Raw genomic sequence first — 284,686 nt, 5'->3', positions numbered from 1 at the left:
CTCACACTGCAGTTATCACTACTTTAATTGCAGGATGTCATCATATATTTTGAATAATATGTTCTTGTGTATAGTTTTTTTTTTTTTTTTTTTTTTTGCAACCGAGGACCCAAAAATAAGCCAGTGGTGAGGAAAACCGATTAGAAGTTTTGGAAAACAGTTTACAGCATGCTGATTTTAGTGAATAGCATTTTTCAACATCAACCGTCGTGACATTGCTTGAAATTTATGAAGTCTATTTTGAAAATGCCAAACCAGCAGAGCTATTTCAACTTTTTCTTCCAGCCCTTTGAGTCAATACAATATTATTTAATGGAATTGTGCACATTGTGCGATGTGTGTGTGTGTGTGTGTGTGTGTGTGTGTGTGTGTTCCTTCTGGGTCCTCCGATTTCCTCCACCAGTTCAAAAACATGCATGTCAGGTTAATTGGTGACCCTGAATTGCCAGTGGTGCGAATGTGTGTGTGTGTGTGTGTGTGTGCGTGTGTGTGTGTGTGTGCGTGTGTGTGTGTGTGTGTGTGTGTGTGTGTGTGTCTGTGTCTGTGTCTGTGTCTGTGCGCTCTCTGCGTTTGCCCTGTGATGGACCGGTGGCCAGATGGATCAATAGATGAGTGGATGGATGGATAATCGTGCTCTTTGAACGGTCAATTCCATCTCAGTTTTATTCACAGATACTCTTCATGGTTGACCAAATAAACCCTGTTATAAAGATACTTAATTCCATCCCTACTTTACTATCCTGATTAATGAAATGTTGACGACTAATAGGAATATTACTTATTTAATTTGATTTGTGGTTGTCTTTACTAATTAATTGAATAAACGAGGAGCTGGACGAGAAAGCACACTATTTTTAAATATTTCTGTGTGCATGTTGTACGTGAATATACAATCCTTGACAGGCCAAGGACAGTACACATCAATATCAAGATTAAAAAACAAAACAAAACAAAAAAAAAAGAGCAACAAGCGAGAATCACCCAGAGACCACGTCGATGTTTTTGCTGTCATACAGGCATCAGGTTATTGATGGAGAGACTGCTGCGCCCCTGGGAAGATACTCCAGGTAATGGCGGAAATGGGAGATGGTGGGCCGTGGATCTCAATGAAAGGATGAGAAAATTGCTGTTTATATTTAAAGAACAGCATCCAGAGGCTGACAGAGGGATGATTGATCAGATATGTTGACGTCAGATTTATGAATGTAGGGACTTGGACAGGAGAAGAAAATTGAGGCGATGGGGGTGATTAGAGTGGAAGAAAAAAAAAACACGGACGGGGACAGGCATAGTTAAAGAAAAATGCGAGAAAAAGCCGCTGCTTTAATGAATTTTCATATTTCTGCACTGCTTCTTTGTGAATGACATTGGAGTGCAATATGCGGCTTTTCATTGCTGGGTTTTCTTCTTCTTTTATTACCTTTCTTTATCCCAAACAAAAATAACATCTTCTCATAAAAAGTACAGAAAATCTGTGCTGATTTAGTTTTAGAGATCTCGCTGGATGAGCACCAATCAGCTTTGTGTTTCCCGGGACGGCTTCAGCCGAGAAGCCACTCTATATTTCACCATATATTTTAATAAGAGGCAGGATGTTCTGTTTGCTTTAGTTAATACAGCTCTGATTAATTGTGGAGAGGGAAAAGTCAATATCCAGACCTTTACCTGTGAGAGCAGCTGCAATGGATTGCTTTTGTGCATGCTTATGTCTTAATGCGATTCTCCAGGGACGTCCATCTGGAGAGGAGAGCTGCGAGTCACCGTTAAAAATGAAAACCGATCTTCTTTCTATAGAGCGTATTACGCCGCTCTGGACACCGCCGTTGTTGTTATTGTCCTTCGGCTCAAGCATGTCCAGAAGCAGCAGCAGTGTTTCAGAAAAGCGGAGTTTTTCCCCGTTTTACACTGAAACCAAGTCGCATTTTCGAAAAGGTCCGCCTTGTGAAATCGTTTTCAAAAAAGTTGCGTTTTGCGCCGTTGTCGTGTTACCGGGAACGTGAAAGGTAGGACCTGAATCTGGCCTGATGTTGTTGACGTGAACATTTCAGTGATCTGATAACTCCTGAACTCTGCTCAGGTTTTCAGTTCGCATTTAAACAGGCTCACAGTCCAATTTTTTATTTTTTATTTTTTTAAAGGGAATCATAAGGAGTATAGCTATTAGAGTTTACTTCAAACATGATGAAATTTACTCTTCATCGTGTTTATATGTCGAAATATTTGTATCCAAAGACAGAAAACATCAGTTTCGCTTGTAGAACAAAGTGAGCTACAAGGTAATTATTTCAGAGTGCTTTAAAGGTACGGATGTTTGTTGTTTTGCTTTCAACTTTCTGTGAATTATTTAACTCGCTGAAGGTTGGTTGAGTTTTTCAAACGCTGCTTTTTTCCCTCTTCTCACATGTATTTTCTAAAGAAGCATTTTTTTTTTTAAGAATTAATAAGTGCCAATATTAAATCCTGTGTTTAATAGCTGCTGCTGCCTTTCACTTCTGTTAATCTTGGGTGTAAATATTGACTTGAAATCAAAGCTGGCAGGAAGATGTTGCATCCCTGATTCATTTGGCTGTTAAAGCTGTTTTATCCTCCAGGCTGGAGCAGAAGAAATATATGTATTTGGAAAGAGGCCAGCCATGGTGGGATAGATATGGACATAAAGTGCCTACCAGAGCTTTAAATCAGCATATGGTTATTTTCGTCTAATAATTATTGTTTCAGCATGTGTCTTTAATTAGCGCGACGCTGGAACATCACAGAAATCTGATACTTTCCAAGCGGATTCACAAAAGTTTCACTTGTACATGAAAGGCAGTTTTTATTCTGACTCTCCGGAGTTTGAAGGTCACCGTGATGTGAAACGAGGTGACGCACAAATGAAGGGGTTAATGGAACACACACGGCGGTGTTTTGGGTGGATGTCAGGAGGAAATGTTGCCTCTTTTTGATGGGACACGTCAAGGCTGGAGTGTTGAGTTATGAGCTATTAAAAATATGTAGATGTGACAGGGCTCCTGCGAGAAAGCCTGATGTGAATTCTCCCTTGGTTTCTTGGCCAGAGCCATAAATAAATGATCACATCAGTGAATGAGTGAAGGGACTATCAGAGGAGACACGCTCCATGATCTTAGAATGAAAAACAACCTCAAACTGTATTATTTCTCCCGGACGCGGCCGAGGTTCCTCCTCTGATTGTTTTATAGCAGATGTCCCTCACTGCACAGTGTCAACTTGGACAGAATCGATTTGACAGCGGACTTCTCCGCTGGAATATCTGGATGTCACGGTGATAAGGAGCCAATCAGACAGGTGGTCCTCTGTATGCCGCTGTGACCTCGCTCACAATGAACACGTCTGCATAATGGGCAGCAAACATGTCAGAGTTCTGCCGACAGGACTGACAGAAAGTTTTTTTTTATTTTTTTTTTTTATAGGAAGGCTTCTTGAGTGAGCTGAATAATTGAAGTTTTACATACCTGTCTGAATAAATTGAGTTATAATCACTGTGCTATTGGTAAAGCGGCGACAGAAACCAGTAAATGTACGACAACTGCTTCAGCTTGATGGAGAATTAAAGGTTGAAGCCGCATCAGGAAGTTTGTGGCCGAAGAAAGCAGCCAAAATGTGGTGTGTTGAAGCGTTGATTTGGAGACTGAGAATTTCAAATTTTGGACAGTTCGAAGCTGTTACTTGTCGCCTGACTGCAAATTTAATTTTCTGTGATACATTTCAAATTACCATCTTCAATCTTTTATTATAGACTTTCGTTTTTTTTATTATTTGTTTGTGAACTGGGCTCAGCCGCAGGAGGGCCCCGGGGGTCAGAGGGGTTCCTTTTTCTAGCTGGATTTATTCCCAGTCCTTTAATCTTGATACAAAATAAGTAGCTGGAGGGTAAAACTACTAATATTTCCAATAAGGTGCACATTTTTCTCAGTTAATTTGTTGCAGATGCGAATGAAAATCCTAACAGTATGATTCAAACTTCAGCAAACTGCAGTAAAAGATTAAATTAAATGAAAGCCTGTTTGAAAATATTAATTTTCTTATAATGTGACACAGATGAAAAAAAGCCCGGCTCGAGAAAAGAAGTGTCCTTATTGTGAATTTTACCATCAGTTGACATATAAAGAGAGAAAAAAAAAAAAACTGCTGTGAGGACGGAGTCACGTTTTAGTTACTTGGCAAGCAATGCCAGTAGAAAGCTGTTCACCTGAGGGTGTAACACAGATTCAGCCACGAACCCTGTTCATTTAACAATTCCCTGGATTCCTTGCTGTGTCACATCCTGACCTGGTTTTGCTTTTTGCAGCCCGATGTGCAGAAGGAATAGATAACTCACCAGACAGTAGGTCAGCGGGTGTGTTTTCACATTTGTTTGCATCTTTTTCGATACGATTGGAAGTCAGCAAAGATTTATCTCAACAAAGCTATAAAAGTTCATATATTTCATCATGTCGGTCATATATTTATATTACTTCGACACAGAGAGTAGCTGTAGTAGTTATGTGACCTTCCTCTTTTCTAAAATCCAGTTTGCTTTCTTGAGTTCGTGTCTTTCTTTTTCTCGGCGTTTTCACCTAGAGGTGTGACCAGGCCACTGCATCCACTGAAGCATTTTCAACAACGTCGCTGGTTTGAAAGAGATGCCAATAAAATTGCTTTTACCCTCACAATTCATAGTTTTTGACAAACAGCTACCTCTCCTTTCATCTCACGAGCCGAGCCAAATGCACGCGTGGGAGTCGAGAAGATTCGGCTTCAAAGTGGATATACTTATGTAAGTTTAAATCTGCATTTCGCTCCATCCAAAATGACAGTCGAACCTGTGGTTAAAATGAACAATAAGCTGAAGCTATTAACAGGCAGAGCTGACAGAACAAAAAGGGGCATAATTGGAGCGCACGTATGTTACGTACGCTCAAGTTTGCTCAATTATGCTCCCCTCAGATCTCCCTGTGACTGTCAGGATAAGTGTGAGCAGTCGGAGGAATCCGCCGTGAGTACACTCGCACAATATTTCATTTCTTCAAAAGTGCCTTTATGGTTCTCTCAGCTCAGTCAAGAAAATCACGGGATAACATTGACAAGGCCAAATGCATTTGCAAGTCCGTCGTGGCAAAGAATATTCTGATGGAGGAAAAATGCCAAAAATCATGCCAGGGGAGGAAAAAAAATCCATTCTTGTCTTATTTGATGTCAGCTGATGTCAGTTTTTATTATTTATCCTATAATTATGCCTCACTCCTTCATTTTCGGTGCTGTTCCTTGATGTAACAGCAGTAATTTTGGGATTTTTTTCTCAGACCCATGCTGTTAACCCTCTCTTTTGAAGTTGTGATATTGATAAGCCTCTCAGTGGGGTAAGATTAGATTTTCTCTTTAGCCCTGATTAGAATGATTAATTCCCATTACTGTGTTTTATAACCCCCCCACCAAAAAAAAAAAAAAAGAAGTTCTCAAAAAGAAATAGCTTATGGTCTTTTTTACATTCAAGGTGTAATTTGCTGCAGTATTATCCTGTTGTCATTTCTCAGTATTATATAAATATATATACACACACACACACACACACACACACACACAGACACACACACACACACCTTGTTTGTGCACTGTACACATTTAGTCCACATTGACTTTCAGTCAGACAAAAAGTGTCTCTCTTGCCCTCCGCGGCACCGTGCAGTTCAAATCAGTTTGAAGAGGCCTTAGGACAAGAGTTGTTCCAGTCACACAGCACTTTGTAATCTCATCCTCTTTTCCCAGATGCTGCCAATGGCTTCTGCTCTGTTCAAATAATATTCTCTGTGGCTGCAGATCTCTCCCCATCTCCACCACTCTCTGTCCCATTTAGACAACCGCACAGAATGAATCCTCAAGAAAATAATGAAGGCTATAAATGTCCATTGCTTATTGTTCTTCAATGGAGTGTTTTTTTTTTTCTTCTTTTGGGACATTTGACTGGTGATGTTTATACTGCATGTCAAAAACAACTGATTTCTCTTTTACTCCGTTCAAAATGTACCCATTCAGAAGCTTTGTCAACAGCCTTTACCGCCGCAGCTACATCAGAATTTGTAATGAATACCATGAAAGCAATCGGATTTTTTTTTCTTCACATACTGTAATAAACTGCTGCATTAAACTTCTGTGCTTATTGCAAAAATGCAGGGATTTATTTGCTCCCAGTGAACGTGTGGTACTAATTTGCATCAAATAACCCACTAGAAACAATGGCTTCATCCAAATATCAGCATTTGTTTACACCCACTGCAATATGTAGCATTTCATTTCAGAATATGAGAGAATGTCTTCTGGCCATCGATCACAGAAAGCTGCAGGGCGTAGTGCACATTGTGAAGTTATATAACGTGGTGTGATTACGTGATGCTGGCTCGCTGGCCTTCACAAAGTTATTTACAGTTTTTAATATGTTTTATCAATGGTCAGCTATTCAGTCTGAAATAATCAGGAAAAGAAGTCTTCACAATAGTGAAATCAATATCTGGATGGGCTCCAGCATGTCGCCGCTCTGAGTTGGATAAAGAAGCATCAAAGATGAATGGACAGAATGATGGATTCCACTATTAACCCTTTTAACATTATGTGCTTTGCAATATAGTGCTGCCATTAGATTTGAATAACAAAGAAATTGAAGAAGGAGAAATGCAAAGTTTAGTTTTCACTATTCTTCTTCTAAGTTGTGCTTTTTCCTGATTTTCTGTCGTTTATATCAGGATCGGTTGAATTCTAGAACGAAAAAAAAGCGAAAAGAAAATCTGCCCAGATATAACATTGTACTGCATTGGTAACGTCTAGAAGAAAAAGCAAATGTCTCAACTCAGCAATTACACTACAAGGTTATAGAGAAGTATAAAAACTGCAGTGCAATTCATTTGTAATGATCCTTCATGGAAAATGGGAGAAGAAACACAGTGGCTCCATTCAGAAACCTCCTGAATATATGCTACATACTGGCAGCCTGTTCTGGGTGTACCCTGCCTCTCTGAGCCCACTCTCGCTTTAATAAAGTGGTATAGATGATGGATGGATCGATGCCAACAACACTGACATCAAACCATAAAAATTTCCCCCTTTTTTTTTTTTCTACCTGCAACAAAATGTAACTCAAGCAAGTCCTTGCTTTGTAAAATCTTATTCACGCACACCGTATAACCACCAGAAAATCATTTTGTTGTCTGAGTGCCCTTCAGGGTCTCGAGAGTCTCTTTATATTTCATGTTCCCTATAAAAGAACCTCCAAATAATTATTTTCTAGATTGCACGAGGCACGGCGAGAGAGCAAGGACAGCTAATGTGAATTAAACGGTTCAGTTTTGAGGGGACTCGTCCAGCCAAGTGGATCTGAATCACAAGTGCTCGGTGGCAGGGTTCTCCAGCAGTGATGGCATTAGCCTTGGGTGCTCAGCCAAACCAAAATAATGCTGACTCTCAACAATTGATTGTGAAGACAAGTGTCAATTTGATACAAGGGTGTTATTTACAAAAGGATCCCCGCTGGTCGCTGCCTCAGAGGGAGGAAGGGCTGTAGTGAAAGAAAGGGGGAAAGAAACTGAGAAAATGGAGCATGATTCAGGATTAGACCTGTTTTTATTCATTATTGCTTTTCTGATTGTAAGTTTCCTCACCGAGAGGCAGATACAGACGTATAACGGATGAATTTGACCTGAAAACTCGATATAAAACACCTCTTCTCTTCTCCACACATGGAATATATAAAAAAGGTTCATGCAGATGGGCGCCTCATTATGAGAACCATCCCCGTTTCAGGATGGTAATACTCGTACACCGCCACTAATCTAGCTAGCAGGCTAATGATTAAGACTGCTCTGTGAATTTGGCTGCGAGGATCAGAGGAAAGACATACCTGCTCTCTACACCCGCATTAAGATCAAGGATTACAACCAGTTTTTTTTTTTTTTTTAACAAGAGAATTTCAAGAAGCTAACCGGAGTGTTGAATCTAATTTTACAAGGTGAAGTCAAAGCTCACCACAGTTACATCAGCCGCAATAATAGAGAACAGAACATGTCCAATTTCATGGTGCCCTCAAGCATCTTTAAGCCGGCAATAAACAATACTTTTATATTGATCAAATGTGAAAGTAAAAGGGGTCGTTTAAGGTGGTGAACCCGCAGCCCTATGGCTCTCCCGAGCATCGTTGAGCTTTGTTGCCTTTTTTATCTCATTAGTTTGGTTTCATGGTCTGCAGCGTTAGTGTTTCGGTTTATTCGCACCTCGCTCTTCAGGCAGGCGGTTGAACAGAAACTCTTTGTAAACCCCTTTTCACTGCCAACTCAACTCGGAATTGCAATCAGACAAAGTGACTGTTTGTGAGCATAGTGGCGCAATTAACAAGTGGCGAGCCTCATATTTCCCTCAGGAGCTGGTGAAGACCAGAGCGAGGCGGAGAGAAGGGCGAGTATTGGGCTGACATTCATCAGGTGGACAGAGCAGCAGCGCCAAATGAATGCTAATGGCTTATAGGAAGTGTAGATCAGCTGTTTATAAGGAGCAGCGTAAAGAAAACATCAAATATAAAAGTACACCTTTCTGATCTTGCGCTCGCCGATTATTCAGATGCCATTTACAAAACCAACCATTTTTTTTTAATATACTATGTTTTTGTTTCTTTAAGTCGGGCTTCTCATTGTAAAATATTATTCTTGACATGTTAGGATCTCAGAGACACTGAAAATGCAAAAGCCCTTTTCGGACCCTTTTGATCTAAACGTAAGAACAAGCAGCTGCTGCTGTGACTCAGCCGGCGGAGCGGGTCGTCTCTCAGTCGGTTCGATTCCCCATCTGTCCATATATTGAGTTATCATAGCTATCATGTGCTTTACTGCCATCAACTCACGTTCACATGGAATTATTCTGTTTCTGGAATAAATATTTCCGGGGTGCTAACACCTCACCTCACCTCATATTTCAGCCAGATTTGAGATTTTAGAGTTTGCTGCCCCAGAAGAGTTCTTGAATATGAAGTGACCCTTCACATTTTTTGAGTTTGGGAATGGCTGTAAGAATAGATTCTGCGCTAATAAAATAAATAACAGTTTCACCTTCCACCTTTTTTCCTACTATTTTCTGAAGAAAATGTGATTAAAATTAATGACAAAAAGGGCTAGTGTATATGTGAACGGTGTAATGTACTTTCAGGGCTGCTCATCCAGTGGAGCAGTGGTAGAGGATAATCAGATTAAATGGATGCAAGTTTGGTGAGGTGTATCCTCATGTTTACATTTCTTGTTCAGTTTGCAAATAATCAGTCCAACATGTGTTTAATTCTCCATCAGCGTTCATTTGTGAATTTGTATCACCTGGCCGGTCTGAAGAAAATTCCCCATCAGTTCATCAACTGTGATTCCAATGTAATGCCATTCTGACCATGATTGAGGGACACCGTGTTGTTTTCTGCAGTTGGTTAATTATCTTCATAAATCCTGCAGTGGGCGTGTCGGAAGCTTCACCGATCTGCAAAAGATCACCGACCATTCTTGGATGGAGACACACATCCATCAATGGAATTGACAAAGACTGGATCTCGCAGATAATCACACGCTGCCTCGCAAAGCACGCCGCTCTCACGAGAGACCGGCAGCAAGGAGTTATTATACGTGGGGTCATGGAACAGGCCTTTGTTTGGGAAACAGAAAATAAACGGGGACTCCTTGTTTGTGATCTGAGTGGGTGACGGGTGAATTTCTGTAGGTGAGGTCAGTCGCCGTGACAGACTTCTCAGTAGGTTATGAAATATTGACGCTCACAATGTGCTCCCCTATCAAGTTGTGTCAATCACAGAGACCCACTGATCTGAGTGAGACCTCAGCTCGTCTGCTTGGTATTCATCCAGTTCCTCTTCTGGACTGTACTTTACCCGACTCCTACACATCCCTGAATGATGAAAACAACCAGCAGAGCCCTTGCCGAATTTTCATTTTTGTAGATGATATCTGGTAGGAAACACCTCATTCAAAAATATCACCGATATTTCCAGTTGTACTTGACTGTTGGACGGCCGTGTCTTTCTTTCTTTTTTTTTTTTTTTTTTTTTTTTCCTAAGCTGGTGGTGGTGACTGCAGCACGGCGCTCCCTCTGCTCCTGTACGGCTAAAGACAGCATTCTGTAATCTTTTGTTCAATCGCCTGGGAGAGTTTGGAGGGAGAAGAAAAAAAAGGAAACCAAAAAAAAACCAAAAACAAAGCAGGAGAATGCACGAGCTGAGTATGAGGGAATGCGTGAGTTTGTGAGAGGCAGAAGGAGCGCTGTGCTGCGCTGCTCTGCTGAGAATAGCCCTCAGAGAAACACTGCAAAGCCCAAACATCACAAAAAAAAAAAAAAGAAGACCTGCCTGAGCATTAAGCACCATTATCATTTGAACCGATGCAGCCGGCAGTGGCAGCCCCAGCCCCGCTCCGTGTGTGTACCTGTGTCACTCCTCTCCTCCTCTTCCTCTGTTTTCCATTCATTCAATCCCACAAAGTACAGTTAGCCCCTGCTAAGCCTCTTGGACACAGCGGGAGCTCGCCGCAGCAATAGGCAGATCTGCACCGGCATTATCGTAATGCATTGTTTGGTTGGGCGGCTGTTTTTAAATCTGGAATTTAAATCCATTTGTTGTTTCTGTTTTTGAGCCGACATCTGTCTATATATATGAAAAACACTGGTAATTGAAATTCCGCAATAACTCACCCAGTGATTCATCCTGCAGTGTTTGGATGGTGGTAACTCATGTTATGTGCAGAAACAATCAAACCCGTGGAAAACACACTGTGACAACCTTGAAGCCACTTTACTGAAGGTCCTCGTCGAGCGAGAGAACATTATGGCCGCGCGTTACAAGAATCATAGGGCTAAGTGGCCGGTTTAGGGTGTAACCGCGGCGCTGTGAGGTCGGATCCCAGCTCTCAGCTGATTTGTATGTTGCCTTCATGTAGTTATGTGCCCTATCATCAACAAGACATCTGCTGTCAGGGAGTCAGCCGCGGTTGCAGTAATCAGTGTGTTTGCATTTCCACCTCTCTCTGGGCAACCTCGATAAGGAGAGGGAAAAATGTGGTGTCATATTTATTCATGACTGGCTTTTCAGCTCCACATTCTCCCATCCTCCACCCAGGCTCTGCATGTGCAGCGCACTCTACCACCGACCCTATGAAACAGATTAATATCGAATGGCTTCCATGTTGTTTTCTTTTTTTTTTTTTTTTTTAAATAAAAATAACAAAATCATCATCATTATCATTTTTGCCGCGGTCCGTAGGAGTCAAGAGTGAACACTGATGGAATAACCTGCCTTTTTCCACCTGTGTAACAAGTAGATGAGGATCCCCTCTGTGGGAAGGCAATCATTTTCTCCTCGTAGCGGGAAGAGGATGGGTAGAGAAAAGAGAAATGGGAAATTGAGAAATGCACAAAACTAGAGAGAATATTAGCAGAAAATAGAAAGATAAGATGAAAAGGCCACTGGGAATTGGAAATGAAGTGAGTACAAGTATAGGGGGAAAGAGAAAACCAACAATGCAATGATTAAATACGGCAAGTGTGCTTTGTTGAGTGTTGTGCAGTAATTCATTAAGCCTTTTTTGGCACAGTCTGAACGTCCACCTATATTCTATGATTGTTCAAATGTCTTGCATCATTCTCTATTTAGTGAATATTGTGGTTACATAACAACATAATGATGCTTGAACCGAGGTGAGGCCACCAACACAAGTGGACAGACAGTGTGTTTTATGTTCTCCCACCACACACACACACACACACACACACACACACACACACACACACACACACACACACACACACACACACACACACACACACGAATCCCAGCCCGTCTGCCATCTGAAAAGCTCACAGCGATTTGTCCTTCGCAGATAACTTACTTACATTCCAGTTTGGTCTATTTATTACATCCTGGACATTTTGCAAAGCGGATAGAGTGTGTGTGTGTAAGAGGGGTTTGAATAATGTGATGCAAAAACGCTGCGCGGTGCTGCCTGCTAAAGCGCTGCACTCAGAATGATTAGTACAACACACTGAAAACACAACTACTTATTTCCCCTCTGTGATTATACGGGGTAAACAACTTCATCTGCTTCTGTAGAACAAATTTGTTTATTTAAGGTGCAATCTGCATAATTTATGATAATACTCAGCAAGGTGTTATGTTTAAAAATGCGGATAATGGGGCTAAAAGTAAAATTGCCTAACTTGTGTGTTTGTGTGTGTATGCATGTGTCTCCACCGTCCTTTTCTACTTATATGTTTTTGGCTTTGGGTGATACCCGTATCTTTGCTCATTCACTCCCAGATTAGCGTCATTTCCCGGTTTTCCAAAACACCGGTCAAATAAATATCTTGATGATTTCTAAAGTTGGTTCTGTGCGATCTCTCCTGGTCCTCCTCTCTCTTTCCGCTGCACTCAGTCACCTCCTGTCCATCATTTCACACTGATGACTGGGGTCAGAAAATAGAAAAGTGTCCATATAATAGCAAACTGCCTCCCCGAGTGCAGCGCACATTACAGCCAGGTGCAAATGGTTACATCGTGGGAGCAGGGTCTACTTATGTGGTGGGCTTTTTAGGAATCTCTAAAGCACAAGTCCAGTTTAATTCATCCATCTTCTAAACCTGCTCTGGGTAAAGTTAGGGTCTCCAAAAAAAAAAACAATGTCGGGGGCGAAGCTGCATCCCGGGTCATTACACTGAGGCAACAGCGCCGGGCGCCGTAACGCAGTGCTCACACTTCACCACGCTGTAAAATATTGACTCTCGCAGTGTGCTTCTGTGTCCGGGGAGACACCGAAGTAAATGAGATATAAACAGCCTCAAATGCTTCTGTTAAACAAATTTGTTTATTTAAGTCGCCATCTGCATAATTTATGATGATACTGAGCAAAGTCCTATCTGGGTAATGGGCTGAAAGTGTGTGTTTGCGCATGCGTGTGCTTCTTTATGGCCGTTTTGGGGACAGAGTCTGCTCACAGATTCACCCAATAGGAACTTTTTGTCCTAAATAAATCATTGACATGTTTCAAGGTGAGACTGAGGTTCAGCAGGTAGTACTTATCCTTGATTCTCCAGTAAATCTGCAGGCAATAAATGCAAGTCACTGCAATATCTATTATAATAAAGAATGAAATAGCAAAATATAAGTGACTACGCCTCAGTGCGTTTCTTCCATAGACTTATAATTATTTTCTTCTGCTGCATTAGTTTCATTAAACCAAATACTCACGCTTTCACAACGATGCAGGGTTTCTGTTCTCTGCTTCAGTCTCACCGGAAGAAGCCAAACTTCACTTTTCAGTTTCCAATCAGTCTTTTTTTTTTTAGCGAAACAGAGCAGTGCCGTCTCTCTTACTGAGAGAGGCATTTCTGTCCATTTCTCCCAGCAGATAATGTACTTGCAGTGCCTTATCTGACCACTTACTGTCTCTCTTTCTCCCTCTGTATCTGCAATAAGCCATATTCCCATTTACAAGATTTACCATCGTTTCAGTGTCTGTGGGAAACTCACAAAGCATTTCATCTTAAAATGATCACTTTTCTTTTTGTTCTCGTCAATTAAAAGAAAAAAAAAAGGATAATAAAACTTGAGAACCACTTCAATAGTAGAAACAAAGCAAAGTGCTTAAAGGTGTGAATTAACATCTTCAAAATGAACATCCAGTCATTCTTCTTGACATGTACAGTAGTTTTCAAAAGAAGTGATTAATTTTAAACATGACTGTGAGTGTTTCAGCCGGATCCTTTAAATCATTAGCGGAGATCAGACTTGTACAGGAGAACACTGTTAATGAGGACTTAGATAAGAGAGCAAATTTGACATCAAAGAAATAAAAGGGAGCAGCGGCACTCACGAAGACAAAGGACAAAGACTCCTTTTTTTTTTTCGTTTTTGAAGCATCTCACTCTCCTTCGGAGGAATTGTGGACCGACTTTATTGGTCCTTTAAAACTCTTCCTCTCTTCAGGAGTTTAAATTGAACTTGCAGCCTTTTCCTGGGCCACTGTTTAATTTCCTGTAACGTAATAAACAACCAATTTATTACAGCCGGCAGAGCACTGCTTCCTCCGAGAGAGCTCCTCACTGGATGCTGCTGCAATCTCTGACTTTCTGCTCATTTCCCAGCAGCCGGTGGAAGACCGCTATTATCACTATACTCTGAGGAGTCTTTTAATACATGTTTATTTAGCTGCCAACCATATTAATCAAAGAGAAATGAGTAAAACACATTTGTGTTTTGCATTAGTACCGCGCCGGGCCGAGCGTATAGACAGAAAATAGTGCATTTTTGTGACAGAGTAAATAAAAAAAAAAAAAAAAAAAAAGGAAACAATTTTTGGCTTTGCTCTTTCAGCCACAAACTGAGGAAAAACAAATCATGTTGTTTCTCAACCAAGGTATTAAAACTGACCAGGGGATGAACACACAACATATCAGCAAATAGAATTTCTTAAGCCTTCAATATCAGGTGTATTTTACTCCCATAAACTTTATACTTTGTGTGTGTGTGTGTGTGTGTGTGTGTGTGTGTGTGTGTGTGTGTGTGTGTGTGTAGTGGCTCAGAAGCTGAATACCACTCAGATTACTTTATCTACATTAGATTACAGTTGCGCTTGCTGTAGGTTGAGACACAAACAGTCCACCATGAGAGTAAAGGAAGGTGTGTTGTTGCCACACCGGTGGACAAACTCCAGCAGCGATGGGGCAGAGCTCGTTTTACTGTGGAAATTTATGAAAATAGGAGGACGGAGAATTTGAATAATGAACTCACCAAGGTGACTGTGGAGCTGGGACAGGATGCAGTGTGTGATACTCGCAGAGCAAAGTCTCTGCGATGTGGAACAAAAGGCAACACGAGGGTTGAGACTGTGTTGAACAAATTTGGAAACATCCTCGTGTGACTGATATGTTGTGTTGCAGAATCAGGAATAGGAAATCTGACAAGAAAGTGTTGGTATTCTGAATTCAGGCTTTGTGTGTTTTCTTGTTTTTTGTTTTTTTGTTATTTTCCTAGAAGACACTGAAACAGTCTTCTGTCTCCCTTTAGTGCGTGCAAACCTAACAGGACGACATCAGTCCCTGTTTTACTGCAGTCTGAGTTTTAGATTTAAATCAATATAGATAAATAATAATAATAAAAAAACAATTACTTGTTGATTTATCATTGACGTCATGTCAATGTTTCTTATGCCAAAATTTGATTTTTATGGCGTAACAGTGGTTAGTGGTACTAGTCAAAATAGTGAAAACAGGTAAACATGTTTCTGCAAGACTGTTTGAAAACATACTGTATGTAAGAAACAATTATATAATTATGGCTAATACTGCAATACCTTCCAGTATTACTATAATTTTGTCCTTTTTCAGCGTAATAAATCGCATAATGTAGTATCTCACCAACCGAGTAATCAGACATTTAATCAATTATCATACCAAATTAATGTAATAAGATGCTGCGTGATTGAAGTAACATTGAAAAAGCGTTCTCGAAATGCAATAACTGCAGCATATTATGGAACAATGCGTAAGCAGGACTGCATTTCTTGGATTTGTGCAGTTCTGTGTAGTGGAGGGGATAGCTGTCATATTCATTCATTTAGGATCCAAACTCCTGAACAATCTCTCTTGATCAAGGCTTTAAGAATATTTTACTATTTTTGTTACACCGTTAGCATGTCATTGGTTGCTATATCTGTATTTTGAAAGATAAATAAAACGTCCACATTCATAATAAAAGCAAAGAGATAGATGTCATGCATCATCTAAATGCTTTCAAAGCTATAAATGTGTCCCAGTGACTGAACAACACCCGGATGAAGGCTGGAGCAGGGAAACATATCAGCTTCATTCAAATCTAACAGTATGTTAGCAGAAAATGACTAAAACTGTCATCATATTGGGAAAATACATGTTTATGTGTCCATTTCTGTGACAGCAGTAAACAAGAGGCCTCATGTTTTGGAGTTGTGTGCTCGTCTGTTTATCCATCTCTTCATCCGTCTGTCTGCTTCTTCTTAACAGTTTCTCGGGATTGCCTTGAGGGGATTTCTTCAAATTTGGCACAAATGTTTCCTCTCGGTCAGATATAACTCGATCAGATTTTGGTGGCTTGTGGTGGAGGTCAAACTGACCTCATATTTGTCCCCTTTTTTTTTTCTGTTATTTTATTTTATGAGGCAATATCGGGAGAGCACCTGCACTTCATACCTTTTATCACGTCCCTTAACAGTCTCACAAAAACACCAACTGCACCTGTGCTGGTTGGCAGATCTGCAGCCACTGAAGACAAACTGGTAGTGATTCATTAGTACTTGGTTGCATTTTGAATTGTTGCCCAGGGGTCTATTTCACCAAGCAGGTTTTAAGAAAACTCTGTGTTGAATAACCCGGGAATGAGGGAAACTCTGAGATTTCCATTACAGAAAGGGAGAGAACTCAAACCAGAGACAGAGGAGTAACTCCAGCCTGTTCCACTAGGAGAGGGAACTTAAACTGTCGCTCAGTTACCGCAGTGACACACTCCGTGACTCCAACCTGTTCGGAAGCAGGTTTTTCTCAGTCAACCCTGAAGTTTCTCTCTGGCTCCGCCCCCTTTCAGCCACAGGCGCTGTTCCATTTCCTCATTCATTCAGTCAGCTGGAGAGTTTTTGTGTAGCTGTCAAAATGTCATGTCCTTTTATCAGCGATCCTGCCGATGAAGGAGCGGCATTACTGCAGCGTGATTTGAATATTCGTCGGGAGATTATTTACAGACCGCGCATAGATGTTTTGGCGTTTCCGGACAGCTATCTTTTTGAACAGTACCGCTTCACGTCTCAATCCATACGCTACATTTCACAATCTTCATACATTTGCAACATAACCAAACGTAGTCGTGCACTCACACCCAGCAGATATTGTGTGTTGCGCTGCGGTTCTTCGCAAATGGGAGTTTTTTATACAACACTGGAGATGCAGAGTGCTTTGGAGTTTAAATCACCACCATCATTACCACCACAGCAAATAACAGACATGACACACATTTCATTTTGTCTTCTTTATTTCCTACAAAAAAAATAAAGGGTTTAGTTCATGTTCCAATAGTGAACATAATTCACCTGTGACCATGAACCCACCTGCAACTTCTGCTCCAGTATCTCAATTTCCAATTTCGTCTTCTTCATCTGGACGTCCAGATACTGCTGTTCTTTAAAGGATTTCTCTATCTTGTTAAGTAAGATTTTGTAATTTTTTTTGACTGGTAACTGGGAATACATAGAGGACATTAAATGATACAGCTGTACATGAATTGAATGAAATGAACCTCTGTTGTTTACTGAACATCCATCTCACAGTCTTGATCTGTGATGTGGAAGTTGAGGGACCATCCTGCTGCTGACCAGCCATGATCTGTTAAAAAGGATGACAATTTGAATATTTCAGTGTCGGCTAAATGTCAAGCTCTATGTTCCACAGGAGTATTCAGAATTTTAATGGGAAGAGAACAATCAGTAACGTACCTCCATATGACTTTCTGGATCCTCTGTGAAGGCAGCAGACACGGTTTCATCCTCCTCATCCTGGATAAATGACACCTTTCAGTAAATTTACGTATATTTTTTCAAACTAACATTTGGCAAAAATATTCTGAGTATTTCCTACTGACAGTTTCAAGGTTGGTTGTAGCATGAAGGGGCTCCAGCAGGCAGATAGAACCTTCACAATCTGGGCCAAAAGAAGAAAAGGATGTGAAAGACAAAATAAATATTTGTATCAATAACATTTTTTAAAATATTATACTAAAATAAAAGATAATAATATGAGATTAACTAGGAATAATTATTTAACATTACATGATTTGTGACATAAAACAACTGCACAGTCCATCAGCCACTTAGTATTTATGCTACTTTACAACGTAAAACATGCTTAAAATGATATACCTCAATGAGATTATGCCGAGGTCTTTTGAACAATGTTTTTATATTTCATCTTTAGCTGCTGCCATGTGCACTTCTTCCCCGCGAGATTACAACTAAATCAAATACCTTAATTGGTGATCATTCAAACAGTTTCACTGTAATAATATTTAATATTCAATAATCTTCGGATATAAAGGACTACATTTAAACTTACGCATTGACACGGGCAGCAATTTTCTGCCACGGCATCTCCTTCTCTTTGCAGCGATGTTGCATTTTTTTTCTAAAAATGTGTTCCAGCTCACCATATGTCGTTCTCCGCTTCTCTGTTGCCATGGTGACTCGTCGAATCGGCGCTCCATTGATGCTGGCTTTTTATAGTTGTCGTGCACGTGCTAAACTCCAGGTGAAACTACTTGAAGTTGAGTAATCCAACTCAAATCAGCTTTTGTGTTACTGAAAACCCAGTGTTTTCCCTTTCAGAGTAGATCAACACAGAGTTCAGGATTTCACTCACTTTTTCTACTTTTTCTACCTGCTTGGTCAAGCAGACCCTTGTAGTAGACTTCAACAACCATCAGCCCAATTCCTGCATAAGTATCCATACTGCTTACATAGAAAATGTATGTGTGTGCAATGTTGTGTGAAAACGTAAAGCACTATTGAACAGCTCAGATCATCTACGTTGATGATACAGTGTTTTAGTTTAGTTTAGTTTTTCGTGAAGGAATATGCACACATACATATTTGGCTTCTATTCTCTGCTATTGTCCTGTGGCTGCTTTTCTTGGACTTCACTGAACATCGGAGCTGGCAAGTGATCAAGTATTTGAACTGTACTTAAAATATTTCAGTAGTATTCTCAAGATTTATTTACCCATTCGATTTTCCCTGACATCTTTTTTTAGTTTCATTCATACCATTTGAAAACAAATATACCTCCTTACCCGAGCTTCTTATTTAAAACCCTACAAATGAAGACACACAGTTAAAGGTGGGAGAGATCAAGTTATGTACATTATTAATGGCTACATGTCAAGACTTGCTGTTTTTATTTGAAAACCCATCCTAAGCAACGTGTTTAATGCCTATCAGAGTGTGGTGTGTAAAGTCCAGTCTGGTTGATGTGTTTCGTTTTCAGTACATAATTTTGTGAGAAGTACAAAACAGCCATTGTGACATGATGACAGCTTCACACATTTAAACACACGCCACTGGTAAAATGATCATTTACACAAACGCAACAAGAAAACAGCAATGGTCGCTTCTCTTCATCTCAGACTGGCTCACTCGGTTGTTTATTTGTGATACGGCGGCTGTGTGGAGTCCTGACCTCCATCTGTCACGACTCCACTGCTCGGTAAACACACACCTGTTCTTAAAGGAAATTAATATACTTGATATTGCTCCACAAAAAACATGAGTGCATAATAATGAGAATAGCTGCTGCCCCTTTTAATTACACAGTGAACTTCTCACAGAGACAAACCGATGTTAAAATCCAAATAAATATTAAAATTCAGCCCTGACAGTCTGAAAATTGTCAACATATTGAAAAGCCACAAGAGCAGCGGCTTCACCTGTTTGTAACAATGAGTTCAAGTCGCTGTCATTTGCATTATGTTGTTTTATGGGTAATGCGTTGGCTGCCGTGCTTTGTGTTGGTTGCTGTGACCTTTTAAACATTAGTCTGTGCAGTTGTGTTTATATGTAAGGCGCTATCATACTTGTTATTAAATGAGCGCGGTTTGATACATATTCATAAAGCAATCATGTAAATAAGGTCTTTCAGTAAACCTGTTTGAAAGGGTGTGTGTGTGTGTGTGTGTGTGTGTGTGTGTGAACATGCGCCTGTTTCATTTGTCATTCAAACAAACAAACAAAAAAAGTTAAAACACTGTACACCTGAAGTGGTTTTTGAAAGTTTTCCAAACTGAAAGTTTTTTCTTTCTCTCTCTTTTTTTTTTTTTTACATCGAAGCGCAGCATTGTCACATACAGCTGCCATACAATACCGTCTTTCTTCAGCTGCTGACATTGCTTCGCATTGTGTCAAAAGAGTTTTAGATTTTTTGGCATTGGGTAAGTTTTTTGTTTGTATTGATGCAATAAGTGTTGTCTAAAATTTTTTTGGTCTTATCAAGGTTCTGAGTGTGACCAACTTTGAGAAGCTCCAGACCTTTTGAAATCGTAGCCAAAAGCCTGTCATTGAATTTATTTTTTCTCATGCTGGATTCAGAACTCGAGCCTTTCCCTGAAACTGTCCTGCTGTTTGAGGGGACAGAATTTCACATCGTAATAAAATGAAATCCACAGTTTTTCTGAAAAAATTAGACATTTGTCAAAAAAAACCCAAAACCAACTCAAACTTCACATTTCTCCATGAAACACCATTTTGAACTTTGCCTTGTGGTCTGCCTTGTGGTCTGTTTTCAAAGACACACATGAGTAATACAGCTGAGTGTATTGAATTGACCCACCTCTCATATTAAATGCACCTCCCTAACACAGATTTAACCCAAATGGTGGCCATGCTTTAGTAATTCTCTGACTTAATCCCGCGGGATAGTGGCGCTTTTCAGTTCCCGCTCACATTTTGCAGCCGTGTGCTCCGTGAAGAAAAGGAGAGCTGCCTTAATGGGTTTCTTTTTTCCTCTCTTTGTCTGGGTGAGACATGAGATCACCATTTACCCCTCCACTGTAGAATATAAATATAATTTCTGTGCGTGAAACGAACACCATAAAGAGGATTTTAGCTTTTAAGATTAATGGATAACAATGTTTTTTATTAAGATAAGACAATGTGAATCCGTGACTGTCATGACGGTAATATGCAAACAGCAGGGAGCAGCAGGAACTGGTTATTGAGGTGGAACGTGAGCAGAAAGGTCAGTGGACAAGAAGAGAATTTAAAGGATTAAGACTGTTATAACAAAGCAGACGGAATGTCGGAGTTAAATATCAACAGGATAGATGTGGATAAATAAATTCCACCAATCAAATGCAGGGTAATTTATCAAGAGTTTGAGGTTGACGAAAAGGCTTGAAAAATCAGTACATTCATGAAGTGAAAGTCGGGAACCTGTTGTGTTCAAATGTAATTAAGAGAAGAAGTGAGTACAAAAGGAAAGGGCACACTCCCAATATCTGTGTGAAAAGAGCAGCGGAGTCGGAGCAGCTCTCAGCCGATAGCAGATGAATATTTAATGATCCCGACCAAGATGCAGTAATTACAGCGAGGACGGGCCGTCGTAGTGGAGCACTCTGCGCCGAACAGCCCGGCATTTGTCGATTAGTGCTCTTCATGGTCCCCGAGCCTCAGGTGTGGCACTGCGTTTGTTTGGGGTCATGCGGAGGGGAGGAAGCAGGAAGCGGCTCAGACGCTGCAGCCTGCCGAGGAGCTGCTTCTGCCAACGTGTCAGAAAGCGCGAGTCTCCTTCCTGCTGTTGGCGTCTGCGAGACTCGGTAATACAAGACAGCGAGATCTGATCGACAGGAGCGTGGAGCGAAAGGAGCAGATAACTTGTGGGAACCTGACTTCTTTTTTATTCTTTTTATTTTTCCACAACATCGCTGTGAACATTTTATTTCGCCGGCGTACTTTCACTATCTGAAGGTCTTGCGAAATCGCAGAACTTGAGGGAATTTGTTCTTGACATAAAGGTTAGGCTCAGGAAGGACCTTACCAGGTGGATATTCTGCTCAGGTATGGAAACGTTTAAAGCACATTACAAAGCTAACAGGCTTCAAAGACATATTCCCCACTTCAAAGCGCCCTCGCCCCAACCCCGCCTGTCTCCTGTACTTACCCCCTACACTCGCCATTTATTTTTCAAAGTCTGGTGCATCAAGACGAAGGTAACGTATCAATATGACGTAATTCGCTTGTTTTGAATATCAGATATGGTGCACAGGGACTTCACTATGAGCTACTTATTTAAATGTCTACACCCCAAAAATTCCCAACATTTCCTATTAATTTTTCTGAAGTTGTTGCACCTCTCTTCTTCTCTTTGAGAAGTGGTACTTGTCCTTTAATTTGCTTTTTTTTATCACTTCCCGGTGAACCACCTGACAGCAGCTTCATTCACATGTGCACTGGTGAATAACCTTTGGCCTTTATCTCAAGTAAAGACTGAAGATTTCTTGTGGTTTTCTTCCTTCAGTCCTCTTGACAGTGACCTATGACCTTGCTTTTGAAGTGGCTGCATTTCTTTGGGGTACCATTTAAAGTGGACCTGATTCACACTGACCAGGTCTGATTGAGCGCGTGAGTGACTGATTCATATAAATGATTTTGTATTAAAATGAGCACAAAAAAACAACCACTCTGCAATTTCTATGGAGAATTTATGATTTTCAAGAAGATATATATCTACTAATCTTACCTCTCTAACGTCTCATTTATTTTTTATTCACCTTTATCTACACAGATAGCCCTATTGAGACCGCACAGTTTCTTTTACAAGACGGCTTGTTTATGGATTAAAGACAACATTTAGCTGCAAACATACTAAACACTACACAGTACAATACATGCTCTCTTTAGCCCCTTTCACACTGGCTAAAAAACCCGTTTAAACCCGCTAATAATCGGCTCCTCATGGCAGTGTGAAAGGGTTTGATTGGCATTTCGACCCGGGTCTTTCAACCCTGCAATCGACGCGGGTTTTTAGCGGGTCGCTACTATCGGCTTTTAGTGGGAGGGGCGAAAGGGAGTGTGAAAGGCAGACACAAGTCGACGCAGTAACTTACGTGATGACGTCGACGCAGCATGGCTGCGTTAGCGCGCTAGTTGTTGTTTCTGGACACAGCGGGAGATTTCCTTCAACCAGATGACCCAGCATTGGCAAGATAGCGAGACCAGACAGCTCCTCTGGATCCGTGGGGAAGAGGAGATTCGTCTGCAGGTAACGGGGACTGAGCTGTAGTCCGTTGTTTACTTTCGCTTTGCTCCGTCGAGCTGATGATGTCATCAACGCGGGACACTATCAGCGCGGGAAAACGCAGCGAGTCACTGGGCCGGTCATCCATCTCCTACACTTGCTTTATCCAAACCTCTTACCAATGAGAGCGAATCCGTCTCTGGGTTGTTTTGAGGAGCCAGATTAAACTAAAGCAGACACAGGTACATCATGCAGCCTCTTTCTCATGAGAGGTCACCATGCTGCCTGATAGTGAGAGACATGTCAAGGATACATTTTCTTTTTAACCGTTGACAATTGCTTTGAGTTGATAATTCTGCTTCTATTTCTTATTTCTTTAAACGTGACCTGTCTGATCTGGTTTTTCGAATATGCGAAGCAAGCTTCACATCTTTGTTGAGTTGTGCACTTCAGCCCTCTCTTTGGTTGTTAATACTAAAAAAGCATATTTATCTGTCTATGTATGTATCTAATGTGTATATATATATATATATATATATATATATATATATATATAAAATCTACATCGCACTTTCTAGCACTTTTACAGGGTTGGATTTTTCAGAATCGTAGAGCCAATTTCAAGCCATTTGTCTGTCTAAATGAAGATGAGTCAGACAGACCGTGTGACACTGAATACATGCCTTTACCTTTTATTTGGTTTCAAAGTCAAGAACTAATGTTTTTAAGTCTGCCCACACAGTATAACAACATTTTATTTGGTCAGAGGATAGAGTAATCGGTCTGCTTTTTTTTCCAAGAGAACAAAGCGCGTAACCTCAAGAAAGCCTCCATGGTTCAAGTAAATGGCAGAAGTGTATGGCTTTTGAAAGAGTGAATAAATGCCCAAGTGTAAGAGGCCATTATTTATCGCAGCTTTAGACATCAGTTAACAGCCTTGAATAGATTTTCAAAAATGAAATCCTTCTTTAGTCTCTATGGAAGAGGGATTGAAGCACAGCAGTGTACGAGTGGAGTCACTCGCAATGGAAGTGATTTGTACATTTAACTTCAGATTGTGCTGCATTTAAAAAAAAAAAACCTTCAAAAAAGTGATGCTAACCTGTTTGAAATAACCTGCTAAAGAAATATGTCAAAGGTCAGCATAGTGTGTCTGTGTGTGTGTAAGCATGTTGATGTTTATCAAATCTTTTGGAAGGGATACCTGGAGGGAGAACTGGTGCTAGTATTGCTGGGAGATATCAGTCAGATCACACATCTGTGCAAAAGGGGGGAAATTTTCTGAGCTTCACGAGAGCACATGCTCATTCTATACATGTCTGGTATTATTTTTCAGTACCATTCTTTCTGCCATTTTACCATCCAATTCTGTTTTCCACAAATTAACATTATCTATGATTTCTTATTGACAGAAGATAAATCTTTGAACTCTTTGCTACTGTTTGAGAGTTTTTTTTTTTCTTTTTCAGTATTCCCAAATAATACTTTATAATCATAACAAGGTCTTGACGCGCCAGCCTCTGATGAATGGGATCACACCATGAAGCAATTTTATGCTACATTTAAGACATTGTGTTCTCAAACAGAAAATATATAGACAGGCTTAAGAAGTGTGAAATGTTTGGGATTTGTTCTGTAAGTGAAAAAATAAATAAAATAAAAACGTTGATATGAAAATCCTTGTCTTGAAAGCCCCATAAACAACATGGATTGTTGCACATTCAGTCTTCTCACAGTGCACTGACTAAACAATAACCTGGTTAGTTTGCTCAAGTTTCACTCAACAAGCTGTTTGTTGTCTGTGGTGATGACGGGAGCTTGGACAGACTCTTCAAGGACATTCCTTTGTTCCTTTCTAATTCTGTAAATTCTTTGTATGAATTCATGCCCCAGACAGCTTTTGTTGTGTGTCCAGCATTAAACTCTGTAGCAGGAAACACATGTTGAAGTGGATTGTTGTCAGAGTTTTCTTTCATTCATTTGTTCACCTGCAAAAGATCCTCGATGTTGGAAGTTTTTTTACCAAGGAGCTACAGGTACTGGTTCGCGCTCACTGGCTTGAATCCAGGCTGGAAAACCTTTCTGTGTGGAGTTTGAATGAGATCTGCTCCAAAAGGTTGTATTAATGGGCATCAAGTTGTAACGCATGATGTCAATATTAGATAACATGTTTAAACTACACTCTCGGATGCCCGTTTTGTCTCATCTTCTTTGGCTTCCTGTTAAGTTTCGCTTTAGTGTTCTCACTTTGCGGGCGTTGCATGGTGAGGCCCCCCAGTACATCGCAGACTTGTTGAGCCCCTACCCCTCACAGCGAACCCTTCAGTCATCAGGCCAGAAACTCCTTCAGGTCCCAGAAATATGATTTAAACCCCGGGGGGACCAATCCTTTCAGGTTGTTGCCCCCAGACTCTGGAACAATTTGCCCTTGTCTGTCTATATGGCTGAGTCTGTGGACTCTTTGAAAAAGCATTTGAAAACTCTTTCAGCATTTAGCTGAACAGTTCACCAGAGAAATCAGTGATATGTATAACTTGGTCCTTTTATTTGCCTATGAGTGTAGACGCTTTGTAACTCAGGGTGAATCTGAAACATGAACATGGTCATGCTTGTTGTTTTGTAAGGTTAAATCCACTTATTTCCACTCGATTCTGATCATTTGAAAATCACGTGAACAGGTTAGGGTTAGGGTTCTGATTTCTGATATAGAATGTACAGAAAACAGCATTTCCTTTACAATCTGGTTGATGATCTTCAATCCAGGAAATACATAGTTGAACGGTGAAACATTAGAAAACATTCTTCTCCAATGGTTTATTCACGTATGTAAAACATTTTCCGTTAAAGCCTGTAGTTTCTCCAAAGTCCCTCAGCATTTAGGAGCTCCATTCATCTTTCATACCACCTGACCCTATTGTGTGGCGCAGAAACTGATCCCAGCTGGCCGTGGCGAAGACCCTGGAAAGGTCACCAGTCTGTCAAAGGGAGACAGTTTCTTACACACACGACCACACTCACACAATCACGTCTACGGGCAATAAAATCACCAATCACCAACTCAAATATGTGTTTTTGGAATGTGAGAGGGAAATATGCAACATTGAAATGATTCAGACTCGAACTCACTACATAACTGTAAATCCTCCAGTAATGAGAACCTCTTCAGTTGATGATTCTCTCTGCATTAGTGAACACAATAACCACAAAATATAGACAGATATCGTCTCTCTTTGGGCAGCTTATGGTTTATTTGTATTGAAATAAGCAAATATCAGTTCACATTTCTGTCATCATTCTCCATATATCTACAGTGTGTGAGCGCGTGTGTGTGTGTGTGTATGTGTGTATACATTGTGGTTGAATTTCAAGATGAGTTCAGCCCTTGTCGTGGCCTCAGAAAGTACCACAAGCATTTAACTGCAAGCAGCAGACTCGGCTGTCTGCACAGAGACCCGACTGCATGGGGTCAAACTGACTGTCACTGCGACATGACGGCACGCAGAGGAAATGGGCCCGAGTCTGCTGTTAACCGTCCAACTGACCCAAGTTCAGCTTCCCAGGTGGGCTGCCATGCACTAATAAGTCCAGCCGATCCAAGTTCAGGCATTAAGTAGCTGGAGTCACAGACACCAGCTGGGTTAACAATCTCTACCAACAGTGTCACTGACCCGAGTTCAGGCGGAGTAACAGGTGCCAGACAGGTTAATCACACCACAAGCACAACAAAGAGACATAGTATCGACCTTATGCACACTTGGCCTGTTTACCTCAACGCTACAAACGGGCAGAGACAATACAGTTTTTTGGTGTTCAACAAACACGGAAAGATCTTATTTTGATTTTGGAGGTAATCTGTTGAAGGCTGCAGAGAGGTGTGAGGATTACAACTGTCATATTAAAGCAAAAAGGTCCAGTTTTGAGGATTTTTAATGTTCTCCCTGTGTGTTTGAGGACTGTCCATTGGTTTCCTCGCTGTGTGAAAAAAGGGAAATAAAAAAAAAAAGCCATCTGTTTGTTCAATCTTTTCAAGTCAAAACAGAAGCTTTTGTGGCATTTTGGGTGCTGTTTACACAACAAAGGTGCTAAAAGCCACCAAAAATGCAATTCAATGAAAATGGCCTCCAAGGTGGAACTCGTCAAAAAAGCGTCATCTCCATATTTGTGTAAAGGGGGAAAAACACAACTTTTTGAAAGTGATCTGATTCTGTCTCCATGGAAACAGAGGAAAACAGAATTTCTGAGGCGCCACACCGCGACCGCAGTAATTCGTTTACACATGTGCAAGTTGATAGACAATGAGAAATATGGCGGCCTCCAGAAAGGCATGACTCCCAGTCCGTAATCTGCTAAGACTTGGTCGTTTTGTAGATGAGTCACTCATCACAGCTATTCAACTTCACTGTCTACCCAAGCGAACGTCTCTGCACCGTTAATGTCTACAGCATATCTGCATGCGTGTGTTTGTGGTTTCATTACATGAACAACCAACAGCATCAACGAGTGGCCCAGCACGAAAACGGGATATTTTTTTTTCAAGACGTTGCTGTGTGAACGTGAAACTTTTCTCAAATGAAAATGCAAAAATGATGTTTTGGCTTGAAACACTGCTGGATAAACATGTTCTGAATTGCCTTGAGGTGTCAGTGTGTGTGTGTGACACTGTATTTCTGCCCTTTGCTATGATGGGCTGGCAGCCTGTCCAGGGTATGTCCAACAGTTACTTAACCCCGGGTTAGCAAAGTTTCTCGATGTCACTACATTTGTTTGTTTTCACTCGATCCAGATCCTTAACTTTTTCTAAGCTTTTTCAATAAAGTGCAATGCTACTGCCAGTGCCCTAAAACTGCAAATCCATATGCATAATTTATGGCAATGGATGTGCAATGTGTGTGGATACATTTCTACACGCGTACTGGCAGTGGCTTATACAGGATGTATAGAATTTGACCCTGGGCTAAGATGTATTTTCCTAATTCCCGATGAGTGTGCTATCAGCCAAAGGTTAGAGGCGAGATGGCAGACTCCAGCTTGAGCTGCAAAAAGGAAAACACATCTTGTGCGAGTTCTCTTCAGAGAAAATATGAACTCAAATTTCTCAAGTATACTCTTTAAAAAAAAAAAGATAGAGAGAGACCGTACACATTGATATAACGCATGGTGGCTGTAAAAGGTGTTGACCTCGAAATATCACTGTATGTGCAACTTCAGAAAAAAAAGTGAAGTTATTCTCATTTTCAGTGTATGTTTGCTTTTCATGAAAAATCTATAGCCGGGAAAGTTACAGAATGTTATTTATTCTTTTTTTATACGCCGCTCCAGAAGAGTTAAAGCCCTCTGACCTGCTTTTTGACTTTACTTAAATGTTTATGTAATTTCTTTATCAAATATTGAGGCGGTAACATCACAGGATGGCCTCTGAGGCAGTTTGCTTGTAGTTATTCAAACAACATTATTCATAGCTATTATTAATATTTCTACTGCTCCATGTGTGTTTTACTTCTGTGCAACAAGGATTCCTATAAGCGCCGACAGCACCTCGCTGGTGTCAAGGCTTTGATGGTTTAGCTGATAAAGACAGCTAAAAGCACAGCAGGAAATAAAGAGATAAATCAGTTGAGGCACATTAAGCTTTCAGTTGGCGAGATGGACAGATTTGATCAAACCCCTTATGTTTTTGTTGTTTTTCTTTCACGTCCCTTTTCTCAGCTGTAAGTTTCCCAATCTGACAACATAAGAATTACAAATATTATTCTATATAATACAACTCCAAAGTTTTAGCAAACTGGTTTGTCAAGATATGCATAATTTAAGTTATGATTTGCACTACAAAGAGTGTGAAAACGTGTTCAGCCCAGTGTGGAAGCGCCTCAAGCTAGAGATCCTGACATGTGCGTTCCCCCACAGAAGACGACTGCACTGAAATCTGAACTCATTTACTAATTCCAGTGAAGCACACTGTCAATACATAAAGCCCTCACTGTATTATTGTCACATAGCAATTATATCTCTGCAAAGTGGAACATTTGCAAAGCTCTGAGCCTTATTTTGAGCGCCACCAAGTGCAGCCCACTCACTGTGATTGTGTTTTGCGTTTGCAGCCGACGCCTCCTCTCGTGAGCCATCAGGCTACTGTCACCATGTTGTTCTTATTACTTTGATAGTTCACCGCTTTTCCATAGTGAAGACACACTTTGTCTAAACTTCTGTTTATTCCAAAATAAACGTTATTGTTTAATGTGTAGGTCAAGTAGGTTTTCCAATACGCATTCCTGCTGCTTACACACATCCCTTATTGACGAGGTTACAAAGTGGGAGTATCCTGTCTGCCTGAATTTCAGTCTTTATTTCATTAAAATCATTTATGATGCTGTTTTGATCCTGTCTTCCCACAGTTCATTTCTAAGAAAAAAAGTAATTGAAACAGAAAATAAAATGACTCTATATCTTTAAAATTCATGTCCTTTTTTTCAAGACTAACTGATTGTTGTTCTTGTTGAAGATATTTCCCTGTCTTCACTGAGGCAGGACAGGGTTTGAGTAAATAAACTATGGCAGGAGTTCAGTTCTGGGCCACTTCGGCCTGTCACATCAAGCCTTTTCATAAATTACAGAAACTCTAATTTTATTGATGAATCTGAGAGTCTAAGAAAAAGGTCGGTTCTTTTGAATAACCTTATGTTCTTCCAAGGGCCTCTGAAGGACAGTGTAACCATAATGGCCCAGCATTGATTTTCATATATTTTCCACAAAGCACACAAAGCTAGCACGATGCATTGCCTTCAACTTAAGGACAAAAGACTTACCTTTCATGAGAGTTTGTGAAAAGGTCAGTACTCCAAACATGCAAATGCAGCTCAGCTTGACACCACTTAAGTCGATACATTTTTAAGATTTTTTTTTTATATATTTGAGTGTTTTTAATGTACCCTTCATCCAACTAATAATGTCTTATATAAATACCTTGACTTAAAACTGAGCGTACAAAATAGTACCTTTTATATGACTCAGGTGGATTAAAAGTCTCTGAACCTGGATCACGTTGGCTGGATAGCTGACGCCACCACGCACTGGAGAGATGTGTCAACAACTCGCAGGACCGCATGCGAGTGTTTACAACCTAACATTAGAAAGCACTATGGCTGCATTGCACTCAGCTGCCCCAATTCTACCCAAGGGTGAAATTGCCTTTTCATAATTTCCATTATACTTGGTTTTTGAAAAATGGCTCTCAGAATCTGCAGCAAGATAGAATAAGTTGTTTTATTTATTTATTTTTCATAGTGTGCTTGTATGATGTGGCATTTGATGGAGTGTCTCAGCCCTGGCTTCCTAAATGGTTGTAAAAAAAATAAAATAAAAATGCATTGTGTTTTTTTTTTTTTTTTTTTAATGGTTAATTCCAATGCCAGGTGGAGAGGATGAATGAAAGATGTCATTGTGAGGAAACCTTGCTCGGGGACACCTGAGCTCTGAACTCGGCGAAAGAAACACAACGGAGAGCCTGTGCAGAGTGACAAGCCTGTCGCAAAAAGCACCCTGAAAAACAAAGCAACTGGATGCTTATTTAAGGGAAGTACTTTGATCTGTGTTTAAAAAAAAAAAAGAAAACTTAACAAAAAATACTATTTAGTTTCTCCTGAAAAAATAAAATGGCTCAGAGTGAGCACTACTAAAAATTCCTCTGCTTTTTTAATTCATTTAAAGTCAAGTAAAACAAACTATTGCGGCCTCCGAATGAATCCAGTAGCTGTGCCCAGGGTGGTTTAAAAGATTAAACACTTATTTCTATCAAAATGGCATTCATCTCTTGATGTAAAATCTGGGTTTAACCCCGAGCCACAGTTCCAGTGCACACAGGGAATATACTTCCTGGAAGGAAGTGTTGGAGGTTGGTGTTAATTATTAAAATTTTTGCACACTATTTAAACAGTTTTTTTTTTTCTCCACTTCAAGGTAAATTAGTATCCGTGAAACTGAATGGTCTTATTAAAACGATGGTGACTGGAGGCAAAATTTGTTAAAATCTTTTATAAACAGGACAGAGGAGGTTCATTTAAAACTAAATGTCACTTTTAAAAAAAAAAGAAGAAAATTGTTACAGTGAATGAAAATCCTTATTGAAGCGTCTGAAGCTGACCTCTTGAGGGAACAGCAACACATTTTATGCTTGATTTAGCGAAAGTTCTCCCTGCTTTTACACATTTTTCAAATTTCAGTTTCCTTGAAGACACATTCCCTCCCAAATTCTGTCTAATTTGAAGGATTATGCTAATCGAACTGCCTGAAAAGTCTGTTAAGATGGTTTAAAAAAAGAGGAAAAAAAAAACACCGTGGGAGAGATTAATCTCCAGCAAGGACATTTAAGCGATGCTTTACAGGTCATAAGATGGCTGAAACTCCTTCACCGCTGAGCCGAGAGCTCTGCAGACGTCGTCTCCGCTGCCGTCTGCCGCCGCCGCCGAGGCGTCCGGGCCACTGAAGCGCCGAGCGAAGGCGGTTTTAAGAGGATGGTCGTCTCTGCACATTCCAGTGCAGCCATATGTTCACATTTTGATTTGGACCTCCGGAGGGAGCGCGCCGAATAAATGAGAAAGCCTCTGCCGTGGGTCTGTTGTTTGACGAAGTGGTGCGAGGCAGACAGAGAGTGATTGAGGTCATGTGGAAGCACGAGCAGATGTAGTGCAGAGCTCAGCCTGCTAAATGCATTAGGTCTGAAGTCGGTTCAAATCAGACCGCCCGCGTCTCACTCCGTCACACACACTTTTCCCCCTCAAACTAGTTAGGCCAGGCCTGTTAGTTAAGGAAATGAGTTAACTGTTTGGGCAGTGGGGAAAAAAAAAAAAAAAAAAAAAAAGCGAAGGTCAAGCGATGCTGAACCCTAATTCATATTCCTGTTGGGAATCCTGTCACTGCGATCCAGGCAGACGCCGTTTAAGTGCGTCAGACGACCAGAGGCTCGCTGTGAACCCCATAAGTCTGCCTCATTTAAAGGGGAATGGGGACTCGTTCACTGGGAATAGTTTAATAATTTAGCATGGCCTTAAACTAATCTATTTCAAGCACCCAGATGGTATTTATATTGAGCAAATGCTCAGATAATTGAATGGAATAATTTACTCACTACTGTTGCTCGGTGTCAGAGAATCCCCTGCTGAAGCAACCCTGGAAAAGACATAAAGAGAAACACTAAACCAAATCACCAGGAAAGTGTTTTTTTTTTTTTTTTTTTTTTTTTTCTGAAATAGGAAACGCTGCCGTGAAATCAAACCAATTGAAATATCATATTGGACAAAGCAGAAATCTGCCTGCAATGTCTTCATAGCAGCATGAGCTCTTTTCGTGCGAGAATATCCCGATGTATTGATATCTAAGAAAGTTGTGTGCCTCCTTCGTGCACTCTGTGCTCGTTAATGCTGCCTGTCTGGTGGTTTTGATGGGTGCCGGGGAAAGCTGTGGGCCATCTGGCCTGCTGTGGGCAGAGCGCGGCGGCCACCTGGGGAGCCGGAATCGGCCCACGTACGGTGGAAACAAGACGGCTCCTCTGACCCTCAGGAATGGTTATTTTTCCATGAGAGAGACAGAAGGTCAGGAAGAGAGTGACGGAGGAGAGGTAGAAAGAGGTGAAAGTAGGTAAAGTACGAGCGGCGGGACATGAAAAGAGAGAAGAGAGAAAGACACAGCACCGGAGAGGAAGATGGGTGGATAGAGGAGAGGAGGAATACAAAGGGACGGAGGGGGAAAGTGCGAGTGCTGATTTTTAACAGGCGTGTCCCTCCATCTCTGATCAAAGAGTCCTATCAGCCTTGGGGGTATCTCCACCGAGTGCCTCCCATAGCTGCTAAAAATTCTCCCTGCCTAGGAATCGTTTTAACACCTCCCCGCCGGCCCTCGCCTCGTTGTCCATTCAGAGGCCGTAGCACATGCATCATGGCTGCTGCACATGAAAGCATGTTTCCAGAGTTTCTCTGTGCCCACACAGGCTCCAATATATGATAATACAATGGAGCTGTTATTAATGAAAGGGAATGGACGATGATCCGCAGCTGCTTCCAGCCTCCGTGACTGAAGTTACGCGACTGACTGACAGCTTCGCAGGAAAGTTCATGTTCCAGTGTGAAGGGAAGTAAAACATCATTCTGAAGAGCCTTCCTGTCTGAGCCGCTCATTCTGATACGGATGATGATCGTGTGTGGTAGTCCAGAGATTTGGTAAATAGAACACGTCCTGAATTTGCAATTCCTCTCATATATTTTTCCGATATTTTTATCATGTGTTCCACACATGGTAAAAAAGGTTCGGGGTGAAAGGGGTTCTTTTTACACGCCGCTGGATTTGCATGACTCATTTAAGAGATGAATAAATTTGAGTGGCACAATGCCACGTTCCCCTGACCATTTTTATTCTCTCGCTATGTGAATTTCACAAGCGGCGGGACCCGGTGCTCCACATTGTTCGGCTGACCACTTTGCAGCTGGCTTTCTGATGTCTGAATATCATACGGCTTCATGCCACTGCTGTGCCACTGGGGATATCCAGCTGTATTTTCTTTCCACTGTGTCTCCATCAAAGATGGGAAATCAAACAATAGTATTCTGTATAGCTCCCAGCCCAGAATTTCCCTGATCCGTGCCCGGGTCATTGTTCCAGAGCTGTCAACGGGTCTTTGAGTCCATCATCAACCTTTGAGGGCCTGGCCTCCCGTGTCAGCCATGGGCAGCACCACAGGATGTGGGGGCCAGGACAGGGAAACCCCAGAGGCCACATAATCCAGAAGGAATGGATGGGATCACATCCTGATCCCTCATAAAAATCCAATTTTCCGAAAATGCCTCAGTCATATTTCCTTTCAAGCTAGCAGCCGACAGGAGAACTTCTACGTCTAGAGTGACTATTTGGGAACAGATTAAGGTCCCTCGTGGCACACAGAGAGAGGGAATAATTTAATACTTTTTTTTTTTTTTTTTTTTTTTTTTTTTAAATAAGAACTTGTTACCACACTAGGTTTACTTTTTACCCTTTGCACTTTTACTCAGTGTCTTTTCTTGGTATAATTTGCATTAATGGGCTCGGTGTGAAGTGAGGACAGGAATCCTACAGTGAATCACAAACTGTGGCCACGTCAGTTCACTGCCAGTGAGAGAAACACACACAGATCCCGGCTGACTTTAGTGTATGGGACATGCCTGGCATCCCGATAGCTAATGAAAGCATCATTATCAGGAGAGCGAGATGACTGGGCCCCTTAGAATATCCTTACAGACAACTGAGAGCGATGTCGCCTGTCTTCCCTACTTTCTTTAACTGCCATTAGACTCAGACTGCCTGCCTGTTTACTACTCCCTGGGCTCCGTTCCATTTGAGAATTTTGAACGCGGTGATATAAGATGACATAATGAAGCACCCCGTAACACAGAACAGTGAAAAGCCGCAGTGGGAATTTGGCAGATAGAGGCTGTTTTTTGTTCCAAAAAAACACAAAAAAAAAAAAACAAAAAAGCAAAAAGACGAGTCCCAGTGCTCACAGCTTCTGTAACTTCTGCTGACAGATTCCGATAACTGCATCCCAGGTGTTTATGCTAGGTAACTGTTTTATAATGCATGTCGGTGTGCTCAAAGCAAACTGCTGTATGGGTGTTTTCATGAAGTAAAGGCAGGATTTATCTCGCTTTTCTACGCGTCTAAGTTTGCATGTTGTCTGTTTGTGTTTGGTTTCCTCTCACGGTCCAGAAACGTCCTTTTGAGCCGAACTGCTCGCTCTGATTTGCACCTACGTGTGAACGCGAGTGTGTTTGACTTTCTGTCTGTCTGTGTTTGCCCTTTGATGGACTGGCACCCTGTCCGGAGTGCACCCTGCCTTCACCCGGCCGAAAATAGCTCCGGCCCCACCCTGAATTGGATCAAGCGTGAGAAAATAGAGGTTGATGCATCGAGAATATCAAATGCTTTTTATATCCTTCATAAAGCCAAAGAAACCATGTTTGTAAATGTAAATTTAAACATAGATTCTCTGTTATCTCTGTCAATGAAACACAGTCAGAGATGGAACAGATTCCTGTGATAGACATTTAGAGACCGTTATCAAATCTCTTGTAATTCAGAGGAGGTTTGTGGGATTGATTTCACATTTTGACAGACAAGCTCCTTCTGCGGCCCTTTTCAAAAATATTTACTGCCATCAATATATAAAAACTCATTGATGTTCAAATACATGTGCGATCGAGCGCTTACAGATACTTTTCACATTTCTACATGCCAGAATTACAGATTGGCTCATGTGCAACTTGGGGAATTAGACATTTCTGTTTGTTTAAAGGTTTTGAGAGTTTCGAGAGCCAGCTTCATTTCATCCTGTCACAGTGATGTGTTGCACATTTCAGTTTCTTCCAGGTACGGCTTTGTCTTTCATTGCTATTGTTCAGTTTTCTAGTGTGCTTTTTTTTCTTCTTTTTGAATATGTAACAATGCTGTTGTCTTTTCTTTGAATAAGAAAAGGATTGTGAATTAGCTGTTTTTGGTTTCTTATTTCTCTGTACAGCAAATTTTGAATTACATTTAATTGTACCATCATTATTGTTCAGATTTTCTGTATCAAACGAAACTACAAGATGGCTTAAAAAAGCTGACAACACACACACACACACACACACACACACACACACACACACACACACACACACACACACACAAACATCATTATCACTGGATAATAGTTGTTTGGCTAGCGCTCCATTAGCAGCCTTAACAATGAATAATGCGTCTCTGAATTTCTGCCAAAGACATGTTGAAAAATGTTCTCCACTTTACATCCCTGGCCGTGAATCTGAGGATTTTCAAAATAGCAGCACTTATCATGTAGTTTTCAGAAAACCTTTTGCACTGGTTGAAACCCAGACTTCTTTCTATGTTTACAAGTAGCAGTACGTTCCAATCCAACTTTCGGTCATTAATTCAGTGCACAGACTGCCTAATATTTTACAGTCGTCCCCCTTGTGTCACTGCAGCAGTCGTAGCCCATCAAAGCATGAATTCCACCTCTGAAGGTGTCCTGTGGTATGGGGAACCAGCAAGATCCTTTAAGTCCTGGAAGATGTGAAGTGGAGATTCCAGCACATCCTACAGATGCTTATTCAAAAACAGATCACGGGAATTTGGAAACCGAGTCAACACCTTGAATTCCTTGTCGTGTTTTTCAAACCATTTCCAAGTGATTTCACGCACTGTGACAAAGCGTGTTCACGTCGTTAAAGAAAGCTCTGCTGTCGGGGAGTAATGCGTCTGTGGTCTGGAATAACTATTGAGTTGGTTTGTGCTTATCTAAGGAACAAACAGAACCCTGGGATTTCCCAGCAGGCCTTTGCCCAAAGCCTTTCCGTGGTGATTTTGGCTGCGATCGCGGCTTTAAAAGCGTGATCCTTCGGCGCAGCAGTATTGCAGATGACCATTGTCATGGTCGTGCTGCCACAGACAGCCTTAGACAATGTTTGGACACTGTGAAAAATTTCATGACCGCTCACTCACTGCATTGCTGCTACAAGCTACAGCTCCTAACAACCACAACAAATACAGCAGAAAATGGCGTGATGATCAAAGCGACACTGGTGCTGCATCAAAACAGGAGTTTGTAGATTCCCAACACCCCGATTCTGGACCGTGTCCACATTCTCTCTCTGCTTCCATACAGGGCCGTTTCCCTGCACATAAACGCAGCTACAACAGCTCGACGCTGGTTCGCTTCACTTATTTATTACCTCAAGGCACCTGTGGTGTGTGTGGATGGTGTGAAGGATCGAGTTATTTTTGCGTGTTTAACTATATTGAAGCAGCTGTCTCCTCCCAGTCGGTGGGGAGCGACGTCGTGTTGTCAGACCCACATTTACGAAATAGTCCACATCACTATGCCTACAGTGTTTATGTATGTGACTTTCTGTCCTTGTGCTAGCCTCGTGATGGGCGAGCGTTTACCCAGAAGCAGCTCGGATCGCTGAAAGCTAAAATACGTTGGACACTGAATACACAGATGGGGCCTTTCTCTCTGTCTTCTGCCTACATCACGTTCATGATTTGGTATCCAAGGTGCTTACAGATGCATGGTATCTGGAGCTATACCAGTGATGACCAGTGGGGCAGTGTAGCTCATATGTGACCAACCAAAAGAAACAAAGAAGATAACTTAAATAAAGCTCAGTTTGAAGACAGACTGTATGAATGTGTCTGTGGATATAAGCATATCTAAGACATTACCTAGTCATCAGTACACAGTAGCATCAGATGGTTTGTGTCAGCACGGTGTAAATGTCTTCATTAGCAAGATTGTTTTATATTAGTAACAAATTATCATCCAAGACAAAACTTTTAACACTAGTGTCAAAAGCTGCTTTTAAAAAAGTTATTTTTGGAAGTTTTTAACATGGATAAATAGATTTTTTTTTTTTTTTTTTAATAAAAACTGAACTGATACTTCAGACCAGATCGTCTTTTTTAATGGCTCCACTGTGAAGTCAGCATCATTGTTTCAATAGTAGCACTCTGGGTTGCTCTGCATGTGGCACTCACATCTCTCTTTAACAGTGTTCAATGTTTTATCTACAGATAACAGAACTGTGTGGGACCAACTGTCTCCCCGGCTCCCCAGATGGACTCCTTCCGGTTCGGGAGTTATGTTTTGAACATATAACCCAGTATTTCTACTCACCACAGTTGTCAGAGTCACTCAGATCGCTACATTTACCCTTTGTCACCGTGTCAAACTTGTCAACTTCAAGCGCTGACTGTTGCCTGATACATGCCACCGCAACCAGATAATTAGTGTTGCTCACTTCATCTCTCAGTGCTTTTAATGTTGAGGTTTATTGATGCACACAAGATTGAATAATTCAGTTTACATTTTCCCGGAAATAGAAAGTAAACACAGACACTTTCGATTGGTTAGCTGAGGCTGTTGAATAATCTTCTCATAACAAAACGTTCAGCTCAGTAATCTTCCCTTTTTTTTACACCGTCGTGGATTTCTGATAAAACTGTATTTCACCCACCAAGTGAAGGCTCAGTGGTCGTGTTTGAAGCATCCAAAAGCAGCAGAAAAACTATGCTGAAATCATGAAACTGAAATTGCATTTTGACCTCTCTGTGTCCAGAGACTGTGATGTTCTTTGTTAAGAAATCCCACACAGGGAGACAGAAATGTTTCAAATATTTCAAAGCAGGTAAGAAAGTCCACTGTTGCACTGGGATGAAGACATCATGCTGTTGTTCTTTTATTCTAATATATATATAAGTACAGTCATACGGGATTTAACCAAAATCTTTTATTTCTGTGTTTTACTTGAAATTTGTCCAGAAAACAAACATGAAATTACCCTCACCTCTTAATTTTAAAACAAATATTATTTCAGTTAGGTTCATGTATCACGTTTGATAATGATAAATTGATCATTTCACAAATGAGTGAAAGATAAAATAGCTTGCGCTTAAAGTTTGCTAAAAAGTCCCTGGATAACAGCTTAAAACAAAAATCCAAAACTGAACTCCGTGGTGTTCAGGTTCAAAGTCGGCTCCACCATATAGTTCACATACATTTCAGTAAAGCATAAAGTCCTTTTCTGTAGTAAGTTGAGGTTTCGGGATGGACACACACCAAGACTTTCCCAGCAGAGGAGTCTCACATCAACAAGTGCTGTTTTTCCGCGGGCACTGTTTAGTCTGCAGTCATCGTGCCATCCTCAGCCGGTGAACACGTCCCCTCCCACCGCAGCCTCACAGCGGGGGAAGCTTCTGTACTGTTGTGATCTGGCTTGTTAGGGCCGACCGTGCCCACCCTGACATGTGACCCGTGCGTTGCCATACTGATGACTTGAGAGAAGGAGCTGTTTAAAAAGTCTCCTTGTGTTTGCTGCAGTTGTTCCCCGGCCTGTTGCTGAATCGCTGCAGCCTGGCGGTTCAGCCCTTGTTCCTTCAGACATCAGGCTTATTTTAATAACTGTTTTATTAAAACTGATGGTAATCTTGCTCTCTAAATCAAAACCTACAGGAGCGTTGTTTGTGGTGCTGATCTTTAATTCAGTTAAATAAGGTTATTTTTCATTTTCTTCAGCTGAGTCCTTTAAATGCAGGGAGGACGAGCAGAGAAGCACTTTCCGTCGGTTCAGGCTCTCGTGTGATGAGTGTCCTTCAGGATGTTTCTAACATGTCATCAATGCAAAGCAAACCTGCTGCTTTTTAGAGCCATTTCCACTGTAGCAATATAACTTTCTCATGGTCAACTGCTCAACCCGGGGAGAGGATGTAAAACGGCAAAAATATTGCTGTAAATTTTTTAAATCATAGCTTTATTTATTTTTCATTAGTACAAAAAAAAAAATGCAAGCTACGTCCTTCCCAATTCTGATAATAACATTTTACTGAATCCGACTATGGGCCACACAGACACAGAGAAAAAATAGCAAGACTTGCCAGTCACGGTATTAAACAGGACCAAAACCATAACCGTGTCTCAGAGCCCATCAGGAAGGAAAAAGGGACTGGATATAAATGATGGAGCTCATGGCTGGGACCGAGGGATTGGGAAAAGAGAGGTGGTGAAATGTCTGTATGTCACTTGGAAAAAAAATAAATAATAAAAATTGGCTGGGAAGCCACCTACTGTTGCAGAGTTGTCACACTCTTTTTGATCGGATTAGAGCCTATTGGCTCACTAAGCAGATATAGAGAGCAGCCTGCCAATCAGAGAGGAGAATATAAAGGTCATTAGGGGTGCGAACAGACACCCCACACTCTGGATTTCACTCTCTTTCTTCAGGAAAAAGGCTTTATGTGCGCTATAACACACTGTTCAGATGCATGCAGTGTTAACAGTGAGGACTGTAAAGAATAGGCTACACTTGTATGCAAGGCATTTCTTGGGTACGGCCTTGTTAGCTCTTAGTAAAATAGTTTAAAAAAAAAGTCTAACTTCACTGTTTTGTGAAACGTATAGATGGAAAACCTTGAACTGATTTTTTTTTTTTTTTTTTTTTTTTGCTCATATTTTCTTTTGATTAGATTTTCTTCTGTAGTCTCAGTGTTGGAAACATTGTAAGATTTGTAGGGGGGAATAAAAAAAACGAGTATTTGGAAAGTTTTCCATATGGCAAGTATGCAAGTGATAAAAGTGCAACACTATTGCAAACATCTCTACTAAAAGCAGACTGCTGCTGAATGTCACTTTATGAAATATCGAGTCACAGGAGTCTGGTTGTGCAGTGGTTAACACTCTCTCCTCACAGGAGATGGTGTTTGGTTCAAGTCCAAGGCCATTTCTTTGAATAGTTTTATGGTTTCCTCTAAAGGCATGCATTAGAGGCTAATTGGTGACAGCAAATTGCCTGAACGTGTGACACTGTGTCTCACTGTGTTTGCCTTGTGATGGAGTGAAGACCTGTCCAGCGCGGGCCCTGCCCGTGTCCAGCCTGGACCGACTCCAGTTCTCCAGAGTCAGATGAAGTGGTGTAGAACAGAGGTGGCAAACTCATTTCAGTTTCAGGGCCATATATAGCTTAATTTGCTCTCAATTGGGCCAGACCGGTAAAATGATGGCATATTAACCTTTAAATGTCAACAACTGCAAATTTTCCCTTAGTTATAGTGCAAGAAACCAAAAAAAGTGAGCGCAGCCTGAGTGTGTTCCTATTCAATGCACCTCATTTTGAAACATGTAATTTTCACCAACTCACACTCATGGTATGGCCTTTTCTCTAACGCTGAGGTAGAAAGCTTTCAAAGCTGATCTCTTTCCTGTACGCTTGTTGCATTCTGCTGTTTAAAGCTGAGTTTCCTAGTATTCTTACCTCGACACTTACTGGAAACAGCGCAATTTCCAGGAAAACACAGGCATTTTTTTTTCTTTTGCTATCTGTTACACTTTTCAGAGTCAATCCAAGAGCTGAACTGGACCCTGATGTGATCCAGCTTTGGCCCTGAGGCCACATGTTTTACACCTGTGGTATAGCAAACAGATGAATGAAGGAGGCAGATTCAAGAGCTGCTGGGTGTTTCTGTATTCCTCTCCAGCAAGCCTCCTACCTGGACGACTGACGATACACACAGACGTCAAGAAATTCAATTTCTCTGGGGGAATCGTGCTTTACATGGATTGTCAGAAAGTCTCTTCCCATCAGATCATCACAGAAAATAAGCGAGAGTGCATTTATAGCATCTCACTGCAAACCTCATCAATATCAAACTGATCAGTGCAAAACTCAAAAGCTGCTGACAAAAACTTAGGGGTGCAAGTCAACATGGGTGTCAAACGTATGACCCCCCTGGTCAAAACCAGCCCCCAAAAGGTATATTAGCCTACGGGCACATCATTCAAAGTGCAGAAACACTGAAGTACCTGCTGTCTCTAATTAATTTACTCTGTATCACAATTTCCCAACAAAACACAAAGACCCAACACTTCAGCAGAGAAAACTATCGGCCTTATTTCCAGCAGAGCAGCATCAAAGCTTTCCTGAGATTGCATATTTGTGAAAACATATATGCTGAAGGGCTGCAGAAACAGTTTGCTCTTGGAAATGACAAGCCTTTGTCTTTAGAGAGACACTGCAGCAGGCGGGATTCCAGATCTTCAGCAGATTTTCCAGATAAAGCACCGTCTTTGATGTAACAAAATTCAAAAAAGGAAAACATGAGCCACAAATTTGGGGAACATATTGTTTTGGACATTTTGCAGTGTTTTTTTCACCAGGAAGCATCAATAAAAATGTTAAAATTGTAAATTCAAGTCCATTTTAATGTCAGTTTTCTGTTAAGTTAGTGAAGCGGTACTTGAACAAAGGAAAACGTTTAGAATTTTACCAGTTTGGCTAAAATAGTTCAGCATGTGGCCCCTGATGTAAAACATCTGCATAGTGGAGAGTGCAGTGGTTAGCACGCCCACCTCACAGTCAGCCTGTTCTGGGTTTGAGTCCAGTTGTTGTTGTGGATGTCTGTGATAACCTGGAGAACAGCATAGTCTCGCCACAGATGGCATTACAACCACATAACTGTGTTTTAATCAATATAATGGCAAGCAAACATTTGAAAAGAGGAGGTCAGAGTTACTGGCTTTCTGTGCAGCCAGTTATTAGTAGAAATTTGATGCTTGGGATACCGCAAAGCTGCATGTCTGGAAGTTTGATGGAAAACGGATAATGCGTTTACCATGCATGTGGGCATGGGGAGTCCTGCTTTAGAGACGCCTTTTTTCATGCCACCATAAAACTAAAGAGGCGTTCAATTTCTTTTTTTTTCTTTTTCTTTTTCTTTTTAATGCTGTTGGAGGTGAAATCAAATGCTGGGGTCCTCGGACAGACGTCATTAGTGCGGCTGTTTGATCCAAAAAAGCGCCAACGAGTGTGTCTTTAAGTGCGTGTGTGTGTGGAGTTCTCCTGCGCCGGGTGAGGAGGGGTTGGAGAGTGACGCTGGCTGCGCCTTGGTGCTGAGCGGAGCGCTCACCTGCACACGAGAGAGCCGGGGAAAGTCTGGCCAGAGCTGCGGCACACGCGGAGCGCGCGGCACGGAGGGACGGAACGAGCAGTCCGACCGAAGGAGGGGGAAAAAAACAAACAGACAAACAAACCACGAGGGGGAATTAAACAGTTCTACTGGAAGAATCTGCAGATCGACCCTCTCTCTGGTTCCTTCATCCAGGCAGCCTTTGGATCGCTTTGCTCGCCACGATGAGAACTGACTTCGCTCTGGTCCTGACAGCAGCCCTTCTTCTGGACACATTCTGGGTAAGATTTCTTCTTCTTCTTCTTCCTCCTCCTCTCCTTCTTCTTCCTTTCTTTCTTTTCTTTTCTTTATTTATTTTTTCCTGCAGCCTTGGATAAAGTCCTGCAGCCAGACGGAGTCCGCGCACAGGGCTGCTGCAGCCGCGTAACGCTGCCCCATTATTCCCCTCACAAGTGCGCTAATTGGTTTCCCAAATGGATGTCCGTGTATTACAGAGGGAAAATTAAAGAAAAGTGAGATTTAACGAGCCGGTTTTGTCCGCTGATCTCCGCCAGGTTTCCTCTTGATCACTGCCTTCTCCGTCGCCCCGGCCGCGATATCCTACAGTCCAAGTTAAATTGCGGCGCTGTTTAATCACCCGCTGTTATAGTCTTCATCAAACTCATTCACTCCTCTCGCCAGCATCAACCACATCCCCCTCCGTGTCCCCAGAAAGCAGCATCCCCATAAAAAAGTTTAAACTCTGAAGTTGCAATGTGCTTTTCAACCTTTTCTTGTCATTTAATCGATAAGCCTTGAATTAAGTCGGCGCCGGTGGGCTTCTCCTAATGGCGCTCCGAGTCGCCCCTGGATGTTCCCTCAGCGGCTCCAGCACTGCTCTCACAGCCGCTGCCTTTCGTCAGGAGCACGGAGATGTTTCATTCCGGCATCATCGTCTCCCAAGAGGAGGAGATGGAGAGTGTAATGTCTCCTCTTCGCTCTCCCAGCCGGTCTTGGCACCGCCGTGCGTATGCGCATACATCAGTGAGCGCGCATGTAGTGACTGGGTCAGATCGTTTAAATTAACCAGCAGTGAGCACTAAATGCAGGGTGCAAAGTTGTCTGCAGAGCGTGTGAAGACTGCAGACACGCACACACACACACGCACACAAACATACACACGTAAGCACGCACGCGCGCACTGCTCGGTTTCTCCTCAGGATCCCTCTGCAAGTGTAAAGAGCCACAGTCAGGAGGGAGAAAACGGTGCTGCATTCATGCAGTTTTCCTGTGTGTGTGTGTGTGTGTGTGTGTGTGTGTGTGTTCTCGTATTTCTATCCTTGTTGGGGCCAAATGTCCCCACAAGGATAGCAAAACGTGAAACGACGTGCCTTGTGGGGACCTTTTTCCGGTCCTAAGTAGGAGAAACAGTGTTTTCTTGACCATGTTGTTGTTACTGAAAAAAGTAAAAGTGCAAAAACATTTCTTTAGGGTTAGGCTTTGTTGTGGTGTGGGTTAGGGTTAGGGTAAGGGTCAGGGTTAGGGGCTAGACATGAATGGGAGTCAATGGACGGTCCCCACAAGGATAGAAATACAAGACTGGGCGTGTGTGTGTGTGTGTGGTTGTTTGTGTGTGTGTCTCACTCAGCTCTCAGCACAACACTTCAAATGATGCCCTCACTTCTTTGGGATTGGTTCCTTTACACCACAGTGCATCACAGACATTTAACTGTGTATTAAATCAGCAGTGGATGACAGTTGTTGATAAACTTGTTGAATATGTTTCTGCTAAATGCTGTTTTTTTAATGCTTATTTTCTCCCAGGCTTGCGGCCAAAGGGGAGAAGAAAAAAAAAAGTCAACGGAATCCATGTTTATCGATGTCTTACACTATTTTCTTCCTTCTAGGGGAATAACGGGGAGCACGTTTCCAAAGGTCCCTGCCGACCCGGCTTCTCGCAAAGCTTCTACTCTGTGTTGATTTCAAGGGATGTAATGCAAGGCCAGGGCATCCTGAAAGGTAAACCAGTTATTTTACATGCTGTCAGGACTCACCCTCACGACACAGCGGCTGGCGAGAGGAGGTGTGTGTGTGGCTTTTTCAGGTTGATGAAGCGGTGCTCGCAAAACTGATATAAAACTGAAAATTTCCTCTCAAAATCTTGTAAATGGAAACGTCACACAAAACACCACTTTAATTTTATCTTACCTCAACCGGTGCGGATGTTCCTTGTCTCTACGTTATTTTCTTGTTTGAGATCGCTGAACCTTTTCAATCTCACGATTATATTTGAATCCATCTTGATTACACGGGTCCCTTCTGCCACCACCTTCACACGACAGTGTCTTACTCAGTTATGTGTTGCTCCAATTACACAAAAAAGCCAACCAAGTTTTGAGGGCCCGATAGTGCAGGAAATGGAATCGACATCCTGTGTCTAATCTGGCACTGCTCCTGCCAATGTGGGCTAATTGCAATTCTCTATTGATCCCAATGGTTTTTTTCCTCATAGCTCAGCTAAGCTGTATTGTTTTGCTGTGGGCGCACAATAGCTCTTTTGTGGGTCGGCTGTGTCTTCGGCAGCTGCGCGGTATATATTTCTCACTCTCCTTAGCCGTCAGAGACCTGGCGGGGATACAACTGTCTAGACTCTCTCTCCTGAGTGTGTGCGTGCATGCAGACACACACGTGGGTATTTTACCCTCATCTGTATAGTACTTTCTTTTCCAGTTGTTTTGTGTGTGTTTGTGTCTTCTTTCAGAAGACTGGAGAAAGGCACTGGTTTAATGTTAGTGTCTCATTAACTCGACTGTATTGTGTCCTGGCTGGGAGCGGGATTGGATGTGGACGTTGTCGGTGTTCTTGCTCTCAGTGTGGTAGTGATGTCTTCAGCCCAGCAGGGGGTGTCAACACAATCACAAACAATCATAGAGTGAGCCATCACTGCTGCACGGGAGCCATTTATTTCACAGGTTATTGTTTCTCCAGTTTGGTCCTAAAGAGATGATATTATTTTTAGAAGTGTAACAAGGTTCTTTTCAGTTTTAATGACTCAATTTACCATAAGAAGTACGGGCTTTTATTGAATTTGGACTGAGCACTACATAATTTGTGATTTAATAAACTCTAAAGTGAATTTCATAAAAGAAATAAACAAACAGTAAATCATGCACATCTCAGCTCATTTTTCTGCAGATTTTTCTTGAAGCACAACTAAAGCACAAGAGTCAGTTTTTTTTTTTTTTTTTTCTGTTGTTCAAAAACATCCGGGCAGGATAATAGGCCCGTCTTTGCAGCTGCAATGCCATCACCGTCATATGTGTTTGAGTGCGCAGCTGAAATGGCCAGGCCTGCCACACACACGCGCGCACACACATCCTATGTGATTTACAGGGCTCAGCCAGTTGATTTATAGTTGGTAAGGGTGTCACTGGAGGGAGGCAGGAAGCGGCTCTGGAAAGGCTTTAATAATAACATTGTTTAACCCAAAACCGTCAGATGGGGGCAGGAGTAATGGCACACACACACGCACACACACATGCACACACACGCACGCACGCCACTGGGGGGAATAATGGGAAGGACAGAACTAGGACCTTGGCCATGAAAAGGAGGATGCCTGGGTCTAGACAGGAGGTCAGCAGGGTGGAGGGGGAGGGTGCTACTTTTCACATTTGATAATTTTGTGTCCTCCTGATCCACCAAATTGCCTAAAATGGGAAAGACTTGTTTTGTTTTTTGAAAGCATCATGGAAAATATGACGGTAGAGCCACAGCGAAACTGCTGCGCAAAGTCACAATGCTGATTTAAATGAAACCATATTTTGTCTCAACTATGGCAAATAGTTGAGGCTCAAAATGAAGCCATTCAGAGTTTCACGATTTTCCTTAAATCTATATTTTCAGCATTTAGATGGAGTTACTTACAGTGGTTCATTTGTGATTTATTTAATTAATCATCACGCTCATTTAGATAATGATCTAAAGATTTTGACTGTTGAAGCCAGCTGAGTGTTTTCATCGATGAGCACAGTTTGTCTAATAAACATTAGTATTAATCCTGCATTGTTCAGGCTTTGAGAATAGATTTTTTATCTCTATATTTGGAAAGCCCCAGCCAGTTATCAGTAATGACTGAAAAACACATTTAAAACTGGGCTTTGGCAGATTATATGTCTGGATTTTTATCACAGCTTTTGATAGTGATGTTATTATTTGACTTTTCCATCTTCCATCATGTTGAGCATCAATTTACAGATTTAATAGGAACATTTTGTTTTGCATGTAGCCATAAATCAATAAGCATGTTTTAATAACTTGGAAAAAATAAAAAAAGAGAGAGAGAGGGGTTCCCAAACTGGGCTCTGGCGCCAGAATCCGCAGTGGGGGCCCGACGCTTTGGCTGCTCTGAAGTTGTCAAAATGAGATTTTCACATGTCAAATAAAACCCTATTAACACACTTCCTAAAATGGAAAGCAGACCTGGGAAACTATCCCTTGCCTTCATTTGGTTCGGCTGCTGCCTTTGTATGTTGGTGAGAGTGGGTGAGGCTGCCAGTTGGCTTCACTGTAATGTTTGGGAAAATCAGATTTCAGCGTGGGGGGGGGGTCCACAGCTTTTCTGCACAGGCAATCTGATTGGGCTCCAGACGAATAGAAGAAGAGAAAAAACAAAAAAAAAAACCATGTCACTAAGAAGTGAATCCATCCTTCCATCCATCCATCCGAGCAGATCCCGGCCGACTCTGGTTGAAGGCAGGTTGCACCCCGGACAAGCAGGTCCCCTCACCGAGCTCAGCGTGTTTGTATTCAGCACTTAAAGAAATCCCCCTCGTGCCTGGTTTCCATTGAAGCCATCACAGAATATTCAGCCGTACATCCCCGACGCACCGCCACATGTTAATCTCCGGCAAACCCAAATGGCAGTTTGAACCGCGCGCATATGCGCCGCTCACAGTCAAATCTGTTTCCTCTGCTGTGAAATAACTTACCGAACATCAGTCAGACTGAACACATTTCTGTTCCCGCTCTGTTTCCGCCATGCCGGAAACAAAAAACAATCAGTTGTTAAAATAATTTGAAGGTTGATGTTTGGATAGCTGCTGTCACGATGTTTGGAGTATTTTGTATCCCACAGATGAGAGACTGAGCGTTGGACACTCGCCAGACTCGCACAGATAAACAGAGCCGGCAAACATACCCTCATCTCGCGTGTCCCTCCTGCATCCCTCTGCTGATTCTGGGTTTGGTAATGAGAGCCAGGGACGGCGGTTTCAGCTCAGTGAGCCCACTCCACTGACCTTGGACTTTGTTTGGGTTACTGGTGGTTTTGGGCAGTCGTGACTTTTTTTTGTAGGTGCAACTGTGTGTTGTTGTGTTTTGTTGTGTTTGTCTGAGTGTGTTTGACCAAGAGAGAGCGTGAAGGGGAGGGGTTGAAAGACAGATTTGTTCAGTTCTGATGTGTGATGTGCCGGTTTCTTTTTGGGACATATCAGTGCCTGAGCTATATGGATGCTGACATCCACAGAGCAGCTTCTCAGGAGGGACAGGATATTTTGTGTGCCGTCAACACTCTTTTTTTTTTTTTTTTTTTTCCGATGCTTGGATCCATTTTAAGACGAGACTTTCAGCAACTCATCAAGCAGAGCAAACTGTAGAAATGTCTGTATGAACATGGCCGTATCTGGCTCCATCCCCCTCCTGCTCGGCTCAGGTTTGCCATTGTGCTCGTAAATACATTTCCTGATGCACTCATCACTCCGGTTTAACCCCACACACAGGTGTACGTTCACTTTCTCACTCCTTCACCTGCCGACACATCCCGTGCCAGTCGCAAAGTCTTTATACGCTGCCGTTTCTTAGAGGCTCACTGTGCGGTTGTTGCCGTTTAAATCTGTCCATTGCTTCCCTGACCCAGATCCTTTCCCCGCGCCTTCAGTGACACCTTATTTCCATCACATTCACAGAATATTCTGGTCTTTGCCTGCTTTACGAATAGCCAGAAAACCAGACGGCCTGCATGTAAGAGTTTTTTCTTTTTCTTTTTTTTCTCGTTTTGAATAAAACAAATTGTTCAAAGCTGTAATTTTCTCCCGGATAATATTTCCAAAAATCTCTTCCAACGGGCACCCAGAAGGCCCTGGGTGATGAGTCTCACTCGCCTTGGCTTGTGAAGCTTTCCTATAAGGCTTTAGGTGATTTTTCAAAATCCAATAGCTTGGCTGTTACTTTGCTGTAGGCTTTGTATTCTGAACATCATTTTTCAACTTGAAGCGCTGAAGTTGATATACAGTAAGTATTGATTTCACCCCCAGTTTAATGCACAGAGCTATTTTCATATGGAAAAAATGGCTCACCGTCACAAATAACCTTATAGGATCCTCTGCCTTAGGATTTAATAATGCACCATGAATGAGCAGAACATCCCCTGTCCTTCTTCCCCACAAACCAGAGCTCGCTCACACATTTCACTGGTTCAGAGAGCCGATGATGAGGGGACAGGAGTCGGCCTGGAAGAGGTGACTCCTGGGATCCTGAATAAAAGATATCACTTCTTTTCACACCCTCCTTAGGGATGGACAATACATCACTTTTCCCCCTCGCTCCTTTCACCCTCAAACAGAATCTGATTGTTTTGATTTCCTGTTTACCTTTTGCCTTAACTCTCACGGCACACAGCTCGCAGTGTTATCTGGGCCGACAGCTCACAGTCGTCCTGATGGAGATTATGCAATTTTGGGATTCTTGTCCTTTTGCTGTATTCTGGATTCCCAAGTCATGCGCGTTGTTTTCTGTCTTTCCTCATTAGTTTTGGATCAAGGTATCTTACTTCATTTAAATTATTTCTTAAGTCCTACCTCCTTCCGGTCCTCTAAGAGACTCACTGCAGCTCGCTTCTTTATAGCATTCTAATCCCTGTTAAAAAGCAAAACAACAGCACAAATCTGTAGTCTGTCCTCACCATCTGTTTAAATCTTTACGTGCTTCATAGCTAATTTTTGGTTGGCTCTTCAGTCATTGTGACAGGAGCAGACTTTTTCGTTTCCAGCGGTTATGAATTACAAAGAAGCATGAGGCCGACATTCGCCGGACGTCATGCGAAGCGGTGCAGACACTAAAAATATAGTGAAGTGCAGATTTATGCTCTTTAGGCCAAAGGCTAATCTGACCCGAGGGAGCTTTTATAAATATCCAGCTGACGAATCGTCACCTGACGTGTAATCCTATGCTTGATGTACGCTTCTTACTTGAAAGGAAATTCTGTGCGAATTTTCCAGAGAGACTCGTTTGGAATGATTTAGGCGGACATTTACCCTTTTTTATTTTTTCCTCCTAGATCGACTGGTTTGTTAGAAAAACAAGTCGTAGATGTGGGAAGTGTGGGGGATTCCACTGCACACCTGCAGGAGTGTCTTTTGAATAATGCTATTAGGCTTGGGGAAACCGTGCTGTTGGCTGGATATGTGCTTTTGAAGGCTTGGTGTGTGCGTTTTGTGCACCAGTGTGTTTTGTGCGCTGAGCTTGGTGACTGGTGCTCAGCGCATGGTGGGTTCTCTCAAGGTTTTTACAAGCTGGCCATTAGAAAGGCGAGCAGGAGAGAATGAATAAAGAGGGGAAAAAAAACAGGTGGAAGATATTATTATTTAATGGGAGTTTTGACATCTTCTCCTTTTGTTTTGAGAGGTGGGACAAAGGAGACAAGGGAGCTGAGGAAAAAATGTTGGAGACTTCCTACAGATTGAGTTACTCCGTGGTGTGTGTGAACTCTGCATCCTTGTCATCTGCTTAGTACATTAAGAGACCTCCTGCCTTGCTGTGATGGGCCTTCTGGGGTTCTGCAGGACCAAGGTTATGGCCCTCCTGAAGACATTAAACCCATTAAAATACTTTACGTGGACTCTAGGTCTTTAATGCACAGATGGTCTGCATGGGCTGTGAAGGCTGTTCGGTGACAAGGGGACACTACTAGCTCGCTCGCTCTCTTTCTCTCATGCCCTCTCTCTCTTTCTGTTTCTCTCTCTGTCTCTCTCACACACACACACACACACACACTAATGTTAGGAAGAATTAGCTTTTTTGGGGGCGTTTTTGTCAGATCAGGGCTGCAGAGCGTCTGCTGTAAGGTGTCCCCGTTCCCTTTGGTTGAGATAGTTTTTCATGTTGTGGCGTGCGGGCGGTGTGGGGCGCTCCCGGGGCTGTTGGTTTGCCGGGACGCGCCGGACAGGGATTACACCAGCAGGATAATGATAAGCCTACAAGGCTGTTTTCTCTTTGCTCAAGAGTCACTCTGACCATGTCCTTCAGCGAGGCTGCTGTCGGAGGGGAGGGCGAAGCTGAGGGTGGCGCAGCCGGAGAGAGGCGCTTTCCTCCCAACGGGACCGAAGGGGAAGGAAAAGATAAGACTCTGCTCCCCGAAACAGCCAGCGCATTATCATATATGGTGCTGGATGCTGTTTTACATTCATCCCCCCCAAAAAAAAAAAAAAAAAAACACAAAGAAAAGAAGAAATCCATGATGGCACTCTAAAACAAACGGGATCCAAGTCTCCCCTCCCGGGCCGCCCACCACTTCGATCTAGTCTTGGCGTGGACCCAGACACTCTGGTGTCCTCAGCCTGCCCACTCACTCCAGACTCCTCCACTGCCTCTGTTTGTATGTGCTAGCATTTTTAATGAGAGCCTAATTGATTCAGTTAGAAATGAAGCCACTGTGAACGCAACCAAAAAAAAAAAAAAAAAAAAAAGCGATAAATTCCAGCCAATCGCGGCGCTAACATTTTTATTTTTATTCTCTCGCCGGCTTGTTGTGATGAAGGCAGGCAGTGGCGGTGGAAGAGACAAGGGTGACAGTGTTTCGCATCTGAAGCTTCTTTTGTCTCACTGTTTCGAGAAAGTCTTTATTTTTATTGCTTTTTTTAGTGCTGGAAAATTAAAAATGTATGAGTTCACTTTGGGTAATTTTCCTCTTCTCAGAATCTTTAAAACTGGCTTCTTGTAGCAAAAACATAATTAAAGAGAAGTGGACTAAAAGCTCATTTACAGCCATTGTCATAAAATCGCCTCATAACAGCGGTGGAGAAAGAATATGGAAAACGGTTGAGTATTCTCACCTCTAACCCAGCTCTCCATTATTTCTCAACTCTGCCTAGCTTCCCCAAACTGAGATCAGATCATTATTTTTAATTAACGATACTTCTGTCCATTTCTCACACTTTTCTAATCAACAGCAGAAGTGTATGATCTCTCTGTGGGCCGGACAAATCCAAGAGTATTACAGCCTCATATGCTATTCCCTTTGCTTGAAGATCCCTTGTCTTTGTTAAGGGAGGATGAAACGCGGATGGAAGCCCTCAGAAGACACGGCTGTCTGGTAATCACTAATTGTGTCCTGAACTCCTTGTGAATGTTCCCTATTAAGTTCTTAAGTTCAGCACACAGTCAAATCATTGCCTCTGAACTGGGAAGCTGCGGAGGAACACAGAGGACAAGAAATAGAGGAAAGCATAGAGGAGTTGAGGGTCGACAAACAGAGTGCCAGTAATGTTAATTAATCAGAAGACAATGATGGGTCCCACGGTGTCGGTCGGAGCTATTCAGCTGGCTAAAAGCTAATAAGGGGCTAACAAAGGCATTTTCCAGAGGAGACCTGGCCTTTGCAAACAGTGTCTGTAGATCCATGTCAAGATAGATGTTGGCTTTTTTGACAGGCTTTATTGATTTCCCCTAAGAGAGAACTCGTGCGTTTCCCAGTGGTTTGGGTTGAGGAACGTTGAGGTTGAGGTGGACTTGCTGAAACTCTCTCACATTTCACTCAGAGGAACTATAGGTAACAATAAATCCTTCTTATTTCTTTTTAAATATTTCACACCTGTTTATGTGGTGTGAAATGTTTGGTGGGGCCCAAGATGTAAGTGGATATACTGCAGTTGGTTGGGACCATGTTCACGCACACTTTTCCCTGCTCATTCTGATGATGTGAGAAGCATTGTATTTCCACGGCTTCTGAGCCGCGATGACATGACGAGCACGACGTTACAGCCTGCGTTCTGCCCAGCTCGCCAGGTCCCCTCTTCCCTTCCTGTGCTCCCGGCTTCCTGCTTCATCAAGTTTATTAAGTGCAAAATGCTTTGATATATTCCACAAAGTTTTTAGGTCTTTTGTGCTCAGAGTGACTGAAACTCCTTTTTATAAGCGCTTTTATAAACATGGCACGTGCATCCCGTGCTGTGCACATGTTTACGGAGCTCAACGAGGCATAGAAAGTAGGTTTGGCTCCATGTTCGGTTGTTGGTGTTATCCTTCACCCTGTGCGATCATATGCAGTATTCTCACAAACCAAGCCACAATGCGAAGCTCATCAGACTGCAGGAGCATTTTTAGCTCAGACTTGTAAATACACAAGGCAGTTGGTGTGCACCCCGGAGTGACTGCTTTCACGCTGCTCTCGCACCGAACCGGAGTGTGTACTCAGACCACCTCTTCAGGCAGCTTTCAATGCGACTGTTTTGGAACTGCGAGTGTGAATGGCGTGTTAAAACCCGCAGCGCGACACCATGCTTGTTTCATTGAACTTAAAAACGGCAAATTGGATGATTTTCAAAACAACTACCTGATTTATGGCATTCAATTCATGAGGCTTGTTTTCTTTTTTTAATCGGCTCACTAAATATAGCCGCGATGCTTGGGGGTGGGTGTTGCGCTGTCTCACTTTGGAAATACACTCTATGACAGTAGAATTAGATGATGCAAATTCTCTCCTCATGTCCTGCTAAAAGTACCACAGAAACATCCAAGGTTGACCATGAAATGGGAATATCTTTATATTCATTGTCTATATTCACTTTATCCCAAGTAGTGTGCATGAGGCTTTAGCCTGACAGAGAAAATGTTTAGAAAACTTTATGTTCACTTTACTGTAGCAGCAGTGCTTATCCTCAACATAGAATGAGTTGTTTTTATAGAAATAACTACGAAATATTTTAATTATTATACACTTTAGTTGTGGTTTAAGCATTACCACGTTAATTTTTGCTCGGAAAGACTCCTTTTAAACCTCCATTTAAAAAAACTAAACTCATTTTTATCATGAAATTTCACGGTGAACTTCTCTCCCAATGAAATGCAAATTGTTGAAATAAAAATCCATCGGGGTAGATTATCATAGCTTTGACAACCGCAGTCACACTGTGTTAGGAGCTCGGATATTCTGTTAACATTTGCACCGCGCTAAGCAGTGAATATATGCCCTTATAAACTGATGATGGCTGTTGAATTTTGGGGTTAGAGTGCGCTCCACAGTGCTGAAGTGAGTCTATTTTTGATTTTTACCGCAGTGGCTCCTGCAGTTTCTCCATTTCAAACACGGTACCCTCCACTCTGCTCTGTACAACCAATTATTTTGTGCCAACCAAGTGATCAGTAGGTTGCTCGTTTCTGGTTTTACAGCAAGCGTTTGTGAGCAGTAATTTGTTTGTTGCGTTGCCGCCGTGATCCCTGACATTTGTAGTCTTTGCTTCCTCTCAGAGCCCGAAGAATTAAAGGCATGTAGAGTATCCAACTTAACCTGTTGTTCATTTCAACTCCCGGGTTACACACTCGTTTGAAAATACAGTGGATAGCCGCGGCGGAGAGCTGTAATTACCCACTGGCTGATATTCTGCACAACTGTGAGCCATGAGTTGAATGTCAAATACTGGTGTGTGACAATGTGGCGCTGCTCCGTTTGTAAGGCTGAAAAGGCCAGAGATTTCGGATTGGCCAAAGTTTGTGACGAGCGAGCCGTTTAAAGCCCCGCAACCAACCCGCTTTTTCAAAAGCACACTGGCCAAAGTCGTTTTCTTCTCCGCGTCGCTATCTGACTATTGTCTCTTTCTGCACATCAGAGGAAGAGCCAAAGAGCGAGGGTAATAAAAGGCCCCGCTTTCCTCCTCTGGGCTCGAGAGAATGTAGAGTAGCAGATAAGTTGTCTAGCTCCGAGTCTGAGAATGATCAAAAACAAAGTGAATACTGTGGCCGCAGAGGGAACAAGCTCCCGTGAGGGAGTGAGGGGGAAAAAGAAAGAGAGGGAGGGAGGAGGAACAGTGGAGAAGGAGAAGGGCTGGAGGAACTGCCATCTTCTAGAGAAAACTGTTTGCTCATTTCTGAGGTAGACGGAGTTGAAGAGCTGCATTCAAATTTCGCCAGCAGGTAGATTGACGTGAATGCTCAGAACGGCAGCTTTATTCTGTGAAATTCAAGGGTTTATTGTGCAGCGAAGCAAACTTTTTGGTGGTCTTACACGATGATTGGCACATTCCTGCCCTTAGTGAACGCTGCAGATAATGAATGTTTATTGCTCTCTCATGACTGGAGCTTTGGGAAATTTTTTTTAGTCACACACAATTGAATAAGTGCATTCGCCCCTGCTGTCACACGCGCACGCCCAGAAGCGTGCACATACATTGTTGACTGTCCCCAGAGGCGAGGCTCGGGTCTGGAGGGTGATTATCCTAAACAGAGAAATGAAAGGATTACAAAGTGATGGTGTAATCCAGCTGTCAATCCCACACCTCATTAGCAAACATAGGTCTAAGAACATGCAGGAGAGGAGGGGGGAGGCGGGGGGGTAAGGGAGGCGAGGTGAAGGATAGAGATAGTTTCAGTGGGAGGAACGACAGGGATATGAGAAAGTGGGAGGAAGAGGGAAACCAGGGAAGGGGAGGGGGGGAGGAGTAGAGGTAACAGCCACGCTATTCCGCTCAGGGGGCTCTGCGGAGAGTTTTTATTAAGCTTTCATCTGCCTTTCCTCCCCTTCTTTTACTTCACTCCGCTTCCCCTCCCCAGCAGCACCAACAAAAGCAGATGCAGGGAGCCCTCGCCATGTCAGTCACGTCTCAAACCCACAGTTCTTCTTGTAATTCCCCGATTAATTAAGAACAGTGATTTGTTAATTTAATTGTAGGTGTTGGGTCGTTTTTTTCATCCCCCTCTCTGTTGCTTTCTTCTGACGCTTGCTCCCTATCATCCTCTTGGCAGGCTAATTTGCCCTGCAGCTTTGAGGAGGGGAAATGAAAGGTATAGCAGAGGAAGCCTTCAGATGGTTTATTAAGAATTGATTTGCCACAGTTGCAAAGAGACAGACTGTAGGGAGATACATGCTGACGTGCCTCCCAGGCAGACACCCCCGGGCTGTGGGGGAGAAAGCAAGATTGGGAGACGGAGAGAGGGCGTGGGAGCAGAAATGAGATTGTTGGTATATTGTCTGGTCGTCTTTCCGGAGTGCACTGCAGATCGGCTGATGATTGACCACCGGCACCGGACGAGATCTGGATCCGTCCAACTCTCAGCAGTGTTAATCCTTCAGCTTTTAACTTGAGGCCAATGCCTCCCGTATCAAACGGCGGATGGCAGCGTAATAGCAGTGCTCTGTAAGTGAATAAGCATTCTGTGAGGAAACGTCAACACACCCCGCTGTGAAACGTCCGACTTCTGTTGTTTATAAATGCGTACACTTTAGATGGTTATGACTGGCGTAATCTGGACCCAGTAACACACCTTTCTCAGCAGCCAGCCGCTATTTATCCGTCGCATCGCACCCTGGCTCTTTAATGAATTGATATTAGCACAGTCTGCACGATTACAAAAGGCAGGTCTGGCTTCCTTTCCCACTGTGTTCTGGCTGCAACGCCGTCACATGGCCTTGCTTCATGAGCAGACGCGCACTGGACAGCATGGGAAGCAAGAGATAGATGACAGATCAGAGGCATTAGAGCTTCAAAGCTCGGGAGAGAACAGAGAAACAGAATCCCCTGCAGCTAGGAGAGACAGTTAAGGAGGCAGTGCATCTTATCTTCAGCGGCTCATCTCCACATGTGCCCACAGAAGCCGCTGCCCCTTCATTTACAGCTGGTCAGACACCACAGCCGCGGAAGCTTATTGACTCTCTAGTCAGGTATTTCATCCCCGCGTGTTTCTTATGTCAGGTGAGGTTGTTGATTCTATTTTCAATCTTCGCAAGTTGATTGGCCACTGCTGCGTTCCATTTCTTCTCATCAGAGAAGCGTGGCATTTCTCATTATCCCCTCACTTAATTTATGCACAAATTATTCATAGTTTGGTAAATCACAAAGTTTCACGACAGCAATTTGACAGTTCCTGTTGTGTTTTAAGAAAATGGCTTTTGAATCAGGAATCCGTTCTACCACCTCTCTTTGCATCAGCGTGTGCACTTCCGTCTGTTTGTGCGCCAGCTGGTGCAAAGCGCACGTGGGTAAAGCCGCGGATGCCGGTTGGATGACGACTGCAGAAACTTCCACCAAATGAGATGAACGGAAGAAAATGGAATGGAAATGCAGAAGAAAGACACTCATTGTGATTGCGATGAAAGAGTGGGCTTCATCCTGCTACAACGCCTCACAAATACAACAACAGCAACAACAACAACAACAGCAAGATTTTCGGTATCTATGATGAAAAGGATTTATGGAACAGAAGAAGAGCACAATAACACCATCTCAGCCATGTGACAGGGAACATGCATGGGTCTGAATTAGCTGCCAGTCAAAGAAGCTTTATATAGCTTCACACATCCTTATTACCAGTAACTGCTTCATTATGTATGTAGCTATATGAACAGAGTGCACATGCTCATGCTAGACGGGCCTTTTATGGGTCTGTTGTTCCTGGATATCCAACCATCATTGAGATACAATAGACTTGTAAAAATGTAAACATCAGGGGAAAAAAAAAAAAAAAAAAAAGAGGTTCCTTTTACCTTCTTGCTGTCTGACACAAGCTTTGACTAGAAAATACTTGTGGTCGACATGCTGCAGTATAACGACTCTGTTAAGTCAATAAGCGTCTCAGCGGTTTGGTTCCCACGTAGCAACTGGCGGCGCTGGAGTCCAGGAATCTGAATAGCTGTGGTCTGATACCTTCGCTGCGATCCTGTCTCTGGCCAGAAAAACCCCGGAGGAAGGCTTGTCTCCTCAGAGGAAGGTGGGTAGAAATGCTGATTCGGGGGTGATACTCACTGGACAGAGAAAATAGAGACAAATGACTCTGCATTGAAGGGCACAACTCAGTTCTGTTATAGCTAAGAAGGAGGGGTATTCTTCATAGATGCCTGTTTCTTCTTATGGAGAAGAACAGGACCCATCTTTCATCGATTTGATCCGTATTTCCACTCGAGCGGAGGAGAAACTGAGGCGCCCTGCTCTACGCCATGGAGGAAAAAAGCCCATTTTTCTTTGAAGCACACAATTTGCATACACATGATTGCTGCAGTGTGCATTGCAGCACCACTTTACCACGCGTGAGATTCACAGTGAGAGCCCAGTGCACGGAACACCATTCAGAAATCCAAGTGCGATTTCATGTCACACTAATCAAATCAAATATATATTTTTGTCCTCATTTCTTCCCCCATGGTTGTCTCATGTCGGGAGGCTCCTCTGAGTTTCACTGCACCATCTCGCTTGAGTCCGTGGTGCCTTTGTATGTCGGCGGTGGAGTGATTTGTCCTGCAGATGCAGACTAATGAATGAGGCGTCCTGCTCATGGGCTGATATTAGTCTGGGTAGCAGTTCCTTTGATGTGATTAGCTCCATACACTCTCTTGACAAATTGGGCTGTCCTTTCCTCACAGCGGAAGCACTAATCTATGCCAAAAAAACAAAGAAACGGCTTCCGCTTAACAGAACATGGAGCTCCTAATGTGCATATATGTGTGAGTGTGTTTAAGATAGATAGATAGCCGCAGAAAAGGAAGACTATCGTCCCATTTAGCATCATGCACTGCATCAGAGCGCATTATACATCTCCATATGTTGGGTTCTTTATTTCACTTATTTACACACCTGGAAATGAATGGTTGACCAATAGCGTGGAAAGAGAACATTTCTGCCAAAGGTTTTAAAAGCTGATGGCTTAATCTGCAGAAATGTCCTCCGGTGACTGAGTTTTTAATTGAGCTTTGACTTCACTGGTATTCTTTTCAACCGTTAAAAAAAAGGCCAACGTTCAGCAGGACAAGCATGTTGAGTATTTGTCAGATCGAGAGAAATATTCATGCTGATGCCTCGACCAAAGAGAGCACTTGTCAGTCATCTTTAGGCGGGATGAAGTCCCACCTTATTACACACAAAGCAATCTTGTTCGATGACAGCACCCACAAACTATGCAAATGGCCCCGTCTTGTCAGACCACGGTGAGCAGTGCAGGATTTGTGGACTCAGTGTGAGGCTGTCAGCAGCCTCCCAGCTGACGAAAGTAAGAAACTAGATGGCAATTAGCATTATTGATGGAGTCAATCAATGAGCGATTGTCCTCGCTTTTTCATCAGTTTTCCCAGCATCTTCTTTCATTACTTCCTCACCTGAAGAGGTTAGACTGCACTTGTTAACGGATTTAGCCCTTTTAATCCACTAATTCAGTACCGTCGATTATTGTGAGTGTTATTAGTCCGACTCTTAATTGCATATGAATACTTAATGTTTTGTCCTCAAATGGCTCTAAAGGTGAGCCCGTCCGGTCCTATTAGGCCGGATACATGTGTTTGTCAGATTTTCGGTGTGGATATGTATAAGTAATATGCTTTCTTTGCTAACCGCTCAGTGTTTGGACAGACCACTATGCTCAGGAAATTCAGAGCAGACTCATGGCAAATTATCTTCCACTTCATCTGTTTGCTGTCAGATTTATCTTGGAAATGAACACATAAAACGTCCAGCCCTGTTCCTCAAGCAGCTTTAGAAGGATTTTCTAAATATTGAACTTTAATTTAGATACCAGTGCCGAGAAGTAATTGTAGTAGAGAACTAGCTCTGGAACTTTTTGAATAATGGAAGTCCATCAGTTGAGCCACTTAAGATAGTGTTTAATGAATTAAGCAGGCCTCGGATGGGTGACCTGGGGTGGAAGACAAAGAGGTTGTATATATTACACCTATCTGATGGGACGTCTGCACATTAAGCATAAAGTATTCCCATGTCATCATCAGGGGAAAAGGGATTTGCATATCTTGGACTTGAAGAAATGGGCTCCCGGTCTGTCTGTCATGCGGTGCAGGGCCTCGGAGAACACTGGACCTGGACTGAAAATATCCCAACGCTGCAGGGAGAGCTTGGTCATGTGTGGTGTGGTGACATTCGAAATTCTTTGAGGGGATTTTTAATACTCGTTGCAGCTACTGCACCACGATCCTCCACCCACCAGAGTGTCAGAACAGGTCAGATATCCCCTCCTTCCCCCACATACATACACACCTCAGTTCTTTACTGTGGCAAGTGGAGACTCTTATCATTGATTTTCTCCTCTTTTTTTTTTCTCCTCTGTTCACTCACTGCAGCGCCTCCCAACTTATCTGGCTCTGACAGAACAATGCTGCAGTAGGAGGGCACTCAAGGACAGATTAGGTTGTTTTAGGATTCCTAATTTTTCCTGGTTTCCTGTATATCTGTTTCTGCTCGGTGGTACATTCCCACCCTTGTGATGCTGTTAATCCACCTCAGTCATTTTCACTTGCAACTGCTTCTTCTGCTCCTTGAGCTGAAGAATAATCTCAGCCTTGTTATTGTATATTTCCCCTGAACGCCTCAGTGCATCAGGTAGAACTGTAGTTAATGTTAACTTGTGTGCCAGCCTGTGTGTGTTTGGGTGTGTGCGCGTCGGTTTCCACAAGGCTGAGTGTTCGTGGTGGTAGCGCCTCCTCTGTCTGAGCTCTGGTAATTACTGTGCTTCACTGCATCTGTAGAAGTCAATGAAGCTGAACTCATTGTCTCTCTCTACATGGAAGTCAACAATCGTGTGAATTCCCTGGTGACATCGCAGACACTACTAAACCAGCTTCCTGCATTTTTTATGCGTCTCAGTATTTTTCTTTGTCTCTCTTTCTCTCTCTGCCTCTGTCTTCTCAGTGTGTGTGTGTGTGTGTGTTTATGTGTTGTTTCCTCTTCTCATTCCCAGGGGTAATTGAGCTTAAGAATGTTATTTAATTTCCATGTATGTATTTCTGTACTTAATTTGAATCATGCAGTCTATTTAAAGTTGCTAACAGCAGATTAATCTGATTTTCATACAACAGCTGGAAGGCAACTCAGTTAAGTTATAAAGGTTTCTGAAATGGATTTAAACATTTAAAGTGGGGCGCTTTTATTTTTCAGGTTTTAAGTGCTAACAGTTTTGTTCATCTTTATCTCTGAGAATGGCCTTCCTTGCTCCACTTGACTTTGGTTGCGTACCGACTAACTGTGCGCCAGTGCAGCTGAAACGGAGAGAAAATGTTCCCATTAAGCGTACCGAAGCTAAAACCACAGAGTGGCCACATTGGCGTCTTAATGGAGGATTGCCAGTTGTTCTGAAACCCAGACTTCCTTGGGTGACGTTTAACCTTCACACTGAACTGCGGAGCACATGCACTGCTAGGTTAGCCTCAAACCCCGGCAACCTCACTGGAGTGTGAGTGTGTGGGAAGAGCACATCATAAAAGGAGGTTAGTTGTATGGAATGTGTGTAATGGGATGATGAACCGAAGCCAGAGTGAGATGCTGGATGTGATTTAGACCGCTGTGGCTGGAGTTGGCTAATTACTGTTTGGGATGGGATGGGAAGAGATAAGATGGAGCAAGATGGATGGCCTCTGAGCTGCGTACGATGGAAGCTGACTCCCAACTGTTTTTGCCCTCTCTGAACGTGGATGGAAACCTAATGAGTGATATGTTGCCATGGCAAAAAACGTGAGCCAATAGTGGTCATTAATTCCCACGGTTTTTGTGTGTTTTTAACCCCTCCTCTTACAAAGACATTGTGTTTCTCCTGTGTGTGATGTTCAGTTTATTTGCGATAGAAGCACAGAGAAAGAGAAACGTGGATGATCTCTTCTAAGGGAATAAGTATAAAATCACAGACGATTGCACCATTTACATTTAAACCAACGGGTTTTCGTAATGGAGCGCTCCCATGAAGAAGAGCAGAGCATAGATTGGGACAATGACGAACAATGCAGATGTTGCTAACGTGATTCCATTGTTCAATAAAATGTCTTGAGCATACTTATGCCTCTGTAAACAGCACACTCGCAATTAGTCCAGAGACAGCGAAAAAGAGAGCAAGTGCTTTGCATGCCAGTGGCATGCTGCGCGAGTCTTTTGGCACCAGTTAGCTTGCGTTGCCATGTTTACAGTGTATAAATTGGTCTGCAGCTATGTGCTGGCTCACAAACCATCCTCCTCGGTGTCCATTTGTTTCCATCGTTATGGGTCCTTAATAGACCAACTGTGGCATTTATCTTAAATGGCGAGCTTTGCAGAAGTTTACTTAAAGCTAAGTAAAAAAGATTTTTCCTCTTTAAGCGGTCTATTTAACCTCAAGTATGCATAATGCTTGGGCAGCTATTCACCAGTTAATAGTACTGAGAATGGAGCTTGCAGGAAAGCAGTATTAGCAGACTGAGAATCTCGAGTCTGCAGTCCTCTTCACTATTTAGTTTTGGGAAAGAGCATGAAAGGGAAACGGGTTTCTTTAAACTGAAGGGGAGATTAGTGTAATGCTATCACAGAGGAAGGTGGGGACTTTGTTTTGTTGCTCCTTGTGGAGATGCTTCTCTTTACTCCCGCCTTTACTCGGAAATGTCACACGGAGCACTTAGGACGGACCCCTTGGCGGCTGCAAATGAATTTAATTTACAGCATATACCAAACAGACGCGCATGCAGATTCACTTTTACACACACCCATGTCATGAAAGACATGCATTGAGGGACAAAGAGTACATAAATATTAGATGATAGATGCTCTCTTTTTCTCTTTTGTCTTCACAGTAAAATCGAATGTTACTTTATATACATATATATATATATATATATATATATATATATATATATATATATATATATATATATATATATATATATATATATATATATGTATAGGTTAAGAAACCAGTGTTGTCTGTAGAATGACAAATTTCTCAGGATCAGCTGTGGGCTTACATCAAACAAATACTGTGCTTCATTGTAATAGTCTCACTTGACATTTGACTTATTTTTTTGTGCTTCTGTTTGTAGTTTTGCGCCGTGATTCTCGAGGGGGAGAAAGGGATAGCGTGGTGAACTAGGCCAGTAGAGACGCTGACATTTAGACTCAAAGGCTAATGGGATGCCTGCGTCTGCCTCGTGCTCGCTGGCTCTTTGTCGGGGTTCTCAGATCAGGCCTGAGTAGCCCACGCTCCTCTTGCAGACCGTCTGGAGCCCTAATGCGCTCTCTCTCCAGACGTAGTGTCTTTCAAATGTGCCAACTTTTTCATTCAGTCTCCATGTCTGAATGCTTGCAGCAGAAGTCGATGTGGCAGTCTGTCTCGCTGGTGGCTGCGGCTGAAGGCTCAACTCATCTCACACTGAGAGAGGGCCGAGGGGAGGCCACAAAAGAGAATCGCATTGTCTCCTCTAATGGAGGCGAGGGACTCATGGAGTTCTGCCCTTACAGTGGTAAAGCAAGGCCTTCTTCAGACCAGTCATTTATTCTGTCTAAAGGCTCATTTATTTTATCCCAAGGCTATGTTATGAAAACATCTCTAATGATGATAGTAATACCCAGTGGGTTAAGATGTTGGAATAATCTTTCATCTCCCGTGAGATGTCTTAGCGTGACCTATTCTTTGACCCTCAGGGCCAATGCTGCCTATTGGAGCCAGAAGACTCATTTGACGTAGCTCAAAGGCTGCCTTAACCCCTGTGGTAAACCCATATATCACAACCTCACAGACCACAGAACACTGCAGCACAACACAACACTTAAATACTTCTTTACCACAAACATTGAGACACTTAAGAGAAATTTTCAGAGCGTAAAAAAACAAACTTGAAAGCACAATAGAAAATTTGAGAAATACTTTTGTGGCAGCAAAGATGGTGAAAAACCTACACAGATAAAGGCTACACAACATTCAGTGAAGTTGTATCACTTTAATGATATGATTTTAAAAAATACAAACACTTAAGATAACAGCTTTAACATCTTTCTGCCTTGATATTCGTTATTCAAAAATACAATGCTCTCTCTGTTAGTTGAAAGATAATTTAACTGCTTTAACACACAACTTCTGTGAATTGTAGCTTTTCTTTCATATTTCAAATTCTGTCACTTTGAATATGCATAGTATGGGTGTACTCCGCAAAAAAAAACTAAGACCCTTGAGCAGCCCTACATCCAAGCACCTATACTTGACAGTTTGCTTCTTGACTGCTAAGTTATAATAAAACTGGTCAGTGCTTTTGCGATTCTTCAGGGAGCACTGTTTTTTTTCTTTCTGCTTTAATTTTAAGCTGACAACTCTCACATTCTGATAGACCGATGTTCTCGCCCTGAGGACATTAGCACTGCAGGAAGTAAAAGGACACCTGTTAGTGGAGAGTCGTTAAATGTTAAGCCTTCAGTGAACACCACGCTAATGGAATTGCTCTTCTTCCTTAAAGGCCGTCCAACTTAAACAATAAGAGAAAGTCACAAAAACATGAAAAATTTCCAGCAAGAGCACGAGAAGAGGAGACATGTTGAGTGGGGGAGAGAGGTTTGTTTTGCTCCTGGAAATATCAACGTAATTAGGAGTAGCATATCATTTACAAATCAGGCCTGACATTTAGGATGCTGGCGGGTGATAATGGAGAATTGTATTTCACTTGTGAGATGAGAGGAATGTCTTCCTGATTGGAGAGGGGCAATGTGTATGGCAGAGCCCTTTTCCCAGGTGTCACAATCAGTCCTGTAGTACCAGATGTTCCATCCGTCACTCTGCCCACTCTGTGCACCCAGCCTTCACGTTCAGCCCGTCGTGCACAATTTGGGTGACGAGGAAAGTTTTGCAGTTTGAGCTCCTAGTCAGGCTTGTTGATCCGAGCGTAGGTATTCTTTGTTATTGAAGACTGAAGTACTGCAGAGCACTAGCTTATACTCATCAGTAATCAATAATTCAAGCAATGTGCGTGCTGGCTGAGAAGATCCCCAGTTCAAGACAGGCTTGGGCTGGTTTGTCAAAGTACTCTCCTTTTCTTCCTCGATCCAAAACCAAAACATGTTAAGTTAACTGATTAACTAACTCTAGATTGTCTCTTTGTGTATGCTTGAGTATAAGCATGTGCACATGTCCAGGGTGGACCTTACCTCCTCCCACTGCCAGCTGGGATTGACGAGAGTTCTCCATTTCCCAAAATTGCATAAAGTGCTTGAAAAATTCTACAGTAACAGCTCAATGATAGAGTCATGTCGCATCCAGTTTTTCGATTACTTATCAGAAACATTGCTGGCTGCACTTAATTGGTTTGCAAATGATATGAAGGAGAGAAAATTGCATTGAACTGAATTTATTTGAACGTGCAAGCAAGCGGCACATAGTAGAAGGACAAAGCATTTGCATGCATTCAAGAGAGATGGTTTGAACATACATATGGTGCAGGCAGAGTTATGACTTGTAGTCTGAAAGTATATGTTTATGTCAGGGTTGTGCCATTTGGAGATCTTGGAGACTTTTCATAATGAATATGTAGTTGGAGCTGACTGTGATTTACCTTGGCCTTGTACACCAGCATGTTATTGCAAAAAAAAAAAACAAAACAAAAAAAACATGCAGGATCTGTGTCGGTTTCATATCATGACTTTCAAACATCAAATAAATGCATTTCGCAAATTGTAATGATATGAAATTAGGATTTTCCTGAGGTTCTTCATCAATCTAGGCTATATTTATATATTTATATATGTACTTACTTCAAGATATAAACCTACAGACATATAACATTTCAGAACATATGTGAAGGAATGTCTGTCATTCTAAATCTTCCGCTTCAAAACATCACTTCAGGCGCCTTGGTTACTTACTGTGTCCCATTGTCTCTGAGAAGTTGCAACATCTTTGAAGATTCGCCACTTGGAGCGACTCACATGAATGTTTGCGCTATAACAGTCGACACTTCAGCCATTGCCACCTTTGGCGTTTTCTTGCCCTCTTTTGTCTATCCGGGGCCTTGAGAGGAGGCCTGAGTGGTAGCGAGCGAACCTCGAACCATCTGTTCCAATCATATCACTTTATCTGTGATCCAGTTAGGCTGTGGCATGTTACTAAGAGATGCGTCCCAGATAGAGCGCAGGACATCAACAGAACACTGCAGTGCTACATATCTCCCAGGCACACACAGAGACGGAATCGAGCAGGCAGACGTTACTTATAAACACTTAGTGAAGCCAAGGAAGGGCTTCACTGCATAGGAGAGCCTCGGCCTCTGAATGTCCTGGAAATTGCCTTTGCGAACGAGAGGTCCCCGAAGGTCCAGAGCTCACTTGAGAAAATATTAGATGGATATTGAGACAGAGCTGTTCATCATCTCTATTTGGGGGTTAAAAGAGTCGTGCCAGCTGATAGCAGTGCATGATTTAAGTGCAGGTTCTATAGTAGCTGAAATATATATTATCTGCAACTCCGGCAGAAATGTGCCTCTCTCACAGAGAGATAATAAATAGGAACACCTCCTGCAGTCTGTAAGTAATACATACACATTACCCACAATTACTTCTGTGCTTTATAACTGCAAATTTGGTAATAGCAGTGCACTGGGTCTCACCATGCTGTTTTATTACAATTTATGATGAGCTCTCACAGCACAACGGCAGAGAAGTAGGAGTTATATATCTCCAGTAGTGGGTGCATGAGAGAGATTGCCATGCGGCCTCGGTGACAAATCTTACCTGAATACATATCGGGTGTGCTTTTGCTGCCGCTGCTGAATCGTCCTCTGATCGTAGGCTGTCTAGGTCTTCACTTTGGGTTCATCTCAGTGTCAGAAAAAAAATGCAAATAAAAGCTGCAAAACATGATTTGTTTCCCATTTTAGCTATGCAGCCCGCTCACTGATATCCATACACCTACATTACTTGACTCATTTATAACGGAAGGCTAACACTGAGCTCACTTTCAGTTGAACTGGATTGACAAATTCAGCATTTCTCCCGACAGCAGAGCCGGACACATTGCCGAGCTGTGATAGGTAATTTCTGAGGAAGCGGTCTTATCTGTCTTCCCACCCCCCTTCCTCACAGACGAGGAGAAAAGTGGAAAAGAAGACAGCAGATGAGAGTAGTTGAGAGAGGAGGTAGATACATGCAGTGTGATCTGAGGCAGCTGTCTTCTGCTTTGTCCTGAAGGCTGAGGCTCCAGCTACAGACCCACACTGAAACCGCCCTATAGCTGCAATCACTAATCTGGGTCAGCAATATGCGGCATATGAAGTGTAGAGAGACGCACTGAATCTTTGTTAGGGTCTATATGAAATAATGAACGGCCACAGCGTTCATAGGGAGGATGAAAGGAACTTTGAAATGTCTTCACAGCAGCGGAACGGCGGAATTTACACGACTGCAGTTTGCCAGTTTGTAAGGCATAATTGCGACTTAACAGTTTGTTGAATACGTGGGAGCACAACAGCGCAACACCTGCACATGAAACAAGTGTATTGCTCCTATATCTTTGTCTTACCGAACAACAAGACGGATTCAGTGAAAGGGAATAAGTGAGCTGCCCACATAACAGCTCAAGTTAACATCTGTCACCCTCGTTGGTTCACGATCCGAAGCATTGTTTGAAGGGGCGGTTTGCAGAAGGACACGCCGAAGTATCTTCTCTTTTTTATTCTAATCATAGCCGTATAATATGATGTAATGTGGAACAAGCTTAGAACAGACAATTTGCCCTTTTCATTTGAAAACTACAACACAAACCAGACAACAACTTCCATCTAATGCGGGCATGTGACGACAGTGTTTATTAAAATTTTTGATTCATGTTATTCATGGAAATCCTTTATTCCCACCATCAGTTTGGTGTTACAGTCCTTGGTTCTCGACCATTCATGTAACCATAAGTCACAGAAGTTTGTGTGCACAGCTCGACAAACCCACCAGATTACTAATTTTTTGCTTTTTGGTTGTGCTGTATCTGGGATGGAAGGCTGCGTAGAACCTTGGCCCTTTTAACACTCCTGTACTGGAGTGAGATTGGATTGTAGTATCAGCTGCAGGCACAGAGCACCAACAATTTGACATTTTCTCTCTTCACTGGGCGGACATTGTGTCTGAGATACACCGACACTGGACACACTTTATTTGGCTTCGGTGAGAAATACTACTAATAATACATATTTGTCAACACTCCTCCTTTATTTTTGAGGCACATGTCCACTCAGATTGCACAGCCTTCATGAGTTATGCAGCTTCATATGCCTCATCATGCAAAAATAATTGTTTAGGCCTCTTAAGTGAAAAAAAAATATTGGACAGAAGGTCCTTCTATTGGCTGGTTGAGTCCCTCTCTCACGCTCTCTGGCTGCATAGATCAGACAATAGTGAAGGTTATGAAACTGCCCTTGTGACCATATCAAAACAGATGCCTTTTAGGTTGATTATATTGATAATAAAGCTTTGCGTGATGATGTTATTGCTTGTTTCTGAAAATGAAAAGTGGACCTTGCTTTCTTTATCCAGCTTCTATTTTTTAATTTATTTTCTGCTTTCAGCATTTCAAATATAGGGTCACAAAAAAAAACATCTCTTTTGTATTGGCTGAGGTTGAGCTATATTGAACAGCACCACCTGGTTAAATTGTTCATTCTTTCAAGGTAAGGGCAGCAAGGAGATCCTGCAATTTATTTCAGTGTTTGGTGTGCGTGCATGCTACAATAAATAGATTGCATTAAATTAGAAAAATAGACCAATGGCATCAATAGTTCAAACTGCCAAATCCTGAATTACGACTGAAAAAAAGCAATTTTCAATGGGGCATAGTGAAGGAATTCATCGCAATCTTTGATGTATTTTTATGGACTTCATCACAAAACACACTGTCCCTTACACTAAGAAAGCATCATTACTTTTTTAGCATGACAAATATATATTTTGTTATGCTCCCATGTATGAGTTGTTGTATTGAGATTTGACACCAATACACACTCAAAGGACTCCTGTCGGCTTGTTTGAGAGGAAAAAAACAGAAAGAAGGGAGACAAGAAGAAACAGATGTTGCTCACTGTTCCCTGTTGACTGAGGCGTTTCTGAGAAACTGATAATCTTTTTAGTTGTGAGGGAAAGATCAAAAGAAAGAAAAATACCGAGAGGCCATTGCTATATACCCATCGAGTTCTCTCTCTTTTTTCCCCGTTGTTGGATCCGTCTCTGCATATCCCACATGTCCTGAATCATTCTTTCTGGCCATTCATCATATTTCTGTGTCCAAGTGCATTCTGATCGCTTCCTCGCTCTTTTGTCTTCCCATCTTGCTCCTTTCTTCTTTTCAGCGCCGTCTCCTGTCCTCACAGCTTATCAAAACAGTCCTTCGGGCTTCTCTTGAATCGGTCAAATTTCGTATCCCGTCCTCCTCTCACCTGACGTTCCTGCTAACTTTTTCCGCTCTTTTCTCAACACAGTGTAGATATACTCCAGGGTAATTCCCCATTGAATCATCGTCGTCCAGATGTTGGGACTCCTCCAGCTCTTGCCACAGTGACCTTGAACACCAAATCACGGATTCCTTTTTTTTTTTTTTTTCCAGTGCTAGAGAAGAAGCCAGACACTAATGCCTCGCTGTCGCCGTGTCACAGCGCAGACCGTGGCTTCACCATGGAGAGCAGCACCAGCGAGGGTCGAGATAATTGCTATTCAGTCGAGAAAATCTGAGACCAGTGAGACCACTAGAGAAGGAGAGCTGCAGATTACGATCAATAGCTGGAGGAAGTGTGTGTGAAAGGGAGACGGCGGATGAGTGAGTGACATTGGCATAAAAAGCATGTTTGAAGTTTTTGTCAACACTCAAGCTGCCGTATTTCCTCAAGAGCTCCTTTCCAGGCGCCTTGTCAGCCCTCACTCATCCTCTGTGTGGTTTGACATATTGAGAGAGTTGGAGCAGAGAACAACACGTGGTGAAAAGACGACAGGGAAGAGAGAGTGGTCATTAATACTAAGGGAATTGATCTACTCAAGTCTCCATGGGTTTGCTTGTCTGGCAGTGATTGTAGTGTGCTCATTATCCATCTCTGCTCCAGGTAATTACCGGCTTGTTTTGATCGGAAAGCTTTTAATTAGTTGCTCATTAGCATTGTTTAATTAAACTCACCCCATGCCTTTTATAACGCAGGAGTGTTCTTTCCCTACTTCATTAGATGTTGCTGGATGGAGTCATGGTGGGACTGAGAGATAATGCGTGGACAGAAGTACTGTATGCTTATGTGTGATTACTATTTAGTAGACCCAATAGTGTTCAGATTCTCTGCATGTATTTCATTCTATGCAAATGCGGTTGTCCTTGTGATCCAGCTTGGGCGGGTAGACTCCTCATCTTTATTGCAAAGATAAGGAGGAGTGCGTGGAATTGAATACACAGAAACATTAAGAAACTTCCCCAGTGCCAGAAGTTTGGCTGTATCCTGACACACTGAAGAGCTGAAGTGGTATAAGGAGGTTAAGAGACTGAGAGACAGGCAGAGGAAGATGAAGCTGGAGGAAGTGGGAGAAAACGCTGGAGCCCAATTGGAAAGGCTATGTGAGAGGCTTTTGAATAGCTGAACTGCACAGTTGAGGAGCTGGACAAGACACAGACAGGACAGCGAGAAGAATGCCAAATGGACCAGCAAGAACTGATGCTCGGCTTTTTTGTACATCTTTCTCTTTCTTCCTCCCTCCTTGTCTGTCTCTCTGTCTTTGTCTATTTCTGAACTCTCACTCTATTCTTGTTCTTTATATTCCTTCATGTCGCCGTGCATCTTTCATGCTGCCTTCCTCATGAATTTTCTCCTACATATTCAATTCTTTATCTGAGCTTATTTTCCTTCTTTTTTGCCTCCATCGCTCGGCTTCCCTCTCCCACTGAGCAATAGCTGACACAGTATTCTTCCAGCTGAGTAGTTTACGGAAGGATGGGCATTTATGTGTGTGTGTGTGTGTGTGTGTGTGTGTGTGTGTGTGTGTGTGCATCAGCATATGTGAGGGTGTATGGATCTGCCCCTACATATGTGTATCTGTTTGCACATTGGTCGAGCTGTAGCCGAACAGCCCTAGTTTTGTTTTCTTAGCACGTCCTGGCGGAGTGTGACAGTGAACAAAGTGTCAGTGTGTGAGGGCGGACTGAGCGCCAGCCCGGAGTGTCATAGCATGCCCCAGATCTGACACTTGGGAGCCCCGGAGCCGAGGACAGTGGCTAGCTGTCTGCATCACGCGGATGATACCAAACTCGGTGTGGGCCCCATGGAGAGTGGGAGAAAAGCCGATTGGGATGTGAGGACAGTAGGTGGTCATGGTAGACTTGGCTTGTTGGCAGAAAGCGCCGTCTGGGCATTACACCGCAGACTGATGAAAAGCAGCAGCCACCATCCTTTCTAAGTGTCTCCGCTGACTGAATTTCATTCTCTGGATGTTTTCAAACCTTGCCGGCTCGATCTGATTGAAATGAATTGTGACGCGATCGCTGGGTGATTGTCGTCTCCTTGTGAAAGTGTGAACTTTGGTTTGCATCATTTCCAAACAAACTTGGTTTGATTTATATATGAGCGCAACACAAGCCGAAAGTGTCTGAATGGATGAAAGCACAGCACGTGTTTTGAACCATGGCTTCCTCGCAGCATTTTGTACTGGTTGTGATTGATGGAGGAATTCTTGCTGCTTTTTTTATTCTCCTTTATATATTTAGTAAGCGAATGTGAGCTCTTCAGGGGAAAACAAACAGAAACATACCCATAATAACCCCACGAGTGTGTCTAGTCCAATCCGCGGCATCCGTGGCGAAGTGAGGAATGCTAATATTCAAATAAGGTACATCACAGTATCTCTTGGTGTTTGATTTTTCTCTTCAAAAAATTGTTTTAGGTGCAAATCAACTGAAAATTTGCCAACAGTCTAGTGTTACTTTATATATCAGATGTACCTAACTAACAAACCCCCCCCAAAAAACAAGCAAACAAACATGTTTTTAAATGATCAACTACTTGAAAAATGCTTTTTGTTGTGGTTCATTAAGAAAAAAAATGTTGGTGACACAGAAAAGAAATATAAACCTGCGGTTTCACCTCTTTGGCCTCTGGGGTTTGCAGCTCAATATGAGGTGCATGTTCAGCAAGGTTGTTCGTTGTGAGTTCATAAATTATACCTCTGCAAAACAAACAAACAACAACAAAAAAAACTAAACTAAACAATTCAATGGTTTTATTTCCGTCTGCTTATTCTTTTTGTCACAAGGAATCATCGTCTCGTGACGCCTGCAGCAGCAGCTGCAAACAATAAGCCGGGGCAGGCCATCTTCAGCTGTGGGACTGTACATTTATGCTAGGGTAGTAATATATTGAATTATCTTGTATTATGTCTCCACTGCTTAGCTTTGAGACGGCCGCGATGATCCCGCATGCGGCAGCTCCCTTTCCCCCCTCATTTCTCTCCTATAGTGCATTTATATACATTAAGCTGCCATCTCCTCGGAGGTGAATTAAATCTCCCAGCAATCCTATCACTCTTTGCACTGCTTTGCTCTTTCTTCCTGCAGCTCTTTTCCCAGCGGTGGTTACCACTTCCGCAGAAGAGTTTGTCTCCGTGGGGGAAAGACACAGCCGTCAGCACTGTGGGTTCTTCCAGAAAGCAAAAAGAATGCTCATTTTGCAGCCGCGCACAGAGCCTGTTGTGTGGTGATTTAAACAGCCTGATCTAGGAACTGGAAGACCCATCAGGCCATCGGGGAGCGTGAGGAAAGTGCAGAAATGAGCCCGCTAGGCATCGTGGATGAAGAATCGGGCTACATTTAAGCATTCTCATGGGAAAGAGACAGGAAAACACGAGTGTGTCTGTCGTCTATACGTGTGTGTGTGTGTGTACAAACACTACCTAGATGTACAAATGCATGCCACCATGCCACCGCATCCATACTCATACAGACGCCAGCACAGTAATAATGCTCTGCTCATGTGCTGGCTCACTGAGTTTAATTGAGAACCGAGCATGTAGCTTCTTACAGATTCAGCGAAGCAGCACAGAGGGATGGACTCGGCGAGATGTATGAAAAAAGGAGAGAAAATACTCAGCAGTGGAATAAGTTTGCTGGGAGGAGTGACAGGAGAGAAACGTGGACAAAAGGACGTCAGTGTACTCTTATGTATAGGCGCAGTGATGGAAGCGATGTGGACGACCTTCAGGTGCCCCAGTGCTTCTCTCTTCTGTGTGGAGTCGATTACCGAGTGATTTTCAGCGGGAGAAATGAACTCGTTGATGCATTGCACTAATTTCACTTAACATTTAAGAAAAAAAATGAAAGGCGCAGGTTTCAGAGAGTTGCCATAGGCGAGGTGGTAATGCAAGGGGAAGGGCGGGGGGCGGTGTCAGCCGGGGGAAACATGGTGGAGTCAGCAGTTTGTGTTGAATGGAGTGAGAATGAGAGATACGCCGGGAGCCATCAATTCATTACTCCACGTATTACTCATTTTCAACTTTCTCTTTGCATCGCCTGAACTGTGGTCCATCAGGATCCCCGCCCCGCCTGTCAGCTGGACGTCACCCGGACGCGTGTTACGGAAAAATGCGTATCTGCTTCCCGTTGTTGTGCCGTGAATGATGACACGTGTATGAGGGTTCAGAGGGCTGCGGCCCGGCATCGCGGAGCAGGATCAGGGCTTTTCCTGCACCCTCAGCACAGCTGTATTGGCTGTGGCAGAGATGCTTCTCAGCGATTTCTGCAGCAGAAAGAGTTAAGATGGCCGTGCTCTTGACTTCTACTAATCCTATTACTCGAGAGTGCTGCTCTTAGAGGGCTCCAACCTCACTTTTATTAGAAATCCTTTGCCGTTATAAAGCCTTTTAGCCTTTGGCTGGGCTATTGCTCTCATAAATCTAGTTCTGGGGCTTTGGGCAATTCCCTCATGTTTGTGTTATTGCGATGTTACTTACAGACATTTGTATATTAACCAAATCTTCTAGCTGTCCTCTTATTGTCACAATGGCGGTTTCATTCACATATTAGCCTTTTTTTTTTTCTCTGCAGAGGCCCTTTGTGTTGCTTTTTCATCAGTTGACTCTCACTGCTACGGTTTCATTAATGTCGTTCAGATAGAAACAAGTAAAAGTCAAACAGAAACAAAGCACGGAAACAGCCGGGGCTGGCTGTAATGCTTCTAATTTCCTCCTTAGCTGATCTCTAAATGCTTGTGCTTTGTCACTGCCACTACACCACAAAATAAATTCACTCTTTCACCTCCCCATGCCTCCTCCCTCACGCTCTCTAATTCATCTAATTTCCGCCTCGTGGTTGGTTCAGTCCCCACCTCCTTTCAGCGCCGGCTCCTCCAGCGTCGGGCTCGCGCTGCTGGCTGCTCCGTATTCTGGGGCCGTTGTGTCTCCGGTGGAGAGTGATTGTGCCGGTGGCAGGGAGGTCAATTGGAAGAAATTGCGTTGCAGCCACCGTGGAGCTGAGGCGAGAGAGAACAAACTGGATATTAGCCCAATCCATGTAGGCTGGCGTGTTTACACCATCTATCCCTCGCCACAGCCCCTCCCCCCCTCGACTGCCACCACACACACACACACACACACATAGACACACATAGACACACACACACGCTCACACTCATTTTGGCCTGCGTCTGAATTTGATAATGGAACTGAGCCAATGCACCTTTAAACATTGTCTTCCAATTGTGCAAACCCCACATTTACATGTCTGGATGCTCTCGCGGCACTTAGCGTGATAAAATACGGATTGTGTTTTCAAGAGACACTGCTGCACTTTCTGCTTCATAATTTTCGCGGCATGTCCCTGCAGTCTTGTTAGCCGGGCCAGCAGAGGAAAGCAGCTCAAGGTTCTTGTGTGGCGGCGCTTACAGTAGCTCAGGATTAACGCGTGTATGTTCCGGCTTCTGAGAGCAAACCTCTTGTTGCCTGCTCACTTTATTCTCCACCAAGGTGTAGAGAACTTCTCCTCAAAAAGTGACGTGCATGTTAAATACATTATCGTGTCTTGCACCTCTTCCATGTGTTGCTGCCATGTAGATTATATAAATGTACATTTAAATAGTCACACAGCCAAAGTTAAACTAAATGTAATGTATAGTAAGGTATGTGTTTTCACACAAAATGCACAAAATGGGGGTGGATGATGGGTGGAGGTGGAGAGTGGTGGAGCGGACACGCTCCGTCCCTGCTGCTGCCATAGGCAGCGTATAGGCTGCTTCTCTTGACTTAGAAATCATTCACCTTAGAGGTCTTCACTGAACAATCAGCTGCAAAAAGACTAAACAGCTGTCTGAAGCTGAAAGATAGTCAGATGGCATGGAATACAGGATGCCTCTGCTTGTGGCAGCCAAATGATTAAACTGGTGGCGATGTGGAAAACAAAAATGTATTGTGCTTCACTTTAACAAGGTGAATGTCTGAGGAAGCTTTTTTTTTTTCTTTTTCAAAAAGCATGTTAATGTTTTTTAATTAAAATAGGCATCTTGATATAACCATATTGTTGATTGCATTGGCATGATTGCAGTTTCTTTGTTTTTTAGATATTTATGACACTGCGTCTGAATAAAACGCTTGCCAAAAAGTGTGATTCAGTTTAAACTGAGCCGAGTTTATTATAAATGTCATCACTTGTGTCGCATTGGATTGTCTTTTTGGTGATTTATGTTGGCAAGCTGATTCTGTCGATTTGCTGGGTTCAATGAATGAGTTAGTTATTTTCTGTTTGATCCGCTCCTCTTTTGTCAGATGTTCTTTAGTTAGCCACCTCCTTGTTGTCGTCTTTTCAGTGGCTCCAACATTATTTTATTTTGATTTACTTATTTTATTTGGACTGATAAAAAAAGTCATTATGTTTTTCCATGGAAATTCCATTCAGTTATTCGAATCTTTCACTGTTAAAAGAAATCTCAATCTTTCTTTCCCTGATCTTTCAAGACCCTTGTTATTGGTGGTCTGCCAACATTAGTTCCAGGCAGATCAAGGATGTGTTCAACACGTCTCTTTGTTCATCCCAACCAGGAGAGTGTGCTTGAAAAACTCAAAGAAGGTCTAGTTTTGCTGATTTGACTTGGGGCTACCTGGGCTGCTTTTTTTCTTTTTTTTTTCTTTTTTTTTGTTGTGTTGTTTTTTTTTTGGACTTGATAAATGTTTTGTAGAACTGTCCGTGGTACCTGGTGTACTACCAGCACAAACAAGACATGCAGACTCCCATTTAATCTGATAGCGCTATCTGTAAGCTTTATCTACTTTCTAATGGAGGCTGGCATTGGCAATTTCCGGCTGAGACCTTTTGTTGTTGTGATGAGTAATTAACAATGGCCTACAAAGATGTTGGTGTGAATATTTAATAGCGACAAAGCGGGGGAGTGAGCAGACAGTGTGAAAAACTACAGCTCATGTATAATTCATGCTCACTGACAGTGATTGGACTATCTTGCTTTTTTCTCAATCCCTCTTCACGTGACCCCTCCCACCCCCCTGTTTTACCCCTTCCCCACTGAATCCCGGGCTACCCTGGTTTTTTCCCTTGTACTGGAGGAGAACCCAGTGTGGAGTGGCACTTCATATCTTGTTAGAGAATTTATTCCTTGTAATGAAGGGTTTTAATGCTCTGTGCTGAATAAAGCTCAGACTGCGGTTGTAACACACTTGGCAATGATCAGCAGGATGGATGATTCGAAAACTGGGTGCAATTCAGATTCAATTACAGGGCTCTCGTGCCAGGGTATGATGTGACCTCTAAAGTCGGTCCGAACTGTCTCAGCGAAGCTCGATAGAGAAACACTGGTTCGGACTTCACAGTTCTCACGCTGCCTGTCAGGGCTGGACAGCCTGGTTTTTCTTTTCAGTATTTCCCAGGTATTCATCCCCATCGCTTCGCCTCTCTCACTCACTCTCCTTCTCCCTCTCTCCCTTCAGCGCCGATTTTTTTCAGATTACCCCTCCTAACTGGCTGTGTGCTCGGTCTCTCGTCTCTTTTTCCTCTCCATCTCAGTCTTTCTCGGGTTGGCCTCACCACTACAGACCCCCATTTGCAGAACTTTTCATCTTTGAAAAAAAAAAGAAAAAAGAAAACACTTCTTCATCCAGATTTTGAGCACTCTTACAAATACAATCCCCACACACACAGTTCTTACCCTGACGCCCTTTGATGATCTCTGTTTCCCCATTCATTCCTCCCACTCCAGGGAGCAACAGTGGCATTTTGCTCTGCGGAGCTGCCGATCACAGGGCAGCGTCGCCCTGGTCTGGAGACCGGGACCAGGTTTTCCACCAGGCTGCTCACGCAAGTCATACAGCATGTACTGCACAAAGAGTAAGATGGATGGAGTGATTATAAAAGAACACGTGCTTTGACATTTATTAGTTGCTTTTTAGTTCAGATATTTTCTCATTTCCTTCCAACGCTGTGCCCAGTTTCTTTTCTGTTTTTTTCCCCCCTCCAACAGAAATTGATTGCCTTGTTACTCAGCATCTCTCTTTTACTCACGCACATATTCCTCCTCTATCGTTTTCTCTTTTTGTCCCGAGCCGGTTGGAGGGAGTAAATAACTATTGATTTGGACCAACTCAAACCCGCTAGCTGAGACGCCATTGTGCTAACTGTTCCCTCTGTCTCGTGTCCCTATTGTTTTGTGTGAGCATGTTAGATCGCACCGGAACTTGAGTTTTGTGGTTTTAAAGAGTTTGTCTCGAAATCCAGATAATCTTAAACTGGTGTAGTTTATTAATAGACTGAAATTATATTATACCTTTATCAAGGATCATCATCTTCTTGTGGATGTAAAAGAAAATGTTGCATTTTCTGCATTTATTAAAACTTACCATTTCATTTTGTAACTTTTTTCCGTTTTTAAATCCAGATAACAGTCTGATACAGTCTGATATCTTTTCCGAGACCTTGACCTTAAACCGGCGCCGTCTCTGAGGGACGGAAAAAAAACTGGATGCAGCGGATTCATTTGCCTTCCTTTTACCGCAGAAGTCTGTGCAGACGCTTTATCGTTGAGTGTGCTGATGTGTTTAATATCCTCATTAAATCAGCGACAGCGATACATGTGTTTCTTCTCTCTCCGTCCACATGAAGCCGGGCTGTAATTCAATCCGCGACCTCCTCCGGTTAGCCGCATGCGCTAATGCCCGCACCAGGCCCCGACGCAGCTCCACACCGCTGCGCTCAAGATACGATCTGCCATGGAGACCGTTGCCAGGATTGCTTCTGGTCAGATAGTGAGACATCGGGCTGGACGTGTGGCGTTTGGGAGATGCTGGACCACATCTGGCCATTTAAACACGGGGTGGGAATCTTGGCGAGTTTTTTATTTGGGTCTTAATTTAGTTTTTAATCAGGCTGTCCAGTGATATAACAGAGCTGGAAATAAAAAAAAAAAAACATATCTGGCTGTCCATCAACCGTCCTCTACACCCTGAACACGCTGGCCGTTGGACGTATAACAGCCAGGACAAAACAACAGAGATATAGACTGTGGAAAAACAAGCAAGAAAAGGTAATTACAGTTTTCCCATGTTTTATATGCTTCCAGTCAAAACAAATTAGTGCAGGGCTGGCGGGTGCAAATGGCTGATGTTTTCATACCCAGCTTGAAAGGGTGAGTCATCCTTGTTATGGTGTCATCCCTGTCACCTTTGGTTGGAGAAATCTGTGTGTGCGTGACCTGGCGCTGTCCTCGGTGGCCACACTGGTGATTGAGGCGAGGAGACAATGGGACCAGCAGGTCACCGCCGGACCCCCGCTAAAAGGGAACGCATCGTTAAAAATTATGTTGTATCATTAGGAGTCGTATCGCAGTTGAGTCATACGCGTCGAGTCCTCGGGCACGAGGAGTGATCGCGGCGTTCAAACACTTTAAATACATAACCTCTTCCTCTGTTTGTCCTGAAGTGCTGCTGCGCAGATTTACTACGAACTCAGCTGTTGACGTCAGTAATAAATGAAAATGACACCAGATGCACTGTTCCGGACAATTTCAGGTGACCTCAGGCCAAAGGGCCCCACGGTTTATCAGCGCCTGCTCTGTTTTGTCACCTGGCACAGCGGGGAAAACTACTGTACTCAGAGACTTCTCAAATCCTCTCTCTCGGCTTAAAAATATCCGAAAAGCTACAAAATACCTACCCCAGACACCCGCAGTGCCTCTGTTAATAACCTTAGCATCGTAATAACGCTGCCTGAGATGACGTTCAGCAAATTAGCTTGAATTTTGGTGGCATGTAAGAAACATGAATTAGTTGTTTCATTCTCACTCATCACAGCTGTAACAATTCGCATTCTTTGACACCACTCTTCTTACTGCTGTTTGTGGTCGAAATATTTTTCAAAAAGATTTTAAATGAGAGAAAAATAAAGAAAAAATTGGGGACCACACAGTGTTGCAGTGGCCAGGCCACACTGTTGATACATTGCAACAAATAACTATATCAACCCTTTTATTTGGAGGTGAACTGAACTTATTTAGTTATTGCAGTAGGCTTCCCTGTAATAAGCAATGAGTGAGTAATTATCTTTTTTCAAGATAACTTTAGCTTTCATTATCTTATTGTTGTTTTTAACAAACTCACCGAAGCCACAGCACTGGCCAATATTTACACCCAAAGCTCTTATTTGCATGCTATCAAGACGTCACGGAAAATTATCAGATCAAAAATGGTTGACAAGTTTCTTTTTATGAGAAATACAGATGTCAAATCCTGTCGGCGCTGACAGAAAAGGGACAATAAAAAGGTTTAATTACCTCCGTGGCACCGACAAGCAAAACTGTTATTATTACTTTTGTGAAGGTAGACATTTATTAAAAGAGAGGTGCCACGTTTAACTGTGCAAATGTACATAATAAAGTTTACAATGAGTGATTAATTTGGCTGTAAAGGCTCATATCACCAATGTCAAAAAGAAGAAAAAAGAGTAACTGATGTGTGGAAAAAAATACCAAAACTAATATATCTGATCAAATACGTACAAGGATAAGATTGTTCTTGTTTTCTTTGAATCTTGTGTTGCACTTGTCTATGTTTCTGTTTGTGTGTGTGTGTTTGTGTGTGTGTGTGTGTGTGAGAGAGAGACACTATGGGCATCTGTGCAAATATCGTGGAAGTGATAGAAGGATGGATTGCCGTTGAGGGCGTGCGAGATGATCTGCAGGGTTCAGCCACCCGGCATATGGCTGAGCGGCGCTCTCAGCCGGGCCACTCCCCACACACACACACAAACACCAGCATATTTCACAAACAAGCGTTGGATGGTGTGCTTAGCCTCGGCGCCACCTCAGATCAACAATATTAATGCACTCCAAATATTAGTTTTCTCCCTCATTACCAAGCTTGGTGCTCTACGCCTGAACCCACAGCAATCCTCGAGGATGAAGACGGCAGGATGTGTGTGTGCACGCGCGCCTGTGTGAGTGCGTGGAGCCAGTCGTAACGCCTTTGGTTTCCTTTGGCTTGAAAGGAATATTGTGCGACTGAGGATTTGTTGATATTTATTCTTATAGACACAAGTAACCATATAGTGCTGATGATGAATTCATATCATTGCACCCAATTGGCTGCACTTGTTTGTGGTTTGTGCAGCAGAATACAAATGTGTTGAGACAAGAGGCTTGACAGTCTCACTAAAGAGTAGCTTCATAGTAAGCCTAAGTGGAAGCATAGTAAATAGAAAACGAGAGGAGAGCTGTGCATTGCGAAATCCCCATCTGCTGTAAAGTGGGGCGCTGACACTTTCAATCTGTTTGCTTTTGTGTTTGTCCCTCCTTCTCTCTGTTCTCTCTCTCCTCTCCATTATTGCACTCATCCTCGATCTTCGCTTCATCTCTGCTTTTGTTTCAAACGGACAGTCTTCATACGGACACCGCAGATGTAATCCACTGACAAGCCCTTGGTTCGAGTCCTACGTTGTTGATATTGACGTATATGGCGCCGTGTATGGCAGCAAGACCTCTGTGAGCATTCTCTCCCTGCACTGATTACCTTGTGCCCGTTCAGTTGTCCTTGAGAGAGCCTGGGAAATGTTTTGTACTGTTGCCGGTCAGATAAAGAAGCCAATGTGGCCACTTTCTCCTGGAGAGCAGATGCAAGCGGTGGGGTTGCAAATGTGTATCTTCCTCCCAGGGTCAGGACAGCCATGGGAAACAGGACTACGCATTTCATCACAATGTCATGTGGTTTCTGGCTCTGGCTGCTTTTAGAAAACCTGAGAATCAGTCTTGTGACTTTACTTGTATTTACAGCAAGTGCTCGAACTGTGCAGATATCTGTTTTTTGTGGGAAAAATGCTTCCCTTTGTTTGTTTCCTGTGTCGAGAAAGCGGTAGGTAAATTCATTCAATTATCAGCCTTTCAAGCTCCGTTGGGTCAGGAAAACTGTTACATTACATCCAATCAGTGCGGAGTAGCAGATGAATTTCTAACCAATTTGCTGGCGTAAATGTGATTTCCACACATACATGGAGACATAATGCCACTTGTAAAGACACATTTCCTCTTTGGGTTCACCCCAAAAGGGATGCATTTTTGAGAAATCAAACCCGGAAGCAAAAGAAAATCACTCGATCAAGTGCAGGTTTATTACTGACTATCAAAAAGGGAGTATATTTTTCTGTTCCTATATGATATATTTTTCACTAAAATGTTTTTAACAGTCCTTCATCTTCATGTCACAACCTAAGCACAGTCTGCTACTGCATCATCTGTGGAACGTTTTGTGTCTTCAAGACATCCTGGTCATTTCGGTTTTTTGTGAAGCTTTGGAGTTGCTGAAGAGAAATTAAAAACAAAAACAAAACAGAGGCACAGTTTTCATTATTGGACAGACGGCTCCCTTGTTGCACACAAACATTTTTCCTTTTTTTCGTTGGACATTCCACAGAGAGAGCTGGTTCCTCAGGAGACTGTGGGGATAAATGAGCTCGGGATGGCGTCGGAATGGGAAGTGTTGGAAAAAAAAAAATGCTTGGGAACAAACAGGAGACACTAATGAAGTATGAAGGGCTGAGCATGGCCACATGGTTCCTGCCAACCACCAGCAGCCCCCCCTCCCTCCCCACCCTCCCACCCCGCCCCCAGAACTCCACCTGCCCCGGGGACACAGGCAGAGAGACGGGTCACTCGAGACCGAGAGGATTCTAATGCAAATGCAGAGGTAAAAGAGCAAAAACTTTTTAAAAATTTAAAAAATGACTCCTCTCTTCTTAGAATTTCTTTTTATAATTACACCGCGGCTGCCATCCGGGGGGAGCATTTGCGGTTTCTCCTCTCAGCATCTCACCCCTTTGTACCTGGCACTTAGCGGAGCTACATAAAAATGGCGATGCAAAAATGTCAAAGCTATTACTGTATCACTCGCACAGTCTTCTCTCCGCTGTGCTCTTTTACTGTTATTTAAACTTGCCAGTCTTCATAAGTGCCCACTCACTCTTTGCATGCACTCAGAGTCCCTCGTTGTGTGTGGCTGAACCACGCGACCCCCTTGTCTTTCAAGCACAGCAAGATTATGCCAGTCCAGACTTCACTTCCTTGTGTTTTTCTTTACCCCTCTCTGCTCCGCGGTGTGAAGTGAGCTCATTCAGGCATGTGATCTATGACTGCTTTGTCCTCTGATTCCTTTAAGAGATTTAGAAATGCGTTTCAGTAGCAACCATTCACATATACATAGACTGTAAAACAGGGCTAACTTAACTTTATTGTTTATTATTAAATATACTTTTTGAAGAACGGGACGGCTTTCCAGAAGCAAAACAACAAATCGAATTCAACACCAGCATCATATGTCTTGAGGGCGTCGTTATCGTCGTGGGCAGGAACGTGACTTTTATGGCTTTTTTATGGACACACAGCTGTGCGTTATCACTGCTTAAGTGGGAAGTACGATGGCTTCGAAAGGGAAAAAAACAGGGTCCTTTCGTTCTGCTGTGTCAAATCTTATCGTAATTGTGAGAAATGGGGAACTATACAAAGCAGCAAACAAATGGAAGGAGGATTTGTGTCAGCTGTAGGACCAGCTGTGTCCAGAAAGAGAAGCGCCGTCGCCTTTGTAATTTTAACCGTTGTGCTACAAGATTGAATGGATTCATGTGGATTTCACAGCTTTACAAATGTGAAAAAAAAAAAGTATGTTGCAGTGAGTAACTGCTTTTTTTCTTCTTCCTTTTTCCCAAGAAGACCTCAACTTTCAATAGATGGCAGTTCTTTGGTTTGGCTTTGTGTTTTTTTTTCATGTACTTAAAGACTCATACAAATGTGTGACAATTTGGTGAATCTTGGCCGTGAATAAACTCTCATACCTCAGATGTCCTATAGGAACCACTAACAGTAACAACGACTATGATACAGTCTAGATCATTAGTGCCAAACACATTTTCCTTCACTGGTCACATTCAGTTGCTCTGCAGAAAATCTGTGATGAAAATGTTTTTATTTACAATTGCTCCTGAAAATGATTACGGTCTCAACATGAAGCTGTTTTTTCTGATACTTTCTGGTGCACAGATACAGTGAAAAGTCCACAAACTTCTTCTACAACTGTTGCATTATGCATGTTTTTACAAATTCACTCTGACAACATGGCTTAAAGGTTAGTTTGCAACGCGGTTTATGCCAATATCAGTTTGGTTCTCAGTGCTCCGTTGTATCCACTATTCTTGAAAAATGTGTTCAAAAACCAATGTTTGCTTTACAATTTTGACAATTTCCTTGGTGGTCTGCACGCCGGATTTGGCCCACAAACCTTTTGTTTGACAGCTCTGGTGCAGAGGTTTTGGTTAGTTTTGGTTGATGGATTTCACTTCCACTGCAATATACATTGTTGATCATTCTCATGAATTCACACACAAAGTCATGCGCCCATGATGCCATGCGCAGTGCTTAACCATCCGCTGGGAGCAATTTGTGGTTCATTATCCTCAGCAAAATGCTTTGACATGTGGGAAGTGTTCTAGAATCAAACCTTCTGTTCCCAGCATTGACAGAATTGGAGTATAAGGTTTTGGTTTTATCTGTTTTTTTTTTTTTTTTCATTTTGCATTGTAATGCCTCACGTACATGTCAGTGTGTTTTTTTAATATGCCCCGGCGAGTCTACATCTGTTGCCATGCCTTTGTTTTGACATGCACTGAACATGTCAGGAGTGTGGCCGTCGTCTGGCCCTGCCCCGTCAGCTCCAAGTCACTTTCACGATCTTGATGTGTCCCCTTGTTGACCCCAACTTCCATTATGTATTACAACAGAAAACAAGTATATGTGGATGTTAAAATGCATCTATCAAAACCTCAATGTACTTGAAAGTGTATTTGCCAGCCTTCCCTTTGCAGATTTGTGGACGTGTTTACTGTGCGCCGTCCAATCTTGACAGTGATGGCACTTTAGAGCTTTAAGAAATGAAGCCTGCAGCTTCAGTTTGGTCCCATGCCAAACAGAAGGACAAAGAATTCTCTAATGGGGACAAACAGCCCGACTGAGGAGATGCCCCTAACATCAAATTGCCCAGCACACTTTGAACAGAGTCCAGGTCCGCCTAAACTGATCGCCAAAGCTGATGACAGAAGGCAAAAATTCAATTTGCTTACAGTGGTGATTGTGATGGGTCGTCCGCCGCTATGCCTCAACCTGATTTTCAAAAAATAAACAATGGAACAAGACATCCCTCATGGCAAATCTATAAACAGGTATAGCTTGATCGAACTTCACCACTCTACAGTTTCTATTTTGTCTTAACTGGCTGTGGATCGGTCAACACACTGTCATATGCCGACAGAGTCATGCGGCACAGCAATAATGTAATAATAGTAATAATAATAATAATAATAATGGGATCAGAATAACAGCAATCTCGGGTCAGAACTGATTGGGATCAAACGGTTAAAATAAAGTGTTTGGATTGGTGTTCATGAGTCTGCATCCTCTCCAGCCGTTGCATGCTGGGAGCAGCGGGCTGAGGGTGGCCGACAGGCTCAGCAGACTCACCAGGGAGGCCGGCGGCTTGGTGGAGATGGAGATGGACACTGTGCAGGTGGTCTCACAGAGCAGGATCTGGTCCAAACTGAGGCGCATCCTGAGCGGTGATTCTCGACCCCTCTATGATATCCTGGTCAACAGCGGGACGACCTTCAGCAGCAGAGTCACACCACCACAGAGCAGCACAGGAGGTCCTTCCTGTGGCCATAAGACTTGATAACTCCTCTTTGTGAATTGTTGTACTCGTTTTTCTGCTTGCATCAGTCAGTATTGAGCCTTGTTCTGTATATATACCATTTACTATATGTTGCAAGAGCTTTCCCCTGGGATTCATGTGTCTATTGCATTTTATCCTCCTACAGTGAGAATATCCCTGGCTGTAATCTGGCTTCAGGGCCTTTCTATATGGAATTTGCATGTTCTTCCTCTGCATTCACGGAGACTTTTTCTCTCATGCAGTTGAGATTAATTGTTGACTCTTCATTGAATCTAAGGTGCACTTGGTCGGAAGGCATTGGCTCCACCCCCATGCCTGAGCTGTATTAACTCTGACTGCTCTAAATATACTCCTGCATTAAGGTTTAAAGATTCATCGTCTTTGGAAGAAGCAGCCCTCAGAAAACTGTTTATTAGGATTATAGTGAGACTCTGCAGTCAACCCCCCTCTTCGCACATGTGCAGCACAACGAGGTGGCGATCAGATACGGCACCAGTGACAACTGTTTGCTTATCATGTCTCCAGAAATGGACAAAAATCAAATGCTTCTCCAAAATGTTGGCCCAACTCTGAACAGCTCAGGAGAGATTGCTTAGGCAAGCAGAAAATACCACTTTTATGCCATCCAGGCAGATGCAGGCGGCCCTCTGTGAGGAGTGCAGACATATGTGCACTTTTTCTGGCTGATGAAACGTGGCTAAATAAATGGGTGAGCGGCGAAAGGTGAAACAACTGTTTCCCTTGCAGTTTCTGTACAGAAGTGCGATAAGAGCTCTGTGGCCTGTTTTCCCATGCCCTTCATTAATATTTCCTTAATCTGCATTCTCTCATTCCCTCTATCTTTCCTGAGTGTATGTGAATCTGTATGTATATATGAATATGTATGTGTGTTTGTTTGAGTGTATGTGTATGTATGCAAGCCCAGGACCAGGCCCAGGGAGAGATAATGAAATAATAACTCTTATCAAACCACTGCAGACTGAGTGGAGCTCTCTCTCTCTCTTCTGCTCCTTCTCTCTTCGCAGCCTACTTGTCTTTGCCGCTCCTCTTCTCTCTGCCTCAGCATTCGTCTCTCAGGCTGATTCCCTCACTGATTCTTCCTGCCACTCAGACGCCGCCGCCGCCGCCGAAGCATCCAGTGCTAATCCAGCTGCGGTGTGGCGTGTGGCGAGAGCCGGCCATTCTCATTCCAATTAGCGTACCTTTACAGAAAAGAATCAGCGTTCTTCAGATGTGTTTGCCATTGCTGGGTGTGCATATTAGGACACCTTACAGGTTCAAAGTGACACTGAAGATGGCATCTTTTCATTGTGCCACCGCTTTGAGGGGTCTATAGACCAGGGACGGGGAAAGTCTGAAGTACAATTGCCTCCATCTCATTATGGATCCAGATCTGCTCTTCAACCGAGTGATAAATTATTCACAACATGGCCCGATGAATAATATTCTTTTTAACCCTACTTGTATCCCTTTATCCTTCCATCCGTTGGACCAACCGTAGGAAGGGGTCTGCAGTGAGCACAGTGTGTCAGAACTTTGAATCGAGGACGCTGGTGGGAGCTAATGAAAGGTGTCGGCCTAAATTACTAAGATCCTGCGGAAAGTGTGTGGAATTACACACACTTTTTTGAGAATGATTACAGACCGAGGTGATCTAACCTTCAAACCTCAAATCTGGATACAATTACAAACAACTCAAATCTATTATGAGCTGTACATTGATCTGTCACCTCTTAGTGTTTATTGCAGTCTGAAACACACATCCTATATTCCATATTCATGAAGGCAAATGCATTAAATGTTTGTTTTTAGGGTTTTAAAAAGCTTCCCTTGGTGCTTGCAGACTGTTTTTCCATTCCAGCCTTGGTTTTTGTCTTTGGTGAGACAATGTATATTCTGTCCTTCTCAGTCTCAAGGTAGTTTGTTACAGAGTTTTCTCTCATGAACTTTTTTTGCACATTGCTTGGTTTCTTTTTAGTCTCTCCATTCTTTCTGCCCCCCTTTGTTGTGTTTTTGTTTTTTTTGTATTGTCTATTGTCTTTCTACCCACTCACTCACTGCCCATTTTCCCACCTCTCTCCGTCTCCGCAGTGACATAATCACTTAAAACAACCATTTTAAGGCATTTTGAGGGATGAAAGGAAAGATATTTGCGAGAGAAGAAGAAGCAAAGGTGAGGGAGCGGCGGAGGGAGGGGGAGAGGTGTGAGGCGGAGAGCAGCGGTGGCCTAAGTGATGCTGACAGGGACACATTTGCTCCAGAGCTGTGGAATTGTGTTGTGTGAAATTGAAACGGCGGTGCATCAGGAGCAGTTATTTGCAATAAATTTCAACTGCTTCAACACTTTGAAAGCCACCCCCTCCCCCTCTCCCTTTTACCACGAGCATCTCCACTTTTTTCTTTTTCTCCATATTTTTCAGTCACATTTAGTTATATTCTCTCATTTTTGTTCTTTATGTCTCATTCTCTGGTCTCCTCTCTCTCCTCTCGATCACCTTCTCTCTCCAGCCTTTGTCTCGCCTCCTGCGTCCGTCCCCCTGTTCGAGCGTCTTCACACTCCCGGCGTCCCTTGGGCCCGCCGAGCATCATGTCCAGGCCTGACAGCCGACGCTCCGGCTTGGCTTCCCCACCACCACGGGCCTGCCTCGCTCTGCCCTCCCCTCCCAACATCAAATTAAGCAGCAGTGACAGGCACCAAGGCTGCCAAGCCAGTCAAAGTGGAGAATTAATTTGTTTAATTTCATACCTTTTCATTTAGCCACCAACCCAGCCAAGGCACGGGGTGTCAACGCATCCAATAAATTTTGCACGCACACTATTTATTGGAGGCTCTGGCGAGGAGAGGGAGCCGTTTGGAAGGGGGTCGGGCAGATGCCAGAACGGCGAGGCGAGCGATTGGAAAGCATTAGCACCTTTCATACCGCGCCGTTAATATATTTATTTCCGGGTGTAATGAAGTGTTTCTAATAATGAGAGACAATTTCCAAAATCATTTTGGCCAGCCGAGTATACAAGTCCGTTTGATCCTCGGAGGCCCTGTGATAACATTGCCCACAGACCTGTTCGGCGGTAAATGGGAAGTGACATGAAGAGCAGCATCATGACCCCATCTGCGCCTGTCAGATATCTTAAGGCGCCCGCGGACGCCCCGATGGAAATATTAACCCCATTAAAGTCTTCATCTTCTTCCTGCTCCACCTTCACACACGTCAACGCACAAACACACACCTCACAGAAAATGAATGCATATACAAAAAAAAAAGAGAAAAAAATAGAGAATAAACAAATGTGCCTTTCCAATCAATCCCCTTCACCAAGAGTGGCTTCAACGCCGCTCTGGAGAGACATCGTAAAAGCAATATCCAATCTAGGTTGTGAATTTATGCACTACTTCTGGCAGCGTACAACTACAGTTCCCCATTGAGCGTAATGACACATTTGAGTGAGGCATAATAAATAAAAAGTATTTTTATATAGGGGCTCTTGTCTCACTTGGCTGTGGTAAGAGATTTTTTTCCCCCCTAATGGCACAGTTTGTAGTTCTGCTCAGGGTCTCAGCGCTGAAGTGGGGCGCCTCTATTGTTCACTTCATACAGATTTTTTATTTATTTATATATTTTTTTTATGTGTGTGTGTGTTGCTAATCTGAGCATCTTGCTGGTTGTTTACCTGCCGGACTGCTGGGAATATCCACCCCTGGGAAAGAGTGATATGAAAGATTCATGTAGCCTGGGAGATACTGTGTCAACAAAATGTCACCTGGGAATATATATACAGAAAAACATGCTTCAGTACCACGTAGGAACTAATTCTTTGAAATATAAATGCATTAAAAACAAAATTGTAAGAAACATAAATAAAAATATTTGATTTTTTTATCTGTTGGTAGAAGACAAGCTGAAGTGGAAAGATTCAGTTTAAACCAGTATCAGTACGTTTACATGCAGCCAATAACTCTTTTCAAACCCTTTTCAAACTCGAATGTTGGCAATAACCCAATAACGCGTGGCCATGTAAACACCCGCCAGAACCCGAAAAAGACCGCTGGGTTGCTCCTTTTCAAACTCGAAAGTGCCGCCGTGTAAACAGATATTGAGAAAAGGGACATTGTTTTTGGTTCTGCGCATGCTCCCATCCGCAAGGAATCATGGTCTTTTGAGTCCAGCAACGAGTAGGCGCGAAACTCACCACACTGTTGTCCGTGTGAGGCTTCCGTGACGCACGATACGAACTGTTATTCTGAGTGCGCACGTCGCACATGCTTCCTTCTGAAAGTCGGCGATTTGTTCAGCCTGCAGAAAAAAATCACGAACAACAGAACAACCGTTCTGTCTGCGTTCCGTCTACAGAACGGAATCACCGCAGCCTCTGCAGTCCAGCGGAGGAGGTTGCCAGATCTGTCGATGTAGTCCGTAAAAAAATCTGAAACTCGTAGAAAGCAGCCCAAACCTCCATCTCGGTTGAAAATGCACGTTAAAACCGTATTTGTATGATAAAAAAAAGCACGCCATAAACACATCATTATTTAATCAACCCGTCCAACGTGTTCAAAAAAGAAGCTTGCTTTGGCGGAAACCCCACCCAATCTGGCAACACAAAGCCGCTCCGGTCAGAGCTGTTTTGTTTTGAGAACACGATGACGTGCGCCGTGGTTTGGAAAGGGATATCCCGATTGAATGCGCTGACTTGTAAACGGGATATCTCTCTGTCTGTTAAAGCATGTAAACGGGGTTTTCCTAATGTTTCAGAAACCCAGATATTGACCTGAACCCAGATATCAGCTGCATGTAAACGTTGTCTCCGTTATCTACTAAACAGCGCAATGCAAACAAACAACATGCAAACACATCTTATGAAATCCTGACGTTAAAGCACTTTTCACACGATCACATGATCTTTTTCCTGGGTCGCTAAAGTGGTCATGTGATTCACATGTTTGCTTTGGAACAAGTTTCAGATCAGCTGTCACTTCCTGAAACGACATGGGAAACTGTGGTTTCAGAGCCGAAAGCAGACCTGGGCACCAGAAAGCCTGGGGACCATATGTTCTTGATAAAATGAAAATTCTAACTTTTTTATTGAGCTCGAAAATGAGAAAAATGTGATCATAATTTCATGACGGAAGAAAAAGTGATGCAGAACAACAGTAGCCCTTAAAAATTGTGTTCAGCTGAGTGTAAGCTCCATTGTGAAGATAGTTAAAGCAAAGTGAGATCTCCAAACAGATTTCCCATCAGAGAATGCGTCCTTTTCAGAGATGTGACCCGTCTAATTCACTGTGAACCTGCTAAAGCCGTCCGGCGTCTGTGTCGCTCGCATGAGGTTCAGAAGACACCTGGTGTTATGAAGTGAAGGTTCTCCAGATGGTAACAATAACTCTTGTTTAGGGTTGTTTTCTCCAGCGAAGCCTCTAAAAAAACAACAGCATTTCACTTTTTTATTCCTATTCAAACCACATGACAAAGCTCCTTATCTATTTGTATGTTTAAGCAAATATCATTACTTCAATAACAATTACATAAATATGGTGCTTTTTAGTTTATGAGGCATCTGTTTTGGTATTACAATATAGTTTTAATATACAAGCCTGTTTTTTTTCCAATGCAATTATCTTATAAATCCTCTATTTTGGTTTTATAGAAATTCAAAATGGAAACTATAATTGCTTTCTGTTTGCATGTTTCTCTCAGTGTTTCGACTTAATTACACAATGTAACTGACCGTACGAGCGCTCCAGCGAGTCTCTCCAGGCTCCGGGGGGCGGGGGAACGCTAGCATGCAATATAAACTACAATCTCTTTTCATTAATTATACCAGACTACAAAATCACTTGTATCAGCAGGCATTAAAGTTGTGTTAATCCATGCTACTGTTTTTGTATTAATATTGATGTGTTCATAAAACGCCGGGTTCTGATTAGTCAGACCTCCAGGCCTGTGATAAAGGCTGTAGGGATTTCTGAAAAATGCATGAAACATTAAAGTAATATGAAAAGTTTATTAACTCTAAATATCCCAGTGCCGAGCACACGTGTGATTACATGGCGGTAATTAGAAAACACTTTAACACCCGGTGGAATACGCTGCATTTACAAGTTTTTATTATTATTTTGCGCATACTTTGTCCGCTTATTAGTACATGTGATGTGGCAATACACGAGGGCCCTCTGAATACATGCAAAAAATGAATACATTCATCTTTTTCTTTTTAATTAATAACATAAACAGCACGCCAGATTTGCATCTTCCTGTTTTAAATTGTCCTCCTTGGGGTCCTGCCACCTCATCCTTGGAGACCCTGAATGGGCGGCAGAGGTGACGTTTCCCTGACAGGCGACCAGTAGCGGCTCTCTAAAAAGCACTGCACTCGCTCAATGTAGGGAGCTAATGCGTTTGACCCCTCTTTCCCAAAGGAAGTGCTTCCCGGCGCTCGCAGATGAATGAATCAGCATGTTTATAAGAGCTCCTCATCAGTCACACCGTTTTCTTCCTTCCGCTCTTTTAATCTTCACTTTCTCTTCTCGTGGCGTCGCGACACTAAACAGTCATTAGCTCAACTCGCCGTACTGTCTGGGGATTTTACATTTTGATACGATACTATGCGCTTGAGTCTAAACTTAGCGCAGCGTTGGCGAAATGAAAACAAGCAGACGTCTGAAACTGTTAGACAGAGATTTTCCCCATTTGATTTATTTAGTATGAATTATTAACCTCTTCATAATGTCGTGTTTGTTTGCTGAATTTTGCAGCCCCTCTGTCTTGTGTCATTTATGCACCAGGCATTGAAGACATGTCTGTGAAAGGGCCCATTTTATCCTTTGTATTCTCATATTGTGACAATAACAGCTCATGAATATCAGTTCTCTGGGCAGCTCCGATCACTTTCTCACTTTTCAGCGCTCACATCTCTTATAGTCCACTCTCTGAAATGCTCGTCAATATTGTGGTCCTTTTTCAGTTGTGTCATTTTCATACTTATTAAATATTAACATCCCTCTTTCCCTGTACAAAAACAACTTTTTTTTTTTTTTTTTTTTCTAAATGAAGTCACTTCATGACACTGGTATCTGCAGTTTTAAGGTGTGTGTCAGTTTGTGTTCACTCTGCAGTTTGTGCTCTTCTGTGTGTGTTTTGGGAGCTTTGTGGGACACAGTTTTCTACTTAGAGTAAAGCATTCTGGGAATCGACCCCTCAGGAAAGGTCTTTTTTTATGTGTGAGGTTTGCAATCATTCTCGATGGTTGCATCATTTCCCTTCAGATGCCCGTGTTCGCCGGCGTAGCACGAAAACATTCAGGTTAACTAAAGTGGAAGAAATGTCAGCATGTCTGTGAAAGTGTTGGTTTCTGCAAGAGACTTTTAATACCTGCTATAGTTTCCTTTTCTTTGTTCTGATGAATGCTGGTATATAATGTCAAAATTAAAGATGTGCCAATAAATAGCGAAAGCTGATAAGTCAGCGAATATTTTATTGTTGCTAATATACGCTGATACAGATGGTTTATGAAAACAGATCAATGGCAACATTTAGGATGAATCGGATGGTGTCTCCTCGATATACTGTAACTCCACTATCAAAGACCACACAAGGACTAATGCCTTCATAAGTCAGCCGTGAATAAAAGACATGTAGCGCTGCACACTTGAAATCACTGACAAGAACAGAAGCAGCAGCCGTTTGAACCATCAGACCATTGCTAAGGGTGATATTCACATTTTCTACCCTCTGCTAAAGCAGGGCAGGTTGGGTTTTTTTGTTTTTTTTTTACATATGTGAGCTACACAGCTGGTGAAAGTACAAAAGGGCAAGACAAAAACATAAATCAAGGGATGAAAACATAGTCGAAAAACTCCCCGTGACCTACAAGGCTAAGCAGGACTTTGAGAGTCAGACACTTAAATGCAGGACTCAAGGCAAACTGGCAAAGACAAACTCGGAGCACACCACTTAAATACATTGGGAGGGTAAGTTAACAAGACACAGATGGATAAATTAAGGCGAGGAACGCTGTAATCAGCAAAGAAGAGGACAAGGACGGGGCAAGAGAGGCAGAGGCAAGTAATCAAAACAAGCGCAAAGTGTAACTACAACTTAGGAACAACATCAGTAAAACACTTACTTGATAGAACCAGCCGCTTCACAGACAGCGCTGCTGCTCTTAAATGTATGGAAACGCTCCCAGACCGAGTGTGTTTGCATGAGGACCGCCGTCAGGGCCACAGGGTGAAGGCAGGTTACACCACGGACTGATCACCAGTCCGACACGGCGCAAACACAAAGAGACAGACGGTCGCAATTCACATCTCTCCGCCGAACGGAGTCAAAAACTGAACACGTTTTCGGAATGTACGAGGAAACTTGAACACTCATGCACAGTGAAAGCATGCATACTCTGCACCGAAAGGTCTCCACGCTCACATCACTGCTGTTCATATCCTCACTCTGATGCCAGAGGGGTCGCCACTAAACACCGTACACCCCTGATGCATCATTTTTAGATATTTGAAAGTCATCCAGGGTTTGCAGTATGAAATATCCAGGATTTAATTTAAAATACGTCGAAATAACCGCGTGTCTGGATCTGTGACACTTGATATGAACATGCAGGGTTTTTCAGAGCATGTCGTCCAGGTCAGCGGTGCAGCGGCCGGCTCAGGTGAGACGTGGGGGACACAGGTGTGTCCGTGAACTGCCTCCTCGCCGTTGCTCTCTCTTCGTCTTTGCGACTAAACTCATGCATATAAAAACGAAACACGCGGACACACATCTATCTGATGGTCACTCGGGTCAGGTTGTGTTTGGTCTCTGAACCGTCCAGAGGTTCTGACTCCTCCGTCCCCCCTCCGCTGTCGCAGCAGCAGTGAGCGATGAGGGTCAGCGCTCAGGTTAAGTGACCAGACTCCAGCGTATCGTGGAAGCAGCTACTCGCGCAGTAACAGTTGTTCCCGAAAGGAACGTACTCCGAAGTTTTTCTTTCGCGTCTCTACTTTCTTAGATTCTCGTATGTTCATGTACAGTATCACATTTCAGGCTCATCCGTGGTCTGATACAGACAGATAGATAGATGTGTGCATACACACTCAGATGGAAACCCACATTCAGGCCAGGTAAGTGAGCTTATCCCCCTGCGGCAGAGGCTGAGACACTGCTCAGCGATCAGTGAAATGGAGTGTTACTCTGCTCCGTCAGAGCTTTATTCTCTGGTCTCTCTCCCACTGAGACCGAAACACGTCCACCACCAACACCACATAGATCCTCATCCTCATGGGTGAGCAGGCTCAGCTCACTCATATAACTCACTTTCAACTTTTGAGACGCCACTTCCTGGCGTTGTTGTAATGGCTTGTGTCTTTTTCCTCTATTTTTACCTCTGTATGCGTTCACCGAGGCTCAGTCCTGTGTCTGTGTGATTATTTGCACGAGTAAACCTAAGTGCATGCATTGTTGCTGCCCATTGAGAATTGACACTTTTTTTTGTACGGACACACATGCACGTACCCACACACACGTTTGTTTGTGAAACTGTTGCAACAAAAATCGTATTTGTGTGCAGAACCTTAAAAGCTAAAGGACTGAAAATGGCAAATTTGAGTTAAATGTCACAACAATGAGTGAATTATTAATAAACAATTAATCTCACCAAATTCTTTTATTCATACATTTTGGATACGTTGTGTGTGAAATTGGTTCACACCCCAAAAAAAAAAAAAAAAAAAGACAACATGTAAGCTTCACACAAAAAGACCACAACCTTAAATTGAACCTATTTGCTACCATAACAAGCGATATTGTTTTAGCTTTCAGAGCAGACGGTGTGACAGCAGAAGAACATGTGAGGCACATCCTCAGTAAACACAGCGCAGCACAGCTGAAGTGACAGTTATTTATTGCTGTCCGAGCTGGAACAATGAGACAATTTTCTCTTCCAGAGGGGACTTGTTTGTCTTCCGCCACAATGCGTTGTTCCCTCCTACTTTCATGAGAAACTTGAGGGAATTGTTTTTTTTTGTGGTGCCTTTCATGGTTGTTCTTCTTGGCAGACGAGGATGTTGCTTCATTCTGTAAAACCGACTGGTGCATTGTGATGACACTGCTCAGGTTCCTGTGTTTAATGCAGAAAAACAGTGTGAATTTGAAACAAAAATGGCTTATATGTAAGTGTGTTAAATGCTTTAGGAAGATTTAAGGTGTTGTCGAACATATACATTCTACATATATACATTCAGATTAATCCATAGCTGTTGATACACGGTCATAGAGGCATCAGCACGGTCAGTCAAACAGAGAAGCTAAACCACTACAAGCCTCACTTTTAATTAAAAAAATAAATAAATGAACAAAAATCCCCCAGTCTCTTGTAATTTCCTTTTAGAAGTCGCCGAAGAATGTCAAAAGGTATTTTTAATCAAGCGTTAAAGGGTGCGTCTCAATGGGTGACATTTTAGTGATGCGAGGTTTTCACCTATCAACACTGCGCATCTCAATCTGTCTGCACGCGTGTGTGTGTTTTAAATATGTCTGTGTGTGTTTAGTCCGCGTGTGTGGTCGGTGTCCGTATGTGTATCAGTTTGGTCTGTAGCAGAGGGCAGTGTCAGTTCTAATCTGGGACAAAGCAGGGATGGAAAGGTCAAGTCTGCAGTGAAACACAGAGATAGAGATACGCACACACACACACACACACACACACACACACACACACACACGCACGTATAGACGATTGAAAAGCAGGCATACAAAAGAAGATATTTGTGGGAAACATGACTCATGTGAAAAGGTCAAGATTCACACAGGGGATTTGCAGGTATATGCCACCTACATGTATGTGTGTGTGTGTGTGTGTGTGTGTGTGTGTGTGTGTGTGTGTGTGTGTGTGTGTGTGTTCGCAGCAGTAACCGTGTCTCTGTGTCTTTGTGCTTTTTGGAAGCCGTGTGATATTCCTCATGGGAGGGGAAAAGACAATGTAAGTGAAGCGAGGAGCGAGAGGGAAGTAGTGAAGAGAGAGAATGGGGAAAGGGAAGCGAGCCGGGAGAGTCGAGTGTGAATTTCCTTAAAGTGCTCTATTTGGTGAGTCATTATTTTCACTAAAGCCGCAAAGAGCATTTTGTTTCCCGAGGGAGTCTCCCCGACCCACTCCTCTCTGCCTGCTCTCCTTCATTCCCTTCCAGAATACCAACTTTTGTCGATCATTTTCCGTCTTCTCGGTGATATTTTCCACGCTCGGTGCTCCGTCAGTGTCAGTTGCTGTCTACCTCAACCATGTTAATGCACCACTTTGAAGACTGCGTTTTGAAAAAGGAGCAAACATCCCACATTCAGACGCACAGTCTGCCGCCCCTCTCCGCTAATGTTTATTTGTTCCCGTGGAGACTGCTGATCCAAGCTGATAGATAATGTCTGCGATTTCATAGAGCCGTATTGCTTACTCATGCATATCTGTCGTCGCCGTGATTGCGTCCCCTCAGTGGGATCTGGCCGCGGCCATACAATCAGCTCAGTGTGATAAATAGGAACACAGAGAGAACAAACCTTGCTGTCACTACAAATAAGCATCTGTGGGGGCGCCTCAAGGCCGGCGGAGTTTTCTCTTACACATAAACACACTCGGCAACACAGATGCAGAGATGCACATAAGACACACACTGACACACAATCCTCCTCCTCCTACCCATTCACTCGTTCAGAAGGTTACTATCCTCTCCTGCGTATTACTTCGATCTGCAGAAACAAACGCCCTCGCTCCCTCTGGATTTTGAGATAAGCAGATTGGTTTGTCTTCTGGAGAAGACAAAAGAAGCTCAGTCCACACAGAGGTTTATAAAAACGGCACCGCGACGGCGGCGGAGACGAGACCGAGCTGACACTGGGAGCTAAAAACCTGCCTTCGACGCGAGAGAATGTCACTTTTCCTATGAACAATGAAGGAATGCAAATTCCAACCCAGGTGCTTTTGTTATGGATTTCCATCTTTTCCTCCTGCGGGCATGTGACCCACCACGTGACTGCCTCACAGCCAAGTGCTTATTGTTTTCTGGAGTTCTTTATTTATCGCTCAACACTATTTTCTTTCTTTTTTTTTTCCTTCAGTTTAGAAAAAAACAAAAAAGGATATCAGTTTGCCTCCACTTTGGCGGTTGGATAGCAAACATTTCATTTCTGGTTGAACGTGGTGTCAGCTGCGCTTTGCTCCGCTGCCTCCCAGATTTCTGTCTCTATTCACCTTTGAGAACAAGGAGAAGTTCAGCAGACTGTGCGGCTCCACAAAGTGCTTGAAATGCTAATTAGAATTGATCTGGATGGGGATATTAAAAAAATAAAAAGAAGAAAAAAAAAACTGGGCTGATTGCTGTCATAGTGCTCAGTGTGGGGCTGATTCAGAGCACTATAAATATTAATGGTGGATGCCCATCAGAGATGGCATGTCGCTGACATTCCCATGATTACCTGCTGAGTGTCGGGCGCGGCAGCCTCCGCGCGATTGGCTCAGACGCGCGCGCACAGCCGCCGGTGGTTGGGCGAGCGAGGGGGCCTAATTGAAAACATAAACAGCCCGGGTGATTTGTGCAGTGACAGGGTTGATAAGGCAGCTCACTCTCACCTGGTTTGGCTTTATTAGAGCTCTAATGGAAGATGTCCGGCCGCTCATTGGCACAGCTGGAGGCAATAAAACTAAGCGCGGCACGCGCGGACGCGCCCGTGCATGCGTGCACGCACACACACTGAAGCCGAGCCTGAGCAGTTAGTAGTAATGAAGCAATGCTGACCAGGAAATAGTGACATAGACCCGTGTTTGGAGCAGCAACACTTCAAATTATAGTTTTGAATGACTTCTGGCTGCTTGTCTTTGACTCCCATGAAGCTTATCTCATATTTGATTTTAGAATTAACATATTTTCTACTCTTTCATATATGCAAACAGTTGATTCATCCAAAGCATTTTGATGCTTTTGTCAATTTTTGTCATTATTTTTCCCATGTTGTCCTCAGACAAATGAGAAATATTATGTCTGATGGTTTATATTTTCTTGGTTTAAATCACCAGTGAGTTTGATTTCATTATTATTCTTTTCTTATCAAGTGTTATATGTTAAAATTCTTGAACATGGCTGGGATTGCCACTTTTCATTTAGTGACTGTAGTTCGGCCTTTTACAAGTCCACAAAATGTCTTTATCTACTTTTCAGCAGTTTTTGAGAAGAACCCTGAGATCGTTGGTTTAACCAAACAAAAAAACTGTTCAATCACACACTAACTTTGGAACATGCTTTTTTTTCCCCCTCCAGTTTTCTCAATACAAACGTAGACACACACTTGTCCTCGCAGACAGACAGAGTTTCTCATCGACTGTAAACCAGGGCAAAATAATGTCTTCTAGGATGACCCCTGGATACAAACAGGCTCCCTCCTCCCCGTTCTGCCTTTTGAAGGGTGCCATTGGCTAAGCGAGGCACGTCTGTATTGATGCACATAGTTGGCAGTCTGCAGACAAAATCCACAGAACATCCAGGGCCATGGAGAAAATCAATGGTTCCCATCTCTGCCTGCTCCGAACTGATCTGAGGGCAGAAGATGGATCCTGTTTATGACTTCATTATTGGCTCTGTCCAAATTATCCAATAAGGTAAACTATCATAATCTACTGCCTCATCAGGTCAGGTCTTTTTGTCCGTAGTCCATAGTTCACTTTACCGAATGTTCTCTCACCGGCAGTGACTATTTAACTACTTTTTGGCATCAATAATGAAGTTCTCCTTCCCTCCGTCCGCAGCCTTGCCAAGCCGGAGCGATAAAACTTTCACCTGCCGAAAGCAGGGACGTAACATTTTGATTCCGCTGGAGTCGGAGGAAAAACAACTTCTGAAAGATGACGTTTTGGTTTGATTACGTGACTCAGGGCCGCGACTTGAGAGAAGGGCGTAGCGCAAATAGTTTGACGTGCCGAGCCGGGAGATAACTTTTATGTTAGCATCCGGGTTGATGCGATACGTCTCACACCTGTCAGGCCTCGCCACTCGACTGCAATAAGAGCCGCATTCATTTTGGCAGTGAGTAATTTAATCAGCGATGCTGATAGTTGTAAACAAGCCTCTATAGATACTGTCTGCAGTTTCCCGCCTGATAATCCTGCGAGCGGCTGCGGCGTCACCTGCCACCGCGGAGGAGGAGGGGTGTGCGTGCCAGTCGGCCGCCCTGCTCTCCCCTCCAGCTGTCAGCGCCGGCCCGGCCTAACGAGGAGAAGCAAGGCTAATTGAATCCTAAACACTTACTCCTGCCTATTTCCACCGCCCCTCCATATCCCGCTCTTTCTCGAGCAATCAGTTCAGGCTACCAGGACAACTCAGCATTATGCTGTAAACTTGCTTATCAATGTTTCCGTCTCCTCGTTTATTCATCTCGAGGTTGTCCACGCCGGCGCCTCTCTCCTCTTCGCTCCTCTGATCATTTATATCTCTGTTGGCTCCGTCTCTCCCGTGGCCCAGGGCTTAATTGCTGTTATCCTATTACTGTTTTAATGGGCCGTAAGCAGCGGGTCTGGTTGATGAAAATGTATGAGCAGAACTGCATTTTCTCCAAACGCACGTAAACAACCCAACTGCCGCTCGGCGCCGTTTTTCGTGCTTTTTTTTTTTCCTTCTTTTGTGCTTCCCTCAAAATAGTGGGCTTTCAGAGTTGTGCTCCCAAACTGCTGGGGTTGCGATCTCAATCTTGGCACAGCTTGTTGCAGTTTGCTCGGCCTAAAGGCCAAAGCAGTTACTGAAGTAAAATAATTTTCAATAGAATAAAGTCCATTAATGAATAAAACAACCGTGGTAATTGCATAGCAGCTCCCTCTTGGTGTGAGCAAGCTAAAACTCTTTGTACTTCTTTGCAGCCTTTTTTTTTTTTTGATGAGTGGGCTTTAACCCCTGCTGCAGCAGACAAATAAGAGCGGATACAAAGAAACCACTATGAATATCAATCACAGCTGGGAGTCAGACTAAGCTCCCGTGCTTTTTAAAGTCAAGCACGGCTCCTTAGGCTGTCTGATACGATGGTCAAGGTGGACCAGATTACAATTGATTAAAGCTGTACACTGCAGCAGTTTGATTTTTTTTTTTCTTTCAATTTTAAAAAATTTGGAGACCTTTAACTCAAAGAAGCTATTCCTCCGAGACACGTCTGCATACCAGAAGACCGGGGGAGATTTGAAGGGAGCGCTTTGCATCCTGAGGGTCATCTTTTAAGTAGTGACAGATGAGCCGAGGCTCCACTCCGTCCCCACTCGCCGCGTTCTCTGATGTTAATGGCCTCTGATGCTCTGATAGGCAGAAGCATGTCCAGGGATAAATCATTCAGAGGTCATCGGTGGATCTGTCACTCACGCTCTCTGACGACCGCCTGTTGGTTCTTCTCCAATTCCCATCCCATTCTCCTGCTGTCTGCTCATTCTCCTCCTTGTCTTTCTTTCTGTCTGCATTACCTTCTTTCAGTCTTTTCCGCTGTCCGTACCTCCTTCCGTGTTCTGCGTGCGTCCGCCGCCCCTCCAGCAAACACTTGAGATCCGCCTTAAGCTGCTAAGTCAGGTTATGACGTTAGATGTAATTGGACATTTTATTTTATTAAACACACTTTCCTCTTTGTCCACTGAGAAAACTTATTATTTTGACACGGATTGATTAATTATTAACAATAACCATTATGGAAGCAGACAACACTGATCTTTGCAAGTGTGCAAACCCGCACGCAGATGTGCAGACATGTAATGCACATATACAGATATAAATAGAGCCATTTCCCATGACAAACACATCCTTTAATTCAAGTACTTATTGCTGTCATTACATATTCCTTTTTCTCTCTCTTTTTTTTTTCTTCTTCTTCTCCTGGCTGTTGTAGGTTTAAGTGTCTGTTCTGTGGAACAAGACAAGCAGTGCTCCATAATGAAGTGTTTAATATTTGATGCCATTGGATTTCACAGCTAATAAAAGCAGCGCGCGTGCCTCCATTAGCCCACTGTCCACGCTTGAAAATAGCATTGCGTGGCCGTGCAATGTAAATCACAATTTGTCCACTGCCGGCTAATGGGGCGACCCAAAAAAAAAAAAAAAAAATCTGTCATGATAGAAAGTAACAATACATACACTGTAATGGAGTTTTGCGATGACTGATTATAAATTATTCACACCAGTGCTTTATTCTGTTTTGGTGCACGGCTGTTTGCGCCAGGGGACATGGAGATATTTTGTTGGAGGAGCGCCTCTGTAGAGTGTTATCTGTTAAGGAATATTTGAGAGGTGTGAGACCGTTGCCAGTTACCGCCGTGTTTTGTGCGTTCAAGTATTTGTTCTTAAAGGACTGTGAAAGAGAAAGAAAGGAAGTGTGAGAAATGGAGCAACAGAGAGGAAGAGAGGAACTGCATAAACTCAGGGCCCGATCTCTCCGAGTGGAGCCGGTGCCAACGTTCAGATGCCAGTGCAACTTTATTTCTGGGGCTAAGCTGAAACATTTCAGCTGGTTTCATTTTGACCAAGCAAATATGTTAATATTCATGTACTTGCAGCCATTTACTAACGGAGAATTATTTCCTTCTCTTGCATGTGTTTTTCGGGAACCTTGACGACTTCTTGAAATGCAGGTAAGAAATAAATTCCGTATTTGTTTTTAAAATGAATCACCTCCTCTCCTGTCCTTCACTGCTATAGCGTTCATACCTCGCTTTTTTTTTTTTTTTTTATTCTACATCGTTAAATTCCCCAGAGGAAAAGTGAAGGCCAGCAAATGTGAATTGTAACAGCAATGTACAGTCATGATAGCTGGCAGTTTTGGCCAAAAGAAGAAAAGTGAAGGGAAACTTCTGCTTTTTTTTTTCTTTTTTTTTTGGTTGGTACTTGATAGACTGAAGCAGATTGCAGAGCCTTGTGGTACGTTCTGAATGCTCCTATATGCACATGCAAGGTTATTTGCTATTTGCTGGGAAGTAGAAAAGCACATAAAGCCTCAGAGTGATGTATTCCTTTGTGATTGCTGAAACTTCTTCCCACTTCTTCTACACCCCCGTTGATGTTAACCCTCTCAACTTGGTTTGACTCTTATATCCTCCTAAAGCTATTGTATTGCTGCACACACCTGAAAGAGTTTTCATGAAAGCAAGCAGCAGATGTCTTATGTCGCGGCGGTCTTGACCCGTTGGATATTTTGACCCTTGGTCTTACCGTGCATTCGTCTTTACCACCTGCGCTCGGTCCTCAGCCGTAGCTTTTCGTGCCGGTGCTTTATTCAGGTTGTTTGATTTGTTTTCTGCAAATAAGAAATCCCATGAAATTTATTTTGGGTTTTTTTTTTAATTTTGCTCTTTATAAAACCAAAGAGAACAACACAAAGTCCATGTAGAAAAAAAAATCATTGATTCTATTCAGTCTGACCATAGAAGTTACCTCGTGAAGGTAAATTGCGTCTGCCTATCTGCAACAGACTAAATGACTGGATTTCATAGATACTATCAGACTCTTGTAAGCAGGAGCTGCATGTGAGGGGATCCTGATCAGACATGCAGCAGGGAGGGTTTAATTTGAAGACAGTGGCTATAAAGACTCATATTGCCTCCGAAGGAAGTGGTGCTCCCCCTCCAATTATATTTAGATTGCTGAGTTGGAACTCGCCGGTGTTAAGGCTATTATTTAGAAAGGAGTAAAGGTTAGAAGGACTCCCAGGAGTAACCACATGCAGCATAATCATTAGCCAGAGAGGTAGGGGCAATACTACGTACATTTTATTTTCATTTTTCCTGCTCACACCATTTCACATTCTCTCCATCTCCTTGCATGATGAAGCAGCGTTGGGAATCAAGCTGCTGAAGAGCTGGAAGAGCAATTTAATATAGCGTGGTGCAACAAGTCAACTGTGACCACAACTTGTGTTTGTAGAAACTTGATGTTATTTGTTTTGATGATATGTGAAACCTGGACGGACGTTGGTAGGGGGGGCATTTGTTATTTATTTCCTGGGAATATTTCACAAAAATAAGAGATATTAATTGTTGGTCAACCTAAATAAATATTGCATTTGTTGCAGAGACATTTATGCACTGCCACAGGGGTGCCAAACATAAGGCCCGTGGTTCGAAACCAGCCTGCAAGAGGCTCCAATCCAATTGTTCCAATTGTTGTTTAAAGTCACTTTATCAGGGTGAGTTAAAACACGAATAAAGCAACAGCCATAGGATACGTTTTTTTTTTGATATTTCAGTATATTGTAGCATCAGTGCAGGTGAAATAAATGAGCAGTTTGGAATTTCACAAGTTCCACTTTATTTCAGGAACGCAGACACATCAGAAACACGACATCTTATGCAGCCGCAGTGCCATAGTCGCTCCCGGTATGACATAAATCACAGGATCCGGCCAAAGTAACACAAGAAACGCTGAATAACATAACTGATTATATTCAACTTCAACGCTGAAAGCATCACTCTGCCTCCGTCAGCTTTCCGCATGTTCTCCGTAGGTTTAACTCTGACATTTAAAGAACAGTTATCAATTTAACAGAACATTAAAATTAACTCTCTTTCATTGCTTTGAGGCCAATTAATTTTAGATGATTTTTTTTCTTTTTTTGCGGTGGACAGTGGTCACCATGGGCACTTTGTGGCTTTGTGACGATGCATCTCCAACACTGGAAGCAGTCATACTCTATACATTAGTATCAGAAGGTTTTCTGTAAACATTACTGGTAGTTTTCCAATCTTGGAGCAGTTTGATTCGTATCAACCACTTCAAACCAAAGCTGCTCCACCAAACCGGCAGGTTTTGGGCTGGTCATGCCTTGTTGTCGGGCTATCGTAGTTTCGTCATACATTTCGATTAACTTGCTTTTTTTTTTTTTTTTTTTAATCCCTCTTTCAAAACGAGAACTTCAAGAAGTGTCCCTTCACCCGCCGCCTGATATATCTCACTTTGACAGCAGCTGATGTAACAGAACAGTCAGTCTTATTCACCTCACTTGTCAAGGGTTTTATTGTTGTGGCTGACTGGTGGGTATGCATGCATGAAATATAAGGCCATCATGATTCATGCTTGATCGCATGAGGAGCGCTTTTCGACACCGAGGCGGCGCTCCCCTGACGTCAGTCTTAATATGCGACCGCAACCGGCTCCTCTCCTCCCTGAATTACTGCCGCGTGTGTGCGACGGCTGACAGTCCGAGGACACCGCTCAAAGTAAACAGTGACAAAGCGTTTCATCAGCTGTCTTGCCAAGCTGTTGGTCAGCCGCGCTCGGAAACACAGTCGTAAATTTAATGAGGAAGACCAATTATTCTTATTTTCTCCTAGACCCCTGTGTGTGTTGGTGTGACTCATGATCGGCTGTCAGATTAGGTGTTCGCTCACGTGACCGTTTCGGACTGACGAAGGTGTGTCTCTCTCTCTCTCTGTGCTTCTACGTGTTACTACTCGTCCATCTGCCAGCGTTTCCAACAGTCACAGCTGATGTCCTGAGCCTTTGGCGAGATGTGGAGGGACACAAATCCAGGATATTTCTCGCCAGTGTTGTGACACAGGGACAACAGACGGGCTTGCAGAGACATTTTGTAGGGTTAAAGGATCCTTACTACATAATCTCCAGTACATTTGAAAAAGTCAACAGATTTTTTTTTTTTTGTTTTGTTTTTTTTCTGTGACCACAATCCCAAAAGCCTTCACAAAGCATCCTGTACATCCCCGAGGAATAAACGTATTGCCTACGAGTTTGTCAGCTGTAAAGACTTGTATCATTTGGCATCATATGGGTGTTGACACTAAGCACCGCGCTCAGTCGATTCAAGGCGCAATTTGGGATGAAATAACCTACCTGCCATTAGCTGTAACCATCTGGGCACGCGGCTCCGTCCGAAAGCATTACCACAGCCGCTCACACCGAATTACACAAGGTTATTGTTGCCTCCGACGCGAGCAGATTCATCATCAAGGCCAGACATATTTTACCCCAACTGATGGATTCAGACTGATGAATGAGATATGTCATCAGTGGTAAACAGTATGATTTATGGAGGTGATTTCACGCTCCGCTTTCACTCAAACCGCTTCCAACTGCCCTTTCTTCTGCTCCAATATTAATATGGATCGCAGATGCATAAAATGCTTCTCGTGTTAAAAAATTCCATAGCTACAGTTAGAAAAGTGACATATCTTCTCTCCGTGGCACTTAAGTTTAATATTTAATACCAGCGCTTGGCTTCTGCATAACAAAGCAGGTAAGTGGCAATAGAATATGTTAATGTGGAAATAGTTATTCGGCAAAACAGCTCCCTATAGTAACGAGGATTTATTGAGGGAAAGGTTGAGGGGAAAGTTGAAGGCGCTTGCCCTTTGTGCCAGAGTATTATATTTATTTCCTCTGTTGTGTTTTTCCCCGACTTTCATGAAGTCCACAGTCAGAAAAAGTCTTTAACACGACATCGAAGCAATTTTTACTCTTTATTTGTATGTTTATGTTAACAAATTAAAGATGGATAACAAAAAAAAAAGAAAAGAAAAATGTGCAGCAGGAAATTGAAGAAAAATTAGTAGCTGCTGTTTTTAGAGGTGAATAAATTCCTAATTTGAATTATTTATTGGAGGAACTCATCCTGAATTAGATTCAGGGCTTTCCGGTGGTGCGTGAAACATGAACCCTCAAACAGGCGCGCTTTCCAACACGTGTGTGCATGTGTGATTAAGCGTCTGCATTATATATGCGTGTGTCTTGGGTCTGAAACAACAGCGTAGTTATCTTCTTGGCAAAGTTCATCTCGTGGCTTCCTGGAGCTGATGAGTAACGACCTTCAGCGGGTACATTTATCGCTGACACATCAGTAAAGGCACATTAAAGACTATAATGTAGAAAAATGTACAACACACACAGTGAACAGGGGCGCGGACATGAAAGAAGTGAGAAAATGCGCAGGAAGGAGAAAAGGAAGGACGAGGCACCTAATGCTGTCTAATGCAAGTATAAATCAGTGTTTGCTCTGAGGGATGAGGGGGACCTAATAGCAATTAAGGAATTGTCAAGTTCTGTCGAATTCAACTATTGAACTCAGATTACTTGATAATGAGAAAATCAGTGAGCGGGGTGGAAAAGCGGACGGTTTCAGAGCGAACACAAGGCTTCCACGTTGTCAGCGACAATGCGCTACGTGTGCAAATGCAAATGCACGTGTTTGTACCAGACTGTTCGGTATTACAGGCTTCGCCTGTGCATCTGTGTTCACTCAGTCTGCTGGGTTGATTTACTGAGCCCACTGCAAATTATACCTTCAGAGACACAAACTTTTGCAGTGCCGCACGTTTTCAATTTAGACGCGAGTTTATGAGCGCCGCAGACAGAAACAGGCACAGCCAGAGCGGAGTTATATTAACTGCACTTTGTTAATTAAGACTTGATGCTCCACTATTTACAGATGGGAAAAGGCAGGTTCTCTGTTGGTAAGCTTTAAACAATGGTTAAAAAAAAAAAAATAAAAACAAAACAACTCTGCTGCAATACTCTTCTTTCCACTACAGCAAGGCAGCTAATGGGCTCACTTTGAAACAAATACAGTGAAAATATGACTGCATGTGATCTGGTACATGATCACCTGAGCAGCAAGAGCGTCATCTCTTTTCTCACATTTGTACACAAAAACCTTTTAACGCCTTTCTCACTCTCAAGGTTTGGCTCAGGTTGACTTTTTTTTCTTTTTAAGAATGATTTTAAGTGCTTTCAGGATTTGTTTTGCTATTTTCGTAACTAATGTGTAACTGTAGCCCGATAGGAGCGCTTTACACTGCAGCTGGCTCAATGAGAGCACCTGTCAGCGGAGTTTAAGTTATCATAAATAGTAAGTGTAAGTGGTCATAAATTGTCAAGTCTAAAAATCTGAGTCACAGAAGAGCTAGAACAGATAATTTAGGCAGACTTCACTACCACATCCAACTAAATGAAATCCTAATACTTCTGCCCTTTTGCTGAGTTTAGGGGGGTGTTGGAAGGAGGGGGGGGTTCGCTCATTTTGCTGACAGTTAGGGATGATATTTCCCCTGTCATTTCTTTCTGAATCCTCTTGATGGTTTCTTAATCCTTTTAATATATTGCGTCTTTGTTTGCCCTTCAACATCAATATGGATCCAATCCACAATCCAGGAATGAATGAGCTTATTCACATCGAACCTACTGTAATAAAACACAACTGTCGCAAAACTATGGAAGGTGTAGTGAAGCGGACTCAATCCTAAACACAAATTAACAAAAGTTAGATGTCCATAGATTTTTTTATTTATTTATTTTTGGGTTGGGTTCTGCAGAACAAAACACGCAAGTGTGAGAAGCGTGGGTGTGTGCCCGAGCCTGTGTTGGGAATTTCTCCTGGTCTAAATGGTAGAAAGAAAACAGGAGAGCTCAAAATATAATTAGTTAGAAAAGCCAAGACAGCAGCTGTGAATAATTTAAGGTGGCAGTTTATGCAAATTGTCCAAATCTGGGACATGGCGACGAAGGTGTTAGCATTTTACTGCTGACAGAACGGAACAGAAAAGAGTAGTATATGAGGTGTACAGTCTGCACACAGGCAAAACACTGCGCGCGTCACTCCATTAGTTTCACATTTGGTCGGGATTGAAAATATATCTTTTTTTTTCACAAAGATGTGGCTGCAGTGTGAGAGGGCTTACTGCAGAGCCTTGTGCTAATGATGCATTTAAAAGGCGAGGAAAACATTTTCCCCGGACCACCTGGATAGCCTGTGATCATCCTGGCTTTTATGACTGATTACGGCATATTTAAATAACTTATATGTGACGTGAATGTTAAGTTGATTCGGCGGTTCCAGCTTTGATGGTTTGGAGACGCCGGAGTGATGCTGGATAGACAGATCTCTCTTTCCTCGGGTCATTCTACTTCACTTGCTGCCAAGTTTTCTTGATGGTAAAAGTCTCTCTTCATGAAACAGAACAAAGCTGCAAGTCTTCTTTAAACCGAGCACCCTTCTCCAGCAGAGAGACATTCAAAGTAAAATCTGATCTAAGGTGAGCTGTTGTCGCCATGGCAGCATCGTAAAAGCGCCTTCTTCTCTACCTCCAAGTCCCTCGTGAGAGAAAAAAAAAGTTTGGCTTACGCTGCTCAGACATGACTGCATTAAAGTTTTTTGCGTCGACTTTATTACCTCTCTAATTAGACTCCAATTATGGAATTTTAATATGCATTATTACATGCAGTACCCGACACACATCACCTCCTACTGAATTCATTTGCTGGTGTTTAGCCATGCTCAGAGAGCTGACGGAATGGAATTCAAAATAGGAGTCAATGAGAGGGAAAGGAGTGTGTGCGCGCACACACACATACACGTACACACACACTAAGGTGAGGCAAGGCTGCGTTTCCTCTGACAGTGCTAGTATTATCCGGCTCCTGCCATTTCAGTGCGGAGGTTGACAGTTCCTGTTACCAGACTCGTGGCATATTGGCTGGATACGTTCAATAATTGTTGCCCTGTAGCGATCAGCAAGTGTTGAGCGTTAGCCAACATAAAAGAGCCATTGTGGCCGCGTCTCGGATGCTGACAAGCCTATTGATTTGCATGAATCAAGCTTATATGCCTATGAAGCTCCGGCGTAACGATGCACCCTTAATCTGCTCAATCTTTCTTTCTTTCTCTCTCTCTCTCTCTCTCTCGGCTTCTCTTTCTCACTATTTGACTCCTTCTTCTCCAAACCTCCGCTTTTGTCTCGAGTGCTGCGCTGGTGTTTTTTATCAGTTTGACGTTCAAACGCTATCCATAAAAATATTCCCCCGCATCACAGCTTCGCCATTACCCAGGAATGCCGCTCTGAATTCTAACATGTCAGCAGAACCACGTTAAAAAACATCAATACCCATAAATCCCCGATATTTGAATATGGATTGAAGTACAAAGGGACTGACCACAGTAATAACAGCAGCGGGGCTAAACTGTGAGCCAAAGCAGAAACCCTTTAAGTCAACATTGCGTGCTATTAGCTGTGTGTTTCTAAGCAAGCTGCAGCTGAGTTATGGGGTTTTCTTAAGGATAAATGGATTCCAAAGCAAGATCCACACTCAGCAAATCACCGCAGGATTCACACTTATAGGTACATTCGGCGATGCAGAATTTAATTTCCACTGTCAGGTGTGGGGACGTTTCCCCCGTCAGAAGGCATTCAAATGAGGGCAGGAGGTAAAGGTAAGGGAGAGAGAGATGGTTCAGCTGAAGATTAGAAATCCAAGGATAGACAGATGATAAATGAGTCAGACGGAGAGCACACATTGTACCTGGCGTCACAAATACTCAATTTTGTAAGCACAGGGACCATCTCTCTCTCTCTCTCTCTCTCTCTCCCACTCTCTCTCTTTCTGTTTTCCTGTTTTCCCCTCACTGTTATTTTCTACATGGGCCTCTTTCTTTATGGCGACTTCACACTCACAACACGGGGACTATTTGTTTCTCTGAGTGGATTTGCTTCTCTCAGTGGGCCTCTGAGAAAACGTGGAACCAAAATGACAGAATGAGCACACACTCGAGCACACAACGTTAAAAAAGAAAGAAAAAAACCCACACACAAGCATCGAAACTGTACAGTAAGTGCAATTTCAACACAAACATGTACACACACACACACACACACGCACTCATGTCAGAGTCCGGCGTTGCCCTGCTAAAGCTTTAAAAATTCTGAAGGAGACGAGTGAAAGAATGACACATCCTGTAGTTTTTAACATGATGAAAGGAGCGCGCCCGAGAGATGTGCAAAGAAATACGGAGATGGAGCTGAGAGGTGATTCACTGAAGTGCTGCCGTTCATTTAAATTTCAGAATTTGTGGAGTATGCGAATGCCAGACAGTCTGTCTGGCTGCCATTCATTGTTTAACAAATCATGTCGGTGCCCCTCTCCTGGAAAACGTTAAAACCATCCTCAATTTCAAAAAGGAAAAATTACTTACTTTCATTTTCAGATGCTGTTTTGGCTCAGATGTGAAAAGAAATTCAACTCTGGCTTTGTAAAGAAGAAAAAGAAAAGAAGAAGAAAAAAGAAGCAGACCTTCCTAAATGTGTTAGGAAGCAATTGTAAAATCACTTTCCAGTTGTGGAATTACTGTCAATGCCTTATAAGGAATATTAGCCCAAACTTGAACATATTTCTGTACTAGTAAAAATAAATCTGAATGACACTAATAATTCCAGTCTGTGCTGTGGCTCTCATTGATGTTTTGGCTCTTTGTGTTGCTTTGGTCTCTCATGTGAGAGTCAGGAGGAAAACATGTATTTTCTGAGCGCATCACTTCTGTTTTGGATCAAGATCGATGTTCTTTAACATGATAAATATAGATTTGTGAGTCATCCACACAGTTATTGTTTTTCCAGCCATATATTAGGATGTGCTGTGATGACTTTTATCAAATGATTCACAACTGTATTAATCATTTAAATCTTTTTTTTTTTTCTTTTAATGGTGTTGTGCCCAAGATCTTACAACTGAACACGCTGCCGCCTCTCACTCAAGGACAACTAAAAACGACCGTTGATTAGAAGATTTACTGTTGCAGAATATTCTAGGTTATCGCCAGTTTAATTTTAATTTACACCCCTGAGACATATAATCCTTAATGGCCGCCGCAGTACTGATGCAGGCATCTGCCGTTGGCCGGCCAGATTTAGGCAACCGTGGATTTACAGCTCCAGGATTTATGTAGAAAAGGCTCTTTTCCCCGGGCAACTCTCAGCACCAATAATTTCAGCCTTGTAACTTTGTTGTAAACATGTACAAATACCTTATACGCACACAGACAGGCATATGGTCACAAAATGAGCAGGATCAAAGATATTGCAAGCCCGTCCTGGGGCGGAGCTTTATGCACATTGACCCTCTCTGTTGCGAGGGCTGAACGAGCGTATCTCTCGTGCTCTGGCTCTCTGGGTAATGGGAAGCTAAGGATGAAACGTGTGGCTTTAAATTGCAAGAGTTTGTTCGAGTCAGATTAGGAATGAGGAACTGTGAGAACACCCCCAGCTCTCCACCGACACGGTGTATGAAGGAAAGAAAGAAGGAAAAAACAAAAAAGGAAGCCAAGAACGGAGCCCAAAGCAGGATGAAATAAGGCCCAGCGTGAGTTCCTTTCTTGATCATGGCCCCGAAAGTCCCGCTTCAGCTCTCCTTCTCGGTGTCGACTGTCATGACCAGAGTGACAAGATATGGACATGAAAGAAGGCTCAGAAGGAAAATCAAAAAATTACTTTTAATAAATTAGTGAAGAATACACACTTATGCTTTACAGTGAACGCATCCCTATATATATATATATATATATATATATATATATATATATATATATATATATATATATATATATATAAGCACCACAGTGCTTAAGGCTGTAGCTCTGTGTGAAATTCTGAGTCACGCAGGCATGAGTTTGCACACTGGAGAAACACAGAGGCGAGATGAACCACTGAGATGTAACTCATGGGCAATAATTGTATTTTCTCACTAAATTGCCCAGAGGAGAGGAGCAGTGGCTGGTTGGGGATTAATTCAGTCTAAACTGATTTAAACTCAGTGCATTTCAGCAGTTGATTAATCATCACCTATGAGCTCCTGATTTTATGTATCCATTAGCTTTTAATATGATTGCCCTGTTTTAGAGACGTAACCTTTTCCGAGATTGCATTACTTTATCTGAGGCAACATGTTGGAGAAAATGAGAAAGAGGGAGCGACTCGCAGGCAGAAATATGCCCGCTTGTTTTGCCAGTGCAGTCAAATAAAGGTGAAGCTCCACAATCTGATGCTGTAAATATCACGTTTTATATGAACAATTTTAAGTAGTTTGTGAGTAGCAGTTCTTCGCTCTCCGCAGCACTCTTGAAGTACGTATAAGATGTTGTACTGGCAGTGTTGTCATGATGAAAAGAGCATTTCCAGGCTCTTCTTTGAGTTAGTCTCAGGACTGGAAATGGACTGAAACACATCCGAGCAGCGATCTGAAAGCAAGAACTCAGTGAGCAGATTCTTTTCTTCCTCAGAACGCTGTGTGACTGCGTGCAACTCATCCTCACTTCCCCAGTAAGTTTCAACCCATCAAACGCGGCGGCGCTCAGAAAAGGAACGTCTTTAACACACTGAAGGAAACGCTCGCGCGCCCACGACGACGCTGCTTCACACTCGTTAATGCGTTCCAAACCTCAGAAACAATCAAACACATTAGTAACTTTACTGCATAATCAAACTGTGGTAAATTGCGGTTATGCCCCCAATAAAGATGGCAGCATCTGCTTGTGGCTTTCAGCCAGCCCTCTCAGGGGATTGCTGTTTATTAGCAAAATGGTTCCTCCATGTTGGAAGCATATAGTGTGTGATATTATTGGAAACATCTCGCAAAGTCAGGAAGAAGTACCTCTCATTACTAAAACATACATGACCAACGTCTTGTCCTACTTTTTTTCATTGTGAAACTAAAGTAAAACAGATTTTCTTTTGAATGGTGATAAAAAATTTCATGCACGTAATCTTTGTTATACACATTTTATTTAGTGTCAGCAGTGGTTTATTATTATCTGCCTGGTTGTACTCTTGGACTCCCCCGAATTCATTTAGCATTTCCAGCTCTTGTTGTGTCAGGGTGGTGTATGTACCAGTCTGACACACATGTTGTGTGTATTGGCTTTGCCCTCACTGCGGGGGCGGGGCGGGGGGGGGGGGCTGCATGCAGGCCTTTAATGAATAATTTACAAAAGAAGTTGAATTATTAAGGCAAAAATCTGCCCGTCACAATCATCCTTAATTAGTTGACCCCGCAGTCCACTAATTTAGCCTTCATTATGGAACGACCTGACCTCTGACCTGCGCCGACACTCAGCAGTCTTAACATTCTCTCCACTCTCGTCTTTCATGCTTCTGTTTCTCTGTCAGTTTCGCAGTTTTTCCTCCACTTCATTTCCTTCAGCTCATCTTCTGAATTTTCTTCAGTCTCTATTGTAATAAAAAAGCTCCTATTAAGTGATAATCTATTATAAACATTCCCAATGATTTCATAGCAACAGCATCATTTTTACTTCATAAATTCATGTGATTCATTCATAACTTTATTCTGTGTATGCAATGATATATGATAAATAATTGTATTTTTTCTGATGTCTTGTCAAATATTTTTTACAGTCGTCAATAAATATTCCCCCGGGTAGTGTTGGAACGTCTAAAAAATATTTAAAACTAACATTCTGACCCATGCTGTGGATTACACAACAGGTTTATGAACAGATTTTAATGTGAAGAGAAAGTAGAAGAGACTACTTACACACACTTCTTACTAGAACCACACACCACTTATTTTACATTGCTGGCATTAATTCCCAATTTATCATGGGAAATAACGGTTGGGATGGACAAAACATGGCTTGTAAGTAGTACACTGCAGGTGCCTTCTACGTTGGAGTGAATCATCATGATCTGTACTTTTTCCACTTAATGGAGTTTTATTTATTAAGTAGATGTATCACCCCAAAGCATCAAACTTTTTTTTTTTTTTTTTTCCTTTTTAACCAATCAAGCCTCAGGAGCCTCACATGCTGTATCTGTAGAAGGATCTAATGTATTTTTAGAGGTGAATTAACTTTAGGAGAAATCCATATTGTTCCACAGTCAGACACAGTTGGAGCTGCGCTGCTGCTCTGAACCTACCTATAAAATACACTTCGCTCCTCACACTAATTTAGGAAAGGAAAGTCGGTGTCGTGCACTCAAGAGATGAATTGCTCCCAGTAGTTTCCCCCAGTCTGTCTCCAAGCTCTGTCGCAAGGGGCGAGTGCGCCGCAGTTTGTTCAAGAGGGTGGCGCTGATGCTCTGACCACGAGATACCACATCGTTTTTTATTAAACTATATCTTGCAAAAACAGTGTAAGTCGGCTCACAAGCACCATGTCTGACCTGAACAGATCACCTCAGGGGGCCGGTTGACAATACTCTGTCTCCAGTTTGACCTTCCAGATGGCATATTTGTGGACTGACTTCTATTTATTTCCCTGTGCTTAGTGAATGTGTTTCAGTACGAGGCACTGGTCAGTAACACTTCCCAACCACCTGCAGCTGTTTGCCATGTGCGTCACAGTCTCTAACAGCCACAACATCTATTTCAGTCTGCAGCCTGGATTTAGCAGCCTGCCGGAGCCGTTGCTACAGCTACAATAAGGTGTCATGTCATGGCCTCGTCTCCGATCAGAGTGTGGCTATGATTGTCCTTAGCACAAAGACGAGCGGCGGCCACTCGTAGCCCCGCTGCGCTGTGATGCCGCGGCGGCGCCTCCGTCATAATTGTGGCCCAAATGTTCTGCTGGCTGGCCAAAATAGGAGTTCAAATTAGGCGTCAGACGCAGCTGGTCACCCAGCTGTTCTGTCCTCTTTTCCAACTGTTGCTCCAGAAGTACGGCTTCCTGCAGAACGGGCACTTCAGCCCTCCTTCACTAGTTTCTCGGTGACAAATGGTTCTTGATATTTATGTTTTAGAAATGAGGATTTTTATTATGACATTTCTCATGAGGAGCAATCAGCACGATACATTTTTCATTTTTGTTGATGTGACAAATAGATTCATCCTCATGTTTGAGTATAGAGATGAACCCTCCTTTTGGAACCATTTATTTATTTTTTTAACTCTTTTGTTAGCATGGATGTATGAATTTATTTCGTTAGATACAGATGGTGGGATTAAATCACTCTCAACAAGACATGGGTCCACATGTGTGGACACAGGGGCATATAAACACACTTCACTGATCTGAGATATTCCTCCTTTACATGCAGAGTAATGTAAGTCTCCGGGGTCGTTAGCCTCTTATTTGCATCGATCCGCTTCTCCTGCTCAGTAAAAGAAATCCTTTTAAAACAGCTTGTATTTAACAGCTTTCAGCACCTGTAGCTGGACTCTTATCGTCCCCAGTATGATCTTCAGTCACCGCTTCTTACTTAAACCTGACTTTTGACTGGCTCAGTCAAATGTCCCCACATGCACTTTGTTCTTCCGGGATTGTTATTACGCTGAAATGAGAATCACACCTGAGCATGAGCATAATAATCCAAATATACAGTGACTCAACCTTCTAAAAGCAATTTCTCGGTTGAGTTCAGCCTGTCATATATTCATATCAGTACACTAACACTGTCAGCCAAGTGCCATGACAGGAGGTCAGAGGTTAAACACCAGCAGAATTGGAAGAACTTGTTCTCCATGGAAGGAAATAAAGACATGTTGGACTCTATTTCTGTCTGTTGGCTCAATTATATTAAATATAGGCTCAATCTGCAAGGAAAGACTATCATTATAAATGTAATCAGTGGGTGATCTCGAAGAGAAGGTTATATCCTGTAGAACTCATTTTGAACCAACTTGGACAGAGAAGAGAAAAGCTGCTTCTCTCAGTGTGTGTGTGTGTCGTGTTGGCCTGAGGACGTCCGCCCTTCTAGGGCAGTCATTTATGTGCCATGTTCAAGGATGCTGCCATGCACTTTTTCTTTTTCTTGTCACATTTGTTCTCCGCTGACATGAGATTGATTTAGGAAGCCGGTGATCATTTTTGGTGGACTTGCTTGACAGCATCTGCTGCTTGAAAGTGACACAAAGGTTCAGTACATATAGTGTTTGTGAAATTGCCGGGTGTCAAATCAGTGATGGGGACAAATGCCGGGCCAGAGTGCTCATTTCAGACACATGGTCCTGTTGTTTAATGGCCCTGCAGTTATAAAATGGACCTGAAGCGATGCCACCAAAGGGCTCTTCATGCACATAGTTTCTTTAGTTTATGCTTTCTGTTAGTTTTAAGCAGTGATTTGTTTTATTTTCATGGCATCTCTGCATGATGGTGAATGCTGTTGCTTCTCTGATTCTGCCTTCACTTTTCACCTACAGATGAACTGGTCTTCAAAACAAATCCTTATTCTTCTGCTCCTTCAAAAATAGATTAAATTGGTCTAAGTGGTTGCTCTCTTGACAGGCAGTCACGATGTTCTGTTGGTCTCTGTTGATTGTTGTTTATATCTGCTTCCCGTTTCAGTCCGTCTGATTGTACAGCCGCATAAGCACACTCAGTCAGCTCAGATTTTCCTGTTTACATTCAAAGACGCAAGCATTTTTAATTTTTTTGGAGTATTTGTACAGAATATCAGAACGTTTTTCCAAAACATTGATCAAAAGCGGCAATGAGCACTTGAACGCTTTTTTTTTTTTTTTGAATTTCATAAATATACAGTACTCTCTGAGAATTGCTTGTCAGCAAATGCTTTCCCCTCCCAGTTTACTGCAAAACTAATGCAAGTCTCAGCTCGGCCGCTGTCGTATAAGCCTTGCTCAAATCATTTCCATTCTTTTGAAATTAGCTGCCCTGATCCCGTCCTCAGGTATCCGGAGGAGGCATGTCTCTATCACGTGTCTACACAGTGGCCCCCAACGAACTCCAGGGTGCTTTTGAGGATTAGCTACAGATTGGGTTTTACTCGCTCCAAGTCTTGTCGTTGCTGTTCGGCAGTGTGTGTGTGTGTGTGCATGCACGACTATATGCGCATGTCTGGATGTGAGCGTAAGTGTATATTTGTTACATTTCCAGTCCTGTCACTCATCCCCCTGTTGTGATAAAAGCACCGAGCCTCCCTCCGCCCCGGACTTGTGCTATCACGCTGACAGATCGTCACTGCGGTGAAACGGAGGAACAGGCTCACAGGGAACCACGGCAAACCGAATAATTATTTTCATCCGAAGCAATCGCACGACCAAGGGTTAAGAGGGGGAGAGCTCTGGAGGGAGCATGTGTTAATGCCGTTTATGACTTTGCAAATTATGCATTATAGGCAAGAGCAGAGTGGAGACTGAGGAAGCGTAATTGCATTGATTTGTCAGTGATGGCTACAAATAATGACATTTCTCTTGATCCGGGGGAAGAACAGGATGGATTATGAGGCCTGAGGGCACGTGCACAGGCTCCGGCTCCAGCTCATGATGCCTTTTAAAAACATTATATCACACACCAAAACATTTGCCTTCCATACACATTCAGGTCATCGTCTCTCCCCGTCTCGCCACGGTATGGACTGAATACACACTCGGCACGCAGAGCACAGACACACAAATCTAAATGGACACACACAAACCCACACACATATCTTATTGCTTCATCTCCACCGTAGCTTTTAGTTCCCCCTGGAGGGTTCGGTTTAGATGAAATGTCAGTTTTAATGGAAATGGGAATGGAATAACAAAAAGCCAAGTTTTTCTTGTATTCCATTTCAGTGAAGAGGGAGAAGGTGTTTCTGTTAGATGGCACAACTCTGGTGTTTACCACTGCCTCTTATGGCGTATGGCATTAAATTTCGCCCAAGGCAAAGGACATTGCTTTTATAGCTGTCATTTCAGAGGAGAATAAAGCTGGACTGTTTTTCTGAGGCACCGTAAATTATGCGGAAATGGAAAGAGAGGTTAAATTGTTGGGAACAAACAGAAATGTTAAACATTTGGCAAACTGATTGACTTTCACAGGCTGCCCCTATTTATGTTCTGACATTTTGAAAAAAAAATAGACAAAACAACCTATAGCAGAGGGGGAAGCTGTTGGTTTTCCGAGCATCAATATAAAAGTTGCGGCGGTCCTGTGTCTGTCCTCACATAGGCAGGAAAGAACACAACGGGGACACACTGGGAAGTGAGAGATCAAGAATAGAAAGGATGTCGGCGGACAGGTCTGTCATTCTTTATAGATACTCTGTGATGATAGGTCTTGTCGCTGAGACACAGGCTCTTATCTCTCACCCCTCTGAAACATGATAAGGGGACGATCTCCTCCGTATACCTGTTACCGCTGCACACGCACCTCCGCTCTGTGTTTGGACGACGGCTGTATCTCAGCGGCATCGGGGGCAATCTTTCTCTCTGAGGGAGAGCGTCTCAGAGTCTGGCTCTATCTTTTGACTATTCATCACCACATCTTCAAAAGCACAATCCCATGTTGAAGATGTTTGGGGTTATCCTTCTAAATGCCGTTGCTGTGTGATTTTGTGTATCTACACGTGCTTGCCGCCAGTTTCTGAGGCATATTCACACCCTTACCATTCTGCATCCCTGAAGTCCTTCCTTCAACCTTCAGCCTCTCCTCTCCCCTCTCCCCTCCTTCTTTCCTCATTTCCGTGACCTGCAGCGGCCATTGTGTGCCACTCCGAGTGGCAGATGTGTGTTTGTGTGCGGTTGTGTGGGAGACTGTGTAACACCAACTTGCCTTTCTGTCTGTGCTCCATTAACTCTCTTTTCTGGGTCTTTAGCTTTGTTTGGATTGGTGTCATGCCCCTAATCCCCACACCGCATGAAAATGGACCCCTTTCTCCTCCCCACCAATTCCCCTCTGCTCTGCCACGCGTTGCTCTTTTCTTGTGTTTCTTTTAGCCCCACTTGTCCCAAGCAGTTACTCTGTATGTCTGAAGAAAACCTTAATTTTGATTTCACAGGCGAATGCTTTTGGCCCGTACACTACTTGCTATTCAATTTCGTGATTTTCTCTTTCAATAGATCTTAAAATGACAAATATGATTTGGGTTTCTTTCCTAAAATGAGATGTTTTCATTAGATTTACCCAAAGATATATGCAGGTCTTTTTACAGGGAGTATTTTAGTGAAGCTGCTTTGAAAGCAGGTGGGATTATCATAGGCCATTTGGCTTGAAAGTTTAAGTTTTCTTAATTAAAGCAGGATTTGCAACAGATTTATAAAGGTATGTGAGACTAAATGAGCCGTTTAGACGGACATTTTTGCAGCGGGCTTCATCTCTCTCGCGTTCCCTGTTCATCTTTCCGCTCCACTAGCCGCCACTTTCACTCAGTCTGCGCCGGTCTGACAGTATCTGCTGAGGAGGATGAAAGTTGGACACAAGGACGGAGACCCCTCAGTCTCTCCCCGCGTCTACTCGGCATTTTTAGACTCTCTTGCTTGTTAATGAATCACAGCTACGGCAATAAACCCAGCAGTCCCATAAAAAGTTTGACACCCTTCTAGCGTTATTTAAGATGCAACATTCATTTTCTTCTTTTCTTTTCTAGCTGTTTACATGACTTTCTACCGCCTCATTGTGTTTTTACCTTTACTTATATCAACCACATGAGTCCTCCGGTCGTCCGGTCAGGTTGTCCCGTAGGTCTGTGCTGGGCAGCAGGACAGTCGCAGCCCAAGGAGGCTGTATGTGGAGCAGTCCTCAGGAGATGCTGAACACCTGCTTGGATGGAGAGACACTCACATGCATCAACAGGACATCGTTCCCCGTGTGTTCTCCATCAAAACCTCTCCTCATGGAAATTTGATGCGCCCAGCCAGAGGATGATGCAAATTGTCATCATTGGCAGTGTCTGTGCTGTAATTGTGTTGTGTATGCAGGTGTTTATCCAAAGAGACAGCTCAAACATAATTAAAGCCCTCCTTTTTTTTTTTTTTTTTTTTGGTCTGACCATATTTTTTGTTCTGATCTTTATCTCCATATACTTTGAAAAGGTCAATATGGGCTATGATCGGTTTATGTAATATTGATTTGCTATTGAGCCTGATTGTTGCCAGACGGCGCCCAGCAGGTGGCCTTGAGGCATAATCAATTTATCAGCAACTTTAATCGACAAGGACCTCTGCAATAAAGACAGACAGTGTGTCCTCAGGTAATCCAATAGAGCCAGCCTCTGACACACACCGTTCCTGTGTGTGTGTTTGTGTGTGTGTGTGTGTGTGTGTGTGTGTGTGTGTGCTTGCGTGTGAGAGAGAACGTGAACATTTGTACGTCTCCACCGGCTGAGTCTGCGTCTGCTCTTTCCTCGTTGCATTGAGAGAATGCGCCTGCATATTTCATACACAAGCCAACATTTGTAGCGTTGAAGCAAGGGCACCAGCGATCCTCTTGTCCTCCATCTTTCCCTTTATGTTTCCTCCACACATTACTTCCTCCGGCTCTCTCTACCAACACACTCACCTTCCATATCTTGTTGTGTAGGTGAAGATGAGTTATAGTGGTCAGAGCGATGCTGCTGATAGATGAAGGTGAACTCGGCTCTGGCCTACAACGGGAGACTTTAGAGGACACAGAGGCTGCCATCCATCCTCTCAGCCACCTACATACAACAAAACCCCCTGCACACACTGTGGCGCAAACTGGAATTTTCTTTTCTTTTCTTTTTTTGCAATGCTGTGTATTTTTTCTTTTTTTTTTTTCTAAGTGGCTTGGTTCTCAACAAAGCCACGGTTGCACCTTGTGATGCTTTTGTATACTCTGAAAGTATTTTTTATTTTTTTTTCCAGTTGTTATTCTATCTGGGGGGAAAAAAAAAAGAAGAAAAAATGTTAACCTTTTTATTGAGTGTTTACCCTTTGTGGCTACTCTCTGAATTGACTGTGATTTGGTGTGTCAGACTGTGACACGGTTGTGTACATTACTGCATCTATCTGACATGTCAGCAGAAAAGCTCAGAAAACACGATTTATTCTGCACGCGACACACACGATCCACGATATCATTCCCGTTGCTTTTTCCCTTGAAACATATTCATAAGTTTGCTATATGCGGCGTGCTTTTCCCAGAATCACCTGTAGCTACACACAACCTTGGGAAGATTCCAGTTTATTCCCCTATTCATCCTCCAGTCACCGGCTGCTCTAATCAACCCGGCGACTGTTAACTCAACATATCCGTGCTTCAGTGTTGGGGCAGTTCATCTTGTCATGGTTTAAAGGACACCCCTTCTGCTGGTATTATCAGTGTCCTACTTCAGTGCCACACCTGCTCCTTTATCAGTCACGCGATAGCGGGGACGCTGAGCGGCGCCGCTGGGGGAGCCCAGAGTCCCACTTCCTTATCCTGCGCGCCCAGGTGTGGCCCTCTCCCACATCCGCTATCGGCAGGAAATTACACGCACCTTAAGCCCATTACCACTTCAAAAGGGACAGGCACGGGGAAGTGGAGAGGAGTCTTCCCATTAGCGCCCTGCAGCATGCGGCTGTTGCTCTACCTGTTTCCGCACAGTCAAGAAATAATTAATAATGGCAAATTCATTAGGCTGGCAACAAATGGCAAATAGGTCATTCAGGGGTCTGCCGTTGTAGGTGAATGAAGGGGCCGCGTGCAAATGCCATGATATCTTATGGCGTTCACTGTATTGAGCTGTAAATCTATTCCAGCAGAACAGGTATATGAGGGAAAATCCTTCTCGGGATTTATTGCTTCTCTTGCAAAAGCTACGGATTAGAATTATTTATTGCTGTGCGCATTGCATTTTTTTGACTCGTGAGTTGATTCCATTTTTCCTGTCAACTGCAGTTTTGATGGCACTCCAGAAAACCCGGTGATTATACTCTTTTTTTTTTTTTTTTTTTTTTCGTGACTAAATATTTTACCACCGGCTGACACGCACTGCAGTTCAGTATGTGAGACGTGCATCCGCCAGTGCTACAAATGTTTACATGTAAATGAATGGATCTGGGAGACGAGGAAATGGGTATGAGGGAGAAGGAGTAGTCGGAGGCTCAGGAGGAGAAAGTTATCACCGCTGTCAGCAGAGTTGATCTGCGTGTCGTCATGGCTGCTACGTTAGTTTAGAATCCATCACTGCAGGGGAAATGTTCTGTCGCAGTCACTATGGAAACAAAATCAGGAAGTACAGACAGTGCCACCCCAAAGTAGACAGAGCGGCGGCGAGCACACACACGCACACGAAATTGAAATTTCTTGCAAGTGAAGAAAAGAAATAGAGGAGGAGATGGAGAGATATGCTTGGTTGGACAAGCGATGCAATGCTTGACTGAAATGATTAAATTGTAACTGGCGGCTAAAAAGTGTGCGCACGTGTGCGCGCATGTGTTTACACACTTGTGTTTTTTTTTCAGCGTATGCTTACTTGTGTGCATGAGCCCATATACTCCCTGGTTATGTGTGTTTGTGTACGTGTGTTTTCATGTTTTTGTGTGAGTCAGTGCAGAGGAGATGAAAGCATCGTCGGGTGTCACGAAACATTAAGGTCTGGAACACGTCTGGCTCTCGTCTCGCCCTGTGTCCCAGCTAAACTGAACCGCTCCCCCCCTAATGCAACACACATGGTCAGCCCGGTAAATATTTTCAGTGGGAAACGCGGCCCTCCCGGTGTTGGCACAAGATCGGCTCCTGATGAAATTGGCATACTTGGCTTGTCATCACCAGGCAGTGAAAATACATTTTATACCACCCTGACATGCAGGAGGATATTAGAACCAGATGAAAAATATTGCAAAAGACACCTCTTCCGTCTTTTTTACACTCTTTAACTCCCAGTGAAATCCAGAATCTGACATCTGGACACATGGAATACATATATTCATACATGGCAAATTTATGGTGCAGTGCAGATGAGAGGCTGTAGCTCCGCAGAGCGAGTGGCCAGTCAGCGCCGCCGTCTGTGGTTATTTAGTGCCGATTAAGCCCAGGAATGGTAATGGGACTGCTGATCCTGGCACCTTCCACTGTCAGCTGACGGGCTGAACTGTGTTGCTCTCTATTGGTAGTGTTTTTGTTCACGAGGAGCGGCAGTAAGTGAACGGTCCAGTAGAATGACCAAATGAGCCGGGGAAGCTGAGGAGACGTCCTGGTTCGATTTGTCAACATTACACTGTCCTCACGTATAGTCAATTGCAATAGTAATACCATAATAACTCCAATGAAAAATAATGCATATTTAAGGTTTGGTTCAACAGTAAAATGTTACTTCTCTTACTGAAAAAAATCTGTGAGATGTTCTGAAGCTTCCTGTTTACTGTCTGTTGAAGAAACATGTCAGGAAAAACTGTCACTGTCGCTTGTGACAACTCCTTGTCGGTGTCAAGCGAATAGGTTATTGATAGCTACTTTTTGTTTACATATGACAGCAATTGTGTATAGACTGCATAGTTTTGGAGCTGCTATCACAAAGCACTAAAATTTTCAATTTCTGGGACTTGAGTATTGACTCGGCGGTGAGATTCCGCTCCTTGTGTATTTTTTAAAACAATTTATGGGACTGTCTAAGGCGCTGGTGTCTGGGTTTTCGTGATTTATTGTTCTCCCACTTCCAAAACAGCCGTGTTCCATAGTGATCTGAAGTTATAGGTTAACATATATATGATGTATAATTGTGGCTTTTCCACAAAAGCGAAACAGAACCCTCTATGTTTTTGCAGAAGAATAATTCCACTTGACAAATGACCTATACACACAACCTTTGGTGATTTTATACCATACATTTCAAGAAATGTGAACTGCAATTCACTTTCAAATGAAGATAAGTATAAGTTAGTTTAAGCATAAACACAAACTCAGCCCAAAAATGTCCAAACAGATGAACATGCCGGATGTGAGAGGCGTGGAACGAATGCAGTCGAACAATTCCCATGTTCTTGTAATGCATAGAAGGGTGTTGTGTTCCTCCTACTCATTTACACAGCAAACAACTACACCAGATATACTGCTAACTCCAAAAGAAGCATATCTAATTAGAAATATTTATCATTAAATTCAAGACTATGGGCATTCGCAAACTCTGGATATCAACCCTCAGTCTTCCACTGAGATCGTGTCAACGTACCTCCTGCCGACGCCGTGGAGTGGTTGATCTGTTAAGCTCTCCATCATTCGCTGCGCATCCCTCTTCTCCAGGCGTGCGTCATTTCCTCATACCTAGTGCCATCCGTTATGGCCATCTCCATTTGCAGCCCCATTCGCTCAGCACTCCAGCACCTAGTGCGGCTCTTAAACTGTGCAAACCCGGAGTCTTCATTCATTTAATGGAAGTGCCTCTCGTTTCCTCCATAAAGAGAGGCATCAGCATCTTTCAGCTGGTCTGCGGGGCTCGTTCAAGGAGCCTAGGGCACAAGATGCCTTATTTCTCCACAGGCTACGCTTCCTGCTGATAATTATCCTACAGGCTTTGCACAACAATCCAACATATTCTACTCAACAGTGAGCTGCCTGTGGATTCTCTCCAGCCGTAATCCATGATTCTTGTGTCTTTAGGGGATTATATGGGGGTGTTTCAGTGTCTTACTGCTGGAGTTGCTGACATACAGAAGAGGAAGCATTCAGACGAGTTGTGAGGAAGAGAAAAAAAAACGCAGATGAGATTAGTCACATCTACATCAGCATCATCCACAAGAGCAAAAATAGTCGACTATGCATTTCTCGGGGAAAGAAATGGACCAACATTAAAGTAAGATGTGACACTGTACTTGCTTCTTTTCCTCCGTCGTGTAATTTTTGTTGACAGAAATTTGAGCTTTCATTGAAGTCTGCTCGTGTCCTGGAGATGTTTTTCTGGCAGGAGATGCAGTCGGCGATGAAGCGGATGAGGTGGTCTGTATTTGGTACCTGCTCGCTAATTTTTTTAGGAGCTTATTGTTTGTAGCATTTCCGGTAAGGTGCCTTGGCAGTGAATTCCACTGGGCAAGCGCTTTCCTGCAGTATTTGCCAAACAGATTTGAGCTTATGTTTCTCCTTCTCACTTCACTAAACATTTGCGGCGCGACACGCCAGCTAATGGTGAGAAGTCTTCTGAAAGTCAGTGACTCCACTTTTTACCTGCAATGTTGGACAGATCTCTGTGAGGATTGAGAGGCACCTGTGTTAAGAGATTAAACATTTGTTAAATGAAGCAAATACATATTCGTGCTGGCGGGATTATGTATTGTATTTTTCAGTTTACAAAAGGTAACACCTTCTAGTTTTCACCTACACCAAATGTAAACAGATGTATTTCACATCCTACACTAAAGAGTGCCCTTTATTTGTAAGAGAAAGTACTTTTGTTTTATTTTGAATGCCATCCAAACTCAGCAATTCACTATTGTTACTACTATTGCCAAAATACAAACAGAAAAGCTGGAATGAGGTGCACTGATTGAAAGGAAGACATTCCAAAGTATTTGGAAGAATAAGTATGAAGCAGAAGGTGATAATCCTTCACAAACAGACCCTATCTAAATATTTACTGCAACTATTCAGTTGTGGATTATCTGATTGTCAATAATTTGCGATCAACAGTTTGGAGGGAAGGTGAAGAAATGGAAATATAATCATCTGCAGCTGCACCCAGTAAAAGGCTAAATATACACTAACGCTGGCACAGTGATATTAGTGGGTCAAAGGAGAAACATTTATTAACAGTAATTACCAGTTAATCCTGTGACCATCCAGCCATTAATCCATGAAATGATCGAGGCGCTCAGGACGTGGCAGAGGTCTTGTATTGAGCCAACAGGTAACGATATCACTTCTGGACGGAGGTAGCAAAATGGCTCTTACTCTTTACAAGAGCACGAATAAAAAAAAGACAAGTGAGGAAAAAAAAAAAAGTACCAGTTGGAGTCTTTTTCATCTCTCGTCATTGTCTTGTTGGGTGGTTGTTAAAAGCAGTTACATGTGTGCACATGAGCCGTCACATTGTAATTATAGTGATCGTAATACAGCATTAACACACCAGCGTAATTATAAGCAGTTGCTCAGTCATGATTCAACTTTTGTCGTCGATTTTACCAGAATCTAAATCATCTACCAGAAATGAAAGTGATACCAGCCTAGCGGGACCTGGCTGGAAAAAAAACACTACGGGCCTGATTTTCTAAGATTCTGCATAAAATGGGACTTACAACGCTCTTCATGTCCGGAGAGACGGCACACCTTGTAGAGAACCATGCGAGGAAGGCTTTTACTCACCCTGCTTCTCAGACATCTAATATCACAGTTTTTACCCGAGATGTCACCGACCGGCCCGGCGCCGCCGGAGCTGTGTCCACGGGCTCCGGCGGCAGATCTTTAATAACGAGCGAACCTCCCGGAGTGTTAGTTATGTTTCATAGAGGAGAGACGGGAGATTTGAGCTTGAGTTTGTTGTTGTCTCTCCCCTCGCGCTCAGTAGGAGCTAAGCAGTGTGATGGATTAGGCATAAGGAGCGTCCGCTGGTTTAATGGCAAGTCCAAGGCAGCCCGAGGAGATGGTTTTAATCATATTTGCCTCCTCATTACCCTCCCGTCTGCTGCCTTAGTGCTGCGCTGGGATATCATCGGCAGCCAACTACCCCCCTTCATGCAAGAACAACACACCATCAAATACTATAAACTAGAGTGTTCCTTATGAACTGCTGCCATTTCAGATCGCTTTACTGTGCTTTGCTGACAAATACGGACGAGGAGCGAGAGCCACAGTAGCAAGCAAAAACCTGTAACCTTTCATTTCATTTCAGTTGCAGCACCGTGCAAATACTGGCAAAATGTGTCTCTGAGGAAGATTTGATGCTTATTGTAATATTGAAGACTAGATTTTAAACACTTTTATTATTTCCTGACTCTATATTCATGCTGCTAAAAGGAAACCACTTTTGCTCACAGATTCAGAATTAGCAGCGAGATTCTTCTCCACGGCGAGCCGAGCAGTGACCTTGTTGGGGATCGACAGCTGCTTCTTATCTCCACCGAGGCCTGCTGGAAGTCTGCTGTGTGACAGTGATGCCTATCATTCATTTAGCCACAACCTCATCCTCCTTCACAACCGTCTGAACAAACGCGGTCTCCCAGCACTCAGCCTTTGAGGAGAGAGCAGTCAGACTGTCTGCCGTTCTCCAGTCTTTCTCATATTTCAGGTGTGCAGGAGATAAATCCGCTGCGTGTAACTCACAAGCCTCTGCGTTTTAGCCGGGACTCTCTGTTCCGTTTCCCCGCCCTGTTTTGGTCTCAGGTCAGTGTATTTAAAATTGATTGTCGCAGCTCAGGGTGCTGAATGCTGTTTTGTCGTTGAGGTTATTAAAATACTTGTGTGTGTGTGTGTGCGTGTGTGCGTGCGTGTGTGTGTGAATTGAGGTTGAGGGGATTTAGCTTTTAGCAGCAGTTCCTGAGTAGTAGTTCTTGTTGTCTTTTTTGTGATTTATTCCATTTCACTCTGTTTTGCACAGATTTGTTTGGGAGTGCATCCTCCTTTGTTATTTTATTTTATTTCTTTATTTCTTTTAGTTTTGCCTCCCCCCCCCTCCTATTTTTTTCGATACGTCTCTCATTGTTGCCGTGAGCGATGTGAGGGGGCTAATTGCATTTCCAGCAACCTTGTTAATGACAATGTTGTAATGGCTTTCAGCTATTATTGAATTGACTTTCAACATTGCCATTTTAGTTTACACAACTGCCATTTGCTTAAAAGCTTTGCCTCTGTACTCCTGAACAGGCTGGCATGGTTTAATATGTGCGTGTGATAACAGGTTTATTTCTGTGAATAAAATTAGTTCCCTGAAGACTCCACGGGGACAGATTTTTCAAGAGTGTTTTGGCTGTGGCGCAGCACATATTATTTTATGAAGTGTGCAGGTGTCACTGTTGTTTGGCAGGAGGAATTGTGCTCACAGAGATGAAAACCTAAAAGTATTTAAGCAGGGTTCATTAGTGCTTTGAGTTTCTATTTTCTCCAATTACGGTTGATTTATTTTATTTCTGCTGAATCACTCTCACTTTTCATGAAGAGAGCTCGACTATATTCACACTGATTGTTTATTTTTTAAAAGCTGATCCGCTTCTTCTTCTTCTTCTCAGCGTTTTCTGTACTCTGTATCATCCTTGAACCTCCTCATTGGCCTTCCTGCTTCTCCTCCATCCTCCGATCATCTCTCCCACGTAGTTGACCACGCCATCTCAACCTCATCTCTCTCACTGTTCCTCAAGCTGTCCAATCCAGCATGAGCTCTCCCTCTGAAGTACTCCTGTTTAGCCTCGTGTCTTTCGGTCAGCGCCTCCCCTTCAGCCTCATGGGAACCTTTCCATCACAGATCACTCCTGACCCTCATCTCCTTCCATTCCACCCTGCCTGTACTTTCTCCATCACCTTTCTTCCACACCGTCCACTTCCCCGGACGGCTGCCACCAAGTACTTAAACTCACTGTTGCACCATTTTTCTTCCCATTCAGACACCCACTCTGTTTTACTCCTGCTCATCTCTGTTCCTCTTTAATGCAAACTACAATTCTCCAGGTAGTCCTCAGCCTACTTCCCCCCACTCTTATCTATGATCTAAATATATGAATAGGTAAAAGTTTTCCTGACTCAACCGTCTCTATTGCTATTTCCACTCTGGCATGTCTCATCAGAGGCTGGATTTGTATATTACAACGATGAAACATCAGTTTGGTTTCAGTTTTTCCATGAGTTTTCACACTTTTTCTCACCTGACTCCTCGTAATATTTAAGATAATTGTCAACATTATTCTTCATCAGACTCTTTTATCACCCACAATGCACCAGAAGCAGACTTCAGATTCTAATGCAATAAACCACGAAGAACTGGAAGGCCAAGAGGTTGAATCGTTATTAGAGGTTTGCAGGTTTGAATCCCACTGCTGACAGGTCCTCTGAGCACGGCCCTTGACCCCCATTGTACACCACCCTCCTCGAAACAGGATGGCTGAAATGTGGAGAAATAATTTCAACAAGAGGCAGAATGAAGTATATCTCAAAAATAATGGCGGCTGTTATCGCACTGTGCATCATCGAAGACAAAACGCTCCGGAATCTGGAAACCACAGATCATGCTCTCTCTCCGAAGCTATTTCTCATTCAGTGCCTTCTCCAGTTATAGGTAAAATAGAAAAGTTAACTCTAGACACTCGTCATACATCTTCATTTCATCTTTTTTTTTTTACTCAGATGTAGAAAAGATGTGTTACTCTTGAATTTATTGTCACTCTGTGGAACTTTCATCTATTATTTTGTCTGCTGGCTTTAAACATTTCTAGTGTTTGCTTGTTTGGTGAAATGCACTCAGACACACACTCGCATTATTTCTGCAACTTTGTAGATCAGCGTCCATCTACGTGCCTCTGTGCATATGTATTTTTTGGTACGACGCAGGACTCCTTGTGGTTTTGTGTGTATGTGTGTGCATATGTGTGTGTGTGTGTGTGTGTGTGTGTGTGTGTGTGTGTGTGTGTGTGTGTGTGTGTGTGTGTGTGTGTGTGTGTGTGATTGACAGTGGTGCCTGTTGGGTGTGACAGTGTGACAGAGTGTGCTGATCCCTCGGCCGGCCCCGCATCACAACATTTCTTCTCCGTCCCACTTCACTCCCTTCGTCGCCAACTCTGCATTTATCTTACTTTTCATTCCTCTGGGCAAATATGTCTTAGTTTTCTTTAACTTCCTGTCTTTTTGTTGTCCCGAAAGTGTTTTATCACTATTAACCATCTCACAGGCACCGTCCAATCTCTCTTTTTCATTCTCTGTCACCATGGGAGTGCTACATTTCTCCCTGCAGAGGACAGCAGAGAGAGCAGATAGTGTTTAACAGGAGAAGGACAATATTTCTCTCCTTAACCTTGGACATTGGTTATGTACCTGCTTCAGAAAAGAGAGCTTTTGTTGGAGCATGCTGTCCAAACTAGGCAAAATGAATGACAATGAAAAGAATTGTCCGATTTTAAAGTTCACAAAATATCATATATATATGTAGAAGTCTGTCTAGTTTTTTGTGATAATCTGTCTTTTTTTCTCTCCTCAATAGACCAATTCTTCTTTCATACATTTGTCGGTTTATGGATTTCTTAAGGACTCTTGTAGTATAGTTTGTGTGTTTAGCATAAAATGACAGAACAAAAGCAGTTGGGTTTAACAAAATGGCGCCACAAATGTTAGTATTTGCTCATTCATTCGTTGAGAGTTTGACACAGGGCTGCGCGGTATACCTGGTATGACGGTAGAAACAAAATAATTTTGGCCACGGTAGAGATTTGCGCTCAACCGTCATACCGTCATCTCACCTGATACAGTTTAACTGCTACTATCAGGTAAATAAAATGTGCTGAAACGACCGTTCAATGCTTCTCTTTTACTGAAAAACGGTGCATCGTGTCATTGAACACGTTACAGCTTCTTCTGGCGCGCGTCTTGCCGGCTAAAACTCTTTTTATAACAAGATGCAGAGAGAACCTGTACTTCAGGGGCCATCCTTGTTCTGTGGTGTCTGTGTAAAAGTAAGCTTGAACATGCAAACAGCACACCTAGTGGCATGAAGTGCAAATGCAGGTGAATTAAACAACTTCAAAACCCAAATTCAGAAACACTTCCGTTATAGGTTTTACACCGCAACATTCATACCGAGATATGAGTTTTAGGTCATACCGCCCAGCCCTAGTTTTTTCATTGATCGGAAGATACAAAAGTAGTGGTGGTGTGGTGATAAACACTCTCGCCTCAGAGCATAGCCTCATGGTCCTGGTCCAAGTCCGGTCGGACTTCAGGGGTTTTCTGTGTAGATCTGCAGGTTCTCCCTGGGTGTGTCTCTGACTCTTCCTCCTTCCGCAAGACCAAAATAATCATTTGAGGCTAACTGCGTGAATCTGAGTGTGTATGACTGTCTGTCTCTCTGTGTTTGCTCTGGAGGCTTTTTCACACTGCGAATGTTGTCCAGAAAATGAATGGATTCTTGTAGCCAAAGTTCTCCTGTTTGATAGTCTGTCTACATTTTTGCATGTTTTCTGCATTGTGTTTTCCCATTTTTGGCATAAAATGATGGATGCTTGTTTATAAAGACTTAAAGCTAAGCTGATAAATTGAAAATATGTACAGTTTTGACCTAAAATATACAGCCATTAAGCCATCATCTCCACAAACTTACTCAACAGGGTAATTTAGAGTCAATTATCCTCTCACTGTGATGTGCTAATGTTTACTACCACATTATGGACTGGCCTAAAAATGTGATTTAACTAGATTGCCACAAATGAAAGGCACTGTAATTAAGTTGCTTTAGTTGCATAGTTGTTTTTCCCTAAGCGTGCTGATTTTTAACTGCATTTTAAATGGCAATCAAAACATTTCACCACAACAACAAAAAAAATGGTTGCTGGAAAAAAAAAAAACACTTAAAATTAACAATGTCACAAAGTAGTCGAAAAACACATTAATGACACGATTTGTGACTTTGTTGTGTGTTCAACAAGTTTGCCCAGTGTACTGAAGCATAAAAGCTTGCTTTTAAAACATATAAACATATCACTCACTGCAGCTAATTTTCTGAAATAAGTTGAAAAGAGGTTCAGTAGCACACTAGCTTTTATACACTAGTGGAGATCTGCAATCTGATTTTTTTTTTTTTTTTTTTTTGAGCTGTTCTGTCTTACTGAGCGAAGGATTTTATGCAAACTGGTTCACTCTGGCTGAGTAGCCATTTGTCATCTCGGTATCCCCTTTCAGCCATCACACTGTTGCTCTCCAGCTTCGCAAAGTGTATGGAAATATGCCATTTCAACCATGACCAAATAACGCACGAGAAATCTACTTAGTGCTGCAGTCACGGACTGACCACCATCATTTTCACATATTAACAAAGCGACCAGAATACCTGTATATTAAAGAGTGGATCAGTACTTTACCAGCCGGTAGGCTCCTGCACTTGCAGTGAGTGAATAGCGTCTCCCTTCAGCCGCCTCTCTCCTCGGGCTTTTAGGAGCTGTCCTCGGTTCTGAATTAGACATTCAGGTAGCAGTCGCTGCGGCCCCTCCGTCGGCCCTGAGGCTGTAGTGTGGCTGTTTTTCACGTTCTCCTACACTGCATCCACAAGTGGTTTATAGAAACACCGGGCGGCACAATACTGGCTCAAAGTATTAATCGCACATTCTGAGAGTAATGTTTTAAAAGAGGGGGAAATGTCTTCCCGGACTTCACACTGACAGAAAAAGTATTTTATTACCCCTAAAACACCAGTGTGGCACTTTTATGGGAAAGCACCACTAAAGGCAGAAGATTTATTTACTGTCATCATTCCATTAAAAGTGAACTGGTAATGTTTGTCTTTTTTTTTTTTTTAAATCTATTTCACACAGCTTTTATTTGTTAGTCTTTCAGTGTGTTGCCAGCGGTTCTGGTAAATATTTAACTATTTTCTTTCTTTCTTTCCCTCTTTCTTTCCGTTTCTCTCTTTCTTGACACATTTTGGGCTTCATACTGAGCTTTGGTTAATTTCTGAACAATTTCTGACATTTTAAAAGACCAAACAGCTCAGTGAGTAATCACTAAACTCGACAAAATCGCTGTAACCCACGCAGTCAAATTGGTGTGGATGGATTTTAACTGTTATCGTGCGTGGATTACATGGTCAGTCACATTTTTGGGGCCGTTTACCAACACATGCGCACACCGACAGTGGCATAAAGGCTGCTTGCATCCGTTTGGTTTTGACCAGCAAATCAAGGGGATTGAACCGCCAGTATTGGGACTAAGAGAGGACTACTACCCCACTGCTGGTTAGAGCTTTCATATGACAGTGTGAATATGCCTGCGGTGTGGAGTTTTCTTGTCCTCCTGTCACGGCACTACAGTTTTCTCCCATAAGCTAGTCGTTCTGAATCACTTGGAGTGAATGTGAGTGTGTTTCTGTGTCTGGTCTGTGATGGATTGGCGACCTGTCCCGGGTGGACCCTGCTTTTGTCCTCAGTCAGTTGAGATTGGCTCCCGTGACCTTTGACCCTCAGGTAGATGAAGGAATGTAGAAGATGGGTGGGTGGATGGACAGTGGCTTCGGATGCTGTTGTTTTTTTCTTCCCTGAAATAATGTCACTTTTTAAAACCCCCTCTTCAGTTCCTACCGCCTTTTTATCCTGCTTGTTAGACATTACATCACCACCACATGCTTATCATGTTCGTTTCATTTCAAATGTCCCAAATAAAGTAAATGTTCGTCTTATCCTACAGCCATACTCTCTCTGCTCCAGTTGAACGAATACACTGGAGATGCACAGTCTACCCCGAGGCATGAGTAATTTTTTTTTTGTCTCATGCTCAAACCTCGCTTTTATTATTAAGACTGCACAGAGTGCACGGAGTTTGGAAATAAGTGAACATTTGTTATGGGTATTTGTGTGCCTGGGTAAATAAAAGAGGCAGAAGGAAACAGTTATTAAAGCATGCAGCAATTCACCAGAACAGTCTCTCAAAGCTGTTTTGTGATGCAAAGACCTTTGCATTTCATATAATTCTGGGGTGTAATTTATCACAGCAAAGTAGATTACAAAATACTGAAACATCGTGCTGCGGCTTTTAGGCTTTCACATCACTTTTCTACGATTTCTTTGATATTTCAAGTGAAAGAGATATTGGACTCTAACTGGAGAACAATACTATATATGTCGAGCTAAATATGATAGGTGTGTAACCTTAATTTGAACAAAATGTCATGAACAAGAAATGCTCTTTTAGCTATCACTTATTAATTTTTTTATTTTTATTTTTTAACTTTACTTTACTGGAAGGAAAAGAAAATGGAAACATTTTGTGGCTGCTGCCGATTTTCTTTCTACTCTAAAGCTCTCCACCGCTTTGCGTAGGAGTGTTTTTTTTTTTTTTTTCTCAGCTCAGTAAGTTTTTCTTTGCGTGTGTTTGTTCAGGTTCTGAAACATGTCAATATTTCATTCCTTTCAGAATATTAAGCAAAGGTTTTAAGAGAGCGTTCGCGGGAAAATATGTGTGATTAAATAGAGTGGATACAAACAATATCTCTGATGGAGGAGATTTATGAAAGCCGGGGACAGAACGGGGGTTTAGGCTTCTCCGGGTTTTACCTGCATTATGTAGAAATGAGCGCTCTTGTGTCTTTTTGAATAGTGTAATCACGAAACCTTAAAAGCTTAACTGCTCATTATGATTCGTGGAGATAAAGAGTGTGAGTTTGTGTAAAAATTGTGGGGAAAAAAAGAACGGGATTTGTTTTCCGGTGTTATGTTGTAATCATGCATTAGTTAAATAGATGCGACAACATGAGTTAACAAGTAAATTTTAAGACTTTCTTTACACACTACTCACACACACATCCTCACAACGTCCAATTTAGAGTCTCAGATTCACCTCAAATGCTTGTTTTTAGCACTGTGGGTGGAAAACGTAGAAAACCCACGCATGCACAAGCAGAATATCCAAACTCCTCTCAGAAAGGCCCCGGGCTCCAGGAACAAACTTGCTGTGAGGAGAGAGTCCTGACGGAAATATGGATACTTTTGTTTGCAATTGTGTTTGTTTTACAATTAATTTTCATTCTAACAGATCAAATGATTGCAGGCGCATTAGAAAAAAAAAAGAATATTATTAAAACGTGTATTGTTTCATCAGCTGTTTTTTGGTAACCCTGAATTCGGGGTGATTTTGTGGCTTCAGTGCTAATAAGAAATTCACGAGGGGGAGATATGTGGACCCCCTATACTGCAAATCCCTGTAATCCCCCACCCTTCCTCATCTTTCTTTTTCGATTTTCTCACTCTCGGATTGACTGTTTGCATTGAAGTCCAATCATATGCAAAGCGGGAATCTATTTATAGCATCTGTATTTGCTCCTTCGAATCCACAAAGACCCAAAGCCGAATCTTCAGTGAACTACCTGCCAAAAAAAACATGCAAAGAGAAAACAGTGGAGGGAAAAAAAATCTGATGGAAAGAAAAGCACGAAAAAAAAAAAAAAGCACTGCACAAAGATAGGCCAAGGGCAAGATAAGTACGGGAAAGGAAATCAAAACGGGGAACAGGAAAGTAAAATGAAAATCTCCAGTGGACGGCGATGGGGGAGGTTAAAAGGGAGAGTACATGTCTGAAGGTGCCACTGCCTCTCATCCAGCGTCTGATCTGTGGGTGGCAGTGATGACTGATGGAGAACCACTCTAACTGAAGGTCATATCTGAAGCCCTGCCATTTCAGACTGCCACTGTCACAAGGGGAAAGGATAAATAAAGCTCACATTGTCATGTTTATTCACCCCGCTTTCTGCGCAGCTCTGTGGATGGCGAGGAGAGAGACGGATGAAGTGAGGCGCAGGGACATGGGAGATAGCAATGCTAATAGATGATGCGCTGTTGTCAAAGTCGGATTTATGTTATCATACATTTTTTTTTTCTTTAGAAAGGACATTTATACACCGTCATTTCCAGATTAACATTCAATTTCAATAACAAAGCCTTGATCCTCCTTGCTGTTATGCCTCACATCGTTTAATACACACAACTGATGTTTCAAATTGCATATTTTTCTAAATGCATTTCAGCTTTTTGATGATTAGTCTTTCCAGCAGACATTTCCACAATAGGAATGTGAGTGATGGCAATGAAAGGAGAGCTTTTTTCTTGAATTCCAGCTCAGTAGGGTTTTTGGTTATCAGGGTGATTATTTCAACAAGCGAGGCCGCACAATGGTCGCAATTACATAAGTATTTGTCATCAAATCATGTACAGCCCAGATAGGGTGAAACAAATTCCTGGAGGGGAGTAAACTACAGCAGACAGCATGTTTTCTGAGTTTGCTTTTCCCAGATTGTCACAGGGCTTAAGGACAGCAGTCTGTCACCGCTCCAGCGTCCCTGCAGTCTGGCCGGGACACAGAGCTATTCGTCTGGCGCTGGAACCGGAGCCGGAGCTGGAGGTTCAGAAGGGGTTGTTTTCCCCCAGGCGGGGCAGAACGCTCGTGGCCAGACGACCTCGCTGCCCAGCCTCTAATATCTGATCAAGAACCATCTGCTGAAGCTGCCAGAGCCCACTCTCTCCCCCGGTTCCCCCCGACCTGTCCAAGGAGAGCCCACAGGGACATCCAGCGTTTAGTCAGCCATTAGAATGATTCTGATTGCTATTTGTAGGAGATTTGCAGCACACTATATGCTTAACATCAAGGATAAAACTTTCCGCCCTGCTGAACTCTTGTGTGGCTGTTCCCTCTCCATCCCGCTGGTCCTGTTTCCCTGCACAGCTTACCGCGCTCACAGTTATTTATCCCTGAAACTTCCCCAAAAGAGCAGTTTGTGCAGAAAGTATCGGATGCAGTTTGAATCACAATGCTAGATTTTTCTCCTCGATAATTTCCATCCCTCCTGATTACTCCTGTTGACAGATGCAAATGCCAACTCCTGGCCACACAATGATGCAATTAGCCGGGAATCATTTTTCATTGTGCAAAGAAAAGCCCTTTGTGGAACCAAAGCCCAGAGGTAAAACGCCGTCATGATGATTTAGCAGAATGTCCGCGTTGCGCAGACGTGGTGCTTTATGAGCAACATGGATTCACACCGGAGGAAGCTTGTAAGCATCAAAAACAGTATATAGAATGTGTCAAAAGTGCGGCTCATGTGAAGTTCTAATGGCCTGTGAGAACCGTTGCTGTCCCCACTGCGTGTGAGTGAAGGAGAGAGCGTGGCGTGCGGCAACATGCGCTGGGCCTTGATAACAGTTGGTTAATGGGTAATGTGCCACACAAGAGTGATGCTGCACTTTCTGTTTTCATTTTGTTGCTGTAGTGCAGTAATTAATCCAGCTGAACCCTTTGTGCTCGCAAAATAAATGCTTTCCATTTTCATTAATAGACAACTCATTAGTACATAATGAGCAAGAAGGCAGCACTCCCCGCTCTCCCTGTGCAGTATGTAGGAGACGAACATGCGTTATACTCGGCTAATTAAAACCTGGGATTGTGTTCTGTTGCTCTGTGTCCTCCTCAGTTGAAAAGCGCAGGCACGTGCTTTTAAAACATTAGTCAAATGAGTCACGGCATGTCGTTTTCAACCACATGATATCACATGTTCCATGCAGCATGACTAAAGGAAACAGCACATGCAAGCAAAGAGGATCGGTTCAGATGTTTTCATTGTAATAATCCTTTTTGTCAATGAACCATGTGCCATGAGAAAAGCTCTTTATTTCCCTTTTTGAAGATTATGAAGATTGGTGCAACACACATATTCACAGCTGCTGCTCATCCCACAAATGCCTGATCTCTATGAACGCAGCACCATGTAAGAAAAGTGAACTTTTCTTTCGTAATACAAATACATAATCTAACACGAATGTTTTAGCTTTTTCTGTTGTTAATTGTATTGCTTTGCGTTTTTTAATTTGATTTAAAAGCCTTCAGATCTTTTCACGCCCCACTCCCATGAATAGTTAAACACCCCAAAGTGCCAGACTATAAATGCAGTGATTATCTGCTGTGACAAGCTGTCAGTTGGAGGATCTTCGGGTGTCACCGACTTTCCATCTGGAGTCTAATTTGGAGCTTCCTCCCATAGGTGACATCTTTCCCTTTCCCCAAATCACCTGTTGTCACTGGTAGAATAACAGCGGTGCTGACTTTCCATTTCCTCCGGAGAGAAACCGTCCGCCGTGGGCCGCCGGGATGTCATTTCCCCCACACAGGAGATTGGGTCGTCGACTTGCTCCCAGAAATGTTTACATTGGGACGTTAAAGTGCGTATACAGTATCTCCTCATTCATTCAGGTCAGGTGCTCCACCTGCACCGGGAGTAACTTCAGGTTCAGTTGGACACTTGGCCGGGCCAGGATGGGCGATGGAACCATCAACTTTGGGATTAATGTAGGATGATACGGTCGACCAGCTGACTGCCGTCACTATTGTAGTGACTTATTTCCTCTGTGACGCGAACTGATGGGGCTTCATTGTTAAATCGTGATTAAGATGAAGAGGTGAACGGCTGCATCTTTGGAATTGATCCTAATTAAACTGAAGTGACGATAGATCAATAATGATAATCGTCTGAAGGCTAAGCCAGTTGTTTTCACGACTGCCCTTTACTGCTCGCCTTCTACACACTTGCTTTTGCTTTTACACACACGGTCATGCTTACACAGTGGCTTTATAATCGGACTCGCGTGCACCAGGAGCTCTTTTCCACTGAAGACGCTGTATTCATTTATTATGATGAAGTGATGATTTGCTGCAAGGATTTCTCACTTCATGATGGGAATAAAATCGAACCCAATTTCTGCTCGTAATTAAAACTATTCCCAGAGTGGCCGGCTACAAGGCCACAACTTTAAGAAGTCAATAGAAGACAGGTTTCCAATTGCGTTCTAATTCAATCATACCGTGATGGATACTACATGTGAAGGAGCAGGAAGTGATTCCTATTTCCACAAACTATGAACGTACCTTCACGTTTTGAAGAGATGCTGAATTCTTCCACAGCCTCACCTGTGGGTTTGTCTTACAGACCATCTGCACTCCGCTATAGCAGTGCCTTCTGTGGGGTTTATTTAAACTAATAATCCCCCTAAAACTGTGCTTTTGTGTGGTTTAATGCTAATTAGATAAGTGTTGTATAATCATTCTTGTTCATATTCATATCTTTTGTGTGCTTAGTTTAATGACCCAAGAGCATCCGGGACCCTCTAAACTCAGAGTCTATACTGTGTGTAAGTATTCCAGAGCAGCAATTGGAAAAATAAACTTGTTTTTCCCTTAATTCCTAAACAGAGAATATGAAATGTTTCACCCAAGAGAAGCAAGAGCTGCCCAACATTTGTGTTGTGAAGTTATCCAGCTGTACGCATTAGCAGTCAGAAAAGCCGCACTGGAGAAGTGTTTGTGACAGCAAGCAAGGTTATACGTTCTGATTATTAAAGCACGCGAGGAAGATAGAAAGAAAAATGCAGAACGAGGGAAAAGGATAGCAAACTCCCCTGAATTTTTCGCTTTCAGCTGACACATTATATTTCTAAAGCCGCGCTCATCACCGCTGATGATATTTCTCACGATCGTCATTAACTAAGGTCAAATCCATCACAAGATGTTTATGGCTTCAATCTAGTTTTGAGCAGGTATACCGATTCATCACTCAGACATGCAGCAACGGCCGAGAGAGGCACCTCGTTGGTCACAAAGTGATGGAGCGTTCTCAATCAGGCCCGAGCTTACCTTGCATATAACGCTCCATATTTTGATGCTCACATGTGACAGATGGTGCCAAATGCGCCGCGCTGCAAAAAAGTGCTGACGGAAAACAGACGCCGGCACTTTAGCATCGCATCTCAACAGAAGTCTTCCAAAATGATGATACAAGTTGATGTTATTCTTTTGTGATATGATTTCTGCATCCGATCAGCTTCATTCTGCTGCTTTCAGGATCGCGCATTTGGATTGAATTCGCCACGATTTTGGTCAAATTTGTAAAACGATCTCTTAGCATATCCACAGGAGCAAACCCAGAGGTGACCATAGGTTTACTGTGATGGAAGAAGCCTTAATTACACACCAAGTGTTTGCCTCTGAGCACAGGGTTTGCAGCTTCACTCTTAGTTCAGGCCAAGAAACAGTGTTGGCTTTATTAGCTGTGTCACAGTAGTTAGAGTCGCTGCCAAATTAACTCGCGTCGTAATTGTGCCAACGTAAATCCTCTTTGTGACGCTGGCCTCCAGTTGAAGTGTTTCTCTGACGCGCGTGTAAAACATCCAACATGCAGTGGAACCGTCCACCCTCGCAGTGCAGGAACAATCTAAATGTTTTTTGTCCACAGTAGGACAATGTAAATGTTTTTTTTTTGTTTGTTTTTTTTAATTCCTATCTGAATTCATATTCCTTTTGCCAATCAAACAAGAAATACGTTTAATGTGGACTGTTCAATTAAGAAAAAAAAACAAGATAAAACAACAGATGAGTGTCATTTAGATAGGTAATGAATGCTGTAAACATCCAGAGATGTTTTACGGTCTTACCTGATTAGTTATTCAGTGTAATTTATATTTGCTGTTTGACTTGCAATCTGTCAAATAAAGTCTAATTATTGGGGTTTGCATCTTTATCTTAGCAGAACCTTTATCCACTCACTGCCGGTCCTCCTTTCCATCAAGTATTGGATATTCTTTGACAGTGAGAGGTTACATTTCTGGAAACAGTGGGAAGAGGTTCATTTCCCTATTTCATAAATGTTTCTTTAAGATGTAGCTTTTAGTGTCCTCGGGCAAGCTTTTGGGCAGCCTTAACCTTACCCTGCCTGAATGCATTCACACTTGTGGGAAACTTGTATTGACATCTGCCCTATTTTACATAATTCCCAGACCCACAGAAGTATTGCTGTGGGTGCCTGGGCACACCAAACGCCACAGACATATTCACTGCAAATTAGTCTCCGAATCCATATAAGCCACTGATAACTGAGAAAAAACTGCAGTAATCGATGGCAGAGGTTTTCTGTGCCTACCTAAACAGTGGAGTTATTTATTTGCACTGACACCAATCAGCGTGGCGCCTCTGCTCTGACCCAGCAAGTTCTGGAGTGGGAGTGAAACTTTCCTTTGAATATTCATCAAAACCAATGCGGTATGTGTTTTTACTGATCATTATCCAGCCAGTGTTCAGACAGCTTGTTGCCACCAAAAAAAAAAAAAAAGAAAAAAAAATGCTCTGCTATCCAATATATTGTGAGAGAAAGAGTGCAGCATCCTGCTGTTTAATGCAGGTAACTACGTGTCGGAGCAATTAATTAATACGTCCTTTAAATCATGCCTTGTTATACTATAATTGAATTACAGCAAAGCTCTGTTGTTTCATTTTTTTCCCTCCATGCCTCCTTTTTCAAATTCTGCTTCATCTGCCCATCGGTAGAATATTTTATCAGAAGTATTTCCAACTGAACCAGGGCAGAGAAGAACTTGTGGCCTAACCCTTGAGGCCCCATTTTCACCCAAAACATTTTCAAAGCCGTTGTGTTTTCAGTCTTATTTACCGTGGCTGAAAGCATTCAGTCCCTGAAAAAAAAGGCTTTCAAACTCCTCTGAAACATCTCCATCTGCACAAGGAACACAAAAGCTTTCAGAAACACGTCGGACTGACGTCAGCGCACCATGGCAGCAGCCATGCGCCAGGAAAACGACATTTCATTGACTCAAGAGTGTACTTCAGCAGAACTTCTTCTGCAGAGCCGTGCATCACGGCACTCAGTGAATCTAGACAAAGCCTGTCTTTCAACCGCGAGTGGTTCGGCGCGCCACTCAGCAGACAATATTTCACAGAGTCTTTACGTTGCATAGACAAGATAAAGCCAGCCTGGAAGTTTTAGAAGATTTATTCACACGCAACTCTCAGGACTCGTGAAGGTCAGTGTACATTACAGAGTGTTAAAATGCTGTTTAAATAACGAGTAACAACATGCAAACACTTCCAAGCTGATGTGTTTTTAATGGGATTTTTAGACTCCAGTGATTCAGTGCTTTTGGATGTTAGACGGGAAGGAGTTCTGGAGACAGGAGGGTCAAGTGGAGGGCCCGACTTGCACAACATTTCAAATGAAAATGAATCGTTTTTGCTGTTTCGTTTCAAATTATTTTCCATTTACAACGTTTTGAAAAGAGCGTTTGGAAATAACAGGATAAAAACAATGTAGTTTACATCTTAGGCCACTAGTTGGTTATATTTGTAATGAATCACACACATGCAAGCCAAGAACAATATGCTTTAAACAAAGACAACTCTCACAAAGTTTTTCAAATGTTGCATTTTCAGTGGCTCCAATCGCAGCAAAAGTTTTGTGTTTTCACTTTAAAACTTCGACACGTAAACACTTAATATGACGTGAACAGCAAATTCTAAAAAGGCCTTTCACAGCTGATTTCAATCTGTTATTGGAGGGTACAAATCCCAGAGTGGCAACACATTAACAGAACCTACAGTCGTACTTATTTTACATAATAAATGACAAAAGACAGCAGGACAGGCGCCAGTGGTCGTGACACGTTGGGTAATATTTTATCGTCTGTGCCGCCACGACAAAGGTTTTAACAGTGGTGAGTTTGTAAGCCTTTGGGCTGAAAAGGAAATGGACCAAGGATTTTCTTTTAGTGATAAGGTTGACTGCACTGGGCTGTGAGAGTGCTTTACTAACTAATTATTTGAAGCCTCCTCTCAGATTAGGGTAGACGTGCGGAGCTTATGGACAGTTGCATAGCAGACAATCAGACCATGTAATAACCAGAGGGCCAATATTTGCTCAAATCCACTGTAACACCTCACAAAACAAAAGTGTGTAAAGCCCTAATGCTCAGTCCAATCCCACGGCACACTGCCTTGATAAACGCCGACGCCACCTCCACAATGGACGCCATCTTTACTCTGGCAATTAGGCAGAGCTTTGGATTATCACTTCCTCAGCCCAGCACACCACAAATCCATCCGGATTCAATTATTCCCATCCTGTGTCTGTGGCCATTTGGGCTTTTCTTTTTTTTTTTTTTTTTTTTTTTGGGCACATGGCCAGTGTATGTTCTAAAGGATTTGAGGAATGGCTCAAAGTACAAAGTTATTAAAAAAAATAATTTAAAAAGGAAAGAAAAAAGCATTTACTTTCCATTTATTTTTGTATTTCTGCGAGTTTGACAACTCTATTAAAGTAGAGCAAATCCTTGGGATCGTCAAAACTGTGTCTTTGTGATTATTTTATGAGGCCAGTAAGCTAAATTTACTGTATTCCTCTCCTTCAGATTTTTTGGAAGTGTGCTGTGTTGAAGAAACATGTTGCAGTATGTTCTTTTCTCCAGGCTGCCAATGTTTTGATCCTTCCCTCGTGGGCCAGAAGTGTCTCTAGTGGCCTCCCCACACAAACTGAAAATATTCACTCAGAGAATGTGGTGTGTGGCATTTTTTTTTTTTTTTTTTTTTTTTTTCCATTATTACAAAGCCCAGTTGGGGTAAATTGTAGGACATCAAACATTTGAGGGTCAGGAGAACTTCTCTAGGCTTGTGTTTTGCGCCAACAGCTTCATACTGAGTGCCATGAACAGAATTGTTTGCTGATTTTGAGTGTGTTGCTCAATACACCTTCTGTATATTTCACATTAAGGTGTCACATGTACTCAGTGTGATCAGTTGATAAATTTGTTCATTTCCACTTTCCAAACATCAGCCATCGGAAATATGACCTGAATCTTAACACTCTTCCACATAATCCTAATCTGCATTTGTTGTGGCCACAAGGTTGTTTGGACCCCAGAAGTGTGTGAAACCTCGGTACTCAATTTCAACAAACAAATTGACACACAGCAAGGCAGAGAATTGAGAATAGAGCTCTTCCCCCCAAATCCCTCTCAAAATAACACTCCCTATTTCTCACATCGAGAATTTAATTAACACTCAATGGAAAAAAATGATCACTTCCAAATGAGTTACAGTATGTAAAGTAAAATAAAGCAAACTTCTGAAAGTTTGTTTCAGGCATTTAGTTTGGCAAAAGTACAGTCATACATGTCTTGGAGTTGTTGTTTTGCTGAGTTCAGGCTCAGACTCTGTTTACACAACATTTTCAAGTGAAAAAACTAAACTTTAGCTGTGTTTTACGTGCCCGTACACATGACAGTAAGATGCAACTTTTTGAAAACGCTTCAACATCTCTGTAAATATTGGAAATGCCGCCACTGTGCATGTGAACCACAGCCTTAGTAAATAGCTCTTATGCACAAGTGTGAGTAGATGGACAACAACGGTGGCCTCCAGAGTGGCATGACTCCCAGTCCTTACTCTACTGGGACTTGGTACTTTCATCGTTGAATTTCACCCGTTATGGCAGTGGACTTCATCGTCTGTCCATACAAATGTCCATGTTGTCACCATTATTAATGTTTATAGCGTGTTGTTCTTCACAGTATATAGTAGTATCTGATTAAAATCCAAATCTTTGAGCTGAACGTGGTTGTACTGATGACTCTGTCATCCTGACTAAAATAAAACTCTGTAATGGAGAACTTCAAAATATTTCAGGTGCTGACTAGCAAGGGGCTGGACGTTTAATCATTCAGTCGTCTAATTTCACACGTCCATGCTGCGAGCCATTAAAATGTTGTGTAACTTTACAATTGACAGCTACTACAAGTAGAGCAGTAAGTCACTATTAGGCGAGACAGGTGTAACAATGGGACTTTGGGCCAATTCTGGAAGCCAGTTTCATCTCACATACAGAAAGTAGCAGAGATAATGAAATAGGCGTCCTGTTCACTAACATAGCGTTCATGATTGGCGTTGCAACGTAGAACCAATGAAGATTTTTTTAGCTTCTTTCTTGCAAAACCGTGCTGTCATTGCAATCCACTCTGCAGTTTGTATATACAGGCACAATTGATCATGGATCCTACCTCGCTCAGCCCCCACCATGTTTTATCTTTTTCAGCTTTTTTTTTTTTTTTTTTTTTTTTGTCTTTGCCTTTTCCCCCCAGTAAATGCCCAGCCATGACTGTCGTGTCCTATGTTTTATGTGTTTGTTGTACTGCAACCTGTCAGCTTCTGACATATTTCTCTCTGCATCTCTTCTCTTTTATCTCCAGGTTCTACAGTGTCGCCACAGAAAGGTAAGACGGCATTCAATCAGTCACCTGTGGACCCTGGTGCATTTTCAGATTGGTGGTCAGTTGCCTGTGTGTTCTCGACTTCTGTTAATGAGATGGGAGAAGAAAGAAGGAAACATTCATGGTTTTGATGGTGTCGATTTGATTTCGCGTCAGTCATTGTTTTTCTTGCAGAACAATCTGTTTGATTACCGAGTCAGTCACTCACACCCACTGACACCTACACTAAATTATCCTGCTATCTTACAATGGCAGGCAGCCCACAGACTGTGTTTCTGCACTGCTTTCTGTAAGTCATATGTTCAGACTAATCACAGCTCTGTTTGGTTCCCCCCCCCTCACATTTTCCATGTGTATGTTAATTTCAAGTTGGGGGAGGTGACTGTTTTGCATATTGCATCTTCAGGGAGAGATATGAGGTGGGCCGCAGTGGGGATAGATGTTTGTCAGAATGTACCTGTAGGCTGTTTTGATTTTCTTTTTTTTTTTTTTTTTTAAAGATGATAGGGTCAGGTAGTCAAACGGTCTAAGCAGCTCCGGGGGTCCTGTTCTGACTGACAGCCCTCAGGTGTATGCACCCGTTTGTCCCAGCCTTCCGCTCTCCTTTGAGAAGATACAGTAATGGCAGAGGGTGTGTCGCACTCTGTGATTGCAAAGCAGGAGCAGACAATCAGTCGGAGAAAAACTCCCCGCTGATTTTATTGAAACTTTCTCTTTTTTTCCCTGCTGTGCTCACAAGAACTTGGGTGTTATTTTCTACCAGGTTTAACCAAAGCGCAACGGAGCTCGGGTAGAAATATTTTCATTGTCACCTGGCTCTCTTCTGATGTGCAGGTATATGTTAAAAAAAAAAAAAAAAAACTAAACAGCAGGAGGGTGTCTTTAGAGACATGGCAACATTTTCACCTTCTAAAGCATTGGAAGTGTTGAACCTGCTTGTATACATTGCAGAAGACATTGACGGAGTATGTCTGTGTGACAGCTTGCGCTCAGTACCTCCCCAACCACACACACACACACACACACACACACACACACACACACACACACACACTGCATGCCCGTAGAAATGCACAGTGTTCTCGGCGTGATGACTGTGCTGTCAGATCGGTCTATAAAGGTAAGTGATGCTGGTTGCCCGAGCCTGCCTCCCTGATGAATGTTGAAGGGGCAGCGGGGCTGGCGTGGAGTACATCATCCCTCCACAGCTGCACTCGCATACGTTTCTGAATAAGAGGGAGATAAATAAGGCCGGCGTAACCCTGACGGTGAACGAACGTCTATCTCTGTTGGGCTGTGTGTGTCCGTGTCTGTCTTTTACTTTTGTGTGTTTACGCGTCTTCTTTTTATTCGCGCGTTCGGTTTGTCCCGTTCAAATCTGTGTCATCTCAGCCTTCAACAACAACAAAAAAATGCCGACTGTCGCTCAGACCCACACACTGAGAGTTCCGGGGAGAAAAATAGCTTGCTGTTTTCATTCATACACTCTGAGTTATAGATGGCTGTGCTGCCATGACAGTGTCATCGGTTCTGAAGAGCCACGGGGCCTTGAGGCAAAGATAATGTACATAAACCACGTTTTTGTGTGTGCACATCTTTTAAAAGAAGTGCATGTGTGTGTGTGAGTGTGTGTGTTTGAATTGCTCTGGATGTGCATGTGTTTGTGAGTCCACATGAAAGATGGAGAAAGCGGGACGTTTGTGCTCGGTTGCAATGTCAACAACCCACCGTCTCAATCTGTCAGTGCTCAACATGAGATGTTAACACAGTGCCACGCCGCAGCGCATGTGTGATACCGAAGGGCAGCGCAGACTATTTAGGTCCGGGTAGGACTCTAGACGGATTTGAATAACCTTTACTGTTGTTCCCCACCAATATCATGATTAATACAGCACCTCATTATAATTTGACCTTATTCTTTGGTTTTTCTACTTCTGTGGAAGATCCCTGCTATCTGCCCCCCTGCCATGACATCCTTTATCCAGCATTTCTCCACCCCCTTACACTCCTCCTCCCTCTCTTCTGCCAAATGAAGTGTATTTATGGCACCTGTGCTGGAAAAACAGTCTCCAGGAGACGTACTCTAATTTCATTTTCAAAATGCCAGCAATAAATTTATCAAATGGGCTGAATCGAATCGGAGTCACACGCAGTGCCATCCGTCACGGGCTGTCCCCCAGGGGCCCGTGGGCGTACTTAAGCTGGCCAAAAACCTCTGCTGGCAGAAGAGGAAGACTGCGTGTTGATCGGGGAGGGGGTCCTGTACTGGTGAAAAATGCTGAGAACAAGGATGTGTGTGCATATCTTTACGCGCTTAGATGCATATGCACAAGCATAAATTAGCCGGCGCGTGAGTGCAGCTGCACAGAGGTCGATGCTAATTCCTCTGCACATAGGAGCCCGATGCTGGAATCTCAGTTAAGCACTTTGGCTGTTAATGTGCCAGCATGATAATTGATTAATTGCAACACAAGTTAATTGATTGTTTTGCTCGTTTTTTTTTTTTTTTGTTTTTTTTTTTTTTGCATTTGTAAATCCCTCTCAGTTCAAACACCACTTTGAGCTCGAGCCCTTCCCTTGACTCGCAAAAACTCCAGGTTCACACGCTCTCCGCCCTCCCATTCCCCTCCAATTGCTCGCTCCCTCGTCCTCTGCACCCGCCGCTGGCACCTTTGGCTTTCTCTTTAAACGTCTCTGTGTCTGCTTTCCTTTTGTTTCACCCCTCTCCTCCTCTGACTATCTTCCCTTTTCCCTCTCAGCATTTATCACTGTGCAGGTTAAGCCAGGCGTGAGCGTGGGTAAAGCAGCTTAGTACTAACAGTTCTAATGAAGTCAGACCCTGTATTCCTCTAACGGGGATCAGTGGAGCTCCTCTGTGAAGCCTGTCAGCATTTAATGATTAGATGAAACATTCAGACACCCGCTACGGGAAGACGTGCACGCTGATATATGGTAATACCCAGCTGTGGCCTCTGTAACACAAATCCACAAACATTTATGCATGCGCACATGCTTGCTACCCCGACGCGTCGGCACACTCACATGCATGAACACATACTCTCCCACTCTGCGAAAGTCTTGATTTATGTCTAAATAAAGTATTGTGGGAAGGATGCACACATCAAAGCAATTAAAAGAAAAACAAATTGTAGATTCAGAGAGTGAGCAATCAGATCGGGCTATTGATTCTTGCTATGTGCTGGAATTTATAGAAGAAAAAGTATTCTACATAAAAGAGATTTAGCCATCATCTTGATGAGCAGTGCATAAACATGCTTTTTTTTTTCAATATGCACGCAGCAGTCCGTGAGTTTTTCACTCCTCGCTACTTCTGCCTCGATAAACCTGATAGGAGATCGATGATCGTATTTCACAACCTGTTCTTGAGCGCGTTGACGCTCCGTCCCGGACTCGCTGTGAATGAGATTGAGTCATCCCGCTCCGTGGGCGTTCACGGCGGCTGGGCGTGCGCGTCGCGGGGTTGTTTGCCGGCGTGCTCAGACGCCACAGAGGAGGAATGGAGTGACAGAGGCAGTGGTTGGGGCAACCGGCTGCCTGTTAGTCGGAGTGAAAGGGTGCCTAGCAGGGCTCGGCTGCTTTTTGCCCCATTAGCCACACATGCTAATCTTCCTGTCAACTCACAGCTACACAAGGAAACTACTCCCTTCAACTTCTCTGTCTGCCTCGCTCTTTCTACACCCTCTTTTTTCTTTTTAAATCTCCAAATCTCTGTCTCATTACATTTTGTTCAACATCTTCCTTCAGCAGCCAAATTGGAAACATATTCTCGTCCTCACACCAGTAGTTTCTCTCCGTCTTGTGAAAGTACCTGTTTAGCTCCAGTTGAGAGATCTTAAGACACCGGATTTGAATTAAATGCATGTGCATTTCTGCCAGTGTGCAGCTGCCGCTACAAGCCTCTCACGTATCTCTCGGTTTGGAAAGCCAAGCGAAAAGTGCTCAAGAAAAGTATAGTTTTATAAGTAAGCACTTTCACTCAAAGGCACAGCGCTAGCTAAGCACTGGAAATGCCCACTAAGCTTAATTCAGAAATTGGTAACTGATAATCGTAGTGCAGTAATCCTCATGTGATCTTCTTAGCTATTAGCCTCCTCATGAATCCAGTTACAAAAAAAACCTCTCTGGTCACATCGGAGTGTGAGGAGCATGTGGCGTTGCTCAGAGATAATACAACACACATTAGCTTGAGCGCTAGCTAGGGTGTAAACAGTTATGTAGCGGCTCATGAATTAAAACCTCATTCTGTTCCCATGATCCCGACAGCTCCTTTACATGGGAGTGTTTTGTTGGTGCACTGGTACAAATTTTGCGGTCATTGTACAGCTTTTTAAACAGAATTTCATGTTTTATGAATGCATGTATCTGAAATTCACAAAGACAAGTAAAAATGAGGCTGAGCTACAACAATTGAGCTGTTTTGAAAACAGGTACAAGCTTGATATTACTGATTCGCAGACTGGAGCTGACAGACGAGCTAAATAATATCGATATAGTACATTTGTCTTTTTTAATATGCAATGTTCTGCATGTGTCTCAGTCTGCACGGAATAGTTGGATTTATGCTCAAATGTTAATGTAATTTTAAAAGTTCAAAAGCTTTCGCGATTACATCTGTTTAGTACGATCATCTTGTTGCGATGACAATAAAGACTATTCTTTAGTAGGTGTTTGAATGGGAGGTGCAAATCAGCTCAGCTTCTTTCTGGCTTTTTCTCAGCTGGCTTCCTACGACTTTATTGCAGACTTTATGAAATTATGTCGTCTTTGTTGTATCCCACCATAGGTCTTGTAATCTTTTTCTGAATCCATTCTGTTTCTCTTCTTTCATGCACTGCTTTAACAAATTATACATTATTTCTAAATTCAGATTTATTCACTATAACATGCTGAAATGATTGATCACAGTGGTGTCACGTTGCATTTTGTGTTTGTTGGGGCCTCATTTAATCTCTTCAGAACATAGATAGTCAAGCTAATACTGAAACAATATACTGATTCCACCACAAAGTTATTGTGCAAACGTGCCTTACTGAATACACTCATGATGTTATTCGTTGTGCAAAAATGTATGCAAACCTTAGCCTTAACATGCAATTTAATGTACTTTATGCAGGATCCCAGAAAATCAGCCCGATGTGTTCCACGTCCACCACATATTATTTTACGAGCACGCCGGAGCAGCTCAGATAATAGTAGAAGCGACTGGGCGCTAACAGCCACTTAGTAGCAGTTGTGGTATTCACACTCCCACTGGTGGTTGTAGCTTTATTGGCAGTATTACAAAAGATTTATTGATTGACCACTGCTGAAGAGAAGCAGTAAAGTGTGCTGTTGAATATGACTTTGGTAATCGCACACAGTTCCAGAGGTCAGTCAGAGGGCCGTCCATTCCATTTATAGTATTTATGTAAGACTGAGCATTTCATCTTTCAGATGTCTAAACACAGTACTATTTGAAAGATATACTATTTGTGGTTCTAAACTGTCCTCATGTCATTCTTGAAATAACGATTTGAAATCAAAGAAGCTTTTTGTTTTTACAGTTCTATTTTGAGAGGAGGAGATTGGGTTTGTGAGTTGATCACTATTAATTTGTCACTTCATTTGTTCCAGTGTTATTTAGGAATGGGAGGGTTCTGTTCTGCTTGTTTGATGAAATATAATTACCTTGACCTTCACAAATTTGATTATACAAATGATAAGACTAGATTGGATTAATTCATTTTCAATAACACAACATTCATTTTAAATATGTTTATTCATGGCATGTGATTGATATAGTTTTTAACGTTAAGTGATTGCATCTTTTTTTGTTTGTTGACTTAATTGGGTGAGTTTATTTCCATATTGGAAATTGTTATTATATCAAACACATTTATGATGACAATTCATAAAAATAGCACTTTTGGGGGTTTTTTTTCCAAGCATTGTCAAATTGATACCCTCAGATCCTTCTAACGACCAGATAAATTGTAACATCATAAAATCAAGAGAATGGTTTTAATTATTTTCAGACATCTGTGTTCAGCGTGAATCTGAGGGGCTTTGTTGCTCACAAACCCGTCATATGGTTCTGCAGCTGGTGCTTGATTTCACTTTGACTCAAAGGCTTCACTTCTCATCTACACTTAATTAAAGTATGACAAAACAAGTCTTCATTCAATCACTAAATAAGTTCAGGTATATCGAGTGAGGTACGCGTTGGACGTAATGGTTTTCGCTGCTTCTATACAAATAACTTTAATGACCTTTTGACGTTTAATCAAGCAGCAATATCAGGCAATTAATTTTCTATTCCTCGTATTTTTACTGTATAACCGATGCCTGCTGATTTGTATCATTTCAATTAACAATCACTGCTCTTTATGTTGCAGACTATATTATTTTTGTATGCTCCTTTGTAAAACTGGCTAAGAATAGAAAGCAGTACAGGTGGTGTTGCAGTGTTTTAGTATTGCAGATCGTCAGCTTCATAATCCTTTCTCATTTATGGCTACAGAATCCTAACAAAAAAAGCAGAAAATTGATCAAATAAAATAGAATTACTATGCTATGCCTTGGTGCACTAGACTGATTGCTATCATTGTATTGTTTCCTTTGTAATTTCAACAGTTTTATATAAACACAAAACCCAACTTAGCTCAATAGTTTTTTATTCTTGTTCAAGGACATGTAATTGTTCTTTTTTCTTCCACTACTCTGACCTTATTGCTTCATTCTTGTTCGCATGTCTTCATTAGTTTCATTTTATTTATTTATTTATTTTTTTGGCTGTGTCCTGCTCACACCCGTGATTCTTGCATTGAGAAAAGTGATTACTTTGACCTTTATTTTTTTTTTCCTCTTTTTAAATATAAATCTAAATTCTGCTGTGTGGGCTCGGCCGGGGAGAAGAGTTATTAGAGACATGATCTTGCCTATATTGCATATCTCAGGCCAACTAATCAGTTCTAGCATATATGGATCTTAAATGCCAACAGAAGACACTGTGGGTTCAAGGGCAGCACCCTAAATCTCTCCTAACTGACAAATACTGTGCAATAATTAGACAGTTTCTTTATTGTACAAGGCGACAGGCTCTTCATCACTACAGACAAAAACACGTTCATATTGGTGTAACAATCGCACAATTTCCTGGAAATAAGCCTAAACAGGTGCAGTCGAAGGCTGTCTATTAGGAGGAAATATCGGAGAAATTTGGCAAAGTTGAGCTGTCTGTGAGCGCACGCATGTGGTCATGCATTGCCGTTTGCGTCTCCAAGTCACTTTATTCTTATTCAAAGCATTTTTCTGTTCGACTGTACACACGTTCACACCGATGGGTCGTTTAAGGTCACCTGCTAACCTTACAAGCATTTTTTATGAACTGTGGGATTAAACTGGAGTACCCAGAGAGAAACAGGGAGAGCCTGAATACTCCATACAGAAAGGCCTCCCCCATTAGACATTCTGTGTACGAGGAGGAAGTGCGAACCAGAGCCTGAGATATTAATTCATGTCTTCATAAAAGATATTTCCTCTGCAACACCACTTGCCAAATGCAAGGGTCTTATCATCAAAAGTCTTATATTGAGATCAATATGGTACATTTTGTTTATATAGTGTTTGCCAGTGATTGCAAATAACAAAAATCACACACAAAGAGCCTCCACCATCCTCCTTCGACTCATTACTGTCTGGGCATTGAAATCTTTTATCAGAGAGCAGATGAAAACAGAAAAAACTATGACAAAAAGATTGGAGACAGAAGTAAATTTATCACCAGTCTTTCACAAAGGATCCTGTTCTAAGCCTCAACTGCCAATTAGATCCGTGAACAGTCTGTTCCCCTGACAGATGAACTTAATTTGATATTCTGTGTTCTGCTCAGTAGGGTGCAACACTGATTGCATTGGTGGAAGGAATTTTCAGGACATCCATACAGACTCATGTGCAATTGACTATGCAGAGGTACACTGGAGCTTATCGTGGCTGTTCTTTCTTTAGAAGAGCGCTCTCATTTTGGGGGTTGGTCCGGTTCGTACCTGATGGTGCTGCTGGTGTGGTCATGCAGCGACACTGGAGAACAGACATGTGCCAACCCCATTGAGGAAAACACCTCTTTGTCATCAGTCAACATGTTATTGTCACAGGGCTACCTGCTCTAAGTCGCTTAGCTGATTCATACGTCTTTGTCTGTTTACTGACAAGACGCCACAGTTGGGCTTGAAGTCCTACAGGGCTGGCACTGCCGGGGAAGCGGGTGGCATATTGCACCCAGCAGGACAGCTTCTGTGTAGGCCCGCGTGGCAGAGGGATTTGGCCAGCTTGGATTAGCCCAGCAGGGTGAAACAGAAGGATCCAGACGGGGCAGACGGCGAGGCACAGACCGCAAGTGGAAGACAGAGTACATCAATCTCTGCTCGGTACGCCAACACCTGAGACAGCTGAGAAAGAGCGGCGGAGACTCGCGGTGAGTGCCGCTCATGCACTGGTAAGCGCGCCAAAAAAAAAACAAAAAAAAAAAAACATGCAAACTTCAGTCATTCCAGCTACAAGCCAAACTAATAATATAATAAATTTTATGTTATCTGTGAAATAGTTTTGGCTTATCTGACATTTTTTGGAATTCCCCTTTTTACATTGAACAATAGCAACAAATGTCTGAGAGTGCAAATATTCCTTCAAATGCCCGCGAGGAGATTAATACATTGCACAGCTTTGTAGTCGAACTAATTAAACTGGCTTTTTCCTTCGCACACTGCTGTACTCTCAAACCTCAGATGCTCAATGGCAAGCCACCACAGTTATGGCAGATGGGTGTTCTCCAGCCAGGAAATGGAGGAAGTGGTTAAAGACACATACAAGCGCATACATACAGCGCAGAAAGCAGGACCAGTTGCATATGACAGACTGTTGAAGAGACGTGTCTTTATTCTTCGCTCAGAGCGGTTCATTCCGTCCGGAGGATGGAGCCAATCCAAGAATTTATTACCGAACTTCAGAAGCGAAGCCTTCCTCCTTTTTCTGACACCAAAGAGGGCCAAGAAAATGGTCTGAACAAATTGGCATCTCTCACACGAGCGCATTGGGAAGGAATTCTTAAATTTAGAAGTCATGTCCTCCTTCAGTGCTTCTCCAGCATCTCTCAGACTTTCCAGAAAGCTCCTCTCATTTGTATTCTTATTAGCTATTTCTGTCGTATTTGTGGATGCATACTGTTGATATTTTATCTCCCAGCACATGCACGCGCTTGCAGCGTTCATTGTGTTAGCGCTTGCCTCTCTTTGAACTCATTGTAACGCAGCTGTGTTCTATGAGTGAATAAAGACGATAAAATGTCACGTTGTGTGGCGTATTTGCAGTATCAGATAATCAGACCCCACGTCTCTTTCTTTCCAGCGTTGCTGAATTAATCCTCTGAGCTGCTTGAAATCAAAGAAAGATAGACTTAACGAGGCGTCACAAATTGTGTAGGGGTAAAGGAAGCTTGGCACCGTAAATGAGCACATATCATCAGAAGTTGAAAAATGAGTGATGGAGATTTGGGAGAAGTGAATAGTGGGATCGCCTGTGGCTTTAGATCGAGGGGTCTCAAGGTCAGAGCTCAAACCGCATCGGAACATTCAGCCCACCAAACACTGATGCTGAGTGAGAGTCGGGTACCTGGATTTTTTTCATTGTATTTATGTGATAATAATAATGTGAAGTGTGAAAGTCATAATCCAGAAAACGCAGAACTCTTCTTTTGCTACTTGGCGGCTTTTAATTTGAAAATATTGCGTAAATCTTTAAAGTATGCCAATGTTGTCACACTAATGGATATTCAACCATATATAATGCTTTCAATAATTCTCCATTACACCTACAGCAGATTCAGTAACAGAAAACAAAAAAGTTTTCCAATAACATTTATATTTTACCTCCGCAAATAAAGAAAAGAAATGCTGGGAAAAGGCATTCCCACAACCCTGCCACACTTCTGCTGCTGTACTTAAGTCTTTGTATTGACAGATTAAACTGATTTAGAATTACTATTATGGAAATGATGGGAAAAAAACAAATACATTTCCATATTTACAAGTTTGTTGATTCTTGCTCTTAGTTTTTGCATATGCAAATCACTCTCTTGTCTCTTCGGTTAGACAATTAAAGCGCTGTGATCTCCCGCTCGCTGCTCTCTCTCTCTCTCCATTCAGACATAACTTTGGATAACTATAGTACAAACAGCAGAAATTACTACAGCAAATGGCTGTGGAAAGCTGTATAAGTTTCCAGTCAGCTCGTTCACCCCGGAGAGAGACATGGCACTAATAGAGCGGTGCCCCCAGATGGATTATTTACTGCTAATTCCAAGCACCAATCAGCTGCCACCCATCAATAATTCATGTGGAAGTCTTTGAAAAGTAAACACTGCTTAGCCCATTAAGAATCCAAATTGGCACAATGCCACGATACGGTACACAACTTAACTTCACACCCAGAGGGTCTGGTGTGACCACTGCAAAAAAAAAAAAAAAAAAATGCTTTTTTGCTGTGTATGGAAATCCAGCGCTCATTAGCGAAGGGAAAACCCATTTTAGACCCATAACAGGTATTATCTCATGCGGCATTAGCATGGAATTGATGCTAAAGATGACAGTAGAGGGAGGCAATTAGAGTGACAGCTGGTGCTGGGATGTGCTGACTTTTTTCGAATTGATCTCCTCGATCAACTTTGTTCCTTGCACTTCAGACGTATGGGAAACATACGCTGTCACTCACTCGCTAAACGCATGCAGCTAATATGCTAAGGAGGACCTCGCTCCCGCTGGATCGTTCGTTTCACTCCTCCTCGCCATGCGTCGTTTGCATATTGACTTCACCTCCCATTTACCCTCCACTGGCTTTTTTTTTTTTTTTTTCCTTTGCTGCCTTTCATGCGTTTTTCAAGGTCTATTTGTGATTTCTCGGCTTTGGGGAGTTTCTGGGTGTGTACTGTGTTTTTGTAGCTTTTAGCAATTCCCAGTCCGCAGTGCTGTAATTCCCACCTGAGCTGTGAAGGCTCGGGAGTGCTCTCTCTCTCTCTCTCTCTCTCTCTCTCTCTCTCTCTCTCTCTCATACTACGCTCTGATGATATCATTAGGCAAAGAGAATACTTATCTACTTCACATTCACTGCCAGTTTGCTTGTCTTTCTCTATATTTTTCTACTTATTACCTTTTTTGTCATTTTGCAATGCTCTCTGGGTGTTTTTTTTTTTTTTTGGGAGACTTTGCAGGCTAAAGTTTCAGATATTTGATTTTTCTCTAAAAGCATAAGTTTGCAGTGACAAGTATTAGCTTTTATATGATAATCTGGCTCTTTTCATTCCGCCGCACTTCTCTGAAGTAAAGATTATCACTCTGTCACCTGGGATTTCATATGAAGTCAAATTTGAAGATTGTCATATTACAGAAGAACAAAGCTGGAAATCTCCTTTGCGGTGGTTGTTCGTCTGGTTCTTAAACTTGTAGCTCTAAATCCTACCTTATATCATCATTCTGGCAAACAGTCCCTAAACACCAACCTCTAACAGGTACAAATTAAACAATTCCTGGAGGTTCTTTTCAGCGTTTTCCACATGGGAAAGGTATAGGATCAGATTTTCATGGCAGGATTTCAGGCGTATGGATTTATGGCTCGCCGCCGAGCTCAGCGAGTTGGAGGGATTCCCGGGTGGATTAAACGTGTGCTTTGTACACATATGAATCTATGTCGGCGGCTACGTTTCTGTTTGCATGCGTGCGTTGTCCGCGCGTGTGCACACAGGTGAACGCGTGCACGCTCGGCGCTGTGATATCCGTTCGACTGAACACGTATGTGCCCGTTCCGGCGCGTGAGCGTTATCACTCTCGCCGCAGCTTACTCCATTAGTGAGAAGGGATTCCTGCGCTCCGCTTGAAGCCAGAGGAGACCAATTAAAGCCATCAGGCAGCATCAGGGGAGCCGAGCCGCTCTCGGAGCCCAAAGAGCTGCGGAACAGCGGTTTAGCTCTGACTCAGTTCTCCTTCGGCTCGGCACCGCACAGTATGAGGAAATTACCAAACAATTACAGGTGCATATAGGGAGGTTAATGAATCAATTGCTTATACTTTGAGCATCCATCTTTTTTTCCTCGATGAAATTACCGATAAATTTCGTAGGATTGCTTATATTAAGGTTGACACAAATTTACTCATACAAATTTTAATATTTAATAACTGCTAATTCAGAATGTACACACACCTAATTCACAGTAAAAAAAAAAAAAAAAAAAAAAACCCGAAAAGAAAAAAGTGGGTCATTTGCAGCGTGCATTCGCAGACAGCCAGGTCAGCCTGATACTCCGATTACTAATGGACAGAAAATGCATGACTCATAACATCCGATGCAATAAATCGGTCAGTATGATAAAAAAAAAGAAAAAAGAAAAAAAAATCTGACCCCTGGCCCCCAATGTGATAGTGTCAGCTGCTGTGATCACTTGAATACTTTCTAAAGATTTCGTGTTTGCCTAATAGAAATGCAGACAGGAGCAGCAGAGCTTCAGCGCCGTTTGAGGCCTTCCCAGTGGGTGTTATTATTGTGTGGTTTTTCCCGCAGCTTTCCACACAAGCGCTCCTTTCCTCAGTGATGCTTGACCATGCTTCAGGGCTTTGTTAGAGCGCGGAGGCCAGAGATGTCATACCCTGTTACAAAATCAGGCACCAGACACGAACTTCCTCCTTCCATCTCCGCCCCTCCCTCCCTTATGCCTCCTGCTCTGCCCCCCCCCTCCCCCCCTCCTTCCCGCCCTGGGGAGTGCTGCTGTGGAAATAGAGCCTGCTTCATAGTGTCTACTCAGTAGGTAATAACTCGCTGTTCAGGCTCAGATAAAGAGCTCCATTCATTTAAGTGGCTGCTCTCTTTCCACACACGAGTGACACCTATCCCCCGGGAGAACAGCGGTGAACGGGGCTGAAACCACCAGCGCAGTCTTCTCCATCCCTGATTGCCTTTCTTTTGGAGCTCTTTGGCGGTGGAGCGTCACACGTTTACATACCAGCTCCTGGAGCCTCGTTCTCTCTCTCTTTTTCTTTTTTTTCCATGGGAACTCCTAATTCCCTTTTATTTTTTATTTTTTAACTTCATAGTTCGTTCACCTGCTCCTCATCGGCTCAGTTATCCTCTTCACCTGCTGCTGCCTTTATTTTAACATCTGGATCTGCTGTCCTGATCACACCATTACCCCCGTTTGCCCCTGTCATCCTCGTCACCCTCTCTGACTCGATTCTTCCTCTGATCATCTCTGTTATTAACTTTGATTGTTTCACTTTCCTCTCTCCAGCTTCCCTTTCCACTCCCGTCTTTTCTGTCTGTGTTCTGGGGTTTCTTTGCGGTCCCTGCGCTCGGGGAGTCACTGATGTGTGCACCGGTCAGCAGTGCTCATGGGTAATGTGTAGATCATTCATCCTGCGGACAGGTATGTAATAGAGAAGGGACGGAGGGGAGAAAGGGGACAGTGGGGGATCTCTGGAGGTATGAGAATCAATTTCATCGGGAATCACCAGAGCGGAAGAAGCAGAACCCCTCTCTCTCTCTCTCTTTTTTTCTCTGCTTCCCTTTCTCTGTCTCGTTCTCTCTGTTCCCCTCTCTGTCTTCATTTCCCACCCTCCCATCGCATTCCTCTCTGACTGCTCACACTGATCAACTCACGCTACTCTCTGGCATTACACTAGCCGACCAGCGGGATAAGTCCCTACACAAATTAGAACACAGAGGCCATTACTTAAGTCAACCCCCTTTTCTTGGCTCCGGCAAGAAAATTGTAGCCCTGCGTTCAGAAGTGCAGAACAAAGAAAACTCACTCTCTTTTCTCCCTTCCACATTATTTCCCAGGGCACAGTGGTACATCAGAGAACGCTAAAGAGAAAAGGAAAATCCCACAGAGCTTGCCCCTATAGTGCTACTAAAGCTGCCCATGTGGAAGACCTGCAGCACTCGGTGCAGGAGAGCCAGCAGAGACGAACAGCGGTCGCCCGGATGCAGGCTTTTCCAGTCACCTGTGAAATCGAGCTTCGGGGTAAAACGGCCCGACATGCATGCGCCCGGCACCCGAAGCGGAGACGTGCATGCTAATGTCTTTAATGGCGTGACCACCTCGCACAGGTTCCACTTCATAAACTGAAACGAATGACTATTGGCTGACTAACACACACCATTTGACCCGGCACACCGAGGGAAACGATGATGTGGGAGACAAGAAAAATTGCTCATCAATCACAACCACGGATGGTCAGGCACTCTCATCGTGTAGTAGTAATGTTCAGTGAATTGATTATGGAATGATGAGGTGGTGTAAAATGCTGCGTCTCACTCATTTATAGCGGACGGAACAATTTTTTTATTTATGACAGCCATAAAAGAGTTTGAACAGATGTTAGCCTTTCTACACAATGCCTTTCCGTGGAGTGTCACATCTGTCAGTTATCTCTTATTTGGAAAGGAGAAAGGGACAAGGTGAGATTAAGAGGGCATGTAAAGAATCACAAAGAGGTGGTAAGATAGGATAAAGACTCTTAAAGGCACAGAACCAAAGGGAGGCTCGTCCGAGTGGGTTTTCCACTCTACCACTGCCGAAATGATGCATAACTCTACAGTATGCCCTTTAATTGGTGCTATTAATATCAGTTAAAGTTTTAATACCTATTTATTAAAACTTTAACTTTTTTTTGGGAGGCCTAATGCGAATAGAATTATGAATCTCAAGGGCTGTGCTCTATAAAAAGGCTCGGTCATAAATTATTAATGCCCTACCACTTCATCTGCAAGATCTCACTCCAAGATTTGTTAAAAAAGAAATAGCTCAAAGGTCTAATATTAGGAGGAATTTTCATCATTAAATGCTCTACATGAGAATGCCATATTTCTTGAATAACTCTGTTAAAATTGTAAACATCACCTCCAGATTGCCAGACAGTTCGAGCGGTGGAAAGAATCTCAGCTTGTTGAACCTGACAGATGAACTCTTGTCCGAACCGGCTTCCGATAAAATGTAAACAGGGTGTGGAGGCAGACAAGCGAGGAATCCAAATCAGGATTATTTGTCTGTTTATATCATTAAATTCCTTTTTTTTCTCTCTCTCTCTCTCTCTGTCAAATAATCTGAGAGACTTTCGCACTTATCTATGAAAAAAAATGCTACAAAATGAACAGAGAGGCATTTTAGGGAAGCACAGATCCAGTTATCCGCTGTTATTGGAATTAATTATGGTTCAAAGATTAGAAACTTTTAAGCTTTGGCTCCGAGTTTTCTATAGTTTATAATTTGAACTCCACCAAAAAGTTTGTAAGTGTCTTTGATGGGCAGCAGAAGCACCAGCAGGCTTGAATAGACTAGAAAGTAAAGCATTTCTATTCTAAAGGAAGGATGAAAGGAATAAAAATGGGATATTCAGTACAGAGATCAGTGGTACCATCTGTGACAACACAGTTTTATGCATCATCATAAAGGAGAAGATGAATTACTCTGCTTGGCTGACATCAACCTGGTTTCCTTTATAGAGAATAAAGGCAGTTTTTTTTTATGCATTCTCCCCTCTCAGCTTCTTCTTTAATGTTATTTTACACATAAGTAAGTTGGAATATTTGAAATATTCTATCCCAGTGATGGTTTTTTTTTTTTGTTGTTGTCATATTGACATGGCAGTAGTTCTAAGTACTTCGACATACAACCACCAATGCTCCTCAGTGTAACCTAGAAACCTCTCACAAAACCTCAGCCGGACCCTGTGAACCGGGGTCGTAGGTTCCCGAAATAACTCCACCCACTCCTCAAGCTCCTTTTGAAATGGAAATAGGACTCGCATCCTCCTCTTCCACGCTCTACTTCTTTTCTTCTTTTCTATTCTTGTATCCTTAACCAACCCCCGGTATTCTATTTCATCACTTCCTTCGTAGTGGTCCCCGGCACCTCCATCTCCACCTCATGGTTTCAGTTGGAGAGTGTGAAATGAAGCTTGTATAATTAAATATTAACAGCCTGCTGATGAGGGGATTGAGAGCGAGGGTGGGAAGAGGAGCGCACCACCGAATCCTCTGCCCTACTTCTTACAGTTAATGTCCACTGGGAATTATTCATGTATCAACTAACCTGCGCTGGCACCTATGAAGGCGCAAGGGCAGCGGCGAGCGGTGCCAAAGTGGCACTGAGCGAGCCAGGGTCAATCAGCATTAATAGAAATCCTTTTGGGGGTTATAGAATTCCAGGGTGGAGCGATGCTTTCATTATTAATTGGGCTGTCAGATGCTGTTCTTCTCTGTTTGGATGGGAGCGTTCAAAAAGGAAAGTGGCTGCCGGATAAAGTTTTAGTGGCGCAAATAAAAAGCAGATTGCTGATTGTCAACACACGACTGTCTTCACAATGCAAATCACAAACGGATAAATTTGTTTTAATTAAAAGTGTCTGGGTTTGTATCGCAGGTGGTGCAGGAATAGAGAGTTTTCCATTTGCTTTTGGGGCTATGACAACCAAGATGGATCTGACAACACATGACTGTACGTTATGATGCTCGAGTTATCAACTCTCACACAAAGTCCTGAACATCCCGTCTCCTGAAAATAAAAGATGATAAACACATTGGCAGGTGGCAGTTATGAACTTTAAAACTTTATGCCACCATGAGTCTCAGTAGTCAGTATTATTATGGTCTTGCCTTTTATTGTGTCTGCATTACATCATTACATTAATTTGGCTCAGAGGCTGTGGAAGTGAGCTTGTTACCGGAGACTCGGCGGTTTGAGTCTCGCCGTCAACAGGTCGCCGCTGCGGGTCCGGCTGCTCGGGTTGCGTCAGGACCAGCATCCGGTTTCAAACTTGGGGCAAATCAAAGGTGTGGACCCCATGATTCACCGCAGCGACCCTGGAGGGGGGCGGCTGAACCAGACTCTCACTCTCACAAATCTGACTGAAAGCGTTTCACAACACAATTGTTTGACGTATTCATGGAATTGCAAGAACTTTTTTCTTTTTTTTTTTTCTTTTTTTTTTTAATGCGTCTTTGAGTCTTTGTTTGGAAGCTGGCACATCTGAATGAAGCCTGCTGACTTTTTTATGGAGAAGCACTAATTTTAATCCACTCGGTTTTATCATATTTGTATTCAGCCGACTCCCAGCTTAACATGTACTAATAGAGGAAAATATGTAAACCCTCCTGAGGGACAAACCCGATCCAGTTCGGGTGTTTGTTGAGGCATTAACATGCACAAGTCCACATAATCTCAACAATTAGGCTTGATTAAACCAGGCTTTATGCCGTATCTGAACACAGCGAGTGGACTGGCATAACGCGCTGCGGTCTCATGCTTGCAGTACGTTTTCATTATACACAGCAAAATATGAGATTTTAGTGTCGTACAAAGCATTTAAACAAATGGCCAGCTTCGGGCACAGTTTGTGCTGTGTTGTACTTTTATTTTTTTTAACACAGTTTCGTGGTGTGCTTAAAGTCTGTCTGGTGCTCAGTCAAGCTATTAGAGAAGTCTCTGCTCACACCTCATGCAGTCTTTGTGTGTGTGCCAGCGCATCGCTCAGCGCATGCATGCATCGGGGCCGTCTTTCAAAGTGGACAGAAGCAGCATCCCCCACCACGGCCCCTTAATTTCTCTCGGCACGATATTGATGTTCAGAGCGAACGCCTCACGCAGCTCAAGGAGGCCGTGAAGCAATTAGGGCTCTCGGCTGCCTCTGGTGCGTCATCTTCAGTAAATAAAGCGCCCCACGGCTCCAGGCGAGCCGTGACAGGAGAAAACACACAACACACTCCAGCCACTCCTGGAATTCAAAGGGATGAACACCCACTAACCTTCGCCTCCTTCTCTCTCCTGCTCGGCTGAATCACAGAGCCCGGCGGAGGGAGTGCAAGGTGGGAAGTTGTGGTGTTTGTGTTGAGTGTGTGTGATCTTCCATCTAGAAGTGACCACCCAGTGAGGCTAATGGTCCCAGCGCTTTCTGCATCTCCAGCTGTGTGAGCAGGTTAACCAACCTACACACACACACACACACACACACACACACACCACAAAGGCAAAAAAGAACGACAAACTTGTTTTACCTTCACTTTTTTTGCTTCTTTGCTGCCGCTTTTATATTTGTGTACTCGGAGTGAAGTGGATCTTCAAGTTGTGTTTTTCACATTAAACGTTGTTTCCCCGGTAAGTGCTAACATAACGAGGCTTAACACCATTAGAAATCAATTTACAAGCAATGACAGGTTAGTTTTTCTTCATTTCTCACCTGCTGCCGGAGACTGATTATCATTTATCTGCTTAGACAGACAAGACAGCTATTCATCCATACACACACACACACACACACACACACACACACACACACACACACACACACACACACACACACACACACACACACACCTCCTCAGGTTACAAAGCAATTATCCTGCCTGGTGGTTTTCTGGAGGGCCACAAACTTACCTCAACCTTGAAACTTAAAGTAGCTGATGAAGGTCCTCGGTGTGCCATCTCTTATTTGTCCCCCTTTGGAATTTTAAAATCCAAATGACTTTGTTATTTGTTTTTTAAATGCTTGTCTGCACCTCATGCAAGGCGATTGTTTCCCGTAGTCCGAGGAGGAAAAGTTGAGCCGGGAGGAGAAAACTCAGGGAGATTTGGGAAATTGGCAGTGAAAGGAAAAGAGTGCATGATTTCCCCCGCCGCTACTCAAAGAGTAAACATTATAATACTGCTCACCTATTGGCATCTGGGGCTTTAGTGGAGGACCTCGCCATGCAGTGTTGCTTTGTTAACAAACCCCACAGCAGCAGCAGTCCTAAAATGAGAAGCATCTCACGTCACACACCCTCTCCTAATGACCGGCACCGTTAGCTAACACAACGCAGAGGACCATGATCATCACACACTCCTTATTGGCGTCGCTATTTTCAGATCACATTAAGTAACTTACATCCCACTAAATGAAAGGGGATCATATTAATTCAACAGGAAATATCGAAGATGAGCCAGCAGCTTAGCAAAATCACTAATCATTATCGTAAAACAAAAAAACAGGTCAAGGACTATTAAGTAAAGATAATTAGGTAAATATTTGTTGTTTAAAAATGGACTTCAGAAGATTTTGTCGGCTTCATCTGAAGTCATTAGGAAGGTCATTTCAAAAATGAGACATTAAATATTGCAAAACAATCTCTCGATTCAAGCTCATCGAGAAAAATAATCATTGTTTTGATGTTTTTGTCAAGATATTTGATATTTAAAGAAGCTGTGGTGGGTATATGTGTGTGGGCTTCCTGCACGGATGTTTCATATGGTTTATTAGCAATATAATGTGTTTGTTGTTGTTAATGGTTCCTGCTAATGACAGTGGTATTGCAGTGGGAGGGAGAGGACTTCCCTGTTTGTTGCTGAGCTTGTAAAAGAATGGCTGAACATGCACCTGCCATCTCCAGAGATACTCATTAAACAGGAGAGATGCCAAGTCCAACATCTCAGTTCCCTCTCACACACACACATACACACACAGTAGGAACTGTATACACTGCAGTTAAACACACACGCACACGCACACACACACACACACACACACACACACACACACACACACACACACACACACACACACACACACACACACACACACACACACACACACACAGACTGTCAGACATTCTCATCTTTGAGAGCAGAAATGAGATTTTTTTTTTTTTTCCTCCTTTGGTAAGATTATAATTCACTGTTCACTTGCCAATTTCTCCGAAACAGAATTAAACATTTTTTTTCCCTGCATTTGCTCCCCCGCTGCGGCGAGAGTAAACGGCAGAAATGCAAGTTAAGGTGTGAAATTACAACCTAACACTATCTCCTCCTCTGCAACTTAAAAATCAGGGCAGCGGCAAATGACATGGAGTACTGACTCACCTTATTATCATTATACAGCTATTTTCAGAAACTTCCCCCAAATGTGTACTGATTGAACAAGAAGAGATTAGAAAAAAAAAAAAAAGAAGAAGAATGTATGTGTGATTTAGTGTGCGCCCCGCTCTCCTGGGCAGCCGTGTAGATTGATATTGGCAGATCAAAGCGTGTTCAGTGGATAGTCTGTAAAGGCTGAAATAAGATGTGCTTGTGTTCGCTGCACACGTATTTGCCGGCGGCTCTGACGAGATCCCCACTCCCGGACGGTCACATCAATTTGCATGTGACGTGTTTAATGTCTGTTTAGTCCTAATGCCACGTAAAAACACACACACACACACACACACACTGCATGTAAACACTCCTTTGATTATGACCAACCTGTGCCAGTCAGACAGGTGTAATTGAGAGTCAGTTGTGTGTAAACCTGAGGAGAGGCTGTGAGCGGGTTGTACGCTCCGTGTAATACAGTTTTGCATATGAAGGCATCTGTTCTTTGATTAGTGAAGAAAGCCGGCAAAGGAAGAACAAGGTGAACTGAAAGCCTACTTTGAACTCTGAACCGCTGCAGCTAATTGGTGCAGCGGCTCGCCGGGCTTCCTGCTGCTTCCTGCTGCTTCCTGCCGCTTCCTCTACAGCGGATTTTACTCTCAATGAAAAGAGCTCCCTCTCAGAATCTGTCACCTCCATCTTTTACTGTCAATCACATCCCTCACCTCTCTCTTGAACCCGTCTCTCGTCCCCCTTTCAACTTACCTTATCACTTTTTGTTTTTTTTTTCCCCTGCTTTTTTAAGTTCTTCTCTCCTGAACAGCCCCTCCTGCACCCCCAACCGTTTGTTCAAGTGTCTTTCATTTCCTGCTTGAGGTGAGAAAATGAAAGGTTATGCGGTGTGATTGTTAGCAGGCTGGTTCTGGTGTGACCCGCCACGTGGCGTCTTTAAAGGTCTGACAGGAAGACCGGTGGACGGCACAGGAGAGGAGGCTGTTTGTCCTAAAATATCACCTCGTTATGCAAAAGTCAAACATGCTAATTTTTCCTACATTTTATGCATTTTTTTACATCTCAAACCCTGCCTCTGTCGTTATCTTTCCCTTTACCGCCTTCAAACAATGAGACAAATTATAAGTGTGAATCCGGCTGAGTGTATGTTGGGTTTCAAACCGTCTTTTGAACTTCAAACATAATATCTGCTTTCCCCCGTTTTCTGAAAGGAAGCAAAACTCAGAGGGATGTTATCAGCAGCCATTTTCACTACAGACTTTTTTTTTCCTTCTTTTTCTTCACTTTGGGGTTTTTCAAAGAACAGATTGATTCGAGTCACTTTGTGTTTTCTTATAACCAGGACAGAATATGTTGGAAACAAAAAAAGAAAAAAAACCACACAAATGGGAAGCAGCGAGGTACAAATAGAGCAGATGTTAAGAAGTGTTTTCTTCTCAACAGTGAAGAGGGCTGGATATTAAAATATTTTCACTTGTATTTCAAGTTTAATTTGCTCCGTTTTGTTTTTGTGAGCGAAACGGATTTCGACGTCTTTTGATGTTCAAGTGTTCCTTCCTCACTTTCATCTCCCGAAGCGAAACGTAAGGACACCGATAGGTTTAAACACCTCCGTTTCTTTCTGGAATGAACCGGCCACTTCAGCACCCGAATGCCACGTCTGCCCTGCGATCACCCTGAAAATGTCATGTCTAATATTGACTCATTTTAGCATGAAACTTTAATAAGCTGTCAGGGAGGGGAGCCCGACCAGACGCTGTCCGTAAATGGTATATCCGGTCCCAGATTATTTGCCTTGTTCTTCTCTTCCAGACCAGCGCGCATTTATCTTTCACTTTCTCTTTCTCACACCCCTTAATGTATGGCTGTGTAATATTTCATAGGCAGGCATGGATTTTTACATCTCATGTTGCTTCTCATTACGGTTTTATCCCTCGGCTGAGTTCCTGCTTCTCTTTTTCTTTTCTCTTTTTTTTTTCCCCCCCACCACCACTGCTGCTGCTACTCCACCTCTCTTTCCCTTTGTTGTCTGTCCTCCCGCTGTCATCTGATTGATGCCTTTGCCAGTGTGCTGCGTACTTCATTACTCTGATTTTACCATGTCTCAGGTGGGCTTTGCGCTGGGGAGGCTGTGAAGAAGTAGAAATGTGTCACCGGTGGTTGGGGGCACGGTGCCCTACTGAGCAAATAAAATCACCCAAATAACATCACAAAATTGCCTCCTGTCAGTGCTCTTGTGACAGTGGATGGGAATAAAGGGTTGCCTGGAGACCATCTGGGAAGCTTGTAGAGACAAACATCCGCGCAGAACTGGTGGGGCGTGAGACCGACGCGCTGCATGTCGGGAGTGTGTGTACCGTCCGCCCGGGCACGTGGATTAAACCCTAAAAGGATTTACAGATGGCAGGGGTGATACAGTGTGTTCGGGATTGCTTTAGACGGCAGTGATTTTAACCCTCGCTGCCGTGGATGTTATATTTGGGACTCTCGGCATCGGGGAGAAAGAAAGAAAAACCCTCCACAGACTTGTCTGCAGTGTAATTACAGAGTTAGTTGAGCTTCACTTCTCTCTTATCTCCTCTATTGGGACAAGAGCCACATGAATGGACCCCTCTGTTCCCCATCCTCTCCAGCCGGCTCCAAATCACTATCAGTAATAGATTTGCTCTTCTTCTCTCTCACTCTTTATCTCCCTTGCTCTCTCTCTCTCCCTCCTTTCCTCGACTGTAACTTTTTACTCCTTAAGTTTCACAGTCTGAACTCACGTATGTGCTTTAGAAATTAGATGAAAATGTTATTTTTGTACTTGCTTCTTACAAACAGGATTGTTTTGGAACTTACAAATAATAATGCAAAGGTAGCATCTCGTATGTTGTGCTCAGGGAGACATTTTTTTTAGTCATGCCAACCTGAGCTGTTATCTCACCCCTTGTGCAGAGTGAAAATATGTAATTTTGCTATCGAGCACATTTCCAAGCAGTTACCTTCAAGCGTTCTGGCTGCCATTCGGAGCAAAACATCTTTTTTTTTTGGCGTGGGGGGGGGGACTTAAGTTTACCACTTTAAGGCATGATGGTGTTGTCAATAGTAACTGGTTCACACACGACATGCAAATCTAAAAGTCGTGTTCAAAAGCAGATCAGGACATGTGTGACTTCACTAACGTGGTGGAAAATTGTTGTGGAAGTTTACTCTATCCTGAGCGGTGTCATGAAATTGTTAATAACTGTTGACTTCTGTGTGTGTGTGTGTGTAGGTGTGTGTGTGTGTGTGTGTGTGTGTGTGTGTGTGTGTGTGTGTGTGTGTGTGTGTGTGTGTGTGTGTGTGTGTTTCTGCCATGCCTATTTGTGCATTCAATAGCAACTAAATCACAAATGGACTGTGAATTTTGTGTTTACAAAAGCCTGCGCTTCTTTTTTTTTTTTCGCCTCTCTTTTTTTTTCTGCTGAGGACAGCAATAGGTGTCAAAACACAGTGGAGTTTGACATCCTGACGCTGCTTGAATCTCAGGCCAGAGGCTGTCAATTCGGCGAGGGGGGAGCGGGAGGCTCAGTGCCTCGTTTGAAGGCTTGTCTGTTTGACATCGCTTTCCCTCGCCATCTGACTGCATTATCTGCATTCTCATGCAAAGCCTGTATAACTCTGTCATTCAGCCACCGCGCTCGCTCGCTTACGTTTCTATGTATGTGCGCGTTTTTCCGCGCCGGCACGGCTGAAAGGGGATTGGTGGGACCTATGAAGTGTTAACGCCGCGGTTTTTATTCAGTGAGGAATCATAATGAAGTATCACTGCACGTCTCTCGGCGCCGCCGCCGGATTTTCATCTCACAAAGAAATACTAGAGTGGAGAGCTGGGAAAGAATGCCGGACATGTATTTCTCTGACATTTTTCAGGCATGCTTGTCATTTGAAATATCTATAATAGATGTCTTCTTGCTACAGTGACAATGTAGGCAGGAATAGGTCAACTGCGGCGTCTGACATTCTCTCCGCCTTAATTAGGAGTCACCTGGTCACACGGCATTTGAGTATTTCACGCTCACACGTAACGCGCCGTATTCCCCCACAAACACTGTCGGAGTCGGATCCGCTGAACACGGATACTTAACTCCTCTGACAGCTTCCTCCCATGTCCTGCGTATCAGCTTCTGACAGCACGCCGGCAAATACCCTGTCTATGATTGTACGCCGTGTTTGTGAGCTCGATCACATTTGTCACCTAATTGGCGTTGATATTATAGAGGGAACCCGCAACCGGAAGTTCATTCAGCACCCAGTGGCAATCAAAGCTGTTTGCATGTTAGTTTTATATGTTGAACTTATTTTTCTTTCTTTCTTTTAAGCAATTAGCATGAGGGTGAACTTGCCAATTCTGCAAATTCCTAATAGCCTGTTTTTGACTCCCAGATAAGACTCATGGAAGGAGAAAAAAAAAAAAGTGCACTGGCAGTGTTGGAGAGCAAAAAACTGTTAATTGAAACCAAGGGAAGGAGGGAAAAGGGGGGGTGGGGGGGGTGGGGGGGGGGGGCGTGAGGCAGTGTGTGCCGTACGGCACAGTTCTCTCCAGTAGCACTGTCAAACAAATTGTCTGTCAGCTGATAATGTAATAACACAGCTGAACAAAGCATTCTCTTCAAAAACCACGGCAGGCGCGGGATGATGAGAACAGGGTTGTGTTAGCTTAATTTTTCCTTCTTTTCCAGACAGCTTGTATCAACAACGCTTCAGCCCGGATAAGAGAATTGTCTACTTGAGTTCTGTGCACAGTCTGCCCTCCGTCCAACTCTTTCCTGCGATTCGCAGAATGTTAGTGTTGCATTTTGTTTTTCTTTTCTCTTTATTCTTGTCTTTCCCGGTATGTTTTGGAAAGGGAATCGCTTGCAGAGGTTTTATATGAAATGCGGGAACTGTAAGGTATGCTCACAGATTCAGCCATCGAGTGAAATGAGATCAGAATGAAGAAAGTCTGTGAGATTGAATTGTAAAGGCCAATTTGAAAAGGAATGTAATAGCTGCGGTCCAACCTTCAGTCATTTTGTTTCCTAATCAAAATTTCTATCTCCTACTGTTCAGGTGAAGCTCTATAAGCTCGCTTGTGGGTGGGAGCGACTTTTATTCAGGCTGCAAGTTTCACATGAATTATTTGCTGTTTCAACTTTCTTATAAAGGAAGCGTGGCAGAGACGTGTTTAATACAGCTACCCTACGAAACATCAGATATCTTTTTGAGGAAAAACAGATCAGGAAAAATGCGGTTTATAACACCAACTTGAAGAAATGATGGGAAAAAAAAACAATTAGTGTGAAGAGTGCTCCAGACAGGTGAGAGACGAGCGGCGTTGAGCTGAGGATGTTGGGAATGAAAAATGTAGCAGACGCTTGGAAATGTGAGACCGGCATAATAGAAAAGAGGAAGCTTACCAGATAGATACGCTATAATATAAAACCCAGGTTCAAGTAAATCTACGAGAAGCTGCTCAAAGAAATGTGTATTTTGACACTGCTGCAATCATCTACAGAAGATATTTCATTGCTTCCACACAATAATGAATATACAGTCACGGCTTTTTTCAATATTGGCAGAAGGAGCTGATACTACAAGCACCGCCGTTTTTATGAAACCATATACATAACACAATGAGGATCAAAGGGTGGCTTTTAAGATCCAGTGATGATGGACAGTTTCCTTAAAACTAACTCGTCAGAAGACTGTTTATCCCTGAACTTTCAAGGCTTCCAAATGGAGGTGATCCTGCAGCGGAGAAAGAGCAGAGGATGGCCTGAGGCTCAACACTCACCTTTGACATGGAGAATCTATTATCTTAAATACAGCATATTTTCTGCACTCAGCATACATCCCCTGTCTAACTACAGCCAGGCAGCAGCAAGGCTGCTTTTACAGCTTGTTCTTTTCCTTTTTTTGTTCCTGGCCAGTCTCAGATGGACACGAAAAGCTTGTGGATATGATTCAAACGTAGCTGAAAGGATGTCTAAGTAGTTAAGCATAATTTGATCCTTACTTTCACTCCTCGTTGATTCGCTCTTTATGTGTTATTCTCTCCTGTTACCTCGGCCTTTTTCATTGCCACCGGATTGAATGAGACTTCAAAGACGATTGCTGGGAGACATAAAGATAGGATGAGTGTATACATGAAAAATTGCACACAATATAGAACACAGCCGGCTCGCCGTATAGCTGTCAACCACTATAAAATCAGCTCCTATGAAAATGAGCAGCTCTCACTTCTTTGTGTCTATATTATTCTAACTTGTCTCATTCAACACAATTTCATGCTGTCAGCAAGTATGCAGATAAGTGTGTCAAACTCTATATCTCCCTCGGTCATTATTTATAGTGCGTGAGCAGCAAGGGCTGGAGTCCTCTATGCTTCACTGGAATAAAGGGTGTTGCACCAAATTAAAAGCTGTACATTTCAGTCACATTGTCCTGATAAATAAATCACACATGTCAGGGCATCACATACCACTTTACCACTTCTTTAGGAACTTACATTTTGATTATGGACACTTTTTTTTCATATATCGTCAATGTGATCCAATTGCAAACTATAAAAACCATGCTCGGATAAAGAGATAATTTGGCTCTAAAAATGTTAGCATGTCAGCAGAATAGCATGCAGAAGTTTTATAAGCAAAGAACTGATAAAAAAAAAACCTGGGAGGAGGACGAGCTGTTATCTGAACATCTGTATATAATTAGCATAACGAGGTAAATCATCTGATTCTGAATGTCATAAAAGTATAAACTGTGGATGGTATAATTTGAGATATTTCTATGTTAACCCTTAAAGTTAAGACATTACTAGATGAGACGTAATAGAATAGTTCTATTACTTCTACAACTCATTTTCAAATATTTCCATCTTTTGTATCACTATTTTATTATAATACTGTTTTAAACTTTGCCTCAAGGTAAATAAATAACAATTTGACATTTTTTCATCCATACATCCATTTGTTTATTGTTATTATTTTGGTAATGTCTGTCGAGCAAAAATCCATCCATCCGTTACTTCCTACTATGTAGTTCTGCTTCACCCTGACCATAGTAAACTAGGATTGGTGCTGGAGCCCGGCTGGTTTTGAAGCTACACCTGCTCCACCATAAGGTCCATCATAGCCAAAATGTAACCCACAAGTTGATGTCTTTCTCCTCAGATGCATAAATTGTAATTTTCTGCCACAATTTAAGCCTAATTTTGAAGATTTTCAGATCGGACACAATGAGTCTGCATGCATAAGGTTATAGAAGCTCATCTGTTATTGGGGTCAGACAAATGTTGAAATATCAAATCAGGTTTGAATAGATTCATTCATACATCTGAAATAAACAACAGTGATGGACAGGATCCCTTGTGTCATAAAGAGAGATGATCACAGACACTGAATGTCAAAAAATAAAGAAAAGACAAAGCAATGAAACAGAATGCAGCTACGCAAGTCAACACCCGCACAGATATAGAATTATACACTTGTACTAATGCACAAAGACACATTCATATGACTGCACCGTAGGGGCTAAAACGCACTCGCACCTTCCCCTCGCTGATTTAATCTTCACACTCAACAAGTGTGTATTTGTCACTTTTAGCCCGCACATTATCAGAGCTAATCTCTCTGTAATTGCATTTTGGCGCTGCACACACAGAGACAAACACACAGTATCAAGCACAATCACCGGTCCCAGCACCTGCATTAGAGCAAATCCCACTGCCCTGAGAGCCGCGGGGACAGGGGTGTGTTGTGGATTATGTCGTGCGTGCTGTCTCCAAGAGTAATCTCAGCTCCAATGAAGGGCCGCCGCTCCAGAGGAGGAAAGTATATCCCTGACATCCGAGACGTACAACCAGACTGGACTAAACCACTGCCACCGCACACTGTACACCAACACCGAAATCCCCTTGATATATCAGAGCAGCCCCGGAGATTCTTCTGTTGGCATCGCTCTCTCTGAATTCCACACAAACACACACACAGACAAACACACATACACACCCTGACAGACAGATGAGGATATGCACACACACACACACACACACACACACACACACACACACACATCACAGTAGTTTCATGTTTCTGTAAGTCAGCATTTATCAAGCCAGAGGCCAGACGGAGAGGGGTCCATGGAGGACTGTGCTGTGGCCTGTCAGCACAGTCGGATGAGTCAGTATTGATCTCAGCTCTACAGAACCCAAACTGTACTCCTCCACCACTGTCTTCTATTACCAGAGTCCTGGTAGACCTTCCGCAATGGAAAAAAAAAAAGCTCTAAAGCAGCACTTAACAGAGCAAATCTTTTGTCTTCTGCATGCCCCACGTTTGCAGGAATCTTCCTGGAGATCATTGTGTGCACGGAGATCTGTTTTTAAGTTATAGTCCAGAGAAACAGTTTGACGTAAACTTTGCACAGCAGCATTGAAAAAAAATAAAATGTAGTCTGTGTTGACACCCACTCAGGCTGATGTGTTTGTGTGCACAGGGTTTGAAGAAGGAAGTCTTTTTGTCAAGAGAACATTTTCATTTTGATTTTTGAGGACGTAATAACAATAAAAAACACAACTCTTTAATCATACAAAGTGTTTTGCAGGTTATATAAAAAGACCTGCGATAAAATATTGAACTTTGCAGTTTGTATCCTGCTTACATTTGACCCTGATTTGGATAAAGCGTTGTTGAAGATACATAAAGAGCATTGAACTGTCACATGCCAACAGATGCACTATATTCTATATGAAACCAACAAAAGCGACATCTTAGAATGTGATTGACCCAGCTTTTTTCAGAAAATGCTTTTGTGTTTGTGCTGTGACGGTGTGAGATGGAGGTTGATTGTGTGATTTTTCACTTTCTTCCCTTTTTCACTCACTTTGTTTAATGTGTTTTGTCAGATCTACTGGAGAAGTATCATTTATGACTGTACGAATGGATGAACATGAATGGAAATGATATGTGGATATGTAGTTTAATTTTTGAATTAAATGTCTTCACTGAGTAAAATACTTTTTCATGGAATATGAAAATTAAATTTGTCTACCTTTTATCTAGATATTGAAATGTTTAAAATAAGAAATGGAATCCTAAGTCTGAATATGTCTTTGCATATGTGTCTGAACTTTACCAATCACTGCAACATTGCGTGCGTGTGTGTGTGTGTGTGTGTGTGTGTGTGTGTGTGTGTGTGTGTGTGTGTGTGTGTGTGTGAGAGAGAGAGAGAGAGAGAGAGAGAGAGAGAGGAGAGAAGTCCTGCTGAGGCTGCGTTTGTCAGGTAAATGGTGACGATGACGGCAATAAAATAGAGATACTAATGGTCATGGAGGCAATAAAGGAGTGTGTGAAGTAGCCTTCCCAGCAGACTTGGGGGTTGAGGGGGTACTGAGACTAACTGCTTCAGAATGGTTATGGCTGTCATTATGACGCCCCTGCATCTCTAACAAGGATTATTGTACAGAAAAGGACGACTCGAGAGACACTTAAATCAGAGTGTGTGTGCCCGTGTGTCTGTACACTGCTCTGGATCCAAGTATGTTTTATGTTGCGCAATCAAAGCCTATGAGCTTCTGTGTGTTTTATGTGTGTCTGTAGTGCTACCTGTTTTTCACTGAGCGCTCCCAGTAGTGTCTTTAAAACCAACAGCGCGGTGGAGAAAGCCTGGGAGCGATGTGTGCTAAAAGTACATGTCATCTTCAATAAAGGATGACAGGGTTCACAGGTCTACTACGTCTGCATCCTGTTCCCCGTACCACTGTAGGCGGCGGCGTTATGAAGCACACACAAGCGCCTCTTCACAACATTACTGTATTCATGAAGCGGCGCTTGGAATGTTGCTGATGTCGACTGCGATATTATGATGTGCTGAAAACAGTGCTCACTTTGCCAGATGTCTTGGAGGGGGGGAGAAAAAAAAAAAATTCGCTTGGATCCTTTGAATGTTTTTTTTTTTTTTTTTTTAATCCGCATCCTCTCACACTTTCCTTCTACGAGTCTGCATGTAATATTTGTTTATAATCAAATTCCTTTGAGTGGCAGGACGCGGTGGTCCTGCAGCTCGCCACACGAGGCAAGGCAGGTTTTAAGGGGCGAGTACAGGCTGCGGGGAACGAAAACAGTACGGAGCTGGAATTGCATCATAGCCTCATTATTACCCCGTCTCATTCAGCATGTATTAAAGAGAAAATTCTGTTTCATAGCCTCAAAGAACAAGTTGAGGCTTCCATGGATTTTATGCAAGAAAGCACAGGAAGAAAGGACTGTGATTCACAGCTTAAAAGGATACTCTGCTGATTTATATATACATAAATAAAGAGGTCTGGAGCAGAAGACAAGGGCCTGGCCTTTTTTTTTTCTAAACTGCAGCTTCGCCGTCATGTATTTCATCTATTTATCAGATGCCTGCAGTGCTCGGTGTTATAATCAGGAAGGTAGCTCAAATCACTCAGAGTGCTTTGAGCTCACAATAAAACCTTTAACAGCGAAACAATTGTTAACGCTCCGGCTATTCAGTGTCTTTTTGGCAGGCGGGGTGCGGTCTCACAAATCAATCACAAGCCACGAATACTATTTAGAGTGACATTTGTCAGTTTCAGAACTGGCTGAGCGTGCCAGACAGTTAATCTGGTGGGAAGAGCCGGGGAGGTTTGTGAAGCAGCAGATAGCCACCTCTGGGCTGACAGAGCCTATCTCAGCTCTGTCTGTCTGCCCATGTGTCATCTCTATCTCCCCCTCTTCGTACTTTGCGCCGCTTGTGTACGCTACACCGGGAAGGTTCAGGAACACAGGCACGGGCTGACAGCAGGGCACTTACTGATGGGAGCCTTAACCAAGAAAATGCAGCTTCGCTTTCCTAAAATCTCCATCTTCGTGTTTTTTTGCGCGCCCGAACACAAGGTCACACACGGCAGAGAAACACCAGCCTGTTTGCATTTAAAGTGCATCCTTAAAGATGCACTGTGGTTTCTAAACTCTTCTCATTTTGGGAAAGGTGAGGCCGAATCAAAATGGACCAACTAAGCTCTGTGGCTGAACGCAGGCATGAAGCAAGAAATGTGGTGGGTTTCTGTTTGTTTTTTTTTTTTGTTTGTTTTTTTTTTTTTTGGTTTGTTTGTTTTTTTATCGGTGTAGGGAGGAGAGTGAGGGAGAGCAGCATCTGTATCAGACCTAGACTGTGATTCATTTCACTTCCTGAGGCCTGGTCCTATCTGCTCTTGTTTACTGTGTGCAGTCCTGATACTATCTGGACAGGAGGCAGACTTAATTGTTCTAGCGTAGCCTATAATTCTTCTGGCTCCCGAGATACAGTGCAAGGACGATTCAGGAATGAATGAGAGCTCATCTCTTCAATTAATCTCTATTCACATTATAGAGATAGAGGAGAATAAACCCTTTCACTTAGCAGGAAGCTAACTTATCTTTAATGATGAAATAAGGTATTTTCTTTATCTCTTTCCACATATTACTTATATCTTTCACAAAGTTATCTGCATTCCATTTTTTTTGAAAATTTAACTGATATACAACTTTCTTTAGGGTTCATTTCATAGCCACGATAACAAATAATTTACTTTCTTGTTAAGAATAAAAGGACAGACTCCTTTTGTCCAAAAGAAATGAAAAATGTAAAAATGAAATAAAGAAAAATGTGTGATCACTTACTGTTTTAAAAGCTCCAGTAAGATGTAGAGCAAAACTTTTAGTTTACAATTCAAAGCTGGATGAAGCGGAAATTAATTTCCATGACGCCAGGAGACCTTCGCTAACGTGACCCGCAGAAATACACAAACCTGAAATCCCGTCGGATGAACCGTAACAGAGAGACCAAAACGTATCAGTGATGAATGGATTGAGATACTGTTTCTCAAAAATGCTTTTGGAACTTGTAATCTTAGTTGAAATTCATTGTGTATAATTTTGAAGCTTTAATAGGCTAATTTTACATTGACTTATATACGTCGTTGTGTGTGCATTACACACACACTGACACACATACACACACACACACACCAGTGAGCTCACTCAACCCCCCGCCATGTTCTGATTTAAGAGCAAATGCAGGACGGTGTTCCCCATCGCGATAGTGATGGGTAGCGCTGCGCCTGCCGCTGCGCGCTCCTCGACTTTCAGCTGCAGATTCAGGGTTTAACCGGGGTGGACTTGGGGGCAGTGATAGAGGCAAGTGGGGGGAATCATAGGCTCCTCCATCATCTGGTTTACCTCTCAGCATCTCTCTGCCGGCGTCTCACTCTGAATAATGATGCGCCGCTCCCTCCCTCTGATTACACTCCCCACATCCCACTGACAGACCACACATCTCCTCCCACCGACAGCAGGTCCGCTGCGCCACCTCTTACCTTTTCATGCCCGCCTCTCGTCTCTGCAGCTTCTCGTGTATTTTCTGTCTATTTCAGAGCAGATTTTTTTTTTAAAATCCTTGATTACAATTAGGAACAAACTGCAACTGTCACACAACAAAAGAAAAAAGTCAGTGTACGCACTCCTCCACACAGCTGGAAAATGTCCCCAAACCAGGTAACCCTGATCGCCTCCTGCCTCACCCCGAGTCCCTGCAGCCGCCCGGCTTTACAAGAGAAGGCTTTTTTTGAACCATTGTCTGTGCTCATTCTTAATTCATCACTCGCTATTTGTATGGGCCAGAGGTAGGAGTTTGATTCTATTCCTGGTGTGCCGCGGTGTCCAGCAGGTTTGTCAGTGACAGCTCTATTCTGAATCGCCAAGCAGTCCCGGGCCCTCGGAGGCAGTCCGCCAGGGCTAAATCCTCTACCTTTACTATCACAGTCATAACAAAGTCACAGCGCTGTTCCTTGAGGGCAATACCAACGGACTAATAGGTAGTACCCTCCACTTGTTGCTGCTTATTGTTGCAGGCGCAGTGTGAGAGTGTGAAAATTGATGTTATCACCCCAAGAGAAGAGCTCCTCTGTGACCGTCTCCACACTTTGACTGTTCCACAAACCGTAGCAGTGGGTCTGTGTTTATTTCAACTGTCTTTGACCATATTCTGCTCAGTGTATTACCCGTTTGTGGGATTATGGGTTAAAGGGGTTGTTATCAGACTCTGCTGTTTATTTTGGATTCTTGTTCAGTCCATTTGGTTCATGTATTCACTCACCTTGTTTGCACCTGGTCGGACCCTCTTTTGGCATCAAATTGAGCAAAGTGCTTTGAACGATTTATTTCAATCTTTTCTTGGCTGCACATTAATAATTATAATCTACTGTTTTGTTAAACCTCAGTTGTGCTCATTGTATTTAGCTCTGACTGTAAAGGTGTTTAAGGCCATTTACATGACAGCCTGTCAGCCCATCATTTTTGTTTGAGAGAGTTTGCTTTGAAAACTATTTCCAATTCCACAGAAATGGCAGAAATGCTGAAAATGGTAGTTTTTAGGAAGACCCACTCTTGGGTGCTGGTGGTTGTTTATGTAATGAACTATCTATTGATCGATAGCTTAGTTTCTATTCGACTTAGCCTTCATTTCTGTGTCGAGCGATGTTACATGAATTTCCCCCGGGGATTATTAAATATTTCTATCCCATTTTATTCCTTTCTATCATTATGGTGACTTTCAACTAAAAAACTACCAAGTCCCAGGAGGACACGGACTGGGATTTAGGCCGCCATCATTGCTATTGTTGAGCAGCAACTTTTTTGTAATGTTGCATTTCTCTATTTACACGGAGACGGAGTTGAAGCATTTTCAGTTTTCAGTGACTCTTGCCGACTTTGTCATAATCATCTGTTATCCAATTTTGTTGAGTAAGTGTGAATTGAAAGCAGTTTCCCCTTTGAATCTGTCAAGTATGGACTCCGCTGCGGTTTTGTTCTCCCATAAGGTTTGACATGTTGTGAATGCAGAGATCTGAAGCCCTCAATGGAAACAACTGACTATTTGGCCTCCTTGTATCACAGACAAGTCTAGTCATTCTTCCCCGACCCCTGGCATCAACTAGACATCTTGACACAGAAAATTACAGCCGTGTGGCCATTTTTCTCTTTTTCAGACAATTCTCTGTAATTGATGGTTCTGTCTGAAATTGCCAGGAGATTAGCAGTTTGGCATCAGTCTCCATTCCTGATTTAAATGCATTGTTTTGAACGTGTCTACATGCTTTAAAGCACTGAGTCGTTGCCAACTGATTGGCTGATTTGATGTCCCTAGCAGATGGGAAGGCATAGCTAGCCAATGAGTATTTTGCGTGAAGATCAATGAATCTGCTGAAACGAATTCCATTTGTTTGTCCTATTTATTCACACCTCTTATTATATATGATTTAATTTGTGCTTTTATTGCTGTCATAGTCAACTGAATAAACTGCTGATCTTGTGTCGTAACTCAAGGACCAGCTTTTGCTGCTCCTTATGTAAGTAATGGTATAACCTTCTTGCTGTCCTATTTGTTGAAAACACAGGTTGTGAGAAGTATAATCGCATAGTTTTGCAATAACTCTTAAATCCTATGAATTTCTTTTGAAAATCACACCCTTTTCAGCAAATGTGTGCCTTATAATTATACAATTTCTCCAGTATCATGGAAGAATATGAACCTGATTCCACACGCATGTAATAACCTGCTATGTAAATAACATCTAATGCCATGTTTCCACTGACTGTATCGTTACTCGCACGTGATGTGAGTTTCCAGTGAGACGAAGTACCTGGTACCTGGTGCTGCTGAGCAGATTCAGAGAAAACTCGACGGTTCAACTGGTAGCGGATGAGTTTACCAGCAGCTCTCTGAAAAAACTACCAGTCCATCACTGTCTTCCTTTGTTTCTCTACACCAGTCGATCAGAGAATGATGGCATGGCAGTTTCATGCAGCATTGAGAGGACACTTTATGCTTTATACATTTTTGCAGTGACAGTTAGGGGTGTCAACGTCTGCACGTGTAAACGTGTACATAGAAAACAAATCATAACCGTTTAGAAAAATGAATAACTGTGTACACGTCATTTCCTCCTCCTCCTCCTCCTCCTCCTCGGTCTTTTCACAAATATATAAATAATGTTTTTTGGGGTAATGATGTTACCTGAAAGCTTCAGATAATAACAGTAGCTCACTAAATGTTACCTGTACTCAATCTGGAAATACTGTTGGGTGCAGGCTGTGTCGGGCAAAGCTGGTTTACAACAGCAGCCTGGGATCCAGGAGAGACCGCCTACGATAGAAACACCCCAACAAACTGGAGGAAGAGATGCTGCTGCTACAATCGGTGCTAATGGTAGATAACTAGCTTGCCACTGCTAGCGGTTCAAAAGCTAGCATGATCGATTTTACATACAATCGACAAATGTGACAAAGCACTGAGTGATCATATCATCAACTTAATAGCTGAAATGGTGGCGCTTTTGTCTGATAGTTACTGGAATGTCTTTGATTTAATGGGATTATAAGGTACTGTATTTCAAAGGAGACAGGGCCCTCTAGTGGCCATAAAGTGCAACTACAATACAAATTTTTGACGTTAGGTGTAACCGGTCACAGGTCAGTTAGAAGACCCGGTTACACGTGTAGAAAAAAACTGTCAACGTTGACACCCCTAGTGGCAATGTTCCCCTAAAAAGTAGAGTCGAGCCGATACAGTGGAAGCACAGCATAAGTGCCACAGAGAGTCACGCAGTACTATACATGCATTCAGCCAAATCGCAGCACAGTCACATTTCATTTAACAGCAAATAACTAAATCTTTATTTTGTAATTAAGCCAATCCTTACTGTAGCGAGAAGTATTGATTCCATTTCACTTCACACCTCTTCTTTCTGTGCTTTTAAACCGTACTCAAGGTTATTTTTTTTATGTCTCACACTCAAAAGTGTCTTGAACTATGACAATAAATAGCCATTCGGTGATAGCAGTGAGATTTTCTTCTTCTCCCTTTCAGTTTCCGCACTACCATTTATGGCCGCATAAACAAAAGTGCTGTTTTCATCTTCTTTTCAGCTGTGAAGCAGCTGAATGGACAGATCAATGATCGCACCAAAGCTGTTTACACTTTCAGCTCCCAGAGTGTTTGTGTCCCTGTTTGTGCGAATGTGTGTGCGTGCATATGTTTATGAGTGTGTGTGTCCATGTCCATATGCTCGTGTGTATGTGACAGTTCACCCTTTCAAGTGTATCGACAGCATGTGTTTCAGCCAGCAATTATGGCACTAGGTAGTACACTCATTACGTCTCTGTAAGCGTGTGCAACTGTTGTAACCCACTGAGAAGGGAAAAGACGGATTAAAACACACAAAAGCAAGTGAGCACACAAATTAGACTTCTACAGTTCTTTTTTTCTATTATTTGATATTACAATTTAAGTGTGGAAAATATTTTCAGTGCAATTTGGAAATTAGTTTCCCACTGCAATTCAATATATTAATCACTTTTAGGGACAACAACTTCTTAGATCATCCAACCTGCCATCAGGTTTGATAATACCACAGGTGTCAGCTGTTACAATTCAGAGTGTGTAAAGGTGGCGTTTTATCTTTGTTATTCCCTTTGGTCTTTAGTCTGGTGAACAGCAATTCCACAACTTTGAAATACTGAAAAAGTATGAAGCAATAAAAAAAAAAAAAACAGAAAATAAGCGATCTGTCAGTAAGTGTTGGTGTGTCTGTAGTGTTGGGGTCATGAACCACCCACAGCTCTTCATCACCTCTGACCCTCCCTATTAACTGCATCTCCACTCCCTGTTCAGCTCCTGTCTTCTGCTGTTTCTCGCCATTCTCCATTCTCATATCAGGTTTTCTCTCACAATCTGCACAATATTTGCTTTTGTGATATCGACCATTTTAAATATTTGTCTTTATTATGAGTCTTTTTGGGAGAGTTCCACATTTGATGTTGTCTTCTGCAGTTCCGCTTGCTGTCTTATACTGCCTGGCTGTACGTCTCATGGTGGCAGTGATGGAAATCCATTATTCCAGCTGACATCAGCTAAAAGGAAGGTACACCCTGAAAAGGTCAAAGTTTATTAAAGGGAAAAACAGCAATAATCACACAGAAACACACATGCACATACTAAATCCCTAAAAGCTATTAGGAAAAGCAATTTAGCTCATTAGCATGTCTTAAACCTCTGGGATGAACTGTTGTTCCTGGAAATTAACCCGGTCCACCCAGAAAGGCCCCCGAATCAAAGCAGAAACACTTTTATGACAACGTGAAAGTGCTAAACGCCATACCACCACGCATTCCTTGTGACAGAAAAAGGGATGTAAAGAGATTTAAATCAGTTTTTACCTCAATCATTGTTCTTTTTACTGGTCTTTTATCTTGTCCTGCTGATACCGAGTTTTGGTGTCGAGTGCCGCACTATCTGAAAGATCTAGGTGGCAAATTGAGCTAAATGCTTGAATGACTAAGTAGAGGATTGATCCAAATGCAGTTTTCACCGTTCAGGACTCTGGGGATTCCTGAATGGTTTAATGAGCATAGAAATTATCTGATTCACATGAAATTCTAATTTGCCAAATCACAGTTGAGCACCTGTTAGATATTTAATGGCAGGTTCTCAGTCCCGCTTTCTGCCAGCAAATCATAGAATAACTTGTGGGAGCTTCAGTCTCGTCCCTTCAGTAGACTTTAGGGGCTTTTAGAACTTATGCCAAGAAGCATTGTACTTTATTGGTTGGAACTGTGCAGAGTCTGTATGTTCTCCTTTGCACTGGACACGTGTTTCCTCCCACATTCCAGCATTTGTGGTGAATTTGTGACTAACTCTGGCTGTAGATGTGAGTTTGTGTTCACCCCGCGATGGACCGGCACCCTGCCTTCGCCCGTATAGTCAGGTATGATTGGCTCCAGCACCCTGCAACCTTACGCTGACATGGATTCATGGATGTTTTTCAAAAAAAATCCAGCATGAAGAATGCATTGAAGGAATGAAAGAAAAAAAAAATATGTGAAGCAAAAGGATTTTGTGTACAATATTTCTGAAAAGAAATATGGATTGCATGCATGTAGCTGCCAGACAGGCGGAAGTCAAACACGAGGACAGAAAACTCGCCCTGGCAGTAGAGCCGACTCCTCCACATGTCCTTTCATGCCTCGAGTCATTACTTCCTGGGACCCAGCCCACGAGATATCACCGCCATCTCTCAACGTCGCATGGTTCCCACGGGACGGACAACTGTACTGATCTTCTGCAGTCGGTTCTTACAGATACGTGTTAGTGATACAACTCTTGTAGTTTTGTTTGTAGAACTGCTCAAGTAAAAAATGGTTCAGTTCGTGTTCGACTTGATTAGCGTCAGGAGCCTGGAAGCAAGGAGTCGTGTTGCACAAATAAAGGAGGTGATTTACAACGTCAAGACCACGCATAGTTATTCCGCAGTGACTAGGTGGTTGGATCAGCAGACAGGACCCGAGGCTGTCTGACCCCTGATCGGGTCATTAGATCCAAACCAGTCAGAGAAAATGTAAAGGAAGTAATGGTGACAGATCTTACTGACCTGGAGCCTCAGCGTCGCAACAAGCAGGAAGAGAGATGACTCAAATGGTCAGCCGCGGAGAGTCGCTGGATATCCGAGCCAGCTTTCTAATGAGCAGCCTAATGAAGCACTGACAGGGCTTTTGTCTTGTACTGTGCGGTTTTTCAGCCGGTGATTGGTCGTGACAGAGAGAGAAGACCCAGCGACTCCGGGAGTGACTTGCCAAAAAACTCAGTGATTTATTGAACAATAAACTTTTCTCCCCTTTATCTTGGCTTCATTATTCATATTAGCAGCACACGTGATGTGTATCTGACTCAGTTGTTGAATATGATATATGTTGATCAGATGAGCACATTGTGTTATTTTCTTGTGCAGTGCAGGCATTTCCATCCCTGCTGACTCTGTTTTTGTGCTTTGTTGTCGCAGATCTAATTATCTCCTTTCAAAGCTTTGCACTTTATGATTTTTTTCTCTCTCTCTCTTTCTCCCAGCTTATCGTTTTTCGGTCCCTTCCCTTTCCTGATGGTTGCGTGACTGTACCATTAAGTGTTGTCTTCACTGGTTTAGTCGTAACTAAGCATCTGCTGGGTATCTGATGCACAGCATGAGTGTTCACAGCCACAAATCACGATCCAGCAGGACTTAAAATAAATGAGGCTCAATCTAACCCGTGGAGAACACATTTAATATTTGCAGTGTGTTTGTTTGTTTGTCTGATGTTGAACAGCAGTGATAATTAGTACCAATCGTTGCTTTGATGGTTTCATTTGGTTAACTTTTCACAGTTCAAATCACAGTCTAATAACAAAATGCAGGTTTCCAGTCTTTATTTTCTCCGCAGCGGTCGAAGTCAGCTCACTGGGGTCCGCATATTAGAACCGGCTGTAAAAATCATCTCCTGCCTCAAATACTTCTCATTACATGTTCGGGGAGGAAAAGTTTTCTCCGTGCTGTAATTGCTCACAGCTTTCCCTAACTGTGGTCTGGATGGAGAGAAGCAGCTGAAGTTTCTGACCACTGACACTTTTGACACAGTGTGGAAGCTCTCTTAGCCTGTTTGCCTGGATGAAACAGCTGAATACAAATTTTTATGTTTCTTTTTTTTTTTTTCAAATCCTGTCTTTTGCAGACGCCTGTAGACATGAGAATCACACACTCGCCACTGTTAGCTTAAAACCAAATAGCCTCAGTCATGTCACACTGTCCTGCCTTCTCTCTCCTCTTTCATGTGCCAAGAGATGCAGCTTCAGGCCGGGGCTGACAAAACGCCGTCATTATCTTAGCGTTAGCGCCTGCCCACGCTTTGCCTCTCATTCATTTCACAGCTAGCCTCCTGGCCCCAGAGGGAGCCATGGATCATGTGGGCGAGAAAGAGAGAGCAATCGGAAGAGAGGTCTCTTCATTTGTGATTCTACCCTTTCCCACTTCCTCCCCTCTTCTTTCCTCACTAGTCCTCATCCAGTGCTCCCTCATGGTGCACCAAAAATGTATGATGCTATTATTGCTTCTACATGCAAAACAAAACAAAACAAAAAAAAAGGCCGCAGGACAGGAAGAGCTTTCAAGAGAAAGGAAGTTAAGCTCACCTTGTCTCTTGCATCTGGTCAAGAGAATTTTCAGGTGAAGATGTAGGAAAACATACTTTATAGAAATGGTGGATGTGAGGAGACGCGCTCAGCATGGCAAGTCTACTGAGGTGATCGTCACAAGATTGTCTGCAGAGTAAATGTGGCCGGGAAAATAGGAAGGACAGTGCACAGCAGTGGCGGCCCCCGAAATCCAGCTGTGAAGTCTAAATCATTTGCTTTTTAATGGCAATCATAACTCATTGTGCAGTTGTAATGTGTTCCACATTAACAGTGTGGGAGCTGGCTGTGGTTCATCTGTGCCTAATGCGCTATAGCTACAGGCTAAGAGCTCTCATCAAACACTGTTCAGCCATCATTTCCTCCCCTTAAAGTCTTTTGTTTACTTTGTGCAGTCCTCACGCCCACTCGGCAGCAAAACTCCGAAAGCCCTCACACATATTGCGCAGTCTATGGTTTCTTGGCTAAGTGTCTTGGGATCACCTTTGCCTATATTTAGCCATTAAAGGTTATATTTGCTCATTATTTTTGTGAGAGCGGTGCAGTGAATTCTCTCTTGTCAGGAGGAAGAGCACCCTCTGATGCTAATGAGGAGATCCTGTGGCCATGTCTATAGGCCATATCCCGGGAAGGTGTCAGTCTGGGTGTAAACCTTTGCTTTTGCTCCACTGGAGGCATCCCGAGTCTGGAAATAGAAGCAGCACAGGTGAGGCTCTGCAGCCAGTGAGAGCCAAGAATGAGGAGAGATGCTCGCGTCAAACAAATGACAGATAATGATGGACGCGTCTGGACAGAGGCGCCACCGCGGACAGCTGCAGCTGAGACTCAGCTGTTTTGCTTGGATTTCATAATGAAAGTGACCTGAGCTTCGTGCATCTGCAAAGTTATCTTCAGCAAGTGAAGCCACTAACCTGGTTTATTACCTGCCTGGTGGCGGTTGATTTTCACTGCTCTTTCTTCCTGTGTTTCATGTCTCTACTGTCAAATGTGAAGCCAAAATATCAACTTAAAGCTGCTGCAGGGAACTTTTATTTCACTTTTGCCATGCGGTTACATCATGGACACTGCGGCTCCATCCCTCCTGTCACAGCTGTAAAGTATTTTTTTTATGAGCATCACTTACAAAAAAAAAACTTCAGACTCTGAGATTTGGGTGCTTCAATTTTTCAAAAACTACCACTGTAGTTTAAAGAAACTGAAGCCCAGATACAGTTTTTTTTAAAGGTTTTTATTCTTCACCAACCTACATATTTTCAAACAAATGTATATGTGAGATTAGCGTTGAGCCCAGTTTTCAACGTCAGAGTATTTGATCGTTGACTGGGAGATTTTTTTTTTTTTTTTTTGCCGACAGTTGCATCGAGATGGGTTTGCAGCATGTGTGCAAAATCAGGCACATGCAGCCATGAAAGATGCAAAACCTTGACTTGTGTAGCCTCTTATTTGATTTTTTTTTTATTTAAAATAATAGAGTATGTAGGAGATAGAGAAGGAAACTGATATATTTGTGCAAATCCATCGTCCCATAATGCCATAAAGTTATTGAACCAGATGTTTCATCTGAAACATAGGATTAAAAAAAACTGATTTATGCACTGCATTGTTTTAAATGCAAATCTGCAATTTAACATTTCTTTTTTTGGAGTTAGATATTATTTTTCCTATTTGTATTTTCAGCATGCCCACTAATTTGATTGTCAATTTTGTCATTTGACTGTACGTCCTGTTCCAGGGTTTTTGTTGAAAGATGAATAGATACAATGAACTTGTCTAATTGTGACTCAATATCTCTCAAAGTTTTTGAGTATGGTATGAAGACCGTAGTAAAGAATGTGTTGTTATTTTCAGAAATACCATCACATTTGTAGAAATTAAGATGCTTCTTCATCATTTGGTTTTGGAATACTCTTAAATATAATCAAAGCAATCTTTAATACTCTTAATAAAAGTTTTTTTTGCTTTTGATATGGTGCACTCAAAATATTATGCCATTTATTATCATCACATCAATTAAAAATGGTCTCAAAATAATGGCAATAATATCGTTTATCGGCAATAATTTGCAGGAGATTTATCGTCTGGCAAATTTTGTTATCGTGACAGCCCTAAATAATGCAGTACTCTTTGTTTGTTTGCTCTGGACAAGTTATTTTAGCAGTTAAAATTGAGGGACTGCAGGTAGCATGCTTTGACACTTTTACAGTTGCAAAAAAAAAAAAAAAAAAAATCCCACAGCCTCCCTCTGACCATGTTTTCACCCACACCAGCTCCATCGCCCATTCCAGTCCTCCCCCCAGGGTTAAAGCACCACCCCTTCACTCTCCCCATGCTTGTTTGCCCAAAGCGTGCAAGGATTAGCTAAAGCGATTATCACAAGCTTTTGCAGTTTTGTGAAGATGAATCATGGTAATGCTACACAGCGAAGCCGCCTCATGCATTTGTAAAACCCGTCGACTTGGTTTGTGCTTTTCCAAACTCGTGGAGCCAGTTGGCTTCGCCTCACTAAGCCAGGTGCAGGTGAGTCAACTGTGGCCAAATTGGCAACTTGTCGCAAACACATGTTCGCGCACGCGCACACGTTTGACTGCACACGCGTCTCTCCAACGTGCGCACCTCCCTGGGACGCACAGACACACAGACGCATGCAGGACAGTTTGATGGACTGAGGTATTGTTCAGAGTTTTGTATTATTCTACATTCTCTGCTTTCAATGCATCAGTGCAGCTTTGTCATAATATGTTTAACTCAATTTCACTCAGTCAAATGGAGCTGTCACACACCCTATGGGGACAACGTGCCTTTGGCAAGTTTTGACTTTGCTACAATGCAGTACATCACTAACGCATGTTTGCCTAGAGGCTTTCTGACTTGTGAGTCCCATTTTCTCCTTTTTTGCATTGGGAATGAATTGTGTGCAAAATGCCCACTCTCCGAATAAAATCGCATTCTTTGTACATTACCATCTATATGTAAAGCTTGAACATTTCCTGTGGGCTCTGTCTTTAGCTGTACAATTTTTTTTTTTTCCTACTGCTCATAGTTTGAACTACACATTAGCACCTCTCCTGCAGATGGTGCGGTCTAATTGTGCAGTGTTTTTGCTGTTCCACTGCCCCCCCCCCCATGCCATCTTCCAGGCTGAGCAGATGATTACGGCCTCTGGTTTCTCTCCCCGGTCCAAAAGGCTCTGGAGGATGTTCTCATTAACAGGACTTGTCAGAGCAACCTGCTAGCACTGCTAATTTATTTCCTCCTGTACACACAAAACATACCATGCACAGGCCACGCACACACACACACTCACACACACACACACTCACCCACGAGTCTCACCGACGCACGTGTGCTGATTTACCTGTTTATCTCTCTGGAAAACACAATGAGTCACACTCCGGCTTTCATCTTATAGACACAGCGCAAATGCAGCGTGTGTGCACCGGCACAGCTTCGGGGGTCTTAACCTGTTCGACTACACGGCAGATAGCTGCAGGAGAGGTTAGCGCTGCATCGCTGACACTCTGACAAATGATGCATGTGCATTTGTTTCCAAAGCATATGTGTTTGTTTGTGTACACTCCAGCATTTGTTTTTTTTTTCTTAGGTAGGGGAGAGGGTGGGCTGTTACGCCGCTGCCTGTGTTTGTACCTCAGGGAGCCCTTCACTGCCAGCCTCCTTCAGGCCCCCAGCTCCTGTGATTCCCTCCATGTTTTGCGTAGGTGTGTGTGTGTGTGTGTGTGTGTGTGTCTGCGCGTATGTTTGTTTCCATGTGTTTTTTGAGTGATTTTAAGGGTGTTTGCCAGTGCATAGGTGTTACCTGACAGGCTTGGCATATCTGTGTGCGCCCTATCAGCAGTTGCAGTTAAAATCTTGCAGCATTTCCCAGTTTTTACCCACAGGAGAGAGATTCGTGCACACAGACGTACACGTGTAACACCCTTCAATCCCTGCAGCACGGCCGTTCTTTGGGCTGTGTCCTGTTGTCGTCGACCGGCCCTAAAACACGCCGCGCAAATTGACACTTTTAAAGCCTATGAGTCGGCGGACGGCTCATTCAGCCCACAAGATGGTTCAGTGTCGCAGCATAATAGAAAAACATCATGTACTCACACACATAATGACACAAATGCCCTCAGGAAGATGCTGTTAGTAATAATCTCTTTCTGCTTTGGCTTGCTTTATGACACTGTCCTCTCGCTCACAGGGTCGGGCACACACACACACACACACACACACACACACACACACACACACACACACAGACAGCCCAGTGGCCACTTACACATTCACAAACACTGTCTTTGCGAAATTGTGTTTTTACACGCCTCATTTTCCAAATTATTTTCACAATCCGGAACGATTATTTTCCCTGTGAACTTTTATGAATGAATTACAGTTTCCCTGACATAGCAGGGGAGACGGTTCCTTCAGACGTCGGCCAGTTCAGTTGCAGGTGCGTTTATGGTAAAAAAAAAGAAAAAAAAAATCAATGATGATTTCAGAGAGTATTAAATAGGCGTAATGGGCTTTAATTTCATTTGATTGTTTGCAGAGAGGTGTGTGGACATTTCAGCCCGTTCAAATCCAGTTTCACTTATTTAACAACAAGAAAATCGAGCAAAGTGTTCAATACGTTACACAGTGTTGTTTTCGCCATCAAATAAACATCGGTTCACCTTCATAATAGTCGTCGGCTCTGTTCTCCATGGCGTTATTTTACCTCAGCTGTTTTATCGCTCATTTCTCTTGTCGTAATTAACTCCCGAATTGTTTTGTTTTACAAAACAGTGAGATTAAAATCAATACTCAGGTTTTATTGTTCGGTTGATGATTCTCTATCGAAAAGACAATTCTTCTAATTCAAATCACCAGACAGAACTGTCGACTATCAGTCAACTCTTCAAACACGAGCAGTCAGTCATATTGTTTATTGGGCTTAAGAGATCATATCGGGACTGTTATTCATTTGAGAAGTTTTGTCTTTACGTAACAGCCATTAGTGTCATGCACAGTGTGTGTGTGTGTGTGTGTGTGTGTGTGTGTGTGTGTGTGTGAGACAGAGGACTGCTCATTTTTGATGAATTCATCAGATTGGATTCCTCAACTTTTGAGGTTAAAGACACAAAACCTCTGCTCTTTAAAACCCAGATCCAGCTCCGGCACAGAGGATACACAATTCAAAGTGACGTGTGTTTCATTTACAGTGATCTTCTCTGTCTTGTTAATTGTTGCTGTGTGTTCCTAATATTTTGCTGCTGCCTGCAGTCATGCCACTGATGTAGCGGTTTGTCGAAGCGTTGGCTCGGCTCCTATCTGGGTGGAACTTTGGGACCGCTAATTGCATGGTTCAGCCATCCTAGTCCGACATCAGCCCCCGGATTTGAGGGATCACAGCCTGATGGCTATCTTTCAAGCAAAAACAAAAAAAAATATTTGATGTAGCCTTGTGCTACAGTGAAGCCATGTTTCTTGTCGTCTTTACAGATGGTGTAATTACATGTATGGTTTTTGGAGGTTTAGAGGCTAGAGGGAGTTCTCTGGTCTTTGCTCTGACCCCTAAAATTGGAAAACTGAATATTTTCTTAAAGTTCTGATGGAGAGATGTTGATTAGATTTGAGAAATGCAGCCTGTATGTCCTCCAGCAGTCGGGAAAAGCAATTTTGTGCTGTTTGCTTCCTTGGGGAAGCTTAAGAAAACAATATGAAAATCATTTCTTTTTCTTTACAACAAGTATATTTGATGCTTGCAGGCAAACGCTGAAATAAAAGCAGAGTTGAAGCCTTTGTGTTTTTTATGTACTAAGCTGCCTTTTTTATTCCAGCATTGCTGCATTTGTCCTCCTGTTTTCCAATTTGACGGAAAATATAAAGAGATGCGGGGTTCGGTGTGTGAATTGGGACTGGTGATGACTAGCAGCTCTTTCAGGGGAAACATTTAAGTGTTGGAGGAGAAGGGACACACACCCACACACACACACACCCACACACAGCCGTACTGACCTTGAAATCTTGGTATTAGATAAATGGTCCCTGAATTTTAGTGGCATTTGAGGACGGACTAAAGGCACAGAAGAGGTGGAATAGAGTTTGCAAAATTGGAATGCATTGAAGGCAAAAGCGAATCCTTCATACAGAGCCGGACTTGATGCAAACTGCTGACAGCAGCAGTCGCTCTCAAAGTAAACTCACTCACTCTGGGAGTGGGCAGCCGCCGCCCTTCATCAGTTTACCTCTATTGGCGCCCCTCCCCACCATCATTCCTCACTTTCATAAGTCTTTTGAGATATGTACACAAACACTCATATGGCCAGCTCAATGCCGTGCGTTCGCTCCCCGTATGAGTTGTCTTGCTGCGGGGCGTCGGGTGTTACAGTCGCACGTTCTAATACAAAATCTGGGTCAAGGCTCTGGGGAACGATAACCTATACAGTACGAATGGAATCCATCATCGAATTCGTAGGTATCGATCCAGAACACGCATCGAGCCGCAACCACAGAGAGGTGGGGTGAAAGACCGAACGGCGACTGAGAGGCAGTGAGGAGAGCGCAGGGATGTGAGCTGCGGTTCGCTGTGTAAATACCTTTCACTCCGGAATCTACGTTCGTGTCTGTGAATGAAAGTTAACTCGCTGTGCGGCTGCACAGTTCCACGTCTGCAGAGAAACTTTAGGAAGTTTATGCTTTAGTTTCATACTGCTCCTATTACCTCTCCTTCTTTATTTTTTTTTTTTTTTTTTTGTTCTTCGAAGGGGTATTTCTCTTCCTGGGAGAGACTTTAGTCTGTTGATCCCGCTCCCTCTCTCATCCTCTTCTCCCCTAATCACCACTAAAGCCAGCCCTAATTTCCCAGACTTTATTTTCTTTCCTTTTCTTTCTTCTTCTGTCTCGCTGTCTTTTTGCCTGCCTCGAGTTTCTCATCCCTCCCCAAAACACACAATGCAGATGAGTAAAACTTAAATGCAACTAATAAAGAAAAATTCAAATTCAAATTACATACATATGAACTATATCATGACATGCAGCAGTTTGTTAAAAGGAAAACCAATATTTTCCCATTGCCTTTTCTCTACTGTTTTTTTTCCTGATTTATGTTAGCAATAACACGCTGGGATTGTTTTGCGTCCTGGTACCGGCTCAGGCTTCAGTTCAGCTCCCCTCGCAGGGAGAGATGCATGAGAATTGATGAAGGCCAATCAAGCACCTCTGCGCTTGTTTGGAGGAATACTAATCAGTCATTAGAGATGTTGAGTAGCACAAAACACTGTCTTTGTGGTCCGCGCAGTTGGTCTCTCCGTGAATCTATGTATGTTAAATGTGTCCTTGGGCTTGATTGATTGGTTAGTGTATATAAATATGGACTCATGCATAATATACTGGTATACTGCAATACAGAAGGCCTTCGGGCGTATGTTAAACCTTGACAGTTATGGAAAATATTTCTGAGGCTACACCTATACGCCACTCTACTGAATAACAGGCGTTTTACAAGCTGAATCAAACCCTCCGCACACTGATTCGGGGGACTCTGCTGATTGGTAGTTTTAAGAAATCAGAAAGTTTTGCATATCTGAAAAATGAAATCAAATTGAGTGCACAGAGACAATGGATAATTTCAGTTTCAGTCAGCCAGCAGCGTGCGTGCCAAGTCTCCAGCAGTTCAGACATCAGCCAGCCTCTTAACACCGGCGAAACCCCTCCATGACTAACATACCATGCCTGCAGCGGCAAACACTTGATTAGCCATCCAGCGGCGCCTCGGCTTCGGAAAGTGCCCATCTAGATGGGCAGGTGAGCGAGTTAATTAATTTCGCATTACATTTTCCCCTCACTATTTAAGTGAGACCTCAGGACCTAACTTAATCAGAATAATAACAGAAATTTGGGTGTTTAGCTGTCTGGCAAGTGAAGCACGAAAGCTGTGGGAAATTAAAAGACATCTGTACTGTTTAAGTGGTTTTAAACGATAACAGCAATTCACTTCTTGGCTTTGAAATCAAAGTTTTTTTGTTTTTTTTTTTGGGGTGGGGAGTGTCAGAAATACACAACTGTGAGTGTTGATTCCTCTGTTACGAGGTTTGTTCTGAATCTTTGTTTGTGTGCAAGCAATTTCTTATTCCTTCAGCTAGAAGTGAGTGTTTTTCCAATAAGTAAAGGAAGTGTTGAAATCTTGTATCTCATGCCAACATCTTGGATTTTCACTTCATTAAAGTGGCGCAGTGAAGTAAAACGCATTGAAAAACAGAATGCAGCTGCTTAATTTTAAATAGGACACTGCAGGCCATTCGCATCCAGGATACACAGCTTTACATCCACTCCGTGGCTCACTGTGCGGCTGTTTGAGTAAAGCTGAGCGAGGTCAGTACGGAAGTGTGTGAAGCCGTTACTCGGCTGAAATTTAAAGCAGAATGAGGTCTGAGTATCCACAGCGAAATTCTGTTTAAGAGCTAACGAGAGCACTTTGTCTCCCTCCCATACACAATGAGCATTTAGCCGCTGCTTGCTGATGATGGCACACACACGCACACACACTCGCAAACAACTTTTTCCACTACCCCTCCAACCAAAATAAGCCTCCGTTGCCGGTGGGAACTTAAAAGAGTTAAACGTTCTCACCCTGTTAAAAGTGTTTTTTTGAATTTGTTGTGGCTTTGTAGTCGGCAGAAACGACTGCAGTTCAATCTGTGTATTTCCCGAGTGCATGTGGGCATAAAATGCGCTAAAAAACATGAAACACTCAGATAACTGAAGCGGCACAAGCAGGTTTGAAAAGTTGTAGTAAAACTATTATTGCTTTGATGCCGGTTCGACTGATGAGTAGCTTTTAGTTTGCTGTAATAATACTTTTGTTCTTTCTAAAATGCATACATCCTCTTGTTTCTTTTCATAAAACAAATATTGGAAAATACTGTTTGATGCGTCTTCGCACCTTTCCTGGATTATAACACAAAGTTGAGGCAGAGATGCTTCCAGTACATGTTTTTTTTTTTTTTCTTTTTGTCAGTTCTCTTGCACACTGTGTGCATTTTAGTAATGGGAGCTGTTCGCTGCCATCATCCTTTTTGAAGGTTTCTGGGAAGGATAGAGAGACGAGCTGCACTCTGTGATTGGCTTCACTGAACCGCTCTCCCTGATGGACTTCTAACGTTGCTTTTAACAGCCGTCCATCATAAGTTTGTTCTCCCTTCATATTCTGTTTGTAGTGGACAGTGGACCTGGCTGTGTTTCGGGCCGAGCTCACTGTACGGCTCCGCTCGGCTCTGATTAGACCGCACGCTCCCCGCGGCGCCTGTGATCAGCGGCCATACTCGTCTCCCGCCATCCATCTCTTTATCCCGCCCTCTGTTTCCCTCTCTCGGAGCTCCCCTTGCTCTCCCTTTGTCTCTCCTCTGCTCTCTCTTTCTCTCGCCTCTCATTCCATCCATCTATCCATCTGTCCCGATCTCTCGGGAGGCCAGCCCAATTAACCTGTTTAAACAGCCATCTGAGCATCCCATCCATTCCAATGTGGATGTGTGTGAGAGAGCCAGCTTCCTGAGCCAGAATCCCGGTGCCAGGCTTCCATCCAGTGCCCTCCCCAGTCTCCACCTCCACCTCACCTCCCAATCCCCACACCTCCTCATTGTTTTCCTCCTCCTCCTCTCTCTACTTTGGCCTCTCTCGTCCACAATGAGCCTGATTGTAACAGAGATCAGTGGGATATTCTCCCGCTAAAAGTGGTTTCTTTACTGTTTTCTAGGGCAGTGTGACATCTGATGCATTCAGTGCACCATAATTTGAACAGTTTAAACGACTGCAGCTATAAACTGGCCGTCCCCAGGAGATATCCATTTTCGCAACGGCAATCTGCTTAGGAGCTTTTCACATTTTCTTTTCACTCCTTAGTGTTCTTTCATTCATTTTATTGTCCTCCTGATTGCCACCTCCACACACTTTCCATCCACTCATCCACCCCCCCTTCCTGCCCTTCCCATCTCCCCCTCTCCTCTCACCTTCTCCCTGTCACTCCTCAGCTCTCTCCTTCTCCCCCTGCTCTCCCCGGACTCCGTCCCTTTCTCACTTCCCTTTCAACACTTGTCAGCTTCTTCCTGTCAGCCCGTCCAGAGAACACCACAAGAAGGTCACATCTCTTTTTCTTCGTTCCTCACCTCCTTGTCCTTGTCTCGGCGGAGGGAGACGGGACTTTAATTAGAAAACCGCGAGATAAAAATACGATATGGTTTTTTTTGGTTGCGATATCATTCAGGCGATGCACAATGCTCCATTCTGCTGTCTTCCAGACGTGTGCGATGAAGAAATCATCTTTTCTGCGCGGGAACACCGTGGCATGGCAGGATTTGTTTCATTTCGGGGTTTGACTGTTCACTTTTTACTCAGATTGTGGACAAATGCTGGGCTGGCTGTTTGGCACACCGGGTGTCAGTCTTATTTTCCAGATCAATGCACTCCTGAGGCTCGCTGCTACACACCACTTGTTAATGTGCAGCTCTGTACCGTTGGGCTTCATTGCTTCGTTACAGGACAGTTTTTATAATCTCCCTTATAGCGCTATTGACCCAGCTGAATGAAAAAGGAGGTGTGTGTGAGTGTGTGTGTGAGGTGGAGGGGTAAAATTGACGCTGTCATTTTCTTTAATTGGTGCAAGAGCAAGACCCGGTGGGTCCTCCATACACTGCCTGTCGTTCCACTTTTGTGTGTGTATTGGTGGAGTTTGTCATTGTTAAGACATGCAGGCGATCATAGAAAACAGATACTGACACACACACACAGGAATCAATTACATGCCTCCAATACATATACCACTTCCTCATTATTTGTTGCTCGTACATTTGAGCTTTCACAGTTTTATTGATTGACAGAAATACAGATTTTTGTTGTGCAAAACGAAAAAAAATTTGTTTTTCTGCTTTTCATCTTGTTTTTTTTGTTCCTGCTCTTGTTTGAATATCAGGGGGGAAAACTGAATAAAATCCTGTACTTTATTGTGTTTTAGTGTTATTAAACCTTTTGTTTTTCACATTGGGAGAAGCATATGAAATCACCTGGAGAGGGATTACAGCTTTAGGTAACCTTATTTTCTGGCCTGCACACAGCTTTAATAATCCGTCCGTCCATTCATTATCTGTATCCAATATTGTGTGCAGTCACATATAGCAAACAGAGAACCACAGGATCCCGTCGCCATCAGGTCCTTTTGTGGCAAAACTGTGCTACCTTCTTACATAACCTTTACAGAAACTGTGTTTTGAAATCCGGTTTTATATTGTCTCTCGTAGTTTCCGTATATTTTTGCCAATTAATGCCATAATGAAGAATGATATAGGTACATATAGCTAATAATATGGAACCCTATTATACTGTACTGGAAAGGCAGTCATGCATGTTGTCTTTAAAGTGGGAGAGGAGAAGATGCCCCCGCTCGATTACCCCCTCTCTCAGCGTAAAGCCTCAGTTTATAGGCCTCTCCCAGCCGCCACCGCAATTCTGCTGCACTGTTGGCTGCGTGCCTGGCTCACAGAGCGAGGAGACAATAATTGGAGGACAGTGAGAGAGAGGGGGTAACAGACCACCTGCTGCTTGTGCTTTTTTTTTTTTCCTCTCTCTCTCTTGGGTGTTTGAATGTTTCACAAAGACAAGCACTTAGAAATACAATAAAGAAAGCTTTGAGTTTGATTTTTGACTTCTTTTTTATTGCTAATGTATTCAGGCAGCCCTCCGCAATTCTATTTGCACCGACGCATGTTTGCCAACTGGCGCGTTTGTTTTCGTCGCCCCCGTCTTTCCAAATCTAATCTTTGAAAATCTGTAAAATAAGGGTAGAGATGAAATGTGACGGGATTAGACAAAAGAGGAAAATGAATGAGACAAACAGAAAATAGCAGGCAGGGTTTGTTTGAGGTGGATGTGTTCAGGAATACCAAGGGGGAGGGGGGGGGTCCGATGAACAGCAGACTTTCTCCTGCTTCTCGCGTTCATGTAATCCGTCTCTTTTGTGGAGGCCAGGGTGCTTGTGGACAAGGTGGACAAGGTGTCGTTGAGGAGCTGTCCCCCCCGACTGAGCTGCAGAGTGGCTGTCTGGACTGGGGGGGGGGGGGGGGGGGGGGGGGGGGGGGGGGCTGTTGACGTGATCACAGAACACAAGTCCAGATTTACCCACGTTTTACTTCCCGTAATAGAAACCTTGTTTCGGCTCTTGTGGAGACGCGACAGAGGAGGGAGGGAGTGGAAAGTATACAGCAGAGAGTTACGACCTTCGGCTCAGGGTTTCCTACGGCGTGTCGTCCAGACGCTGTGATCCCTGAGAAGGGAAGCTACAGGTGCGAAGAGAGGACAAGGCTGAGGCTCATCTTCCTCCCTGCAACTTCAGTTCACTGTGCCGTCTCAACGTGGAAGAAAATGAACAGAACAAACCTTTAGAGGCTCTAATGGGCCCATAATTACATTTGGTCTGTAATAACTGTTTCTAGTCAATAGTTTGTGTTTGATATTAGTTACCTCTGGTTAATCGTTAGCGCTTCATTAGGAAAACTAAATTACACTTTGAATCAGCTTGAGGGAAGGTTGTTTGTTTCAGGGAGGAGTGCAAACCGAAGAGCAAAAATGATCCTGTTATTTTATTCATAAATGCAAGAATGGTTGCATGGTAATCAGGTCAAAAGTTAAGTTTTCTTCCAGCGTATTTACTCTGCGTTTTGAAAGGGGAACAAACACTGATGTGGAATTAAACTTTGAAACAATCATCGCAGCTATTTGCAGTCTGAAGGAATGTGTTATGTAACAAAGTGGGACACCGATTGAAGGATAATATCATTGAAACCAAGAAAATCCTGGAAGTTATAAGACAGCCGCAGTGATGAATATGGAATATTTCTGTGTTTGTGCTTTTTTTTTTCTGTATAGCCCTGATCTCACCACAAAGAAGCGTTGTGGAAAGAGAACGAGGGGGCAATCTGTGGCAATCACTGCGAACGCGGTTGACCTCATAACCGCGAGCCGAGTCCAGCTGCCAGTGAAAGACACGAATACAGTCATTTGGCCTTCAGATTGAACACTAAAAGCATAGTATGTGTCGCTCCGGTAAAGCATAGCACTGCTAAGTGTCACAGCACAAGTAGAAATAACACCACTGGTAGTTTTGAATGTGAGTGGAAATGTTAAAAAAAAACAAAAAACAGCTATGTCGGTTTCATTTCTGTCGTGTTAAAAAAATTGTGTCAGTTTCACTTATATCATTACTCAATCTCTATAATTCTAGCAGATAGTTGCCAAGCATCCCGCTTGTTTGACCTTTGTAATAAATTCAATTACCAGCTTAAAGACCTATTCTTTAATCTCCCTATATCGTGTGGCACTTTTCCACACACACTGCTGCAGAGAACAATAATTAAAAGTCTAATCCAGGTGAGCTTTTGACCTTACGACTAATGGAGATTGAATGGTGAGATGTGTCAATGCAGTGTTGATGATGCAGTGACTATTGAGGGTAGTCATTTATCAGCGAGCGTCATCCCTAACACACTAGAAATACACTGCGTGTGCGTGTGTGTGTGTGTGCTCGTGTTTTAATCTCTTTGGGTGGTCTGAAACATGAGTGCATACAACACCTCTCGAGGTTTGACCTACCTGGTGAGGCGAAAGCGCTGGACGCCAGCGGTGTCTCATTTAGGTTGACCATCTATTGTTCAAATTAGTGGACTGTGTAAATGGGTGTCAGTGTGCTTAAACATTTGAAAATTCATGTCTGTTAGTTATTTCCTTCTTGCAGTGATTCGTTTCTATTGTCTTTATTGATTACAGTATTAAAGTCTCCTCTTTTCTTTTTTTTTTTTTCTGTAGTAAAGTTTGATGACTGCATGGGGAAAGAAGCGGTGGTTTTCCAAAGCAGCGACCCAAACTTCAGCGTGCGGACAGATGGATCCATCTTCGCCCTGAGAGAGGGAGCCAGCCTGGATGAACCGGTCCAGTTTAAACTCACAGCGAGCGGTCCACACACACATGTCTGGGAGACAGTGGTCCAACTGGCGCTGATTGACCTGCCGCCACCCCGGCAAAATGAAAATGAGGTGAGTTACACACTTCCAGAGCACAAGTGCAGACACAGAAATATCATGCCTCAAATTTCAATTACGGTCCCAGAGTTTCTCCGCGCTATCACGTTTTCTCCAGTGGTCTGGCGAGAGTAACAGCCAAAAATCAGGTCAGCGCTCCTTGGGGTTTTAGAGAAAGAGTGGGAGGGGGTTGGGGATTGGAGCAGAAGGAAGTTGCAGTAGCACACGGTTAAAAGTGATAGAATCAGTATGCCACAGGGGGAAGAGTACGATTCCCCTTAGCCTTAAGCTGTTATTGGAAAACATCATGTGCCTTGGACACCGCGGGGGGTTTCGGCTTCTGTCAGAAGTCAGGCAAAGACTGAGCAGCCTGAACTCAGCTGTCAACCCAAGGCCAGATTTGATCTTCAAAATAAACACGGGTATTAATCACTTGAGGCAATGAAGACACAAATAATTAAGACATGCCTTAGTTAGTTTTAATTGACTGTAGAATAATTTGCTATTGAGATATAGTTTCATATTTTCACAGAAAAAGAACAAATTACTTGAAAAGGATCCACTTAATGTTGGCAGCCAAACTACAATGTAGGTATGAAGCACTTGGCACTTCTCGAATATATGAATAAAAGAAAGAAGATGAAAAAAATAATAATATATTCATGAATGTCTTGAACAATATTCCAAAAAGACTAACAATCGCTGTGATGTGAGCTTCAGTAGTTCGGTTATTAATCTATTTCAGGAATATTTCTTGCATCGTTGCCATGCCTGGCCATAGTTTATTTAAAAGGTCCGCTGTTGAAGGTGTTTGCATCAGATCATAAAATAGATTAAAGTTTTCATGAAAAAAATTATTACAAGAAATAAACTAGAACCCATCACAGCTTATTGTTTTCCAGACTGTGTTAATTGATTGGATTCTGCTGAGCCTGAGAACGATTTTACTTCACCAGCTTTACAGATGTCACTGTATGCTTTGAGTTGATTACATCTTGAGTCTTTAACAGTAAACCTTTTATGGAATTGTAAACAAAGGATTGCACTTCGTGTTTCAGTGCTTTTTGAGTTTTTTCCAATTAGTTTCTTTTCTTTCTAATGGATGTATATAAAACAACTTGAAAATAAATCTGTCAAAGAATTACAGCGAAGTGTGTGTGAGAGTCAGATTCTGTTTTCTCCCTTCAGAACATTTGGCCTTTATTCAGAATAGAGGCAGGTTCAGACGATCACCTGGACTTCATGTTGGGAGCGTTAAAGGTCAAATTACTGTATATTTTGAAATCACTTTCAACAGCGTCAGCGACTGTGGAGATCCCGAGGAGCTGTGAATTGACAGATGGGCATTGAACCGGCCAGACATGAGCAGAGGTCAGAAATATGCTACAAGTTGTAGCAGAAACATGCAAGCGAAGGCAGGGCGCTGAAACAAAATGTGATGTTTCATTATGGAAATAGTGCTTTGTGGCGTGCTCTGTTGAATAATAACTTCCAGATGTCTGGGTAGCCAGGGGCTGGCTGATATCAAAGCATGCAGGGTTTTGGGGAGTCAGTGGCACGGAGGGGAAGAGCTGGGACCACCGCCAGCTGGCTGAGGCTGATGGCACCATGGCGGAGGGGTGGGGGCTCATGGGGGGGGGGGGGGGGGGGACAGGGGGCGGCGGGGTGGGGGTGCATCCATTTCACACTCAGTGACTCCTGTTCACATAGCGTCAGTGTGCGTGAGCGTGCGTGTCTGGTATGTGAGAGTGTGGTTTTATTGTGAGAGATTATGTTGGATCAGGTCTGAATTATGGTAATTTTGCATATGATTTTCACTCCTGTGTACGGTATGTGTGCGGTAGGATCTTTGTTTAGGATGTAAAGTCTTATGTTTGGAGCGTTGAGGTTTAATCGGTGTTCGCTCGCATGCCAAAAAATGTGGGCTTTCTCTGCCTTGGATCAAACGAGAGAAAACTACTACCTTTTCTGTAAAATCTGGGAAAGCCATGAAACTGTAGTCAGAAATCTGGTATGTAACTCCGGCTCGCTCCAGCTCCTTATACTGAATCTTTCATAATAGCTTCAATAAGTGCACAGACATCCCTGCTTAACTTTGTTTTATAATCAGTTTCATCACTCCTGCTGTACTTTTTCTCTTTGTGTGTGAGTGCAAATAAGAAATCGCAGGTCTGAGCTGTAGGGTTTGATCAGAATTACACCATCGCTGAAGAAAAGCTCGCTTAAGCCTTTTGCAGCAGTGATGGGCACAACTCTTTCACGATCCCTGTTTCGTTTTGTTCACTCTCCCTCCCTCTCTCTCTCTTTCTTTCTCTCTTTCTCTGTCTCCCTCTCCCTCTCTCTCTCTCCATTTATCCACAGGGAACTCACTAGTACCTGTTAGCATGTGTAGATAAAAGGATCTGGAGCATGACTTATTTAGGCTGGGGGAAGGGGAGAGGGGTGGGGGGTGGGCGGGGGTGGGGGGTGGTGTCACATCTGCTTCTGACAGCCCCTCCTCTTCCTCCTCCTCTTCCTCATCCCCCTCAATCCATCCCAAACATGTCTGGTTCCACCTCTTCCTCCCCTCGCCGCGCTGGTGGGATGTGGGGCAGCCATCCCCTGCAGTCAGCCCCACTAAGCCCTCCGCTCTCTGAAGAAAAAGAATACATTTGTCCAGAGCCGGCTCACATCTGTCTCATGCAGCTCTGCTGACAAACCCTGTTTGTGCACACAGGCATGTTGCGCTTGGCAGAGGTTAGTCTCCTGAATATGGACCGAACGCAGAGGCCCGTGTGCATGTTTCAGTGAACTCGTTCCACTGCGCAGCGAACATGAAATATGTCAACATGTGTTTGGAGGGCTGGCCTGTCTCTTGTACCGACTGCTAACACGGCAGCTACTTCCTGGGCCACAAGCATGAGAGCAAGCTGCTGAGGAGTGTGATCAGGACTTTTGTCTGTTCCAGGGATTATAGCTCCCCCGGAGGCCAGAACAGGAAGTGATGATGTGTTTTGTAGAAACTACAGATTCATACTACCTTTAGAATGATAGCAGTCTTATAATACTTTAATCTGTGTTGTTTTCTTCTGATTTTGAAGAGAAATGCCTGGACTGGTTTAAGATGAAATTCTTGAATCCAAACACATTGTTTTTGTTCCTTGGCCTTGTTGGGTTTTGTGTTTGTGACTCATTTTCACATCAGCATAAATATCCCTCATAGTGTTGTGAGTCCATCTGATGCATTTTCAGTTAATGTCATGGAGGACAGTAGTGCTACTGTCCAGATGTAACTGAAATCTTTTCTTTAGCTGACACAGTTTCACCTCTTGTTAAGTCCTACTTTAGTCATATTGAATGGTAGATGTTCAAATTACAAATTTTCAATTGTTATTGAAACAGTTGAGAATTAAAAATGGTTAAAAGTTAATACTGATCATTTATGATTGAAGGCAGAATTAGCAGTTGGTGCCTTGTGAAATTTATGAACTCCCTAAGTAGACATATATTATATAGTTAACACATTCACACTCACAGCAGTTACATGTTTCCTGATTATTTTGCTGCCTCTTGTGTATAATAATGACGGAAATAAAATAGGAGCAAACCAACGGAAATTGTTCTTCTGAGAATCAGGGAAGGATTATCTTTTCATTCTCTACACACTTATTTTTTTTTTTTTTTTTTGCTTTTTTTCTGCTTTTTGCAAACTTTCTTTGAAGAAATCTTAAAATTGTAACTTTCTAATTTACAAATGATGCTTTTGCATGGTTGAGCATGCACAGGTCAGTGTGACACTGAAAACTTTTGCTTTTCCTTACAGATGAATAAACTGCAGTTTTTCCATCAGAAGGAGCCATGGCTGTACTCGTTTGGCTATTTCAAGGCATCGTTTTTTTAGTGAATACTTGCATGCTCATTTGATGCTTCCGGCCCTCAATAACACACAACATTTGTAATTAATTAGTTATGTAATGCATCTAGCAGAGAAAGTAGATAATCATGAGAAAGTGGTTGAGACCTTGGTCATTGGGAAAAATATCTAATTACAATTTTTCAAACAGGTATTGCAATTTATTTCATTAAGTGTACTTATTGACCTTGAATACAACGTGTTTTGTCCATTCTCCAGCAAATTGTAAGTTTCCTGCTGTAGCTATATTTACATGCTCTAAAGGTAATGCCTTAAACAAGTATGTATTATAAGTTTTAAAACTTATAGCTCAGCTGCTATAGCAGCATCACTTTACCTGTGTGTGGCAAACAGCTAAACTGAGGATTTTCCAATTGTTTGTTTTGTTTTGTGTTTAAATTCAGGTGAAAATTTATTGCATTTTCTCTTCATAGAGACGATTCCACCTCACCGATTCCAGAGAACCTTTTACTGTTGCATGTCTGGTGCTTTGAATCTGAGACACTCCAAATTATTGATGCACTTTATTTCTTTGGAACTGACTGGACCGGCTCTGCCGACGCCGTTGTTATTCAGGCAGCTCTCCTGGTTGTTTGTTGTCGGTGGGCGGATACTCCTGTTACTGGGTTATGGCGGATGATTATTTAGCAACGCAGAGCAGTCGCTGTATTTACATAGTGGAATGGCGGTGGTGGCTGGAGGGGAATTTATGCATTCTTTAAACAGTAACCTTTGCGATCAGGAAATTGCAACACCGTGAGTTAACTTCAATTAATCATCAAGTAAAGGATTAAAAGACGAGTAGATGAGTAATATATTTATACAATTTTTTACAATAATACACTATATCACAGTTTAATCAAAGCACGATTAGCTACAGCCAAACATTTGCATAGCGTAATGCACCCACTCTAATGGTGAGAGTTATCACCAAGGGACTCAATCCCATTGGAAGAAACTTCTGCTGTTAGTATTTTGTACAATTTTTAAGTGAAGTTGTGCACATGTACAGGTGGGACTTTAGAATTAGAAGAAAACGAGCTCTGCGGCTTGAGCCACAGCCATTAGTGACCTTGTAAGAGGTCATTGTTGTTTACAGTTTGGTATCTGCCATCTTTACATTCTCCGGATGCAGGTTTAAAGCTTTACATTTGGTATTTCAGACATTTGAGAGGACAGATTCGTAGATTACGGAGCAAAGATTTGTCTGTTGGGTCCAGGTGGAGCAGAAATTTCTGTCTTCCTATAAAATTGATGTCAAAATATGATCTTCTCTCACTGCATTCCTTCACTTTTAACAACCTCTTCTTTTGCGCCGTTTCTTTGTGGAAAACGTCTCTAACGCAGCGCTCGCTTGATGAAACCGAACATGACACCTCAGCCCCTTCCCCTCCACACACCCACACCAACGCACACACCATATGCCAGGTTGCTTGACACATTTTCTTTAAAGCGGTCTTAAAAGCCTTTTTTTTTTTTCTTCCCTTTCTTTTTTTTCATGTGTGTCCGTCTAATGAAGTCAGCCTTGAAAGCATTGTTTCCACTGGCAGATACAAGCCAACTTTCTGAGGGACCTTGACCAGGGAAGAACAAACATAGAAAGAGAGAGAGACAAAAAGAAAACACTTTTTATAGACTGCATCGTGCGGGACCTTCAACTTTCGATATGTGCCAGAAGCCATCGCCATCTTCCAACACGGGAGCTCGCTCCTGTGTTGTATTTTATTTTTATACACAAATGTCAACCGCTGTGGAAGAACCGTGAAATGAAATAGTGGGAAAGGTATTAAACACACTTTCCTCTTTCTATGTAAATGTATGGTGATTGAACATCTTTTTCTTATGCAGCCCAATTCCCAATCTCAGGATTTCTCTTATATTCTGACACGAACACATTATTTCTCACATGCACACACATCGGCGTAAGGTCATATCAACATGTTTGTTTATGCTTTGAGTCTTTTTTCACGTCCGTGCCCTTTACTTTTCTGTAACTAGAGTCTTTAAGTAATATTTGGAGTGTGGTTATCAGATGTTAGATTTGTTTATTACAGTTATCATTTAGAATTTTTATTAGATCTTATCCAATCCAATCCACTTTATTTATAAAGCACATTTTAAAACAGACAAATGTCTCCAAAGTGCTGTGCAAGAACAACAAAATAAAGACAAATACAAACAATAAAGCCATAAAATGAAAAAAACATAAAATAAAAACTTGAAATAAAATAATAAATAAGATAAAAATAAATTAAAAGACACAGAGGAGCACACAACTCACGTGGCGTTAAAAGCCAAAGAATAAAAGTGGGCCTTTATAAGACGAGACTTAAACAGTCCACAGTTCGGACGTGGTGGAGCAAAGCGTTCCAGATGCTTTTTTTATGGATTTTTTTTTTTTTTTTCCTGAGTCATTCTCACCTCTCGGACCCCTAAAAACTCAGTGAATTTCAAAATCGTTTTTGCAAAAATAAATAAATAATACATTTAGCATCATCATGACAGCAGCCTTATACAAACTCTCCAGAATTATAAATTCTGCAGTATCAGTAACAAACTTGAAAGCAGGATGGATAAAGCAAACGAGCTTCAATGATAGCCTCCTCCGGCTTTTCCATTTGTTTATTTCTGACTGAAAGGGAGGAGAAGAAGCCAAGGATGAGAATATCCTGAACATGACAAAGGACAACAGCAGAAAGACAGGACCAGTCAGCGTCTGTGTAATTCTCTGGATTACACGGATTGTAAATATGGACAGTCTCGCGTACTGATTACTTATAAATACGTGAAGCAGCATTTGCCATATGTCTTTAAGCCTTGGTGTGACATTTATGTGCTTCTTCCTTTATGAGAATTGAGCTCCCTTTTTCCATAAATCCTGCCACGTTTCCTTGATCCCAGGAGATTTTAAAAACAAAAACAACACAGGATCATTTAGATGTGGCTCAGAGTGGATCCCACTCTGAAAAAAATACACAGAAATCACTTTAGGTCTAAATATGTAATAATAATTATAACACAAAAGAAATATACACGCGGTTGCCATTTGTGGCTCCGTTTGATGTTGGCATGATCTTTATTTCCACTGTCACTGATTTGTAAATGAATACATGGACAGAACAGCTGCTGTCTTATAGAGCGCGGCTGTATATTATCTAGTCTGCAGCAGCCGTTCTCCAGCTCCAGAATACCACGGCCCACTTCAAAATTATGTAATCTTCTCCGGTCCGGCCAGCAGGAACATCCACAACCTGATCACAACAGGCATTTTCCCGGCGAGAAAGAAATGTTCAGTGGAAACGTTCAGTGCCTCATGGGGAAAAAAAAGGCACAAAGAATTAACTTTCACATCTTTCAACAAAATCGTGATTCTGTTCTTACAATTCATCCAGCTGAGAGGTTTGAGTGAGTTTGGAGTTGTAAAAATCAGCTGAATGTTCCAGTGATTTCAATAAAATTAATATTATTATTACATTTTTTTTTAACTATTTAATTGAAGTAATGTGTCCGTACGTACATTTCCCAGATTCCAAACTCCACCAAAACATTCAATACTTTATGATTTACCTCTAACGGCGTATCTTCAACCCCCCTCGAGGTTCATCAGTGATCCGTTTCCCACACGTTGGGAACACCTGGTACAAAGTTTTACTGTTTTACTCAATCTCCAATTTCTCTTATTTTAGACGCTCATAACTCAGATCAAATATTTAGTTTTGCTGTCAATAAAAGAAGAAAAAGCTCCAGCTTCTTGAATCAAAATTCCATCTCCTGTTGCTGATAATGGTGAAAGATCACTTGGAAATATTTTTGATTATGGAAAATGTAGATTTCTATATCAGTACCAGAGGTTGTCCAGCGGCTCACCCTGCCTTAGCTCCTCACAAAATCAGACCAAAACTACCCTACAGGAACGACTGCTGCCTGAATTAAACCCTCCCTCACAGTGGAGACGCTGTGGAATGATAAACATAGAATCTGTTGGGGTCTGTCTGTTTGGCAGGTGAAAGGTTTTTGCAGCTTTTTTTTTTTCCCTCCACCTTCTGGTACATCATCAGCCCAACACTGTCCAGTACTTGAGGAATCACTGTTATTGAGACAGGCTGTCAGAACCCACTGACCAGGAGGAAAGACGGAGAAAAACAATAACAATGCGAGAAGACGGCTGCTATGCGGGGAGCGGGGCGGCGGAGGATGGCTCCGGGGAGCCAGATTGAGACGGAGCGTGCGAGTGATGCACGGCTCCAGCAATGATGCCCGCCACTGAGTTCTTGACATGTTTTTATCGGCCGGCAACCCTGAAATAGTGTTGATAAACGGGGAGTGGAGCAACTTGGCAGAGAGTCGCTTTAATTAAACCTTCAGAGCACCGTGTGAACGGTGGGCGTTACGTAACGCACGACTTGAGATGTGGACTTGACTTCCTAGACCTGGTTGTCTCAGATACGTTTAAGAAAAAGCTTTATTACTCGACTTTTATGTAACTTTTGGCTGCTTCCGCCCCGTTTCTGTGTCAGGTCTGCAACTGTGTCTTGTGTTTGGCAATACCTCCACGTCAGGACATTAATCCAGACAGGTGATACGCTCCATGGCGTCGGTGTTTGATGTAGCCGCTCTGGCTCATGGATGAGTTAATGTTCACGAGGAGATTGAAAATGGGCTCCTTTCAAGTTCCTTATTTGAGCATCTTTCAAAAAGACAGGTTTGTGATGGTCATTTCTCTCTGCCTTGAGGCAGTGTGTGTGAGCGAGGACTGCGATGGGAACATACTGTATGATTGAAGTGTGTGTCTGTGACTCAGCTGTCATTGTCTGCTGAAAGCGCCTGTAAATCCAGCCTCAGACATGCTCACTGTTAATAGACTTTTTATACCGAATATAAATGACAAGGTCTGTAGTTTATGGTCTCTTCCGCATACATGCACATGAATGCACACACACATGCTGAACCACGCACAAACACACACAAAATGGAAAGAAATTAACCTTTTCCTGCTCGAGGCAGTTATATGTGTCACGAATCAGTCCTCTTATAAGACACTCAACGTATGTATACTGAACTGAGGTATTTCCACTACTGTACCACTGCTGCTATTCATTTCATTCATTCATTCATTTTCCGCCGCTTCATCCCTTTCGGGGTCGCGGGTGGCTGGAGCCGATCCCAGCTGCTGTGGGCGAAGGCAGGGTACGCCCTGGACAGTTCGCCAGTCTGTCGCAGGGCTGACATATATAGACAAACAACCATTCACTCACACATTCATACCTAGGGGCAATTTAGGGTGATCAATTAACCTACCATGCATGTTTTTGGACCGTGGGAGGAAGCCGGAGTACCCGGAGGGAACCCACGCACACACGGGGAGAACATGCAAACTCCACACAGAAAGGCCCCGAGCCCCGGCCGGTATTTGAACCCAGGACCTTCTTGCTGTGAGGCAAGAGCGCTAACCACCGCGCCACCGTGCTGCTATTCATTTTTCTTTAAATGCAAATTGTTCATAGAGAAGTCCAGAAAACATCCCATCATTGCTTGGATTTATCACAAAAAAAAACCCTTTTCAACATCATGTGACCAAACAAGGTAATAAAAATAATTAAAATACATTGTTCAGTGGCATTCTTTGTGTATAATTTTAATTTAGTCGTAATTTCAAAACAATGTTCTTCTCTCAGACACTAGATGAAGCCCCTACCTCCATTGGATGAGGTGGATACTGTATTTAGTTTGACACATGGTGACTTATACAGTGGGAACTAACCCAGTTCGAGTCCAGGCTTGACCTGAGGCATGAATGCAAGTGTTATAGAAAAGGGATAGATTAATCTAGAATTTCATAGAGAATCAAAAAAAAAAAAAAAAGAGAGAGAGTTACATGCACCAATTTAGGCACACATACAACCAGGTAAATAAAATCATTGATGCTCAGCACTGAGGATTCAGTCTTTTGATGAGTGGAGCCAGTTATGTGGAGTCTATTGTATTATTCTGCAGCATAGCAGAAGAAAGGAGGTGTGTGAATGACTTCAATCTGCTGCCAATTTCCCTTTTCTCCAGTCACATGCCAAGAAGACTTGCTGCTACTTAACAAGTGAATCAGTGATTCAGCCACTTGTCAAACAATGGATGAATGAGGGTTTTTGTGTGAGAGAGAGATTGGGTCCATTAGGTGTTTCACATCCAAATTACAGAATGTATATTTCACAATTTCTATAATACAAATCCTTTCCATAGGAATGGTAAGTCTTCCCAAAAGAAATACTGTATGCAACACAATCTTTAAGCTAAATTCTTATTTGCGAGTTTGTTTTATTTAAATAAACAATTCAGCAAATAAATATAATACATAATTAATGGTAACCAATGAGAGAGTGTTATACAGCAGCCAATTCAGACATTACAGACAGCTTTCTTTATTAAAAAGTTGCCTTTTTTCTATAGCTGGGCTGCAAATGAGTTTTAAATTAAATGAGATGACAAAATATTTTGCTGAGCGTTGACATTACTTGGAAACTCTGCACAGTACTAGTTAAACAAGAGACCATTTCACCTCGTTCAGAGGAGCTTCAGTGATTCAGCCTGCAGGAGGCAGATCTGTCTGCTGGTGAGGAAGGGGGCGGGTCCTGTAAGGGAGGGGGTGAGGCCCTTCCAAATAAAGCAAATGAACTCAAAATTCCAAAATTAATTTTTCTTTGTCAGAAAATTTTAGTCTGACATGTGTCTTGTGACTGTCTGCTGTGAAAATCGTCATTTATCTGTATCTTTACCAATTTCCTAAAGACAGACTCGTGTGTGTTTCCTCCAGGTCACAGAGGAAGAGAGCAAAGTCTCGGAGAGGAAAGTGAAGAAGGAGGCCCTCCCGGCTCCCCCCACTGTCATCAGGTTTTCAGGATCGCGAATCAACGGCACGAAAGGTCTGCGGCGGCAGAAGAGGGACTGGGTGATCCCACCAATCAACGTGGCGGAAAATTCTCGAGGACCGTTCCCCCAGATGCTCGTCAGCGTAAGTGACGCTTTTGATTGGTTGCGCTGCTGAAATTTACAGCGCTGATTCCACGAGGACCCTTCAGAGCCAGCCGTGATTAACGGCGTGCAGAGAAAGAAAGAAATTGCATTTTGCGCGACTAGTTTGTCCTCTGCATTCTCGCAGATGAGGATGTTGTGTTCCACTGATCTAATTATAACCCAGAAATCCAAGAAGGTGTTTGAACAGCCCTGAATGACCCTGTGAAGTTCTCCCTTCAGACGCTGAGCGGGCTCCAGGCACCGCTCGGCAGCAAAACTCTCCCACAGTGTGAGGTCCGCCGGGTTCGCCGTGAAGCCAATGATTACTCCTTCCCTTTTATGCATCCGTCCGTTTCTTTTTACAGGGCATTTCAAATAGGTTGCTCAAAGTTCACCACTATTTTTATACCTCCTTTGTAACAATACAATTTGTCACACAATCTCTCCTGAAGCCGTAAATCTGGGCCTCCTGTGAGACGCAGGGAGGAAGAATGAAGTGTTGGCGGTGGGTTCATTCCCTCAGCTCTGTTAAAGACATGTCGGTTTTAGAAGTTGGATGAATCAGACCGGACCATAGCCGTGTCCTGCATGTAGTCCTAAGAACCTCTGCGTATTATCACCTCAACTTCATTTCAAACAAGACTAGAAAGAGGAAATGACTGCAAACTGACATTTAAAATGTATTTATTTCTGCAAAAACATTGACTATTGATGTCTTTAATATATGAGCAGTGCATGCTGGTAGTTGGAGGTCGAGCCTGTGCACCTGTAGAAGGACAAAAAAAAAAAAAACATGAATAAATAAGAGTTTGTCTAACTGCTGGTGCAAGAGGCTTGGGATGCAGCGTGCTTAAAATTCAGAGATACTGTCACAACAGGCTGCGCTGGCTTGTCTCTCTCATGGCAAAGCTCTACATCCGAAGCTTGTGGTGCGCGCTGTAATTCATCAAAAAAACATTCCAGGACTCTACTGCTCCTCTTTCTTTCTCTCTTTATCTGGAATATCTAGCCATCAGCTTTTCCTCGCTGTTTACAAAACTCTCACAGTTTATCTCTTTTGGGTTTTAAATTGTGCAAAAGAAGCATTTTTTCCCCCTTTTTGTTTCTCTTCTTTGTTTTTCAACCAGGTTTCATCCAATCCTCAGGGAAAAGCCTGCGGAGCTACTTGAAGGAAACTTTTTATCCTCCTTTTTTTTCTCTCTCTCGCTCTCTCTTTCTTAGCGAAACAAAAACATCAAGTCAAAGAGGGGAGAGTTTGTAAGTCTCTGTTTTAGAGTTGGAGTGCCTCTACAGCTGGAGTGTGTCCCATCAGCCTGGCACCGGGCGCCGTTCTCTTCCGAGCCCGCCGAGCTCAGTCGAGCTGCGCCGGCGATAAAAACTGGCCGCATATCGCCCCGCTATTTCCCCGAGCCGGTCAGAAGCAGAGGGAGACAGAAGGAGCGGAGTCGGCGGGAAGGGGAAAGGGTATCAAAGGAACATTTGGAAGTATAGCGCGCAGCCAAACACAATCCACTTTGTGCAGTAAATAGGTCCGTCAGGGCCCGGTGGGTCGCGGCGAGCCGAGCGCTCAGAGGAGGAGAGAAGTGATGCGTGTTGATGCCTCTGTTGAGCTCGCAGCCGCCCGTCTTTCTCTTTAATGATGACTGGAGGGCAGGCAAGGCCATACTGAGAAGTAGTGATTTTAACAAGGAGACGGGGCTGGGCGGCGCACAGGGGTGATTTTGCCGTTGTTATTGTTTATGTGTTTAGTCTCATTTAATAGCTTCTTTTGTCCACTGTTGAGAATTGAGCGTTTGCGCAACAGTTTCCTCTCCCCTCAGTGAAAACCTGACTGAAAACAGTGTAATAAAATCCAAACAAATCTACATGTCACCACGTAACATAGAATGAAAGCTTTTTTTTTTTTTCATTTTAATATTTAATATGTTGAAATTGGTTAAGGTTTCTTAATGAAACGTGTTAGAGAGCAGAACCTGCGGCGTGTGTGTGTGACTCCCTGCAGTCACGCTCTGTGTGCTGTGGCTGTGTGATGCCTGCGCTAATGGCCTGTGAAGTTAGTCTCTCTCCTAATGGGCTGTTCTGTCATCCCGCGCCGCGCTGACTGACACGCAGACAGCGGCCTTCTCCCACAATCCCGCCGCCGTCTTCCCCCCCCCCCACCGCCCCGGCCAAGTTGCCAGCCGTCGGACAGGTGGGGTGACAGCAGCCCTCACCTGCATCTCCGCGGGCCCGTACGACTGTCACTTTGATCAGGCGAGCATAAGATCGGGCAGGTGTCAGGACGGACGCCCGGCCGGCCGGCCGCGGCGCTCCCAGCCTGACATGGCTCCAGGGAAATGTTGACTGCCTGGGTGAAGTCCTGGCAGAACTGTACTCCCGCCAAGGCAGTGTCAGAGCTCGCCGAGATGCTATTGACTGCATTTTATTAATAGCTGTGCTGAAATAATTGCCTCAGAACTCCACTCTCTTCCAGCGTGCGTCAAGACGCCGTGCGCACGCACGTCTCCGCAGCTTAATATTAGACCTTGTCACAGGATGGTGGAAGTGAGCGTGGACTCTCCGTCTTTTTTTGCGGGTAATGGACAGCAGTGCTGCACTTCTTCGCTACCGAGTGCGGCAGCAGCTCTCAGCCGGAGTGTCACAGTTGTAAGACTGAATTTATCTTTTGTGTCCTCGCACTGCCACGCGTCCTGACACCAGAGGGGCGTGTGCGTAGATGGGTAAATTTTATTCCCCAAAAAACAAAAAAAGGGAGTCGTGTCAGTGAAGGGGGGGGGGGGCGTCGGGAAAGTCCTAAAAGCACAAACACATTCCAGAGAAAACAAAGATGGGAAGAAATCCCGAAAAGCCTTAACAGAGAGAGAGCGGCGTAATTTTTCACAATAAACAGGTGTTCTCCGTCGTTCTCTTTCTTCTGTGGCCAAACAGCCATCAATAGCATGTAAGGCACATTGATTTTTCACAGGGGCTTTTTGAAACCTTCCATTGATCCACACACTTCTCCTACGGCAGAGAGGCATCGATTTCTTTTGCTCGGCTAAATAAAGACTCAACATAACCCCCCCTGTCCCCCCACTCCCCACCTACCCAATCCTTTAACCCCCCCACCACCACCATTAGAACAACCGTCAGCAAAAAAAAATTAAAAAGAACAAAACCCCAAAACCCTGATGAAACAACAGTTTAGGCAAGGAGTAAGATGATGTATGAATCAATGTTTGTCCAGTGTAATGCCTGTTTGCCGGCTGCTGGGGGAGATAATCGAGAGAGAGGGACGGAGCAAACAGTGGTTTAGGCTGTCAGAGTTGCTGGGCGCTGTCAGATGAGGTCAACGAATCTCCTGAAATGAGCTTCTGTTTAATCCAATGTCTGTATTTACACCTTTAATAGATTTGACCTGCAAGCTTTAGAAACATTTAAAGAAACGGTCCACATTTTAGGGGAGCTTCTTTCTGCTTTCTTCCTGAAATGAGAGAATCGATACCGCCGTCCAATTAAAGCTGAGCCGCAGTCGTCCACAACTCGCCTGATTTAGCATCAAGGCTGACATCGTAGTTAATTACAGCAATTATAATGCTTTTCAGCGTTTGATGCAAGTTTGCTGCAGATTTTGTGACCTTCAAGTAAAATTTGGCAACACCGTGTTGTAGTGGTTGAAAGACCTGTGTTTGTTCTGGCCTGTCTGTGTGGAGACTGCATGTTCTTCTTCTCGTTGTCATCATGGATAAAGAGGCTGTAGAGGAGGTGTGTTGTGTCCCACTGTTATTCACACTGCAATTACAGAAAGCTTCAGTGGTTAACGCTCAATCAGACCATAAATAATTAAATAGGTTCCAGATCTACTAAAGATCTGTGCGTTTATGGAAATGGGTACAAACCTGATATTGTTTCCATCCGTCACGTGGGAAGCTGCTCCGCCAATGGGACGCTCCGAAGATGGAGTTCCACAGATGTGCAAAGTGAGACTATTGATTTAACACTGTCGTATTCGACTATGTGAAATATCGGGCGTGTGATCCAAATTGCACAAAATACTGTGAATACTGTGAAGAGTGTCTGCTAATGCATTCATTTAGTGCTTAATGTGATTTAAAACATCTGAATACATTTGCATCGTCCATGGTTGCTTCTGTTCGTAATTCGTTTAAAAGGAGGTGCAAATTGGTCAGTATTTCCTCAGCTGACGCCACAACTCTTATTAGTGGATGATTTCTGTGCACTCGCTTTTTTTAGGGGAGCAGATTCAGTTTTAAAATAATCTTAAATAATTGATGACCTCCCCCACCAACAGATTCAACTCCACGGTGTCACATTTCATTCCGCGCTTTTGGAAGCTCAGCGCTGATTTCAGTTGCAAATAAACATGGAAAAGAAACTGTTTCTAGCAGATTTTTTTCAATTAATGCACAAAAAAAGGCTCATTTGGCTGCGATGACAAACACATGCAGAGTGAAAGCACAGCGAGTGAGCTTAAAATTTAACACAACTTATACAGGTTATTTGTAAATCAGGCCGTTTGTGTCTTTTAGGTTTCTGCCCTTCTTCATCAGAGACACTCACTAAAACATGCTCATCGAGTGCTATTATACCTTCCACCAATGGGATTCAAACCCATGTCTCTCAGTCATGATCAGATGTTAACCTGAAGCACAAATCGTACAAAAATTCAACAAGATGAGTCTGACTGTCGAGCATTCAGGTAGAAAGTTCAGTTTTCACCCGGTACTCTTTTCACAATGTTCTCGTCGTCGCTTGTCTCCCCATTGTTCATCAATTGCATCGGTTTTATCTCCGTCTTCAGCCTTCTCTCCGCTGCCTTTGTTGATTCACTCCTGAACCTCCTCCGCTCCGGGTGATACTTTACTGTTTTGTTTAACAAAGATATAATTTCGAGATAGAAGACGTTTATTTTCTGAGTTTGACGGGGAGTTTTGAAAGGGACTGCAATTTCAGCTAAACTGTTGTTTATTGGATAATATTTCTTTGAAAGAATATTTTTCTGTCTGCCGGCTGTCCTTGAGATGGAGAAGCCAGATATTCCAATAAAGTGTGGTTTCATCCTTCAGTAATCGCAGGGCATGATATTGATAGGGATACCATAGAGAGGGGTATCAGCGGCGAGAGCAATCACCCAAACAAATGAAGGCTTGTCCAAAGCCCTTCATTGACTAAAACGATGGAAATGACTTATTTGTTATTTTACTCCTTTGAACCTCGTCATACCTGTCAGTAATTTGTTGTATGTATTCATCTTCTGGTAGAAACTTTAGAGCCTGCTCGTTAAATAGTGCACAAAATACCGAGGCTTGTGTCTGATTCTGTGTGTTGTTGTGCGTCTGGTTGTGTTTATGGCGCCCGCCGCAGCACCTGTGCTCCATTTTCTACATCTCTCTCCATGGAGCGTTAGGCCTGTGACCGCGGCAGCAGAAACATGAGATACCCCTCCCGGAGGTAGAACCAAACACAACATAGTTTTTCCTCATCTCTAAGGCCCCCCACACATGAAATGGATTCTTGTATAAAAATATTTTAATGCAAAAGTGGTAAAATTGATCTATATTGTTATACACCCACAGACAAAAAATGAAGTCTGTTCGTCTGGAGATTGAAGCATATAAACCCATGTAGATTCACTATGGAAGCACCAGAAGGTCTATAACTTGGCACAGTGAAAGCCAGGATATCCCTACACATTCTAGAAAAAACAAAATGTAAATATCTGAATTCAAATAGGAGAAATAGTCATTTTAACACATGCCTACAATAGGCGAGAATGGAAATCTATGTAGAATATTCTCTTTACTTTTTAGTGGCTTTCTAATGGAAAGTCATAACAACACATATGAGGGCTTGTTTGAAAGCTGCCATTCTACTGAATCCAGCAATACCAATTGTGTACTGGTATCTTGTGTACTCATCGAGTTATCTCACAAAAGGTGTGAGGTGTCCCAAAAGAATAAAATGCCAGACAGACGCAGAGACAAGGAAATGTCTTTTTAATTGAATTGTTTTATTCAAAATAAATGCTCCTATATCTAAACATAGCTAAAGCCAATGTGTGTGTGTGTGTGTGTGTGTGTGTGTGTGTGTGTGTGTGTGTGTGTGTGTCTGTGTGTGTGTGTGTGTCTGTGTGTGTCTGTGTGCGTCTTGTTTTTGTCCGTCTATTAAAGGTATAATACAGGATTTTGATTTCCGGGTGGATCACCTAAATAACTGGTGGGTCTGTTTGTCAATCATTCTGACGAGCTGGTTTTGTAAGGCGGTTCTACGTGCTTGCGCCCAATAAGCTTCTCCCTTTTGCGCATTCACAGTGTTTATGAAGCTGTGAGCTTCTGAGCTAGTACTTACCAATGGCGAGTCTGACATAATGAAACTCTAACTGTTTCGGAAAACATGCTTTATGTATGAGCGAGGCGGATCGCAAAAACTGTAAACAGAGCCGTGCACACCTGGAGAAGAGGAGATGGCGCTCGCACGCTTCCACATTTCCTGGGAGAAGCAGGAGAGCTGGGCGGATGATCTGGCACATGCGCGTTGTTCAAAAAGTGAGTAACAGATGTTTGGCTTCGTCTTTTTGAGAAAATCCTGTATTAGACCTTTAAGGTGTCTCGGGTCAAGAGGGGAGGTAGGTTTGTGGGAGACATAAGCATCTGTATATCACTCATCCACATTATCGTCAAAAACAACATGGCTCATATTTGGGCAATCAGAGAAAGGGCAAACGCAAAACTCTATGCAGGTCAAGCCTTGTTGGCTTCACATTATGTAAGGGGGCTCTCACAAGGTGGTTGATGATGAGGCATGAGACCACAGCATATGTGGATGCCATGCAAGACCTTTGTGATACTAATGCAAAAGGCTCTGCAGTACACAAAGGACATGGAGCTTCCCGAATGGACAGGGATGAATGAGACATACAGCGAATAGTGGAAATTGTGGAGCAGAAACAGAAGCCCTTTGATCTTGATACTATCCATGAAGAACTAATAAAGATTGCAAGTGGTCAGGTTGCATCTGAGAAAGTTGCTAAAGAGCTCTCAAGTTTCCTCCAAGATGGTGTTGAGCAGGCTGGCATCTTCATCAAACAACGCCTGTCAAAATCTAGAACAACGTCTGGGATCCTGAGAAACGGAAACAGTGTGCAATCTTCAAAGATATGAAAAAACTGATGGAGTCGGTACATCTAAACAGGCTCATATGGAGTCAGATGTGCTCTTTCGAAGATTACTTGACAGTGGCAGGTGGGGAGTTTGACTGGGGCGGTACACCTGTCAAACGGTAACGCAGGTGTCCTAAGGCGAGCTCAGGGAGGACAGAAACCTCCCGTAGAGCAGAAAGGCAAAAGCTCGCTTGATCTTGATTTTCAGTATGAGTACAGACCGTGAAAGCGGGGCCTCACCATCCTTCTGACTTTTTGGGTTTTAAGCAGGAGGTGTCAGAAAAGTTACCACAGGCTCGTGGCGGCCAAGCGTTCATAGTGACGTCACTTTTTGATCCTTCGATGTCGGCTCTTCCTATCATTGTGAAGCAGAATTCACCAAGCGTTGGATTGTTCACCCACTAATAGGGAACATGAGCTGGGATTAGACCGTCGTGAGACAGGTTAGTTTTACCCTACTGATGATGTGTTGTTGCAATAGTAACTGACCAGATTTGATCCTCCACACTCAATCAAAGACCTGGAAAGACAAAGAAGAGGCACCATCCAAGCAAGCAGATCAAGGTCAGTGGTAACAATGCTGCTCTATGCAGCTTTGTGAGCAACTACATAGTCAATACAGGGCCAGAGAGAAAATCCTCAGAGAAAAAAGTCATTTTGACAGGTGGCTTTGAAAATAGTGAGGAGGTCAAGGTGGTCAGCAACTCAGGTGTTGACAGGTTGACAGAACTGCATAGTGACCAGGAAGAGGTTGACACCAGATTGGTATTCCATGCAGTACGTGCAGCAGAGTCTCATTCTTGGGTCATCGTCAGATGTGATGATACAGACGTGCTGGTTTTGCTTGTGTATTATTCCAGTCAAGGAATATTTTGATCTTCAACGGTGTTCATGCACTCTGGACACGGTCCAAGGGAGAGGTTTGTCCCAGTCTGTGCAATTGCAAAGAATCTTGGTGCAGCATTTTGTGCATGTCTACCTGCACGCCATGCCTTCACAGGTTGTGATACCACAAGCAGCTTGTACAGAATTGGGAAGGCAACAGCTTTTAACAAACTGAAGACTCATCTGAGTGACTTCAAAAAGATGGACAATTTTGGACTTGCAGTAGGCTTGACCTGCATAGAGTTTTGCGCTTGCCCTTTCCCTGATTGCCCAAATATGAGCCATGTTGTTTTTGACGATAATGTGGATGAGTGATATACAGATGCTTATGTTTCCCACAGACCTACCTCCCCTCTTGACCCGAGACACCTTAATGGACGGACAAAAACAAGACACACACAAAGACAGACACACACACACACACACACACACACACACACACACACACACACACATTGGCTTTAGCTATGTTTAGATATAGGAGCATTTATTTTGAATAAAACAATTCAATTAAAAAGACATTTCCTTGTCTCTGCGTCTGTCTGGCATTTTATTCTTTTGGGACACCTCACACCTTTTGTGAGATAACTCGATGAGTACACAAGATACCAGTACACAATTGGTATTGCTGGATTCAGTAGAATGGCAGCTTTCAAACAAGCCCTCATATGTGTTGTTATGACTTTCCATTAGAAAGCCACTAAAAAGTAAAGAGAATATTCTACATAGATTTCCATTCTCGCCTATTGTAGGCATGTGTTAAAATGACTATTTCTCCTATTTGAATTCAGATATTTACATTTTGTTTTTTCTAGAATGTGTAGGGATATCCTGGCTTTCACTGTGCCAAGTTATAGACCTTCTGGTGCTTCCATAGTGAATCTACATGGGTTTATATGCTTCAATCTCCAGACGAACAGACTTCATTTTTTGTCTGTGGGTGTATAACAATATAGGTCAATTTTACCACTTTTGCATTAAAATATTTTTATACAAGAATCCATTTCATGTGTGGGGGGCCTTAGAGATGAGGAAAAACTATGTTGTGTTTGGTTCTACCTCCGGGAGGGGTATCTCAAAAACTAAAGCACTTTTGAGCTGTTGGTCACAGGCCTACGTGTTGAGAGGAGCGTTTTTCGAGCAGAATGAGAGAGAGAGACACCCCCCCCCCCTCTCTCCCTGAGGTGTCTGCTTTCTCTGCGTACATTTACCAGTGATTAATGACTGCTCTGCTTCGCTGACAGACATTGCAACAACAAAAACACCAGAAAGACACGCGTACACACACAAAAACCGAAAGAAAATGTAAGCAAAAAAAAAAAAGGTAACATATTGCACAATAAAGCTGGAGAGGATGGCGTTGGGGGACGTGATTGAAAGCAGGATAGGAAACAGAAAGATGGGGATGTGGAAGTCTGGACCTGGATCGGAGGCACGTCTGTGTTTGTGTTGAGGTCTGCTGGTCTTCCTGGAGGACTGCTGTTCTGCGGCCTCCTCCCTCCAGCCTGATGAAGTCTTCTGGCGTCCGCCGCCCCTCCGCCCGGCCAACCACAGCTCTGCACTGCTCCACTCTGCCCTCCTCATCCTTTTTTTTTTTTTCTTCTTTTCCATCCCCTCCTGCTGAGACATATGCTAAAAAACACACACACACGCGCTCAGTCAGAAGCACACGCATTGCACGAGGAAAAATTACTGTCCTGCACAAACAACAAACAGAGGATCAGTAAAGCGCATGTGCTGCGTTGTTGCCTTTGTATATGCTCATTGTTTGAGGTTTTGTTTGGTTGCATTTCTGCTTTATCCCCAAACAAAGAGAAGAAAACAAAGAGCCAGAAAAACAGAACTCCATCTTGTTTTTGTTTTGGTTTTTTTTCTGTTTTTTCCACTGTAGAAGCCACAGAGCGGGGAAACACTGGGATGCGAGTGTTTAAGGAGCCCGACCCTGAGCTGCTTCACACATTAATGCACACATGGAACATTTTATGAATGCAGCAAACTCATTTTTCTGGACTGAATATATTCCTGCTGTGTAAACACTTAGATGTGTGTCCACATTAATTCCATCAAACGCACGGGCCGGACAGGATGTGCGCCGCTTCGGTGTACGGTACAAGCAAGCGTATTTTATTTCAGCGGCACGGCGAGTCTTGTATTCTTTTGATGTTCCTGTGCACTGCTCGGGTCTTTCTCACATTTTTTAAGCTCTATAAAGCCAGGAAGGGAACTAAAGAAACAACAACCTTCTTAAAGATAAGGGTTGGACCTCCTGTGGGGTATTAAGTGGGAGGGAGAGAAGAGAGAGACCTCGGTCCACTATGGGGGGGGGGGCAGCAAAAACGGTTGTGTCAGCATTTCATTTGCTCCTTGTTTTACTCGGTAACACGTCTCGGCTTGTTTTTGAACTCTGGGCTTTGTTTGATTTTACCTTCTGAAGACTCCTCACAGTTCATTCATTCCGAACCTCGGCTCTGAGTGTTCCTCCAACTCAAACAGACACTGTTTGGTGACACTGCACATCATTTTGCTAAGAAGGCAGTTTGAGTTTTGTTTTTTTTGTTTTTTTTCCCTGATCTGACCTTTTTTCTTTCTCTTTTTCACCACTCTTTCCAGCTTTGCTTCTTTGAATGAAAATGTCAGTTAGCCGGGCGGCCTGTCTTCCCGTCGGTCAGCGTATTGATTGGTCTGCTGCTTTGGTGATGACTAAAATATGTATTGGTTGTACCACTGGATATATTACCATGAAATCTTGTACAGTCATTCAAGGTCCCTGCAGACTGAAGACTATCGATTCCGGTGAGCCCCTGACCTTCCCTCCAACACACAGCCCATTGCTGTTTTTTTTGCTTCAGTGTGACTTGTCTCCAACTGCTGGTTTGATTTCCACGCAGTCTCTCCTCGAGGTGAATCGTGAAGCTTTCATCCTTCCCCATCTTTGACTGAGCAGCTCATTCCCTACGTTTCCTGAATATTTGAAGTGCATGACGCACCTGTATCCTGGTATTTTGTTGCAGACTGTTTCAGAAATACCAATATGTATACTTGACTTTTGTTGATTTAACTTTACTTTATATTCCCCCTTTAGCCTGACTACCATCTTGCTCAATTTCTTTCACCTTTGTTCAACAGATTTTGCTGTGTTTTGGTAATAAAATCTCAGACAGAGTGTATTTTCATGCATGGAGCAGAGCAGCTCTGACCTCTGAAGGCAGTGGAACAGCAGAGAAAGTCAGGAGTGCTTTACATTGTTACTCGTGCTAATGGAGTCTAGTGATGGGAGAACATGCCCATTTGTGTCTTTCTGACAGGTCAGATCATTAATTAAACATTTGACCATGGAAGCAATTTGACCATTTTCCAAATGGCACGAGTCCTGGATATTCAGGGGACGGGGCGAGCGCCTGATGGCACATTAATATCTCACGCAAGAAGGTGGTGGACGGAAATCATGAAATTAAAACAGAATAGCTTTATAGATTCTTTCATAGGCTCGTTTTTATGCCTCCATTTAATTCTTGTTTCTACTTAAAGATTCACTACGTTCCAAGGGAACCTCGTGACCGGTCTGTGTGTCGCCGTTCCCTGTAGGCGTGTGCCTTTTGAACTTCTTTTCCATTCCTCTAGTGAAATTAACAAGATCAATTTAATTACATGTATCCTCCTCAGGAAATGGAGTGTTCTGCTATCTCCTGGTATTGAGCAGCCAAACAAATGGTTACCACGGGCATGTGTGTGCGTTTGTGTGTGTGTGTGTGTGTGTGTGTGTGTGTGTGTGTGTGTGTGTGTGTGTGTGTGTCAGCGGCACTGGGCCTTTGTTCCCTCCTGTGTTCAGGAGAGTGAAACTGAAATGTAATTTTCACTCTTTAACATCTCATTATTTGGAAATTAGTGGCGCGACGTCCTGATCAACACGTACGTCAGGCATCCTCAGCTCGTACTTTTCAAGTGATCGTTTTTTTTCTCTCTTCTTGTTACATACAATCGACCCCCTCAGCGTCAGCGGCTACCACCGAGGCTTTACAGTGAAAAACAGCAGAGAACCCTGCCTCAGCCACCCACTCACTTATACAGGCAGCAGATGCACACACACATAGAGATAAACACACGTGCCCCCCCCATACACGCATGCACACACACACACCACCACCACATTCCTCTCTGATATGACATCAGGCATTACCAGGCGCGCTCCCTCCTGGGTTCAGCTGGTGTTAAATTAAACAGTAAATCATCGCACCAAAAGACACAAGAGTTATGTGTGAGTCAAGGGCAACAGTTCTGGGCTCTTTAATAGGAGATGAGGAGGACTTTATGAAGGAGATAAATAACAGCTTAACAAACAGCCTCTGCCTGGTCCCCTGGAGGTCGGCCTCGGCGACCCTGTGGATCAGTGTGAAGGAGAGCCAAGAATCTCGATTCCTCCAAAGACATGAAAAAATAATGTGGAGCGAAATTGGAAGAAAGATATTCGTACGGGGACGAAGGGAGGTGGGGACCAGTAATGAAGTGTTGGGGCGACTGAGGGTGTCGCTGATTGTTGGCGATATGAGACAAGGTCAGACCAATCGCAAGGACGGGTTGATGGACAGGTTGGCAGAATGAAAGATAGAGAAACTGACTGACAGCGGAGCAGAACGGAAAACCGGGTGGAAATCGAGGGCTCGGACGACAAACACAAGAACTGGCAGACAGGACCTGATTTTAACACTGAATCCAAGACACTCCTGGTTTTTGAGGAGGCTGAAGTTCAATTTTTAAGTCTTCAGGAAGTTTATGGGCTCATCGGTTTTACTTTCATTGATGGGATTTCTACATTACTTCAAATCATCCAATCAGGATCAGGGCTGTCTCCTCCTACATCCTCAAGTGAAATTTGTAGTTATTTCCAGTGTAACTTTCTCATTTATTTTGTTTGTTTGCTTTTCTTTATTGAGATAACTGTTGCAATGGTGTTATATTAATGAGCCCAGATTTTCCAGCTGGAGTTCAGGACCAGGACCAGCCGCTGTGTAACACACCTTTTTTTTTTTTTTCTGTATCACAGCTTACTTGTCTGAAAGGAAACAAAATATCATCTGCTGTCAGATCATGACTGTGGAATTCGATTCCTGGTGACGCCTCTGTCTGACTCACACGCTTCCTGCAAAAGACAAACAAACAAACAAAACTTTGTCACAGAGCTTTGGCTCCTGTACTCACACTGAGGAAAAAACAAGTAATGAGCATAATATTGAGTCGAACTAAAGTGCTTTCGGATGCAGGTCATGTGATAGAAAATATAATCTCACTCAATATGCTTGTGTTTTCTCATTCCATATTTTTTTTTTTCCTTCCCTGGAGGTAAACTGCTAGAGAAATCAAACCGGAGACTCACACTAGAACAACCTGATTCTCTTCACGTTGACGTTTGTGCCACATTAAAAGAAATAATCCATTCAGGGTAATATAATGGATGCTGTCACAAGGTTATCACGTCTTCATATGCTGGTAAAGTAAAGCCGAGCGCATGTAGCCACAGGCGTGAGAGAGTATCAACACACGAAGATCTGCTGCAAGCAAACGTATATAACCCGCGTGTGTGTGTGTGTGTGTGTGTGTGTGTGTGTGTGTGTGTGTGTGTGTGTTTGTAATAAAATTTCTCACTGCGCAATGAAATGCTTTACCACATCTCCAGATGAAACAGCTCCAGAGATAAACAGTTTAGCTGCTCATAAAAACTTCAGCAGGTTTCTCATCGCTTCTCACTTATGAGGATTTCTGGCCAGAAGTCCCTAATGGTGATTCACAGATTTTATTTGCTTTTTATTTCCCAAAGAAAAGAATATTTAGTCTTGAAGTTTCATTTTAAGAAAAATAATCGCCGTGTTATATGTAAGAATCAGATGTGAGCGATGCGTGGATGTTTCTTGCGTCACCACATACAGGGAGAATTGTCTGAGTTCACCCCAGGCTGCGCAAAACGCTTCTTTGTATAAAGTGATTTTTACTGCATGCTGAATAACTGCTAAGCTGAACATTTGGATTGTCAGCTGCTTTTTGAGATTCTTCACAATCCACTCCGGACTTAACTTAAATTCACGGATTCAGGAGAGGTTCACAGAAAGTGACTTTTGGTGCCTCTGATACATTTTCAGATTTGTGTGGTTATGGGAACAAAAGGACAGCTGCTCCTGAAGAACCAAACTCTTAATTTATTAAAGTTTAACTAAGTTTATTTTTCTCAGAATTGTACTTACAAAATAGAGGTTTCCATATTATTTTTCAGATTAATTACTCATAAATGAACTAACTATTATTTATGTAATCCATCCTATCAGGTGGTTTTCTTCTTGTTTTGACTTGACTTCATCATTCTTGCAAATCAAACCTAAGAATGCTTGCAACATGTTGGCTTTTTCTCCATTAAGAGTGTGCAAACAGCTTACAAAACAATGAACGTTTCATTTAGGATCCAATATTCAAAGATGCACTTGTTTCCTCACAATACACGTGCTGAAACTCCAGGAAAACTATAAAAGCTGAATCTGTAGACACAAATGAATGGCTATACAAACATACACACACACACACACACACACACACACACACACACACACACACACACACACACACACCTCCTCACTCTTCCAAGGTTCATTTGTCAAGATGACAGCTGGACTCTTGCTGAGGTGGAGTTTGCCAAGCAGAATCCCTCGCTTGGTTAGCGGGCGCCAAAACATCCTGGGAAACATTCTGACACACACTTAGAGGCTGCGGTGTGAACGTGCATGTGTGTGTGTGTGCGTGCGAGCACACGTGGGCGAGCGAGTGTGTCCTTGTGTTCGTGTGTGTGTGTGTGTGTGTGTGTGTGTATGTGCAACTTTTCAAAACGCCCGGCAGCAGCAGCAGCGGCAGCAGCAGCATGGCAGGGTCCAGCCCCTCTTCAGTTTCTGCCTGTGCTTGGCAGGGCCCAGCCTGGCAGGGAGCCGCCCGTTTTGTCAGGCATCCAGTCGACATCAAAACGTGCACGCTGCTCCCGCCTCTACCTGCACACCTTTACTCCTTCGCCTTTTCTGCCCACAGCTGTGTCCTTAGACGTCTGTTTACCCGGTGATATCTGCAGAGCTTTTGTCTCTGTAGTCTAAGAGCGGTGCAATGTGAGGTTTCTTCTTGAAGTGTGTGTGTGCGGTGCGGTGACGTAACCGGATGTTTCTCTGGCTAGACTGACTGACTGGCTAAGAAAAAGAAGAAGATGCATGACAAATTTACTTTTGCAGAGACGAATCCCACAAAGGCCACATGTCTGGTCAAAGGAGGGGGAGGGAGAAAAGGAAAAAAAAAAAAAACTCCATCTACTTTCTCACAATATGGATCCATCCTGCCAGACGGATGTCCGACCATACAAGTCTTGGCAACTTCTCTGTTTCCAGGTTTCCAGCCAAAAGGGCTCATGTTCAGCCACAGAGTTCTGCTGATGCAGTCACTTCACAGCCACTTTCATTTTCCCCCCACTTATTCTCACTCTCCTCACACGTCCCTCTCTCCGTTTTCTCTCTAGTCTGCATTTCTCCTCATCACTGCCGCCTGATGGATTTAGTAAGTGAGAAGAAAACGAAGGGGGTGGAAGAAGAGGGAGAACGTTAGCCGTGAGAGGTGGACAGTGTGAAATCATTTGTGTGTGTGTGTGTGTGTGTGTGTGTGTGTGTGTGTGTGTGTGTGTGTGTGTGTGTGTACACAGTGTTTGGAAGGGGGCAGTAATGGCCAGGAAAAGTGCAGAGGCAGCAGTTTTTTATGCCACCGCCATCCCCTCTTTCTTTCCTTCTGTCTCTCTCTCTCTTTCTCTCTCTCTTTTCTCTACCAGTCTCAAACACGCTTTACTCTAATTACCCAGATTGGGTTTCCTGGGGATAAAGGGAAGAGGGACAGAAAGGGAGTAACAGGGGGTCCTTGATATTGTCCTTGTCAAAGCCTAGGGGAGTGACTGCAGAAGTCATTCATGCATCCATCACACCCCCAATTTCACAATTTAATCAATCTCTTAATGAAAAAGAGTGACGGAGAAGGACCGGGAGAGAGGGGTAATGGTGAGATGGCGGCCCTCACGCTCTAACCCCGCTAAACCAAAGCTTAGGGGTGCGGCCGCTCTTTGTCTGCCACTACAATGCCTGTCTTATTTTCATTCTACAAGCCTGGAAGAAGGGAGTGAGGAGGGCGAGTCTTTCTATTGTTACCTCCGGGGAGAATAGCACCTCTAATTTGCCATAAGCCTGTGCTATTAAAGACCGGGCTCCTTTCACGCTACAATAATTGGAAAAGTCATTCATTGCTTAACTTTTATTACTCCATGTTATTTTCACTAATGTGGAGGAAGTTCTTTTCATAATATCACCTGCATCACTTCCAGCTGTCATTCACCCTTCACCCCCCCCCCCACCACACACACACACACACACAGAAGCCCTCAGAGCACACTTCTCTCTATTTCATTCTCTCGTGCACTAAAAGAGACCAGTACGCCGTAGAAATCTGTAGCTGCATCTTTTTGTCCCTCCATCCTCTCTGTTCCTCCCATAAATCTGAAAATTGCATGACATAAACCTGTCCGCACATGGCTGTGTGGCCGTAAAGTTTAAAAGACAACTTTCTTGTCGCCTCTATCTCGGATATCATCCGTTCTGAGATAAATCAAACCAACAGGATACTCAGGGTGGTGGTGGTGGGAAGCTGTATTTTTATTTTGTCAGATGACATTCTGATGATGAAATAAGTGCTTGATTGACATCTCAGCGCACCATTTATGGGCTGCAGTAAAAATCGCCTTTCAGGCTCGATGATTTGTCAGAACAAAATGTGCCGTCCAATAACAAAGTAATGAATTTAGCCGGCTTGGAATCGGGTGATTAAAGTGAGGTTTAAAAAGCTGTTATTTCGCAGTATGCTCTAACTGCAGAACGATGTGCGGTTTTCTGCCCACATGAGAAGAAAGACAGTCTGGACACGAATGAATACCACAACAATTAAACAACTGGAGTCTGCTCTGGTGCTGGTTTTGTACGTTTTACGGTGGTGGTTTGTGCTAAATGCTTATATCTCCACTCCAACATGCTCGCAGTATAAATGCTCCAGAATTTGTAATGTTTGTATTCCTGCATGTTTAGAGACCACTCTTTTCTAATGAGCACAAAACAAAAGAGCCGCTGCAGCTGATGGCGCTGTCATTAGTTCTGGCAGGGTTTTATCGTGAGTCGAAGAGCTGGATGAAATTTAAATTCATGTGGATAGGTAGACAGCGAACGGGTCCCCAGGGGACGTGAATGTCTTCATTCAATTTGATTCAGAAGTTGAAGTCTTTCCCTCAAAACCGTGAAGAAAAAGTCAGTTTGATGTCGCCTCGATACATCATCTGCTAACAGCGACTGTACAAATGTTTTTTTTTTTCTGTTATTATGCCTGATATAAACCACTGCCGAGTATCTCTGCTAGCATGTGCCTACATATCTCACAACACATGTATGTACTTGTTGCATATGGATGTTTTTAGCAAATTGCTTAATGCTTTCAGGTATTTGCATGGCCTTTCTTGCAGCATCAAACAACAGGCAAGTCATCTGCTGTCGTGGTTGCACAACAGCTCAACATTTTGCAGTGCAAACAGTGAGCCCGTTTCTTACAGCGCCGCTACGCTAGCTCTTAGTGGCTAGTACCAGTGAGCATGTTTCTTGTGGAGCAAAGCTGTAATTCGTAATGTGCCATGATGGTTTTAGAGTAAAGGATATGTTATTGTTATTCTAAACTCAGTCTGTATGGTGGGATAGTGGTTAGATAGTGGTTAGCTTTGTCGCTTCACAGTAAAAATGTCCTGGGTTTGAGTCCGTGCCGAGGGGCCTTTCTGTGTGGTGTTCACATGGCGTCTCGATGCATGGGTTTTCTCCAAGTGTTCCAGTTTTCTCTCACAGCATGAAAGCATGCATTTGACATTCATTAAGCCTTAAACTACCCATAATTCATTCTCTGCGTTTGTCCTGTGGATGTACGCTGCCCTCGCCCACAGTCAGATGGAACGGCCTCCAGCACGCCACAGCTGGATAGAACGATATAGATTATGAATAGATAGATCGATCTGAGTCATGCTAACATTGGATGAAAGGAAAGAAGCCAACAACTCCCCATGTAAAATCCTAGTTGAACCCAGGTATTGTCTCTAGGAGGAGAGAAAACAGGCCTGTGGCTCATTAAAGGACCAACCACAACATCATGTGCACAAATTTTATTTGCTGTTGTTATATAAAAACCAAAGTGGATTTAGACATTCCACTGTATAATTGAGCCATCATTGAAACTCTGTACTTTGAACGTAGTTTGTTGTTTGAGTCCATCCGGCAATTGTAGAAATAAAGGGTTTAACCATTCTTGACAAAAAAGAAAAAAAGGGAAAGTTGGTTGAACCAGGAGAGAATTTAGAACATTTAGCACCCAAAAACACTGTAGTTACTTCTCCACGCAAACTGAAAGATTTATCATGTTGAGAAGAAATGTGGGCCTGAGGCGCATTGTCTTGCACATCAACAGCATTTAAAGGTTTAATAAGACTAATGAGTCAAAGACTCTCACACTTACCAGTGAGTCACTCGCACATCGTTTTATGCCAAGTCATTCAGTTCATGCCAGCTAATGAAGGAAAAAGAGTAAAACAGTTTGTTTTACTTGTTGTTGCTGTTCTTTACAGACGGAGGTACTCAGTGTCAGCCCTGTCCTGTATTTTAAGGAGACACAATGCTCGACATCAAAGTCTCAGAAAGAGTCTGCCTTTTTATGGAGGCCACAGGAAAGCTTTTAATGCACACGCTCTCCCGACTTACCGCAAAAAACACGCAAGGCGTCTTTTTTATCTCTCTGCATACGCCGGAGTGCTTTCGACAGATGAAGTCTGCGCGTGAAATGCAGCGCCACCTGAAAACCTCGCTCCCATAAAAGCTCTTTCTTTTCAGAGTTAACCAGTCCGTCTGTGACCCGTTGACCGCCGCCTCTCTGCGCCGGGCTCCGCCGTCCCGCTGAAGGAGCATCTCTTCCTCTTTGTTCGTGTTTGGAGCAGCTCCCCCCCCCCCCACCTCTTGTTTGTGGAGCTTTCGAGCTGTGAAAGGCCGGGCTCTCGGCTCTTTAGGGGTTTGCCGTGACAGACTGCTTCTACTGTCCTGCTGCTCGCTGAACCGGTGTCATTGCTTGAGACGCCGGCACCTCAGCGACACTGAGGCTCCTGACAGGCCTGTGTTTCTTCCAGTCAGGGCTTCTCTAGGTGGCGTTCATGTTTATGTGATTGTCAGACTGTGATTCCTTTAGATATTCATTCTAAATTCCAAATTAAAGAAGCACGACTTGATCTTAAAGCATTTATTGTACAAAATGTATTTTTTTGTTTTGGATTTACAGTCGACTGGAGGAAGTTGTTATGATGTCTGCAGAAAACGTTGAATCATATCTGAGTCGTACAGTAGAAAATGTATGATTTAATTTAGCTTCTTGGTTTTTGTCTTCAAATAATATTTTCAGAACCGAGAAACTCAAAATTACTTTTTATTCATCAAAAACTGTGAGATGTCTCATATTTTCACTCAGCGCCTCAGAGGCAGCCCATCGATTGTTTGAAGCTGTCGGGACGATATAATGCACAAAGCTCCAAGCCAATTCACGCTGAAAGGACGCCTTCCTTTTAATGCGTTTGAAGGGGAGCGTTTTATTCAGCCGAATGCAAAGCGATTTGAAGAACTGTCTGTCTGCCATTGTTTTTGCAGACTCGCCTTTCTGTGCTTTCAGTGCGGTTTGTGTTTGCAGCGTCTAAGCATTAATGAAAACATGGGCTAGTTTCCTTCCAAATGTTTGTTTGCACTGTCAGCCACTTATGATATACAGATGCAATCATGACATACATGTGAATAAAACCTAATGATTAAAATTATGCCTGTAAGATATTAGTTCAACTCTGATTTGAGACTGTATTCAATTCAGCCTATGATGTTAATGTTGACATGCTTTGGGATTTGGTCTTCATGGACCCAAATTTTAAACAGATTATTTATTTTTCTGTTATTTGTTTTGTCGTCACCGTTCCTTTTTTTTTTTTTGATCAAGTGTGTCCGCAGTTCCCACCAGCAGCATTTCAGAAGCAGTACGGTTTGTTAACTTTGTTTGTTTTCAGTCGTTTTTCTTTTGTTTCTGTGCTTTTGTGCCGTTCTGACTTATTGTCTCCAGTTCGGATGTAATCTCGGAATAATCAAGTGAAATGCGATACAATCTAGTGCAGTCTGGTTATCTCTGATTGGACAAATATGTTGACATGCAGAGCGTTATTGTGCTTGATTTATCGCTGTTCAGTCAGTCTTGTCTAATGAATATTGCAAACATTGCGATGACTATAAATTGGCAATAATGCGGCGATAGTATATTTCTCATTATACACTCTACAGTGACACGTGAATGGACCCTCCAGTCAGTTAAAGAAAAAATGAAATGATATTCAAATAAATCTATAGTATCTATCTTGTGACATAGATTGTCATAAAAATGGAGATAGGGATGTAATATCTTCAGGTGGTATTGTTTATATTACAGACGGAACCATACGTTATGTCTCCAGTGGTTTACTGTTAGGTGTTTGGGTGGTGGAGGGACTGATGGAGGATACAGGCCGATGAATAAAGCTGTCTGGTAGCGCTGGACCTCAGGGCGCTGAACAGTTTGCCTGACAGCAGTAGTTGGAAAAGCGGGACACCGGGATGGGCGGATGCCCGTGGCCTCCATCCTCAGTGGGATGGCGTAGATTATGTCCAGATCAGGGAGCTGTGTCGTTACGATCTGCTCAGCTGCTCTCGCCATACGCTGCGGGTCCTTTTGCAGGACAAAGATACAGGACGCTTGTGAAGAAGAGCGGTCTGCTGGGGAATTATTGACCAAGATCGAGGTGTTCTCAGACCAAATGGACTCATTGAGTCCCTGTAAGGTCACGCTGTCCATGCTGTCCTGTGAGTTTAAATACTGATCGCTTCAATCTGAAAAAAATAAAATATCCCTGAAGAAAAATCTTCTGAACCATCTGCTTGAATATGTTTTACAATAACAACCATTTTCTGTAATTTCATGGTAATTGCTCCAGACTTATTCATGCTGTCCCAGGGAAATTATCGAAATGCATGCGATACTTACAGTTCTTTGCATTTTAACCTATGAGTTGCATTCAGCCTTACCTGTATTTTCAAATAGAGGAAGGAGCAATTATAGCGCATATTATCCTGCTGTGCCTCTACATGCACGGACTTACAAAAAGACCGAGATCAGAAGGCATCTGTTATGCCAAGGATGCACCATGCTGGGAAGTCTGCAGGAAAGAAGAATCTAGCCTAGAGTAAAGGGTAGCGGCTAGGACTTGCACTGAGGTCTGAACAAACAGTGGAGCAGCGGTGTCAAACTCATTTCAGTCCAGGAGCTACATGCAGCTCAGCTTGACGGTAAATTGGCCGGGCAAACTGAATTTTGCATAATAACCTTTGAATACGTAATTATAGTCTTTCTCCTTTTTTTTTTTTAGCTTATACATTATTATCATTAAAAAAGAAACCAGCTTTACACAATGTCAACATTTGAAGATTTAAAGAAGAAGCTACAGTTTTGACAGTATGCCATTTGTAACAATGCTTCAAAAAAACATCTGCTGCATTTTGCAGGCTTAAACATGCAAAAGATAAATTACAACAACAAAAAAAATCAATATCTTCTTTCTTTAATATTGAATGTTTATAGAGGCTCCTCCTGCAGGACAGACTGTACATGCTGTTTCTCCATGTTTGGCCCCTGGACCGCAGGGTTGACACCAGTGCTATAAACCACTGAGAGATTGGAAATAAAATGAAATTGAGAGGCAGGACAGTAGAAGCAGTCTGTCACAGAGTGCAGGGAAGCAGGATTGGCGTGAATGCACCATGTAAACTGAAGTGAATCATGAGACTGACCTGAAAAGGTGGTTATAGTTATACTTGGGGTCATTGAAATGTGCAAAAACTGAAATGCATACATAGGTTTGGTCAATAAAGACTTATTTAGTATCATCAATCAACTGCTCCCATGCCTTTAAAACCCTCATTTCAATACTAAAATTTATGCATGTGTTTTTCTTAGTCGACCTCAAAACATACGCAACCCAAAGGTGCACTCTCATGTGCGTGAGCATGCAATTTAGCACACGTTATGCATGAGCTTATGGAATCAGGTCAGCCGCGTGCCTGACTGCTGGAGCCGTAACTGTTAACTTCTCGCAATCTTTGCTCAGAGCTCACTGATTTCCATGTCAGTAGCCACCAAAACACTCCCCATGTCCTCCTGTTTTTGGTGTCATGAAAGTTACGATGTTTCAAATTTACATTTTGAGCTGCATCAAACACGCACCCTGGTTCGTACCAACCGGTGTGAAAGCGTCGTAATAGAGGCCGCTGCCGCTGATGGAAACCGCAGGAAGCAACAATCTGAGCTCAGCTGTGCGACGACTGCTGTGCTAAATGTTTCTTAACTTAATTTATCACCAATTTGTGCCCCTGCTTATTGACCCCATTAGACCTCATTTTCTGCCTCTGAACCAGTGACATTCATATTTAAAAATAGCAAATTTATTTAATATATTCCAAATTGTATTAAGTCTATGTGATCACTGAAATGATTTCATTTTCAAAAATTGCACCGTGCAGCAAACTCAACGTTCTCGTCACAGACTCCGTCCATCACACACTCAAAAATAGAAAGTTATCAAAACCCGTGCAAGTCGTTACTTTAAAATGCTGGATGGTGGATAAATATTTAAACAAACGCTTGTCATTCCCCCATCAAATGAATTTAGCATTATTGCAATATTTTTTTGACTTTGAAGGATTCTCCCACACTGTTTGTTAGCAATGATACTGGTGAATAACAGGATTGCTCTGAGTCGTCAAGGGTGCGTACATATATTCCCCTCGTGTCAGGGGCAGAAGGAGAAAAGAAGACTTCAACAGAAAAGTCCAATGAAAAATTCAACATTATACTTGTAGAGTTTCTTCAAATAAGCGTATTTAACCTACTTGGAAGCCAATCTGAAATTTAAGTGGTGGTTGGAAGTCATGTCTTCACTGAACAGAAGGGGCCTAAGCCAATTGACCCCCCCCCCCCCCCCCCCCCCCCCCCACACACACACACACACACACACACACACACACACACACACACACACACACACACCGCAGAGACCTGGAAAAAAGACAAGACTGCACTAACACACAGCAAGCAAAACTGGAGCATGCCATAGAAAGACAAACATATGCAAAAAGCATGAGAGAGAGAGAGAGAGAGAGAGAGAGAGGAGGTCGGCACAAAGGTATAAACCACATATACAACATCTTATTGGTTTAGATATCAAACCTCAAGCCTTTCTTTTTTGTATCAACGCAATCCGCTGTGTTATCGGTTTCTGGTGAACAAGGCAGAACTGTAAGCTTATTGAGTACACAGGCATCGTCGGTGTCTGTCAACATCGCACATTTCCTTTCAGATTGTGTATACCGGGGCCCTAAGCCTCTCCGTGTTCCTCCCTTTTGTTTACTCATAGTGCCTTCGCTCTTAATCTGCCATGGTGAGAATTGCGTGGGCACTGGAGGAGCTCGAATTCTGAAGCAAACAAATGCAACGGTAATGTGCTCGGGAACACTCCGGTATCACACGAACCAGCGGAGCCCTCCGCCGCCCGAGTCTGAACTTCAAACACCTGAAAGCACAGCCAACCGCACAAACAACAGCAGACCCTCGCAGGACTGAGTTGTGGGCTGAGCTGGCAGACAGAAGGATGCTTTTCGATTTTTTTTTTTTTTTTTTTTTTTTTCAAAAAGGGGATTTTTTTTCCCCCCCCTCCCAACAAAGAAAGATAAAACACTAGTCAGATGTGGTAATCCACAAAAGACGTATTTAAAAAAGATCAAGGCAATGACACTACAAAGCAAAACAAAACTGATTGTGGGACAGCGTGGAGTAATCAAATTGCACAATAATGTGAAATATTTCAAACTAAGATCACTTTAAGAAGGATTTAACTTTCTTCAGCATTTTGTAAACAGTTCTGTTTTCCTTCCCATTTTCCTTCCCATTTTAAAATTCAAATTTACACTTTACTCGCAGGTAAATCAGCAACAAATATTCTACATTTTTTTGGGAAACTGTGTCAAATTTTGCAATGAAGTTAAACAAGGATGTTATTCGGTCAAGAAGCAACTTTTTGTATCAGTTCCAATGGTCATAACGGTGAGTCTGTGGCTACTGGCCTTTAAAAGTGTCCCACATGTTACCTGCCGATGGCAAACAGCTTTCATTTGTTTAAAGAATGGGTTAGTAACCTAAAGCTAGTGAGCAACCATGAGGAGGAGATGGCGGTGTCGGCTTATTGCACGTTACCGAGGCTAATGTTTGGCAAATGACTTCAATCATCTGTTTCCCAAAACAACACTGATCAAGAGTCAGCAGCTGGTTCGGCACGACACGTCGGATCTTGCTGTTCATCCCGCAAATGCACCTTCCTTACAACCATCACTGCATGTCAAAATAAAAAAAATAAGCATTCCAATAGTATAGGATTTATTCCCGCTCACACATGTCCTTCATTTTTGTGTCTGTTCAGTCTAATCTTTACAGGCAGTTCGGATTTCCTGCATATTATCAGAACACCGTTTGACTTGTGTGCAGTCACATGTCTACAGAGGAGCAGTTGAATACTTTTAAAAGTGTTAGTTAACATAAATCTTTAAGAGGGAATTAATTCCTCTACACCCCAGTGACTATAGTGGTAGAATAGCGCTTCTGTGTTATTCATTCCCTTCTCTTCATCTCCTGCTCTCTGTTTTCCCCAAAGACCCGGTGGCACGATAATTTCTCATTTGATTCAGTTTTGCCTGGCAGAAGAGAGCTAAGCTCACTGATAAGATCTCCTTAAGAAGCAGACAAGTTGTCAGTAATGAAGGGAATTGCTTTGATCCGTCGACAAATAGGTCATTTAGACAGGGTCTGGTTTCTGATGCCGGATGATACAGGCTTGACTCTCTCTCTCTCTCTTCCTGCCTCCGCCTCGCTCTTTCTCTTTCACAATCAATCTCTCTTGGTTTGGGTCCATGCTCTCTCCCAACAATAGACTCACATTTTTACACTCAAATCAAAGGAGGGGAATTCAAATTCAAAGAAGGGGAGAAAAAAAAAAACAAAGGCAAGAGGAATGAATTTTTTGTTTTATTTTTTATCATTAAGCCTGATGATTTTTTTTTCCTTTATTTGTTCTCCAACAGAAACCTTTGGTGCATTATCATACATAACGTGTGCATGAGTGTTGTTATTTGCTGAGGTGTAAAGTAGGACATTAGTGTAGCCAGACGGACAAAAGAAAACAAGCAGGAAGAGAGAGTTTCCATCCTTTCATTAAAGGAAATAGGAGTACTTATGCAGTTATGAGCAGCTCTTCGTGTTCATCTCATGCTGGGCTCTTTTCAACACGTCCCCTCCTTCGCTGAAGCTAAATGGCAGAATGACAGTAAGAGCTTCTCACCATTGAAGCGACATCCCGCCTGTCACAATATCCTGTGATGAAAGTAAGGGGCTGATAACACGCGACAACACTTTGCCGCATCATTTTTTGACACTCATTATTGGTTCCCTTAGCGCATGACTGTGTATACTGCATCCATACATGCGATTCATTGAATTATTTATCGGAAAACATGATGCCAGCCGCACTCTGGCATCACCTTGCACACTGTCAGTTCTGACCCGTCGAGACAGGCTTCGTTTTGGGGACCGAAGATGAAACGACGTTGGATTCGAAAACTTTCTTGAGATCATTAGCTGGCATAAACAAGATCTTTGAGCAGTGGAGAAAACACAATTCTCCACGCTTGAACGCTCATGTGCATGCCCATACAACCAATTCGCAAATATTTGGTGGAAGCAGATGAGGATAACAATTCTGGCGCCGTCCTTCGCCAGTCTTAAAGGCGCCTGTCTCCGTGAGCGATGTGGGAGGTAGAGCTAATTGGCTGGAGTGGTTGTGGAAACACGCGGCTCGATCCTCCCCTCCGTATCCCACCTCGAGCAGGACGACTCGGGAGCGGGTGGGAAATCAGGAGGGCGGGGAAAACCCAAATGGAATTATGGAGAGCTATCACTTCCTAACTGGTGAGGATTTATACGCCACTGCCAAGGCCAACGGATTGAAGTAATTTCATTTTTCATGCATGGCTTCTGTCCCCACAGAGACCTGAAGCAGAGAGAGAGAGAGAAGTGATGAGAGAGAGAGTACAGCGGAGGGGAGATATGAGAGGAAAGGGGAGGAGTGGAGATGAGAGAGAGAGAGAGAGAGAGGGAGATGGTAAGGAGAAGGGAGGGCGTAGGGAAAGAGAGACAAGGAGATGGGAGGAGAGAAGCAGGATGAATGAGACTGGGGACACTTTGGCAGGCAGATGTGTAATAATTGCTTGTATTTTCTAATGTGACAGGAGAGGTAAAAGAGCCTCTGTGCCGCTGTGTCTTTTTCACTTTGCGTACAGGAGGGTAATGACAGTACATTGAGAGTTCAACTAAGCCGCTAGCTTGGGTATTTGTTAGTTTGTTGGTGTTTAGCGGGCTGGAGTTTCTTTGAAGTAAGAGCAGTGGATGCCGGCAGCTCGTTAATTATCATAGCTGTCAGCAGTAATTCACTGAGAAGTGCGCAAAGCATCCTGACGTTCCCCTCCTCCTATTCCCCAAAGAAAACACACACATACATACATACACAAATAAAATTAGTGGGCTGCTGTGACAGCTCCTCTGGCATTCGCAGGCGAATGTGTCTATAACTGATCACACTGGTGTGATTAGAAAGACACACCTTGACTGTTTCCCCGCTTACGGAGAGCAGATAATCATGTTAATGCCGGCGACGAGGGAGAGAGAAGGGAAATAGTTTTAATAGCTGCTTCAGCATCGGTGACGGGTTTTTATTCCGGCAGTCAGAGGAGTCGGGATGACACCTGCCTAATATGTCCTTCCCTTGTCCTTGTTAGTCGCTGCAGCTATTTTCACAGCAGGGCAGAATTTCTGGTGTGTCAAAAGTGTGCCTAAATTGGTTCCTCGAGTGGTGAAAGATGGAGACAACTTTGGACAGTCTTACTCTTCTGGTGCACTCAGACTTTTCACTGAAATAGTCATTGATTAGAAGAAAAAGGTTGGCAATCTCTCTGTGTGTGTGTGTGTGTGTGTGTGTGTGTGTGTGTGTGTGTGTGTGTGTGTGTGTGAGCGTGTGCGTGTGTGTGTGTGCGTGTGTACAGAATGTCCCTGCATACAGGAGTAAGTGTATGATTGAGTCATTTCGATATACCAGTTGATTTCGCGGGTTGTCATATAGTTAATGGACAGAAATGGGATGCTTGCAGGTTTGGACTCTATTTGGGCACCAAATTGAATAACTCTCCCAAATGAGTCCCAATTACACAGCACTTCAGTCCAAATCACAGGCCTTGCAGTGCACTTAATGCACCTATTAGTTGCCTATCTGGTGAGGGAGGCCGAACCAAAGCGCAGGCTCATTTTTTTTTTTTTTTTTTTAAGAGAACATTCTGCTTCCCGTGTCCCACAGTTATTAAATAATTTTCTTTGTGTGCACTGCTGCTTTTCAGACCTATTGCCTTCTGGGTTGTGTTTTTGCTTCTGCAAAAATGTGTTTATTGTTATGTTGCCTGTTCTCCAATTACATGACTAGTACAAACTCATATATTCACTTTCCTATCTAATTGTCATTTCTGTTCACAGCAAGTCTGCAGTCGCTGTGTGGCTCCAGAAAGTCTCCATAAATCACTGGCCAACTGTCAGAGTGAACAGTAAATACATGTTGATTTCATTTCTCACTCCCTAGAATATTGAATTCAAATTTTTTTCTCTTTTGAAGCAGTCCAATTCCGGCAAACAGAGTACACAGCGCTCCCTCAGCCGCACTAATGAAAACCTTGAGCACGTACGGGCTGGAAATGGGAAACTGTGACGATAACAGTGTGGTGTGTGTGTGTGTCTGTGTGTGTGTTTACTGGTATTACTTATGTCGTAGGGACATATATCTGTTTACACTCTGACGCTGTGAGGACCTGCCTGCTCTTTTGGGGACATCGCAGCAGGTCCCGGGGTGAGCTGAGGGCACGGCCGACTCTCTCGGAAGTGAATACGAGCCAAGAACGGCGTGTGAAGTTGTAGAACTGAAACTTAATTCCGTGCGTCTGCTTGGCTGCCTTTTGCAGGATTCCAGTGAAAATCACGCAATACGAAGTCTCTGTGAACAACATTCCCAAACACAAGGAGAAGAATATCGAAAAAACTGTTTCTTGAATAACAAAAACCTCAAAGTCTGGTCTCTGGTCTGCGGCGGTTGGTATTTTATGCCACTGGAAAATAATAGTATTGAATTAAGATTCTACGGGGCTGCATGATGGTGTAAAGGTTGAACGGACGGATGCACAAGCTTCTCTTGCACAGAAGTGGTGATTTTCCTCTTTGTTTGTTGTGATGCAGATTCGCTCGGACCAGGATCAGGACATCTCGATCCGGTACAGCATCACTGGGGTTGGAGCCGATCAGCCGCCGAACGAGGTGTTCAACATCGACCCCGTGCTCGGAAAAATGTTTGTCACCAAACCTCTCGATCGGGAACATCGCTCCTCTTATCACGTGAGTGTCGTTTGGCCTGAGCGCAGCAGCGCTGCATGTGATCATTAATCATGAAACACTGCTGGTTTTATTACCTGTCATAGCCGATGTTTTTCATTGGCCTGCCGGTAAAATAAGCACACGACAGACCAACAGAACAGATGAAAATGGCTCCGGATGATGTTATCATTTTTGTTTCATTTGCGAGTCGAGAAAATCTTTGTCACTCCGTCGCTTTCAGCGGTGATCGCAGGAACACAATAAGCCCTGTAGGATAAGTCTGTCGCATTCAAAAATGTCAAAATGTGCTTTTGTGCTGAAAGGTGAATAATTACCCCGCGGCATATGGTGCGTTAAAGCAGGACATACACCGAACTGAGGACTTTTTTTTTTTCATCCGGTGCCGCATGTACAGCCGTTCTTTTTCTTTCGGCGCGTGCTGTGCTTGTGACAAAACGGCAACACCTGCACCGCCTCATTTGAATGAAACTTCCATCTCTCTGTGCCTTTGCCGTCAGCTGTGCGCTGTGCATGCTGTTCCAGACATGGAATCGGGAGGATTGCATTTAGATTTGAAGAGAAGTGCTAACTTGTTGTACTGAAGCTTAAGCTCATCTTTTTGCACGCTGTTGGAAAAAGAAAGAAAGTTTAAAAAAAAAAAATAAGAAGAAGATGAACCCCGACGCTGTGATGTACTGAGCAGCAACACGGGGTTCATCAATTCCACTTTCTGACTGCGTTTCTCTGTCTCTGTACCTGCCACTATCTCTGTATTTATACGTGCATCTTGCCTGAGCTACAGTCTTTAGGAGCTTGCAAGGCTAACCTTTCAGCGGGAGGTGAACAGATTTATTCCCAAGGGAAACTCCAATCAATGAGGTGATTTGTTAAGAAAGTGGGGGATGCCAGCTAAAGGCGGTCTAAGTTAACTGTGCATTTGTTGTGGAGGAGCGGTGTTTGTGTGGAATACAAAGCGAGGTGGAGAAACCAGATGAGACGAGGTAAAGACGTATGTGTGAACAGGTGAAAGATTTTGCAGTTCAATTAAAGAGCTTTCTCGCTCGGCGCAGTTAAAGCAACATGAAAGCAAATGAGCTGCGCTCCATGAAAAAAAAAGAAGAAAAAAAACTCCCGCGTCGACGAGCGTTAAAGTCAGGGGCAGGGTTTATTTATTGCGCTCCGTTATCCAATGCAGGACTCCGATGCACACAAAGTCGGCATTTGACTTTGTGTTCCTGCTTTTGTTTACTTCATATTTCAAGCAAGGACAGAACAAAGTTACGGTCTACTTCTTTTCATTCTCAAAGAATGTGCACTCTGAAATTCAAAACCAGCCATGCAACAAGATGCATTTTCATGAGGAAGGAAAAAAACAAAAAAACCTTGAAGCTTCTGGGTCTGTTGTTATCTCTATCAGGATGCCGCCTCCTGCCAAATGCAGAACGCTGCCTGGTATGGTCTGTGTTTCTCCCCCCGCTGCCTTTCAAGATAATAGCTTTAATGTGGACCCAGAGTGACATTTTGCCTTCTTTAAACACGGCAGAAAACTCCGACTCCTGCCGTGATTGAATTAGAGTCTGGGTGAGTTGGATGGATGGATGGACGGATGGATGGATGGATGAAGGGGGGGGCCGGTTACAGTGTGGCGCGATGGGTGACGTGATGGAGCCAGACTGATATTGGGCCCTGAACAGATCAGACAAAGCAGTGGAAAAAGTAAAGTCAAATTAACCTCGGGGAGACCTGGAGACGTGGAGTGGAGGCAGACAGTGGATAGGCGAGGATGAGCAGCGGTGGAGAGGATCCTCTCCTCTCCGAGGAGAAGCAGTCGATAGAGAATGGTACTTATTCTATTTCCTGCGCAACGAGCCTGAAGGCTATTTCATTTATCTGGCACTCAGGCTCCTGCAGAGTCCAGGAAACATTTTCCTATCGGGCATATGGAACGAGCATCAATCCCTCAATTCTCCATGCCCGATGAAAAAATCTGCACAGGTTCTCATACCTCATCTTTCTTCTCATCTGTCTGCTGCATGTTTTCATTTTTCTTCCTGTCAGTATTTCCCACTTTTGTCACTTTTTTCTGCGCTCTTCTTTTAGCTTGGCTTTTGATGCATATCAAATACGATCCGGTGGAGGGTCCTTCGCCTGGAATTGATTGCTGACGTGTTAGCTGAATAAATATTTACCAGTGTATGTTTTCTGGCAGAGGATGTGGATAGTATCAGGTTTCGTTCTCTCTTTTTTTTTTTTTTTCTTTTACTTCATATGATATAAACTAAACATCCTCGGTGCTTCCAGCTGACAGGAATATCACTGAATAAGTCATGTTCAGGGAAATAAACATTCACAAGTAAGGTGAAGTGAATCAAAACAGCTTTAGAGAGAGGAGAGGAATTCATTTTGAAATGCCATTTCGGTTTGTTCGTTTGACCTTCAAGTATGAAGTAAAGAGAAAAAAAAACACAAACCTCTGGCATTTATTTAAAGTCAACATTTTCATAATTCTTCTCTATTTTGTCTGCCCTCATTTTAATTTATTCAACTTTTTTTTTTTTTTTTTTTAAACTCCTGACTTACCGAGAGTGAAAGCAACCAGGACACATTTTGCAGCATGTATTGATTCCTGTAATAACTTCATGTCAAAACTTTGTGAGGAATCCTTGTTGGTGGTTCCATTGATCTGAGCACAGCTGAGTTGAATTCGAGATGGGGCCGACTGTGTTTGTGGAGTCAGACGCAAGTGAAGAGATTTCAAGAACTCTCTTTCAAACAAACTCAGACAGAATGTTGGCCGGGGATCCAACACAGTGATTCCGAAACAAGACACCTTGCTTTTACAAAAGAGGCAACTTCCAACAAAATAAGATGTGTCTTGTTTTGGCTTCTGCTCAGATAAAAAAAAAAAAGAGCAAAGAAAGGAAGAAACTTATGGGGACGAAGTGTAAAAGAGATAAGAAGTCAGAGGGAAGAACATGATCTCTAAAGCAATTTCTCAACAAGAAAAATATCCCGAATTTTACTGACCTTATGTTATATTGTTGTTTAGGTTTCAAAATCTTTTTGAAGTTCTTATCCCGCATTATTCAGTAATGCAGATTCTTATCAGTTTGCAGACGGACTAGAGGTGTTCCAGTTTGGGTTTAGACACACCCAGAGACACTCTCAGTTTCAGTGGGCTGCTGTTTTATTTATGTTGGTTTTTCCTCTGCTTTACTGGGAAGGGGGCGGCTCATGGTAAATGAACCACATTCCGACACACGATGCGTTCAGTTACCAAGGACCACTCAAACATACTGTCAGGGTCACGAAGAGCTGTTCTCGGCACAGTACTCACCTCTTTTACTTAGCAGAACTACATCTTCTTGTTTTAAGAAAGTAAATTTAGGATGTCCAACAAATCGATAGAAAGAATCAGTGCAATGCACACAAGGCAGAGACGTCGAGAGGTCAAAAGTTGCTACAGGGCATTAAAATCTACAAACTAAATAGCTAAATAAAATCTACTGAGTCCGTCTGAAAAACATAAGCAGAACCAAGGCTTTTCTGTCCAAACAAGAACTTCATTTTCATTTGGTTAGAATATTGAAATGGAATAAAGTAAAGCTCTGAAGAAAACAATAATCAGTTAACAGATTCCTTTCTAACACCAGGAAACTGGATCATATCACACCTGTCCTCAAATCACTGCAGTGGCTTCCTGTCGGTCAGATGATCAAGTTTAAAGAGTTTAAAATCGTGCTCCTTTTGCCAAAATACATGGCAGAGTTACATGTTGATTGTGACGCAACAAGCTAAAGGCTAAAGACCCATCAAACACCAAATGTCTCCAAATCCAGTGAAAGCGCTCATTAAATATGTAAATTATTGATCAGTTCGTCAGTCTGTCTCTCATTAAACCATTTACGAGCTGCAATTTGAACCCATCTCTTGTGTTGCTGTGCCGTCCAGCTGCGAGCCCATGCTGTGGACATGAATGGGAACCAGGTGGAGAACCCCATCGATCTCTACATCTTCGTCATCGACATGAACGACAACCGGCCCGAGTTCAAGAACCAGGTCTACAACGGCTCTGTGGACGAAGGCTCCAAGCCAGGTAACAGAGGGGGGCAACGCAAGACATGAACGGTGAAACAGGAGCAGTTAGAAGAAAGGAATCAGAGGATCTGTGGATGCCTCGCGTATTCAGACACGAGCGGAGAGGCCGGCGTCGTTAAAAGTATGGCCCCACTAGTGAATCTTTGACGCAACAGAGAATTTTTCCATTCCCCCTTGATTTAGCAGACAGACGGAGAATCTGTCTCCGACAGTGGCTTTTCATTTAGCCCGGCGCAGTAGTGGCCATAAACCAAAGAGGGTGCTCAGGCTGGAGAGGAGATTGAGGATTAAATGTACCACGCTGTAGCACCACTGGGTCATTTTATGTCTAACCTCGGAGCGGAAGAATCACAGAGATGAGCTCTCTGTGTGCAAGCGTATGCGAGCGCGAGCGCGATGAGCCAGAGTTTATTGCGCCAGGGGTGAGCTCAAGAGGTGTCCAGGTGCTCATTTCCCTTTCTTTCGGTAGTGCTTTATTTTTTTTCTTTCTCACTGTCTTTATTCCTTTTTTTTCCCCTTTCTTCCTCGCTCCCTGTTGTTTCTCTTCTTCCTTCCCTCTCTGGTGCGGTTCGCTCTCCCTGAGCTTTGCCCCCACGCAGCACACAGAGTCTCTCCGGATCGCATGACATTCAGCTGAACAATAATCATAAAAAAAAAGAGAGTTTTGGAATTTAGAGCTCCAGTGGTTTCAATGGAAGGCCAATTACAGACTTGAATTAGTTTGCAAATTAAAGAGTCATTATGGGGACCTAATCCTGTCAGGCACAGCTTAGGACGCCCGTACAAAGGGTCCACATTAAACCCCCTAAGAGTGCAGCTTAATGAAATTACCCCAGCGATGTGTGACACATTGTGATTCCTCATCTCCTCGTCTCTATCCCTCCATCTATAGGAAAAAAAAAAAAAAAAATGGAAGGGCGGAGCGCTGATATTCCCCCGGATTGGAGTCAAACCAAATATGGAGTCTGTCCTCTATTTCTCCCCCTCCCTCTGTTCCTAACAGCTTTTTTCCGCGGCTCGCTGAGAGGCCTTTAGAGTGCTCCCTCTGGCCGAGTCATTGACAAATGTTGCTTTGAAATGTAATGAAGTTTGAAATGGGAGCTGCGGTTACAATTATCCTCGGACAGGGCCTGTCACTGGCATGATATCACTATCTCTGGCAATTAGAATCAGCCGCGAGAGCGAGAGAACAAGAGCGCGAAAGAGAGATGGAGAGATCGGGTGACAGGCAGCGATCCCGGAGAGTTATATGGGTGTGTGGAGGCAGGACAGCAAACAAGTGGTGCATTCATGGAGGTATAGTGCTTTATTGTCTGCGGGGCAACTGTGTCCACATACTTTATGACTGTGCTCACTTGTGCTTGTAATCAAGGTAATTATAATTACAGCAGGTCTGAATCCATCCTATAGAAGCAAAATGCAGCGTCTATTATGCAGCTATAAAAAGTCATCATAATTAGATTTGCTGACATTTTATTGTCAGATGCACTTTTGTTTGTGGTAATTTTTAAAGTCGTCCTCGCTCCGGAGCAGGTGGCCAGCGTCTCTCCGTAAACCTGTGAGCTATCAATTAACTGCATTTCAAATGTTATCAGACTGTTACATCCTCCCCAACTGCTTTATTAGCCGTTTTTATGCACGCATTAACCATTACCTTTGCTTGATTGCCACTCGCAGTCTTTAAAAATGTGTTTGTGAGGCGGTTGATTGAGCAGAGCGGCGTGATGTTCGGAGCACATTAGCAACCTCTTTTTGTCTTGTTTTAAAGTATCCCATTCACATAAATGACCGAGCAGTCTACTTGAGGAAAATGGCTAATAAACCTTGAATTAAAGTTATTTCCAAGTTGCCAACTGAACAGCAGCACACGTGGGATTTCACTGGACCAGGAATGATAATAACCTTCTGAGTGAAAACACTTAAATATTTACAGATGGATGAGATGCAGCAGTGAAAGCTTTATAATATTTAAAAGCATTATTTACTTACTTTATTAGATTTAAAGCTGCAGTCGTGCGTTTCCAGACTGTTTTGCTGCTTTTAATTGAAATTACATTTATTTATTTCTGCCTGTAAATGTCAATGCTAATCATTCGCGTCTCTCACCAGGAACTTATGTGATGCACGTGTCGGCGTTCGACGCGGACGACAACACCACGGCTAACGGAATGGTTCGCTACCGAATCCTGTCCCAGACGCCGCACAGCCCCATCCCCAACATGTTCACCATCAACAGCGAGACGGGGGATATCGTGACGGTGGCACCTGGTCTCGATCGAGAGGTCAGTGGTTCGACTCTGCAAAAAAAAAATGATTTTAATCCAAGTTAATCCTCCAAATGAAGATGAAAAGGTGCTTTGTTTACCAGGACGACAGAGAGACGACTTTCAAATGTTACCATGTGTTACCACACACACACACATGCAGTCCATCTCTTTTCAGCAGTGAATTGTCTGCGGTCACCTTGTTTACGGAGCCCTTAAAGTTGTGACAAGATCCAAATGTGTTTATTCTCACAACATGGATGTGCCCGTGACAACTCCGCAAAGAAATCCCAGAGACAGATCATCCTCCCAAACTGTCACCGGTGACAGACCTATTAACAACACATCACGCCGCAGTGGGCCGCTCACGTTGAGTCGGGTGTGTGTGTGTTTGTGTGGTAAAGATAGTGTGGAAATATCTGCGATAGAATGCCCTTGACACCTGTCAGACAAACACAAAAGCCCATATAATCACATCTACACTCGATAAAACACGGCCAGCGGAGGGGGGAGAAAAGGAAACAGGAGGGAGCAATGGAACAAAAGCAGAGCCGGGTGGAAGAGGCATTACAACGAGTAGAGAGGAGGCAAATGTGAATTTGGCAATGACAATCGAGTGATTGAGACATGAGAGTGCCAGAGGGAAATTGAGGTATGAGCGAAACATGGACTGAAAATGTCTCAGTCAAACTTCTGCTTATTTTTACTCTGTTTTATCTGTACACTGCTAATCCAGGCAGTCAAGCCTAAATGCAGGATTAAACTCTTGCCACCCAGCAAACACAGAGTAAAGCCGTTTGTACTTCAAAGGACTTTCCATTGACGTAATTATTTCTCCTTGCATTGAATCTTTTTTTATATCCTTGTTAGTATCACACGAGATCATTGTTCTTTTCGCTTTTTCAGACCACAATGGAGTTTGCTCTAAATACAAATAGAAGAAATTCTTCCATCCATCTTCTGTACTGTTCTATCATACTAAGGGCCGGTGGTGCTTGAGCAGTAGAGCTTAATGCAGAGAGACACACTGAAATAAATACTTGTATTCTGATGGCAGCCTGTAAGCAAACCGTTTCGTACTTCTATCATTTTCTATGCCGCCGCTTTCCAAGTTATCGTCACATCAAGAACCATCCCTGCTCACACAGGATGAAAGTCAGGGTTTATCCTCATCAGGTTCCCACTCCATCGCAGTGCTAACGCAGAGAGATCGTCAGTGTGGAGGAAGCTAGTGTACCTGGGAAAAACCCCTGTGTGGAAGAAATTCAAACTCGGCACAAAGCGAATTCAGTCCCAAACGTCGTCCATCGGGAAGCAACAGTTCCAAGTTCTGCCAAGATGAGGGTTATTGGAACATTATCGTGAGGAAGAAAATGCACAACTCAGAGAGCAAATGTTGGTTTTGTAGTTGTTAGGATGTGGAGTCTAAAGAAAAGTCTGTATTTCTCACAGAAATCATATTTTTCAGGTGATTAGGCAAAAGTTTGACAAGATTTTTTTTTTCTTTTTTTTTTTTTCCAAAGTCCAATAATGAGATAGATTCATTATAATTTTTTCAGGCCCTATTTTGAAGAAGAAAATATTCTAACAAAAACTCACTGAGGTCAGCATGTTCTTGCAATTTTTAGCAAACTTGTCAAAAACTAAACTGACGCATGTGGCAACTCCTATGCAGCGTCACGTCTCCTGGCCAGGGACCCACTATATTTGCAGACGGGTCTTCAGTCCTGCCTACTAATTTCCTGTCGGAGTGAGGACTGCATGGAGATGAGGTTAATTTTTCTCAATGATACATGCAGAGCTTATCAGCAGGTAAAGGAACAGCTACAGACGAGCCTGTCTAACTTTTTCAACATTGCTCATCAACAATATATCCAACCCATGCTTGAAACGAATACTGACTTTCTTTTATAGACTCATGCCATGAAATACGTACTTCTACTTCCTTCTCACATCATTCCTAGACTGCAGATTAGAAGTTCTAAATCCCAAAGGGGGGAAAAAAATGCTTCTGTACTGTACATGAAGTTCATAGAAAGATGCTGCACAGCACACTACAGCGCTTCCTTGGTATACTTCTAGTCAGCACTTTGGCCCTTTGAAACTTTGAAAGTTTCCTCGTCTCTCTTCCTTTCTAGGACTTGGGTATAAGAGGTGTTAGGTGCTACGGAAAAAAAACACACACAAAAACCCATCTATTTTTGGTCCCCCCCCCCTCCCTCCCTTGCGCCTCGTTGCTTCCCCTGCCGCCTCTTATCCACTCCTCTGTTCTTTACTTTTGAAACGTCTTCTTCCTCCTCTTTGTAAACTCACACACTGATTCTCTTCTAAAGATTTCCACTGGTCTGCAGTGGACTTTTAAGAGCTTGTTGACAGTAACAGACCCCAATCCTCCGGAGGAAACGGGGTATGCTGCGGTGTTGTTGCAGTGTTGAGAGGTTCAGAGGAGCTCTACATAATTACTCCCTTGTCTAATTAGGGAGAGTGTTGTGTACACGGCATGCACAGGCTGATGGGACAGCGAGGCAAGCGCAAGATATGGAGGAAGAGGGGTGCGCGTGTGCGCGCGCGTCTCTGCTTGCGTGTGTCTGCCAATGTTAATGAGAGTGTGTGTACGGGGTTGGAGTTCAGCATCTCATCGAGCATCAAGATGAGAGAAACCGAGAGGAGCTGTCTAATCCTACTGATGTGGCGTCCTGGCCTAATTGGGATATTTACTCGGTAATTAGCAGGTGAGAGAGACACTGGGAATGTAATTGGGAATCTCAGTGACGAGACGCATTATCCAGACAGTCAGCTCCCGGGCTCCATCCTTCCTGCAGCCCATTAGCTGCACCCTGGGACAGAAGAAGAGACGGAGAGAACTACAAGGGGGAAAGTAGGAGGGAGGAAAAAAAAAACGGTGGAGAAGTAGCAGAAAAGCAAACTCAAAGACCCTTAAGTGCAAATAAGAGAAGCATATTTCAGCTTCGAGTGAAGTGACACTATCATTTTGAAAGATGAAATGCCGTCCATCACTTCACAGATATGTCTAATAATCGCCATCAGTCGGATCATTGTCTTTACATCTGTCCATCAGTGGCTCTGAATAAGCGACGCTTTTGATGGCTTTGATGGCTCACTGTAACCACGGGGAGGCTTCCCACTGCAGCCTTCAGAAGGTGTAAAGTCTAGATATGCTCCACTGAGGAGGTTTCAACTTAGTCAAATGAAAGACCTTCATTCTTGTGATTCTGGTTTTCAAACCATGGACAGTGACTACAGAGCAGAACACAGACTCAGCTTTTCCCCCTGGGAGCCACAGTCCGTGACTGCTGCTGTAGACATGAAGAAGAAAAGACCTTTTTGCAGATGAATAAGCGTACTTTGGTTTTTTGTTTCTCTCTCTCTCTCTCTCTCTCTGTCTGCATTCTACAGAAAGTGTCCCAGTACACCATCATCGTGCAGGCTACGGACATGGAGGGAAACCTGAACTTTGGCCTTTCCAACACAGCCACAGCCATCATCACAGTCACGGACATCAATGACAACCCGCCCATGCTGACCTCCAGAACTGTGAGTTATTACACATAAGGGAGAGGGGGGAAAGGGTAACAATCCTGAGAAGGAGGGCGACTTGGTTCAGAGGATAGGGTGGAAATGATTAGAATGCTGGAGGAGAAGGTGGGACCAAGTCGTATATTAGGAAAAAGACAAGAGAAGGGAAAGAAGTGATGGAAAAAAAAGACTTTAAATGGTGATTGCACTGAAATAAAAAACCAAAAACGGTTGCAATAAAACTCTTGTGTGGCAGCAATTCAAGATTTACGTAAGGACAATGAAGAGAGTTTGTCAGGTACTGGGGACACATGTCTTTGTAGGTGACCCAACCACATGTTCACCTTCACCTACTAATATATCATTAGTTTTCAGCCACGGGAAAACAGTGACCATTGCTAAAATCCCATGTTGATAAATGGTTGATTTTAGAAACAGTGAAAATATTGATGAAATGAAATAACCTTCCTTTGTAGCCAGCAAGCCATAAGCAAAAGAAAAACACACACACCAAAAACAATTTAGGAAGAGCAAAGAACCAAAACAGATTTGGTCAATAGAAAAATCAGCTGGCACAGCAGCAGCCCTCGCTGAGTCCCACAGTGCAAACACAACACTATTACAAAGCACAGCGCATCTTAACATGCACACAATGCTGTGCTTACTTTGTGGTGGAGAGTCCAGATTATTCCTGTTGGGGTCCAAACTCCCAGTGGTGATGGGTAAGAAAACTGCTGAAGAGTTCATCAAAGGAGGAAGGTACTCATGAAAGATGGCGCGGAGTCCTTTCTTGTGTTCTTGTGCAAACACGTAGCACATAAGGAAAGTTTCTCTCAATGGTGTCATTAGTTGGGTGGATGGGTGGATGGATGAATGATGAAGCTTCTTATCAGGTGCACCCTTTTTTGATACATGTCAAAGTAAAGAAGAAGTTAGATTTTTCCTTCCTGAGTCCACACAGAGTTGTTGTGACAGTATGGAGAGCAAAGAAGTCAAGACATCCCTGTCCGCCTTCAGCTTTTTCTAGCTCTTCTGGATGAGGAACTGAGCTTCTATCCTGTTGGTTCTGGGCTGACCAGGGCTGATCCTCCTGCAGGGCCATGCCTGGTGAACTTCTGGTGGGAGGAGACCAGGGTGTGCCATGTCTGAACCACCTGAGCTGGCTCTTTGAATGCAGAGGATTAGCAGCTCAATTTCAAGCCTCTCCAGGGTGGCTGAGCTTCTCGCTCTCTTGAGAACAGAGAGGCACTCCTCATAAGACACCAAGCTACTCGAACCCCTTCAGTTGGGAAATAGTTTCCCTCCTGGCTGGAAGTGGAGTGCTGTGAAACCATGGATTCCTGCAACGCGACCGCTTCACACAAAGTAGCAAATTGTTCCGGTGAATGGTGGAGGCCCTCATGTGGCAGTGCAAATGACAACATCATCTGCAAAGAAGCAGAGATCCCACATGGTCAGAGGTATTCTCCAATTCCACATACAGTTAGAGCACCGCCAGCAGCTGGTGTGCGAATTCCACAATGTTCCTCCACTCTCTTAGGTTTGACCATCCCTCAAAGCCTCTTCTCCAGTACCCAAAGGTAAATTAATTAAGCCAAATGAAATGTATTTCACTGTACTTAATGTATTTCTATAAACGGTGTGACTGGATTGCACTGTCACTAAATGAATTACTGAGGTTGAAGATTTCTCTTTTGATCCAGTCTTAGTCTGACTCTTCCTCTCAGAGCTGCTAAATGTTCCGATGTCTGGGTGGAACAGCCGAGATGGCAGCAGTGTTTTCCAGCATTCAGCTGAAAAGAAAGGAAATATATATTTGCATGGTTTGAAATAAGCTACATTTGATGCGGCTGACACATGAATTTATTTCGTGAAGTAAACATGGCCAAGTCAGTTCGCCTGCATTGTGTGTGTGTGTGTGTGTGTGTTGAAAAATCTTTCTAGGTGTCAGTGTGGCTTCAGGTGTCGGGATTATTCAGGTTGCGTGCTTCTCTATCATTGGTGATGAGAACACGGGCCTGTTGGGTAGATAAGGTGCTTAGCTCGGCAACAGCAGCCGGAGCGGCGGAGGCCATATCAGCAGTACGGAGCGCTCATCTCTTTGAGGTGGTAGCAGAACCGTTAGCATTAGCATTTGCCCTGGAGGCTATTAAGACCTTTATGATGATGAGTTAGCATTGCCAGTAAGCATGTGTCAGCCGCAGAGCTCATCAGAGAGCCGCTTCATCACACACAGCAGGAAATGTACAATTAGAGGGCAGAAAAAGGGAAAAAGAGACTAGAATAAGGAGACGGTGAGCAAGGAAAGAACAAAGAAAATAGCCGCGCTGACGTCTGGACCACCGGGCGTACTCTCAGATGAAAAATGAAAAAGGAAAAAAAAAAAAAAAGTGATGGGGAAATGATGGGAAGGGTGAAAAGAATAAAAAATTATTTAGTCGCAGGAGCTATTTTCTGCAGCACACTGATAAAGTGCAGACGTGCTCCGTTGTAAATCAGAGGTCTTTCCTGACTCGGCATCCCTTTCTTGCATTAAGATTCTCCGCCGATGGCAGTTTATTGATGATAGTGAGCAATAATAGATTGATATTCTCTAACTGTATTCCACTGTGTTTAAGTGCATTTCCATCATCGTCACGGCGGGGGGGGAGAGTTAATACGATCATGGATATTGATGATAAACTTTAGCGGAGGTTTTGGAGCCACTATGAGCCAAGCACGTTTACCCACTCCCTTCATAAATCATCCATTTTAGTGGAGGGATAACATAAAAACCATTTTGTTGAGAATGCAGGCCATTATGCAAATATTTAGTGTTTGCAATAAACCCCATAGATCTTTCAATGTGTCCCAGAAATATAAAGTTTGGGGAATTTGTCTTTAATGTTGATGATTAATATTTCATCATGCCTATCAGAGACTGGCCTATTTTTCAAGGCAGCAAAGGATGGTGTGTGTGGGTGTGTGTGTGTGTGTGTGTGTGTGTGTGTGTGTGTGTGTGTGTGTGTGTGTGTGTGTGTGTGTGTGTGTGTGTGTGTGTGTGTGTGTGTGTGTGTGTGTGTGTGTGTACACAGATGTGAAGGCTGCGGGTGCTTATTCATGACTGCGTATATGTATGCATTATGTTTGATGCGGACAGATGAGATGAAATGAAAAAAGTTCTTCATCTTGTTTGTTTGTTTATGCATTGAATGCAGCGCGCCATAATTGTATCTCGCATTTCATGTGGCGTTAATGTAAAGACTTATAATCATGCCGTCAGGAAGTCTGGGTGCAGGACTCTCCGCAGTGCGTCCTGACAGAGTTCAGATGATGAAGTTCCCTGTCACTTCTCCACGTTCTCTCCCTGCCTCCCCTCGCCTCCTTCGGTCTCTACCTACTGCCAGAATAATGACAGAGGGTTGAGGGTGTTGGCAAGAGGTGTTTTGTCAAGTGTTGTGAGCATGCCAACTGCGCTCTGTGCCAATCGCAATCAAAGAGCTTCCCCCTCCTTGACTTTAGCAGCACCGGGGACGAGATACAGTATCACAGGGAGAAAAACTGCCTGATCAGGCAAAGTCTGCTCCGCTGCCTAAAAGCCGTCAGACAGCAATTCAGCACTGAAACAATCACCAGCTGCATTGCATTGCGAGAACCAGCCGGAGCCAAAGTAGTACTCATCTGATAAATTATTAAGCGAGAAAAGGGAAGACAACAACGCCGAGGTTTTTCCAAAAGCAATTGAAAGACTTCTCTGTTTCAACCGTTATTGACAACGCCTCCCCAGCAGCCGTCAAAGATCATTTTCAGAAAAATTAAGAATTCCTAAGACACAAAGACGATCATTAAGTTGAGCTGAAATAGCAGATAGTTGTGAGGAACTGCCATTCTGAAGCAGAAAAAGCATATTTTCATTGGAAAGTGTATCCTATAGAGAGCCGTGAATGCTTTTGTTTCCTTGATGGTGTTTACATCAGTTGCACTCATTCAGCCATTTCTTTGTTCATTTTGTCAGCCTCTTAAGGCAAGTAATCTTATTTTACCTACATCAATTCAGAGCTGCATTAAATTAAAAAAAAAAACTAATCCAAAAATTGAGTTATTTGAAATTACTGTTATGATTTGTATGTTACACAATGAAACAACGTTTAACAATAAAAATAATAGCAAATGTAAAATGGATTTGCCTTGTAATGGTATTGAATTTGCTGTTATATATGGAGAGAGTTCTGAAAGGCTGGTTGGAGCAGGTATCTCATGTTTCCTGAACCCCGGAGCTTGTTCTAACTCACCGCATTGCTCTTCCTCCACAAGGAGGTTGATATGACAGTAAATTTCAAACTATCACAGCTGTGATGGATCCTTCAGTGCCTTCATTCTGGCCCGGTTGACACTTTGGCCATCGTTGTTTACTGTGTGCTGAGAAGGAAAGGGCTCTTAGGAGCTGAAGAGTCACGGAGGAGGTTTTATTTTATTGAATTGGCATTGGTGAGTCTCAAACCCACACCGCAGCTATGAAACACACACAAGTGCAAACACTCACAGTGACACTAACATACGACACACTTATCCAAAGCAGGCGGTGCATCAGGACCACCCGGACTTGTCTGTTGTCTTAAGAATGTCATTGAGTCTCTGAACAGCCCTCCTGACGCAGCCCCCCCCCCCCCCCCCCCCCCCCCCCCCTAATCTGCCCGCTGCTGTCGGCTGTTTGCTGGGTGATGCGAGGTTTGCCAGACGGGGTATTATGGTCCATTGGAGTGTTTGGTCTGAGGCTTTGCTCTTTGATATCCAGCACTCACTTAAGCGGCTCAGTAGCTCCTTCACGCCTGTTACTCATGGTTACACGGCGACTGTATGGCGCTGCATGCCTGTTGCCTCCAGATGAGGCGAAGACACGCCGACCTGGAGTGATTGGTGAGGAGCTGATGGGTTGTTTGTGTGTAGGTGGGGCTACAGGCAACTTGTGTTTTTTGCTGAGTTGCAGTGGAGTCGTGGCTGTCGTTAACTGGTCTTTGTGTTTTTTATCCCCTGAGCCCCGTGCGGCTTTGATCAATCCCCACCATAACAGACACATGACAGACAGCAGCTCACTCCACGTCAGGCTTATCGGGACAAAGCACATGTGTTTGTACAGCATGGGGACAACTAAAAACCACTTATACACACTCAAACAGCTGGTTCAACCCTCCCTACTGCAGGCCCCTTTCTCTTCATCCATTCTTTGCTCCTTTGTCACTCAGGCTTTCAGAGGAATGAAATATTGCTGCTCGTCAGGAGTGGGTACGAGACATACAGAAAACACTGAAACTGGAACGACGCTCCAGTCTGCATGGGCTTGATTTTGTGTAACTGTGTTTACTGCTTGTTTACTACTCTGCAGTGGTAAAAAAGACATCATTAAAATAATGCTACCTAAAAGCCTGAAGGGAAGTCTGTCTTTATAAAGTAGAACAGAAAGAAAGATAGATGCTTAATGGATTTTGTTGAAATTGCCACACTCAAACGGCTCAGTGCATCCAGAAAGTCTGTTAACGGTGGAACAAAACAAAACAACAATATTTTTGAGGTGATGTATCACAAAATGACATTTCTCTTTGCTTTTTCACAGTTTTCTGGCGAGGTCCCCGAAAACCGAGTGGACCTTGTGGTGGCTAATCTGACAGTTATCGATGCCGACCAGCCGCACTCGCCTAACTGGAACGCCGTCTACAGAATAATCAGCGGCGACCCGTCCGGGCACTTCACGATCCGCACCGACCCCGTCACCAATGACGGCATGGTCACCGTGGTGAAGGTGAGACACCCGTCGATCATAACCCGATCAGCTTTTGGCCTCATGGACGACACCGTTGGGAAGACAATGAAACCATTTTCTTTTTTTCTAGAATGTCAGTTCCTGTATGGATTTCAGCACAAAGTGGTGATAATAGACTACACAGTTAAATGGGGACAGACCGGGGTCTTTGCCTTTCATGTGCCCCTTTATGTCCAAATGAGGAATTGGAAGCTGCTGCGCCCTTCAGAAACAGCTCATACGCTCCCACGCAGACTCGAGCACAATGGCTGTTGTGACCACTGTAGCAAATTAAGTATTGATTTCTCAATTACAAAGGCAACAGTTTTTATACACTCATAATGTTCCAGTCACCGCGGTAAATGACAGCAGCAACAAAGACGTGTCTTGTAACAACCTGCTAGGGGAGTGTTTGACCTCCTGGATGAGCTTGTTTGAAGGTTTTAATATTTAGAAAAATAATACCAAAAAAAGAGATCACTATATTGCTATTCTGTGTCTCTGTTGTAGATCAGAATTAGGATTTGTGCCGCTCACAGTAAACACCACGTCTCATCCATTCTCGTAACTTATTTGTTGTTTGTGTGACCTTCAGGACCCAGGGGTATTTCAGATTGTGTAGCTGACATCTGCGAATCTCATCGCCCATCATACAATAATCTTAAGAAATAGCAAAAACATCTCCTCATAATTCCCCGAGCACCCTGAGCAATGAGCATTGGCATTTTGCTTCTCTTCATTATCTCTAGATGACTGCCTTTTATAATCCATTCCTCCAACTCCCTGATGTAAAATTCAGCAGGCAGCCGGGTACCCGTAAGCTTGCATAGGGACTCATGGGAGGTTATCAGGAAATCATAAAATAAGAGAAAGGACACCCCCTGGGAAGGAGCGAGCAATAGACTGTCTCAACAAGAAAACAGAGGGGCTCCTGCTCGCTCCGGGAAAACGGAGCTGGAACATTCACATCACACAGCTCGTGATAGGTAAAGGCAAGAAGCCATAAGAAGACGCTGCCTCGCTGTTCCTATTTTTACCAGGATGTCTGCGGCTGCTAGCGCCGAGACGTCGAATCGCGCTGACGCTGAGGTATGTGTCATTCCCTCAGCAGAGAGTTGGACTTCTCTGCAAACAGCGGGCGAGGTCTCACCCACAACGTGTCACGCGTTTACGCCGCTCACCGGGGAGTCCATGAAATGTGCTCCCATTTTGTTGCACTGTAAAGGAGCTGGTAGGAAAACACGCAAATAAAACTGCTGGTTTTTGAATGAGTCATTAAGATATGTAAATCACAGCTTATGGTAAATATGGAAGATGTCAGGAAAAGTGGAGGGGAGGAGAGGAGTGAAGCGCAGACAGATTTCCGGAGGATTGAGGAATGCAGTCCGCCGAGAGCGCCAATCACAGAAAGCTGGAGCGGGGCAGAGGTGAGAAGATGAGCGGGTAGAAAGTTGGAGTCCAGCGGAACAAATTAGGTGAAAGGAAGGAGTGGAATGAGTGAAACGATACAGAGGAGATGTAAGCTGTAGTGGCTCATGGGCAGAAGATGGAAGCCGTGTTATTGACCTCTCACCCCTCTGGCTTCCCTCAGGGTGTGTGCGCCTGAGTGTGTGTGTGTGTGTGTGTGCTTTAGTTAGCCTACAGCTATACTCTAGACCTCCCTGTGCTCTGAATACCACTGGCTGTAGATCAAAGAGCCTTGAGCGTGGTTAGCCTGCAAATGAGTTCCCAATACGCCGCGGGGTCGCAAACGAATACACACCCGCATGCTTACGTTTACTTATGCCTGCGTGCATGTACATAGACAAGACTATATCAAAATCTAAGATGCGCATAAACACCTCCTCTCCGATGCCCTTGTCAACCTGCCTCCATGATTAAAGATGTCTTTTTGTATCAGAGCTGTACTCTCACTGTCTACTAACAGTCAAACGCTGCAGCATAAACTGTAACTGTGCTGGAAATCATTAGAATTATCATCAACGCCACAGACACAGGCTCTGCAGCAGTAATCATCATCCACTTGTGTAGAAATGTGCCAGCCGTACCTACAAGCAGCATATTTGTTCTTTTTTTTTTTTTCTTTTTTCCTTGCTGTTGTCATTTGAACCCAATCGTGTCGTCTTCATTAGGGGAGCGCAGAGCTGTCACTCCGGTTTAAACTCAGCTGGCAAAATCCCCCATAGAATACACACATATACATACACACACACACACACACACACACACACTCACGCCCGCTCACTCAAAAGTCAGAGCCATGACAACAGCCAGTGAATTGTCTCAGCCCTGCTCGCTGTGTACGTTTGTTTGTCAAGGGGAGCACTTGACACAGCATCTGTTCGGTTATCGTGTCCTTTAACATGAACAAGGTTTAACACATATTCCCCCGGCTCCCGCTGCAATCAGTGTGGTGTTTGTAGTGCAGGGTACACTTAACAGATTTTCCCCATAAAACAAAGTAGTGATGATTTTATTAGTTGTAATGACGAGACGATGGGGAAGACGTTGCATTTTTTATATTATTCTGTTTTGACTCTGCTCATTTGCTCCCTGTTGCAAAACAAACATGCAGAAATAGTGCAAACGTGAGTTTGCCTCTTTGTTTTACTTCCTGCATTTGATGATGCTTGTTTAGGCTCCAGTCATCCATATAAAGATATGAAGGTTACCAACAAAGAAGGAAGCAAATAAATGTCCTCTTTAAACCTCTTCATGATCAGACTCTTTCCTCTCCTCCAGCCTGTAGACTTCGAGATGAACCGGGCCTTCATGCTGACGGTGGTGGTCTCCAATCAGGCCCACCTCGCCAGCGGCATCCAGTCCTCGCTGCAGTCCACAGCCGGGGTCACGATCTCCGTCCAGGACGTTAACGAGCCTCCTTACTTCCCCACAAACCCAAAACACATCCGCTTTGAGGAGGGAGTCCCAGCCGGCACCAGCCTGACGACCTTCTCCGCCTCGGATCCCGACCGACTCCAGATGCAGCAGATAATCAGGTACTGAATGACAGATTACACAATAAATATAATGTTTTTATGGCATGCATTTAGTTTGATTCTATGTTTAGGCGCACTCATTTAGACGTGATTAATTCTGTTGCATTTTTTTATAAGTATTGAACGTATTGTCTCATAAAAGGGTTAAAGCCTCGTTAGGAAGTTCAAGCCTGCCAGAAATCTCTCCATAGGCACCGATGTTGAGCTAAAAAGCTTCTTGGATAGGTTCCATGTCAGTAGTTAGGAGTCAAAGTTCAACAAGCAGACTATATTTTGGCATTGCCCATCCCTCAAAGTCTTCGTGTGGGAAGTTTACGAGCCAGCAGGGAACTGTGTGTGTGGAGGGGAAAAAGGTTAATAGGGAGCAATAGCTCCTGAGGTAATCAGGAGTGTTTGCATTCTGCAGCTTGCATGAGAACATACATGCAGGTGCGCACACACACACACACGAAGAAAGAGAGAGAGAGAGTATGCCGTGTGCAGCGAAGAGAGAACAGCTGGCTTGAGCCCAAACACCTGACACAGCATTACGTCCACCTGCAGTGCTCCTTCTCGGTGCAAAGCCCCTCTGGATTTTAAATGTAAACCAACCTTTAAACGACCAGCAGGCCTTTCCTCAGTCCTGCTGTCAGCTTGACAGCAGCCGAGGCTGCACTATGGCCTTTCAAACTTAGTGCTAATCTATTAAAAACACTTTGCAGGATACTGACATTGCAGAGAGAAGGTTACAGATTATGACCACACAAAATCTACTGCGCTTAAACCTGGGCTTGCAAACTGCACAACCGTGTCAGTTGTAATTTTTGCACAGGTGTGATCTCACCAGGCTGACAAAAAAAAAAAAAAAAATGGTGATTGAGTTCATACCGTGGATGTTTGGTGTGACATTTGGTGTGACTCCTCCCAGCCACCTCACACTTCTTTCCCATTTCCTCTGGAGTAAAGATCTAAACAAATTTCTCAGCTAATTTCACAGCAAATGAGAGTAAATTGGGTGTACATTATAATTTAGGAAGACACCAAATCTCTCTCTCTCTCGCTCTCCATTTTTCCCCGAGAGTGTGCTCTTGCTCTTTTAAATTACCTTCTTTGAAATTATCGGCTTCTTCCTCTTGTTCTTCTGTGACCTGCTGCACTTTACATGTTGAAGTTGAGTTTTAACCACCTGCTGCGGCGTGGCTCCGTCTCCTTAACATAAACACAAATGAAATCTCCTTCTTCTGCTTGCGTCACATGAAATGCCAAGAGAAAAAAATAGAACATTTGCCACCTCACTTATCTGCATCCATCTGGATGGGATCACCTTCAATCCTGCTGCAGGCTGTCATGCAGAGACATCAGTGTTTCTTATTATTTGAAAATCCAGGGGTCTATTTCTCCCAATCAGCTCAATATTAACTTCTATTTCTTCACTTTTAGCTCACAGAACAGATCTCAGTGCATATCCGTTATTGTCAACTGACACGCCGCTTTATATTGAGATAAGCCGCTGTGATTTGTGCCACATGTAATTTACAGCACGCGTCTGTTGGTGTGACGACGAAGCTTTATGTCTTCGTGAATGGTTGGTGCACATAAATAAAGAGAGGTACGACAGGGGGAAGATTTAGGCGGAGCATTAAAAGTCAAAAGTGAAGTTAAGAAAAACTGAGAGACTCTTGGGGGTGGAGGGGGGGGGGGCGGGTGGAAATGAGCTGAGCTGAGCTGACTCCAGGTCACGATTTGAACCTGACAGGTGCTCATCAAAGACAGGACCGACTGACAGTGTCCTGTTGGGGTTGGATGGAAAGCAGTGTGTGCAGGGGGAGAGCGCCGGGAAGAGTGAGGCATCATGCATCACCTGTCAGACGCCCCGACCAGTAAGGTCGAGACACGGGACTGGAGACACTGGCATAAATGATTACCCAAACCGCCTTGGCTAAGCTTGAGACATGCATTTTTCATCCTCAGGGTCGGGGGTTTGAAAAATAAATGTCATCCCTCTCCTTGCTGCTCGCTAAGATCACTAACCTGCCAGGCCTAATCATACATCTAGCAGCGCTCACACACCCACCAGCTCCCAAATGAGAGACGCCTTCTGGTGGAGGAGAGGCTGCGAGAATATTGGAAATCAGACACAGGAAGGAAGGAAGGAAGGAGTGAAACTTTCACAGACTGCATGAGCTGAATTCTGCATTCAAGGAATTGCACGACAGAAAGCAAGAGCTGTTTACTTTCACCGACAAAACAAACAAAAAAAATGGTTATGGCACTTCATTAAAAGTTAGTGACGGGGACTGTCATTTCCCCACAAGAATGTTGCTTACAGGTGGGACTTGTAAACAAAAACACAGTGTTTGTGTGTTTTCGCAGGCGTCACCGTAATGGCCGGAGACTTATCGCTCACTTAGCACTGTCAGAAAGTGGAGGTGAATAGAAATGACGTCCCGCTCCCAAGTTCGGTGAAGTTTTCCGGGACTTCGTGGAGATTGTCTCCCCATTGTGCCGGAAATGAGCTCAACCGAAGAGCGTTCGCACCAGACTTCATTTGTTTCATATATGCTGTATTATATCTGGACTGAGGGCTGTTCAAGAGACTTAATTAAAGTGTGGAGGTGAGCGGAGCACTCCGCTTTGTGAGGAAACCATTCTGCTGCGGCGTTTTAATCATCGTAGTGCACACACATGCATGGAGTGTTCCTGAGAGAGAATAGGCGGCCCGTGGCATTTTATGGGCCATTATGGAGGAAAACGTTTCACATACACCAGCTGCTTCGGTGCTTTTCTGTCCCATACTTTTAAACAATTGGGCGATCGAAATCACACAAACATGGATTGAAAGGTAAAAGAATAAATGAATGAAGGAAAACGTGCAAGAAATAATTTCAGGTAATTAAAGTTTAAATAATTGAAACAAAAGGTGCTGAATTTGTGGCATTTTTGCACGTTTGTTTTGCATCAAGAAGAAAACAACTCAGTAATTTTATTCAGTGTTCAGTGAAAAGAAAAAAAAAAGGAAAAGATGGGGAGGAGAGAAGAAACAAAGAAAGGCTGGATTTCATGTACAGAGGAAATGGCTAATTTAATTGAATTTCAATGTGACAATATCAGTGTTAAAAAAAGAAACAAGGTAAAAAAAAAAAAATCCAAAGAACAAACATTTTGTTCACTTGATCACAAATAAACACATCACTAGACCGCCGCTACATCCCAGTATTATTAAAAAAAAAAAAAAACAAATACATCAACAACAAAGCCACTGGAAACAGAAATGTTCCTGATCATGTTCAGATTTCATAATCCTGCTTTGTCACTTCATCTGCCAGACTTCATGTTTCAGACTCCATGTCCTCCTAAGCGGTGTGACGTTACTGTCGTCCTGCAGGCGCGTCACAAAACCACTTTATGGAAAAATAATGAACATGTCGGTGCTTCAGAGACTCCGTTTAAAAAAACTGTTAATTGTGGTTTTCGGGTGAGCAGTGACTTGTTGGAGTTGAATCATCTCTGCGAGGTTGCTGGGTAATTGGTGGAAAATCCAGGATTTGAGACCTTATTTATTAGGAAGATAATAATGCATTGGTTTTATATAGCGCTTTTCAGGACACTCAAAGACGCTTTACATTGCATTGCATTATTCATTCACACCATACTGGGTGGTGGTAAGCTACTGCTGTAGCCACAGCTGCCCTGGGGCAGGCTGACGGAAGCGAGGCTGCCAATCTGCGCCATCGGCCCCTCCGACCACCACCAACCATTCACTCTCACAACTTTCATACTAGGCAAGGTGGGTGAAGTGTCTTGCCCAAGGACACAATAAAGATGAAGCAATAAATGCAGAGTTGATCGGTGATCTTTAATGGTGCTGGGAGGCAGATTTTATTCCCTTTGGTCAGAGTCAGCTTTAATTCTTCACCCTGCTGGATTTAAGCTCATATTGACCAACATGACCAACGTATCGATCGGCTCTTGGGAGGAAATTCAGAAAATATATTTCACAGATCAAAACTATTTCTTTAATTAATTGAAATGCTTTTTTTTTTCTATTCTCCCAGCAACTGCAGGTATTGTGTTTTGGGAGAGTTAGCCAGTTACTTTTTCTTCGCTTACATAAAAGTGGCCCACTCTGTTTGCCCTGCGGTACGAGTGCTGACATTTGTGAGTTTGGCCAACAGAAATGCTGCAGAACAGAGCAGAGGAGTCGGTATCAAGTCACTCCTAATGAGGACATTGAAGTGAGATGATACAACCCCGATGCCCCATCCGAATGTCACCTTTCCCCCGCTCCCCCGTCCCTGATCATTTCCCCCCACCACCACCCTTTCATCCCACCCTCCCGCTGCGATGGACTCAAAGCGGCCCCGGTGGTGATTTCACAGTCCGCCAGTTAGCGGCGGCGGGCTCGGCTAGCCCGTGTGAAGCTGCCTAGAGTGTGGGAATGTCATCTCTGTGATCCCCTTCCCCACACTGCGCTACGCTTGGGATCATGCCCATTGCCTGCTGGGAAAATCCCACCTCCGTCACTGCAGGGAAGAGATTACACTCTCCGTCCACCCCCCCACCCCCACCTCCCTCCCTCCTCACCGCCACCCATCCTTCCAGGCTTTCACTTCTCTTCCATGTGAGCAGGAATGTACATGCGGTATTTAAGCGAAGCACGAATCAACGAGCGGGATGTACAGTAACACTCAGAGAGCTGCTATTCAGTAAACTGAAGAAAAAAATCAAAGGTTTAAGGGCAAATCCATTTCGATTTGGATTGATTTAAAAACCGTCGTATACCAGCAGGGCTTTTTTACCCAAACTGACATCCAGTAAATGAAATCAAGCTGATGCAGAAACCTTGTTGCAGGAGGTCAAAGCGTCACATGTTTGCAGACATTGATTCACACACAAAGAGGAAACTGCAGCAAAAAAGAGGGTTGATGAACTCTGTGTCATGAAGCGAGTGATAGGAAGAGGGAAGGCTCCAGACATCGATGAAAAAAAGGAAAAAAAAAATGTGTGAATACAAAAGTACAGGAAGATGAGGTGAGGCGCGTGACTTCAGAGAGATCAGATAAAACCGAGAGTGTGAAACAAGCCAAATGTGACAAAAGCCCAAGAAACAAGAACGGTTAGATCAGAGCGAGATTGGATTCGGTGCTTGAGATGATCTCCTGTTCCTCCCCCTTGCCCTTTATCCCCGGGGAGCGTCGCCACCTGCTACCGCAGCCACTCTCCCGTTTGATGACGGCTGCACCGATCCTGTCATCCTGACTGCACACAGCACCCCCTCCTCCCTCTGCCACATTTGCAAACATGCAAACACTAATGCGTGCATGTACTATATACCACACTCAGGCACTCTCCACACACACATACACACACACACACACAGTCATTTGCTGCAGTGCTTAACTAGGGAGGTAATTGACTTCAATACTTGGTACACAGGAGTGAAAAATGAAGTGAAATTGACTGTAGGCTGCAGGCGCTGTGGAGGAAGTCAATGAAGAATTAAACTGTGTGAAGGTCAGGCTGTTGCGGTTTTGCGAGTGTGTGTGTGTGTTTGCAGGCAATCTATGCATTCACAGGAGCAGCAGAAAATTTATAATTGCTTGTAAACATGGAAACGCCCACGCTAACTTCTCCATCGATCCGTCCTCGTGCGTCTTTAGGTACTCCAAGCTGAACGACCCCGCCGACTGGTTGTCCATCAACAGAACCAACGGTCAGATCGTAACGACGGCGATGCTGGACCGGGAGTCCGTCTACGTGAAGAACAACATATATGAAGCCACATTTCTGGCCACGGATAACGGTAAGAATCACTTTCACTCCACATGTGGCACCTATTACTGATTATTTTTTTCTTCTTCTTTTTTTTTGCCCTTTCCATGTGTAACTTCACTCCTACGGGCTTTAGCGACCCCGCACGATTTATTTACAGGCGCCAGAACATTCATCCATCCATCATCCACACCACTTAATCCCCGTGCAGGGTTCCAGGGTCGCTGGAGCCAATCCCAGCTAACTACTTGCGAGGGCAGGATACACCCTGGACAGGTCGCCCGTCCATCACAGGTCACACACAGACAGACAGACAAACACACACACACACACTCACAGTCACTAAGATTTCTGAAAATAAATCGTGGCGGCATAAATGCAGGGAATAGAATGAATAATTCTGCTACAATAGTCGCAGACTAGATTTAAAGACTGAAAGGATTTTGAAATCAACGCCTCTAACTAACATTATTGTTTTGGATCTCAACAGCCGTTCATTGATTTAATTAATTACTTTTTACTCGTGAAAAAAGCTCAGGGAATCTGGCATTGAGCCATAAATTACCACACAGCCCGTGCGGCATATGAATTGGAGTTCTGGGTGGCCTGTGGGTGGAAATTTAATTCGAGATCTGCGAGGATGGCCTCATCCTCCCACTTTTTGGTTTAACTTACCGACAAAAGCCTGAATATATATATGTAAATGTTCCTGAATGTGGGACTTCAATGATTTTATTTATGAAGAAACTGTATTGCTCTAGTTTTTATCTAAATCCATTTACATCTTATGTTTCCTTGTTTCATGATTTACAGTTAATGTTAGCTGAACGTCACATACATCTATCTTATACGAATATATCTGTCATACAATAAAAACCTACGTCAAAACAGAAATGACTCTAGAATTGTGCATTTTTAAGGAATTTAAAAAATATCTACAGCTTTGTGACTGAATCCTAACGAGGCTTTATTGTGTTTCTGTGGATTGTATATCATCTTGATAGGAATAGTGATAAGAACACGGGGGGCGTGTCGCACACGGCTGCTGTGCTCCTGGGTTAAAGTTAAAGAAAACCCTGGATTCACACAACCGGTCACAGTGCTGATCCTCACATCTCGGCTGCCCAAGCCCCGCCGACTTCCTTTTCGCTTTGCGAATTTCTGTGGCGCACATTATTTGTTCTGCCACAAAGTTGAAACTCGAGCTTAACCAAGCACAAACTCCATCACGGTAAACAAATAAGTTCCCTTTTTTTTTCTCTCTCTCTCTCTCTCTCTCTCTCCTCAAGTGGAAGTGAGTGCTTTTTTCTCAAGTAAAAAGGGAAAGCTTTTTCCCTCTCAAATTACCTTATCAGTGACATGCAGTGCAGTGGTGTGTTTACCTTAAGTTGAGCTGGCTTTGAAACACTGCTGTATTTATAGACGCTGGTATGAGTGGTTGCATTCATTCGCAGAAAATTTGTGCGGGCATGTGTGTGTAGTTCCCGGTTATTCACGCTGATTGACAGTGGAAGACACCGACACGTGTAGCCAATTCCTTTTTTTTTCCCCTCACTGGGTGTTTTAATGACCCTCTTCATAACGGCATGGTACTCGCTTCCTTGAATAACCCAGGAATGTTTTTCTTTTTTTTTTTAAATCTCAGTTTAGACAGGCAATTCGCCCAAAGTTCAGGTTGTGTACATGCGTGCAGGCGTGTTGGAGTCCGTGTGCAGCAGTCTGATTATGTGGGAGTTGCTGGAGTGCCAGCCGTCACAACGTGAGAGGGATTATGGAGAGGAGTGCTATGAGACGGCGAGGATAGACGGGACGCGCAGAGGTGGTGAAAGTACAGTTTTGATGCCACCCCTGACAAAATTTGACTTCTTTAGACCCTTTAGGACACTTTTGTGCGGTAAAACACGTCTGGTATTGTCTATGTTCATTTTTGTTGAAGAGTATATGGTAGAAGTAGAGGCAGAAGTGTTTTCACTCCGCCTGAACACCTCTCAACCACCGTCAGAAAAAGGGAGTTAATACAAATCCTTTTGAGGAATTTACACAAACATAATTATTTATTTAGCTGGTTAAAACCCACATAATTCTCCTATCAGCTGTGGCAAGCTGCTTCCACATGTCCCCCATACATGGCTGGGATTAACAAACCAGCCGAACAGCAGAGCCTCCGTGTGTGTGTGTCAATGTGTGTGAGTGTGTGTGTGTGTGTGTGTGTGTGTGTGTGTGTGTGTGTGTGTGTGTGTGTGCGTGTGTGTGTGTGTGTATGCGCATAGCTGTGTGTGTGACTGAACCTGTGCTTATTAAACGCCTATATTTATGGTGCAGTATACAGTACAGTTTTAGGCAGGTGTTAGAAATGTGTAGCCAAGTAACAACGCTGTGATAAAGGTGATTCCACCAAATATTGATTTGATTCACTTGATTCTTTTAAAATTCTGCTGAAAATTAACTTTAAACACTATAATGAACCATTTTGACTCTGCAGCAGTTTTTATTTTTTGTTTTTCGCACCCCTACAGAACACGTCACTCCCATACATTCGTGTTAAAAGAAGCAATCAGAATATCCCTGGTTCAAGTAGAGGCTTGGGGGTTTGCATGTTCTACCTTTACATACATGAGTTATCTGTTGGTTCTTTGGTTCCCGCCCACAGAGAGGTGCTCTTAATGACCTGTCTGTCTCCCCGTTTAAAAAAGTTGAACTACAGTTGTGTTACCTGTTCATCTTCACCAACATAGTAAATAAAACCTGTGACCTGTGACTACCTTTCCAGGATGTGTGCTGCTTTTGCTTACTTCGCTAGACTGTGCTTTTGGTTTGCCTGCATTTCTTGAGTGATAAACCGAGAATAACAAATGTCATTTTGCTGAAACGGGACTGTGGAATGAGGATTTTGCTTTCCTGCATTCTCTGCAGGCTTGCTGGATGGAGCGCTGAGCCATCACAAACACAGAGTTGAACATGTTGAAGTTATCAAACGCATTGAAGCTTTACAGCAATTAAATCTAAATTTGGCAAACAAAAAAAGAAAGAAGAAGAGGGAATGTGTGTGAGATGATCTGTCATGAAGTCAAAGCTGTGGGAAGAACCAGAGCAGCACGATAGATTCAGAAAGATTGACAATTTCACAAAAAGTGGGACAACATAAGAAAATACTGTATAATGAAGTCTACAAATTATCATTTATTTCACAATATCAAGTCTGTTTTGTATGAATCACACAGTGTCTATGAAGCTATAGGTGTGAATATGGACGTAGTGATGAATTATTTTGCCTCATAGCAAGAACTTTGCCTTGTGATGGACTGGCCAGCTGTCCCTTCCTTTTCACTGGGATCCGATGCTCAGTCAGTTCAGAAAATGGATAGACATAAACGTAATGGCCCTCAGTAGAGCTCAGAAATGTATTTAAAGCTTCTAAACACTGAAAATGTTCATTGACTCATCCATTTATGATTACATCTCTTTGACTCACTCTTGCAAATTAGGCTAATTAAAGCTTGGGCTTATTCCAGCGAACACTCAGCAACAAGCCAGAGCACACAATAGACAGGTTACTGGCCTCAAGCCTCCCTCTGTACTGTAACTCAATGATCCCTTGTCCTGTCTTTATTTATCGGTTCAATGTTAAAAAGCCATCTCCAGTATTAATCATCGCATTAGCAGGCAGGCAGAGCTCAAGCTGTCACCAGCCTCACTCCAGACCCCGTTCTCAGCTCCCTTTTGCACTTCTTGTGGCAAATGTCTTGCTCTGTTGCCACATTTAATTGGCAGATTTGTAAGCTTTGCATAAATCTCTGTAAATTACACCGCCCTTATCTCGTCCCAGAGATGGGCCCCGGGGTCTCCTGATTCCATGCAGCGGCTCAGCCGCTGGGGCATGACAGGGAAATGATTCGTAATTGGAGGCAGCTAAGGGTCATCACCCCCTGACACTCTCCCAATAAACAGCTCCGAGATCTGCACTGCACACATTCTTCAGGTTTTTTAAGGGAGGGGTTTGGATTTTCCTGTGCTTTTATCTTATTTTTTTTGCTTTTTTGCCTTGCACTTATATTTTCATGTATTCTTCTCTCTGCTCGGTTGTCCACTTGCTGATCAGGCCATTCTTTATCCTCTGTAAAAGCCGTGACTGATGGTGTGTTGCTGCGTTCCGTCACTGAAGCAGCTTCATCAGTGCGCCTGTGTGCACCAGCGCACGTTATTGCAGTCCGAAGCTGACGGTGTAGCTTCACTAGCAGCTTCAGACCGACGGCCTCCTCTTAGCTTCAGACTGACATTAGACCACGTTCTTTTACAGTGCTTTGCTTGCTTGTGAACGTTGTGCACTTTAAAGAAGTCCTTTATGGCTTTTAAAGCGGAGTTAAAAATCTATTTGGTGCACATGCAGTGAAGACACAAAAGCACATATGTGGCACAGTTTGTGTGCAACAATTGTGAACCGTGCAATAAGAGTGTCCTGTTCCTCTTCCTCAAATGCTTTTTAATGAAGAATCTTTATGCCCAAAACCATAGATGACTCTCATGGTGTTGTGTAAATACACACAGACAAGGAGTTGTTTGATTGTGTTACAGTCATCATTAGTGTACCTAAGACGTCTCTGGGCGATTGGATGTGCCGTGCCTGCATCTGGATTGACTGTGATGGGTTTGATTTGGCTCTGAGGCTAAAAGAGGAACTGGAAAGCACAACTGTCAGAAGTGTTTCTGTCAGCGGGAGAAATCCTCCTCCAGCTCTATACCATCTCCACCTCTGGCATCATCGTGAATGAACAATGTTCCTTTCACTTCTCTTCCTCCTTTTTGTCTCTCTCTCTTCTTACCCTCCTTCATTATTGCCTTCCTCTGTCGGACTGCAGCCCGTCTCTCCTCCGTTTCGTTCGTCCCTTTCGCTGCACACGTCTTCTCCCCTCATCTTCTCCTCCCGTCTTGATGTATTCTTCTCCGTCTTCTTCCTCTCAGGCTCTCCTGCAGCCAGCGGCACGGGCACGCTGCAGATCTATCTGATAGATATTAATGACAACCCGCCGGCGCTCATACCCAAGGAGTCTCAGATCTGTGAACGGATGAACAAGAACGTCAACGGCGTCAACATCACCGCCGCCGACGCCGACACCGACCCCAACGCCGGGCCCTTCGTCTTCGAGCTGCCGAACTTCCCCACCAGCATCCGCCGCAACTGGACCATCTCCCGGATCAGTGGTATGATGGGAAAAAAACGAATGAAAATATAAGAAATTTAATTTTTGTGGATATCGAGTGTGATTTGAAGTTCTTCGCCGTGAACCGGCTCTAAAAGTCTTACTTGATGTCTGCATTATTTTGGAGGCTTTTTGAACAATTTGCATTCATGAATGTACTTTTTGAAATTGCCTTTCATGGTTTCAAGTCTGTCAAAAGGCCCATAGTTATAATATTTAAGCAGAGCTTAATTTAACACCAACTGTTTTTTTTTTTTTTCCCCTGAAGGGAAACTTTAACAAGATACACGTTTTGAGTTCATTACACAGAATGAATAAGAATTTAAAGTTTCCAAGGTATCCAAAACTTTAAATTTGATATTGAAATTAGATTCTAATTAAGATTTTTGCCTGGCTGAACATCAATGTTATATCATGGTAATTTAATCTTCGGATAGAAATTGAATTTCGGAATAGTAAATAAGACTTTTCTCTTTCCGATTCACTCTTCACAGGCGATTACGCCCGTCTGGGTCTGCGGTACCAGATCTATTTGGAGCCGGGGGTTTATGAGGTGCCGGTGACCGTGTCGGACTCGGGCAACCCTCCGCTGTCCAACAGGTCCATCATCAAAGTGAAGGTCTGCCCCTGCGACGAAAACGGAGACTGCACCACACTCGGGGCGGTGGCGGCCGCGGGACTCGGCACCGGAGCGATTATCTCCATCCTCATCTGCATCATCATACTGCTCAGTGAGTCGTGGATCCTCCGCCGCTCGGCGCTCCGGCATGTCACACACCCACACGTTTACAGGATCAAAAGTGGCCTCTGATTGCCTTTGTTTGAAAAAAAAAAAAAAAAAAAAAAAGAAGTGAGAAAAAGTGGAGCAGAGGGCAGTCATTAAACATTCACCAGGCTTTAATACACCAACATGAACAGCACTTTGTATAATGGATGAATCCCTCCGCTGCTGCAAAACCCTCCAGCATCTATAAACTGGGGATGTTTTGTCTTCTTCTCCTGGTCGGGGAAACACTTCTGCAGCAACAGTTATTTGTATTATTACTTTGTTTCTCACACAGAAAATCCAGTCCTGCAGATCCTATTTGTTCACAACTTCTTTTCAAGCAGTTACTGTCAAATATTGTTAAATTATTTCATTACCATTTTAAACACAAGCTAAAAGTTTCACACTGACCCACTTTAATAACTTCACGCTTTCATGTTTGTTTGCTGAAGCGCCACACACCGAGTTGAGAAAAACTTTTTTCACTGATGATGCACGAACACCTTGCAGATGAAGCCACAAAGAATAAAGTTCAATTTCACTGATAAAAAAAAAAAAAAACATTATGCCTAAAAATAGAGAGATTTAAAAGACAAGAAAATAAATAACTGTTTGAGTGTGGTTGGTGCATTCCGCTCTGCTTTTGTTGTTGTGTGATTAGTGAGGAAAAGGTCGCGGCGATGCCTTTTTTAAGCATCTGTGAAACAAATGTCAGATTGACATTCATGTTTCAAGGTGAGATTGACATTTTCCAAAGCCAATTGGGCCGCGTGTAAATCATGCATGAGCTCAAGCTGCTATTCAATCCTATTCCATCTGCTGGTATAGAAGAGACGTCCTCTAGTAACTCAACCACGCAGCGATGACAGGTTATCAGGTACGAGACGCTGATTCCATGGAAGAGAAAGGCCAAAACACTCCAGTGGTTGTATTCTAATAATTATTTTGCACCGATTAAGATGTAATATTTGTGTATTTTTGAATATATGGAGTTCAAAAAATGACAGAGAGAAATACGCAAAAACAGGACTTAAAGTGAACTTTAACATCCAATCAGCACAATATAAAGATGGAGTGTCGGTTAAAGCAGCGAGCAAGTTGTTAAATTAAGGCAAACGAGAACAAACGGACTGCTGAGACAAAGTGGAAAAACAGGCGAAGCTGGGAAAACAGTCGGACCTACGAAGACAAAGAGCAACTACATTAACCTAAGAACACCAAGGCGAGGAGGTTCAGGTGAAGCACATCATGAGGAAAGCAAACAATCACTGAATGGAAAACTTCTGCCCAAGTTGATAAAGCAAACTCTTAGGCAAAACACAAACACAATGGAAAATTGGGTTTGAGGGACGCATCTCGAACCAGTTGAAGCAGTCAGATCAACAATCAGTGAATTAATTTTTATTTCTTCAACACTGCTGGGAAAAGAATGATGAATGATGCAGCACAAAGTTGTTACCAATAAAAACAAACACAGATACAAAATTAAATTTAAAATCAAGGCAGCACAGAGTGCTATCTGACATCTGCAGTGTGGGAACAACCAGAGTAAAACATTTAAAATGTCACAAAATTAAAATAAACACAAAGATAAGACAATAGCCAAGTACAGCTGCTTCATTTGCTCTCAGAGAATAAACTGTGATAATAAAATGTGTTGTGTTGTGGATGTGTTTATGGTGGAAGTTAGCAAACATATTGGACAGTTAAAGCAATTAAATTAAAATTTGGCCTGAAGAAAAAGAGTAAAACTGACACAATCCGCCATAAAGTCAAAGCTGAGACAAAAAAAAAAGAGCACTGGTAAAGATTCGGGTAAGACTGCAAGACCTATTAAAGAGTACAGTGCAGAAAATATCCAACAATAAAATCTGAGGAGAAAAGTCAAAGGGGGCCAAAAGAGGAAATGCGTCTCACCACAAAAACAGCAGCATCTCTACTCACAAAACAATCATTTTCAGATATTGGAAATCAAATTCCACATTGTACACAAATCTATTAGCATCGACTCCTCCCAGAGCTGTGGTTGATTTGGTGCTCATCTATTTCCCATTCAGCCCGTTGGCCACAATCTGAAGCGCTTCCTTTTATTAGATCAGTGTTAACAGGAAATGTCAGGTTTTCACCACATATCATTCAAGCTCACCTTCAGTAAATCAGGCGATTTGCAGATTGTCATCATGACATGTCCTGATAAATCCACATATGTAGACACGTTAATCTATAAGCCTAGATGAAGATTCATGACTCCGTATGAGCAACCAAACAGCCGATTTGAAAAAAAAAAAACTCTGAAGTGCTTCCTGATTGTCAGTTGTTTCCTGTCTCTCCTCTGTTCCCTTGCTGGTTGCTGCAGCATGCCCTAAAGGTCTGTCACAATCACGTGTGCGTCCTTGCAGGCATGGTGTTGCTGTTCGTGGTGTGGATCAAGCGCAGAGAAAAAGAGAGGCAGACAAAGCAGCTGCTCATCGACCCAGAAGACGATGTCAGAGACAACATCCTCAAATATGACGAAGAGGGCGGAGGAGAGGAGGACCAAGTGAGTTCCTGCAGGACACACACACACACACTCGCGCACGTGAATACGGTACGTACGTGCTTTTCAGAGCTGACCTTTGCGTTGCTTGCGTCTCCCCCCCCCCCCCCCCCGTGGCGCTGCAGGACTACGATCTGAGCCAGCTGCAGCAGCCCGACTCCCTGGAGCACATCATCAGCAAGCCGCCCGGCGTCCGCAGGGTCGACGAGCGCCCCATCATCCCCGAGTCCCAGTACCCCATCAGACCCGTGGTGCCCCACCCCGGCGACATCGGGGACTTCATCCACGAGGTAAACAGACGCGGTCCCAGCAGTCATTAGGCGGTTTCCCCCGCTGAGAGTCGGCCTCTCGCTGGAACTCTCCATCGATCTGACATTTAATGTGATTACACATTTCTGAAAGCTGCTCTGCGTGTAAACTCCAGTGTGGCGATGGGAACGGGTTTTGTTTGACTTTACAGTTACTCTCACTTTGTCAGGTTTATATACACACACACACACGCACACACACACACACGCACACACACGTACACGCAGACATGCACTGTCACACTCACAACTCCAGTGCTGGCACACTGATGCGAGAAAATGCTGATTGACAGACTCGTGACAACACGTTCACACTCGAGAGGTGTTGGCAGCTGTTCAGCTTTCATCCATTCAGCCTTGACTCTCTCTCTCTCTCTCTCTCTCTCCCTCTCCTTCTCTTTCACCTCTCACTCTCTTTCTGTACCTTTCTCTCGCTCTCCCTCTTTCCCCCCCCTGACACATGTACTCACCTGATCTCGCTCCAGCAGTCTGGTAAAACACAAACACGCCAAACGCACGCTGTTCCTGCCGCGCGCTGCTCCCACGGGGGCCGGGTCGTTTTAGCTTTCTATCCACACCATCGCCTGTTTTTTCATCAAACAGGACAGAAAGCCCAGTCTCTTCATCTTTCTGACCTTCAGGTCATTTACTGTACTGTACTGACTGCATTATTTGTGCATCCGTATACATGATAGACTGCAGTTTGTGCGTCAAACTGGTGCTAGCCTGTTAAAAAGAGGCTTTAATTTAAACGCGCTCCTGAACGCAAACTGCAGAATTTCCACCAGCTGTGCCGTACTAGACGAATTGTCCCCAGGAAGCCTGTAATGATGGTTTAATCAGCCATTTATGCTGCTTATCTCCTCAAAACTTATAAGTGTTAAGGACTTTAGGTACGCTTTACACTTCACTGCAAAATTCTCCAAAGAAAGTAATTAAAGCACTAAATCTCAGGCCTGTACAAGAACTGCATCAACGGTTCTGTTTTGTTGTAAAAATCTATAGGAATATCTGTTTGTAGATGTTTTTCATGTGCAATATAATGCAGGTTATTAAAGGTATATCATATATCAAGCTACAGCAAAGGCATCTTCTCATTTCACTGTACGCTATAAACTGCAGATTGAACTTTTGTTTCATAGTTTTGTACCATTTTCTAGGTTATCAATAGCTTCCATCATCATGCCAGGCAGCAGTGAAATAATATATAATACATGACTACAGTAGCTTCAACGTTGAGTAGCAGGTGATATTTTAATGATAACTTACTTTAACGTGATTTAATATGAATTTCAAGATCAATCTGAAGTTAGGTCTTCAGGTTTTTTTGGGTTTTTATTTTAACAGTGAGCACGACTGTTGAAGCATCCCGGACAGAGAAAAGACTCCTGGTGAATTTTTAAGTGAAAGCAACGACCTTCAGCACTCGGCTGTATTTTAATATAAGGTGCTGAACTTTCTTTAGCGGTGTTGTTCTGTCTCCCGAAGCCCAATGACATCAATTATTTAAGAATAATTGTATTTGTTTCGTTTGTCTGTGAAGTGCACAGAGAGTCTAACTTTCGACAGTATTGCTCTACTGTGAGCTGAGCTGATGTTCAGACTACTGATCAAACAGAAGTTAGTTATTAGATATTCTTCAGTCAACATGTAATGACTTCCTGTTGTCGTTGTTCGCTTCTTCTTCAGGGTTTGCGAGCAGCAGACAACGACCCCACGGCGCCGCCCTACGACTCCCTCCTGGTGTTTGACTACGAGGGCAGCGGCTCCACCGCCGGCTCCGTCAGCTCGCTCAACTCCTCCAGCACGGGGGACCAGGACTATGACTACCTCAACGACTGGGGCCCCCGCTTCAAGAAGCTGGCCGACATGTACGGAGGAGGGGACGAGGACTGAAGACGCCGTCCCGTCTCAAACGCGCACACACACACACACACACACACATACACACACGCGCGCACACTCTCCCTCGTCCCGTCAGCTGGCCTGCCATGCTCCGCCCCAACCCCCCCAGCGTCGCACGGGGGGCTTTCCCGCCCGTACTGAACACAGTTATCTAAAGACACGTTCACTCCGACCAACTGACCGACCGACCGACCGACCAATCGAATTCCCCGCCGCAGAGGAGCAGCGCCGAGTCGGCTTCAGGTGCTCTCCTCTTCCTCCTCCTCCTCCTCCTCCTCCTCCGCCGCCGCCTCCCGTCTCAGACTGAAGCGGAGGCTCTGGTTTTACAGGCTTCTCACAGTGTATGTTTTCAAACTCTTGTGCTTTTGTTACAGTTCTTTTTTTTTTGGTCTATGCCAGATGTAGATTGTAGTTACATTTGTCAGATTCTGTTTTTACTTTATTTTGTGTAGGCTTTTTTTTTTCGTCCTCATTCCCCTTCGATTCAAGCTGTTCCCTATTCCTGAGGGTTTTCACTTTTCCCTCGCTGTCAGCCCCCGCCTGCCTCTCTGAAGAAGCTTTAGGTTGAGCTGCTCGCTTTGTCTGAGGCAAACAAAAGGGAAAAAAAAAAAGAAAAGAAGAACAAGAACATAGATATGAAAGTCCTTCCTGCAAGGAGGGCCCTGGTTTATTCTTTCTTGAACTTGAATTACTTAGAACAGAAGCACTGTTGTTTTAAAAAAAAAAAAAAGTGCCTTCAGTGGTGCGCATCTTAGCAGACTCCCGCTAACTCAGGATTGGTTGCCATTTTCCGGGCCCCCACACGACCCCTGACCCTTTAATTCAGACCCCCCCCCCTTGTCATACCCCCCCCCCCCCCCCCCCCTCCCCCGTCCTGCAGGGCCGTGGCGGCTGTGGGAGACGTCAGCGCTGGCGTCAGAGGAGCGGCGGCCGGCTCGCGGGGGGCGTTTAACGTTTAGACGTACTGTACATAGAGAAGCCGGCGGTGTGTCTGGAAGTTGTGGACAAATCAGTAACTCTTCAAGCCAGGCATGTCTGTGCTCTGAGATCACAGCCAACTTGAATGTGATCACCAGGAATCACAGAAAACACACATAACGGGACCGTCTTAGAGAAGAAACGCATCGAGTGTCTTTTGTTCATTGTGGCTTTAATAACAGCTGTGTTTGTTTTGCTGTGTTTGCAGCTGAAATGTAAAAAGCGTTGATATATGAGACACGAACACTGACAACCTCCATGAAGTTACTGTGTATGAAGTACATGTGAGAGTTATCTCTTTTTTTCTTTTTTTTTTCTTTATTCTCCATTGTTTCTCCACAAAAGTTTTGACAATACAAACTTTGGTCCGGGTCCCTGTCATGGAAACGGAGGGAATTGAGCCTCAGCCAGGGACTTAGCGCCGTCGCAATCTGTCTCTCTTCAGGCAGCATTTCATTCATCTGAAATTTTCTCCTGAAATTTTTTTGGCTTGGAGTTCAAGAGGTTTTGAAAAGAAGTTAAGGGAAGGGAAAGCCTCTACGAAGCTCTGCACTTTATCAAAGCAGAGGGGGGAAAGAAAAAAAAAAAACTCAGCGAAAGCATGAGTAATAAGTCTTTCTACAAGACAGACATTTGTGAAAGACATTTTTGTTGTGACTTAATGAAAAAGCGGCACTACCCACGGGCTTTTGTAATCATATTTCAGGCCCCCAGAACTGCGTTGAGCGACCAAGGGAAAAAAAAAAAAGAGCTTTAGTCTGTGTATTAAATCATTAAAATATGCAAAACATTTCAGAGAGGGACCAGGGAGATGCTGGTGAATGATAGAAAGGTTTAATCATTCCTTATCTTCTGAGGGCCCATTGAAAGGCTTCTCAGTGGCGACGAGCTGGAGCTGGCTCTGGATTGGCCGGGACTTCAATTAATTCTGAAAATGATGAATGCTGGTTGGAAATCTCCACAGAAGATGTGATGAACAGGACTCCTTTTTTTTCCCCCAATCTTAGCTGTTTTATTAAAACATTTTAATTTGGACAAATGATAATTAATTCACAAAGCTGATTTTAAAAATGTCTATTTTTAGGCTGAGTGGAGAGGAAATTGTTTTTTGAGAATCCAGGTGAATTGAGGTTTAACTCAGAACAGGAAAAGAGACATCTAAGTGTAATTATTAAAGGATAACAGGGTAGCAGCTTCTTGATTTTTGATTCATAGGTCGATGAGCGTCAGCCAGACTGTAACGCAGAGAGAAAGGCGCTGGTTTCCACGGCCCGACGGGGGGGTTCAACGCTCATCTCGCTCAGCCTCCAACACATTACCCACAAAATAAACACAGCTGTTATGTTCTGCTGTTTGTGATTATTCCTTACATGTTAATGTTGTATATACAGAGCAGCTTTTTTTTTTTTTTTTTTTTTTCATACATTCGGTGAAATGATTTATCTTTTAATGTGCGGCGTCTGCATTTCCTGTCACTCCCCCCTTCGTGTTTCACAGGAAAACCCGGCGCAAGTTGTATTTCACAAAAAGCCATGTGCATCGAAAGAGGGGTCTGTATGATTCCGTGTGAGCTGAACAGCCGTACACAAGGCTCCACTTCATCCCGACGTGTACAGTCCATACAGGCACACACACTCACTCCTCTAGGCCTTACTGTATATATGTGAGTGTTCTATAATATATGAGCCCGGTCAGCATTGTTCTAATTCGGCTGATCGGCCATCCGGTGTTCACAGAGTACAGAAATGCTTTATGGATCGCTCTCTTTATTAGACATTCAGACCCGAGTCTGGGCCACACATTATCAGATGGTCCACACACACACACACACACACACACACACACACACACACACACACACACACACACACACACACACACACACACTTTACACAAGGTACCTGACCTTTATAACTGTGTCATACATACATAGCAGGATGCCATTATGATACTGAATGTTCTCAATGACTCACAGTTACGCTCGGCAGCAGGTCAACGCTGGAGTCGGTCGGACTTGACTCTGTTCAGACGCAATCCGCGGCAACGACTAAAAGCTGATCGATCATTACGCGTTTTGTACTCGGTCCTCTTGTCTTATTGGCGTTCCCTCGCTGAAATGAGGGAGGAATTAGCAAATGAAGGAAGAACCGCCACACGCTGCTGTCGGACACTGCCTGGCCCAGGACGTATAAACACACACACACACACACACACACACACACACACACACACACACACCATCGAAGTTCGTCCTGCTGACAGACAGGCAGCAGTGTTTTCTATGAGTTCTCCCAAAACTCTCCGAGTCCAAGTGTACATATTGTAGTATTTGCTTGAAGCTAAAACAGACCGAGTTAGGCAAACTGTAACTGTACAATTGGAGCTTTTTGCATGTGTCTTTTTATAACAGACAGATGAGTTCTATTACAGTAACCATTCAACATTTTGGAAAAGTGTCGCAGTCCGCATGACGGAGGCTGCAATCCAGAGGGGATTCTGGTGTACCATAGTCGTATAGTTTCAAAAGGAGGAGGGAAATTTCAAAAAAAAAAAAACAGCAGAAAAAATACTTGCACAGTTATCAAGTCAAAAGACTTTTTTTGTAAATTGTCAACAGCACAAATATTTTGTATTGTTGTTTGTACCATTTTTTAAGAAAATGTAAAACTAAAAAAAAAACTAAAAAAAAAAAGGGAAAAGAGTCTGTTGTTTCAAGCGTGTGTTTATAGTGCCACTGCAATCTTGGTTTCCAAATACCGTACAGTACATGCGCAGCCTTGCAGATCAACCTTGTAATATAGAAGCTGAGCTGGAGATTCCCTGTCAGCACCATGTGTTATAAATAAAAATTCCCTCCTTGTAAGAACGCCGGCTCTCATCTCTTCTTTGTCAGCCTCTGTTTCCCGCAAGAGATGCAATTCCACACATCCTCTTTATGCGGTGCAAAAAGTCATTTATTTTGACCCAAAACTTTTTATTGAAAAAGTGCCGTCACCTAGAAAACTTTGCATGATATGTTGCATATTTCTTTTTCGCAGTCATGCAGAAGGCAGTTTCTTTTTAGAAGGTAAACATGGGAAAGTTGCATGGTTAAAAATGCGACTTTTTTCTTCCCCTGAGGTTTTATTTTCACCTTGAGCGCCATATAACACCATGCAAATAAGCCACGGTGTCTGCGTTCGTGCTGGAGGATCCGTGTCTTTAATATAAGAGCCTCCACTGACAGATGTAGTTTATCACAGCTGTATATGGAGCAAAAAAATAATAAAAAATGGTGTCCCTGACATGTAAATGGCACACATTGTTATGCAGAAAACAAAATATTGAATTCCAGCAAACAATTGCACACTTGAAGAAACAAAATTACAGTGAATTATGATGTGCTTTTTCTCGCAATGGTTTTAATATGTTGATGACTGACTTTCACATCCCAAATTAGTTTTGGTAGCAGCCACGAACAAACATAAGCTAAAATGATCAACACAATTAGGGCTGTTCATTTGTCAGCTGTGCCTGACGGCGCCGTTTCCCAAGGTGGAGTAATGAAGTCTTTCACAGCTGGAGGAGATGAAACGCAGCGACAGACGTTCTCGCTCGGAGAACACAAAGGCCCGCGTTTTGTTTTCCCTTTCTTATGCCTTGTTATTTTCCTACTGTACCTCACTTTTACCTTTGTGTTGCAAATTTTTGTCACCGTTTGAAATTGAAACAGATGTTTCGAACTTGCTAATGGTGCAACACGCAGCTGCGAGGGGACGATTCTGCGGGTTCCTCCTCTAAACTTTCTCTGCACCTTGTTTGTTGGTGCAGGAAAAAAAAATGAAGTGTTTGAACTTAGTCAAGTTAAATGTAATGTTTTTAATAAGTTTCATAAACCATTTATTGGATTTGTGTTGCTAGGAAACAGGAGTAGGAAATAAATTAGAGCTCTTTTTTGAAGGCTCATGTCTGACACTGTGAAATAGGGCCTACTTACAGAGAAAATGAGTTTTTCTCTACGGCTGCATGCAAAACGAGCTGTCTTCACTTTCTCTGGTCAACTTTATTAATATTGGTTTTAATTTAAATATTAAGAATACGATTCATGCTGGAATCAACACACGCAAACTGCAATTTTTGGAAAAATATGTCTCATTAAGCTGAGTATTTTCATGTTTGGGCAACATTTTGATAAAAGTCAACTTGTTGGTAATAAGCGTCCTGAAAAAGGAAGCAATAAGGATCATGCATCACATCGGGTATGGGGGAAATAGGAACAACATTTTTTACAAAGTTATTAATTATGCCCAATTTATTAAATGATTAACTTCCAGGAAACATGCAAAAGATGTAGCGTGACAGGAAGACGGGGATGGAATTCAAGAGGATATTTTTCTCCTTTAAACAGCAGTGTTTTCACATAACTAGAAAAAGTGGTGAATCTGGAAAAAGGTTCTCAGAAGAAGTTTCAAGTGTAAAAACATAGAATTAAAAAAAATGGCAGAATCTGTGCAGATTACATAAAGTGGAAAAAAAGGGTAAGACTTTTTGTGTTTCACTTCTTTGTGCTCCACCTTTCATGACGTTACTTTAATTTGAAAGTCATTTAAATCAAGTCAAGAGCATTGTTCATTTCACCAACATGCTCTTCACAGAAAAACCAACCTTGTAATAATGATTTATTCATTCACTCACAGCTAAAACTGAAGGCCTTTAAGAGTCACCAGAAAAAGGAGTTCTGACAGACGACTTCACGCACAGAGAGAACTCACAGCCTCCTCATGTCAGAATCCTGAGTCCATCTTCACACTGTGTGCTGACAGCAACAACACATGGAACGAGTTGAATGTTTCCAACAGAATATGACAAATACAGGCAACAAACTGATCAGTGTAGCCTTATGGAGTGTGTGGTTTTCTTTTAATAAAGTATACCGTGAACTTTGAAGTGAATTCCGAAACCGTTTCAAAGGAGATTTTCAATCAAACTCAGGTTTTCTGGTTCAATCCAGGTGAAATAGATAAACAGCGAAGAGAATGCAGCTCAGTAAATCGCCTAAATGGACATTTCCACCCTTAAAACGGAGGGAAGCTGGTTATAAAAGAATAAATGAAGTTAGCAATCAGCGCAGGCAGAGGAGCTGACCCTTGCTTGCTCTCTTTTAGCACAGCGGGTCAATGAACCGGCAGCGGACTGCGTCTCCTCCTCATTGATTGACCTGTCGGAGCATGTCAATGCACACGCAGACAGAATAAGCCCTGCTGTTACATACGACACACTCACACACAAACAACACACACCCAATCCACTCTCCTCAATCTATGAGTCAACTCAGGGGCGGCAGGACGGACAGGTTGACTCATCTGACATCCGGACAGAAAAGTCAGAATGGATTAACTGAGGTAGCTGTTAACTAATTACCCGAGCTGCCCCATGCTGGATCCTGACCCTGCGTGGATTTACATATGTGGGAGGTTTCCAGCTGACATTGATCTGCGCTGCAACTTATAATAACGTCTACTGTAGCAGATCTCTGCGGGTCGCCACTTTTCCAGTTAGCCCGCTGGATTGGAGATTAAACGTGATGAATAACGTCAGGGCCGCCCGAGAGAGATTACATCTCACAGCTACTCAGTGTTTCAGGAAAAAGTGTTTTTTTGACTGGAGTGAAGTGAGCAAAGTCTTTTGTTTTAGCTACAAGGTTTCAACTTCAGCAAGATGCAGGCCGAAACCATAACAACTCTTTATACTACGGTTAATTAATCCTTTGTCTGTTTTTAATACTAATTTAATTGAGTTATTTAACATCTTGTTGACGTAATTCAGTTATCATATTAAATTTTACACAACATCCATCTAATTTTGGAATTATTCTAAAGATTATTCTCAAAAATGTTGGCAAAATTGCACAAATAAATCAGGTCTATTGCTCTTTAGAATGTTGCTCATAAAATTGTACAAATGATTGTGAACTGACTATTAAAAAAACACTATCAGGATGCCTTTTTAGTGTGCGATACATTTTATAATGGTGACACTGGCTGTGTTTATGATTAAAAGATCCATTTCATTTAGATGAAGTACTTCTATTGACTACTTTTTTTTCCCCTGTTAACATTACGTCAAAGCCTCATCCTGTCACATCATCAGTGAAAGTTTATTGTATGGATGGATGGATGGATGGATGGATGGATGTGTAGGACTAATAGAAGCTGATTTTATTTGAACATATATACACCTCATGAACTAGAAGGAAACATCTGCTTGACAACATCCTCTCCACACCGTGGAGAACAGACTGACCACCGGCTTTTCTCTGTGGAGCGGCAGCTGCTCGGCTGCAGACTGGAAAGGCCTCCAGAGGACGGCGAGGACGGCAGAGAAGATCACCGGGACCTCTCTTCCTCCCATCGAGGACAACCGGGGGCCAAACGCCGTCTGTCGCCAGTGGAAGAAGCATCATCAGAAACTGCACACGTCCACTTCATGGAGAGTTCTGGCCTCTGGCAGGACGTTCTGCAGCCCGAGGAGCAGAACAGCCAGGCTCTGCAGCAGCTTCACACCTCAGGCCAGAAGGCTCCTCAACTGCAAATAGTCTGTTTTCAGGTTTGAGGACAATTCAGTAATTCAGTACGATAATTCACTGTAATAATCCTCTGTAATCATTTCAGTGCAACATCCAGAACAGCGAGGTTGCCACCTTGTCACCTTGACACTTTCTTACTGTTTACTGTGTGTTTTTAAAATACTTTTGGCAATTTTGAAGCCTTCAGTGTTGCGATCTGAGTCATTTCCTGAGGTGTGTATTTTGAAAGACATTAAAGATCTGTCTGTCTGTCTGTCTGTCTGATTATTGTAGGCAGTGAAGCATCAAGGCTGTATAGGATTCAAAAAGGGAACAAACAAACAGGTACAAACAGGAATTGAGACAAAGAAGAAGAAGTAGAATCAAATAAACTTAGTTTCTTCTGACTCCTTTTAAGACATAATTATCGATTGTGTGACTTTAGCTTCAGGGATACACATGAACTGTGTTCAGATCTGTGTAAAAATGTACAGAAGTGAACATGTTTTTTTTTTTTTTTTAATTGTTGCTCTTCAACTTAACGACTGCGTTTATAATATGTGAGTCATCTTATGTTGAATTCACAGAAGCAGAAAGGAACAGTAATCGATTTGTCATTGCTTTGATTTTAGCTTTTTTATGTGTGAGCGCATTTTTTTCACGTTTGCGTGTCAAATTTCGCAGAAGTTTCACAGCAGATGGAATGAAAGGGTTCGATCAGAATCCCACCGTGGTGACCTCTGAGCAGTGATATTTGAACCGGCATACTTTCGGTTCCACCGCGGTCGTATGTACTTCTTTTCAGAAAACAGCCTAAAAGCTACAGTAAAAAAAAAATCTCAGTCTTCAGATGCGGCTCATGCATTACACCTAAATGCTTTTGTCTCGATAAATGTAACAAAGTGTGTGGAAAAAAAAAGAAACCCAAGGTTGCACTTTAACTTTGTCACATTTGATGATGAGTCAAAGAATGCTTGTATATAAAAGAAGAAAAAAAAATCCCCTCAAATTGGTGTGATTCATCTGTTCTACCTTTTCTCTCTGTCTTGGCCTGTGGATAACCCTGAAAAATGTCATCTGAAATTATTCTTCAGAGTTTTCTCAAAAAAACTGTGAAAGCTTTGGTTGAGAGCGTGCCGTAAATCAAAAGGGAGAGACGGAGCTGAACGAAAGCGGGGTGGAGATCTGGCGTTGTTTGATGTCACGTCTGGTCTCCGTCACATCCCGAGGCTCTCGATGCAATAATGGATCATTATTTAGACTGATTAAGACTTCTGCTTTCCAGACAACATACTTATCCCGGCAAAACACATGAAAATGTTCCGTTCTGCATTTAAAGTAGCTGCTCAGCATCTAATTAACCGATGTCAACCAGTGAACTTAGAAAAAAAAAAACCATGAACGTGAAGTGATTTCTGCTCTGAAAGTCCTCAAATCGTTTCGATGTGCTAAATGCAGGAAAGACCTGAATACTAATTTCCCCCGTTAAAGTTTATGATCAGCAGGCCTTGTGAAGTATGGAAATGAAAGCAACCGTAGGAGGATTAACCACATAAACTTTATGATTATTACTGATGGCATGGAGAGAAAACAAGATCAGAACAAAACTGAAGAAAACAGTGTTATCCCAAATGGACACTGGAGACGTCCTTTTGGGACGTCTCCAATGTTTGATCAATCAAATTGTTCTCTCTATAGAAGTAGCTGAAGCAGCACAGGGAACGTCCATAAAGTACAAAGCCAAAATAAGCAAAAACAGAAAATATTCAATATCTTTGTTCTTGTGCGTTTATGCACGCACAAAATTAATCTAAATGGTTCTGCTGCAACAGCTAAAGGGAGGAAAATGCTTTTTCATCAAACAACTCAAATATCAGGATAATAGATTATTAATTCAGTCATTTAAATGTTGCAAGACTGAGACTGAGAACCTCTGCTTTTCTGACTTTGAGTGATTTTTATTGAAATAACTGAAACCAGCTTTGGCGTCACCAGATTCATGTCAACCGTTGCAGCATTGATGATAAATATATAACAACACTTACTTCACTTGGCTTTGAAGCTGTAGTTACTCATGTTTTTCAAGCAGTACACACTTGAAATGATTAAGAAAATAAGGCAAGGGTTTGACTCGTCTTCCTCTGAAGGCAGTAGAAAGAAATATCTGAATGGGTGAACAGTTGTTAGTGGTTCCTGGGTTGTGTTCCAGCATGAGAGGGACAGACGCCTCCCGTCCCACCTACAGCTAGTTGTCCCGCCCTTTTTCCGGCCTATATGAGCTTCCTCCGTCTCCCCCCCGAGGGAGCGCAGAGCTCCACTCGCCTATCTGTCCTTCCCATTTCTTCATAATCTCCATCGGTGACTTTCATTTCTTCCACGATGGCCCGAGGAGGATGCCGACTGTGAAGGATGTGGGAAGAAGCGAATGGCCCAGGTCTGATTGGATACTCGTCTAATGGCTCTTTTAGTGGACCGCTGGACCACCTTCGGACACAGACGATGAACGCATGGAGGAAATGGAGCCGGAAAGAGAATTATATGTTGCGAATCCCGGTCAAGTTAAACGTTTGCTCTGCGTGAAGCGCCGTGCTTCCTGCTCTGTGTAATAAGAATAAACAAATAGCCACACCACATTGGCTTTATCGTCTGACATCAACGCTGAGTTATTTCGCAGTCATGGTGGGCTTATTGTATGCAGATTGCCCGATGCCCCGGCAGTGAACTCCTCATCTAATCCTTTCAGAGAGAAACCGCACTATAGGGGAGGAGCTGAATCTCAAGAGAACCGGGAGTGGGTTCAAACAGTCAACAGAAGCACAAAAACCACGCTGGGAAGACCAGCGTCAAACTCTGGCCACATAAACAGAAGGTAGCCGTACTTTCCGAAGACCCCCAGCTTGGACGGCGGAGGCAGGGCGAATGTCTTCATATGATGAGAGTCATTTCAAAAAGCCATAAAGGCATCTGAAAAGTGAGATTGGAGACGATAATGCGTCCCTCCCCTCGGGTCAGCGAGACCACACCCCAGAGGAAACGGCTGCAGCTGACCACATTACCGCCGGCGAGGGACGGAGACAGAGGAGAGGAGCTCCGGGCCCATCGTGCTGCCTGGAATCAGATTTAGATCCCATTCTCACAATCAAATCATATTATGCTCCACAGCTATTCACGGAGAAGCTATCTATCATTCACACCCGCCGTCAACAGCCGACCATCTGTCAGTACTTACCTACACACAGACGGGAGATACGCCGCGGTCTGAGCTCCTGTATTAGCGGTTGCTTTGACATCATTTCTTCTCCGTGCAGGCTTTGTTGTGGAGAACAGATACAGAACACCAAATCGCATTTGCAGCAGATTAAACTGCTCTAACAAGCAGCATGGACAGCAGTGCTCCTTTTTTTTTCTTTTTTTTTTTCTTTTTTCATTCTCTGATGAAATCTTCACATTTCCTCGTGTACATCTGTAGAAACAACAAACCAGTCATGTCCAGACAATTCTCTTCCCGTTTAATGCTCACAAAAAAAGTGGATCGGCACGTTTGGTTTACGGGACTGCAGCGATGAAGGCGTTTTCATGACTGAAATCTGAAGAATTAATCTGAATATACAGTATTGGGAATTGGGAAAGTACAATTGGCAGGATGAGAAAAAACCCAGACAGAAAAACTGTTCTTATTGTTTTGCTGGGTGTGAAATATCCTGCGTTTAAATCCCCTCAGTGCACGCTTCGCCTCAAATCGCCTATTTTCTTCATTTCCACACAAAGGCGAGCCCCGAGAGTTTACGGTCTACCTTATGGGGGACTTAACTAATTAACTCTCTGTCTTCCTCTGGCTTGTTCTGCGTTACCGCCGAGCTCTTCTAACTAAATTTCTCCACGGTTTTGTGTAATCACCGTCGTCTCCAGAACTGGAAGTTTCCAAGTTTAGTCGTGTCCAAGTGTGATCTATTCCAAGTCTCCATTCCACACAAATGAGTCAATCTGCCGATAAATGATCCTCCCGACGTGACGCAGCTCTCCCCGAAGCCCACAGATCACACACCCACCTTCCTCCTGCTGCGCTCGTGGCTGCTCCCGCGGTAGAAAGGTCAGCTGCAGATCGGTGCGCCGCGTAACCACACAATCAAGGCAAGACGGCGATCGGAGACGCGTCGAAAGATGAGCCGTCGTTTGGCCCGCAAACATTTTAAAGGGCGCAAAATTGCTGCAGCTCATTCTTTAAAGACACCAATCAAATCTAAGCTTTTGCACGTGAGGGGAGAACATGCAAACCGCTCAAACCTTTTGACCACTGTGACAACTCAGTCGCCCGTGCAGGTCCAGCTTTGCAAAGTGTGCTCCAATTGTTTTTCAGAGCGTTCCGTGATTCCGCCCTGTTGGCGCTCCGTTCCTGGGAGAGAGAGTGATTAATTTCACATTTTAATCTCTTTATACCCGTAGAAAGACACCAGCAGATTAAGGTGTGAAAATCTGGCTTCGGCTTTGTCTGGCAATTAGTAAACAACAATAGAGGTTGCAGCAATGACACTGAAAAGGCAAACGGAGGATATTTACTTGGTATTCAAGGTAAATGCCAAGTAAAAACTGGTCCAGAAAACCTTCCCAGTGTGGTGGGTGCAGCGTGTGGGTGAGGATGTAGGGTTGATGAATGCATGAGTTGGATGCATAACGTTTATTTAACTGCTCTCGATTAGAATCTTGCCAATAAACACAAGTTTTGAAAAAAGAAGAAGAAGAAGCAAATATAAGCTAAAACTAGGACGGTTGACAAACATTAGTTCTGATCTATATATAGTTTT

At 43.1% G+C, this 284,686-nt stretch overlaps 1 protein-coding gene across 1 annotated transcript; it reads left to right on the top strand.

Moving 5' to 3' along the window:
* Window positions 1-42,245: 42,245 nt before the first annotated feature.
* Window positions 42,246-272,606, top strand: LOC115407531 (cadherin-4). Its single transcript, XM_030117896.1, has 17 exons — window positions 42,246-42,575; window positions 44,181-44,292; window positions 143,548-143,571; window positions 197,378-197,604; window positions 208,287-208,484; window positions 237,090-237,245; window positions 241,176-241,320; window positions 243,432-243,604; window positions 247,004-247,141; window positions 252,714-252,899; window positions 255,642-255,898; window positions 261,538-261,680; window positions 266,609-266,848; window positions 267,342-267,578; window positions 270,013-270,152; window positions 270,275-270,439; window positions 272,147-272,606. The coding sequence occupies exons 1-17, from the start codon at window positions 42,519-42,521 to the stop codon at window positions 272,351-272,353; spliced, it is 2,805 nt and encodes a 934-aa protein (XP_029973756.1). The 5' UTR covers window positions 42,246-42,518; the 3' UTR covers window positions 272,354-272,606.
* The last annotated feature ends 12,080 nt before the right edge of the window (window positions 272,607-284,686 follow it).

Source organism: Salarias fasciatus, chromosome 20 (genome assembly GCF_902148845.1).
Source record: "Salarias fasciatus chromosome 20, fSalaFa1.1, whole genome shotgun sequence".
NCBI lineage: Eukaryota > Metazoa > Chordata > Actinopteri > Blenniiformes > Blenniidae > Salarias > Salarias fasciatus.
This window is presented reverse-complemented; position numbering and strand designations above follow the sequence as displayed.

What these genes read in the sequence shown, in the direction of transcription:
- LOC115407531 (XM_030117896.1), top strand. Translation starts at nt 42,519, where the DNA reads ATGAGAACTGACTTCGCTCTGGTCCTGACAGCAGCCCTTCTTCTGGAC. An exon ending in TACAGTGTCGCCACAGAAAG is followed by an intron (nt 143,572 to 197,377) that starts GTAAGACGGCAT and finishes TTTTTTCTGTAG; the next exon opens with TAAAGTTTGATGACTGCATG. An exon ending in CACCTGGTCTCGATCGAGAG is followed by an intron (nt 243,605 to 247,003) that starts GTCAGTGGTTCG and finishes TGCATTCTACAG; the next exon opens with AAAGTGTCCCAGTACACCAT.